The sequence below is a fragment of the Delphinus delphis genome, chromosome 8, assembly GCF_949987515.2.
Source record: "Delphinus delphis chromosome 8, mDelDel1.2, whole genome shotgun sequence".
In the NCBI taxonomy this organism is placed as follows: domain Eukaryota; kingdom Metazoa; phylum Chordata; class Mammalia; order Artiodactyla; family Delphinidae; genus Delphinus; species Delphinus delphis.
Window position 1 is genome coordinate 85,168,980 of NC_082690.1, and position 288,358 is coordinate 85,457,337.

The window sequence follows — 288,358 nt, forward strand, 5'->3', positions numbered from 1 at the left end:
ATTAGTTCTACTTTTAAAAATAGATTCCGTAGGATTTCCTATGACATAAACATGACATTCACAAATAAACATAGTTTTATTTTTTTCTTTCTGTTTTCCTCACCTTATTGCTCTGGCCGAACCTCCAGTATGATGTTGAGAAGAATGGTGTGCCTGAGAGTTTGAAAGCAAATGTAGTAAATGTTAGCATTTATGAAATGTTAATGAATGATACAGGATATAATTGTATTATTCTTTATTCTACTCCATGTCCAAATAAAAAGTTAAAAAATAATTGAAAACTATGTGCCAAGCACTGTTCCAAGCACATACTGTTATTTAATTCTCTTAATACCTCTATGAGGCAGGTATTATTACTAAGTAATAATTTTACAGGCAGGTATTATACAGAAAAGGAGACTGAGGCACAGAGAAGGTAAGTAGTCTACCCAACTTCACACAGTAAGCAGCAGAAGCAGTATTTGAGTGAATGTAGCCTGGCTCCAGAGTCTATGCTCTTAAGCATTATGCTATTCTGTCTCTCCAAAGAGTATATCTTTAGTTTTTATTTGGGGGGTGGGGGTGGGCATATAAGCTTTTTTTAGGAAGGACTACAGTTTTGTTTTGTTTTGTTTTGTTTTTTTAAAGACCCCAGCCCACTTGTTTCACCCTTGTATCATAACTTCTCTGGAAATGTCCAAGTTCTGACCTCTTGAATATGTTTTCAAGATGTAGCTTCTAGCACTTTTAGCAACATTCTTTCCTTCACTCTGCCTTGTCCCCTTAGCCAATCCATAGCTGATAGGAGAAGATTCAATAACTAAGACTTGGGACAGCTCATACCTACAAATTTAAATCACAACACTAAAATTAAGTAGTTATATCAAACAATAATATAAGACATGTTCCCCCAAAAGCAGAACAATTTGGGCACAGGTAGTTTAATTGGGAGGGAGCAAGAATGACAGTGAAGGGAGAAAGGCAGGACAGGAGAACAAACCAAAGGGCATATTATCAAAGTTGCTGTTGTCGGCAGCAGGGGCTCACTTCTATAAGGACCACTCTCTGAGAAGGATGAAAAATGCCTCCCATAACGGCCCACCTGGAAGCTGGGAGGCTGGACATCCATTCTCCATTGACTGAGGATTTCTCCTGATGGGGAAATACAAACTCCCCTGCATTCTGGGGAGCTCCAGTGATGCCCAAGAAAGCAGAATGCAGAAAGATGCATGGCAGGGTCTTGGGGTAGGCTGCTATGCACACAAGGTAAGTCAGGACTGTCTCAGAGGTGAGCCAAGGGATGTGATGTGGGCACCAGAGGAGTCTGCTACAACATGTCATGACCAATGCTCCCTCTGAGTTTTTAACGTTGTGAGCAAGCAACCACGTTACATGAGTAGCAAAAAAGATGAGTATGCATAAAAATAATAAAACTGGGATAATGAATAGTCTGTGCTTACTTTGTTACTTTCAAAAATGTTCTCTATGAGAGTGTGTGTGTGTGTGTGTGTGTGTGTGTGTGTGTGTGTGTAACTCTATAAAGAGACTGAATTTCAATTTCTCCCTTGAACAGAGAAACAACTCATGGAAGCAGAAGAATCTTGAAGACATGTTGAGCAAGAGACTATAAGTTTCCCTAGACTTTGCAGAAAATTGTTAGAGGGTTTTGGACTTCCACATGATGTTTGAGCCTACTGTATCTGGATCTTAAGTAACGGAGAAATCCCATTTGACAAAATTGAATCTGATACCAGGTAATGATGCGCTTAGTATTTAACATACATATACTAACATTAACATGCACGACAATTAGGTGAAGTCTAGATCTCTCCCAACAAGCTTCCTTTACCACCACCATATCTGGGGCTTTGTGATAAAGGGAACAGAGAAGCAACAAGAGAAGGGAGAGGATATAAACCAGCTATGCAGGGGGATTTCTGCTCAGGCAGAGTGTGCTTTAGTGCCCTACTCTTAGGCCATAGATGAGAAACTGGAGGCTTGAGAATACATGCTCTACCACCCTTGGTTTGAGGTTCAATTCTCCAGCAGCAAAACCTCTGGAAGATATTTGCCTCAAGTTGTGTTTGCAAACAACCAGAACAGGAGTATAATAGGACTGTCTTAAGTAGTGGAATATTGTTTTCTTTTCTTTTTGTTGTTGTTGTTGGTGGTGGTGGTGGTGTGTATGTGTGTAAACCTATGAAGGGACTGTACTTCTCGTGTTGATACACTGATGTTCCATCCAGGCTGAAGATGTGGAATGGGGTGGGACTTTAGGAAGGGCAAGGGAATGTTTTCCATAGCTTTGATCATTTACTCCCTGTTTAAGAGGTTCACATGGCTACTTATTGGGAGGAATTATACTAAAGTAATTAAATGTTTGGGTATTGGGCCAAATATGGCACTATTTGAACATCAAAATAAATAAATATGGTAACAGATTATAATCTTGTGTTCAAGGACTCCCAAGACCACCCTGTATTCAATGATTTGCTATAAGAACTCACAAGGCAGTCAAGTTGTTATACTGATGGTTACAGTTTGTTGCAATGAAAGGATACAGATTAAAATCAATAATGGAAGAAGGCATAGAGTCTAAGGGAGACCAGGTGCAGCTTGAAGTTGTGTTCTCCCAGTGGAGTGCTGTGGACATTTATCACATGATGTGTTGCCAACCAGGGAAGCTCACCTGAGCCTTGGTGTCCAGGGTTTTTGTTTTTTTGGGGGGGAGGTTGATCACGTAGGCATGGCTGACTCCCTGGTGGCTGACCTTAATTCTCTAACCCCTCCAGTGGTCAACTGATACTGTGTGGTCCAAAGCCCCCACCATAAATCACATTGTTAGCATAGCTATCTAGTGTGGTCCAAGGCCTTAGGTAAACAAAACCACTCTTAACAGGCAGGATATTCCAAGTGCTTAGAAGTTATGGCCCTGGAGCCTGGCAAGGGCCAAACCTTTCTTTGGAATACACAGGGTTTGGACAACCTGAACCTGCTAAGTTATTTCTATACTGCCCAACTCCATTGAATAAAAAAATTCATGAATCTATACTGAAATAAATAGGTAGATAAATAGGAGATAAAGAAAAGTTCCTTCTTGTAGAAGAATGATAACTAATTATTATAGAAGAAAGGATGGAGTTACAAAAATTACAGTTTGGTAACCATAATAATAATTGATTTCATCAAGAATCATCAGTGGATATGCTGTAGTGAGCTGATTTGTGGTTCCCCAAAAGCCGTGTCCATCTTCTAATCCACAGAACATGTGAATGAGACCTTATTTGGAAAAAGGGTCTTTGCAGATGTCATTAAGTTAAGGATCTTGAGATGAGATCAGCCTGGATTACCCGGGGGGGACTCTAAATCCAGTGACAAGTGTTCTTATAAAGGACAGATGAAAAAGACATCCAGAGGAGAAGGCAATGTGAAGACAGAGGCAGAAACTGGAGTGAGGTAGCCGATTCAAGGAATGCCACCAAAAGCTGGAAGAGGCAAGGAAGAATTCTCCCCTAGAGCCTCCAGAGGGAGCACACAGGCAGACATCTTGATTTAGGGCTTCTGTCCTCCAGAATTTTGAGACAATAAATTTCTATGGTTTTAAGCCACCTAGTTTGTGATAATTTGTTGCTGCAGCCACAGGAAACTAATACAGATACTAAAACCAGTGGTGAAGGAATGATGCTTCAGGAGTTTACAGTCTTAAAGTACCCACAAAACATTCATTAATTATAAAAGAAAACATAGCAACTCTTTAGTGGAGATACCTGGCAGTAGCACTTTAACCAAGCCTATTGGGTTCTGGAGTCAAACATAGCTGGTTTGAAGCTCCACTTGCACTCTTATCAATTTATATTAGTTTATATGATTTGGGCAGTTAATGTCATTAAGCCTCAATTTCCTATAAAATGGAAATAATAGTGACCCACATTGTAAGGATATTTTGAAGATTAAATGAGATAAACCATGCAAAGCCCATAGCACAGGACCTAGCACATACGTATTCGATACATATTGGTTATTCTTGCCCACTCACCTGCCCCAGCAAAAGCAGCTGGACTTTATTGCAGGGAAGCTACAGAGGAGCAGGGCAAGTGAAGGTCTCTGCAGGAACTCCCATCACTGAGCAGGATTGCCAGGTCTTAGATCTGTCTGGAAGGCAGGAGAGGATCAGAGTTGTGTCTACGTTGGTCCATCCTGCAGGCTGGAGGCCCAGGCCCTCACTACTTGGAGCCAGGGTAGGAAACGGCCTTTCCTGTTTTCCCCAGGGTCTACAGCAGAGTGTGTACGCTGTGCTCAGAGTTGTTGCAGACCTTCTTGTTGGGCAGGTCAATGTCAAACTGAACTCCTCCCAGCTCATTGACAACCTGAGTGACTGCATTAGAGCAGCCTTCACAGGTCACGTACACAGAGAACTCGTGCTTTGGCATGACTGAGGAAGTGATGACAGTGGCGTTGGTGACGCCTCCCCCGCTCTGCATATTGGTTATTCTGATGAGAAGAGCTATCATCCACAGAGACAGGTGTAAATTTCCTGTAATCTACTCGGGGAGATAAAAGATATCACTCAATGATAGACTTCATGATCAGGCCACACCCCTGTCTTTCCAGCTCATACTTAAACTGTGCTTTATCCCCAGATCTCTTGGTCTCTAGTCATTCAACCTGGCTTCTTCCAGACCCCTATAAGCTAAGCCAGTCACCAGAGTTCAAGAGGTCATCCATATCTGTAGTTAGACCCTTCCTCTACATACAAAATTGATGATCAAGTAAGTTTCTTGAAGTTCTCCTCACTGGGAGGAATGTGACTCATCACTGTCTTTCAGTGACACCTGTGGTTTCCAAAGAATCAGGCTTAAATGCAGCTCTTCTGACTCCATTGCTGTCACCCTGGAGGGTATGATAGGCAAGAGAGAGAGCAGCCAAAGATGACTGGTATGGTCAAGCCTCAGAGAAAATGATAGTGGGACTTACTTCATTTCTGATGTTTTAATTTAATTTCTGATGTTGACCTAAGAGATTGAAATGAGTTCTCCCCTGGCAAAGACAGGGCTTATAGTTCCCCCTCCCAATGCCAGAGGAGAAAGGAAAAATGGAAAATTAAGGCCCCCTCCCTTAACCAACCTACTTCCCACAAAACTTGTCCTTGTATCTTTCTAATTAATGGTTGGTCTATTTGTAACATTGGAATATATAGAGTTACTGACTACATTTCTAATCAGTTAACCCTAAACTCTGCATTTCCCCACAAGCTAATAAACAAGGCTGCCTCAGTGGAGATAGAGTTCCATTACTCCCTCCCCCAAGTGATTGCCTCTATCACCTTAAAACAAGCTGAATCCTGGGCTTCAGTTTCATCAGCAACAGAATGAGGGTGATGAACTACTCCAAGTTTCCTACCAGTTGAAATACTCAGTGATTTTTTAATGGGATGGAAGGAAGGTTGGGAAATGTGGGGAGAGTGTTCATGGACATTTTCTAAGGCATCACTAACTTCTAGTCAATAAACTCAGAAGGAAGTGAAGATGGGAGTGGGGGAGGAGGAAGGGCTCTTTTAAGTGGAGGGTCTCAATTCATCTTGCAACCAAATTGTCTTTGTTTGTTTGTTTCTAGAAAGGAGTATGTAAATGATTAAATGGAATTTCTGAATGGGTATTTTAAAAATACTATTTGTATTTATTCATTCAATAAATATGTATTTAGAGCCTAATATAATGTCAGGAGTAGTGGTAAGTACTGAGGATACAAGGATGAATTAAACACAACTCCTGCCTTTAAGGAACTCATGATCTGTGAGGGAAAGGGGCAAATACACAACGAATTGCAATGCAACAAGATGGTGTTAAATATAATGAATATAATAAGCACCATGGAGCAATTGAAAAGGAAGCAATTGGTTTTGCCTTGGAAAGTTGGGGAAATGTCATGGAAGACATAACAGTTGACCTGGATAAGTTCCGTAGGCAAAGACTGGAATGAACATTTTTACTTAAAACAAGAACAACAAGGCTCATTGGAGACTTTTGAGGCAGTCTAGATCAGACTTAAACAGCGTGGTTGGGGATTATTTGAAAGAGAACATGAAACGTTTGCAGTGTTGGGAGTATATTTTCAGTAGGGTAGAAGACATTCTTCAGATAATGCCATCAATTTTACCAAAAAGATTTTATGATGTTATTTTGTAGACATGTTGTAACATTGGAAATATACTTGCATTGACTTAGGATAAACTAGGGAAATTTCACTTAATGGGCAAAGGAACATCATATATGGTGACAGAGTAATATTATTTTTCAAATACTACTTCGCTGTATAGTAGAAACTAACTCAACATTGTAAAACTATACTCCAATAAAAAATAAAAATAAAATAAAATTTACTGTTAAATAAATAAAATACTAAAATTTCCGCTTAATATCTTTTCTCTGATTTATGTGACATAAACAAACTACATAATGGTGTGAGGGACTATAAAGGTTTTATTGCCACTTGTTTGGTATTGCCTGCATAACTCATTCTGAGTACCAGTTGTGGGTATCAAACTAAGTGCCATAAAACATATCATGCCACTCCACTTCCTACACCTTCCATACAGCCAAAACTTTAGTGCTCACAAAAATACTTATAAATGAATAGTTAGTAGTGAAAAAAATTTTTTTTGTTTTATTTAGATTACAGATCTCCAGTCTGCAATAAGAAAAGTAAATGTTGTAAGGAAGATTTATGTTACTTCTCTGCAGGATCTCATATTATCTGGCAAATTCCTTCCCCAAAGAAAACCACTTTTCAAAGATATCCTCAGTAAATGCATACTTGGATTAACATAAAATTGGCAAAGTCACTTGTGTCCACACATTTGAATTCATTTGTAAATAACGACTACTCACTTCCTTGCTTCCCCACCCCGGACCAGACTCCAAGCATCACAGGTGCCGAAAGACTTACAAAAAGGAATGAATAGGAACAAAAGGATGTAGGCGCCAGGAGGAAAACAGAATCTCCCAGAACAAAATTAATCTCAGAAGGAATAGCAGATCCAATACCAGGTATTACCGAAGTTTAAACTGCTTTTTAAATGGTGAGATAATGTATCAAATTTATTACTTCTACTATGCCTGTCTGATTTGCTTAACCTTTATGTCAGGCTTATCTTGAGGGATAGATTTCTCTGCTAAGCACATAAATAGGTGTTAAACCTGTATTGATTTTTTAAGGGTGGTGGTCAATAAACTTTACGGTTTTTTTAAACTTTTACTTTATGCCTTAAGGACCAAATGATGATTTCTATGATCCCGAAGTTTCACTACTCGTGAGTTACTAAAGAAACACAGCTCTGACATACACTAGAAGAACCGCAAATAATCTTTAATTTACCCCCCACCAAACAGCTTGGAGGTCTGACCGGAAATGTCTGGGTAGAGTCCTGCTGAAGTTCCAAGTCTCAAACAAAAAGTCCAACACAACGTGTGCACAGTGAGTTTAAATTTATGGTAATTAAAGTCATCCAGATGGTAGCTGCATTAATCAATGAAGAGGCAGTATTTATCTTGGGACAGACGATTCTGAAACCCAGAATGAGAAAAATCGCCAAGGAGGGGGTGGGGACAGTTAATAAGAGCCCCTGGGAAAAGTCCTTCAACTAGGATTGGAAAATAATACGTTTGAATTGGAATCTTTTTGAATGTAAATCTCCCCTAACAGCAGGAAAAGGGTCCTCTAGCCCACCAAGCTTTGGGCAGGAAGGGAGTAAACGGAACTGTAAAACAGCCCGCTCAGCTGTTTCTGGTTTGGGACGAGGAGCAGAGAAAGGAATCGCGATGTGGGAACTGAGTATTTGTGTCGCTCAAAATAACTCGAAGGGTCAAATAACGAACTCCAGGCAAAGCGCTGACAAGCCTCCCCCTCTGCAGCACCCTGCGCTGGGTTTCCGTTCAACTTCCCCTCCCTCGCGAGGACTAACGGCAGGCGCGGCCCCTTCCCACGCGGGGCGCGGCGAGCGCGGACAGCTCCCCTTGGAGCAGACGAGGGCGGGAAGTCCGCGGCCCGTTGGGCTAGGGCTGGCGGGCGCCCCTCCGCGTTCCCGGAGCCGGCTGGGCCAGACAGGCCTCAAGCCTTCTCCGCCCCGGCTGGCCTTCCAGAGGCGGCGGTGGCGGCGGAGGCCTCACGGGCCGCCCGCCTGGCCCGCGAGCCGCGGGCGCGGGGCGCCGAGGGGAGGCGGGGCGAGGCCGCGGGGCGGAGGGGGGCGGGAGGTGCATCCTGGGAAATCCACCAACATGGGGCGCAGCGACCGCCGCCGCTGCCGTGAGTCCCGGCCGCGGATGCCGCCGCTTTTCTGACGCCCAGCTGGGGCCTCGCCGCCCACCGCGGCTCGGGTTCCCCCGACACAAACCGGCCAGCGCGCCCTTCGCCCGTCCGCCCGCCGGGGCCATGTGAGGGGGCCAGCTCCCTCCGCCGCCGCCGCCGCCGCCGCCGCCTCCTCCTCCTCCTCTTCCTCCCCCCGCCCCCTCCCTCCCCTCCCGCCCCCCTCTCGCTGCGCCCTAGAGGAGCCCCCGCTGCTGCCCGCCCTCCCTACGCAACCCCCACGATGGACAGGAACTACGCGACCTCCGGCTTCGCCGACCCGCCGCCGCCGCCCGCACCCCCCGCCGCCCCCGCCAACGCCACCGCACAACCCCCCGCCCCCGCCTGGGCCTACGAACCCCGAGCCGCGGCGGTCGCCGCCGCCTCCAGCAGCAGCTGCAGCAGCGGCAGCAGCCCCAGCCTCAAGGCCAGGTAGGGAGGGTGGGCGGCGGGGTCGTGGTGAGCCAGGAAAGGCCAGGGATGCGTTTGGGGCCTTCGCCCCTGTGCAGCCCCGCCCAGGGGTCCGGGCCGGCTGGGAGCCCTCCGCTCGTCTCTTCGCCCTAGCCCTGGCCGGGAGAGACGGCTGAGGACTCCTGTGGGGTGGTCTTGGGGTGGGTGCGGGTGCCCAGTGCGGGACTCGCAGCCAGGGCTGGTCGGGGACCGTGGGTAAAAGGGAGGGTTGGGCGGGAGTCGTGGGTCCCCGTCACCTCCGGGGTCCGGGCTCTCACATGGTGAAGTTTGGGTTCGTGGCTGAACTCGGCGATCAGGGAGACTCGGGACTGGTTCCGGGGGTACGAGGGGGGCGCTGAGGGGTTCGGGGCAGTGACATTCCATTGTATTGGAACCGACAATGTGGTCTTGGGGGCCCCGGCGGTGAGTGTGAGGGTGGGGGAGGCGGGAGAGGAAGAGGCGCGGAGCTGCGTCCCTGACATTGGGGGACCCGGGAGGGCTGTGCTGCGGGAGAACCCCGGGGGCGTGGGCCCTAGGAGGGGGCCCGTTGGGGCGCGAACGCTGCGCCGTGGCTGGGTGACATATGTTTGCAGTGGTGGCCAAGATGAAGCTATTTCTCGTATACAGGTTCAAAGTTACTCTTGGGTGTCCTCCTCTTTTAACAACAGCAGGAAGTATGGAATCTCTCTTTGCCTTGGGGTGACTAAAGTTGGGAAGAAATTGGAGGTGAGGGGCGGTCGGTGAAGGCCATAAAGGTTGAAGAACAGAAGCATGCTTCTCCATCTCGGTTTCTGAAGCCCCGGTTCATTATGTAGCGTGGGGTTCAAGAGTTCATCTTTGCTCCAGCATGACCAAGGGAATCTAAAATGTTGACTCTTACTAGATATTTAAGCTCGCGGGAAATGTGTAGTAGTGCCACACAGTGAAACGTGAAACGGTCCATTTGAATGATAACTGGAAGGCGTGGTTTGGTTTGGACCATTCGGGAGCGGGGTGTTTTAAAGACACCTCTGCCGAACAATGAAGAATCTGGTAGGTGCAGCTTCTGATTACAAGGACCAGGGAATCTTGGGTTGCTAATGACTTCATCCTCAGCTACCAACAGGAAGCTTCGTGGTTTTATGATCTCATCAGATTTCTTTATTATTGTCACGACAGAAGTGAACTTTTTTTTTTTTACTTTATATATTACAGTATTCTAGGTTATCTTCTTTGTTTTTATAAAAGTTCCACGTTCATGATTTGGAAAATATGTGCGAAGAGTAGCTGGTCTTTGTCTTAGATAGTACCTTGGGGTGATTGTGAGAGAATGAGAAAAAATTTGTTCAAGAAAAGGGAAGTACGCTTTCTTAGAAAATTTTAGGTCCTTTGTTTAAAAGAGATGGGGTTAAAAAAATAATGTGATGTGCCAATTTGGAGCTAAATAGTTAAATGCTGAGACTTTTCAGAAATAGTCATAACTTTGTATTATATACAGTTAAGACATTTTAAGGAGTTTTATGAAAAATGTATGGCACTTTTCCTTTTTTTTGTTTTTTTGGGGGTTTTTTTGGTGGTAATTTGACTATCATTTTTTAAGTAGCTTTTGCATCAAATACCATAATTTACAAATTAAAATTACTTTCTCTTCAGGGAACAGCAGTGATAGGTAATTGTGCAGCATATTTTATGTTTTAAATGACAACTGTTTTATTAGGTACATGAAACAAATGCTATCTAGTTATTTCTGTTATTTCTTTTAGCAGAATACTTCTGAGTCAAGAAACTAAAATCTACTTGTCATATTTTCCAAATGTTATTTATCAAAGTAACAAAGAATGACTTCCCAAACACATTTGAAAACAGTAAGTAGATTTATTTGGAACACATAATCTAAAAGGGATTTATTTTCTGTTTATTGGAAATTACTGATTCTTAAATGCTAAGCCCCTCCCCTCTTAAAATATATTTTGGGGGTGGAGTTAGCTAAATTATAGCATAGAAAATGCAGGCTTTCCCCCTCCCCCATCAACTTGCTTTGTTAACATCTTGTGTTAGGATCAGGCCATCTGTACAGGGCTACACACACTTCTTAATTGTACCTCATTTTATTCCTCAAACTGTGATGTCCTCGCTCATTTCAGTTCTATAAAAAATACTGAATCTGAAATATGCCCTTTAAGTATTCTGTGCTTTCAGGAGCCTACTCATATTTTTGTAACATTTTAAAAAACTGTTTCATAATTTGTGTATCAGTTGAATATTTTTGTTCCCCCTTTTGGCAGTTTTTCTTGAAGGTGGAAATGAATACTAGTTGTGATGACGCAGTATGGATACTTATCCATAAGGAGTTAGCCTCTCACCTTGTTTCCAGTAACCTATTCAGAAGCTAACAGATGGTAATGACATTCAGTTGTTACTGACATGGAATCTTACATCCTACCTTATGTCTTTACTTGGTCCTGAAATGAAACATTTTCATCAGTTGATAGGAAACAGCATAGTAAACAATTTTTTGGTATAACAGCTCCATAAGGTATTAGGTATTTCCATTGTTTTAACAATTGAAAAATAAAGTGCTAATGGGAAAACTCAAGCATTTTATTGATACCTTAAATAGAGTGTATAGAGAGATTTCTGAATGTTTCTATAATAGTGCTTGGTACGTATATGGAAGTTCAGAGATGGGACCTGGTCATATATTGATAAATCTCCATTTATTTGGGATCTTCTCAGTTTCAGGGACCAAATGAGCATATCTTTGCCTATCACCATGTGGTTGGAAATACTCTTTATGGGGCTAGTTTAAATACTATAAATACCTCTCCATGCTTTTGGAAATAAGATGATCATCAGAACGCTACGGACCTGCACCTTTTCTCTCCCTGACATTTATATCTTGTACAGAACAGGAAGAGACAGACTGTTTCATCATGGTGATGATACATGTTGTGTTTAGTCACACTAGAAAGTGACTAAATGGAAATATTTTGTTTTAAAATAGAATTATATTTGTTTTTTGCCTTTTTGACTTGAAACAGCCTTTTTTTTTTGCCACCAGTTTTTAGAATTTCCTAATACATAAGTTCTTTCTGATTATAGTATGAATGTGCAGTGAGTGTGAGAGGTACCCTTCCGTAAAAGAAAACAATGATTAGCTTCTGTAAAAATGGTCAGCTACTATATTGAGGACTTTTTGAGTAAGTTTTAACTCTAACGTTTCCCTCAAGGCTTTTGTAATGAGACCTGTAAGATCACAATTTATAAGGAGTAGAGACAATCCCAAATTAGTGAAAGATTATAAACTTCTATTGTTCAGAAAGTATTTTCCCATAAAAACAGTGTTGTAATAGTAGCTATCATTTACTGACAACTAATTTGTGCTAGCTACTGTTTTAAGTGACAAACACCCACACTAGTTTATTTAATCCTCACAGTAGTCTTTTGAGGTAGGTATTATTTTTACCTTCTCTTTTAAGAATTGGAAACTGAGGCATTGTGACATTAATAAACTTAGACCCACATAGCAAGTAAGTAGTGGAGCTGGGATTTAAACCTGGGCATTGTGGATCTAAAGCCTGCATGTTTCATTACTGTACTGCACTACATCATGGTAAGATAGTCTAATGCTGTAATCTACCTATGTAATGGGTTAATGACCTTCTGTAACTGGCCTGGAAACCTAGCCGTCATTAATATCCTTATTTCAGTGTTCTTTATCTCCACTGTCCGTTTGTTTTCCTAATTGAAACATGCTTCCTTTCACTTCCATAGCACTGTCTATTGTGGTTTTCCTCCTTTCTGGCCCACTGCTTTTTCCTCTTCTTCACTAGTTCTTACTCTTCTATCTCCACATGTTGTTTCCTTGGGGCTTGGGATTGATAGGCTTTCTTGTCCATTCTGTGCTTTCTCCTGAGGATATCACATCCATGCCCGTTACTTTAAATACCATCTCTGGAGATGCCCATATATGTGTCTAAAGCCCAGACCTCTTCTGAGCACCTAATCGCGTATCCATCTCCCTCTTTGAGCTTTTACTTGGGTGTATAGCGAGAATCATTAGTGATGAACTCATACTTTCCCCACCCACCCCACCTCTGCTTGTCTAGTGAATCCTTTCTAGTAAGTCGCACCTCTGTCCACCTAGCTTCTCAGGCCACAACCTGAGAGTTGTGTGTGCTCAGTCACCAAGCCTTGCTATTTTTTTTTAATCTCTTAAATATATCTTGAAATTGTCTACTGTCTTTCTACTGCTCCACCCTGATCCAAGCCATTATTTTTCACTTGGATAACTAAGTAATCTTAAACCTTTTCTTTCCTTCCTTCAATTCATTGTTTTATTTATTTATTTTTTTTTTATTGAAGTCGAGTTGATTTACAAAGTTGTGGCAATCTCTGCTGTACAGCAAGGTGACTCAGTTCTACACACATATATATATATTCTTTTTTAAAGTATGAATTGGATATAGTTCCCTGTGCTTTACAGTAGAACCTTATTGTTATCCATTCTAAATGTAATATTTTTTTTTTCTAAATGTAATATTTTTCATCTACCAACCCCAAATTCCCAGTCCCTCTTTCTTCCTCCCCGCCCCTTCAGTTCACTCTCTTCATAGCATTCAGAGTGAGTTTTAAAAGCACAGATCTACCAGTTTGCTCGTGTTGCTCCTTTGCTTGAAACCTTTCCATTGCTACTCCTACACCTTAAGGTCAAGTTTTTAAAAATCTGGAATGTGCTGTGTATGGCCCTGCATTTACTGGCCAATCTAAAATTCCTTGGATCATCCTAAATTCCTTTCTACCTTAAAACCCTGATACATGCTGTTACCTCCACCTAACTAATTCTCACCCCTTCCCTACCTCCCAGCCTGACTTCTTAAGGTATTTCCTGTTAGAAACCTCCTGCCTTTCACCCTTGGCCCCCTGTTACTTTGAGCAATGGTATATGTTTACTGTGCTTCCACAAAACTCTTAGAAATATAACTACATACTTATATGCTATTTATGTAATAGGTACTTTCCTCTTTAGAATGGAAGTTCTTTGAAGGACACTATCTGTTTTGCCTACTGCTGTATACCTGATACTTTAGTGTCTGGCACACAATAGGTGCTTAATACATATTTATGACATGAAAGCCAGAACTCTGCTTTAGTGTGGGAATTGAAAGCCCTTCTTTTCCTTGCTGCAGTCTCTAGTACCGTTCCCCATCTTCACCCGCTACCCTGTAGGAGGGACCAGGATGTAGGGTTTAGGGCATTTGTGATTGTCCTTGGTTGGAAGTATGGTGATGTAGGCTGCTGCTTGCTTGCTGCCTTTCCTTGTCATGCTCTCTGGGACAATTTGAGTACTAAAATGTGTATAGCAAAACACAGTCCAGGATTTTTCTTTCATTCATTAAACAAATACTTGAGTGTCCACTATATGCAAGGCACTGTTGCCTTTATCAAGTATTATATTTCTTCAGTGAAAGCTTGAGAAATCAAATGGCAAACATTCATTCACTCATTAGAATGTACTTAGCATCTCTGAGTTTCTGTTACTAAGCTAAGTTCTACAGGGTACCATAAAGATGAAAGAGACACTGTCCTGCCTCTGAAAGAACTTGTGATCCAATAGATGGAGTGTAACCTTTAAAAATTGTGAAACAGTATATTGTACACCTGTAACATATAGGTGTAATATAATATTGTACATCAACTGTACTTCAATTAAAAAAAAAACAACAAAACTTGTAATCCAGAAGGGTGACAGGATGATATACTTGCTGCCTCTCTACTTGGCTTCTAAATGTTGGAGTGCCCTTCAACAAGTGACACTTGGAGCTCCATCCTTTTTCTTCTCTTTCAACTCACCCTTGGTGAAGTTGCCATATATATTAAAAGATTTTCAAATTTATATCTCTAGATTCATATCTAGGTATCTTCCTGTCATCTCCATTTGGATATTGAATAAGTATTTAAAACATAATATGTCCAAAACATGATTATCACCCTAACCCCCCAACCAGGTCCTCCTTTCATCTTCCCTACCTCAGTAAATAATACTACCGTTTACTTTGTAGCTCATGCCTAAGAGTTTGGAGCCATCTATGACTCATTTCTCTCCTCCCATATCCAGTCCCTCAGTAAATCCTGTTGGTTTGATCTCCATATATATAATTTCCCACATGAACAATTGGCAGTTGCCTCCTTGTTTCTTGCTTTCCTTGTTTCTACTTTAGCCTTTCTAGAGTTTATTAAACGTGCATCAGCCAGAGTTAACATTTCAAAATATAAATCAAATAATGTCATTACCCTCCTTAAAACCTCCTAGTGTTACTCAGAGGAAAATGCAAAGTCCTTATCGTGGCCTACAAGGCCTTGGCTAATTCTCCAACCTCATCATTCTGCTCCCACCACCATCCTTTAGCCACATGGGCCTTATTTCTGTTCCTGAAACATGCTAAGATATTTGTGTCTTAGGAATTTTGCACTAGTTGTTCTTTTTATCTGAACTTCCTTTACAGGTCTTTGCTTTGCTGCTTCTTCTGGACATTTAGGTCTTCTCCCACATGTTACCTCCTCAGCAAGGCCTTCTCTGTCTGCCCTATCTAGAGTAACTTCTCGTCACTGTATTACAGCACAGAGTTTTATTTTCTTCATAGCATTATCACTCTCTGAAGTAATTTTATAGATTTATATGTATAATTTATCACTACCCTTTCCCCATACCACTAACCACTACTAATAGAGTGCATATTCCATGAGAACAGGAAGCTGTCTTGTTCACATCTGTAGAAGGCAGTTTAGAGAAATGGTTGATGGCATAAGCTCTGAAGTCAGAATTTGGGGGGGTTATATTTTGACTCCAACACTTGCAGTATGATCTTAAACAAGTTTCTTAATTTCCCTGTGCCTGAAGTTCCCTGTGTGAAAGGAGCAAGCTTTTTTGAAGATTAAATGAGAACACAGAAAAGTGTTTAGAATGGTGTCTAGCATATAGAATAGCGTATAGACTATTAGCAATATTGGGACTTCCCTGGTGGCGCAGTGGTTAAGAATCCACCTGCCAGTGCAGGGGACATGGGTTCGAGCCCTGGTCCCGGAAGATCCACATGCCGCGGAGCAGCTGAGCCCTCGCGCCACAACTACCGAGCCTGCGCTCTAGAGCCCACGAGCCACAACTGCTGAGCCTGCGTGCCACAACTACTGAAGCCTGTGCACCTAGCGCCCGTGCTCCGCAACAAGAGAAGCCACTGCAGTGAGAAGCCCACACACCGCAACGAATAGTAGCCCTTGCTCATTGCAAGTAGAGAAAGCCGGCGTGCAGCAATGAAGACCCAATGCACCCAAAAATTTAAATTAATTAATTAAAAAAATAGAATATTAGCGATATTGTCAGCACTTAGAACAATATCTGGCACGTTGTAAGTGCCTGTTAAGCATTCAGTGAATAAATGAAATAACTATAGTACTAGGCAGAAGATTTGTTTCTTTTTAAGAAGTATGAAAATGTTTGGGGGCTTGAAGGAAAAACTGTAATCGAGTTCAAGGGTATCAAGGAAGCATTTTTCAGGTGTATTGCATACAAACTGATCTGAATTATTGTTAACGTTGAGTAAATGGAATAAAGTATTAGCAGAAAGAGGGAGCTTCCAAGAGCAGGTGTTCCAAAGAGGGAGGAAGTGGAATCTGCTGGACTGGTTAGGGCTGGTGCTTGAACTGGCACAGCATCACTTCTGTCGCAGTCTGCTGGTCAAAGCAGTCCTGGGCCTGGTGAAGAGTTATGGGAGGGAGACTACACAAAGGTGTGTTTCATTGGGGAGGTCACGAGAGTAATACTCTTGCACAGTGTATCAGTACTAGATTTTGGAGGACTTTTGATGACAGGCCATGGAGTTCAGTCTCTACAGCTCAGTAGGGAGCTTTGAAATTCAGGTTTTTGAGAAGAATGGTGGTGATGATGACAAAGATGATGATATTAGCAAGAAAAGTGTTTTAATAAGATTAATTTGGCAGTCAAGTACAGAATGGATTAAAATTGGCAGAGGTAGAAAACAGGACATCAAATGAGAGGCAGTTCATCAGGCCAGACAGGAGGGAGGTGGTATGAGGGTTCTCCAGAGAAGCACAGCCAATAGGGGATATATAATATAAATGTGTCTGCTCTCTGCAGCCTTGAAACCAGGGAAGCCTGTGGTGTAATTCAGTCTGAGTTCTAAAGACTTGAGAACCAGGGGAGCTCATGATGTAAACCCTAGTCCAGGGGCAGGAGAAAATGAGATGAGGTGTCTCAGCTCAAACTGTGAGACAGGCAAAAGAGGACAGATTCCTCCAGCCTCTCCATGGATTGGATGATGCTGGCCCACACTGGGGAGGGCAGTCTGTTTTACTGACTTCACTGATGCAAATGCTAACTCATCCAGAAACGCTCTCACAGACACACCCGGAAACAGTGGTTAATCTGGGCTTCCCATGGCCAATCAAGGTGACACGTAAAATTAATCATCACAGAGGGGTTAGGAGACTGGTGGTGATACTGGTATAGAAAGGAAGGAATGGATGTGAGAGACATTAAAGATCAAATTGCCTGAGATTGTTGACAAGGGTACAAGTTAAAAAGTAAGAACAAGGGAAATATTGTTGACCTTTTTCTGGTGACTGGAGAATGATGCAGTGAAGAAAAATACCTAAAATGTTCACTCATTTTGGTCAGCAGATATTCCATGTACCTCCTCTAGGCATTGGGGATTCGATGGTAATTAAGATAGACAACATCTGTTGTTGTGGAGTTTACTTTCTTGTGGGGAGTGGGAGTCAGAAAGTAGACAAGCGAGAAAATTTCCTGCTTGAAGAAGTAGCATTTCCCTGAAAAGTGAGGAAAGAGCACGTGCAGATGTCCTAAGGCTAAAACAAGTCTGGTAATTCCCTTCTCTGACACAATCTAACGCTAGATCAGTGGTTGTCAAATTTAAGAGTTCTTCAGAATCACCCAGAAGGCTTGTTGAAACACAGGTTGCTGGGTCTAACTCCAGAGTTTCTGAATTAGTAGGTCTGAGGCAGAGCCCAATAATTTGCATTTCTAACTAGTTCTTAGGTGATGCTAATGCTGTTTGTCATCTTATCACCCTCTTTTTGCCCTTTTTATCTCTGCTTAAAAATCATCTTTTCATAAAGGTCTTCCCTTACTGCCAAATCTACGTAGCCCCACCAAGTTTTCTTTTATAACACTTGTATATTCTTTAAAGTATTTGTCCTCAGCCGACAAGACCAGAAAGGCGAATTTAGGGAGTCTGAATAGACATTTGTATAGAGACAACGGTGGAATCTCAGAGGTTAAGGTTTCTGGGAAGGAAGGGTAGAGGGCTGAGACCTGAGCCTTAGCTGTTAGTGATAACTAGCAGATCCTGAATGCCTACCATGTGCCACGCACTGGTCTAATATTACATGCGTTATCTCATTTAATTCTCTGTGAGAATTCTCTCAACTCTGTGAGATGGGTAGTGTTAGCCAGTTCACAGACAAGTAAACTGAAACCGAGAGCTGTTACATGTGCAAGGTCACTGCTAGTCAGTGGCAGAGGCAGGATTTGAACCCATGAAGTGTGACTTCAGAGACTGTCAGTTGGCTGTGGGGATTTAGAATGAAGTAGAATTGGCAGATGAAAAAAGTCAAAGGCATTCGTGATGGGAGACTCCCCCCCCCCCCCACCCCCTGGTACGCGGGCCTCTCACCGCTGTGGCCTCTCCTGCCACGGAGCACAGGCTCCAGGCGCGCAGGCCCAGCGGCCACGGCCCACAGGCCCAGCCGCTCCGTGGCATATGAGATCCTCCCGGACAGGGGCACAAACCCGCGTCCCCCGCATCGGCAGGCGGACTCCCAGCCACTGCGCCACCAGGGAAGCCCCGTGATGGGAGACTTTTAAGAAGGGTGTTGGGGGAAAAAAGATGTTGGGTCTCTTGGGTGTTTGTGCTGGAAGGTTGTACTTTCTCAATTACTTTAAAAATTAGAATTATTTTCCCAGAGCATACTTTGACTAAAGGTTTTTGGAGAAAACTGGGGAACATGGGCTTACACCAGTTTGAATGGTTGCCATAAGGTATGGGAGTTTTAGAGATGTTTCCTGAGCACCTCTCATATATTAAACAGTGCTTTGGGAGCTTGGAATACATCAGCGAACAAAACCAAGATCCCTGCCCTGGTGGAATTTAAACTGGGTATGTGGAGTGAGACAGATGATAAATAATAAACATAACTTTGTGAATTATCTAGTATGTTGGTAGGTGACATGAGAAAACACAGGCTTACGAAGAATGGAAGGTGGATGGGGGAGGCATTGTAGATTTAAATAGCAGGCTAATTGAAATAGTGATATTTGAACAAAGGTTTGATGGTGGTAATCTTCAATAAGAGAATTTTTTTTTCCAGTGATTCAAATGAGACTGCAGGTTTTGTTTAAAAACATATTGCCTGCTCTTTTGCTAAACTTGCTTACAAAAAATCTTATTTCTTTGTTAACTGTATGCTTTGTTGCTGCTAGTGCGGTTTTAAATTTTAGGAACATGCTAGATAACTTGTTACCAGGCTGCTACCAACACACAGTTTCTGAATTTTCACTAGGCGTTTTCCAGCCTGGGCCTTTTTGCAATCAGTTTTTCTTTTTCTTTTTGCTCAGTAGTAAGTATTTGTTAATCATCGTGCCAGCTGTGTTACAAAATGTGTGAGGATATTATGTGAAGAGGTAAAGGGGAGGACATGGATCTGGTTTTAGCATATCCACTCATTTTTCTTTCATTTTTTTCTAGAATCATGACCACAGATTCTCCCTTGCCCTCTGTCTCTTTTATCTCTGAGTGAAACATGCCATTTTTCCATTGTTTCTTGAACAGCAGCGGGAATGCTCTTATCTCCAGGTCTTTGAGCGATTTCCTCTACTAGGACCACTCTTCTACATGGCTTTCTCCCTCACTGCGTTCAGTTCAAAGTGTCACATTGTTAGAGAGGCCTCTCCTTAGTACCCCTGCCCCCATCAATACCCTGCTTTATCATTGTGTTGCCTAGTACCCTGCTTTAAGTTTCTTCATAGCACTTATCAGTCCTTGATATTAAATATTTCTTTACTCTTGTTTATTGTTGATCCCTGTCCATTAACCCTTGGGTGTTTCTTAACAATTCAACTTGAGCTGCTTAGTCCTCCCCTCCCACCTTCCTCCTCCCCAATATATCTGTCACATAATAGTCTTCAATAGATACTGATTTTAATAAAGAATATATTTAATACTAGAGTATATTATGCTTTGACTTAGTATCTAATATTTCAGACTTTAAATTTGCCCTCTATAAGTTTAAGGTTCTTTAGGGATCCTGACCATGTAGACTAACCTTTGTTGGTAAGCCTGTAGGCATTTATGGGATATAACAACATAAAATAAGGAAATTTTCATATGATTTAAGGCCATCATTCTCATTACTGTGTGATCACTGATCTTATTTAAATAACTTGAGACCAGATTTGTCTGACCCAATGAAGCTTGGCAAACACAAAAATGTGGATAAGCTAAAGTACTTTTGCTTGGGTCTGCTTAAATTAGATGGCTTAACATTTTAAAACATATCTCATATTGAGCAGACTGCAAAACTGAATATTGATCTGCTAAAAACAGCTGATACTATCCCCACTTAAACAGACAGTAAACTATTGAAGTCAGAGTTTGATTTGGCCAGAGCCAGAAAAGGTCTAGTGGTATAGTGCCAAAATAAAAGTGAACCATTTGGAAGGATGGGATTAAAGTAGAACTGTGGCTGTACAAAAAACTACAGATGGTCTTTTGCTGTTAGTTAATATCTTTGTATTACTTTTTTCATTTTTAACAAGAGCAAGTTTGGGCTGAACATGATCCTCTTTAACTTCCCGGATTTTAATATGGCATAGAAGATGATGGTTCCAAACTTGCTATTAACAGCTAACGTAGTATCAGCTAATTAACATTTATGTATTGTGCACCTTTTTATGGACATTTTAGCATCCTCCTCCTAAAATATACTTTGGAATGAGTATGTCTGTTATTCACGCTTAACGGACATGTTTATTAAGAAATTTTAAGGTACTTCAGCTTGTAAATTATGGCACTTGAATAACATTTTATGAAATCTTCTTTAACGGTTGTTTCAAAATATATACCTTTTCTCTAATGTTCATTATAATTTCTTCCTCTGCATTAACCTTTGTTGTGGACCAACAACAAATCTAGAACACAAATTAGCCACTTAGAAGTTGATTTTCTCTACTACAAACAACAGCAACATTTTTATTATGGAAAATTTCAAAGCAAACACATTTAGAGAGACTGGTGTAATGAATCCCTATGTATCCATTAGCCAGCTTTGACAGTTTCAGCACATGGTCAGTCTTGTTTCATATATGTTCCTACCAGCTTTGTCTCCCTACTTTATATTTGCTTTGTTTTATTTCAAAGCAAATTTCATGCCATGTATGTGCCTCTTTCAACCATAGTATGTCTCTGAAAGATAAAGGCTTTAAATTTTTTTTTTTTTTTTTTTTGCGGTACGCGGGCCTCTCACTGTTGTGGCCTCTCCCGTTGCAGAGTACAGGCTCCGGACGTGCAGGCTCAGCGGCCATGGCCCACGGGCCTAGCCGCTCTGCGGCATGTGGGATCTTCCCGGACCGGGGCCTGAACCCGTGTCCCCTGCGTCGGCAGGTGGACTCTCAACCACTGCGCCACCAGGGAAGCCCCAACGTGTAGGATATTTTAAGGCAATCTATAAATATTCTATCTGCTTTGGTATCTGAAGTTAATCTTTTTAAAAAATATATATATATATAATTTTTTAAAATAAATTTCTTTATTTTTTGCCTGTGTTGGGTTTTTGTTGCTGGGCGCGGGCTTTCTCTAGTTGCGGCGAGCGGGAGCTACTCTTTACGGTGTACAGGCTTCTCATTGCAGTGGCTTCTCTTGTTGCAGAGCACTGGCTCTAGAGCACAGGCTCAGTAGTTGTGGCGCACGGGCTTAGTTGCTCAGCGGCATGTGGGATCTTCCTGGACCAGGGTTCAAACCCGTGTTCCCTGTGTTGGTAGGCGGATCTTAACCACTGTGCCACCAGGGAAGTCCCTGAAGTCAATCTTAAAATAGTATAAATAATATAATACAATTACAATTGTATAAAATACTAGTGGTTTTATTATAAGTCTTTGGTTAATGGGCTTATGGATTTCTGGAAATTTCCTTAGGAAAGCCTTTTGAGCATCTGGAAAATTTCTGATTAATTTTTATTAAAATTTATAGGGAACACCTGAAACTAACACAGCATTGTAAATCAACTATACTCCAACAAAAAAATTTTTTTTAAAGTTTATAGGGATATATAATGGAGTATTACTCAGCCATAAAAAGGAATGAAATTGGGTCATTTGTAGAGACGTGGATGGACCTAGAGAATGTCATACAGAGTGAAGTAAGTCAGAAAGAGAAAAGCAAATATCATATACTAACGCATATTATGTGGAATCTAGAAAAATGGTATAGATGATCTTATTTGCAAAGCAGAAATAGAGACACAGATGTAGAGAACAAATGTATGGTTACCAAGGAGGAAAAGGGTGGGGTGGGAGGAATTGGGAGACTGGGATTGACACATACACATTATTGATATTATGTATAAAATGGACAACTGATGGGGAACATGCTGTATAGCACAGGGAACTCACCTAGTGCACTGTGGTAACATAAAAGGGAGGGGATATCTATATGTGTATGGCTGATTCATTTTGTTGTGCAGTGGAGGCTAATACAACATTGTAAAGCTAACACAACATTGTAAAGCAACCATACTCCAATAAAAATTAATTTTAAAAAATTTATAGGGAAAGAAGAAAAAGTACAATGAGTATCAAAATGAATATTAAGCTTTGGATTTTGATTCTCCTGAAAATCTTTTTCCTTCCTCTAAAATGTTATTTATTAAGTTCTTATATTAAACCAAAGATGTATAAATGTTTGTCTACAAAACTATTCACAAGTGTGAATTATTGTGTTAAGTGTATATCTTTAGAAAGACTTCCTTACTTAATGCCAGAAATCCTAGGCCATGTTAATATTAGTGAAGAAAATTGTGATGACTAAAAATTCAGCTCTACTGGTTTCTCAAACAAGGAAGAAATTTAATTTGGTAAGGGAAGGACTAAGCCACAACAAGATGCATTGAAGAAACTAAACTAAAATACTTCATAGCATCTATACATTTGAATCATGGAAATATGGACTCTATTGTGTATTGTAAGAAGTAACCAGCTATGTATTAATTCATTTTCAATAATCCCTTCATAGCCTGAAATGAGAGAGAATTATCCAGGGCCCATGTGACCATTTTTGTCTACCTCTTAAATGAATGTTAATGTCTGGACATTACAGATAGTTAATACATTACTGCAGCAGTTCAAATCACAAAATAATTTGCTTTGACAGACGTATTTCTTTTAAAAGAAAAGTGTTCTAGAAAAATATTGGGGTTGGGAAAAATGGGACCTGAAATGTTTTCTTTGTTCAATGGAAAGGTCAGTAATACAGGTGATGACAGAAATAAAAAAGGAAGATGAGATGGAACTTTGGAATTGTGTCTAATCCAGGTCTTGGAGACTCTTGTTATCATGCATATAGCCAAGCATATGCCACATCACCAACACATTTCATTTATTTTCCGACAGAACAACAGACGGAAACTCTGAGTAGCCTTGACTTTGGCATTGTCTTTCTTGGGCATCTGTTACAAATGCCAAAATCTCTCTCTCTTTGTTGTGGATAATGTTTGGAACTGGTAGATTGGTTTTTGAATATGTTCTACTGCTCCACTAGGCAGGAAATACCATACTATTCATTTCACCTTGTTAGTGAAAACAAAAACACCTTCTTTTTAATAAACTTAAATGTATCGTTTACACAAAATGAAGTAGGATTTTTTTATAAAGATCATTAATGATGTATATAAAATTAAAATACATTTACTTATCTCAAGAAATCATACTTGATTTAACAGTAACTTGTTGGTACAAAATACCAGTTGTACCTCCTTTATACGATTATCAGTTGAGGGCCTGCATGAAACGTAATTTCTCTTAGATGATTCATTTGCAGTTACTTTGGTGAAGGGCTCAGTATCATGGTTGGGAGCAGAGTTAAGGGAACCAAAAAGGGATATTGAGACACTGAGTGAGTAGCAGCAGTGTGAAGCCACTTCTGGGCCTGTGAAGGGCCACTTCTGGGCACCAGTTATTGGAGCCCAGAAGGAACTGTAGTTGTGTAGAGATGCAGCATGGCTGGAACCGTGGTTGTGACAGGGAGGGAATGGACAGATAATACTCAGGCTCCTCTCTTCTGCCTTCTGATCTCCTGCAGAACCTACCCCTAATGGCCCCTGAAGCGCCAAGGTGATGCAGTATATAGAAGTTACCTGTGCTGTGAGGTAGTCTTCAACAAAAGAAAAATGAAGGTCCAAAGAAGCTGTAAGTTGCTGAGGTCCCATTAGAGATAGTGATTCCAGGCCATTTGACTCCTCCAGCACTTTTTAAAAATTAACAGCTTCGGGCTTCCCTGGTGGCGCAGTGGTTGGGAGTCTGCCTGCGGGTGCGGGGGACACAGGTTCGGGCCCTGGCCTGAGGGGAATCCCACATGCCACGGAGCAGCTGGCCCCATGAGCCACATTACTGAGCCTGCGCGTCTGGAGCCTGTGCTCCGCAACGGGAGAGGCCGCGATAGTGAGAGGCCCACGCACCGCGATGAGGAGTGGCCCCCGCTTGCCGCAGCTAGAGAAGGCCCTCGCACAGAAACGAAGACCCAACACAGTCAAAAAAAAAAAAAAAATTAATAGCTTTATTGAGATTTAATTTACATACCATAAAATTCTCCTGTATTAAGTGTACAATTCAATAATTTTTAGTATGTTTACGTCACCACAGTGTCACCACAGTCTAATCTTCAAACATTTTCATTCCCCCCGAAAGAAACCTCACTCCCCATTCTCCCTAGGCAACCATTAATCCATTTTCTGTCTCTATAGATTTGCCTTTCCTGGACATTTAATATAAATGGAATCAAAAAATGTGTTTGGCTTCTTTGCCTAAGCATAACGTTTTTGAGATTTATCCATGTTGCAGCATGTATCAGTACTTAAAAATACTTATAATGGAATAATATTCCATTGTTTAGATATAGCTCATTTGTTTTTCTGTTCACTGGTTGATGGACATTTGGGTTGTTTTCACTGTTTGGCTCTTGTGAATAATGCTGCTGTGAACATTTTCATAAAAGTATTTAAATGAAAACATGTTTCACTTTTCTTGCACACGTACCTAAGAGTAGAATTGTTGGGTCATATGATAATGGTGTTTAACATTTTGAGGAACTGCCAGACTTTTCTAAAGTGACTGTATCATTTTATTTTACATTCCTACCAGCAGTGTATGAGGATTCTAGTTTCTCCACATCCTTGTCAACACTTGTGATTATAGCCTTTTTTTTTTTTTAATATAGCCATTAATCTCCTGAAAGGTTCACTATTTTTAACACAGAGTTGTCTCTTCTCACATGATATTCTGCAGTCAGGTTCAAGAGAAGGGAGGTATCTTTTACCATCGACAACTTTATTATTTTCACTGTTTTTTAAACTACAGGACATCACAGTGGAATTACTCAGCAGTTGGTAGCCAAGTTCATTAAGCTCTACATCCCTTAACACTTGCTTTTAAAGCAATTTTTAGTAAAACTTGGAGACTTACATAGTAATACTTGTATGAAAGGGCTGTTATGATAATGAAAGGCTTATTTGAGTTTAAGATTCCCTTTGCTTTCAATTTTAGTTTGGGAACTGAGGGTAAGTTTTGTAGCACATAGCAGCTAGAGTCACCTTTTAAAAATGTATTTAGTCACTCCCTTGGTTAAAAATCCTTCAGTTGTTTTCCATTGCGCATGGAATAGAATCCAGACTCCTTACTGTACCCCCATAAGGTTTTTCATGTTTGCCCCTTGCCTACTACTTTACAGGTGAATGGGTCTCCTGGGTCTCCTGCCACTCTCCCCTTCCCTCAATACACTTGAAGCATGTTAGTCTTCTTTCAGCTGCTCTATATAGCAAGCTTTCCAACCTCAGGCCATGCATAACTCTTTCCTCTCCTCTTCCTGTGGTTTGGCACAGGGTTGGCTTAATATCCCCTTTCCGTGGAGACTTTCGCTGATTGCTGTGTCTTCCAAAAGTAATGTCTCAATCGCTTCTGCCCTCAGCCCCATTTCTCAGGGAGGACACTCTTTTGGCAATTTCATCCATTTCATGACTTCACAAATAACCCAACTGGTAATGATACCCAATTTTTAATTTCCAGCTCTAAGTGGTAACGTTCACTAGCCCTCTTTTGAGTATTTCCCACTTTATCTCTTATGAACACCTTTTAAGAGTTCTCAAATGTCTATAACTATTGCCACTGTTTGGTCCTTATAATTTTTTACCTGGATTTCTGCAGTAGGATCTTGGCCTTCCAACTTTTAGGCTTGCTCTTCTTCACAGTGCTTATCAGATTATCCTTCTAAGAGTCATTCTCTCCTCTTGGTATATGGCAGAATTGCTTTAAGAGCTTTTTCAAAGTGACTTACAGGGTCCCATCTTAGAATTACTAATAAAGAACTTCTGAAAGTGAGAACTGGGAGTGTATAGTTTGAAAAAACCCGCCAGATGATGCTGATGAGCACCTCTGGTTAAAAACCATTCTTTTAAAATACAAATTTAATCATTTAACACTGATTAAAATTCTTTAGAGGCTTTTGATTCCCTTGAAGATAAATGTGATTTTGTCATATAATTTTCTATAATCTGGGTCCTGTCTGACTCATAGCCCCATCCCTAGTACACCCATGCAGAATTACTGAAAGGTCTACTAATGTACCATCTTATTTACATTTCTAGGTCTTTACATATGGTATTATCTCTTCCTGAAATAATCTTCTTTTTCTTCCCTTGAATACTTTCTCCTCTTTCTTTCAGTACTCAGCTGCATTTCCTAGAGGTAAGCCTCTTATACTATGTAATGTTTGTTTATTTACTTATGCCTTTTTACTTCTGTGCCTTCTAGTGCCTAGCATAATGCTTGGCAGTCAGTAAATGTCAGTTGTATAAATTCAGACCTCACCTTTAGGTGCAGTAATAATAGCATTGATTGAACATTATGTGCCAAACATAGTACTGCACTAAATGCTATATACACATATATATATATGCCTTATTGTTTACTCTCACAACTTTATGAATGTGCATGTTACTATTCACCATATTTTACAGTTGAGGAAACTGAGACAGAGAGAGACTATGTGGTTAGCCTCAAGTTGCAGAATTTGTAAAGTACAGAGTTGGGTTTGAATCCTGTGGTTTATTTGCAAAGCTTGTGTGTGTGTGTTTTTTTTTTTTTACAGCTGTTACTTAGTTGTTTCATGGTTCATTAGTTTATTTTTTCAAACTCACAATAAATAATTCCTTAATAAGGGCTGATTCTTCTTATGCTTCAGGGTTTTTTTGTTTTTGTTTTTAATCCTCAGACTACAATACATGCAAAGTTACATACATGCAAAGTTAATTCAGTGAACTTGGTGTTACCACTGTACTCATTTTGAAGACAGATTTTATACTGAAGAATGCTGTGTGATAGATGAAGTAAAAATATTTAGCTTAACTCAGAATATTAGAAATATGCAGAACATTAGGCTTCATAAAGAGAAAAACTAGGACTCCCTGTGCTTTGCTGAAAGTCTTGAAGTATGTAATTTGCAGAATCAGGACTGGAATCTGGGCCTCCTAACTTCCAATCCAGGGTTATCTTTCTCAACTCTGAAAGGTTGATAATACCCTAAGACTAAAACATTATTTTCCAAATTTAAAGAAAATTCTGTTTTTATTATATTAGAATATATATATTTTCAGTGACCAAGTTCTTTAACAGAGAAGAAAATAATATGACTACTTAAGGCAAAATCATTCAGTCTTGGGTAACTTATTACTTGTGTGCAAGTACTGGCTTGTTTACCTGGGATTTAACATATTTCATGGAATTTTTGCTGATTGATTTTAAAACTTGGAATGTGTTTTATTTCTTAAGTATTACGGACATAAGAGTATGCTACCCAAGGAGAAGATCTGTACATGTTATTAATATCTGGATATAAACCGTAAGACAGCTTATTCTCAGTAATACACTCAAAGCATTTTTTCTTATGATCATATGCCATCTTCACTGCACAAATTTGCCATTTTAGATAAGATTTTTGTCACAGCTTTCTCATCTGCCTTAAAACTTAATTTTCTTTGTTAAACAAATTAGATTAACATTAGGAAAGAGGCTTACGGAAAGTATGTCATACTTATAGTAAACAAGGTAGAGAGTGGTAAAGAATAATCTCTTTTGGTTTGTTTTAATTTTGAGGAAAACGTCAGTTTTTAAATTTGGAATTTAAGTAACAGGAACTGAAGGAAAGTGTTACTTCCCCCTGCAAAATTCTGACCGTTCTTATCCTCAAGATTAAGTCTGTACCCGACTTTGAAAGTATGGGGAGGGGATGGAAAATGGAAGTTTTGTGCTTGGTTGGGAATCTGAAGATTGACACAACTGTCACTGTTAGCCCTTGGTTCCTTCCTCTTTCCTAGACCTTAGCTCCTGTAGTGCTTGGAGTATGTAGGGGTAGTAAAAGTCCTCTTTCTCACCCTACCACCCATCCAGGCCTTGGAGGCTAGAAAGGGCTATACTACGGTAGGTACTATTATATTAAATAAATGTACATTTATTCAAAGGAGCTTATATTTAGGTATAGGAATTAGAAACAAAGACCATGTTTTGAGGCCTTTTTTTTTTTTTTCCAGGATAAATTTTTATTTTCTTAGGCTGGCTTTTTTTTTTTTTTTTTTTTTTTTTTTTTTTTTTTTTTTGTGTGTGTGTTATGTGGGCCTCTCACTGTCGTGGCCTCTCTCGTTGCGGAGCACAGGCTCCGGACATGCTGGCTCAGCGGCCATGGCTTATGGGCCTAGCCGCTCTGCGGCATGTGGGATCTTCCTGGACCAGGGCACGAACCCGTGTCCCCTGCATCGGCAGGTGGACTCTCAACCACTGCGCCACCAGGGAAGCCCTAGGCTGGCTTTTGTTTGAAAAAAATAAACAACTTCAGCAAGCCAGTGACCATCAGATTATTTTGAAACTTATTTTAAAACCATAAAAAAATATATATTTTTGAAACTTGTTTTAAAACCTTAAAAATATTATGTACAGATTAACAAAAAAAAAATCCTTATTATATGGTATATGGAGATGGGCCAACCACAGGAGGGAGACTGAATACATGCATGACAGCAAGCCTATCTATAACCACCTTCTTGTTTGTTGATGTTGCACACTTCATGAAAAATTACCCATAATCACTAAGTTTGGATGATCGTAACTTTTATTGAGCTATAGTTCACAAATCATATAATTCACTATTTTATTTTATTTTTATTTTTTAAAATTATGTTGTTTGCTAATAAAGACTGTTTTGTTTTCGGCTGTGCCGCATGGCTTATGGAACTTTAGTTCCCCGACCAGGGATCGAACCTGGGCCCTCGGCAGTGAGAACACGGAGTCCTAACCACTGGACCACCAGGGAATTCCCATAATTCACTATTTTGAAATGTACAGTTCAGTAGTAGTTACATGAGACTGTGTAACCATCACCACTATCTAGTTCTAGAACATTTTCCATCACCCCTGAAGGAAACACATGCTCATAAGAAGTCTCTTCCTATTCTCCCCTCTCCCTAAACCCTGGCAACCACAGTATCTACTTTGTGTCTCCAGGGATTTGATCATTTAGTACATTTCATAGAAATGGAATCATACTGTATGTGGACTTTTGTATTTGGCTTCTTTCACTTAGCATAGTGTTTTCAAGGTTCATCCATGTTGTAGCATGTATTAGTATTTCGTTTCTTTTTATGGCTGAGTAATATTCCATTGTATGGCTGTATCACATTTTACTTATCCATTTATTGTTGGACATTTGGATTGTTTCTGCCTTTTGACTGTCATGAATAATGCTGCTGTGAACATTTATATACGAGTTTTTGTGTGAACATATGTATTTCCAGTTCTCTTGAGTATATATACCTAGAAATGGGACTGCTAGGGCATATGGTGACTATGTTTAATTTTTTGAGGGGAGCATGGAATTTTTTTTTCTTCTTCTGGTCTTCCCAATGAGTTTTATTTGGGCAGACCTGGGAATGGGGAGGGCCTGCATTTAAAAGAAGGTGTTGGGCCTCTTGGTGGTGAAGTGTGGCTTGTGCTGGTGACAGAGGACCTGGTGGGGCAGTGGGAACTTGATCTTGGAGTCGTGGAACTGCTTGGCTGCTGCTCGGCGGCACTTGCTGGCTGCGATCTCCTCTACCTCCATGATCTGGATCCAGTGGGCCCGGGCAAGGCGCCGGGTGCCCGTGTCTCGGTAGCATTGGGTGATGGTGCCGGCTGCGGTCAGGTCCCGGTACTGCCGGTACATGTTGTGGGGGCCTCTGCGGGAGTCATAGTGCAACCAGATGCAGAAGTTCTTCAGCCTTGGGAGATTTCTTGAACACCTGTCCACAGCAGACAGTTTCCCCTGAAGACTTCTTCATCTTCTTCAGCTGAGACACAAAGTACCAGAAGCGGGACTTGGCAGCATGATTAGGTGCAAAGATCTGCATGCGCCAGAGGGGCGGTGTGGGCCATTTGGCGGGCAGCGCCCCACCACTTTGTACTCTCGAAGTGTGCCCAAGGCCTCCATGGCGCTCCATCTGCGCTCGCCGCCACCCTCGAAAAGGCGGGAAGCATGGAATTTTAACTGGTTTTTAAAAATTCATTGAACTACTGTTTCACTCAAAGCTAATTTTTATATCACGTATAATCTTTATCCCATTGTGCTTTATACATGTTGTTTTTTTAAAAAAAATCCAGTTTATTTTATATAATTATTGAGAGGGTAAAATTATCTGTATTGCTCCCTCTATGACGTATGGTGTAGAACGTTCTTAATTTGGGCTTCAATAATTAAATCCATTGAATAGTGGCCCAGTTAGATCTCTGCTTTATATTGAAAACTCTCATACAATGCTTAAAATTGATAGAAGTCTCCAGGTATTCAGTTTTCTAGAAAGGGCTGACCTACTAGCTTGATCCTTCAATTTTTTTGTTGTTGTTGTTGGTACGTGGGCCTCTCACCGTTGTGGCCTCTCCCATTGCGGAGCACAGGCTCCGGACGCGCAGGCTCAGCGGCCATGGCTCATGGGCCCAGCCGCTCCGCGGCATGTGGGATCTTCCCGGACCGGGGCACGAACCCGTGTCCCCTGCATCGGCAGGCGGACTCTCAACCACTGCGCCACCAGGGAAGCCCAATCCTTCATTTTTTTATTTCCCAATTCTTATCAGGATATCTGGCAATCAGGTTAGGTACTCAGTACGTATTTGCTTGAGAGGTGATTGAGTTGTAACTTAAAGGTGATTTCTTTTCTGAAACTGAACATAGATTTTAATTATTTATGAGTATCTACAATGTGCCATATACTATTGGGTTGCCCAAAAAGTTCGTTTGGTGTTCTCTGTTAGATGGCTCTAGTAGCGCTTAGTTGTCTTCAACTTCATTTGAAACAATTTTGTTCGATTGTATTGTGACAGCTGTCATGTCAGCGTGCATTTAAAGAAAAAACTTATAAAAATTGGTGAATTTTTGTGTAGCCATTTTAATATTGAAGATGGAATAAAAAAGGCAACATTTTCAGTACATTATGCTTTATTATTTCAAGAAAGGTAAAAACGCAACTGAAACGCAAAAAAAGATTTGTGCAGTGTATGGAGAAGGTGCTGTGACTGATTGTGTCAAAAGTGGTTTGTGATGTTTCATGCTGGAGATTTCTCACTGGACAATGCTTCACGGTCAGGTAGACCAGTTGAAGTTGATAGCCATCAAATAGGGACATTAATTGAGAACAATCAACGTTATACCACGAGGGAGGTAGCCGACATACTCAAAATATCCAAATCAAGCATTGAAAATCATTTGCACCAGCTTGGTTACGTTAATCACTTTGATGTTTGGGTTCCACACAAGTTAAGCGAAAAAAACCTTCTTGACCATATTTCCACATGCGATTCTCTACTTAAATGTAATGAAAACATTCTGCTTTTAAAACAAATTGTGATGGGCAATGAAAAGTGGGTACTGTACAATAAAGTGGAACAGAAGAGATCGTGGGGCAAGCAAAATACACCACCAACAACCACACCAAAGGCCGGTCTTCATTCAAAGAAGGTGATGTTGTGTACATGGTGGGATTGGAAGGAAGTCCTCTGTTTTGAGCTCCTTCCAGGAAACAAAACGATTAATTCCAACAAGAACTTCTTCCAGTTGACCAACTGAAAGCAACACTGGAGGAAAAGCGTCCGGGATTAGTCAACAGAAAACGCATAATCTTCCATGACGATAACACAAGACTGCATGTTTCGTTGATGACCGGGCAAAAACTGTTACAGCTTGGCTGGGAAGTTCTGATTCATCAGCCATATTCACCAGACATTGCACCTTTGGATTTCCATTTATTTCGGTCTTTACAAAATTCTCTTAATGGAAAAAATTTCAATTCTCTGGAAGACTGTAAAAGGCACTTGGAACAGTTCTTGCTCAAAAATAGAAAAAGTTTTGAGAAGATGGAATTAATGAAGTTGCCTGAAAAATGGCAGAAGGTAGTGGAACAAAACAGTGAATATGTTATTCAATAAAGTTCTTGGTGAAAATGGAAAATGTGCCTCTTTTTTTTTTAACTTAAAAACCGAAGGAACTTTTTTGCCAACCCAATATTTTGGGTGTTGGGGTTATAGCAGTGATGAAAGCAAAGACCCTGTCCTAATGGAGTTTTCATTTCAGTCGCTAAGAGGCAAACCAGTAAATAATGTTGAATGTTTATTAGTGCTATGGAGAAAAATAACGCAAGAAAAGAGGGTTAGGCAATGTGTAGAGAGGATAGAGGAAGGATGTTGTTTTGTATCAGGTGGTCAGGGAAGTCTTCAGTGAGATGAAGTTTGAGCAGAGACCTGAGGGGAAATGAGGTGAACCAACTTAGTATATTTGAGGAAAGAGCCAGGAGACCTGTGTGGCTGGAGTGGAAAATAGATAAAATTGGAGGTTTAAGGGGGCAGCAGTTAGGTTACTTAGCATATTGAGGATTATTGTAAGAACTTTGGCTTTTACTAGGGTGAGATGGGAAGCCATTGGAAGGATTTGAGCAGAAGAGTTTCATGATTTGGCTTTACTTTTTTTTTTTTTTTTTAAACATAATTGACCTTACAACACTATGTTAGTTCCAGGTGCACAACATAGTGATTCAGTATTTCTGTACATTACGAAATAGTTACCATCTGTCACCATACAAAATTATTACAACATTATTGATTATATTCCTCATGCTGTACATTTCATCCCTATGACTCATTTATTTTGTAACTGGGAGTCTGTACTTCTTAATCTCCCTTACCTATTGTGCTCATCCCCCCCACCTACCACCTGTTTATTCTCTGTATCTATGAGTCTGTTTTTGTTTTGTTATGTTTGTTCATTTATTTGGTCTTTTAGATTCCACATATTTGTCTCTCTGACTTATTTCACTTAGCATAGTACCCTCTACGTCTGTCCATGTCGCCTCAAATGGCAAGATTTCATATTTTTTATGGCTGAGTAATATTCCATTTTATTTATATATTTGTATGTGATACACACATTATATGTGTGATATATACACACACCCCACATGTTTATCAATTCATCTGTCAGTGGACATTCAGGTTGCTTCCGTATCTTGGCTACTGTAAATAATGCTGCAGTGAACATGGGGGGGGGGTGCATAGATCTTTTCGAATTAGTGTTTTGAATTTTCAGAAAAATACCCAGAAGTGGAATTGCCAGTTAGTATGGTAGTTCAATTTTTTTAATTTAATTTTTTTTTTTTTTTTTGCGGTACGTGGGCCTCTCACTGTTGTGGCCTCTCCCGTTGCTGAGCACAGGCTCCGGACGCGCAGGCTCAGCGGCCATGGCTCACGGGCCCAGCCGCTCTGTGGCATGTGGGATCTTCCCGGACCGGGGCACGAACCTGTGTCCCCTGCATCGGCAGGCGGACTCTCAACCACTGCGCCACCAGGGAAGCCCTAATTTAATTTTTAATTTTAATTCTATTGATAAGGGGTTAAAATCCAAAATATACAAAGAACTCATATAGCTCAATGTTTTTTAAAAAATCAACCGGTTTTTTAAAAATGGACAGAGGACCTGAATACACATTTTTCCAAAGAAGACATAAAGATGGCCAACAGACACATGAAAAGATGTTCAGTAACACTCATCAATGAAATGCAAATCAAAAGCACAATAAGATATCACCTCACACCTGTCAGAATGGCCATTATCAAAAAGACAACAAATAACAAGTGTTGAAGAGGGTATGGAGGAAAGGAAGCCCTTGTACTCTGTTGGTGGGAGTGTAAGTTGGTGCAGCTACTATGGAAAACAGTATGGAGATTCCTCAAAATACTAAAAATTGAACTATCGTATGACTTCATTTTTAAGGGAGTGACTCAGGCTGAGAATAGGGCGTGGGAGGGGTTAGGGCAGAAGCAGAGAGACCAATAGGAGGTTATAATTATTCCTTGCCTGTTAAAGAAGTGGAGTTAGCATGGATTTCTAAGGAGCAAGACAAGACAAAAAACCACCCCTAGAACCTCCTGATATTTACAGTTTATCTTGATCATTATTCTTACTCTTAAAGAGGTTTCAAGATTTGACATGGCTTACAAATTTTTCTTAGTGTAGATTGTATTTTTGAGAGCCTCTTTTGTTTTTTGTGGGGTTTTGGGTTTTTTTTTTGACCATGTCACGTGGCTTGTGGGATCTTAGTTCCCCAGCCAGGGATTGAACCCCAGCCCTCAGCAGCGAAAGCATGGAGTCTTAACCACTGGACTACCAGGGAATTCCCTGAGAGCTGTTTTAGATTTACAGATAGTTACAGGGTTCCCATATACACCCTCACCCACTTTCCCCTATTATTAACTTCTTATATTCTTATGGTACATTTGTTACTAGTAATTAACTGATACATTGTAGTCAACTGAAATCCATAGTTTATTCAAATTTCCTTAGTTTTTACTTAATGTCTTTTTTTGGTCTCTCCAGGGATACCCCTTTACATTTGTTTATCTTGTCTCAGTAGATTCCTCTTTGCCATCACAATTTCTCAGACTTTTCTTGTTTCTGATGACCTTTATATTTTTGAGCAGTGCTGGTCAAGTATTTTGTAGAATGCCCTTCTCTTGGAATTTGCCTGATGTTTTTTTTCTCGTAATCAAACTGGAGTTATGGGTTCTCTAGAGGGAGATCATAGAGGTAAAGTGTTACTTTCGTTACATCATATTAAGGGTATATCTTATCAATGTGATTTATCACTGTTGATGTTGTTTTTACCACCTGGCTGAGATAGTGTTTGTCAGGTTTCTGCACAGTAAAGTTATTTTTTTTGTTTTTTTCCTCCTTTCAATACTATCCTCTTTGGAAGAAAGTTGCTATGTGCAGCCCATTAAGGAGTGGGGAGTTATGGCCCACCTCCTTCAATGTAGAGTTGCTACGTAAATTATTTAGAATTCTTCAAGGGAGATTTGTGTTTCCTCCTCCACTTATTTACTAATCATTTAATTTTATCAGTATGGACTCACAGATATATACTACTAAATTTTTTTTGCTCAAAATGTTCCAGTTTTGGTCATTGGGAGCTCTTTCAGTTTGCCTCTTTGTCCCTTTGACATATCCCCGTAAGTGTAAGGTTTTTTCCCCTCTCTCTGTTTGTTTGGTCAGGAAGAAAATGCAAAGATGCTCAACATCATTAGGTAAATGAAAATCAAAACCACAATGAGATACCACTTCACACCTAATAGGATGGGTATTATAATAAAAGTAAAGACACAGGCAATAACAAGTATTGGCAAAGATGTTGAGAAATTGTAACCCATTAAACGTTGTTGCTGGGAATGTAAAATGGTACAGCCAGTTTGGTTGGCCATTCCTCAAAATGTGAAACATGGAGTTATCATAAGACCCAGCAATTCCACTCCTAGGTATATACCCAAGAGTATTAAAAATATACATCCACACAAAAACTTGTATGTGCATGTTCATCACAACATAATTCATGATAGCCAAAAAGTGGAAACAACCCAATGTCCATCAGGTGATGAATGGCTAAACAAAATGTGGTATATCTATACAATGGAATGTTATTCAGCCGTGAAATGAAGTACTGATATATCCATGTTTGTAACATGGATGACCCTTGAAAACATTATGTTAAGTGAAAGAAGCCAGTCACAAAAGCCTGCATATAATATAATATGATTCCATTTATATGAAATGTTGCGAGTGGGCAAATGCATAGAGACAGAAAAATTAGTGATTGCCAGGGACTGGGTAGAGGAGGATATATAGGGTGTGATGCTAATGGGTACAGGTTTATTTTTGAGGCAGTGAAGTGTTCTAAAATTAGATTATGGTGATGGTTGCACAACCCTGAGTATTCTAAAAGAGCTCTGATTTGTACACTTTAAAAGGGTGACCTTTATGATATGTGAATTATATATCAATAAAGCTGTCATTTAAAAACATTTAGAACAAAAGAAAAATGAGAAATCTAGGGATTTATACTTGTATGAATCATACATTAAACACTACAAAAGATTGCTGACAGGAATTAAAGACCCAAATAAATAGATATACTCATGGATTAGAAGACCCAATACTCTTAAGATGGTAGTTTGCCCCAGTTGATGTATAGAGTCATTGCAGTGTTTTTGTAGAAATTGACAGGCTGACTCTAAAATTTATATGGGAATACCTGGCATAGACAAAGTCATTTTGAAAAAGAACAAAATTAGAAAATCTGTACAACCTGAATCATTTATCAGACTGTGTGTTATTGGCCTAAGAACAGACATGGATCAATGTAACACAGTAGTTAAGAACAGAACCACAAATATATGGCTAGTTGACTTTTTTGGACATAGGTTCAGATAGGTTCAATAGGTAAAGATTCAGTAGATAAAGAATAATCTTTTTGATAAGTAGTACTGGGATAATTGCATATCCAAATTAAAAAAAAAATGAATCCCAAGCCTTACATCACAACATGTACAAAAAATGAATTCCAAATGAATCACAGACCTAAGTGGAAATATTAATACTATAAAACTTCTAGAAGAAAACATAAGAAGAAATCTCTGAGATGTTGGATTAGGCAAAGATTTCTTAGCTACAACATCAAAAGTACAATTCATAAAATAAAAAATTATTTTGCTCTTCTAAATACATTGTTAGGAGAATGAAAGCCACAGATTGGGAGAAAATGTTTACAAAATATGTATCTGTCCAAGGATTTGGTTCCAGAGTATATAGGCAACTCCTAAAACTCATTAATAAGAAAACAAACAACCCAATAAAATATGGGAAAAGATTTGAGTGGATACTTTACCAAAGAATATTTCTGCATGGTAGATAAACAAATGATGCCCAACATTGTTAGTTATTAAGGAAATGCTAATTAAAACCACAGTGAGATACCACTGCACACCAATTAGAATAGCTCAAATTTTTTTAAAGAAAAGGAAAAGAAACAACTTACAAACTTAAAATACTTGGTGCCAGTGAGGATGCAGAGTAACTAGACCAGATGTACATTATTGATGGGAATGCAAAGAGGTATAGCTACTTTGGAAAACAAGTAGTTTCTCTAAAGTTAACATATTACTGTATAACTCAGCCATTCCCCTCCTAAGTTATTTACTCAAGTGAAATGAAAACTTATGTTCAGACTAAACGTTAGGCATGTGTTTATAGCAGCTTTATTCATAATTGCCAAAACAGGAAAAAACCCAAAGTTCCTTCAACTGATGAACGGATTTAAAACAACCATCAACCTTTGGTACATCTATATAATGGAGTGCTACTCCACAATAAAAAATAATGAATTACTGGAAGTGGGCACGCTCCACGCCTTGAGGGCATTGGTCTTTTCCCACCTGCCTTGCGCCACTGTGGGAGATTCTGAGTCAAGAGGAAGTCATCTGGGACATCGCCAGGCAGCTCATCCAAGTAGCAGACAGGATGAAGTGCGGCATCCGGCCAGGGCTGGTGGGCAACCTGGCCGCGCAGTTTACGAATGGGAGCCTGTCAGAGGAGGACAGGCGTGTCTATCTGTTCAACAGATACAAAGGTTTGGTTAATGCAAGATGAGTAAGCTCTTCATCGTTCATGAACAGATCTGCGGTACAACATGGTGCACATAGTTAACAATACTGTATTATATACTTTAAGCGGGTGGATCTCATGTTAAGTGCTCTTACCACAATTAAATTAATTGGTTAGAACTTCGGCCTGGAAGAAAACATTCACAATACATGTATCTGACCAAAAAAAATGTGGATCCAGACTGTATTTATTTATTTATTTATTTTAAAACATTTGATTATTTTTTTAAAAAATTTTTATTTATTTTTTGGCTGCATTGGGTCTTCGTTACTGTGCACGGGCTTTAGTTGCGGCGAGCGGGGGCTACTCTTCGTTCTGGTGTGAGGGCCTCTCACTGTGGTGGCTTCTCTTGTTGCAGAGCACGGGCTCTAGGTGCGCGGGCTTCAGTAGTTGTGGCGCACGGACTCTAGAGCACAGGCTTAGTAGTCGTGGCGCATGGCCTTAGTTGCTCCGCGGCATGTGGGATATTCCCGGACCAGGGATTGAACCCATGTCCCCTGCATTAACAGGAGGATTCTTAACCAGTGCCCCACCAGGGAAGTCCCAGACTGTATTTTAAAAACTTTTTACAACCCAGTAAGATGGCTAACAACCCAATTTTTTTTAAAGGGCAAAATCTTTGAACAAACTTCACAAAAGAAGTTACAAGAATAGTCTATAAGCATATACGAAGATGCTCCTCATCATTGGTTATTAGGGAAATGCAAATTAAACCACAGTGAGATACCACTTAACCTGCCTAGAATAGCTAAAATTAAGAAGACTGAAAAGATCGTGTGGTGACGAGGATGTAAAGCAAAAACGGAATGTTGATTAATTACTAATGCTGATGTAAAATGGTACGTGCACCTACCTTATCACCCAGTAATTCATTCCTAGATATTTAACTTAGAGAAATGAAAGTATATGTCCACAGAAGACTTATATACAAAATGTTCGTAGTACATTTATTCATAGTAGCCTCTAACTACAAACAATCCAAATGTTCCTCAGTAAGTGAATGGATAAACATAATTGTGATAAATTCATATAATTCAATGAAAAGGAATGACCTACTTATGTATGCAACAGTATGGTTGTATCTCAGAAACATTATGCTGAAACGAAAAAAAGCCAGACACAAAAGAGTACAGACTGTATGATTCCATTTATATGAAATTCTAGGACAAGCAAGCCTAAATTTTCATAACATTAGGTTTCTCAGTGGTTGTCTGGGGCCAGGGGTGATATGAAAAAGATATTGACTGCAAAGGGGCATGAGAAGCCTTCTGTTGTGATGGAAATGTTCTGCAAGTTGGTTGGGATTATGGTTATACTGGTGTGTACATTTATGGAAAAATGTGTACACATTGAACTGTACACTTAAAATGGGTGCACTTTACTGTATGTAACTTACACCTTAATAAGGTGATTTATAAAGTTTAAAATAGATTTAAAATTAATCCTAAAATTGAATCTTCAAACTAAAACAATCATTTACTTAACTTTCGAATCAGTATTCTAACTGTATATACTTAATGGGACATGATCTTGAGACAGAAAGTACTGTGAAGAAATACTTAACTTTACTTGGTGGTTTTGTTTTTGAAAGAGGTTGTGTTACAGTATTTTCGGATAGAACTAATGAGTAAATATGTTGATGTATCAATAGTTGTGAACTGGGATTCTGACTGTAGGAAAAGGGAAATACATGTGAAATGGAGGAAGGTGAGGAATACTACATTAGATTTGAGTTAGAGTTGTCATTATGAACTCACGTTTTTAAAAAGACATGTATTTCCTAGCTTTGTCCACTTAAAGGGCCTAGAAGCAGTGACACCTCAGGCATTGAATACACCTGACACCCAGATCTTGGTTTCAAAATGCCACTGCCCACTAAAAAACCCCTAGTGGAAATGGTTGATTTCAGGTGTGGTACAGGGTTAAAAAAACAAGGTGAACCTGAAGCATCTTGTGCTAGGAGGTAAGAATGTGTCTGAGCACCAAGGAGGATATGTCAAAAGGAAACAAGATTGAAGGGACACTATAAATTAAATATGAAGAGTCTACGATGATATTTTTTTAAGCACAACGTATATACATTAAAAAACATTAGTATATATTTTATATATTATATTTAAGTACGTATATAGATAAGAGAGAGAAAAGGGGAAAAAAGCTAATTTTTATTTTATAGAAGAATGCTAACTTTTAAATATGGAAGGTAGTGTAATTAGAACACTACTGTTTCTAATCTTCAGTGCAATAATTGAAATGAAGATCATGAATGCAGGGTGTTTGAAACCATTAGCTCTTGGGACAAGATACTGACACTGTCTTAAGTAACACCTCACAATTGCATACTTATTTCAAAGAGAAGAAATAACTACATTGAGAGATCTGACAGTACCTTAACCACTTCAAGTTTAGCATCACCAGTGAGACACACTGACATTATGTGTGTCCTCATGAGTGCAATAAGAATTACAAAGCATCATTATGTATTTCTCATGAAGTAGCAATCAGACAAATCCAGAATTTGGGATAGCGTACATTCAACTGACTTCAACTGACATTCAACTGACTCCTCAAAATAAAAAGTCCATGTCCATGGAGTCAAGGCAAAAGGGGTTTGGCATTAGAGGCAGAGTGGAGGCACTGTTCTAAATGTAAAGAGACATAACCAAATGTAAGTGTTGAATTTTGATTGAATCCTGCAGAAAGCTTTAAAATATCAAACATTTTGACAACAATTGAGGAAAATTGGAATGTGACCTCTGTATTACATGTTATAGTGACAGTGTTGAATTTCTTCAAGTCTAATAATGATACTTGGTTATACAGCTGAATGTCCTATTCCTAGGAGATGCAACTGAATTATTTAAGGATACAGTTTCATGATGTCCACAAGTTATTTTCAAGTAGATTAAAAGAAAGGAGTATATATGTCTGTGTATAAAGATAAAGCAAATATAACAAAATGTTAACAGTTGTTGAAACTTAAGTGATGGGTATACAGGTTATTCATTGTACTGTTTCAGTTTTTCTGTGGGTTTAAAATATTCAGAATAAAAATCAAGGGGAGAAAAATATCTTGTTCTGAATTATTCTCAAGATGTATAAGCTTGAAATTTTCTAGGAGAGTTATTGGGAAATAGTGTTAATTTTCAATTCATTTGAACTGTCTACTATATTCCAGAGACTGTTAGAATTAGAGGGACTTTAGAGATTATCCTGTCTGGGTCCCTTATTCATACAGGTGAGGAAATAAGTCCAACAGTAATAGAGTCACTTATTGAAATCACATGGTAAGCCAGTAGTAGCACTTGGACAGTGAATTCAGCTCTCCTGTTTTCCAGGATATTGCTCTTCCCAATGTACCATGCTACCTCTTCCAGTAAAAGGACTTTGTTGTAGGTAAAGTTGAACTAAGAAAAATACTGTGTATTATTTTTCTTCCCAGTGTATCTTCAATATGTTCCCCCACATTTTGACAGTATTGTCAGACTGTGTTTGATCTCTTGATCTGTAGGTCAGGAATTTAGTCAAAGACTTATGCTACTTTTGATAATTGCTCTCCTAGAAATTTTTTGATCATCTGGTTTGAGCTCTGTGTTTTTTGTCATTTATTTTTATCATCCTCTAGTGTAAGCTATGAAGAAGGACATCCTTCTCACTCTGAAACAGATCTCCTTCAGAGACAGACTTTTGCAGCCTCTCATCAGCTTCCTGGATATGCTGCCACACCTCACCCAACCGGTAAAAATTCTCTTATGAAATATACCACAAATCTGGGTACATTTAGTGAATAAGAAGAAAAATCAATTTTCACATGTTGGGTTATGAAAGTATATGGAACATAACAGTCTCATGGGAAGTGTTAAAATGAAAATGAGATTAAAAGCTTTGTCTTTTACTGCTAGGGAATATCTGTATAATTAGTAGGGAGATCTCTTTTTCATGCATCTCTGTAGATTTTAAATTATAATTATGCTTGAGCAAATTAATGTTTGTTGCTATTCATAATAAAACAGTTTAGGGTTGTAGAACTTCTGGCCTCAAATGTCAGAGATTCCTTTTTAAAATAGCATCCGGAATATCATTTTATATTAACATATATTTTTACTTTGGGATACATTTTATCTTCAAATGTAGGTCTTTCTGGAATATTTGATACTAGTGTGAACAATGCCAGCACTAACACTAAAGAATCTTCAGTGATGAATTTTCTCTCTGCTGTTGAATCCCGAACTGCTCAGGCTGCTTCTTCAGGAACTACTCTTGTACCACAATTCAGGGCCCCATCCTGGCAGACAGGTGATACTTTGTTTTCAGAATTTTTAAGTCCTTTAAAAATATGGATAAAATTTCACTTTTGATAATCTTGTCATTATAGTAGTGTGGCTGAGAGTGATGTTAATTATTGATTTTCCAGTGAACTTTAAAACCTGGAATTTTTCACTATTTTAAGGTGGACAAAATTCAAGAAATTGTTACTAGCAGAAATTCGGTTTTAGCACTCTGATGAAAACTAGCAAGTTGAAGAAGGTAGGTAATTGTTAAAGATAAATCCTAGATATCAAGTTTTTATCTAGCAATTTAAGTAGTTACTTGTTTACTTGAGAGGAGGAAAGATTAAATTTTTTTTTCCTATTTCACCTTTATAGAGGTGTAATTGACATATAAAACTGTAAGATGTTTAAGGTATACATTGTGGTGATTTGATATACATTTACATTGTGAAAGAATCCCCACATCTGGTTAATTAACACAGCTATCACTTCACATATTTATCTTTTGTGGGGGGCGGTTGGTGAAAGATTAAATTTCATTTCTTTTAGTGACTTTGGGCTGGATAGGTGTGGTATAGTAAAAAAAAAACAATCTTGGAACTGATTTCATCATTAGAGTTAGGTAAAGTTATCCTTAACTGAACAGAATAAGTCAATCTTTAATAAAAGCCATTCCAAGTTGATATATTATGTACTTTTCTTTTTAAAATTTATTTATTTACTTTTATTTTTGGCTGCGTTGGGTCTTCGTTACTGTGCACGGGCTTTTTCTCTAGTTGGAGTGAGCAGGGGCTACTCTTTGTTGCAGTGCGCGGGCTTCTCATTGCGGTGGCTTCTCTTGTTGCGGAGCATGGGCTCCAGGTGTGTGGGCTTCAGTAGTTGCGGCGCACAGGCTTAGTTGCTCTGCGGCATGTGGTATCTTCCCCAGACCAGGGCTCGAACCTATGTCCCTTACACTGGCAGGCGGATTCTCAACCACTGCACCACCAGGGAAGTCCTATTATGTAGTTTTCTGTTTTATTTTTCTTATTTCATTTTTCAACTGTTTCCCCGCCCCAAAAGTGTTTGTATATACTTTTATTTTTTGCCGGATGACAGAAAGGTTAGTTTTTTTTTTAAGGTTTCATTTTAAAGAATATAGTTTTAAGTAATAGCTATAAGAAATAATATTTTACATTCTGATATAAACTCCATTAATAGAGCTTCTCAGTATGTCTTAGAAACATTTTTTCTGCTTCCAAAGAAACAATGTTTTACTGTGAAATAAAACAGTATTAAAAAACACAATAGGGTACTTCCCTGGTGGTCCAGTGGTTAAGAATCCGCCTTCCAACACAGGGCATGCAGGTTCAATCCCTGGTTGGGCAACTAAGCCCACACGCCGCAACTAGAGAGCCCACGGGCCACAACTAGAGAGAAGCCCATGCGCCACAACAAAAGATCCCATGTGCTGCAACGAAGATCCCGCGTGCTGCAACTAAGACCTAATGCAGCCAAATAAATAAATATTAAAAAAATAAAACTACACAATAGCTTCGTTGTTTGCTTCCTGGAATAATTTTACATTACATGTATTGAGTTAGACTTTCTATCTCAGTTTCTATAATTACATTATTTTAAACATTAATTCTAAGCGCTGTTTTTTCCTTCAAGAGTAGCTAGATATTTTCTGTCCTTGTAATGGTAATCCTTTTTCTGTCTGCATTGCGAGGCTTGTGGGATCTCAGTTTCCTGACCAGGGATTGAACCTGGGCCCCAGCAGTGAAAGCGCCGAGTCCTAACCACTGGACCGCCAGGGAATTCCCACTTTTTTGACATTTAATGGAAAGAGTTGAAAGAAGAATATTTTTGAAAAGGGCAAGAGAATCTTTTTTCCCCAATTTTTCCAAAATGAAAAAGAATTTTTTTTAAAGGAAATTCACTAAAAAATATGTAAACAGACTTAGAGAACGAACTTATGGTTACCAGGGAGGAAGAGTAGAGGGGAGGGATAGACTTGGGAGTTTGGGATTGACATGTACACACTGGTATATTTAAAATAGATAACCAACAAGGACCTACTGTACAGCAAAGGGAACTCTGCTCAGTGTTCTGTAATAACCTAAATAGGAATAGAATTTGAAAAAGAATAGCTACATGTATATGTATAACTGAATCATTTTGTTGTACACCTGAAACTAACAGAACATTGTTAATCAATGGTGCTCCAATATAAGATAAAATTTTTTTACTGTAAACAATAAAAAGGTGTATAAAATGGAAAGTGATAGTTCCTAATTACAGTCCCCCTTTTTAGAGAAGAGTTAACAGTTTGGTATTTACTCTTCTTTAATATCTTTGTACATCAAAACTTTTTTTGTATATCCACCTAAGCAATGTTTATAGCATCAGTATTATTAGGATATGCCATAATTATTTTACCAGTCTCCTCTTGATGGATATTTAGGTTGTTTCTACCTGTTATTCACAATAACTATAATGAATATCTTGTTTGAATCTTTGTGTCCACTTATTTCCATAGGGTAAATTTCTAGAAATGGAACTTTTGGATTGCATGGGTTTAACATGTTTTTACTTTTGCCGTATGTGGCAAGAATGCTGTCCTGAAATGTTAATACTCTCTTCTTGACAGTGCTTTATTAATTTCTGATCAGCTTCTTTTGATAAGCATGCATCTATTGTTATGAGAAGTTGTTCATAGGAAGTCAAAACTTGAAATGCAAGGAATTTTAAAAATGCATTTATTTTGATAAAAGAAGCTGCACTATTAATCTCACTATTATTTTCAGATTTATTATGTTAAATGTAGGCAGTTCAGTTTCAATTTTAATGTTATGAACATTTTAGTTTGTCCATTGGTATTTTGCATTGGGATTTCAAGGGAAATTAATCATTAGAGATTATGTACATTTTCACTGTTTTCTTAATTATCAAATGACCTTATCTGACTATATATATGTATAATCTCATATTTGTAACAATCATACATATGAATTGCTGATACCTTTGTAATTTTGTTCCTGCCTTATGAAAGCTAGCTGTTTGGAAATGTATTTTTGAAAATTCATGTGCAGAACTAATTTGTCAGGCTTTTCAGTTTTAAAGAGATTTTGATGGATTGAAGGTTATGTAAGTTTTATTAAGTCTGTATTATGAAAGCAGATACAAGTGTTTGTGCTGTAACTGCATGAGCATATTTGTTTTCTTTTCATAGGTATGCATTCCTCAGCAGCAACTGAGCTGTTTGTTACTGGACCTTTGCCAACCACTGGAGCACTTCCACCCTCTGCCCTCCCTGCTTATCAGCATCCCACCACCTTCAGCAATAGAAACTTTGCCACCACCTCACCTTTGGTGCTTCAGGATTCAACTTTTAACACTACATCCAATGGAATTTTAAATCCTCATGATCCTTTGCTGCAAATCAAGACTTCCCAGGGAACTGTTCCAACCGCTTTGGCATTTGAGCGCCTGGGCAGTTCTGCGATAAGTAACAGCATACCACCTCAGTCTTCAACATACCGCTCAGCTCAAGAGTCTGCACCCCATCTTTTACAACCTCAATTTAGTTTGTTGCCTTCAGCACTTGGAGGAGCCCAGCAAACTCCTCAAGCCTACGGTTCAACTCTCTTTACTAGTTCTACTGCTTCCATTGAAAGAGCTCTTCTTCGAGAATGTAGTGTTATTAAACACCATCAGCGGCCTTCAGGTACTCAGTCTATTCAGGCACAACTGACTGGTTCACAGCATTCCTTACACAGTTATCTATCAAATGCAAGTGTGGTTAATTTTCAGGAAACAAGCAGGCAGTCATCTTTATCCTGTAACCCAATTGGAGATTCTACTCAGGTGAGCAATGGAGGATTGCAACAGAAGACATCCCAGGTCTCAGTGGAACTTGCTCAGTCCTATTCATCTGCAATTCCATCATCAGGGTATCCTCCTTCTACTACAAAAGTAAAAAGCTGTTCTACAAAACAACCACTAACATCAGCCAAGTCCCCCAAACCTCAAAGTATAATTCCTCCTGTGCAAACACTAAGCTATTCCAAACCTTTACATAACCAGAGTTCTGTAATATCAGGCCAAGCACAAATTTATTCTACAGCGCAGCTACCAAGCCTTTTATCAGTTAGTCAGTCTCAAAATTATGGTTTAGTACAGCCACATAATGTGCCATCTATTGTTCATTCACATGTTTATAGGTCCAGCAAAGTTGAGAAGTTGCCATCTTTATATAAAACATTGACTTTTTCTGGGTCATCTCAGACTATAACTTCTGAAAATCCAACACTTAATTATTCTTCTGATCAGCAAGAGGTATTATCTTCAGTTACAAATGAGAATTACCCTGCTCAAACAAGAGATCTATCTTCAGTTAGCCAGTCTCAGAGTTACTCATCTGGTCACTCTCAGGGTTTATCACCAGTTAGTCAGACACAGGTTAGTTATTCATCTCAGTCACAAGTTTTGTCAGTTGTTAGTCCTTCAGAAAGCTATGCTTCAGGGCAGTCCCTAACATTAACAGCCCCTTCTCTTTCTTATTCTTCTGCCTCTCGGGCTCAGAATATGCCAGATTCTAGCCCAACTCAGAATTATATTTCTATGCATTCTTCCCAAAATGCTCAGACTCAAGGGTCATCATCTCCCCAGTCCCAAAAGTTTTTGCCTGTTGTCCAGTCATCATCTTTTGCGTCCTCTACTCATTGTCAGACATTACAGAATAACATACCTTCCCCTGATCCAAAGTCTTATGCTGAAAGAAAACTTGACTCAAATGTGTATACATCTTCAAAGCAAGAGGATGATTTTCCAATGCAAGAGTTACAGGTATTACAGCCGCAAGTATCTCTTGAGTCATCAACCCAAAGGCTATCTGATGGGGAAATTAATGTTCCAGAGTCAGCTTATAAGGTGTCAAAGACAGATGACAGATATTCCCAGAGCATAATCAGAAGTAATTCCCATCTTGAAGATCAAGTTGTTGGGATTGTTCTACAGGAGTCAAAAAAAGAAGAAAACATAGTTGGTTCAGTGGCACAGCTTAACCAACAAGTTGGCCAAGTCAATAATGCAGCAACCCTTGATATAAAGAAGACAACTAATTTAATGCAAACTCCACAAATAAGGTTGAATACTAAAGACCTAAACCAGCAGCATTCTCTTATACAGAAGGTACATGAAGCCAAGGTCCAGGAGCAGCATGATCAAATAATTAATGCCTCATCTCAGATTCAAATTCCAAATAATGCTTTAGGGCATGGCCATCAGGCATCTCTTCCTAATACACAGGTCCTTTTAGATTCTGCCTGTGATTTACAAATTCTTCAGCAGTCAATACTACAGGCCGGTTTAGGACAAGTAAAGGCATCTCTACAAGTACAGCGTGTTCAAAGTCCTCAACAAATAGTACATCCTTTCCTTCAAATGGATGGTCATATTATTCAGAGCAATGGCGATCACTCTCAGCAGCAACTCCATCCTCAAAATTCTGAAATTATGAAAATGGACCTCTCTGAGTCTTCAAAACCATTACAACAACATCTAACAACAAAGGGCCATTTTAGTGAAACAAATCAACATGATTCAAAGAATCATTTTGTTTCTCTTGGATCAATATGTTTCCCAGAGGCAATGCTCCTCAGTGATGAAAGAAATATTTTATCAAATGTAGATGATATCTTAGCAGCTACAGCAGCAGCTTGTGGGGTCACACCTTCTGATTTTTCCAAGTCAACTTCAAATGAAACCATTCCTGCTGTTGAAGATGGTGATTCTAAATCTCATTTTCAGCAATCATTAGATGTCGGGCATGTGACGTCAGATTTTAACTCCATAGCAGCTACAGTAGGAAAGCCACCGAATATAAATGATATTTCCTTAAATGGAAATCAAGTTACTGTAAACCTTTCACCAGTACCTACTCTTCAGTCAAAGATGACTCTTGATCAACAGCACATTGAAACACCTGGTCAAAATAAAGCTTCTAAAGTAACTTCACCAGTGGTTGGGCCGGGTCATGAAGTCCAGGAGCAAAGTTCTGGCCCATTCAAGAAACAGTCTGCTACCAATCATGAACCTGAAGAAGATAGCGAAGTACCTGTTGATAGTACATTAAATAATAACAGAAATCAAGAGTTTGTTTCTAGTAGTAGAAGTATAAGTGGAGAGAGTGCTACATCGGAGAGTGAATTCACTTTAGGGGGTGATGACAGTGGTGTGTCAATGAACCCGACTAGGAGTACACTTGCACTGTTGGCCATGGCCCAACCTGGGGAGCCAATCAGCGTCAAGATTGAAGAGGAAAACCAAGATTTAATGCATTTTAACCTTCAGAAGAAGAAAACTAAAGGAAAAGGGCAAACTAAAGAGGAAGACAACAGTAATCAAAAACAGCTGAAAAGACCTGCCCAAGGCAAACGCCAGAATCCAAGGGGAACAGATATATATTTGCCGTATACTCCCCCTTCCTCGGAAAGCTGCCATGATGGTTATCAGCATCAAGAAAAAATGAGACAGAAGATCAAAGAAGTAGAGGAAAAACAGCCAGAAGTCAAAACCGGATTCATTGCCTCTTTCTTAGATTTTCTGAAATCTGGGCCCAAGCAGCAGTTTTCCACTCTTGCTGTACGAATGCCTAACAGGACTAGACGACCAGGAACCCAGACTGTTCGTACATTTTGTCCCCCACCACTTCCAAAAACTGCATGTGCAACACCCACACCTTTAGTGTCTGAAACTGGGGGTAATAGTCCGTCAGAAAAAGCTGATAACGAACTTAAAAACTCGGAACATTTATCTTCACTTTCTTCTGATGAAGATGATCCTGGAGTATGCAGTCGCGATATTTATAAAAGCACCTCTACTACCTTAAATACTTCGGATGCCACTTCTGATAAAAAGAAGAAAACAGGTAAAGTTTTAAAATTTAGATTCATAATTATGGCTTTCCACTTTAATTTTTCTGGCTCTATACCAAGTTTTATGCTTTCTTAGCTTGAAGCAGGTCTGCATTTTTCAGGACAAAATGCATAGGTAGGTATCTCCTTATTAAATAAGGAGACTTATTTTTTTAAATGTTCCTTGCCTATAGGAAAGTTCTGGGTTTTAGGCTGAGTAGTTCTGGTTTTTCTCAGCTTTTTACCACATGCAACATAATTTACATAGTGCACTATCCAGACTTTTCTAACCTGAGACATCTTGAAGTGGCTCATGGATATGAGGCATTGTACTGAGGGCCATGTTGTTATATAAACTGGCATATTTTCTTGGTATGCTAATTTTACCTAAAGATTAACATTTTACTATTAAATATGGTTATTTTGTGTGCAGCATGCAGATTAATATAATTAAGTTAAAACTTTAAAAATTTTGTGCTGGGGCTTCCCTGGTGGCGCAGTGGTTGAGAGTCCGCCTGCCGATGCAGGGGACATGGGTTCGTGCCCCGGTCCGGGAAGATCCCACATGCCGCGGAGCGGCTGGGCCCGTGAGCCATGGCCGCTGAGCCTACGCGTCCGGAGCCTGTGCTCCACAACGGGAGCGGCCACAACAGTGAGAGGCCCGCGTACCACAAAAAAAAAAAAAAATTGTGCTGGTTCCAAAGTATATGCCCAAATCCTTGGGTGTGTGTTTCACTTTATTCTGTAGTTAAGGGAACATTTCAAGGAACTGTTTTGAGAAGCACTGCCTTATATAAATGATTGACAAGTAGTATAAAAGTTACTGTTTTAAAGAGCATGCTGAGCTTCCCTGTGGTGCAGTGGTTAGGAATCCGCCTGCCAATGCAGGAGACACGAGTTCGAGCCCTGGTCCGGGAGGACCCCACGTGCCGCAGAGTAACTGGGCCCGTGTGCTACAACTACTGAGCCTGCGCTCTAGAGTACACGAGCCACAACTACTGAGCCTGCAAGCAACAACTACTGAAGCCCGTGCACCTAGAGCCCGTGCTTCACAACAAGAGAAGCCACCACAATGAAAAGCCTGCACACTGCAATGCAGAGTAGCCCCCAGTCGCCACAACTAGAGAAAGCCCGCGCACAGCAACAAAGACCCAACAGCCAAAAATAAATACAAATAAAATAAATAAATTTGAAAAAAAAAAGCTTTTAAAAAAAAATCATGCTAAGGAAAAACATACTTATAACAATAAAATAACTACCACCTCTGTGCCAGGAACTATTAGCAATGCTATAAGATGTGCTTTGTTATCTCCAATATACAGATGATATAACAGACTAAATGAATTTTCCAGGTCCATACAGTCAGTAAACGGAAGAGCTGAAATCAAGACTCAGGTTTATCTGGTTCTAGAATCTGTATTCCTGCCTACCTCCTTTTTTTTTTTTTTAATAATTAATTTTTTGGCTACATTGGGTCTTCATTGCTGCGCGCGGGCTTTTCTCTAGTTGCGGTGAGAGGGGGCTACCCTTCGTTGCGCTGCACGGGCTTCTCATTGCAGTGGCTTGTCTTTGTTGCGGAGCACACCTGTGCAGGCTTCAGTAGTTGTGGCACGTGGCCTCAGTAGCTGTGGCTCGCGGCCTCTAGAGCGCAGGTTTAGTAGTTCTGGCGCACGGGCTTAGTCGCTCCATGGCATGTGGGATCTTCCCAGACCAGGACTTGAACCCGTGTTCCCTGCATTGGCAGGAGGATTCTTAACCACTGCACCACCAGGGAAGCCCCTGCCTACCTCTTTTGTATGAATAGAGTGGTGCTTTATGAGTAAAACCTTGTTTTGTGATGTACTTTTCAGCTTCTCTCCAGATTTGAGACTACCTTTTTAACTACTAGAGTAATATGAAACAGCTGGTATCCCAAATACTCTATCAGCATAAATTTCTGCTAAAACATTTGTAAAGAATTCTCATTTTGTTATACAAGGAAATTAGCATAATGGAAAATCATTGTTAGAGTCAAAACATTAGAGATGTGGCTAATCCTAGTAAGGTTTTACACTCTATTCCCCCAATTCAGAGTTCTTTGCAATTACTGTTATATTCCCTCCTATGTTCCTAGAGCAAACATTTTATAATCTCTGTTATAAAACATGAATCTAGAACTAGTTTCTTCCAGACAACAGTTACTATCTCATTTTTAGTTAAAAATCACCACCATCAACCTTATCCTTACTAATAGGTCTTTGAAGTTCTCCCTTTACCATCCCCATTGCCTCCTCATCTGTGAGAACTCATCATCTCTTGCTTGGACTATTGCAACAGACTTCTCATTAGAATCCTTCCCATCAGTCTCTACACCAGTCCGTCCTCTGCATTGTCATCACACTTTATAAAAAAGGAAAACCAATTGTTACTTCTCTGCTTTGAAATGCTTCTTGTTGCTCCATGGGAAAAAATTATAATGTGTAAAAATTCTCCCTTTCCATGTTTCACTCTTGCTCCACCCTTTCCACTTCGCCTCTTCCGTGACAACTGAATTTCTCATTGTTCCTTGGACCTGTGAGCCCCTGTCACAATTGTGCTCTTTTGGGCAGGTTTTTTTCCACCTAGGCCTTTCTCTTGATTTTTTAGCCCAGCAGACACTTAGTTATCTTTGAAGACCATCTTCAAAGTCACTTTATGGAAGTTACTCCTGGCAGAATTAGTGCTCATATCCTCTAAATTCCCACAGCCCTTAAATATTTCTGAAGGGCAGAAGTTTTAAATTGCAGCAAGGTCTAGTTTATCCAATTTTCCTTTTATGATTTGCGCTTTTTGTATCCTAAGAAATCTTCGCCTAGCCCATAGTCACAAAAATTTTCTCCTGTTTTCTTCTAGGAATTTTAGAATTTTGCATTTTACATTTAAGTCTAGGGTCCCTTTTGATTTTTTTTTTTTTTTTTTGGTATAAGATATGTGGTATGGGTTGAAGTTAATTTTTTTGCACATAGAAGTCCAGCTTTTCCAACACATTTGTTGAAAAGACAGTCCTTTCTCCATTGAGTGCTTTTTGCACCTTTGTCAAAAATTAATTGTATGAATTCATATTTGTGTGAATCTATTTCTGGACTCTCTATTCTATCACATTGATCTATGTGTTTATGCTTTCACCAGTACCACACTGTCTTAATTCCTATAGCTTTACAGTAAATCTTGAATGAAATAAGGCAGTGTGAGTCTTCCAAATTTGTTCTTTTTCAAAATTGTTTTGCCTATTCTAGTTCCTTTCCATTTCCATTTAAATGTTCAAGTCAGCTGTTGGTATCTACAAAAAAATCCTTCTGGGATTTTGATTTCCTTGAATCTGTGGCAATTTGAGGAACACTAAACTGTTAACAATATATTGAGCCTTAATTCATGCACACATTTGATTTCTCTCACTAGTCTTGTGTAGTTTTTGGCATATAGATCCTGCTTTGTTAGATTTATTCCTAAGTTTTTTGGGGTGCTATTTATTGTAAGTGACACTTTCTAAAATTTTCAGATTCCAATTATGCATTAGTAGATTATAAAAATAGTTATTTTTTATACGTTGATCTTAAATCCGCACAACTGATTTATTTTAAGACTTTTTAAATGGGAATTCCCTGGCGGTCTAGTGGTTGGGACTCCACAATTCCACTGCAGGGGGCACAGGTTCGATCCCTGGTTGGGAAACTAGGATCCCGTAAGCCATGTGGCACGGCCAAAAAAAAAAATGGTTTTTAAAAATTAGATTCCGTAGGATTTTCTATGTAGAAAATGATGTCATCTGCAAATAAGGATAGTTTTATTTCTTCTTTTCCAGTCTAATGCCTTTTTCATTCCTGTCTTAATATACAGGACTTCCTATACAATGTTTAATAAGAGTGCTGAGTGTGGACATCCTGAACATGTTCTTGATCTTTGGGAGAAAGAAATCAGTCTTTCACCATTAACTATGATGTTCACTGTAGGTTTTTGTAGATGCCTTTTTTTATTGCATTAAAGAAGTTCCTTATATTTTATAGTTTGCCAACAGTTTTTATAATGAATGGAGGTTGAATTTTGTCAAATGCTTTTTCTTCATCTATTTAAATGATCATGTAGTTTTCTTCTGTAGTCTGTCAGTATGGTGAATTACATTGATTGATTGTTAAATATATCTGTGGCCTTGCATTCTCAGGATAAACTCCACTGACTGATATATTATCTCATTTATACATTGATGGATTCAGTTTTCTAATTTTTTTGTATCTGTGTTCACAATGAATATTAGTCTGTAGTATTCTTTTTGTAATGCCTTTGTCTGGTTTTGGTATCTGGTTATTGCTGACCTCATAAGTGAGTTGGGGAGTATTCCCTTCTTCTCTGTTTTCTGCAAGCGATTGGGTAGTATTGTTTCTTCCCCAAATGTTTGGTTGAATTTGCTAGTGAAACCATCTGGACCTGGAGTTTTCTATGAATTAAATTTCTCTGACAGAACTATTCAACTAGTCTGTTTCTTCTTGACTGTGTTTTGTATCTTTGAAGGAATTGGTCCATTTCATTAAGTTGTCAAATTTATGAATATAGAGTTGTTAGTAGCATTTCCTCATTATCTTTTTAATTTCTGTAGGTCTTGTAGTGATTCCCACTCTTACAGTCTTTTTTTTTAAAATAAAATATGGCCTTTTTTTTAAAAAAATTATTTATTTATTTTTGGCTGCACTGGGTCTTTGTTGGTGCACGTGGGCTTTCTCTAGTTGCAGCGAGTTGGGGGCTACTTTTCACTGCGGTGTGTGGGCTTCTCATTGCAGTGGCTTCTTGTGTTGCGGAGCATGGGCTCTGGGTATGCGGGCTTCGGTAGTTGTGGCACGCAGGCTCAGTAGTTGTAGCACATGGGTCCCACTCTTACAGTCTTGATGTTGGTCATTTGTATCTTCTCTCTTCATCTTCGTTAGTCTGGATAGAAGTTTATTAATTTTATTGATCTCTTCAAAAGACCAGCTTTTAGTTTCATCGATTTTTCTCCTTTGTTGACAGTTTCACTGATTTCTGCTATTTTCATTAATTCCTTTTTCTGTTTGATTTTGGTTTATTGTGTGCTAGTATTTTTTTTTCTAGTTTCATATGGTAGAAGCCTAAATTGCTGATTTCAGACCTCTATTCTTTTCTGCTTTAAGCATTTAATGTTACAAACTTCTCTCTAAGCCCTGCTTTAGCTATATCCCACAGATTTTATTTTTATTATTTGTTTTTATTTTCTTTTGTTCTAAAAGTTTTAAAAATTCCACTTGGTGCTTTCTTTTTGATCTATGAGTTATTTAGAATCATATTTTAAGATATTCAGATATTTGGGAATTTTCCAGACATCTGTCCTTTATTGATTTCTACTTTATGTAATTTCAATTCTTTAAAAATTTTAAGGTTAGCTTTATAGCCCAGAATATGGTTGATCTTGATAAATGTTCCAGTGCACTTTAAAAGAATGTGTATTCTGCTGTTGTGTGGATTGTTGTATAAATGTCAATTAGATCAAGTTGGTTGTTAGTGCTGTTCAGATTCTTCTCCTTGCTGGTTATCTGTTTACTTGTTCTGTCAATTACTGCGAGAGGATTTCCAAAGCTTCCAAGTATGCTTGTAGATTTGTCTGTTTTGCTTTTCATTTCTATCTGTTATTGCTTTGTGTATTTTGACCTCTGTTTTTAGATATGTACACAGTTAGGATTGTTAAGTCTTAGCGAATTGACCCTTTTATCAGTATATAATATCCTTCTTTTTCCTTGGTAATAATCTTTATTCTGAAGTCTACTTTGTCTGTTATCAATGTAGCCACTCCAGGTTTCTTTTGATGAATTGCATGTATATCTTTTTCCATCCTTTACCTTTAACCTATCTGTGACGTTATATTTAATGTGGGTATTTTGTAGACAGTATATAGTTCAGTTTTGTCTTTTTTAAAAAAACTCTAATCTCATAATCTCTCTTTCAGCTAGAATGTTTAGACCATTTACATTTAATGTAATTATTGATATAGTTCAGTCTTCCATTTTATCGTTTTCTGTTTCCCCCCTTTTTTGTTCCTGTCTCCTCTTTCCTGTCTTTAAAAAAAAAATTATTTGAACTTTTTTACTATTTTATTTTAAAATTTATCTCTCTTTTTTTTTGGCTGTATCCTTTTGTATTATGTTTTTAGTGGTTGACATAGTGATTACAATCCACTTAGTTAATATTTTTGCTACTTAAAATGTAAAAACCTAAAAACCATAGAGATCTCTTTACCCTTGCCCTTATGTTATATATATTTCTCCTATATATTACCTCTACATATATTGAAAACCCTGATAGAGAAGTAATTTTTGCTTTCAACAGTCATATATATTCTAAATAACTTAACAGGAGCAGAATAGTCTATTGTATTTACCCAGATATTTATAATTGCTGTTGCACTTCCTTTATTCCTGATGTTCCAGGTTTCCCTCTGGTATCATTTCCTTTCAGCACAAAGAAGTTTTCCATTTTTAAGACTTTTTCTTTGATTTTCAGGATTGTAATTATTTGTCTGGATAAGGTTTATCCTGTTTGGAGTTCATTGAGCTTTTTGAATCTATAAAATGTATCTCTTTTTCCAAATTAGAGAAGTTTGGGGACGTTATTTTTTTCTGCACCAATCTCTCTCCTATGGGACTCCAATGACATAAATGTAAAATATTTTTATATCGTTACTCAGGTTCCTGAGGTTCTGTTTATTTCTTTTTCAATCTTTTTTCCCCCTCTGTTCTTCAGATTGTATAATTTCTATTGGTCTGTCTTCAAGTTCATTGACTTTTTTGCCTTCTCAATTCTGCTACTGAGCCTATCCAGTGAATTTTTTATTTCAGATATTTTTTTCAATTCTAAAATTTATTTTTGGTTCTTTTTTCTAGTTCCAATGTCTCTGCTGAGAACTTAACATATTTCCATTCATTTCAAAAGTATGTTCACCTTACCCCAGGGAGCCATGGTTATGATAGCTGCCTTCAAGTCTTTGATAATTTTAACATCTGAGTCACCTTAGAGTGGCATCTGCCAATTATCTTTTCCCTTTGAAGTTTGGTCACATTTTTCTGGTTCTTAATATATTGAGCAGTCTTGGATTATATCCTGGACATTTTGAGTACAATACTGTAAGACTCTGGGTTCTATTAAAATCCTCTGCAGAACGTTGATTTGTTTTGTTTTAGCAGGCAGTCAGACCATAAGTTCTGTCTCATCTTTGAGTGATGGTCTGAAGTTAGTTCAGTTTTCAAAGCCTTTGCTCTGGTGCTTTGGATCTGTCGGAGCAGTTAGTCTGGAACTTGGGTGGATGGTAGACTGTTATAGTTTAGATCTCAAAGACTTTGCTATACTAGTTTGGGTATATTCTGCATATGTGCAGTTTAGGCATGAAACTAAGATTTGTGTAGGTTCATGCACGGAACTAGAGGATACCACTCTCCAGTTCTCTCTTCCCTGGGAATTTCCCTACATGCCCAGCTCTCAGGGTTCCCTTTCCCAGACATTTGGCTAGAAATCTGGAATTTTCCTTGGATTTTTTTTTAGCTGCTTATGCTTTAACACAATTCTGTACAACTAGGACTGCCCTTGGGGCAGCACACTGAGAGAAGAGAAAAAAGGACAGGGAATCCTCCTACATGTTTTTCCCCAACTTTATTGAGATATAATTGACATACAGCATTTTCTACTCTCTTCATGCCATAGGAGCCCATGCCCCATCCAGGTGCCTCTGGTACACCAAAAAGACAGGTCTTCTGTTCGGGTTTAAGATGTCAGGTTTACTGCCTTTGCGTTGCAGCTCTGTGACTTGGGTTGCCCTTGGGGCAGGGCTGGGAGAGAGAAAGAGAAGAAAAAAGAAATGACAGTGGCCCCCCACATTCTTACTTCGCATGGGGCTCCTTTCCCCACTCCTCTATCCAGAAAGACAGATTTTCTTGGAGTTTTTGTTGTCTGTGTCCTGTGTAGTTCTGCATAAGGGCCACCCTCTAGTCAATGCTAGGTGATAAGAGAGGAAGGAAAGTGAGGAAACACCTCTATATAAAGATTATTTCAGTTTGGGCTTCCCTCCCCAGTCTGCCTGCAGTTACTAACTTTGCAGAGTCTTCAGGTAGTTGCATTTTATGTTTTGTCCAGAGTTTTTATTTGTAATAAGTAGGTCTAGTGGACTTAACTTCATCTTGGTTGGCACCAGAAGCCTTTCATGAATTTTTAAAAATTTGTCTTACAGGTTACAGTCGTTATTTCTGATGCTCAAACTGTCCTGTAATGGGCCGGTAGGAGCCCCTTCAGTGTTTTGAGATTTTGATTGTGATTACATTGAATTCATAAATTAATTTTAAGGGAGAATTGTTAATCTTTACAATATTGTCTTCTCATCCACTTATGGAATGTAGTGTTTTTCTACTTATTCAGATCTTATTTTATGTCTTTTAATATCTTATCATTTTTTTCCACATAGATATTCTATATTATAGTATCTAAAAAATACTAGTTTTACTAGTATTTTAAATATTATTTTCCCCATAGTGTTCTCTCATTGGTTACTGATAATATATGGCAATGATTGATTTCTGTGTCTCCATCATGTGTTTGGCATTTTTGTTGCACTTCTATTTTAACAGTTTTTCCACCTGATTCTCTTGCCCTCTTAAGTAGATGATTATATCTTCTAAAAATAATGGTAATTTATGTTTCTTTTTTTTTTTTTTTTTTGGTAACTTATCTTACTGGCTCAGGCCTCTGTTGTTTAATAATTGCAATGATAGCAAGCATCCTGGCCTCCTTCTTGATATTTAGTAAAATATGTAGTGTTTGACTATGAAATATATTTGTCAGTTTCTAGTATACCATACTCTTTAAGAAGATATCCTTATGTTTTGAAGTTCTTAAGATTATTTTAAAATTAACAATGAGCATTGAATTTTTTTTTTTTTAACATCTTTATTGGGGTATAATTGCTTTACAATGGTGTGTTAGTGAGCATTGAATTTTGTCAGATGCCTTTTTGAGCTGGTTCTGATAAATCTGCTTTCTTTTACCCCCACATTCATCTATTACTTGATTTCTTAATGCTAAACCTCTTTTTAAAAATTTCTACCATGAACTCTACTTGGTCATGATGAATTGCTTTAGTCCACTGTAAGATTTAAGTTGCTAGTATTTTATTTGGGATTTTTAGACCTAGATTCATAAATGAAGTGAATGTATCGTACTTTTTGTCTTAATCTTGTTCATTTTTGTATTCAGGAATATGCTGACCTTACAAATTGAATTAGGAAAGTTTTTATATTTGTTTAAATTTTAAAAAGCTTATTATATATAATTGGGATTTCTAAGAATATATCTAGAACTCTCTAGTTTTTTCCTGATAGTTTGATCTATCTGGGCCAATTTAAGAATGGCATATTTTCTAGAAAATCATCTCTTTCATTTAGATTTTAAAATTTGTTGTTATAAAGTTGTATATACTATTACCTCATAAGTTTGTAGTCTCCTCTGTTTCTGTAGGTATGTTCTTTCTTGTTCCAGCTGATTATTTGAATCTTTTTCCTTATCAATCTATGGAAGATTTGCCTATTTAATGGTTCCTTTCAAAGAACCAATGTACTTTTCTTTTTTTTTTTCCTCTTATCATTTTTTAGTCACTTTTTCTTAATTTCTGCTTTTATCAGTTCTTTTTCCCTATCTTCCCTGGGTTGAATATTCTCTTTCTGGCTAGTTTGTTATTTGTTTGCTGTCTAATGAATGGCATTAAAGTTGTATGTTTCCTTTTTTTTTTCACTACACTCTGGCTGTATTCCTCTGGTTTCAATTTTTAATGCTCTCACTGTCCTTTCTAAATGGTTTGTCGTTTCATTTGATTTCCTTTTAACCCAAGAGTTATTAAGAATAGTGGGGTCTTGCCTGTTTCCCAGTAGGTTTTTGGTTTTTTGGTTGTTTTTGGTATTCCTTTAATACTAACTTATGGCCCTGTTGTATAGTGGTCAAAGGAATATGGCTTAAGTAATGTCTACATTTTGAAATTTGTGGAAATTTTGTTACTAGCTTGGTAAATGGTCAATTTTTATAAATATCCCATGAGTACCAAGTGCTAATAGATTTTATTTGTAATATTGTTCAAGTCCTTTATATCTTTTTATTTTTTGTGTAATGTAATAAATGATATTAGGTTATTTAACAAAATGTATATGTACATGTTGCAAGTAAATGATAGGTCTGGAATTTGCCTTAAACTATCCCAGCAAATATAAAAGAGGTGACAGAAAGATAAATTTATCAAAATGTTTGTGGTTGTTACAGTTGGGTTATGGTATCTGAGGGTTTGTATAGTCTTATGTATGTTTTAAATCTTTAATAAAAAGGTTTTTTAAAATCCTCCCTATCCTTATTTGTTTTTAGATTGCTTCATCTGTTGATTACTGAAAAGGGTGTGTTAAAGTATCCAACTATGTTTTATTGTTTTTCTAATACTGTGTAGTTGTTTTGAATCCGTGTAATTGGGTGTTTGAAATTTTACTACAGTTAAATTTCCTTTTATCATAATAAAATCTCTTTTTCACATTTAATTTCCCATTTTGGTTTTTTAATATTGCCATACTAATCTTATTGTTAGCATTTTTAGTATATTTTCCATATCTCTTCTTTCAGAACATTTTTTTCTTGTGAGATATAACTCACATATGGAAATATGATACACATAAGAAAAACACACAGAAAATTCCCATAAATTTGAAAATGCAGATATTAGTTAAGACATATTCCCTGACCACAATGTAGTAATTTCATAAAAAAATAGCAGAAAGGAAAAAAGAGATAAATAAAAGTAAGTTTTTCTTTCTAAAACTTCTAAATAACTTCTGCTAACTTCTAAATAACTCACGGCTTTAAAAGGAAACCAAAGCTGAAATGACAACTCACTTAGGACAGTGGAGCATCATATTTTGGAACCAAGGGGATGTGCCAGGAATGTGTGGGGCAAAGAAGAAAATTTATGGTGTTAAATGCTACTCGTTAGAAAGCAAGAAAGTTCAAAAATAAATTGAGTGTTAAAGTAAATCCAGTTTATAATCTGTAGAACTAACCACTGTCTGAGTTGGATGGTAATCACCTCCTTGCTTTTCTTTTATAAATTTTACCACCTGTGTATGTATCCCTGTACTTTGGTTTGGCCCATTTTAAAACTTCTCATAAAGAGCATCATACAGTATTGATAAGTTTTTCCTTCCGCTAATTTGGAAGCTATTCTTTTTATAAAATATTTCCTTAACTTTTTATTATGGAAATTTCAAACATAAAGTTACAAAGGTTGGTATAATTAAACCGATCTATGCATCACTCAGTTTCAGTAATCATCAATACATGGTCAGTCTTATTTCATTCTTATCTTTACCTACCCTCTCACCCCCACCCCCACCCCCGATGATTTTGATGAAATATTTCTGTTCTTTACCTGGAGATAATAGGGATTACAATATGCATTTTCACTTTCTCAAAATCCATTAGTATCTTACTCCCCTCCCAAATAACATAAAGACTCTGAGCACTAAAACTCCATTTTATCCCCTCCTAACTTTAATGTTACCATGTATTTTAATATTTGCATTTTTTTCTTTCTGGCCACGCCACGTGGCTTGTGGAATCTTAGTTCCCCAACCAGGAATCAAACCCTGTCTCCCGGCAGTAGAGGTGCGGAGTCCTAACCACTGGACCACCAGGGAATTCCCCCACGTATTTTAATTCTATCCTATTAATACTCAACAAGAAATAGTGTATTAAATAGTCAGTGTTTGCTTAGGTTTATTTATAGATTTACCATATTGCCCTCCATTCTTTCTTGCACCTCACATCTCCTTGGGATGACAAACTTATGACTAAAGCATGTCCCTTGCAGTTTCTTTTTCTGAGGGTCTGCTGGTGGCCGTATCTCTGTTTTTGTTCATAGATAGCTATGTGATTTGTTTTGCCATGTAACTTAGAGTGTATTTTCAAAATTCAGTGACATTGCTATAATAAAATCCCTTTTATTTCTTCATTCATCCATTATTTATAAGAACAATGTTTCCCAGTTCCTTTATCAATAAAAATGAAGAACAGAAATAAAATTGGTTGTAAAACCTATCTCAATAAGTAATATTCTCCCATGAGTCCATAAACGAGTAAGTTTTAAATGCCACATCGACTCAAAAGAAGCATTCTTTTTACATTTACATTTGTTTTACATTAAATTTGAAAAAATATTAATTTAGATCTACGGTATTATAATGTGTTATAAGTATTATAATGTTAGAAGTGTTTAATATATAGAGCCTTCTGGTCACAAGACATAAAAAATTGATTTCCATTTATATACATTTTTGAGGCAGAAAGTATGATGTTTAGTTATAGTAGCATAAAAATATATTACATTAGGATAAAATTCTGTGATCTAATCTTGAATGATTAGATTATTTTCCCATTGTTATTGAGATATGATTGATGTACAAACTGTATAAGTTCAAGATATACAGCACAGTGACTTGATAATTAGATTATTCATTTGTATTTCCTCAACAGGCCTCTCCCTTTGATTGGGAGGAGTCATATAAATATATGAGGATAGTTTTAATTTGGGATACAGATCAGGTAGGCTGGCTGGTGACAGCTATTAGACCACCCCCCCCAGCCCCTCCTCCCCCCTAGTTAGCTAGAATAAGGGAGAGATGTACTCTAGTTGCCAAGCACTGTAGTTCACTCATTTCCCTTGCCTATCTGCTTTTCCATTTTCTTTTGTGTTTCATAGGTCTGGATTTGTGTTGGGCTCTGCTTTGATTCCCTCTCAACCCCTCCTGTAGGCAGGTAGAGTTCACTTTCTTCAGGGAACAGTTTTTACATTTTGGCCTGTGATCAAGCCACCCCTGCTGCCTACAGCTCAGCATAAGCAAGGGGATCACTGCCCTTCCTGTTTTATTTACTTATTATTGTATATGTTATTATTTTAGTTCATCAGCACTACTCAAAATTACTGCTGCAGTGCTACATGTTCTTTATATTTGTTTCTCAGCCTGGAGCTTCTCTATCAGCTCTAGGCTTCAAAGTCCTTTTTTAACAGCTTTGTTAAATTATAATTCACATATCATAACATCCACCCATTTAAAGTGTACAATTCAGTGGGTTTGTAGAGTTGTATAACCATGACCACAATCTAATTTTAGAATATTTTCATTATCCAAAAAGAAACCCATTATTAGTCAGTCTCCACACCCACGCTCACACCCCATGATAGGCAACCACTAATCTATCCTCGCTATAGATTTGCCCTTTTTTGGACATTTCATGTAAAAGAAATCATATAATATTTGACCTTTTGTGACTAGCTTCTTTCATTTAATGTAATGTTTTCAGTGTTTATTCATGTTGTAGAATATATCAGTACGTCATTCCTTTTTATTCCCTAATAATGTGGATATACCACATTTTGTGTATCCATTCATCAGCTGATGGACATTTGGGTGTTTTCCACTTTTTGGCCATTAGGAATAATGCTGCTGTCAACATTCATATACAGGTATTTGTGTAGATTTATTAGAAGGTGGAGTTTAGAAGTGGAATTCCTTGGTTATATGCTTAACATTTTGAGGAATGGCCGAGCTATTTTCCATAGTGGCTGTACCATTTTACATTCTCTCCAGCAAGGTACAAGGGTTCTAGTTTCTCCTCACGCCTGCTAGCATGTTATTGCCTGTATTTTTTGTAGCCATCCTAATAGCTGTGAGATTGCAATTATCTACTGAATTTACATTGAGCTAATGACTTATAGTGTTGAATGGCCTTTCATGTGCTTATTGACAATTTTTATATCTTCTTTGGACAAATAGGTCCCTTGCTCACTTTTTTTTTTTTTAATAAAATTTATTTATTTAGGCTGTGTTGGGTCTTTGCTGCTGCACGCAGGCTATCTCTAGTTGCGGTGAGTGGGAGCTACTCTTCGTTGCGGTGTATGGGCTTCTCATTGCGGTGGCTTCTCGTTGTGGAGCATGGGCTCTAGGCCCACGGGCTTCAGTAGCTGTGGCACGTGGGCTCAGTAGTTTTGGCACACGGGCCCTAGAGCACAGGCTCAGTAGCTGTGGCGCACGGGCTTAGTTGCTCTGCAGCATGTGGGATCTTCCCGGACCAGGGTTCAAACTCGTGTCCCCTGCATTGGCAGGTGGGTTCTTAACCACTGTGCCACCAGGGAGGCCCTTGCTCACTTTTTAAATTGGGTTATTTGTCTTTTTTATTATTGAGGTGTAAGAGTTCTTTATATATCCTGGATACAAATCTCTAGCAAGTACATGATTTGCAAGCAGTGTTTCCCATTCTGTAGGTTATCTTTCAACTTTTGTGATGGCATCAATTGCAGCACAAGTTTTAAATTTTGATGAAGTCCAGCTTATTTTTTTCTTTTGTTACATGTAGGGTCATGAAAATTTATACCTATTTTTCTTCTAAGAGTTTCATGATTTTAACTTTCACATTTATGTCTATGATCCACTTTCAGTTAATTTTTGTATATGGTGTGAGGTAGACATCCAACTTTATTCTTCATTCCTATCTAGTTGTCCCAGCACCATTTGTTAAAAAGCTTTTTCATTTTTCCCCCATTGAATGGTTTTGGCACCCTTGTTGAAAATCATTTCACCATAAATACAGAGTTTATTTCTGGACTTTAATTCTACTCTCTTGATCTATATGTCAATCCTTACGCCACCATCACACTGTCTTAATTACTAAAGCTTTGTGGTAAAGTTTTGAAATTTCTGAAATGTGAGTCTTCCAACTTTATTCTTTGCAGGATTTCTTTTGGCTGTTCTGGCTTTCTTGCATTTCCATATGAATTTTAGGAATAGTTTGTCAGCTTCTGCCAAAAATGCAGCTAGGATTTTTATAGGGATTATGCCGATTCTTTTTTTTTTTGGCTGCACCACACAGCATATAGAATCTTAGTTCCCTGGCCAGGGATCAAACCCACACCCCCTACAGTGGGGGTGGAAGCGTGGAGTCTTAACCACTGGACCGACAGGGTAGTCCTTGATTCTTTTAATCAGTTTGGGAGTTTGCCATCTTTACAACGTTGACATTTCCTATCCATGAGCACAGGATGTTTCTCCACTTATTTAGACCTTTAATTCTTTCAACAATGTTTATAGGTCTCAGAATATAAACTTTGTACTTCTTTCATTAAATTTATTCCTAAATAGTTTCTTCTTTTTGATGATATTATAAATGGAATTTTGTTCTAAATTTGTTTTTGGATGGCTCATTGCAAGCATTTCGAAATACAATTGATTTTTATATATTTATCTTATGCCCTGCAAACTTGCTAAATTTATTTATTCTAATAGTTTTTTAGTGGATTCCTTAGGATTTTCTGTATACAAGATCATTTCATCTGCAGATACAGTTTTATTTCTTCAGACATCCTTCTTAGGGGGAAGCATCTCATTTTTTACCGTTAAGTATGATGTTAACTGTGGGTTTTTTGTAGATGGCCTTTATCAGGTTGAAGAAGTTCCCTTCTATTTTTAGGTTCTTGAGTGTTTTTATCATGAAAGTGTTTAAATTCATGATACTGAATTTTGCCAAATGCTTTTTCTGTACCTATTCTGATGATCCTGTGGTTTTGTCCTTTATTATATTAATATGGTGATAGATTGATTTTCAGCTGTTAAAACCAAGCATGCATTCCTAGGATAAAAGCCACTTGGTTATGATGTATAATTCTTTTCAGTGTTGGTATATTTGCTCATATTTTGCTGAAGGTTTTTGTGTTTGTATTCATAAGGGATACTGGTCTGTAGTTTTTTCATGATATTTTTGTCTGGTTTAGGTATTGGAATAATACTGGCCTTGAATGAGTTGGGAAGTGTTTCCTCTGATTTCTTAGAGTTTATAATGGATTGGTATTAATTCTCACTTAACTGTTGATAGAACCCATGTGTACCCATTTGGGTCTGTGCTCATCTTTGTGGGATGTTCTTAATTTCTTTTATTCCCTTGTTATTGGTCTCTTCAGATGTTCTCTTTCTCCTTGAGTTCTTTTGGTAGTTTGTGTCTTTCTAGGAATTTGTCCATTTCATCTAAGTTATTTGTTAGCATACAGTTTTTCATAACATTACTTTATAATCCTTTTTATTTCGGTAGCTTCTACTGCTATTTCAAAGTATTTGGGAGGTGCTGTTTTTGTTTTCCACGTCCAATCAGCTTTTCTTCTAGGAATTCACAGTTTCAGCTGGCTGACCCTTCCTTGTCTTGCATCACTTTTTTGTCTCTATTCTTTTAAATATATTTTTGTGCTAAATACTTAAGTGGAAGTAGGGAGTTTAGGTCGATGGAGGTTCTGTCTAATTGTCATCCAGATGTAATTCTCACCACTTTGGTTCTTGGAAGTTAACAACCATTCTTTAATTTCATTGTTTCAAACAATTTGATGGCAAAAATAATAAGGTCTTTCTTTGTAAACTGTTCAGATTTTACTCAAAGCAAGTAAATGTTTAATAATTTGTATTACTAATTTGCATTTGCTTGATCTAGTTTCAGAAGCCCTACAGGTGGCAACTACTAGTCCAACTGCCAATACTACTGGTACTGCTACTACTTCCTCCACCACTGTGGGTGCAGTTAAGCAAGAACCTCTCTACTCTACTTCATCTGCAGTAAATATCCTGGAAAATATAAACTCTGCAGAACCCCCAAAGTCCATCGAACATGATGGTCTTCCTTCAGACCAGTTTGCAAAAGGACAGGACACTGTTGCCATAGAAGGTTTTACAGATGAGGAGAACACAGAAAGTGGAGGAGAAGGCCAATACAGAGAGCGTGATGAATTTGTGGTAAAGATAGAAGACATAGAGACTTTTAAGGTGATGTGAATGTTCACAGGTATAAAGGTCATAGCTTAATGGGCGTGCCCTATGGTAGCCTTCATGATGACTTTTAATACCATGCATCTAGCCTGAATTGTGAAAAGTTATATTTTTATAATTCTGTTGTCATAATTGTTAAATAATGAAATCAAACTAGAGATGTCAGGTATTTTGAAAAGGAAAATAGCTTAAAATAATTTTAACTCATCTCTGAGTCTTGTGTATTTCTGACTGGTCAGTATATTGCATTTAGCTACTAGTAATTAGAGCAGTTTTGAAATGTTAATTTTTTCAAAGCTTCCAAGTCATTTGTATTATTAGAAGTTTGGAGAAAATGGTTATTTATCTAACTTAAAAGTTTAAAGAAAATAACAGGAATACAATGTAAAAGTAGAATTAGACTTTTTTCAAATTGCAGAATGTTATAATTTCATATAAGAAATTTTTAGCAGTGTTTAAGAAAACTTATTTTGGGGTTTTTGTTTGCTTGCTTTTGATTTTATTTTTTAATTGGGGTGGAGAGAAATGGTATTAAAAATACAATGAAGAACATAATATTTAAATTATCCATATTCCTTCCATTCACAATTAACTATTGTTAATATTTTAGCATATTTGTTTCTGGTCTTTTTGAATATATACATACTGTTATAACATTGCATAAATAATGTATGACAGTATCATTAGTGGAAAACTTTCCAATAGCTATACAAAAGGGTAATGGGTTACTTTGCATGTTTTTGCTCCCTGTTTCTGGAAGAATTTAAGCAGAGATTGAATAGCTCACTTAAAAGAATTACTGCAAAAGTTCAGCTAGGTAAAAGATAAAAGGTTGAGCTAGGTAGGTCTTCAAGATTCCTTTCAGCTCTAAGATTCTATAAATCTAGAATATGTTGCTAGTTTCTATAAATGTTGTTAATACTTCTTATTACAGGAGGCTTTAAAAGCAGGAAAAGAACCCCCAGCTATTTGGAAAGTACAAAAAGCTTTATTACAGAAGTTTGTTCCTGAAATTCGAGATGGGCAAAGAGAATTTGCTGCTACAAATAGTGTAAGTAAAATGCTTGTTTACATTAACCTTCCTATTTTTTGACAGTGATCCTGGGTAAAATACAGAATGATGTAAATTTAAATGTATTGTTTAATGTATGTATATTGAGCATTTCTGAGATAAAATATTAAAATTGAACTACAGAGTATATGATACTGATTTTAAAATAAAATTAATGTCTAAATACCAGCTACTTAAATTGCTTAACTTTTTATTTTTTAAATAAAAGAAAGGAATTAGTGTTAGTCTGTGAAGAATTCAGATGGACTCAGAGACTCTTATATTGATTGTTCTGCCAGAGTCAGATATCCTGATTTACCAAGAAGACTTACAGAATTATTTTCTACCTAAGTAGTTGTTTCATAGCCCTGAGTAAGTGGGCATCTGATGATTAGCCAAATAAGATTGCATCTATAGATGGGCTTGCAGTTAAGAGTGAGGCTGGAATCAGTTTTACTGAGGGTACAACTAGCCTGACCAGAGCTGCATTTTGAAAAACTTGAAGGATGGCTCTGTGACAGTCTATCAAGACAACAAAGTAATATTTTATGTACAGAATGTACAATTATGTAATTCAAAGTGTTTCTTTCCTTAGTACCTTGGATATTTTGGAGATGCAAAGAGTAAATACAAAAGGATATATGTGAAGTTCATTGAAAACACTAACAAAAAGGAGTATGTCAGAGTGTGTTCCAAAAAGCCACGAAATAAGCCTTCACAAACTATCAGGTATTTATTATTTTATGTAATATGTTTGTAGTAATTATTGGAAGGCTTATTATTGGCAATGTCTTGTACAAAGAATTACATAAATTAAAGAGGCTGATTTTTTTTTTCCATTATGTACAAGTCTGAAAATTCAGTGCCTGATGTAATAAGTGATTCTTTTTGAAGTAATGAGACAGGAACTGTAAAGCCCATGGCTATCATGGTGGGATGGGTACCCTTTTCTTCCGAGTCCTTTTGGTGTCACCCTAGTATAGTGAAAAAAATTGGATTTACAGTCTAAAGGTTTGAATCCATCTTTTTGTGACCTAGATTAAGATAACCTTTCTAGGGACTTCCCTGGTGGGCCAGCGGTTAAGACTCTACGCTTCCACTGCAGAGGGCCCAGGTTCGATCCCTGGTCGGGGAACTAAGATCCCACGTGCAGTGTGGCCAAAAACAAAGAAGAAAGAAAAAAAAGATAACCTTTCTAAGCCCTCTTTTTTATCCATAAATAAAGTGAAAATAATAACAGAATGTCAAATTTAAAATGAAAAAACATTGAGCCTGTACATTACAAGTACAGTAAAAAAACATTGAGCCTGCACATTACAAGTGCAGTAGAATTGTCGTCATGGATCAGTGTGGCTCTGGGTTGTGTGGAGCGTGAATTTGGAAAATTCCCTTTGATCTCTGTGGGAAAGGGGGTGTGAACCTTGATACTCTCAATCTAGTGCTAGGAAGATCTCGTTTAATGAAGATTCCAACGTATTGGACACAGCCCACCTTATTTTTATGATGCAATTTTATCCACTCCCTCAAATCTCCAGAACTAGTATATAGCACATCTTATTGAGGGGCTCTAGAACAGGTGCAGTTGGGATTCCACATCAAAACCTGGCACCACCAGAGCCTGTGAGAGTTTCTGATCTGACTGTAAGTCCATTGATCATCTGCCGTGTACAGCCTCATAGTCAGGAAAATGAATTTACAAAGGGAAAGGAAGAGTGGAGGGAGAGAGAGAAATAGGGATGGAATTAATATAGTCCCTTATTAACTGAATATTGAATGTCAGTGGTTAAAGAGTATATTACAAGAGACTTTTGGAGGAATCACCATTGGAGATGTGTAGGACTTAGACTTTATTTTGGAGATACTGGTGAGGTAAATAAACTTTTCTTCACCAGTGTTTCTCGGGTTTTTGTCTATTTTATTTTATTTATTTTTGGCTGCATCACACGGCATGTGGGATCTTAGTTCTCTGACCAGGGATCAAACCCACACCCCCGCCTACAGTGGAAGCGCAGAGTCTTAACCACTGGACCGCCGGGAAAATCCCTCGTCTAATTTATTTTAATTTGACAAGATTTCAGTGCATTAATGAAGTCTGTTTGTAACATTGCAGAACTGTTCAGGCTAAGCCAAGTAGTAGCAGTAAAACTTCTGATGCTCCAACACCAAAAACTACAACGACAAAAGCCCCTTCCATGAAACCCAAAGTTAAACAGCTAAAAGTAAAGGCTGAGCCACCACCAAAGAAAAGGAAGAAATGGAAAGAAGAATTTTCATCATCCCAATCTGACTCATCTCCCGAGATCCACTCTAGTAGTAGTGATGATGAGGGTGAGTTCTCCATGAAATGAATACCTTGATAACTTTAGATTATGTACATTAATGGGGAGGAGCAGTGATGCTGACAATTCAAAATGTATTTACTTTTACTTAATTAGGGAATTTAGCTACCTGATTAAGTTCTGCTTAGGCATATATTTGCCCATGACCGAGCTAGATAACTGTGCCTTAGTTTCTCTTTTATAAAGTGAAAAGGTTGAAATAGACAGCAGTTATCATACTTTTTGACCTTAGAACCCTTCTACGCTGTTAAAAACTGTTGAAGACACCAAAGAGCATTTATGTAGGCTATATATATTGAAATTTACTTCATTACAACTTAAACCTGAGATAGCTGTAAAACACAGAATATACCAGGAAACATTCCATCAGCCATCAAACTTGTTGTGTAATATATGCAAGAAATTTCTAGCAGTTCAGTAGTCTAGAGCAGAAGTAGGCAAACTACTGCTAGTGGGCCAAATCTGATCTGCAGCCTATTCTTGTAAATAAAGTTTTATTGGAACACTGGGATTCATTTACATATTTTCATACAGTTACTTTCCCATTACAGTGATAGATGTGAGTAGTTACTACAGAGAGTATATGACCACTGAAGCCCCAAATATTTACCATCTGGCTCTTTACAGAAAACGTTTGCTGACCCTTCTTCTTCTAGAGCATACATTTGAAGGTAGTCAGGAAAAGATGAAAGGATGATGGAAGGCTGCATATGCCATGCTAAAGCTAAAAAGCTTGGGATCCTGTAAGCAAAGGGGAGTCCTTGGAGGGATTTAAGTAAGGGAGCAACATGGTAAAATCTAAATTTGAATTACGTGACATCACAGTTCAGGTATAAACTGAAAGTCTGAACCTAAGTTTTGGCAGCAGGGATGGAGGAGAGAGGACACATTTGAGAAATTCAGGATGTAATCTTGGCAGAACTTGAATGATGAATTGGTTGAGGTTGATGTCCAGGATGGTTTCTGACATTTTAAGTATCACTGCTAGGGAGCTGATCTTAGAGATTACTTGGATAGAAACAGAATTATAATAAAAACTCTTCAGTACAGAAGTTTACTTTAAATGTATTGTTTTTAAAAGCTACTTTTGAACTGTTGTTTAGAAGTAGGCACGTTGGAATTTATAAAGAAATTTAGTGCTTTGAGTATGTGTGGAAGGCATTATACGTAATTTCGCAGTTAGCATTTCTGCCTACTGTTTAGAGAAGTTTGGGTTCTGAATTTGCACTCAGTTATTTATACAGCTTCCTCAAATGACAATTAAGGTGAGATTTTTCTTTCATTGGTAACTTGAGTTACCACTAGGTGTCACTAACAGGCAAGCATTTTTAGTGCTTCTTAAAAAGAAGGCAAATATTGATAATAAACATAGATTTATAGGCTGGTGATTTTCAAGCTATTTGTTTCAAGACTTCTTTATAATCTTCAAATTTACTGAGGATTCCAAAACACTTTTTGTGTGTGTGTGTGGCCTGTATCTATGTATATCACCAAGTATCAGTTAAAACAGACAATTTTAAGATATTTTAAATAAAAATTACATATTCACATAAGTTTTTTTAGACAATTGTATTTAGTTAGAAGAATAGCATTTTCACATCTGCTTCTGTATTCAGTTTGTATATATATTATTTTGGTTAAAGTATATGAAGAATACCCAGCCTCACATTAGCTATGTAGTTGGGAAAGAGAGGAGTATTTTGATTACCTTTTCAGATAATTATGTATATTTTTCTTTGATACTCAAAGGATTTTATTTGATAAACTTGACAAGTGGTAGCTTCTTCAACTTTTCATGCTTGTTACATTAAAATCTATTGGTTTGTTTTACCCTTTGAGGTATCTTTCATCCATGAATGATTTTATAACATTTTTTGGTAATGTGAAAATATCTGTTAGCTCATTGATGTACATAGTCTATTTCATGTTTTTTCCACATTTTAAAATGTGGTAAAATATATATAACATAAAACTTGCCACTTTTAACCATTTTTAAGTGAACGATTCAGCAGCATTAATTATACTCACACTGTTGCTCAACTGTCACAGCTGTTTCCAAAACTTCCTGATCATCCCAAACAGAAACTTTGTAACCATTAGGCAATAACTCCTCATTCTCCCTTTCCCCCAGCTGCTGGGAATCTCTACTCTATTTTGTCTCCATGAATTTGCCTACTCTACATATCTCATATAAGCGTGGCTTATTTCACTTAGCATAATGTTTTTAAGGTTCATCCATGTTACATAGCATATATTAGAACTTACTAGTTTTTATGATTGAATACAATTCCATTGTAAGTTTATCCATTGTATGTTCTTGTTTATCTTTTTATCTATTGATGGACACTTGGGTTGCTTCCACATTTTGGCTGTTGTAAATAATGCTGCAGTGAACATTGGCATATAAATATCTGTTTGTGTCCTTGTTTTCAATTATTTATATACCTAAGAGTGGAATTGCTGAGTCACATAATTATATGTTTAGCTTTTTGAGGAACTGCCAAACTTTTCCCACAGTGGTTGCACCATTTTACATTCCCACTAGCAATGCATAGGGTTCCAATTTCTTCACATCCTCACCAATACTTGTTATATTTTGTTTTTTGATTATAGCTATTCTAGTAGGTGTGAAGTGGTATCTCATTGTGGTTTTGATTTGTATTTCCCTAATGACTAATGATGTTGAACATCTTTTCAGTTGCTTACTAGCTATTTGCTTATCTTCTTTGGAGAAATGTCTATTCAAATCCTTTGCCCAGTTCATGTCTCCTTTTGTTCTTGAGTTGTAGGAGTTCTTTATATATTATAGATATTAAACCCTTATTAGACATATGATTTGAAAACATTTTCTCCCATTCTGTAGATATTTCAGTTTGTTTGTTTGTTTGTTTTGCGGTACGCGGGCCTCTCACCGTTGTGGCCTCTCCCGTTGTGGAGCACAGGCTCCGGACATGCAGGCTTAGCGGCCATGGCTCACGTGCCCAGCCGCTCCGCGGCATGTGGGATCTTCCCGGACTGGGGCACAAACCCGCATCCCCTGCATTGGCAGGCAGACTCTCAACCACTGCGCCACCAGGGAAGCCCTTTTTTTTTTTTTTTTTTTTTTTTTTTAGTATATGTGCTGCTGAAGTGAGCACAGTGTTTCATTTTCTTGATAATGTCCTTTGATGCACAAAATTCTGAAATTCTGATGAAGCCAAATTTATCTATTTTTTTTTCATTGCTCATGTTTTTGGTATCATACTTAGAATCCATTGCAAATCCAAGGTCATGAAGATTTATCCTTGTATTTTCTTCTAAGAGTCTTATGGTTTTAGTTCTTACATTTACATCATACATTTTTGCAGTATCAAAGAAATGACATTTTTAATATCAACACTGATTTCATCAATGAAGTCCTTAAGTATTGGAATGTTGTCAGGCTCACAGTGGTGGAAACAAGTTTTCCGGAATTCTGATTTTCACTTGAAACCTCAAATTTTATCATTGGCAACAAATAGTGTCAGTTGTTTTCCTTGCAGTGACAGGTTCACTTCATTAAGAAAATGTCTGCCAAATACCCAAGTCTGAATAGGCATAGTGTATCTGTCAGTCATTTTTTTCAGATAAAATTGGTATCCCAATGGGGGAAAAGGTAGCTGGTTCATCTTGTAATTCAAACAATTACATGGATGCTTTTCCTGGAGAAAACTGTCATACTTCATAGCAGAAATGCTTTATATGTACCTCTCATTTCATCCCACAGAATTTTAAGACATTTACTCAAGAGTAGAGATTTAATACAATTAATAATTATTACCGCTTCATCAAGGATTATTCTTAAGGGAAATTGTTTTTTTTTTTCCTTCAAATTCATGGCAGTTAGATGACAGTCATGGCAAAGTATATGGCTACTAGTACAGTTTGGTGTCACTGCCTCAATCAGGCTAGGTAATGCCCCAGCAGTTTTACCCAACATTCCTTTTACAAATGTCAACAGAGTGAGAAAGGTATATAACATCTTAATATTATTAGGAAAACAATTTGACATCAGAGACCCCTGAAATGGTTATGGGGGGAGACCCCGAGGGGTCCGTGGACCAAAGTCGAAGAACCCCTGTTAAAGGCCGTGATAATAGTTCTATACTTGAATGAAAAGAGTCAAAATTCAGACACACCTCTAATCTTGCAGTTCTTGCCATTGAATTTGAGTGAAATTTTCTTTATGCACAGGCTATGTTTACATTAAAATTTTTTTTTAATATGTGTTGACTCTAGACCAGAATTTTATAGAAATTTTATAGAAACCATCAGTTTTGAAGTAGCATGACCTGGCAGCAGATGTCTGGTAGGGCCAGGGGAGGAGAAACAGGTTCCTATGGGGCAGATGTTTCCAAATGCTGGGCTGGTGTTGGGCTTCAGAGGCACCTGGGAACTTTTTAATTAAAAAGTATAACATTTAAGCTTCATCACCACTACCACCATTACCACCCCGGATTCTGTTTTAATAAGTCCAGCAATCTGTTTTTTTTGTTTTGTTTTAAAAGCTCTCCAGTGATTGTGATGTGCAAAACCACCTTTGAGAATCTCTCACCCACGGTGTTTTTAAAGGCAGAGTGGGAGAACCTTGAATTTGAAGAAATTTTATCTACAACCTTTTATCTGCTTATAGACACTTGCTATAGAGCAGAGTGTTTTTAAAGTTGTCAGGAAGGAGTATTTAATATTTCATCTTTTCTCCCTCCCAGAATTTAATCCTCCAGCTCCCTTTGTCACTCGTTTTTTGAACACAAGAGCAATGAAGGAAACCTTTAAGAGTTACATGGAATTGCTTGTTAGCATTGCTTTGGATCCTGACACAATGCAAGCCTTAGAGAAGAGCAACGGTACAGTCTGCTAAGTAGTACTTTCTTGGTAGTACTTTCTGGATCTTTTTTATTCTTCTCTGTTAGTTACATATTTAATATGTGGTTTTTGTATATGTTGTCAGTTAACAAACTTGATATATTGATTCTATAAAATGGGGTCATAGCTTTTCATGAATTGTTTGAATATACGAACAATTTTATATTGAATATATTTTTACTGATTTCTACTCATGAGAATATTATGTAACTACCCACTAGTTTCTTTCAATTCTAGAATCTTTATCATCCTCATAACATTTCACCAATTGTCTGAGTTGCGTGGAAGGTCCAGATGTCAATATATTCTGTTTTATAATAATGGTGTAAAGATTTAAATTGTATATTCGTGTCCAGTAAAAGATACATCACAGAGTAATTATTTTCTAATCAATTAGTAGTAGAACAATAAAGGCCATGGGTTATATTTATTAATATTATTCCTTTTTTACTCTTCCTTTAGTCACTTTTTCTTATGGTAGAGTAGGGATGAAATTGACATAAGAAATAAACTGGTAATTTATATATCTAATGTTGCTCACTAACATTTACCCTTCAGCTACTATAGCATTCACCAGGGACAACTAGAAGAGAGAATAAAAGGATTAACGAGTCAGTTTCCATTATCCTTCTATCAAAATGAGTTGAACAAGTGTAAGATCAAAAAGATAGTAACAATGAATAATCAGTAACAATATACTTCAACAGCAATGCCTAATAATGTATATTGTTTTATTATTTCCACATACTTTGACATACATTATTCTATATTAATCCCAGAACAACTTAGACAGCCATTTTTTGGGTGAAGACAATGATGCTGAGCCTTTTTTGAAAAAGGTTAAGTGAAGAAAAGAAAAAAGGTTAAGTGACTTGCTTAAGAGCCCACAACTTGCAAGTAGCAGAGAAAGGATTAAATCCAAGGTCTTCTAATTTCTAGTCTTGCTTTTTTGACTATATAATCAGAGGCAGTAATTCATACATCAACTATTGTAGAGCTGGAAGAGACGTTAGAGAAGATATTAAATGTGTTTCCTAAAGTTACAGAACAAGTTAGTGGTAGAAGAGCCACAATCAAAACCCAAAATTAATTCCCTAGGTCAGCATTTTGCCAATAAACATTTTCTCTCTCAATCAAAACTCCTTGCATCATAAAATATGCATTTCTTAGTAGTGATCATTTCTGGGTGGTTGTATTTTAAATGATTTTTTTTCTATTGCTTATCATTTTTTTTTAATTTTCTCCATTTAAAATGAGGGATGAAAATTTTAATGGTTATATTTAAAAATAATCCACAAATGTTTAAAACTTATTTGTGTGAAATGTAAATTTTTATAATACTTGAATAGATTTAATCACTGCTAGAAAGATAAAAAGAAAGCTATCAGGTGTGTTGTGGTGATCTTAGAAAGCATTCCTTATTGAGGACTTTTTCTTCAATTTGAGGGAAGTGTTCTTTTTCTGGTCCCTGTGCTTGTGTTTATTCTCCAATTATAAAGAGTCATTTTGTTTAGCTATGAAATTAGTAACCAGATTCTGAGGGTTATATATACATTTTCAGAAGGGTCATTAAAGCTAATTAGCATTATAAAATGTTGTTATGCTGATAAATTAAATAGTTTAGTAACCTAAAATATTTAATACATCACTAAAAGTAATTAACTTATACTCTGAAAGTGTTTCTCTTAAAAGAGCTTAAAGTTTCAGAACGGTAAAAAAGAAATCATAATCTTTGGGTAAGAAACCTTCATCATACTTTTACTCTCCCCTTTTCTCAAATAACTATTTTGACTCTTCCCTTGTGTATTTGAAACTGGATTTTGACTATTTTTCTTGCCCTACTTTTTCTTTGCCCCAAACTATAGTGAATTAAGAATATCATACTCAGGGCTTCCCTGGTGGCGCAGTAGTTGAGAGTCCGCCTGCTGATGCAGCGGACATGGGTTCATGCCCCGGTCCGGGAAGATCCCACATGCCACGGAGCAGCTGGGCCCGTGAGCCATGGCCGCTGAGCCTGCACGTCTGGAGCTTGTGCTCCGCAACGGGAGAGGCCGCAACAGTGAGAGGCCCGCGTACCGCAAAAAAAAAAGAATATCATACTCAGTATTTTATAAAAAATTTTAATGTTAAATTTATGTTTTGGAATACTGTTATCGTTCACATGGTAAATGAGGTCTGAAGAGATTAGGCAGTTTGCCCACTGGTTGATCAATTCCGGTGGCATAGATGGCGTTAAAACCCAGGACTTTTGATTCTGTCATCACACTATGCTACTTCTTTCTCACTTAGCTATTGTAAACCTATTTTTTCAAGGTAACTTTTGTTCAAAAAGCTTCATGTGCAATATTTTTAAATCAATACTTAATCAGTGAATTTAATGTCAATCTATTAATGTTTTAAAGAAAAGCTGTATTTCTAACAAGTTTTTTTGTTGATAGTTTATCCTGTCACAATAAATTTTTATCTTGTTTTAGATGAGCTACTTTTGCCTCATATGAAAAAAATAGATAGCATGCTGAATGATAACCGAAAGAGACTCCTTTTGAATCTTCATTTGGATCAGTCATTCAAGGTATTTCCGTCAGGTGGTTTATTAGCAAACTCAGTGGCAATCATAGTCTTAGATATAATAGGAAAGAAAATTTTGGGAAGTCATTCTCAGTTTTATAAGATTTTTCCACCCAACAAAAATTTGATTTTTATTCATTATGAGTCTTGTCTGAGCTTGTCTTTTTATTTTATTAAGTATATTCTTAGTGTTAATCATTTGCTTTTCTCTGCTTAAATTCATTTTTCAGGTTTTTATATTCATCTCGTATTCCTTATATATAATAATTTCCAAATGTTTTAAAAAATACTTCCTTTAAACTACTGTATTCCAATCTTGTTTTTCTTTTAAACCTCTTTAAAAATTTCACATTTCATATATACTTAAAATTGGCCTTAGCACAGTTATCAAAATTCCCTTTACTTGCCTGCATTACTCAGTATCTGAGGAAAAATTGATCCTCACCTAATGGTAGGAGGTATATACGTCTGTTAATGTATCTTGGCACTATACATTGGTTTTTGGTGTTACCAGAAATAGAGAACAAAAAGCTAATCTAAACTCAGAAAATATATCATAGAAGCTACTTAGTAGTCAAAACTTTCCCGCCTTTTCTTATTCAAAGTATAACATATGGGCTTCCCTGGTGGCGCAGTGGTTGAGAGTCCGCCTGCCGATGCAGGGGTCACGGGTTCGTGCCCCGGTCCGGGACGATCCCGCATGCCGCGGAGCGGCTGGGCCCGTGAGCCATGGCTGCTGAGCCTGCGCATCTGGAGCCTGTGCTCCACAACGGGAGAGGCCACAACAGTGAGAGGTCCGCGTACCGCAAAAAAAAAAAAAAAAAAAAAAAAGTATAACATGTAACACCTAGAATCACTTGATTATATCTCTCTCAAGAGAAGTTTTTAGCTTTTTAAAAAACAGACTATATTTTGGAGCAGTTTTAGGTTCACAGCCAAATTGAGCAGGAAGTACAGAGTTTCCATGTGCCCCCTGCCGCCACACCTGAATAACCTCCCATTACCAGCGTCTCCCACCAGAATGTCATGCTGATGAACCTGCACTGACATATCATTACAACCCAAAGTCCATAGTTTACGTGACAGTTCACTCTTGTACATTCCATCGATTTGGACAGACATAACCACTATCATAGTATCGTACAGAGTAGTTTCACTGCCCCCCAAATCCTCTGTGCTCTGTCAGTTCATCCCTTTCTCTCCCCCAGCCTCTGATCTTTTTACTTTTATTCCATAATTTTACCTTTTGCAGAATGTCATATAGTTGAAACCGTACACTGTGTAGCTTTGGCTACAGATTGGCTTCTTTCACTTACTAATATGCATTTAAGGTTCTGCCGTGTCTTTTCATGGCAATAGTGAAATAGTTTCTTTCTTTTTAGCCTGAATAATAATCCATTGTCTGAATGTACCACAGTTTATCCATTCACCTACTGAAGGACTGGTTGCTTCCTAGTCCTGGCAATTACTGCTAGACAAGTCTGTGTGAACTTATGTGTGGACATAAGTTGTCAACTCCTTTGGGCAATTTGTATAGCTTTTTCACATCCCTATTTTATCTGAACTCCACATAAAAGTGAAAATCGACTTCATTTTAGCTAGGTGAAAATTAAGGCTCTGAGATTGATTTAGAGGTTATGTGACACCAAACTCTGACTAGTAGTCCTGTATTCTTCACTGACATGTATTGATACTTGCAGAGGGGAAAGAAAAAGTTCAGAAGCTAGTAAGACACCCGTGCTAAGAATTTGTTCTGCTCACTCCTAGTCCAGTATTTTCTGTTTAACTGCTGTCTTCAAATGAAATATTTTGGGGAGAAATACCATGTTTCCTACAGACAATGGAATGTTGTTATCTGAATATTAACTAAATTTTAAAAATGACCGGTTTTGGCTAACCATTTTAGAGATGTCAAACCAGTTCTCTAACAACTTGTATTAAAATAAAGCCACCGGGACTTCCCCGATGGTCCAGTGGTAGAGAATCCACCTTAGAATGCAGGGGAGCCGGGTTCAATCCCTGGTCAGGGAACTGACCCTGACCCACGTGCTGCGGGGCAACTGAGCCCATGCACCACAACTGCTAAGCTCACGCACCTCAACTAGAGAGCCTGTGTGCCGCAAACTGCAGAGTCCACGCCCTGGAGCCTGCACGCCACAACTGGAGAGAGAAGCCTGCACACCTCAGCGGAGATCTTGCGTGCCGCAACTAAGACCCGACATAGCCAAAAATAAATAAATAAAATAAATAAATAATAAATAAATATTAAAAAAAAGAAAAATAAAGCCACCACTTGGAATTTAATAGACTCAGTAGAATTTTTTTTTTTGCGGTACGTGGGCCTCTCACTGTTGCAGCCTCTCCCATTGCGGAGCACAGGCTCCAAACGTGCAGGCTCAGCGGCCATGGCTCACGGGCCCAGCCGCTCCGCGGCATGTGGGATCTTCCTGGACTGGGGCACGAACCCGTGTCCCCTGCATCGGCAGGCGGACTCTCAACCACTGCGCCACCAGGGAAGCCCTCAGTAGATATTTAAATCTTATGCAATAGTTTATGGTGAATAACTGAAATATTCATTTTCATATTCTTGTTTTCACAGGAAAAAACACAAAATTTCTAATTTTGAAATTATAGTTATTTAATATAACTATAAATGATAATAGTGATGTCTATGATAGATAGTTTTCATTTATAGCAATTTGCATTTCAAAGCCAAAATATGCATACAGTATTAAAAGTTAGAATGAAGCTAGAAACAAATAGCTCACTATGGTAGGAAGTGCCAAAAATTCTATTATTTCTATTAATGAAACAGTTCACTCCTACACTTTTGTTTAGAAAATTAAGTTGTTTTAGAATGCACTGTTTGAGGGGTCACAATACCAGGTGCTTGGGAATCTATATAGAGTTTGGGAAAGAGTGACCTTGCAGGTTGAAACTGTTTATAAACAGTTGAAGCTTACAAATGTCCTTCTTTCCCCTGCCTTGAAGCCAGAGAGGCATTACTAGTCTTACTCATTCGGGAGTCCCCATAGTGTCACATGCTGTTGCTTAAATCAGGTCATAAGTTTGGCCCAGATCCAGGGGATGGGGAAGTAGTTTCCACATCTTGATGGGAGGAGCTACAGAGAATTTGTGGCCATGTTTAACACCCCACATATGTTTGTGTATGTTTGTATAGATTGTATATATTTACCGCACCCCATCAGTACCCGCCCACATATATTTTTTGAATATATGTACATGTATGAATATATTTCTATATTTTTTAAAAATAAGTTTTGAAAAGCTGGAAGTAGTTGAGATCACTTTTCTGATGTCAGTTATTTTTGCTTTATTTTATTGTAAAGAATGCCTTGGAAAGTTTTCCTGAACTAACAATAATTACTCGAGACTCTAAAACAAAAAGTGGGGGATCTGCTATTTCTAAAATCAAAATGAATGGCAAAGCTTATAATAAAAAAACTCTAAGAACTTCTAAAACAACTACTAAATCTGCACAAGTAAGTATATATTGATTGATGTAATTATACCTTCTAGTTTTCAATATAAATCCTACTTCAAACATTGAAACAAGCAAATATTTTACTCTGTTGTTAAATGTGAAATGGTTTCAGGTAGGAATGAGCAGCTCTGGCCTACAGAATAGGGACTCGTTCTTACTTTTTGTTTTTCTCCATTGCCTAGCACAGTATCTGGTATATGGTGAGTGCTCACAAATTTTCTAAATAAGACTAATAATCATCCCATGCTTATAATTATATTTTTAATATTTTTGTGTGTCACTGGGTACAAATGCATACAGATAAGTGGATATGCACACATTCCATAAGATTCAATATTCCATATCTGTAAAATTATTAAAATTGGAATTCATTTATTTTCAAACATAGTCTAAATTATTGCCTTTTCAGAAAGCAGTTTAGCAACATATCAGTTCCCCATCAAAAATGTGTTTTGTAGAATCATTCACAAATGCATAAAAACCATATGCCTTTGCTCATTGTAGAATTAGTTGTAAGAACAATTCCAGTTATATATCACCAGCGTGAGACTAAATAAATAATATTATGTACTTTTTAAAAAGAAGAGAGAGATTCATTCATTCTTTCAATTAAAAAATTTGGTACCTATAGTATACCAAATATAGTTTTGAGTACTAGGAATACAACAGCGAAAAATGGTCCAAAATCCTGCCCTCATATAATTTCTCTTGGGAGGGTGGTGCTTAATAAATAGAAAGATATCCAAGTTTTACTTTGGTTAAAGAAAAAGAATTATAAAAAATAAAACTGCAAAACAATATATATAGTATGATTCCCTTCCCATTACAAAATTAGTGTTATTGATATATGTTATACATATGGAAGCATGCACATGGAAGAATATGTGACATACTGTTAACCTTGTTTACCTCTGAAGCAAGAATTATAGAATTCTTTACCTTGTAAGTCATCTTCTATGTTTACTGTTTAAATTTTTTGTAATGTTTAACTTTTTTGAAATAGTGTATATTTATATTCAGGAAAAAGAATAAAGATTTTAAAATACAATTTAAAATCTTATTTTGAATAAGTTTCTTGTCCATATTAATACATATTAATATCTAGCCATATAAGTCATTTTTAAGATTTCCATTGAGACTTTTGGTCTAGTATTTTCATAAAAGTATTCTTAGTTCAGATGCTCCATGAAATAAATGTGTCTATAAACTCTTTTCTTTTTATAGGAGTTTGCCGTTGATCCAGAGAAAATACAGTTGTATTCTTTGTATCATTCACTCCATCATTATAAATACCATGTTTATCTCATATGTAAAGATGAGGTAATTACTTTTTCGTTTACTTAGAAATGTATGTTTTTCTGAACTTTATGAAGACTGTAGCTGTAGCATTTATATATATAATTTTTAAAGATTACACTGCAGTTACAGTTATTACAAAATATTGGCTATATTCCCTGTGTTGTACAATATATCCCTGTAGCCTGTCTTACACCCAACAGTTTGTACCTCTCACTCCCCAGCCCCTATATTGCCCCTCCTGCCTCCCACTGGTAACCACTAGTTTGTTCTCTATATCTGTGAGTCTGCTTCTTTTTTGTTATATGCACTAGTTAGCTACAGTATTTTTTAATGTTTTAAAGAGAATTGTTAAAAATTGTTTTAAAAAATGTGTCTGTACTCTAAGCGTTGTGCTCAGATTAATCTGAGGCTCACCATCGCATAGGAGCTGTAAGTGGTAATGTTTTTAAGCTGTTATACTCGCTTTACGTTGCCATAATAAATGGCACTTTATTGCATTCTCTTCTCTCATACGTATAATGATCCTGCTTTAATTAATTCTCGTTAGTCACTGCTTTGAATATCTTGCTGTCCTCCTTATCTGTAGAATGGCCTTATCCCAGTTAATTGCGGAGAAAATGGGAGTTTTGTCCCTTGGCATGAAGAAATGATAGTCAAAATTTAATTGTAACTTTTAAGTATCAATTTAAGTTGCTCAGAAATTATGTATGACCATAATAACACTTGGTGGATAGGATGTAAGGATTAATCTCAGAGGTTAAATGGTTGTAGACAGTAAGCTTTTTTGACAAGCATTATCAGTTTTTTAATTAAAAAGGGTTAAGTTGGCTCAAGGCTGTACAATCATGTGTTTGATAATGGTCTGGTGTGGAAAGACGTTCATAAATCTAACCTCTGTCTAGCAAAGGAGAAAGTAAAGATGGTCATGTAAAGTATGTTGGCTATTTTTACAATGCCCTGAAACGCAGAACTTACTCCAAAATTTGTCATTCGGCTTTTAACACAAATGGGAGTAATTGAGAAAGTTTGAACCACTTTTCCTAGCCTTCCTCCCAGCCCCCATGTAGTCAAAAATAATAGGATCAGACCACCCAAATTTATATGAAATAGTCATTCTCCGTGGATGGAATTTTTAAAAAAAATCTGTACTTGTAGGTGAATTTATAAATCCTCTTTTCATTCAGGATATAGAAACAGTAAGCCCTCATGAAGAGCTTATAAAGTGATAAGTATAAACCAATTTGGTATTTCTTTTTATTTTAGATTTCTTCTGTGCAGAAAAAAAATGAAGATTTAGGACAGGAAGAAATTGTCCAACTTTGTATGAAAAATGTAAAATGGGTGGAAGACCTATTTGAAAAATTTGGAGAACTTCTAAATCATGTACAGCAGAAATGTTCCTAACATTTTCACAAAAATTCCATCTATTTTCTAGCACTAATAAGACGGCAGAGGCGGGTGGTCAAAGGGGGTCTAGGGGCCTCAGATAATTGAATGTCAAGCAGTGGTCTCCTGCAAGCACGCCTGCTTTGATCATGAACTTGCATCCTGGTCTCTGCTAAAGGACAGTGGTGCTGCCAAGGAAGTCAGTCCTTTGGAAATGGACCTAAAATCCCACCACGTTTTTATCCTAATGAACGATTTTTCTACTTTGTAAACCATTGGGTAACAGTTTTATTTTCAGAAATGTTTTTTGACAAATGATGAAGCATGCACTAAATATAATTTTTCTTTATTGCTAGAGAGATAACACTTAAGTAACATGATTATTTTTTCCTGACTCTGACTAAACACCAGAATGAAAGAGAGGTGGCAGAAAACATGTTAATATTCATGTCTGACCACAAAATGGAAAGTATTGTACATTATGTAAACATATCTGGTGTGATGTGACATTCTGTATGAGAACATCATCAGTTTAAAATGTAAAATTCAGAAACTGCATTCTGGTTTATGAACTCCTTTTACTTTTAACATGTTCAGGAAACTGGATGTGGAATTGGTGCAATTCTATGACTGCTTTTTGTGTCAAATTATATGGTGATGAAAAAACAATGACATACTATTTTCCCTATCTCAAAGAAAAGTATTTTCCTTTATACTGTTTTTCCTTTGGAAAAATTTTCAATTGTACATTTTATTTCACTAATAGTTGTATTTTTCACAAGGAAAGTGTTGTGGTTATAATTATGTTTGATGTATCTGTACTACACTTTTCATTATTTTCAGTAAATCTTATTTAGTTATATATTGAATTTCTATTGTGAATTCTATCTTGAGGTAACCATTTTTGTTTATACAGATTTGCTTCAGTGTTATCCAGAATATGCATTCAGTACTAGAATTAGTTTAGCTTTATAAATGGGGTTGTGTTAGACACTGCAGGAATTTTCTAATTCATGAAAATAAATTTCTTAGTAAACTAGCACTTGGTTAACTGATCTGTTGAAGTAAAAATTAACCACATTATACATTTTGAAGAATAAAATTTATAATTAGACTACATGCAGTGTTAAACACAGCTTACCCAACTCTTAGAACTGGAAGTGGTAGAGCCCTCCTTTTGGTGCCTTTCCAACCTTTATATATGCTATGGTAGCTCTCTTTAGTTTGATAGCTAGTGTTTCTTCAAGTAGTTTAGCTGAGACCATGAATGTATTAGGTTCAACATGACCTTCTGTTTTATTTGTGTTTGCCAACAGGATGCCTTATTTGTTTGAGAAAAAGATTTACTAGTGTCCTTCTAAATGATCTCCTTTTTTACGATTCTAAAGAAGTTGTTAATCATCATACTTTTATTTTACCACCATTTAGTGCCTTAAGTAAGTCCTATCAAGAAAGCAGTGTTACTGCTCAATGCCCAAATAAGACGTGCTTATGTGGATATTGCTCTTGTCTTGATTTTGAGTTAACAAGCCAACTTCTTACACTTAAAACCTTGGTAAACTGGCAAAGAATTAAAAGTAACACGTGACTTGATTTGAGAATAAACGTTGTAGCATTGGGTGAAAAATGAGTATTTGAGTTAAGCTTACATATTTATTTCTGATGGTTATCTTATTGAAAGCAATAATCCTTAATCCAACAATCCTTGTACCTGCCATTAGACAAGATAATCATGGAAATTTCTCTCAAGGATTAAATGTTCCATTTCTGAAAGTCTTTTGAAAACCTGTTTAGGCAGCTTATTTTGAAAACAAAAGTAACCTATTAGATTCATTTTGCCTAACTCACTCAAATGAGAGAATATCAGCAGTGAGAGCATCATAAAATTAATTTTGCTAAGTGGAGAAGAGTAGGAAGCAGCCATATTTCTTTCTGATATTGACTCTGGACAGAATTGGTTTCTTTCATTTCCAAAGTGCAGAAGTAGATAACTACATCTCCTAACGTAGTGTTGTAAGTATACACCTTTACGTTATTTCCCCCAGCTTACTTCCCTGAAACATTGATGGTTTAAACATTTTTAAAAGCCATCCTGCACTTAGGTTAACTCTTGATGTACACGTTTGAAATCACTAGCCACATTTCCTTCATGATAAGACCCATGGAAAACAGAGACCTTTCCTTGTTTCCTGTAGAAAATAACCCATTTCCTTTTCAACTGCAGTTGCCCTTCCAGCTGTTTGCAGTTGTATTCATATTAGTCAAATCAGAGGCCAAGTGTGTGATACTGCCTGGAGGAGAGCCAGTTGCTTTGCACCATCTTCTGTCATTTGATCCATATAGCATAGGTGAAGACGTCAAACTCAGGCCTTAGTGAAGTGGGACTATTAGTATGACATCCACACGTGAGTCCTTTCTTTGTATGAAGTTGAATAAATACCTAGCTGGTTAGCATTCACATTCCTTGCCAGGGAGTTTGAAATGTATAATATAGGAATAACCTTAGGTTGTAGATGGAGTTCAAGAGATAAAGCACATGTTGCTACAACCCAGGAAAACCTGTTTAAGAAAGATTGGATTTTCCTACCTACAGAAACCTAGAAACGATTTACTCCTTAAAAAAATCACTTTGTATTGGTAATTACTTCTAGTTCAGATTAGTGGTTAGAGAAAAGGGGCCTCCTTATTCCCATTTCATGATGACCCAGTTTCTACTTAATTGATCTTCTAATGAAGTCATAAATTTATGATTTATGAATTATAGTAAACAATAGAAACTGCCCATTTTTCTGTTATACTATCAGATAGAAAACATTGATGAGATGGAAAAATCTAAACTTAAAATGGCCTAGAAAATATGCAGATTACCTTTAAATTTCTAAATTTCTTTTAATTTCTAAAATAGTGAAAATTATTGATGGCTCACATCATTACTATTTTCAAAGTCTCACTTTCCTTTTACTATACATATTATTTTTGTTAAAGCAGCTATTTTCCAACCTGTGATTTTGGAGATATACCCATAAAGCTAATATGGCAGCAGGGTTATTGAATCAGCTTTGGGTCCCAGAAGTTGCTTCAGATGTGCACGTCGTGAATTTTATTGTATCTATAGAATACAATTTTGTTTTAAACTGTAGTTCCATCTGTTTCTCAGAAATACTTTTCAAAGACTGAAATATCCCAGGATAACTGCTTCTGTGTCAATTACACTTGACACATAACTGCACAAATGAACAATGTACACTATTGGTTGTACATTAACTTACACATATGACTTTTGGCACCTGTGTTCACAAATGCATGTTTTGGCAAATCACTGTTATTTATAAGTGACAATAATTGAAGTTAAGGATACAAAGAAACCTGCATTTGTAGTCCAGAGTTTTAAGTGGTCCATAATACAATGTATGGAAATGTGAAAGACAATTTTGTATATTTGTTTGTTACTAACTCAGATCATTAAAATGAAAACAATTTTTTAAACAACAAGATCAGAATGTTTTGGGGTTTGGTTTTTTTATTTTTAAGAATTGAAAACTGAGGTATTATCCATGCATCATCATGTTACAGATTCAACGTACATTATAGAGTCCTAAGTAAAGTTATTAGGTACAAATGGTAAAGGGCCCACCCATCATTTTCTCAAATGATTAAGTCAACATTTGATGAGTTATTCAGCTTCAGCTGACAATATCAGAAAGTATTTAGGAGTTTCTGTGTTAAGATACAACTCCTTTAGCCCTTTTCCTCCTATAAAGAAGTATAAGTTCTATAATTTCTAATTTTTATTTGAAAATAATGCATAGCTAGAAGTAATTGCTGATATCCAGATACTTTTTATTATCTATATAAACTGTTGAATAAGTAAAAAGGATTTTGTCTTGACTGATCCTTTAATTTTCAGAATAAGATTCTGCCTTTACTTTCATGTAATATTTTAAAATATTAAGTATTTCAAGTAAAAATATTGTCAGCATATTTGCTAGGTTTTAGTTTTGATTATAAAAGCACTTTTCACTCCTTGATTTTTTTTTTACACAGTACAAAAATAAATCTTTAATCAATGACCTCTATCAAAAATTTTTAAAATTCTGTAACATCTCTGTTTTATTCTCCACTGGCTGCTGAAATTGCTGTTCATTTTAGAAAATGGTCATCGTTCATATATTTTAGAAAATAGTCATTATTCAAATTATACATACGGCAAATCTAAATAATAGTACTTATACTACACTGCTTGTTAATGTCTTGTTACTATATGGTTCTTTTTATTAGCATTTTTAAAAATATATACTTTGTATCTCAGAGAAGCTCTCTAAACTCAATTATTTAACGTGACCTTCTCAAGGAAGATGTGAAAGAGGATACTTCTGCTCTTTGCTTTCCATGTGGAAATGTTTTTATTACCAGAAAAATAATAAAGCTACTCATTCCTGTACAAAAAAAGTCAAAGAATACAAAAAATATATTTTAAAAAGATATAAATCACTCTCTACTAAGTCTTGACATCAGCCTAGAACAAACATACTGTTAGTTCCCAGTATGGGATGGGTCACAAGATTTAAGCCTGTATGGATTGGCCCATTTCTGTGGTATGGCTTTAAGTAAAGTCCTAAATTTCAGACACCCATGTTCAAATGAAAATTGAAAAGCACATTCCTAAGTGAAATAGAAATTATCTGGATCATTGATCATTTCAGGTTACGTATGTATCTGTTCTTCAGTTAGCATGAATAATTTAGAACTGACTGGTTTCAAATAAAAGGAAGATACAATTACCTATTAGTCTATTGTTAAGCCTTATCTATTTTGTGATGTTAATCAGGAGTCAAGAAATTGCTTTATAAGAATAGCTTATGTTTTATGTAATTTACCTATGATGTATATAGTTTATTGTTTTCTCTCAAATCAAATACAGATTTTCTTTTAATTTAGCTTCTTACAGTATTTAGAATAAGGCAACAATGAAAATCATTTTAGACATAGAGTTAAAAATAATGGACATGGTAGAAATTTTTCTTAAATTGCAGCCAAAATTATCTTTCTCCTGTCCTTCCCCTCTTCACAACCTTTCCATGGCTTTTCATTGCCTTTAGCCCAGACTCTGTCACAGTGTACAAAGTCCTCTAAGGAATGGTTCTTCTTTCCCCATTGTGGCCCAGCCTGAAGGAACGTGTATGTTTTTTTCTTGCCTTCAGGTTCCCTCTGCTGAACTATTCTTCATCTTTTAATCTTCAGATTTCACTTTAACATCACTTCTGTTTAATCAGACTAGGTGTTTTTTTTTTTTTGAAGTATAATTGATTTACACTGTTGTTAATTTCTGCTGTACAGTAAAGTGCCTCAGTTATAGATACATATACATTCTTTTTTATATTCTTTTCCATTATGGTTTATCCCAGGACATTGACTATAGTTCCCTGTGCTATACAGTAGGACCTTGTCCATCCATTCAGCATGTAATAGTTTGTATCTCCTAACCCCAAACTCCTAGTCTACCTCTCCCCCACTTCCCTCCCCCTTGGCAACCACAAGTCTGTTCTCTATGTCTGTGAGTCTGTTTCTGCTTTGTAGATAGGTTCATTTGTGTCGTACTCTAGATTCCACATATAAGTGATATCATTTAATATTTGTCTTCCTCTCTCTGACTTATTTCACTTGGTATGATAATCTCCATCCATGTTGCTGCAAATGGCATTATTTCATTCTTTTTTATGGCTGAGTAGTGTTCTGTTGTACATATGTACCACGTCTTCTTTATCCATTCATCTGCTGATGGACATTTAGGTTGCTTTCATGTCCTGGCTATTGTGAACATTGGGGTGCATGTATCTTTTTGAATTATGGTTTTCTCTGGATACCTGCCCAGGAGTGGGATTGCTGGATCATAAGGTAGCTCTATTTTTAGTTTTTTAAGGAACCTCCACACGGTTCTCCATAGTGGCTGTACCAATTTACATTCCGACTAACAGTGTAGGAGGGTTCCCTTTTCTCCACACCCTCTCCACAGCATTTATTGTTTGTAGATTTTTTGATGATGGCCATTCTGACAGGTGTGAGGTGATACCTCATTGTAGTTTTATTTGCATTTCTCTAATAACAAGAGAGGTTGAGCGTCTTTTCATGTGCCTTTTGGCCATCTGTATGTCTTCTTTAGAGAAAAGTAATCAGACTAGGTTCTAACCCTCTGGACCAGATCATATGCCCTGTGATTCCTCTAATGTAGGATTTACCACACTGTTGTGGCTGCTTGGTCCTGTTGTCTGATGACAGGACCATGTGTGTTTTCCTCACCATTGTATTCCCAGCATCTAGTGCAGTATCTGTTCTCATTAAATATTTGATGAATAAATGGATATATGAAAGGAAACTTACAGGGAACATTAAAAAGGTAAAAACAGAAAAGTATACAATGAATTTTGCAATAAAGGTGTTCATGATCTTAGTGAGCAATAGTAATTGTGACATCAGAAAAAAATGACAATATCAAGAGTTTGTATAATAGGAAAGTTGCTGGTATTTTATGAAAAAGTGAATGTAGTGGCTATGATTTTCTCCATTTTGCCCTCATGCAGAGAGAGCCCAGGGACGAGGACTTCACATTCCTCTGTCTTTGGGGCTTGAGACTCTCTAGACAGAATAACTAGGGAACAAAGTCCTGGTAAAAATAAATGAATGTTTCTGTTAGAGGTACTCACTGTGAGCAAAATACTCTTGGGAGGAGGGTTCATTTCTTGGGGAGGGTCAGGGAAGGCTTCACGGAAGCAGTAATGATCGAGTGGAGCCTCAGAGTTCGGGAGGACTTCTAAACAGGGCTGGATGAAGAAGGCATAATACTTAGTTTGTATTCAGGAGAATGGTTTTGTCTCAGTTCTGTCACTAAACTAGCTCTATCCTCAGGCATGTCATGTGAAGCCTAATCTGGGTGTTTTCTCATCCAGAAAGTAAGGTAAGAAAGTCTTCTAAAGCTGTTAATCTTCTCTGAATCTGGATAGAGAGGCTGGAATATTGGGAGAAATGCAAGGCGGTTCAGTTTGGCAGCACCAAAAGAGAGGGACAGCAGAATGGTAAGAATGGCTTTACTCCATTATTTACAGTCTTTTACTAACTTGCAAGACTGTGTCAGAGTCATTAAGTAGGTATCTTATACACGCACACACCCTAGCAGCGCTTAGTTCATCCGTGACACTAGCATAAGATTAAGTAGAATCATGTCTGATGTCACCAGTCAGTTGTGAAGTACTTAAGGTCAGTATCCACATAGTCTTCATCTTGATATCTCCAATAGCGTGGAGACTTTTACACAACGGGCACTTAATAGGTATGTGTTGAGTAGATGGGTGAATGGATAAATGGGGTTTTTTTTGGAATCAGTTCAAAGTGTTTTCAGGTTGACCTCTAAGTAATTCAAAATATAATAGTGAGTGGCCCATTCCCTGCTTTCTCTATTTTTAGAGGAAAACATCTCTTATAGAACGCATCCTTTGCATGTCACTCTGAGTTTTCACTCTGTGCTTACTTCTCAACAGACCAGAGTCCATTCTCTTAATTCTTATATTTAACTTCCGTTTAGTCAATGGAAGTGAATGGGCTATCATCAGACAGCAGCTGTCTTTAAGCAGTGAAGCAGAGAAATTCAAAATGCTAGCAACAAGCCTAACAGAACCTGGCTTCAGAATGAATTTTTTTAATTATCCTTGTTTACATAGACTATTTATCAATGACTTAAAAACTGTTAATGGGCAAATGAGCAGAAGGTCTTTCCAATGCCAGTCCTTCATTGAGTTTATTATAAGATAATGTTATTTGACTAAAGTAGAAGTCAGGAAGTTAAGGTTTTTCACAGCCAACACTAATGCAGATACATTAACATTACCACAGGAGTCTGCAAACAATTCACTATCAAAAGGATTATGTATTAAAGCACCATTCACGAAGCACTGCAAAGCAAAAATTTGCCTTTTTGGGCTTCCCTGGCGGCCTGGTGGCACAGTGGTAGAGAGTCCGCCTGCTGATGCAGGGGACACGGGTTCGTGCCCCGGTCCAGGAAGATCCCACATGCCGCGGAGCGGCTGGGCCCGTGAGCCATGGCCACTGAGCCTGCGCGTCCGGAGCCTGTGCTCCGCAACGGGAGAGGCCACAACAGTGAGTGGCCCACGTACCGCAAAAAAAAAAAAAAAAAAAAATTTGCCTTTTTAAGGTATACCCCGTACTGCTCATTAACAAACACATGGCCATCCAAATGAGAACGATGAGAAGTCATCACTGACTGGAGTCTGAACACCACTGCATTAGTCTTCTCAGGCTGCTATCACAAAATACCATAGACTATGTGGCTTAAACCACAGAAACTTATTTTCTCCCAGTTCTGGAGGCTAGAACTCCCAGACCAAGGTCCAGCAGAGTCAGTTGCTAGTGAGGGCTCTTTTCCCTGGCTTACAAATGGCTGCCTTCTCGCTGTGTCCTCAAATGGCAGTGAGAGCAGGCTTTGTGGTGTCTTTTATACAGGCACTGATCCCTGCATGAGTGCCCCTCACTTCATGACCTCACTTAACTCTAATTACCTCTCAAAGGCTCCATCTCCAAACCCTACCACACTGAGGGTTAGGGCTTCAACATATGAATTTGGAGGGACAAGTAACATTCAGTCCATAACAACCACTAACTTATCAACTATGGCATAGAAAAGGTGAAAATCATCACTGATTTTCTTGAAATTATCTCTGGTCTACCAGGAAGCAAGAACACAGTTTATATACACTGCTGTCATCTGCTATGAGATTTTCAGAGGTTCACAGTGAGACTCCCTCATCATAGAGATCAAAGACTTTCATCACTGGGCTTCCCTGGTGGCGCAGTGGTTGAGAGTCCGCCTGCCAATGCAGGGGACACGGGTTCGTGCCCCGGTCCGGGAAGATCCCACATGCCGCGGAGCAGCTGGGCCCGTGAGCCATGGCCGCTGAGCCTGCGCATCCGGAGCCTGTGCTCCGCAACTGGAGAGGCCACAAAAGTGAGAGGCCCGCGTACCACAAAAAAAAAAAAAAAAGACTTTCATCACTGAGACGTATTCTTTGAAATTCACACAGGCAATAACATCCTGTCAGTTCCTAACTAAACCTCACCTTTCCCCAGTTCTCTTCTTCCACTGTCATTTTACTGGTCCTAACCACCATCAACTGTAGATTACTATAGATTACTATAGTAATCTATGAATTGCTGTTTCCCCCACTTCCCATCTTGCTTTCCTTCCATCCATTCTCTACAGAGCAGTTGGTGATTTTAAACACCACTGGAAACCCTTCAGTGCCGTCTGTTGCTCTTAGGATAAAGGCCAAAACTTTACTGGCAACCTCCACTTTCAGCCATGATGGAGTAACAGGGACCAGATGTAACTCTGCCTTATAAAGGAGGCCAAAATTATCAAAATGGTTTTCAAACATTTAAACAATAGGCAGCACAGGATAGTAATCTGAGAGAAGGGAAACAAATGACTTGAGCCCTCCAGCTGTCACAGCTTACTCTCTGGAAAGTTTCTAGGACACAGCACAGGAACAGTGAACCCAGAGCATGTAGGTCTTGCTAAATTGAGACAAACTTCAGGTTCTGGGGAGGCCTAGGCACCTAGAATTTTAAGCGCAGAGTACCGGAGAGGAGAAAGCTGCACAAAAACAGTTCTGCAGATCTGCAGAGGGTTCCCCTCAAGAATCCAACTAAGTACTGACTGACCAGCTTACATGTGGCAGGACACTACCAAGGTCAAGTAAAGGACCGCCAGAAAGAGTCAGAACAATCTCCCGAGCTCACACAGGAACTAGCAGCATTCATGTTCCCACTAGGCAGATTGAAAAGACTTCCTAACACTGGGCATTAGTAGAATCCTCAGGAGATTTTTGTCTCACTAGTGCAACAAAATTGGGCCTGGAATAAAGGCTGTTCTGGACTCATCTAACAGAGCTTAACAGCAATCCTGAAAAAAAATTCAATTGTTTTTAAGTCACTTAATTGCATCCCAGAACAAAGCCCCAAAATATATAAAGAAATACAAAAAAATTTCCAATACCCAACAATGTAAAATTAACTTTGTCATCAAATCAAAAATTACCAGGAATGCAAAGAACAAGAAAATACATCTCATTTGAGAAGAAAAATCAATCCATAGCAACAGAAGCAGAAAAGATCCAAATGATAAAATTAGTCAACAAGGATAATAAAACAGCTATTCTAAATATATATGCTCAAGAAGGTAGAGACAGGGGACTTCCCTCGTGGTGCAGTTGTTAAGAATCTGCCTGCCAATGCAGGGGGCACAGGTTCGATCCCTGGCCCAGGAAGATCCCACATGCTGCAGAGCAACTAAGCCTGTGCACCACAACTACTGAAGCCTGTGTGCTGCAACTACTGAAGCCTGTGCACTCCAGGGCCCGCGTGCCACAACTACTGAGGCTGAGCACTGCAACTACTGAAGCTGCGTGCCTAGAGCTCGTGCTCCACAGCAAGAGAAACCACCGCAATGAGAAGCCCATGCACCACAAAAAAGAGTAGCCCCCGCTCACTGCAACTAGAGAAAGCCCACATGCAGCAATGAAGACCAACGCAGCCAAAAATAAAAAAGAAATGAAGGAAACAATAGCAAAGATCAATCCAACTAAAAGCTGGTTCTTTGAAAAGATAAATAAAATTGATAAACCTTTAGCCAGCCTCATCAAGAAAAAAAAGGAGAGGACTCAAATCCATAAAATTAGGAAAGAAAAAGGAGAAGTTACAACTGACACCACAGAAATACAAAGGATCATAAGAGACTACCATAAGCAACTATATGCCAATAAAATGGACAACCTGGAAGAAATGGACAAATTCTTAGAAAAGTACAACCTTCCAAGACTGAACCAGGAAGAAATAGAAAACATGAACAGACCAGTCACAAGCACTGAAATTGAAACTGTGATTTAAAAAATCCCAACAAACAAAAGTCCAGGACCTGGTGGCTTCACAGGCAAATTCTACCAAACATTGAGAGAAGAGCTAACACCTATCCTTCTGAAACTGTTCCAAAAAATTGCAGAGGAAGGAACACTCCCAAACTCATTCTATGAGACTACCATCACCCTGATACCAAAACCAGACAAAGATACCACAAAAAAAAATTACAGGCCAATAACACTGATGAACATTGACGCAAAAATTGTCAACAAAATACTAGCAATCCAAATCCAGCAATACATTAAAAGGATCATACACCATGATCAAGTGGGATTTATCTCAGGGATACAAGGATTTTTCAATATCCACAAATCAATCAGTGTGATACACCACATCAACATATTGAAGAATAATAACCACATGATCATCTCAATAGATGCAGAAAAAGCTTTTGACAAAATTCAACATCCATTTAAGATTAAAAACTCCAGAAAGTGGGCATAGAGGGAACCTACCTAAACATAATAAAAGCTATATATGACAAACCCACAGCTAACATCATACTCAATGGTCAAAAGCTGAAAGCATTTCCTCTAAGATCAGTAACAAGACAAGGATGTTCACTCTTGCCACTTTTATTCAACATAGTTTTGGAAGTACTAGCCACAGCAATCGAAGAAGAAAAAGAAAGGAATCCAAATTGGAAAAGAAGAAGTAAAACTGTCACTATTTGCAGATGACATGATACTACACATAAAAAATCCTAAAGACGCTACCAGAAAACTACTAGAGCTCATCAGTGAATTTGGTAAAGTTCAGGTTACAAAATGAATACACAGAAATCTGTTGCATTTCTATACACTGACAACAAGAGATCAGAAAGAGAAATTCAAGAAACAATCCCAGGACTTCTCTGGTGGTCCAGTGGTTAAGACTCTGTGTTCCCAAAGCAGGGGGGGGTCCAGGTTCAACCCCTGGTCAGGGAACTAGATCCTGCATACCACAACTAAGAGCTCGCATGCCACAACTAAAGGTCCCACATGCCACAACTAAAGGTCCCACATGCCACAACTAAAGGTCCCGCATGCTGCAACTAAAGATCCTGCATGCCACAATGAAGATCCCACACGTGGCAATGAAGATCCCGTGTGCTGCGACTAAGACCCAGTGGAGCCAAATAAATAAATTAATTAAAAAATAAGAAACAATCCCACTTACAATCACATCAAAAAGAATAAAATACCTAGGAGAAAACCTACCTAAGGAGACAAATGGCCTATACTCTGAAAACTATAAGAGCACTGATGAAAGAAATTGAAGATGACACAAACAGATGGAAAGACATACCATGTTCTTGGATTGGAATTATCAATATTGCCAAAATGACTCTACTACCCAAGGCAATCTACAGATTCAATTCAATCCCTATCAAATTACCAATGGCATTTTTTCACAAAACTAGAACAAAAAATCTTAAAATCTGTATGGAGACACAAAATACCCCGAATAGCCAAAGCAATCTTGGGAAAGAAAAACGGAGCTGGAGGAATCAAGCTCCCTGACTTCATATTATACTACAAAGCTATAGTCATAAAAACAGTATGGTACTGGCTCAAAAACAGAAATATAGATCAATGGAACAGGATAGAAAGCCCAGAAATAAACCCACACACCTATGGTCAATTAATCTACGACAAAAGAGCCAAGATTATACAATGGTGGAATGACAGTCTCTTCAATAAATGTTGCTGGGAAAACCGGACAGCTACATGTAAAACAATGAAATTAGATGCAGCACATGGGCTCCTTAGTTGTGGCAGGTGAGCTTAGTTGTGGCATGCAAACTCTTAGTCGCAGCATGCATGTGGGATCTAGCCCCCTGACCAGGGATCAACCCCAGGCCCCCTGCATTGGCAGTGTGGAGTCTTATCCACTGTGCAACCAGGGAAGTCCCACCCCCACATATTTTAATTCTATCCTGTTTTCTAATACTCAACAAGCAATAGTGTTTTAAATAGTCAGTGTTTGCTTAGGTTTATTTATATATTTACCATATTGCCCTCCATTCTTTCTTGCACCTTACATCTTCTCTTTGGGATGACAAGCTTATGACTAAACCATGTCCCTTACAGTTTTCTTTTCTGAGGGTCTGCTGGAGGCCGTATCTCTGTTTTTGTTCATAGATAGTTATGTGATTTGTTTTGCCATGTAACTTAGAAAGAGTGTATTTTCAAAATTCAGTGACATTGCATAAAAGGGAATAAAATACCTTTTATTCCTTCATTCATCCATTATTTATAAGAACAACGTTTCCTAGTTCTTATATCAGAAAAAATGAAGGACAGAAATAAAATTGGTTGTAAAACCTATCTCAATAAGTAATACTGGGGGACTTCCCTGGTGGTCCAGTGGTAAATAATCTGCCTTCCAATGCAGGGGATATGGGTTTGATCCCTGGTTGGGGAATTAAGATCCCACATGGCGTGGGGCAACTAAGCCCGCACACCACACTGCTGAGCTTGCGTGCCTCAACAAGAGAGCCTACATGCCTCACACTATGGAGCCCACGTGCTCTGCACCCCACACGCCACAACTACAGAGCCTACGCACCCTGGAACCCACGCGCCACAACTAGAGAGAGAAAACGCGCACACCACAACTAGAGAGAAGCTCGGTGCCACAACAAAGAGTCCACGCACTGCAATGAAAAGTCCCACACGCCTCAACGAAGACCCCACATGCCTCAACGAAGACCCTGTGTGCTGCAACTAAGACCTGACACAGCCAAAAAAAACAAAAAACAAAATAAATAAATATTAAAAAGAAAAATAATACTGGGACTTTCCTGGTGGCACAGTGGTTAAGACTCCGCGCTCCCAATGCAGCGGGCCTGGGTTTGATCCCTGGTCAGGAAACTAGATCCCACATGTGGGCTGCAACTAAGAGTTTGCATGCCACTACTAAGGAGCCCGCAAGTTGCAACTAAGGAGCCCGCCTGCTGCAACTAACACTTGGTGCAACCAAATAAATATTTTTTTTAAATGAAATTAGAACATTTTTAACCCCAAACACAAAAATAAGCTCAAAATAGACTAAAGATCTAAATGTGAGACGAGACACTCTAAAACTCTTAGAGGAAAACATAGGCAGAACACTCTCTGACATAAATCACAGCAGTATTTTTTTCCATCCATCTCCCAGAGTAATGGAAATAAAAACAAAAATAAACAAATGGGACCTAATTAAACTCAAAAGCTTTTGCACAGCAAAAGAAACCATAGACAAGATGAAAAGACAACCCACTGATTCAGAGAAAATATTTTCAAATTATCTGACTAACAAGGGATTAGTCTCCAAAATTTACAAACAGCTCATGCAGCTTAATATCATCAAAGCAAACAACCCAATAAAAAAATGGGCAGAAGACCTAAATAGACATTTCTCCAAATAAGACATACAGATGGCCAATAGGCACATGAAAAGATGTTCAACATCACTAATTATTATAGAAATGCAAATCAAAACTACAATGAGGTATCACCTCACACCAGTCAAAATTGCTGTCATCAAAAAATCCACAAACAATAAATGCTGGAGAGGGTGTGGTGAGAAGGGAACCCTCCTACACTGTTGATGGGAATGTAAATTGGTACAGCCACTGGGGAGGGCAGTATGGAGGTTCCTTTAAAAACTAAAAATAGAGCTACCATATGATCTTGCAATCCCACTCCTGGGCATATATCCAGAGAAAAACATGGTCCAAAAGGATACATGTACCCCAGTGTTCATTGCAGCACTATTTACACTAGCCAAGACATGGAAGCAACGTAAATGTCCATTGACAGGAATGGATAAAGAAGACGTGGCACATATATACAATGGAATATTACTCAGCCATTAAAAAGAATGAAATAATGCCATTTGCAGCAACATGGATGGACCTAGAGATTGTCATACTAAGGGAAGTAAGTCGGGCAGAGAAAGGGAGATATATGATATCGTTTATATGCAGAATCTAAAAAGAAACGATACAGATGAACTTATTTACAAAACAGAAACAGGTTCACAGACTCAGAGAATGAACTTATGGTTACTGGGGGGAGGGTTGGGTGGAAGGGATAGTTAGGGAGTTTGGGATTGACATGTACACACTGCTATATTTAAAATGGACAACCAACAAGGACCTACTGTATAGCACAGGGATTATGCTCAATATTATATAACAACCTAAATGGGAAAAGAATTTGAAAAAGAATAAATACATATATAAAAAATAAAAATAAGAAAGGCAAAAAAGAAACAAAAAAAATTTGACAAGTTAGATAAAGTGGACAAATTCCTTGAATAGAAACTATCAGAGGTCACTGAAGAAAAAATAGATAACTTGAACTTTTGTTTTTTTTGTATATTTGGTTTTTATACTGTAACCTTGGTGAACATTCTAATCATTTTTTAATGGGTTCCTTGAGATCTTCTATATAAAAGATCATATCATTCACAAATAGGGAAAGTTTCACTTCTTCCTTTACAGTGTTGCTCCAGTTAGGACACCTAATACAATGTTGAAAAGCAGACTTCTTGTCTTCTTTCTGACTTTAGGAGGAAGCATCCAGTCTTTCACCTTTTAGTATTCCCTCAGCTGTGGGGTTGCCCCTCAGCGAAGTGGTATGCCCACAGTCACGCCGAGATGACAGTGGTTTTGGTAGAGTTGTCTTCCTGTCTTTCCTTGAACACACCTGGGGTTAAACTTCACTAATTTCCAGCCGATTGCTCTCTTGTTTTTAATTTATGCCTGGGCATAAATTTCTGTTCAGATTACTCCAATCAAGGCTCACTTGAAGGGATAGTTTCTGAGGTCAGTGTTCGATATTTGTTCTGACTCCAGGGGGGTTTCTCCTGCTGCCTTATTTCTGGTTCTCTTTCGAAAATTAACCAGCCTACAGTTTAGCATGTATCTTGAATCTCCTTCCAAATGTTTTTCACCAAAACATGCACTGTCCTTGTGAATCCTCTTAGGCTTGGTCTTCTCCATGCTCTGCTGTAAATGAAGTCAGTTCCTTCTGAAAGAGATTAGTAGTTATCTTTTTGTCCGGCTCAGCGGCCATGGCTCACGGGCCCAGCCACTCCGCGGCACGTGGGATCCTCCCGGACCGGGGCACGAACCCGTGTCCCCTGCATCGGCAGGCAGACTCTCAACCACTGCGCCACCAGGGAAGCCCTGTTGGAAGATTTTTAATCACAGTTTAAATTTCATTACTTGTGATTGGTCTGTTCATATTTTCTATTTATTCCTGGTTCAGTCTTGGAAGGTTATACCTTTCTAAGAGTTTGTCCATTTCTTCCAGGTTGTCCATTTTATTGGCTTGTAGTAGTCTCTTATGATGCTTTGTATTTCTGCGGTGTCCGCTGTAACTTCTCCTTTTTCATTTCTAATTTTATTGATTTGAGTCCTCTCCCTCTTTTTCTTGATGAGACTGGCTAATGGTTTATCAATTTTGTTTAACTTCTCAACGAACCAGCTTTTAGTTTGATTGATCTTTGCTATTGTTTTCTTTGTTTCTATTTCATTTATTTCTGCTCTGATCTTTATGATTTCTTTCCTTCTACTAACTTTAGGTTTTGTTTGTTCTTCTTTCTCTAGTTCCTTTAGGTGTAAGTTTAGATTGTTTATTTGAGATTTTTCTTGTTTCTTGAGGTAAGCTTGTATTGCTATAAACTTCCCTCTTAGAACTGCTTTTGCTGCATCCCATAGGTTTTGGATCATAATGTTTTTGTTGTAATTTGTCTCTAGGTTCTGATTTTTTAATTTCCTCTTTGATTTCTTCAGTGATCTCTTGGTTATTTAGTAACATATTGTTTAGCCTCCATGTGTTTGTGTTTTTTACATTTTTTTCCCTGTAATTCATTTCTAATCTCATAGTATTGTGGTCGGAAAAGGTGCTTGATATGATTTCAATTTTCTTAAATTTACCAAGGCTTGATTTGTGACCCACAATGTGATCTACCCTGGAGAATGTTCCATGTGCACTTGAGAAGTGTAACCTGCTGTTTTTAGATGGAATGTCAGTTAAATCTATCTGGTCTATTGTGTCATTTAAAGCTTGTGTTTCCTTATTAATTTTCTGTCTGGATGATCTGTCCATTGGTGTAAGTGAGGTGTTAAAGTCCCCCACTATTATTGTGTTACTGTTGATTTCCTCTTTTATAGCTGTTAGCAGTTGCCTTATGTATTGAGGTGCTCCTATGTTGGGTGCATATATATTTATAACTGTTATATCTTCTTCTTGGATTGATCCCTTGATCATTATGTAGTGTCCTTCCTTGTCTCTTGTAACATTCTTTATTTTAATGTCTATTTTATCTGATATGAGTATTGCTACTCCAGCTTTGATTTCCATTTGCATGGAATATCTTTTTTCATCCCCTCACTTTCAGTCTGTATGTGTCCCTAGGTCTGAAGTGGGTCTCTTGTAGACATCATATAGATGTGTTTTGTTTTTGTATCCATTCAGCCAGTCTGTGTCATTTGGTTGGAGCATTTAATCCATTCATGTTTAAGGTAATTATTAATAGGTATGTCCCTATTACCATTTTCTTAATTCTTATGGGTTTGTTCTTGAAGGTCCTTTTCTTCTCTTGTGTTTCCCACTTAGAGAAGTTCCTTTAGCATTTGTTGTAGAGCTGGTTTGGTGGTGCTGAATTCTCTTCGTTTTTGCTTGTCTGTAAAGCTTTTGATTTCTCCATCGAATCTGAATGAGATCCTTGCCGGTAGAGTAATCTTGGTTGTAGGTTCCTCCCTTTCATCACTTTAAGTATATCATGCCACTCCCTTCTGGCTTGTAGAGTGTCTGCTGAGAAATCAGCTGTTAACCTTATGGGAGTTCCCTTGCATGTTATTTGTCTTTTTTCCCTTGCTGCTTTCAATAATTTTTCTTTGTCTTTAATTTTTGTCAATTTGATTACTGTGTGTCTCGGCATGTTTCTACTTGGGTTTATCCTACCTGGGACTCTCTGCATTTCCTGGACTTGGGTGGCTATTTCCTTTCACACGTTTGGGAATTTTTTTACTATAATCTCTTCAAATTATTTTCTCGGGTCCTTTCTCTCTTTCTTCTCCTTCTGGGACCCCTATAATGTGAATGTTGTTGCATTTAATGTCCCAGAGGCCTCTTAGGCTGTCTTCATTTCTTTTCATTCTTTTTTCTTTATTCTGTTCCACAGCAGTGAATTCCACCATTCTGTCTTCCAGGTCACTTATCCGTTCTTCTGCCTCAGTTATTCTGCTATTGATTCCTTCTAGTGTAGTTTTCATTTCAGTTATTGTATTGTTCATCTCTGTTTGTTTGTTCTTTAATTCCTGTAGGTCTTTGTTAAACATTTCTTGCATCTTCTCGATCTTTGCCTCCATTGTTTTTCTGAGGTCCTGGATCATCTTCACTATCATTATTCTGAATTCTTTTTCTGGAAGGTTGCCTATCTCCACTTCATTTAGTTGTTTTTCTGGGGTTTTATCTTGTTCCTTCATCTGGTACAAAGTCCTTTGCCTTTTCATTTTGTCTGTTTTTCTGTGAATGTGGTTTTCCTTCCACAGGTTGCAGAATTGTAATTCTTCTTGCTTCTGCTGTCTGCCCCCTCCATACAGTAACTCTTATGTTTAACTTTTTGAGGAACTGCCAAATTGTTTTCCAAAGTGATTGCACTCTTTTACATTCCCACCAGCAACATATGAGGGTAAAATTCTCCACATCCTCAAACAAGTATTGTTTTAAATATTATTTTAAATTAGCATACTTTACTTAACATAGGGAGAAACATTAGTCCAATACTCTGTAAATGACAATAGTACTTCTGATGGATTTGTATTAAATCCTCTGCTAAATACCAGAAATAATGACCCTATCAAAACAACAGTCTGTTCAAAACATATTACAAAGCTACAGTAATCAGAGAGTGTGGTATTGGCATAAAAACAGATACATAGGGCTTCCTTGGTGGCACAGTGGTTGAGAGTCCGCCTACCAATGCAAGGGACATGGGTTCGTGCCCTGGTCTGGGAAGATCCCACATGCCGCAGAGCAGTTGGGCCCATGAGTCATGCCTGCTGAGCCTGTGCGTCTGGAGCCTGTGCTTCACAACGGGATAGGCCACAACAGTGAGAGGCCTGCGTACTGCAAAACAAACAAAAACAAAAACACAACAACAAAAACAGAAACATAGACAAATGGAATAGAATAGAGAGCCCAGAATTAAACCCTGTGTATATGGTCAAATGATCTTTGCAAGGGTGCCAAGACCATACAGTGGGGAAGGATTTACCTTCAATAAATGATGCTGGGAAAACTGTATATCCATATGTGAAATAATGAAAATGGACCCTTACCTTACACTATATACAAAAAGTAACTCAAATGAGTTAAAGATCTAAACATAAGACCTAAAACTATAAAATTCCTAGAAGAAAACATACAGGAAGCGTTTCATGACATCAAATGTGACAATGACATCTTGACTATAATACTAAAAGTACAGGCAAGAAAAGTAGACAAATGGGAATCTATCGAACTTAAAATTTTTTCTGCAAATAAAAGGAAACAATCAACAAAGTGAAAAGGAAACCTGTAGAATGGGGAAAATAATTGCAAATTATATATCTAATAAGGGGTTAATATCCAGAATGTATAAAGAACTCCTACAACTCAACAACAACAAGCAACCCAATTAAAAAATGGTCAAAGGACTTGAATAGTCATTTCTTCCTACACAAATGGCCAAGAAGCACCTGAAAAAATGCTCAACATCATTGATCAACTGCGAAATGCAAATCAAAGTTACAAGGTATCATCTCATACTCATTAGGATGGCCAAAATTAAAAAAAAAAAAAGCAAATAACACATGTTGATGAGGATATGGAGAAACCGGAACACTTGCATACTGTTGGTGGAAATGTAAGATGGTGTAGCCATTATGAAAAACAGTATGGAAGTTCCTCAAAAACTTAGAATTACCATATGATCCAGTAATCCCACTTCTTGGTTTATAGCCAAAAAGTTGAAAGCAGGATTTCAAAGAGGTCATTGCAGTATATTTACAATAGCCAAGAAGTGGAAGTAGCCCAAATGTCCACTGACAGATGAATGGATGTTGAAAATATACATACAATGTAATATTATTCAGCCTTAAAAAAGGAGGAAATCCTGTTACATGCTTCAACATGGAAGAACCCTGAGAACATTTTGCTGAGTGAAATAAGCCAGTTGTAAAAGAAAAAATACTGCATAATTCCACTTATATGAGATATCTAAAACAGTCAAATTTCTGGAAATAGAAAGTAGAATGGTAGTTGCCAGGGGCTGCAAGTAAAGGGAAATGAGGAGCAGTTGTTTGATGGGTACAGGGTTTTAATTTTGCAAGATTAAAACATTCTACAGATCTGTTATACAACAGTATGAATATAGTTAACACTATGATACTGCACACTTAAAAATGGTTGAGGGTAAACTAATACTGTGTGTTTTTTGCCAGAATTTTAAATTTTTTTTAATATTTGGAAAACAAAACTGCCATCTCTTCCCACCACCCTTAGCTTATCACTTTGGTCATCAATTATAAAAGGTCTTGAGTTTGACATATTGATACATAAGTTGAATTCTTGGAAGATTTCCTCTAATTCTTTAACCTTGATTTTGAAAGTGTGGATACCCTCACTGTCCATAATTGCCCAAGCTAGAAATACTAGGAATCATCTTTGACTCTTCTCTTCTCTTCTCTGACCATGTGTAATCGTCCACCTAGCTCTGTATATTCACTGAGCACTATACATGTCCATTAGTGGGTGCTCAAGAAATACATGTAGAAGGAAGGAAGGGATCTGTTAAATCTTCCCTTTTTTTCCTTCTATTTCTCCTTCAGTAAAAACTAAGTACTATTTTAGTTCTCATATCTGTATCTTTCATGGCTTCACTGGTCTCCTTACTTCTAGATTCTTAACCCTTCAATCTTATCTCTACACACTCAGCAGAAACTGGCTTCCTGATCACCTAAGACCCCTCATGATGTAGCCTACCTTATATTTCTCATGTAATCTCCCTTCAGCTCTCCCATCTTTACTCTTATGGACCCTACTCTGTAGCCCTACAGAGCTTTTCATTGCTGAGTACGCCATTTTAAGCATGTTATCATGCTTTTACTTATGATATTTCTTCTGCACGACTGGAAGTCCTCTACTTCCTCCTCTATCAGGTAAACATCTTTAAATGCTCAACTTTAACACAGACCCACAGGGAAGCCTTCTATTTTCCTTCAGACAGAGTCTGATCTTTCTTCTTCTGTGGTCACAGAGAACTCTGCAAATGCTTCTATTATAACACTACTCACACGGCCATGGAATTATTTCTAAACATCTTAGTTGTTCCCACTTGATGGAACTTAAAAATAGGAACAGTGTGCTATTTCCCTTTGTATATAACAATCCTAGCACACTACTAGCAATGTATTATTTTCTTGATAAATATTTATGTACTTCCAACTTTGAACCTAAAGTGTATTGCTTGGGGGAGGAAGGAAATAAAGTGTATTGTTTGCAGACAGCATACAGTTGGATCATGTTTTTTTGTTTGTTTGTTTGTTTTGGCCATACCATGTGGCTTAGGGGATCTTAGTTCCCCTACTAGGGATTGAACCTGGGCCCTCGGCAGTGAAAGCAGAGTCCTAACCACTGGACCACCAGGGAATTCCCTTGATTGGACTTTTTAATCCATTCATGTTTATTGTCTTTACTGATAAAGTAGGATTTCCTTCTGTCATTTTTCCATTTGTTTTCTAAATGCTTCATGTCTTTTTTATTCCTCTATTCCTTCATTATTGCCTTCTTTTGTGTTAAAATAGGTACTTTATAGTGTGCCATGTTAATTCTCTTTGTTGTTTTACTACATATTTTTTGAGTTATTTTCTTAGTGGTGCTCTGGAGATTATAACTGACATCTTAATGTAAAATAATCTAATTCAGATTAATAGCAACTTAATTTAAATAATAAAATATTTGCTCCAGTTTAGCTGTGTTCCCTCCCCCTCCCTTGTATTATTACTGTCATATAAATTCCATCTTTATATATTAAAAGCCCATCAGTACCGTTTTATAACTATTACTTTATGCATTTGTCTTTTTCTTTTTTGGTCACACTGCATGGCTTGCAGGATATCAGTTCCCCAACCAGGGATTGAACCCAGGCCACAGCAATGAAGGTACAGAATCCTAAGCACTAGACCACCAGGGAACTCCCACAGTTGTCTTTTAAAATTGGGAGAATAGAAGAGTGACAAACAAAAATATATTTACATATTTTTTATACTTACCTATGTATTTAACCTTACCTGTGCTCTTCATTAATTTATGTGGACTTGAGTTCCTGTCTAGTGTCATTTCATCTCAGCCTGATGAAGTATTTCTTTTTAAAAAAATTATATATTTATTTATTTATTGGCTGCGTTGGGTCTTCGTTGCTGTGCGCAGGCTTTTCTCTAGTTGCGGCAAGTGGGGGCTACTCTTCATTGCAGTGAATGGGCTTCTCATTGCGGTGGCTTCTCTTGTTGTGGAGCACAGGCTCTAGGTGCACAGGCTTCAGTAGTTGTGGCACATGGGCTCAGCAGTTGTGGCTCGCGGCCTGTAGAGCGCAAGCTCAGTAATTATGGCACACGGGCTTAGTTGCTCGGTGGCATGTGGGATCTTCCCGGACCAGGGCTCGAACTCGTGTCCCCTGCATTGGCAGGTGGATTCTTAACCACTGCGCCACCAGGGAAGTCCCTGATGAAGTATTTCTTGTAAGACAGTTCTGCTAGTGACAGTTCTCTCAGTTTTTGTTTATCTGAGAATGTCTTAATTTCTCTTTCATTTGAAGTATAGTTTTACCGGATATAAAACTTTTGGGTGATAGTCTCTTTCTTTCAGCACTTTGAAATATGCTGTCCCTCTGCACTTCAAGATTTCTGTGGAGAAGTCATCTGTTAACCAAATTGAGTATCCCTTACTGTTTTTAAGAGCCTCTTTTTGTTTTTAACTTTTGACAGTTTGATGATGATTGCCTAGGTTTGGATTTCTTTGACTTTACCTTCTAGGAGTTTGCTGAGATTTTTGAATGTGTTGATTTAGATTTTTCATCAGATTAAGAAAGTTGTTTGGTCATTAGTTCTTCAAATATTCTTTCTGCCATTTCAGTAAACAAAGGATGTTGCAGCCATAAAGTTATCAGCCACTGCAGCTGTCCCTGATGGTACACCCTGATGGGAATTCAGGATGGAAAAAAACAGGTTGCTGCCACCAAGCCATCAGCCACTGTAGCTGCCCACCCCCCACTCCCATGGTGTGCCCTGAGGGTAATTCAGGATGGAGAAAAGCAGGGTACTGGCCCTAGGTAGCTAAGATGTATGTCATGGGTATAATTTCAATGAGCAGAGACTCTTGTATCTTCCCATACATAGAAAAGCACTAAAATCATTAACTTGAGATGTCTGTTTTTTGTAATTAGCAATAATCTTTTTTTTTTTAATGTATTTATTTATTTATTTTTGGCTGCATTGGGTCTTCGTTGCTGCACACGGGCTTTCTCTAGTTGCAGTAAGTGGAGGCTACTCTTTGTTGTGGTGCACAGCCTTCTCATTGTAGTGGCTTCTCTTGTTGTGGAGCATGAGCTCTAGGCACGCAGGCTTCAGTAGTTGTGGCGCACAGGCTCAGTAGTTGTGGCACGCAGGCTCAGTAGTCATGACTCATGGGCTTAGGTGCTCCGCGGCATGTGGGATCTTCCCAGACCAGGGCTCAAACCTGTGTCCCCTGCATTGGCAGGCAGGTTCTTAACCACTGTGCCACCAGGGAAGCCCAGCAATAATCTTTTGATGTTCAACTAAATTTTTTTTTTCCCAGCAAAAACTCCTATATATCCTGGCAACTCTCTTACCTCTTTGGAACAGTTCCTCAGAGTTATCTGAGAGGCTACTATCCTGGGCTATAGACCTCAGTAAGTAGGCCAAATAAAACATAATTCTCAACTTTTAGGTTGTGCAGGTTTTTTTCTGTCAACAGGTGTTTCAGGGACTTCCCTGGCAGTCCAGTGGTTAAGACTCCGTGCTCCCACTGCAGAGGGCACTAGAGGGCACTGATTTGATCCCTGGTCAGGAAACTAAGATCCCACATGCCGTGTTGTGGGCCAAAAATAAATAAATAAATAAATAAATAATAATCGTCCCCATGCATACAAAGATATGTACACATTTATATGATCCCATGTGCTACTTCCAGATCCTTACCTGGCAGTGCAGAACTAACTGCTGCTGACTCTTCAAGATTGTTTTTGGGACTTCCCTGGTGGCCCAGTGGTAAAGAATCCGCCTTCCAATGCAGGAGACGCGGGTTCAATCCCTGGTCGGGGAACTAAGATCCCACAGGCCACAGGGCAACTAAGCCTGCGTGCCACAACTACAGAACCCATGCACTACTGAGCCTGCGTGCCTCAACTAGAGAGAAGCCTGAGCACCGCAACTAACATTTGACACAGCCATATATGAAAAAAATATATAAATAAATAAATTTAATTTTAAAAAAGATTGCTTTCACTTGTACTTTCCTTTGAAAATAAAATCCTCTAAAACACAAAACAAAACAAAAACAGTTGTTTCAAATTAGACTTTTTGCCTTATAATTTCCCAATGTTTCAAGGGGAACCATTCTTTCTAGGATTCACTGTCTAGTGCCATAATTTCCCTGGATCTTAATTATGGGATTTCATCATTTATCCATTCAAAAAACACCAGAATGGCAGGTAAGAGTCTTTGTTTACTGAAATGGCAGGCAACATTCTTTGTCCACACACATCTCAAGCAGTGATGATAATTTGATGTCTGCAGTATCTTGCTATTTGGGGTAATGCCTTTTGGTTTTGAAAACAAAAAGGAACTCCCAGAAGAAAAAGCAGCTAAGTGGTGACAAATTGAGCGTACTGCTTAAAGCTCTCAGGTACATTTGTAGTCAGCACAAAGTTTTTCAATCCTAAATATAAGCCTCACTGATGATCTATTCTAGCAGTCCCCAAATCTAGCTACAACCTGAAATCATTTAGGGAGCTTATTTCCAAGTGCAAAAGAGATTGAACACTTTTGTACACATCTTACAGGTAATTATTGAATTATATACTCTTGGACTTCCAGGCACCAGTTTATAACAGGCTGCTGCCAAACTACAACTGAAAAGGCCAAAGGAACTAAAAAACAAGGGAAAAATCTGCATCAATAAGTAGATAGGATCCAAATGCTCCAAACTTAAAAAAAAAATTCTGGGTGTTGAACGAGACCAGACTGAAGAAAAATAACGCCAGAGATGACATTCAACTTCTCTTCCAAAAACAAAAACAAAAACAAAAACCAGAATGGTGGTATGGTAAGTAAATAAAGGAGATCTTGGTAGAATCCAACTATCAACCTCTAATTCGGTGGAATAAAGAGTGGCAGAAAGGGAGTTCCCTGGAGGTCCAGTATTTAGGACTTGGCACTTTCACTGCCATGGCCCTGGGTTCAATCCCTGGTCGGTGAACTAGGATCCTGCAAGCCACGTGATGTAGCCAAAGGGGGGTGGGGTGGCAGAAAGAATAAGGTCACAAGACTTTAGGGGAGCAGTCCAACTGAAGGCCACATTTAAAAGGCCTTTGAAAGCCACAGCAGTTGGAAATCCTCAGGGTAAGCACGCCCACACCAAACATAAGCCCGCAGGTGATGTGGTATTTCCCCACCTAGGAGGAAATTGCAATAGGAAAGACACGGAATACAGTCACACAATCTATGTGGAATGGGAGCTGGACCAAATAAAAAGTTAGGAAGCTGACCCTCGTACAGATATTTCACCAAACACAAAAAAGAAACTCTCAGGATGTTGGATTATGGACCTAGTCATGCATATTTACAACAGGAGCTCTCCCACTTAAAGATTGGAGAGGACATACTCAACCACACGACAGTGTGTAATGTGGCGATCCAAGGAGGATCTCCTTCCTTTGTTTTTAAGCAAATGTTAGACTTAAATAGACCTCTTTTCTTTCAAGAATGAAAAAATACTGAAAAAACTCAAAATGGAACCTATGGGACAATTCTGCAATGTAAATAAGAGAACTTAACAGCAAGGTGGAGTCTATTTTTTATTCTTTAATTCACCAAGTATTCATTGAATGTCTATTGTGTGCCAAGCACTGTTCTAGGTACTTGGGATATATTGATGAATCTTAACCACATGGAGATTACACTGGGGGAGAGGGAAGAAACAGACACTAAACATAGATTTTTAGAAGTTAGTACATGTATTAGAAAAGGATAAGAAATCTGGAAAAGAGAAAAAGACCAAGATAAGGAGGGTCTGGATTGCTGAGGGATAAGTATGACAGATGAGGTCATGACAGCAGTATTTAAATAGGATTGTTAAGGAAGTCCTCATCGAGAAGGTGACGTTTAAACCAAAACTTGAATACAGGAGAGTTAGCTGTGGGTTTATTTGGGAAAAGAGCATTGCAGGCAGAGTGAACAACTGTACAGAGACCCCCTAAGGTAGGAATGTGACTGATGTGTTAATAGAACAGGTAGAAACTAGTGTGGCTGGAATGGAATGATGGGTAGCCTTTGCAGAGGTTTAATCTGTGGCATAATCTTACTTATGGTTTAAGGACTATTCTAGCCGCTCTGTTAAAAGAGACTGAAAAGGGTGGGGCAAAGAGAAAAGCAAGAAGACCAATTAGGAAGCTACTATAGTAACCCAGGTAAGAGGTGGTAGCGATTCAGGCCAGAGTAGTAGGAATGGAGGTATTGGGACATGGTCATATTCTGGACATATTTTGAAAATAGAGCCAACAGATTTCCTCATGAATTGGGTGGGTGTATAGTGAGAGAAAAGGAGTTAAGGATGACTCCAAGATATTTGGCCTGAGCTATTATAGAGCTGGAGCTGCTATTAACTTAGCTGGAGAAATTTGTGTGGAAGAGATTTTGAGGGGAAAGATCAGGAGTTTGGTTTTGGACATGTTAAGTTTGGGATGCCTACCGGACATCCAAGTGGAGATGTAGAGCTGGCAGTCAGATAAATGAGGCTGCAGTTTTAATGAAATGTTTACAGTAGAGATATGATTTGGGGAGCCTTCAAATGGTTTTTTAAAACACGAGGCTGGCTGAAGGAGTGAATGATAGAGAAGAGGACAAAGCCTGAACTCTGGGACACCTGAACATTATTAGTAGCAGGGAGAAGAGGAGGAATCAGAGGAAGGGAGATGGAGGAATAACAACCAGCGAGACAGGGGAAATATTCAGTGTCATGGGCTGGAAACCAAGTAGTCAGCTTTATAAATTGTGTATCAGATCTTTTCTAGAAAACAGGTTTCAATTCCTTTCTGTTTTCAGTGGCCTCCTCCTCATTTCCCCAACCGTTTGGCCACCGAAAACACAAATAGTCCACTACAACAATTTTGGGGAGGGGGAGCCTTGGTTAAGATATGAGCCTAAAGTTTGATTTAGCCAAAATTTGAGGTGAAAATTTAAAAATTACACTTTCCATGTTTTAATAGTGAAAAAATGGCACTAAATTGCTACCTTAATAACAAAGTTTTTTCAAAAACTCCAAAAGATTTTTATTCATTATTTTTTTACATTTCTAGATTTACATTTCTAGTTTCCACTGCTAGAGAAAATGGTAGTGCTGGTTGTTTGTTTGGGGGTGATTTAGTGTGTGTGTGTGTGTGTGTGTGTGTGTGTGTGTATGCAGGATTGCACCAGAACAGTTGTTTCCTGCCTCTAAACTGGCTTAGACAAGTTAGACCAAGCGAAGTTTTCCCATATGCTAAACATAATATTGACCTGACACACTTGTTTAATAATCAATAAAAATGATTTTAAAGCACTCTGTTAAAAAAAACTGTGCAAAGATTACTTAGTTGCATGCCGTTTTATAGTAGTTTTATAGAACAGAAAGAAAGAGGCTGCAGGCTGTGCAGCAGTGCACTACGTTCATCCAGAAAGGGACGAAATTTCCTTTCATGTCATAAACTGATTGTGACACTTCTAGATATGAAAGAGATTTTTAATGTTTTTTTAACTAGAGGCTCCTAAACATTAAATTTGGGGAATTCCCTGCTGGTCCAGTGGTTAGGACTCCACGCTTTCACTGCTGAGGGCGTGGGTTCAAAACGTGGTCGAGGAACTAAGATCCTGCAAGCCCCATGGCGTGGCCAAAACAAAAACAAACAAACAACAACAACAAAATTAAAGTTTTAAAAGCATGAAGCTGATATTTTTAAAAGCTCTGTATTTTAATGAGGATAATCATTACTATATAAGACATATACTATGTGCCCAACACGACAGATACTGAAAGAAATCTGAGAGGTTAAGATATTCTCCCTGCCCTGAACAGTTTTCCAACTTTGCTAGGCGATCAAGAGGTGTGTGCTGAAATAATTAGGTAGTATCAGTACGATGGGGCCATAAAACAGTAATGTATTTGATAAATGTCATGGGTCTGTAGGGAAGGAATATATCAGTGTAGTCTGGAAAAATCTGTCCAGAAAAGAAGGTGGGATTTGAATTAGGCCTCCAAGATACATAGAATGCGGACAAGTAAAAGAGAGCATTTCACCAGGTAAGATAGACAAAGACAGCACAAGCTGGTAAAAATTCTTTGAAATGTTATATAAATCATCAAAATAGTCACTGAGGTCACCTGCCTTTTTCAAAAGACCCAATATTAGTGTTTGTCAAGATTTGCTTTCAGAAATAAGATGAGCTTTTTTTTCCCCAAGTAGTGAGGATGGACTTGTGTGTTCATTCAGTTACACAGCATGGGGTAGACTAAAGTTAATTGGCCTACTGAGTACCTGAAACCCGTCCTAAATTGTATCTTATCTCTGAGATACAGTAGTCAACTGAGTAGTCAACTGAGAAATGACAAAGGAAAATTCCTTGAATAGAGGTGCGGTTGGGTTTTACTACCACCAGGGGGAGAGAGCGCATTAAAAAAAAGGACAACCCTGGCAACCGTTTCTAAATCTTAGGAGCAGCAATGGCCCACGTCTAACCCACTAAACTGGGGGCCCTAGGGTCGCAATTTCTTGGTATGTGCTCTTTGAAATAACCACGTTTGTATTCTTCTTAGCATTTTGAAGCAACTACGTGTAGGAGCTTCCTCCAATAAGCTAAGTAATGAACTCCCATTTAAAAATCATTCTGAGGCTTCCCTGGTGGCACAGTGGTTAAGAATCCGCCTGCCAATACAGCGGACACGGGTTCGAGCCCTGGTCCAGGATGATCCCACATGCCATGGAGCAACTAAGCTCATGCGCCACAGCTACTGAGCCTGCGCTCTAGAGCCTGCGCGCCACAAACCCTGAGCCCTTGCGCCACAACTATAGAAGCCCACACGCCTACAGCCCGTGCTCCACAACAAGAAAAGCCACCGCAATGAGAAGCCTGCACACCGTAACAAAGAGTAACCCCCACTCACCACAACTAGAGGAAGCCCACACGCAGCAATGAAGACCCAATGCAGCCAAAAGTAAAATAAATAAATTTTTTAAAAAAACATTCTGGTTTAACCTGATCAAGCAGGCATCCTCCTTCTAAGAAGACATTTATTATATGTACCAAAGGTTTAACATGATTGCAAAATCCCCAAATTTGAAAAAAAAAAAAAGAGCGGGAGGTGGTTAAGTATCTGACAATTGAATTATCGGTCTCTTACGCCACTCATCTTTTCAGAGGTACCCCAGCGCTGGATCCCTGGATTCCCTGTTTTCAAATTCCCCTTAACAGCCCCCTTCCCTTCTTTCCTAACTCTGTCCCTACCCACCTGACCCAGAGTTACTTTGGAGGCCGCACCGATTTCCTTGGCAGCCAGCCCCAAGGCCAGCCAGCTGCCCTCCTGACTGTGACCTCTAGACATTGCTCTCCTGAAACAGATAAAGATTTGTTCTTTACAGGTGGGGATGCGTGAAAAACTCGAGGCACTTATCACCGTGACATAATTTTAAGCACTTATGTTCCAGACCCAACAACTAAAATACATGAATTGGTTCCTGTAATCTTCATTAGAAAAATTCCGCGAAGCGGATACTAATACTGCCCTCGCGTCACAGGTGAGGACACAGAAGCCCAAGACAGTTAAACAGCTGGCCGAGCCCCAGACCTAATCCACGGCGGGACGCGCTTTGTACCCAGCTGGTCTGAGCCTGCCGCGCGCATATCTCTGCCTGCGCGTGGGCTGTGCCGACGGCGGGGGTGGGATGCGGGCAGAGTGCGGCCGGCGCGGACTCGCAGGGCGCAGCACCCCGAAATACTTCCCACCTGGCTGTCTCGAAGGCGGGGTCCGCACCTTTTCCTCGCCCGCGGGGCCTCAGGTTACAGTCGGCCCCGGCCTGCACGTGACCGGCGGCATGCGGCGCGCAGCGGCCGATCACAGGGCGGGGATTGGGCCTGGCGGGAGCCCCGCCCCATCCCGGGCCAGTTAACTGGCGGCCGCTGCGCTGCCGCCCACTTCGCCGTGCGGCGGTCTGGGGCGGCGGTGTCCGCGCGGCTGCGGCTATGGCCACGGTGCGGGAGAAGGCGGCGGCCCTCAACCTGAAGGCTTTCCAGAGTCCCGCGCAGAGGCCTCCCAGTAGGTGTCGAGGACCCGGTCTGGGAACGCTGGGGGTCACGGGGCGGGCGGGGGGCGCAGGCTGAGGTTCTCGCGCGGGCGGGTCATCTCGCCAGGTACAGCCAGGTCCACGGCCGCCTCCGAGAGCTCCGCACAGCGGTGGCCGTTCGGGCCGGCGCCCCCGCCGGTGAGCTGCTGTGCCGGACCCTGGTGCCCTCGCAGCCAGCTTTCTCCTAAGTTACCCGGACTTTAACTTCACCGCGCACTAGTCTGTGCGCCAGCTGCGTGCCGGGCGCTTGCAGTAGGTCTCCAGACGTGCTGCACATCATTACTGGTTACTGTCTCAGCCACAAACCTTGACTCCACAATATGGCCAGGGGCCCAGTGCCTCTGTTGCCCAGTTTGTTGCCCAGACTCTTCCTGGGAGTGGTGAGAGGTTTCTGTTACATTAAGTTCTACCGGCAGGAACTTGGCATAAAAGGTATTTATTAGTTACACTTCCTGGATAAGCAGTATTTCAATGAGTAGAAGTTTTTGATTTTCCTTTTCAATGGTTGCATGAGATAAGAAGAAACACTGGTGAATTTTGCCAGCTTAATCATGTCCTGGGAGGCAGGTTACTTAGGATATTAGTATGCTAACATCTTGGTTTCTTTAAATGTCCAAACAATTGAACGGAATCGGATGATCGGTTCTAAAATTCCGATTTTAGCATACCCTACATCTCAGTTAATAGAGTTAAGGGGTACAGATAATACTTGGCTTTTTTGTTTTCCTTTTAGAGAAGTTACAACTTTCCCCCCTTTCTGTAACTACAATGTGGGTTGCTGTAGGAATTAGTTCCCTTATTATTAAGCCTTTCATTTGTAAAAGCAAACCAGTGAAACTGTGACTCCTTCCTCAAGATGACAGTGGTCAGTGGATTGACGTGGGACAAATTGGGTGCATCTCAGTGCCCCCAGTTTTCTGTTTAACTTATAATTAGTGATGCTCCTTTTAATCTTCAAAATGCTGATGATAAATTGTGATAGAGAACCACTTTTCATTTGTGCTTTTCTAAGAACGATCTTAACATTAATCTTACTCTCCAATTAAAAGGATTCAAATAAGCACATGATGGCTACATTCAGAATTTCTCCAGTGTTTACAGTGTGAAGAGAAGGGAAATACTTCATCGTTTAGGAATATAAAATCAAATAATATTGGAAACAGTCTTGAGAATTCTTTAGGCTTACTTTCTGGGTGAAAGAAATTGCCAAATTGTATGTGATTGAAAGTCCTGTCTTCTCTAACAGCTGAAATTCCTGTTCTGAGCTTTGGTCATTAGTGAACAGGTGCTTCATATAAGGGAATATGTATTCAAAATTAAGTAGATGACTCTCAGAGGGAAGAGTTGAAGTGCTGGTCATCGAATTTGAACCCAAGGAAAGGACCACTGTCTTCTGCACACCAGGTGCAGTGGGCAGAGAAGGGCCCACTGTGTTTTCTCATCTGTTTTCGTTGCTACAGTTGGAACCCTACCGGTTATCCTATGTTCATCCCCCTTCCCACTCTTTAGTTGCCTTGTCACAGTCCTAGCGAGCATGGTAATGGGAGCCTGTGTTCTTGGTTCCCTGCCATTCTCTTTCTGTGTCCTCTGGCAAGCAGCTTTGTATTTTTGTTTCTCTACCTATTAGTAATCCTTCCATAGTTTAAAGGGGCTGTAACAACCAGGGACCTGATTTATGTAGAAGAAATAAAGTCTGTATGCTAACCTTTAGTAAGTAATTTGAAGAAATTTGTCTTTTAATATAGACAAGCAAGAAAGTGGTATGTTATCCTGTTATCCCTTTATACTGTAACCTAATTCTTTGAATTCACCTGGTATCACTTTTCCAGGGAGCTCAAAGTACTTCCCATATGCTATCTCATTAATCTGTATGAATTAAAGCAGGGGCCAGTGCCTACTTTTGTTAATAGTTCTCTAAACATATTCTAAAATTGTTCTTTATTTATTTTACGTACTTTACCTGCAGCCTTCTTTTCAGAGGCAATGTCAGTCTTCAGCATGACATCTCTAATGCTGTGTAAGAGGAAAACAAACTTTGGATTACCAAAACCAATATGCAGTAAAAGTGTTGCAGTATTGATACTGGCGTATAGGAAGTTTTCCCCACTCAGTCACATCTGCCTAGTTTTAACACTCAAAGCACAGCTCTCTACATTTATCTATTTTCATGACGTTTGGTTAATGTCCAATAAATGTAGTCCTTTTCCTTTGTCTTAACAATTCTGTGAGTAATGTTTTAAAACCTCTTTTGAAAAAAAATAATTCTTAAGAAAAATTCTCTCAAATCCTAAATGATTTAGGATTTTATATACTTGTTATCTTCTGATGAGGAGTTAAATCTTCTGGTGTGTGTCACATTTGTCATCTCACCTGCTAGTGGTCTTTATTTGACTGACTACTGTTCAGCACTTGACCTCATCATCCAAGTGGTATGAATAGGTAGAGGGTAAACTCTTTGAGGGTGGGGACTGTGTCTTCTTAGTTCAAAGAAAGGAAGAGGAAGAAAGAGACCTTCCTTTTTTTAACTTTTTAAATAAACTTAAACATTTTTAGAATAGATTTAGATTTACAAAAAGTCACTAAGTTAGTGCTTAGAGTTCCCATATGCCCTTCACTCAGTTTCCCTTATGATTAACATCTTACATTTAGTGTAATACAGTTGTCACAATTAGTGAACCGATATTGATAGTCCATACTTTTACTCAGGTTTCCTTAGTTTTTGCCTAATATCCTTTTTCTGTTCCAGGGTCCCATCCAGGATATTACATTACAGTGAATCCACATGTCCTTCGGCTCTTCTAGATTGAGACAATTTCCCCTTTCGTTTTTATACGTCTGTTAATTGCTGGGTACGTGCCAGCCACTTTACATATATATCTTAGATGACCTTCACAGTAACTGAGAGCAGTGGAATTAACTCTGTTTTGCACCAGAAAAGTTAGGCAGTTTGCCCAAGATTGCATTATTAGTAATGATGGAGCCAAGAATAGAGAACCAAGTTCTCTGGGACTCCAGAACCCACACTCTCGTCTTTTTCTATTCACAGAACCTAGCACTGTGCCTGCTGCATTAACACAAGTTTCCATGTCTAAAGACATGGAAACCTAGGGTTAACCTAGGGTTTCTGAACCTAGGGTTCAATTAACCTAGGGTTTCTGAACCTCGGCGCTGCTGACATTTTCTTTGTTGTTGCGGGAGCTGGCCTGTCACTGTAGAATGTTAAGCAGTGTCCCTGGCCCCTCTACCCACTAAACATCTGTAGCATTTCTCCCTCAGCTTATAACAACCAAAAATGGCTCCAGACATTGCCAAATGTCCGGGGGGAGTAAAATCACCCACTAAGAACCACTGTGTTAACCCTTCTTTAAAATATTTTAATAGTTGGCAGTAATCTACAACTAACAAGTATTGAATAATTTGAACGTCTGTGAAGTATAAGGAAATTTGAATGAAATAAGGCACTAGCTCACTGTTTCTTTAAGTTTTGTGCAAAACTGCCTAACATAACTCTCTGAATTCTTTTCTTTTGTGTGTGTTGGGGGCGGGGGCAGTGTAATGTCCAAAATTGAAGATAAAATTGTTACATATTCATTTAGAAGTAGCATGTTTTAGTAACTCTTGTGTGTATGTTTACCTTACAGTGGGATCCAGTTTTATAATGTGTCTATTGATCTTCTAAGGAGTTAATATAATCTCACTGATTGAAATGATTATAGAATTGTTTTCACCCTTAAATTGGTTTTCACAGCAGGGCCATAGTTGATGCTGATTATCCCCTTGTGACTTAATGAGTAAATGTAATTTCTTGATCTGCCTTATGACTTGATTTTTAAGGAATTATTATTATAATAACTTGATTATTTAGTGTACCTTTTTAGAAATAAAGATTTTTTTGTTTGTTTGTTTTTTTGCGGTACGCGGGCCTCTCACTGTTGTGGCCTCTCCCGTTGCGGAGCACAGGCTCCGGACGCGCAGGCTCAGCGGCCATGGCTCACGGGCCCAGCCGCTCCGCGGCATGTGGGATCTTCCCGGACCGGGGCACGAACCCGTGTCCCCTGCATCGGCAGGCAGACTCTCAACCACTGCGCCACCAGGGAAGCCCAGTAAAGATGATTATTAGTAGTGTTACAAATACACGTAAGTCCAATATTAGAAGTTTAACTTTTTTATGGCTGGTAAACTTTTTTGGGTAGATTTCAAACACATGCAAAGGATGGGTCTTTGCTTTTGAAAAATGGCTATTGTTTTCACACAGATAAAGAAGAGCCTGCTTGAAAACTGAGTGTTAACTAGCCTAGGTTTATACAGTGCTCAAGAGCATGTGTAGTATGTTATAGATCTAGTTTAAAACAGTTTCTGAGCCTCTTGATAGCTTCTCAAAGCTTTTTATTCGACAGGTCCAATTTGTTCCTATGCTTCATTTCTTACATATTTTGTTTGGTGTTCAATGACTGTGTCTAAATGGAGAGAGGTATAATTTTAGTCTCTAAAGTCCTGCAAATCAGCAGTTTAGACCTGAAACATACCTTAAACATAGTGTTTAATTCTTGTATCAGTAAATGAAGAAAACAAATTATAAAAGTTAAGTCTGTTTTTCAGGGTTATCGCAGCTGGTCTCTAGACTTTGATCATTAGGTCATGATGCTTTTAGAACATGCTTAACCAAATGTAAACAAAGAAGCATCAAGATGTAGACAGTGATGAATATTAAAGAATTGTCAAGCTCATATGCAAGTGAAGTTTGAGGACAAGCTGAAGCTTAAATTCTGATTGCTAGACTTACAAAACATTCATTGTATACTTTGGGTCTCTCGAATCCTGTTTAGAAGTCACAATAATTCATCTTACTGGGCCATTGTCAGCGATACCAATGTTCATTTCAGCTCTTAGATGATGATCAATAAGAAGTTTCAAACCAGCATGTGGGGGATCTATGTTCAACTGGTGAAGTCAGCATTAAAAAAACAGGTTATCCTGGTGTGGGTTTTGGCACATTTACTCGTCAAGTCCAGGGTAGATTATGTATTAAAATATCTGTACGAACATGAGTTAGTTTGGGTCTACGGGTGGTGATGCTTAAGGGGAAATATCCCAGGATATTTGCAACCAGGATGCAATGGTTGGGAATTAATGGTCAGTGAGAACAGAGGGGACCTGAAAGGGCTGAATTATATTATGCCTGGAGAACTCTGGAAACATTGTATGGCTCACAGGTGCCTACTATCCTGCTCTAACCTGTTCTTTAATCTTTTATACTTTGTTATCCAACCTGCAAGACTTCCTGATTTTCCATATTTAAACAGCAAGTTAATATGGGGAAATATATTCTTTATTTCTTAATTCCTCTGTGAAGATTAGCCTTTTTCACATCATTGAGGCTCTCACCCCATCAGTTGTCTTATTGATCTCAAATTAATAACAGAGTCAGCCTTATCTTTTAGGGTTTTTATGCTAACTTACTTGTAGCTCAACTGTTATGATTTATGTGTTTCATCTTTAGTATTATTACTAGCCCAGAAGTCTGTTTTGTTGGTACTTAATAGGCAATCTGAGCTCTACAAGTTTGAACCTTGCTTATTTTCCTTTCCTGTATACTATGGATAGTATATATCATAGAATTATGATAACTATCTTATTTTAGGAGTAATGACTACTAAGTGTTTTTAAATAGCTTGGTTAAGGATTCAAAAATCTTAAAGTTGTTTTTTTGTTTGTTTCTTTAATCTCATTGGCTCACTTAAAGCTCTTTCAGTTAATCCAAGTCTTCAATGAAAGGTTAATGCTAAAACTATCTGCTAACTTTTTTTTTCAAAGCTTTTTTTAAAAAAATTATTTATTTATTTTTGGCTGCACTGTGTGTTTGTGGCTTCGCGTGGGCTTTTTCTAGTTGTGGCGAGCGGGGGCTACTCTTCGTTGCAGTGCGCGGGCTTCTCGTTGCGGTGGCTTCTCTTGTTGTGGAGCATGGGCTCTAGGCACAAGGGCTTCAGTAGTTGTGGTGCATGGTGTTAGTTGCTCTGTGGCATATGGGATCTTCCCAGACCAGGGCTCGAACCCATGTCCTCTGCATTGGCAGGGGGATTCTTAACTACTGCACCACCAGGAAAGCCCTGCTGACTTACTTTTTTTTTTTTTTTTTTTTTTTTTTTTTGTGGTACGTGGGCCACTCACTGTTGTGGCCTCTCCCGTTGCGGAGCACAGGCTCCGGACGCGCAGGCTCAGCGGCCATGGCTCACGGGCCCAGCCGCTCCGCGGCATGTGGGATCTTCCCGGACCGGGGTACGAACCCGTATCCCCTGCATCGGCAGGCAGACTCTCAACCACTGCGCCACCAGGGAAGCCCTGACAGACTTTTAATATATTTATATTTAAGTACTAAGAAAAGCTAGTATATATTTACTACCTGTAAAACTGAGGGGGAAAAAATACTGAGGGTTTGTTTAATTCACTGAGCCTCAATTTCTTCAAAATAGGATTATTAATAACTATTTTAGAGAAGTTTATCAGTTTATTAAATGAGAGAAGGCAGAGTCATATTGTAAGTCCTCAAATGTTAGCTACTATTAATAATATAATGAAGATTTGAAAAAAGACTAAAGAACAGACATTAAGTTCATTTAAATCTCAGCTATAATCTCTGGTATGTTATGAAGTTAGGAATATTAAATGCTAATCCTCCTTTTATTTAGTCATAGTGGCTGGAAACAGTACAGCTACTCCTAGTTCTGGATACCAGGGGAATGACCTGGACATATTTTGAGATTCCACCCAGTGCATGATTCTGGCTCTACTCAGTAGAGACTAAATACAGTACCGGTAGTAAGTCTAGTTTCAGCTTGATTTATCTAGTTGAGTCTCCATAATTCAGTTCTTAAAACTGCTCACATATTTGGAAAACTAGCATCAATTACGTCCTTCTTTGTTTAGTAATGAATTATGAAGTATCTGGAATTTTTTTTTTTTTTTTTTTTTTTTTTTTTTTGCGGTACGCGGGCCTCTCACTGTTGCGGCCTCTCCCACTGCGGAGCACAGGCTCCGGACGCACAGGCTCAGCAGCCATGGCTCACGGGCCCAGCCGCTCCGCGGCATGTGGGATCTTCCCGGACTGGGGCACGAACCCGTGTCCCCTGCATCAGCAGGCGGACTCTCAACCACTGCGCCACCAGGGAAGCCCTGGAATTTTAAAATATAATTTTGATAATTAAAAACAATCTTGCTGGGACTTCCCTGGAGATCCCATGAGATCACCATGTCAAAGAGGTCTTTTCTGACCTCCTATCTAAAACACCATTCTCTTTCTTACCTGGCTTTATTTTTCTTCTTGGCACTGATCTAACATATACATAGTGTCTGTATCTTCCCACAAAGAATAAGTCTATAAGAACAGGGACTTTATTTTGCCCACTCTTGTATCCTAGCACATAGAACAGTGTTTAGCATATAGTAGGCACTACATTTTTTTTTTTTGCGGTACGCGGGCCTCTCACTGTTGTGGCCTCTCCCGTCGCGGAGCACAGGCTCCGGACACGCAGGCTCAGCACTACATTTTTTAATGAGTTGCTACTAATAATTTCATATTTCAATAATAAGCTGCCCTCATAATTTCTTATTAATAACTTTGGAGGTTTGCTTAAGGATTGCTTAGACCTTATTACAAATGAGTGCGGTAACTCTGTGATTTTTCCCACTGCAGGTTTCAGTGTAGCCCAGAAGCCATTTGGAGCCACATACGTATGGAGCAGCATTATAAACACTCTTCAAACACAAGTGGAGGTGAAAAAACGAAGGCATCATTTAAAAAGACACAATGACTGTTTTGTTGGTTCGGAAGCTGTGGATGTCATTTTTTCTCACCTAATTCAGAATAAATACTTTGGTGATGTAGATATTCCTCGGGCCAAAGTGGTGAGAGTGTGTCAAGCACTTATGGACTACAAAGTATTTGAAGCAGTTCCGACCAAAGTCTTTGGAAAAGACAAAAAACCTACATTTGAAGATAGTAGTTGCAGCCTTTATAGATTCACAACGATACCTAACCAAGACAGTCAATTAGGCAAAGAGAACAAACTGTTTTCACCTTCCAGGTTAGTCTATGTTAGATTTTCATTTAATATTGGCAGGGGGAGGTACCTCTTTAGTGCAGTAGGTAGCGTGTCTCATAATATTGGCAGGGGGGATATTGGCAGGATTTTGTCTACTTTTTTTGTTAGTTTGTTTGTTTTTGGTTTTTTGCGTTACGCGGGCCTCTCACTACTGTGGCCTCTCCCGTTGCGGGGCACAGGCTCCGGACGCGCAGGCTCAGCGGCCATGGCTCACGGGCCCAGCCGCTCCGCGGCATGTGGGATCTTCCCGGACGGAGGAATGAACCTGTGTCCCCTGCATCGGCAGGCGGACTCTCAACCACTGCGCCACCAGGGAAGCCCTTGTCTACTTTTTAATGAGATGCTGACTGTCTGTTATTTTTGGAACAGTAAATTAGGCTAAAATCTGGGTCTGTGGGTAAATTTGATAAAGTAGAGCAAACCTTTGTTTATTTGGTATCTCCTAGAATTCTCGTTTGTTCATATATTTAGCAGAAACCATCAACAGACTTTGATTTTTCTGCTTCAGGTTACAATTAGAGTATAAAAAATGTTAGAGAGTTTATACACTAAGTGGTATGAGAACAGGAGAGGTGAAGAGAAGCAGGTGGGTTGTCGCTAGAATCCAGAAAATAGCAGATGTGAAATATGAAAGGAGCCAGTATGCAGAAAGTTTCATAGGACATTTTAAGGAGTTTGCACGTGATCACACAGATGTTGGAGAGGCCACAGAAAGATGTTAAGCATGATGAGATTGTATTTTAAGCAGCTATATGGACAGCCTAATGGGGAGAGGAATCTTGGAATATTGTGGTCTACAGATGAGGGGGAAGTAGGCAGCAGTGGTGGAGAAGCAGGAGTCATTTAAAGGGAGCCTGGGGGACAGAATTGTAGAACCCAGTGATTGAAATGGGTGTAGGTGATAAGTGCATAGCTAACTTAGTTATTTGTCATGAGATAAAACTTCTCCCTTTTATTCCCCTCAGCTAAGCTTTGAAAAGGTGACCACGTAATTGAAGCTCTTACAATTCAGATCTGACCCAGAGTCAGAGTTTTAGTGTATTGACTTTCAAATGTTTTTTTAAACTCTAAAACATGATAAAATTTACCTCTCTCTGTATAAGAAGAAAGAAGGAGAATAAGGTAGGGCACAGTCAGTACTTTCCAAATGTAGGTCCATGTGCTTTATCTGAAACCTTTGGGAACAAATGCGTTTAGGAATTTGGAACTTTGGAGATTTTAGAAAGGTCATTATGTACATATATCATTTACTAGATCACACTCTGAGAGGGGTCTGGGATAGCATCTGGTAATCAAACACATTAGTATTTCTGCAGTGAAAATATTCACACTAACTGGGATAGATAAAGGCTGTGATAGTCTCAGAACAGGTTTTGTCACTATATGAATTCTGAATAAACTTTCAGTTTTATAAAGCTTTTTGGGTTTCAGAATTATGAATAAGACATTATAGTTCTGTATTTGAGCACTATCTACCAGAGAATGCCCCAGAAAGAGAGATAACTAATAAAAACAGTAAGCATAATGAAGTTTGACTGTGTTTGATTATGTTTTAAAATTGGCGACTAACGTTTTAGTCATTGAATTACTTAAATCTAAATGCTCAAAGGAGAATTTATGTAGAGTGTGTATATTCAGGCTTGAGAAAGAAGGTGGGATGTTTTTATATTTCATTCTACTCTTAGAATTTGTATTTGTTATGTTTTTGCTCTGAAATACATAAACTTTCTAGAAACTCTTAGCTCTCAGATTCAAAAATATTTCTGTAGGCTTACTAGTAAACAGGAATTTATGAAATAAATTCATTCTAGGTATGCAGATGCATTATTTAAGTCCTCTGATATCAAATCTGCAAGTTTAGAGGATCTGTGGGAAAATCTGAGTTTAAAGCCTGCCGAATCCCCTCACGTAAATATCTCTGCAAACTTGTCTCCACAAGGTAAGCTAAAGATGATACAGGAAGAAATAGAAGACTAACTTCAAATAAAGTTATTTAAATTTTTTCAATCTTAACCTTTATTAGAATTTAGATATTCAGAGCATAAAGAAAGAGCACACTGTGTATTAAAGCTGTTTATATTAAGTTTTAACAGAGGTCTATTATCTTTAACAAATAGATCAGTGTTGCAATTCTGGAACACTGACTTTTGTCCTATCAGCTGGCAGAGATTCAAATCTGAAATGTTTTACATGCAGATTTTAAAAAATTTATTTGAAATCTGCTCTCAGATATATCTTTCCCTAAAATTTTATTAGGTTAAATAAAAATTTGAGAATTATATTAAAACATTAACAGGGTTATATGTTCTTCCTTGTCTGTGGCAATGGAATGTGGTTTTAATGACTGATTTCCACCTTCCCTCCCCCATCCCATTTGTGGAAACCCTGAGTGGAATAATCTGCAGCCAATGGTTTCAAACCAGTTTTCAGATTGAATGAATCATTCTTTCTTCCAAGGTCCTTATTAACATGTTATATGACTTGATCTCTTATCAAGCCATATTGCTTTTTACAGTACAAAAATGAAAAGAATTCCTGTTGTCCAAAGTCTGTTCTCCTACACTTTAAACAAATCTTGAATTGTTTTACTTTGTTATAAGAAACTACTTCATAAAATTGACTCTCTCTCTTCTTTTTTTTTTCTTTTGCCACAAGTTTATTAGCTTAGACCTGCCTAGGCAGATATTGTGGTGAGCATGTAGTAACTATTAATCGTTACCTTTCCCCTTGTTATTTTCCCTGTGCAGTTGTTAATGAAGTATGGCAAGAAGAAACAGTTGGGCGTCTGCTACAACTTATAGACCTTCCACTCCTTGACTCCCTCCTCAAACGGCAAGAGGTGGTACCTAAAGTTACTCAACCTAAGAGGCAGCCTGACTTGGTCAGCAACAGGAACTATCTGGATCGAGGGATTCTCAAGGCTTACAGTGAATCTCAGTATGTGGAAATACATATAATAATGAGTGTGTTTATAGGAAGATATTAGTTTTAAGATAATCTTTTGACTTCTTCTGTCCATACAATCAGATATGCTTTGTCAATTGATATTATCAGTATTGGGAAAAATGAACAAAATTACCTTGGTCAAAATTACCGAGATTTAAATGTCATTATTTTTCATATTCATTTTTGTTTCACATATATCTCACTTGCACATCAAGTGAAGAAAATTATTATGTTCCATCTTCTTTGTTAAAATGTCGGGCTGTCTGCTCTCTTAAAGCTGTCTGGTCTTCAAACGGACCTGGAACAAAATGAACAGATTTGTCAAATTCTTAGACTCCTTTGACTATATATGCTTTTATAGTCTTCTAGAATGTGTATTAAATATGTGTTTTTCGAAATTGAGTTATTTGTAGTGAGGTGGATGGACCTAGAGACTGTCAACAGAGAGTGAAGTAAGTCAGAAAGAGAAAAACAAACACCATATGCTAACACATATATATGGAATCTAAAAAGAAACAAAAATGGTTCTGATGAACCTAGGGGCAGGACAGGAATAAAGACGCAGATGTAGAGAATGGACTTGAGGACACGGGGAGGGGGAAGGATAAGCTGGGACAATGTGAGAGACTGGCATGGACATATATACAGTACCAAATGTAAAATAGATAGCTAGTGGGAAGCAGCCGCTTAGCACAGGGAGATCAGCTCAGTGCTTTGTGACCACCTAGAGGCGTGGGATAAGGAGGGTGGGAGGGGGATGCAAGAGGGAGGGGATATGGGGATGTATGTATACATATAGCTGATTGACTTTGTTATACTGCAGAAACTAACACAACATTATAAAGCAATTATAGTCCAATAAAGATGTTTAAAAAAAAGAATATATACTTATCCCATATGTATTATTATAAGTTAAGCATATATATATATTTATTGCATCACCAACTTCCTGGTTGTTGTGATAAAAATCTATTATTTTATATTGAGTTTACTATACTGTTCATACAGGAGTCCTCTTTTAAGAATTAGTTCTGCCATTATATTTAGTTTTATAACCATATTAAAAATAACGATTAAAAACAACTAAGTATGTTTTTAAATTAACTAGTTTTATTAAAGAAACATCATGGAATAACTCTTGCTCTCACCTCTGACTACACTCTCCTGATTAAAAATTTGAAGGCTTAACTCCAGGTGCTAAGGGAATTATGATTTCATTTTTCCTTAAGGAGGAGTTCTATATTCCTTATAACCTTGAAACTCTTCCCCTAAGTAAAATTATTAAATGTTAAAATCTTGTATTTTCTAGTTTAATTTTTAGTGATTTTTGCCTTAGCAGATAGTGTTCCAGTAGTTAGGAAGATGCAAATGTTTGAAAGGAATACAACTTATATTTTTACTATACTTTACCATTTCTGCATTCTAATGAATTATTAATAAACAATTGAATGTCAAAAGGTACCTTAAACCCTTATGTGAAAAAATTAATCCCAACATACTACTTATTGAACTCTATATAAAGAGGAAGCTTATTATTCTACAAGAATTTAAATTACATTTCTACAATCTAAAGTAACATGTGAAAAAAATTTATGATTACCTTAAATTTTAAGTACAGAATCAGAAATTGACCTTAAAGTTCATCTATCTACATCTTATGATGAAGCTGCTGACTAGAGGAAATGACATGACCTGGGTGGTGGCAGAATTAATTGTCCTGAGTCCACAGCAGTGGAGGACATGATTTTTTTTTAAACTATATATATTAACAAATTGAATATTAAAAGTTAGTCATTCTGCAGATAAATGGATAAAGAAGATGTGGCACATATATGCAATGGAATATTACTCAGCCATAAAAAGAAACAAAATTGAGTTATTTGTAGCGAGGTGAATGGACCTAGAGACTGTCATACAGAGTGAAGTAAGTCAGAAATTGAAAAACAAATACTGTATACTAACACATATATATGGAATCTAAAAAAAAAAAAAGGTTCTGAAGAACCTAAGGGCAAGACAGGAATAAAGATGCAGACGTAGAGAATGGACTTGAGGACACAGGGAGGGGAAAGCGTAAGCTGGGACGAAGTAAGAGAGTGGCATGGACATATATACACTACCAAATGTAAAATAGATATAGCTAGTGGGAAGCAGCTGCATAGCACAGGGAGATCAGCTCGGTGCTTTGTGACCACCTAGAGAGATGGGATAGGGAGGGTGGGAGGGAGACGCAAGAAGGAGGAGATATGGGGATATATGTATATGTATAGCTGATTCACTTTGTTATACAGCAGAAACTAACACACCATTGTAAAGCAATTATACTCCAATAAAGACATTAAAAAAAAAACTTAGTCATTCTGTTCCTTGAAATGTAGCAATTTTCTTAAGTTACCCAACTGGCATTTTATTAGAAATGGTAATTAATAGTTAATTATTTTGAAACTGTACCTTATCTTCCTGTATTCTCTTCTAGCCAAAGTCAGAGATGATAGATCATACACAGAGCTTTGAAGTAAGCAATACTATATTAGAAAAATGCTGGTCTAAGAGTCAGATCTGGGATCTAGCCCTACCTGGGACCCTGAGCAAGCAACTTAGAGTTTCTGGACCTCCATAGTAAATTTAAGGAGCAGAGTTTGAATTTTGATGTTTTTCTCAGGCCTATATTGTAGTGGATGGATTCTGTTTTCACTTAAAAAAAAAAAGACATATTAAACCCAACTTTTTATCTGTGATTCATGATCTAACTATATATTAAAAAGAATTACACATCTCTTTATCTAGGTGTTTAGAGATTTATTCTGGTAGGAAACTTGAAATAGCTAGTAAATTAGGTACTGAGTGTATGTTGGTTATCCTTTGCTTTTTAAAATAATAATTATTTTCTCCCATAGGGAAGATGAGTGGCTTTCTTCAGCAATTGACTGCTTGGAATACCTTCCAGACCAGATGGTTGTAGACATAAGCAGAAACTTTCCTGAGCAACCAGATAGAACAGACTTAGTGAAAGAACTTCTGTTTGATGCCATTAGCAAATATTACAGTAGTAGGGAACCTCTGTTAAATCACCTATCTGATGTTCATAATGGAATTGCAGAACTCCTAGGTAAGTAAGATGTTACTGGATACAAGAATTTCTCTTTTGGAGGGAACAGGAAAACGTTACTTGTCCTCAAAATTAACCAAAATGGTACTACTTCAAGCTGAGAGTGGATCTGGATTAATCCATGGAAAGTGTGTTTTTTCCAAAACTTCTAGGCCTCATTTGGAAAGAGGCCTTAATAAGCTCTGAAGTTATTCAGGGACTTCTGGTTGCTACAGGAGAATGCTGCTCTCATTCACTGGAAGCTTAATAAGCATAGAGTAGCAGTTCTCTTTTTCAGAAAGTGTTATCAGCACTATCACCATTCCCCCTTCATTCTCTTCACAATGGCAGACACTCTGCTTTGTCTCTGTACCAGTGAGCCAGACTGTTCCATATGGCTTGTTGAAAACAAGTTGCAGGTTTCAGAGAATCCTTTATTTTTCTCAGGTAGAGTTGGATACATCAGTACTGTATACAAAGTGTACCCTCGAAATGTAGTGAATTATTGGAAAACATAGACTGAGAATTTATTTACAAACCAAGTTAGATTTAACATCTTAAGATTTGGACTTAGGACTGGCCAATTTGAGTATAGGCTTTTTTTTTTTAATTATTTATTTTTGGCTGTGTTGGGTCTTCGTTGCTGCGTGCGGGCTTTCTCTGGTTGCGGCAAGCAGGGGCTACTCTTCCTTGAGGTGCATGGGCTTCACATTGCGGTGGCTTCTCTTGTTGCAGAGCATGGGCTCTAGGCACGCGGGCTTCAGTAGTTGTGGCATGTGGGCTCAGCAGTTGTGGCGCACAGGTTTAGTTGCTCTGCGGCATGCGAGATCTTCCCGGACCAGGGATTGAACCTGTGTCCGCTGCATTGGCAGGTGGATTCTTAACCACTGTGCCACCAGGGAAGTCCCAAGTACAGGCTTTCTTGATGGTATTGGTCATTCATTGTAATTCCTAGTCTTTTTGTTTTGCTTTTGAACATCATTTTGGATAAGTTTACTGATTAGCATAAGCTCTGACTTGAATTTTGTTCCCTTTGATATAGTCGTGTCTGGTCAAAATTAAAAGCATTTTTTTTCTTTTGACTGAAGTGAATGGGAAGACTGAAATAGCATTAGAAGCTACTCAGCTCTTTCTAAAGCTTTTGGATTCCCAAAACAGAGAAGAATTTAGAAGACTACTGTATTTCATGGCTGTTGCAGCACATCCTTCTGAATTGAAATTACAGAAAGAAGTAAGTCTTTTGTCTAAATGTTAATTGTATTCAGTATCTGTAATATTTATAGGACATATCCGTCATCAGCATCAATTATGCTGAAATGGATAGTAGCTATTAATATTTAACATTCCCTTTTATATTACAATTCTTAAAAATATATACCGTTGGGTGTGTGTTGTTTTATTTTTATAGAGTGACAACCGAATGGTTGTGAAAAGGATATTCTCAAAAGCTATTGTTGACAATAAAAATTTATCCAAAGGCAAAACTGATCTTCTGGTACTCTTTTTAATGGATCATCAAAAAGATGTTTTTAAGGTAAAACTCTGAAAGTAGTTAAGTTGATCTTATGTAATAGATCACTAGATTAAAATGCATTTGAATAATGTTCCGTGTTCCTTTTTTTTTTTTTTTTTTTTTTGAGATTCCTGGAACTCTACATAAAATTGTCAGTGTTAAGCTCATGGACATTCAGAAGGGGAGAGATCCAAACAGAGACACAGGTAATCTGAGAAATACTACTTCCATGTCTCACGAGGATAAATTCCTGGTGTTTATTTGAAAGTGTTTTGCTGTAAGTAGTTGTACTTTAATTTCAGCTAGACTCTAATCAATCTCCTCAGAGCCATCCAGACTTAGCTGAGAGCCTCCTTATGTCAAAAAGCAACTTGACAGGGTTCGAAAGTCAGCAGTGCTTAGCATCTTTACATGCATTTTACAAAATGGGGAAAAATATATATAAGTATAAAAGTGTTGCTTGATTTTTCTAGTTAAGTCTGAGGAATAGATTCATTAACTGAACTTTTTACTTTTAAACTTTAAGGATATATTTATTGCCAGAGAATTGATCAAAGTGATTATTCTGACCATACAAGGAAGACAACCAAGGATGAGCTAATGAATTTACTAAAAAATATTGATGAGGATTCAAAACTTTCTGCCAAAGAGAAGAAAAAATTGCTAGGTCAGTTCTATAAGTGTCACCCAGACATCTTTATTGAGTATTTTGGGGACTGAGTGTTCCAGTGTCTGTATATAACTTGTGTATTTTAAGAATAAATTATGTATCCTAAAGATCCAATCACATTGTAATATTGGATGTTCTTCTAGATATGAAACTGTACTTAATAAAACTTTTTTGTATAACTTTTTGTGTCCGAAACTGAGTATTAGATGGTGTATTGCTGTTAAGTATTGACCTCTTTTAGGTGGGTTGATTTATAATTATTGTGCACGATACTTAATAGAACATCCTAGGAATTTAAATGATATGACATTGCAGTGTTTATATAAGAAAGTATTAAACAGTAAGGAAGTCTGTAATTACAAGTTAATAGGAGTATGGTTTGTACCTTGAAAGGTATACTTCTTAAAGATACAAGATAGAAACTTAGGCTATGCTACAGTGAATTTGTCAATTACCATAAACTGTAGACAAGTAAAAATTGAGCTGTCCTAATGCTTTTGAAAACTTCAACATCTTTTAAAGCTTATTGTGGAAAATTTCAAACATATATAAATATGGGGAGAGCAGAATAATGAACTCTCATGTACTCATCATCCAGTTTCAACAGTTGTCAACCCATGGCCAATCTTGTTTAATCTATTCTGTGCTCCCACCTCAGCAAATTTCATATATCCTATCACTTCATCTATTAAGTTTCAGTATGTATAGCTAAAAGATAAGGACATTAAAAACATAACCACAGGGACCTCCCTGGTGGCTCAGTGGTTAAGAATCCGCCTGCTAATGCAGGGGACATGGGTTCGAGCCCTGGTCCAGGCAGATCCCACATGCTGCGGAGCAACTAAGCCCATGCGCCACAACTACTGAGCCTGCGCTCTGAAGCCCACGAGCTACAACTACTGAGCCCATGTGCCACAACTACTGAAGCCCGTACACATAGAGCCTGTGCTCTGCAACAAGAGAAGCCACCGCAATAAGAAGGCTGCATGCCGCAATGAAGAGTAGCCCCTGCTCACTGTAGCTAGAGAAAGCCTGCACACAGCAACAAAAACCCAACGCAGACAAAAATAAAAAATTAAATTTAAAAAAACATAACCACAGTGTCATTACACACAAAGCCACAGTTCCTTAATATCAAAATGCATTCAGTGTTCACATTTTCTGATCTCAAATGATTTTGACAGTTTATTCAAATAGGGATCTAAACAAAGTTCATAAAGTACAATTGGTTAATGTGCTTCTTAAATCTTTTACTCGAGGTTTTTCTCTTTATCCCTCCTTCCTTCTCCTTTTCTCTCTTTCTGTCATTGAATAAACCTGGTCATCTGTTCTTGAGTTTCCCACAGTCTGGATTTAGCTGATTGCAAGCCTGTACTATCCTTTATCATGTTCCTCTGTGTCCTTCATTTCTTGTAAATTAGAGCTAAACTCTTCAACTTTTTATCCAAGTTAATGATTACTTTGGAACTACTGCACTGTCAAGATATACTTGGCAAATAGACGTGCAATATAATACTTTTATAATACAATTTTAAATTGTGCATCTTCACAAAAATAAAACCAAAAGATTAAAGTGAGGCTGAGGGCTTCCCTGGTGGCGCAGTGGTTAAGAGTCCGCCTGCCAGTGCAGGGGACACGGGTTCGAGCCCTGGTCTGGGAAGATCCCACATGCTGCAGAGCAAAGAAGCCCGTGCTCCACAACTACTGAGCCTGCACTCTAGAGCCCGTGAGCCACAACTACTGAGCCCGCGTGCCACAGCTGCTGAAGACCGCACGCCTAGAGCCCATGCTCCACAACAAGAGAAGCCACTACAATGAGAAGCTTGCGCACCGCAACAAAGAGTAGCCCCCGCTCGCTGCAACTGGAGAAAGCCCACGTGCAGCAATGAAGACCCAACACGGCCAAAAATAAATTTTTAAAACTTAAAAAAATATGTAGGAATTATGACCAAAGAAAAAATAATAAAATGAGGCTGAACTTTAAATTTAGACTTTTGAGAGGTAGGGAAAACTAAAATGATGTACCAATATGCTAGCATGTCAATCTTTTGTTAAGATATAACTGATGCTGACTAGTCTTTAAATGGGATAAAGTTGAGGACATATCTATAGTGTAAAATACCAATTCTCCTAATAAAGCAGGGAATAACTATGTCAGGTGGGTTTTTTGTGGTGTGTATTTTGCTTTGTTGCATAGGCAAGAAAGGAAGGCAGGTCTCTACAATGAAGTGAAAGAGAAGATACTTCATAATTCAGGGGTGAGGAAGTTTTTAGAAACAAACTACTGAAAGTGTGGTGAGACCATAGTTGACAAAAACTGTGTGTACTACGTGATTTGCAACCTTTATTTTGCACTTTATGGAATAACATGATTATTTGGCAACAAAACTAACACCTCTCCTTCAGGGGAAGGCAGAACTGCCTAGTTATATTCATGGTCCTAGAAGAAGTGGCCTTCTAATAGAATGTTAATTTCGTAGAAAATCTAGTAAAACCACAGTTTACCTCAAACTTCATCAGCACAAAGTTTAAGAAAAATTGGTCATGTTTATGGCAAGCATCGTCAAAGTTTTAAACTACAGGTCTGGTGCTACCCTGAATGCCTTAGACAACCCTCTTATATCACTAGAACTGTCAATCATCATTTGCTGCTTGCCCTCATTCACTAATTCATGATGTCCTCTTGGAAAGCCATCCCCACTTAAAACACCTGATGCCTAGGTGACTAAGGGCTTCCCCACCACTCTAGTTGAGTAGCCCAGGGCTAAGAACTGATCCAAGGACAGCCTACCTGGAGGCTAATGAGACTGTGCACAAAAATCAGCTTGGCCAATCAAATTCTGTATAGAAAGGTCTAAATTTTGAAGGAGGAACGACTGAAAAATAAAGAAGCTAGTCTGTAGTGTAGAGAGGAGTGAAGCCAACTGCAGCAAGGAGTAGAGATGTGATGAAAGAGATCCTGTGTGTCCTGGGGAGATGATAGAGTAGTAATAATCTAGAGCAGCAGCCAGCTTGCTTCTTCCAAACCCTAGGTAGCTCGTCAGTGAAATCCCTTTACCTTGAGGTAATTTGAATTTCCAGTTCTTGTAGCCAAAAAGCAAACTGGAACATGTGCCAATGTTTTTAAGATTTAAAGGAAACAATTCAAAATATATCAAAAGATTACAAGTGAGCCATCCAAGTCAAATCAGTGGTTTTGGTGGTGTTGCAGCATCTTCTCCACATGTGAAAATTGTTTATACTCATCCTTCAAGGAAGGTAGGGGGACTCTCACTGGGGGCATGGAGGTGGGGGTAGATCTCTCTAGGAAGGTAGTTTTAGCCTGGCTGCCTCTTAGAATCACCTGGGAAGCTTAAAAATTCTTTCCTGGCATCACCACTCACCCCACCCCCTGAGCTTCAGATGATAGCTTTAGAACCACTGCTCCCCAGGAGATTCTGAGGTGGAGTCAGGGTTGAGAACCACTCATCTAGAGACTATGGTATATTCGTCTAGACTCAGAAGTGAGAACTGAATGTTTTCTGCCTAAACCTCAGTTCCAGTTAACTGAGTGTCTTAACGTTTTTCCCCCCTCTAAAGTGAATCCTCATCTGAGAACTGTGTGTGTTTAAGGGAAAAATTCTTACTTTAATGTGTTAGTTAGTGAATGGTTTGAGGTTGCTGGATTGCCATCAGTCTTCAATACTTTAGGAGTAACTTTCCACGTGTGATCAATTTAGATGTAGCGTTTTAAAAAAATAAATTTATTAATTTATTATTGGCTGCATTGGGTCTTTGTTTCTTCGCCCCTTGGAGGAAGGGGGGGCTGGGGGGACTACTTTACATTGCGGTTGTGCGAGCTTCTCGTTGCGGTGGCTTCTCTTGCTTCGGCGTACGGGCTCTAGGCGCGCGAGCATTCAGAAGTTGTGACTCCCGGGCTCTAGAGCGTAGGGTCAGTAGTTGTGGTACGCAGGTTTAATTGCTCCCCAGCATGTGAGATCTTCCCCAACCAGGGAGTGAACCCGTGTCCCCTGCATTGGCAGGCGGATTCTTAACCACTGCGCCACCAGGGAAGCTCCAGGTGTAGTGTTTGAAAGCACTAATTCCACTCCATCTTGTTTTGTTCTAGTTACTTAAATTTAGCAGGTTTTATAGGCTGCAGGTAAGAGACTTGATTGTTACCTTCATTTTAAGGCATATATGTTTGATGCTCAGTCTTAAAGCATTTTACTAACGAACAGTTAAGAGCCACGTAGCTTTTACTTTTTAAGATTAGGCCCCAAAACTATTTCTATTCGTTTAGCTTACTATCTTACTACTACAGGCTGAGAAAAGCATGGTTTTCTAGTTTTCCAGCGCCGCGATAGCCACGGCCCGGGTACCGGGGACAAAAGGAAAGGAGGCTCCAGAACAAGCTTGTCTTAACATGGGATGTTTCCTTTCTAGAACGCAGACGGCACATAAAATGCTGAGTGCTCACTGTGTTTCTCAGCTGTCTAAACCGAGCTGAACCCTCATGGGACGTGTTTGCCCCCTCACCTTCCATCTTTTCAGGGCTAAAGTCTCGCTCTTCCTGTCGACAAAGTGTAGCAGCCACTTAGATAAAAGAGATGACCCAAACCAAACCGAATCTGTGCCATTAAAATGAGACTTGGCTATCAAGGTGGTGGGCGTGCCTTTTTTCTAACAGCCAAAATGAGGGGAGGGGAATGAACTATACGCTGCTACAAAACGTGATGTAATATTTAAATTTGAAAACCAGGGCGGGGAAAGCTTTGCAGCTAAACTGCCAACCCTTTTCCGTTATTTGACTGGCTCCGCGACCCCCCTCCCGCCGCCCGCCTTTCCGTACGGAAACATGGCGCCGCCCTCTGTGGCGTGGGGGTGCCTCCCGGCTCCGAGTCACTGCCCACTGGGCTCTCTCCGCCGGCATCCGGCCGCGCCTCCCGCCTTTCCGTACGGAAACATGGCGTCGCCCTGCATGGGACCGGCGCCTCCGGGCTAAGAGCGCTCTCCCGCTGTCCGACGCTGAGGAGCTGCGGCGCTGGCCGCTGCCCACCCGAGCCGGTCGAGGAGGACTGCTCGCAGCGCAGTGAGGGGTGCGGCCTCGGAGGGGCAGAGGCTGAACCGCCCTGCCCGACGCGCATCCTCCCCGCCTCCGCCGCGGCGCCAGCCACCGTCAGATTCCCGGCCGAGCGGCAGGAGGGAGGACGCCGACTCCGCTGCAGGTGAGGGAAGCGGAGGCTGGCAGCCCTGCGGGGCCCGCACGGGAGGAACAAGGTCGAGATTACAGGCATTTCTTCGCCTTTTTCCGTCGGTCAGTTCCCGGCGATGTCGGGTGGAGGCGAGGAAGAGGCAGAGAAGGCGGGAGGGTTGAGTCTTAGCGCGGCCTTTGTCCCACCCCTCGAGGCGTCCTCCAGGCGCGCCCCGCTTCCTTTGCTTGCTCCCGGCCCGGCCACTCCCTCGCCGGCCCAAACAGTTGTTTACAACGGAATCCGGACGCTGGGTGTGAGTGGTGCTGAGTGCTAGGGGAGGTGATTCTCGCCGGCGCTGGACAGAGCTCTTTTGCTGAAAGACCCTTTCTCCTGGGGGAGTCTCTTGTGAGCAGCTTGGGCTCGGCTTGCGGCTCAGATAGACGGTCTTCACGGCAAGTGCGAGGGTCTTCTATCCCTCGGTTCCCTTTTTAGGCATAGCAGGAGTTGGGGCTTGTTGAGTGAATGAGCACGTTGTACGCAGTTAAATGGTTCCTCGCTGCATCCTGTAGTCCTCTAATTATAGTTGCCATTTGTGGGAAGCCTGTTGTGCACCAGCTGTCGTTATGTACGCTTTGTCGTTTACACGTCCCCCAAACCCAAGAGGCAGGTAGCTGCATTTTACAGTTGAGGAAATTGAAATTAACACAGCTAGTAAAGAGCCAGAATTGGAACCCAGCTATGTCTGAGACCAACGCCCATGTGTCCCGTATAAACTGACATTAAAGAGATGACACAGCTATCAACAAATACTTAGTGGGTATCTGTTTGAAGGACATACTTATATGTGTGGAGCATACGTAGGGAATGTGGTTGGTCTGGCCCTTAAGAAGTTAAAAATCTAGTTGAAGAGTTTTTTAAAAAATAAGAACTTGTAATTTTACCATCTGACCCCAACCCATCTCTCCTTCTTCATCACCTGCTGCTTGTTCGTCTACTTATTTTCTTCTGCTTTCGCATGTGCCCTTTGAGTGAAATGCTGCTCTTTGTGTGAAAGGCCCCTCTTTTCACCTCCAGATAGTTTTTTGGTTTTTTTTTTTTTTTGGCCGCACAGCCTGGCTTGCCAGATATTAGTTCCCCGACCAGGGATCGAACCCGTCTCCCCTGCAGTGGAAGTGCTGAGTCCTAACCACTGGACCGCCAGGGAATTCTCTCCAGATTGTTTTTAATTGGGTGAAATCCTACTCTTTTCAAAAAGACAAGCTCAAATGTCACCTTTTCTGATAAGGTTATCTCAGCCTCCTTCCAGGCAGAATTAGTTTCTCCCTCTGCTGTATTCCCCTAGTGATGTCATAATGCCATTAACGCTTAAGTTTCACTATATTTCCTTGTAAGACTGTCTTCTCCCTCTCTAGACCATGCCTTTTCATCGTTGTATTCCTATTTAAATCAGGATATTTTGAATTGGATTTAAGGCAATGATGAATGCCAGATGTCTAATAGCCATCCCTACCGGAGTTCAGAGAAAGGTGCAAACATTGGTGAGGTTGGGAAGTGACCTGGGAGGAGGTAGGCATTGAGCCGAATTTTACAAGGATGGGTTAGTTTACTAAACTTAGTATTAAAGACCTGGAAATCCTGATTTTCCTCCTTATTGCACAGAATGCGTTACTTCATCCTTCTGAGCTAATTCCCAGCATATGAAGAGGATAAAATTAGAAGTGTTTTTGTTGGTCCTTTCTCATAGAATATGCTGGTAATGTTATCTTTTGGGTCTTGGAGCATTTCTAGAGCCAGACAGGATTTAGGACAGAGGAGATGGGTGTCTGGAGTGGGTTGCTGGAAGGTAAATGGGAACTACATTAAAGCAACCTTCATGTTAATAATACAGGCCTGAAAATGTCAATTCCAATAACTTCATTCTATTTAATGGAGGTATCTGATGTTCAGATAATTATATCAAGTGATTCTTCTTTTCTAATGCACAGAAGAGAGTCTGCCAAACCTCCTGAAAATAGTCATTTCTTTTGATCCCTGGATTAACATCCAGGTATGTAATAAAGTCTGATTAGTGCTTATGAAAACGTTTTGTGACCTCCAAGTGCTGATAGTACAAATGCTAATATTTTCAGTATTATAAATGCAGAAAATGTTGTGTCTTTCTTTGCCCTTACTTAGAAACACATTAAGAATAGAGAATTCTAGGGAAAAAAAAAACTTGACAAAAACCATTTATAGTAATTCAGAGGTTACTATTCCAGACCTCTATTAACCAGGCCCAAACCAGCGTGTTAAGTGTTACTCCTCTTCTAATCAGCAACTAAGACAATTAAAATCCCTCCCAACCACATACATTATGGTTGTCTGCAACTTCCTACTTTACTCACCATCTTTTCCTGCTGACTGGCAAGGAGTTAACAAAAATAATTTGCCCCACACATTTTTCCTAAATGCTGCATGAGATTCTGCCTTCTGTTTGTCATCCCCAGGTGTCTTATCCACATAAGAGGATCAGGGAACCACCTCCTCAACCTAGTGTATGTTTACTTCGAAGCCCGATGAAAAGCATTATTTCCAGAGTTTTCCTATCACTTCTCAGGACTGAAAGTAAAGAATTTAAGAATTGAATCACTCTTTGATTAAAATAGAAGCAGGGGGCTTCCCTGGTGGCGCAGTGGCTGAGAGCCCGCCTGCCGATGCAGGGGACACGGGTTTGTGCCCCCGTCCGGGAAGATCCCACATGCCGCAGAGCGGCTGGGTCCGTGAGCCATGGCCGCTGAGCCTGCGCGTCCGGAGCCTGTGCTCCGCAACGGGAGAGGCCACAACAGTGAGAGGCCCGCATACTGCAAAAAAAAAAAAATATATATATATATATATATATATATATATAGAAGCAGGCAGTTTATAGTGTTACCTCCCAACAGTTTAAGGTCCTGTGTTCTCATGACATGGTACTCAGATTGGGACAGAAGTATTCGAACTTGTTACTCTCTGAAGTACAGGTCCGTAAATTTGATAGTTACAAGTGTCATTTTACAGGTGGTCTGTTTAATCATTGAAGTAGAATATTATAGCTGGATAAGACTTTAGCAAGCCCATTGATTTTTTCAGATGAGAAATCTGAAAGCCAAAGAAGTTAAATCATTTGCCCAGAGTCACACTGCTAGTTAGTGTCAGAGCAAGAACATTTTGGTTTTCTTTTTCCCCCTAGGAAAGTGAATGAACTTAATTGAGAATGTCTGAAAACCTTGACAAGTCCAATATAAACGAAGAAGGAAAATCAAAATCAAATGATTCTGAGCAAGGCCTTGAAGATGCTGTGGAAAGTTCTGATGAAGCTTTACAGAAAATAAAGTCGGGCTCTCCTAGCACCCAAAGAGTGCAAAGACCTCACTGTAAGCACATTTGACTTTGATTAGAAGCAATATCTTCATTGTTTTCAGATGATATTTTTATTATGCTTCCTTGTGCATGTGACCTTGAACTAGGTTCTAATAATATGATAACATTGCCAATAATTAGCATTTTAGCATTAGCAACTGACAGCCTAGTCACTTTTGGGTTTTCAATTGCATGAGAAATTACAATTTTAGAATAATGTCCAGAATATTCCTGTTTTCCTCCAGCCTCAGTGACATTCCAGTTTGTCTGAAATGCTCTGAGAAATAGGAAGGTGGAGTGCAAATAGCAGCTTTAATTAAAAGAGTGTTTGAAAAGCCCAAGGCAGGTCCCAGCCAGGACTGTGCTTGTGGAGGTTGAAAAAAAAAGTTTTTGACTGTGAGTGAGTTCACCACACCCAAACTTCACTGCCTGGGGGCTTAGTTCCCACAGGGCTGAGGGGATTCACTTTGCTAACTGTGTGTGGTGAAGTCATTTCAGATCCCTGGCAGGGAGCAGGCTTCGTAGATGAAAGGGTGGCAGTTTCCGCATGCATTCCCAGCAGTTGCTCCAACTCATGTCTTTTATTAAGAACACTCGAGGTTTTTGAAGTGAGTGCAAAAATGAAAGTTTTAAGAGGGGGTGTCATAGTCTAAGAATGTTAGTGTTGATGTTATCTCTTTAAAGTATAGATGATCAGTAATCCTTCATATTTGGAAGAAGTACAAACATTTTGGGGTTTAAGGTGTGTTTCTTTTAAAATGATAAAAGCCCCTCCCAGGTAATTTATTAGTCAACAGAGTATTCTTATAGCAAACATTGGTGGACCCCATTTTATTGTGGTTTATTATCACATAGATTTTGATAAATATACTGCTAGGTCAAATTGTGTTCAGGGAAGGAAACATGCTGTTAATAACAGCCTATCATGCATGTTAGGCCTTGTCTCCAATATGTATAGTTAGAAACCATCTGTTTTCTCGTTTTTAAAATGAGGAAAATACATGTTATCTCTTAGGGTCATTGAAAAGTTTAAATGAATTCATGTAAAGTCCTTAGAACTGTGCTTGGCACATAATAAATGCTCAGTAAACATTAGTTGTTGATACTACTGCTACTAACATGTCATCTGTTGCATTTATTTACTTATTATAAAAAAAATTTTTTTTATTTTGGCCACATCACGCAGCTTGTGGTATTTTAGTTCCCCGACCAGGGATTGAACCCACACCCTGGGCAGTGAAAGCGCAGGGTCCTAACCACTGGACCGCCAGGGAATTCCCCCATCTGTTGCATTTAAAGATACCGAGGACTGATAGCTGTAATGTGGCTGTCTATGGCCAATATGGTAGTTTTATCACTTGCAGTTTCTGGTAAAAAAGTACCTTTGGTTTAGATCTTCAATTGTTCCTTGATTAATGTCCTTGTCTTTGGCATCCTGTCAGTTTGATGGCATGATTCCAAATTAATGTCAGGCCAACACTAGACTATCTGAAATTGTATGTGGTTATGTCCTTAAGGCAACTTATCCTGGCACCCATGATCAAGAGTTGGGGAACCCAGGAACAGTCAAAAAAGTGTATCAACATGTGTGTGTATGTGCATTTTTCTAGGAGGAAGGTCATGGAAGCTTTCATTAAATTCTCATAGAGATCCATATCAAAATGAGGTTTAAAATCAATGACCTAAAATATTGTTTCTGGCTTTCTTGCTCTTTCTCCTTGTAGTAATAGGTAGGTATAGGGCTGTGGACTCCAGTGGTAAAACTAAGACCCCATAGTCTGGGCACCAGGTCAGGAGACATCACTGCCTGCATAGAGCATAAATAAGAATTTATAAAATATGAAATTAGCTGTTTGCAGACATTTCTCCCAAACTGAATTTATAAGTAACTCTAAAATCACATCTGGGATGCTACAAATTAAAAGCAAAAAGATAGCCTTTAGCCTTGCAAATTATAATACAGAATAATGTTTTAAGGGTAGAACTGCTATTGCTAACTGTGATACTGTGATTTATTATAGGAAATGTTTGGTTTTTGTCCTGTTTCTGGCACAGAGCTGCTAAACTATTGGAATTTCCTAAGTGATGAGAGCTAGAAAGATGTCTTTTGTTAGACTTGGAAAGCACCTAGGTAACCTAACCGAAGGATGGCATCTTGTTTGCCAGGGGACTCAGCCTTGTGATTAGAGGGTTGGAACTTTCAGTCCCACCCTCCCACCCCCACCTCTGGGGAGGAGGGTGGAGCTGGATGTTGTATCAGTTGCCAATGGCCAATTATTTAATCAAGTTTGCCTATGTAATGAAGCCTGCGTAAAAACCCAGAAGGATGGGGTTCAGGGAGCTTCTGGGTTGGTGAAGACATGGAGGTGCTGGGAGAGTGGCACACTGCTTCCCTATACCTTGCCCTATGCATCTCTTCCATCTGGCTGTTTCTGAGTTACATCCTTTTATAATAAACCAGTAATCTAGTATGTAAAATGTTTCTGTGACTTCCATGAGCTGCTCTAGTGAATTAATTGAACGCAAGGAGAGGTTGTTGGAACTTCCCATCCATAGCCAGTCTGTCAGAAGCAGAGGTGACTTGCTACTTATTAGCCATGTCATTTTGGGCAGGTTACTTAACCTCTCTATGTCTATTTCTTTATCTGAATGGGGACAGTAGTAATTCACTATTAGTTCAAAACTAGTTCATGTTACTAGGATTGTTAGAGGATTAAATGAGATACTATTTGTAAAGCATTTTAGAATGGTGCCTGGTTCATAGGAAGCAAAATAATGTTTGTTTAAAACAAATAGACTTATTTTTTTTTTTTTTTTTTTGCGGTATGCGGGCCTCTCACTGTTGTGGCCTCTCCCGTTGCGGGGCACAGGCTCCGGACGCACAGGCTCAGCGGCCATGGCTCACGAGCCCAGCCGCTCCGCGGCATGTGGGATCTTCCCAGACCGGGGCACGAACCCGTGTCCCCTGCATCGGCAGGCGGACTCTCAACCGCTGCGCCACCAGGGAAGCCCCAAATAGACTTATTTTGATAACATTTAACATCAGTTTGTGGTAAAAACTCTCAGCAAATAAAGAAGAGAACATCCACAAAATATAAAAGGACATTTACAGACTCTTACAGTTAACATCATACTCAATGGTGAAAGAATGAATGTTTCTCCCTGTAAGTTTGAGAACAAGACAAGGATATTTACTCTTACTACTTCTAATTAAAACTGAACTGGAGATCCCAGCCAGGAAATAAAAATAAATAAAAGGTATCCAGTTAGGGGGAAAAAAAAAAGTGACAATCTGGACTTGGGACTGTTGTCTGAAGTGGGGGGGGGGGCGGCAGGGGCCGCAGTGTTGTAGGACTGAGACCTTAACCTGTGGAATCTGATGCTGTCTCCAGGTAGATAGTGTCAGAATTGAGTTGAATTGTACAACACATGTCTGGTGTCAGAGAATTGCTTGGTGGTGTGGGGAAAAAACCTTCACCCCACTTCCCCTGCATGTAATGGAATTTGGGTTCAGAACTTTTAGTAACTGATACAGAATGTAGAAAAAGGTCAACATCATCATTCCTCCGGTTCTGACGAGTCTGGGGTCTCAGCATGCAGTTACCATCCTCCACCTGAGTGGGGTCCTTAGTTCCTGCAGAACTCAAGGATGTGTATCACATTGTTATGCATATCTTACTAAATTACTGAGATCTGTTCAAGGGCAAGCACTGTGGCCAGGCTTACATCACAGAGTGGCTTAGGTCAAAAATGGCATCTTATGTCAAGAGAGTCATGCCTGGTTCTTTTTCTCTGGAGACCACCTACCCTATCTGCTTACAATACTTTGGGACTATGCAGACATCCTGTTTCTGCTTAAACTTCAACTCACTGATTTTAGCCTTTACCAGTGATCTTGCCTGCACCAATATTACCCTTTTATTCTAATGGTGATTTTTAAAAATTGAAGTATAGTTGATTTACAATATTGTGTTAGTTTCAGGTGTATAGCAAAGTGATTCAGTTATGTGTATATATATATATATTTTTTTTTCAGATTATTTTCCTTTATATGTTATTACAAGATATTGAATATAGTTCTCTGTGCTATACGGTAAATCCTTGTTGCTTATCTATTTTATGTATAGTAGTTTATATCTGTTAATTCCATACTCCTAATTTATCCCTACCCCTCTCCCTTTCCCTTTTGGTAACCATAAGTTTGTTTTTCTGTGTCTCTGAGTCTGTTTCTGTTTTGTATACAGATTCATTTGTATCATTTTTTCTGGAGTTTTTTATACTTTTTCTAAAAAATTAATTAATTTATTTTTGGCTGCATTGGCTCTTTGTTGCTGTGCGTGGGCTTTCTCTAGTTGCGGCGAGTGGGGGCTACTCTTCCTTGCAGTGCGTGGACTTCTCATTATGGTGGCCTCTCTTGTTGTGGAGCACAGGATCTAGGTGCGCGGGCTTCAGTAGTTGTGACTTGCAGGCTCTAGAGAGTAGGCTTAGTAGCTGTGATGCACAGGCCCAGTTGCTCTGCAGCATGTGGGATCTTCACTGACCAGGGTTCGAACCCCTGTCCCCTGCATTGGCAGGCGATTCTTAACCACTGTGCCACCAGGGAAGTCCCCTTAATATACTTTAATTCTCTGCTCACAATGCACCTTTTGCTCTAGCATTTAATCACCTAGTTGATCAGTAAAAGTTGCCATATTCAGATGAAAAACATCAATTGTTATTCCAGTTAATATTTCCCATTTAGCATTTTAGTTTCTTAAATCAGGTCCTTATGAGATTCATTAGATAAACGGGTGACACCAAGTTCTTACCTTTCTAAAGTGCAAGACCAGACTGAATTATGGTGTCCCTATATTTAGTTAATCAATCAGTGTTGATTGAGTGCACACTGTGTAGCGGGAGTCCAGCAGTGAACCAGGCACACATGCTCTGCGTCCTCCTAGAGCTTGCAATCTAGTGAGGAAGGTACTGTAACAAACCATTTCCACACAGTGTAATATGTTCAGTGGATAAGCTTTACCCCTGCTTCACTATACTCAGTCTATAGTAGCTCTTTGGGTGACATTTGCCATCTGCCCTCAATAAATGTCCATCCACTTGTGTGACTGGAAGCATCTCTTTAGAGTGTGTAGACTTTTCTGGTCCCGGAACCCCTTAGTGAAGAAAGGTGAGAGTAAGCCATTCTGAATTAGACCTTCATTTTATTTTGGAATCTGTTTGGCAGGCTCCCAAAGGGCATGTTTAACTTAATGAGGTTTTCAGTTTCTGTAACAGAGCGTCAGTGCACAAATGCTGTAACAATTTAGCAACAGTTTTTAAAAATATTTATTTATTTATTTTTGGCTGCGTTGGGTCTTTGTTGCTGTGCACAGGCTTTCTCTAGTTGCAGCGAGTGGGGGCTGCTCTTCATTACGGTGCGTGGGCTTCTCATTGCGGTGGCTTCTCTTGTTGTGGAGCATGGGCTCTAGGCACGCAGGCTTCAGTAGTTTTGGCACGTGGGCTTCAGTAGTTGTGGTTCGCGGGCTTTAGAGCGCAGGCTCAGTAGCTGTGGTGCACGGGCTTAGTTGCTCCATGGCATGTGGGATCTTCCTGGACCAGGGCTCAAACCCGTGTCCCCTGCATTGGCAGGCGGATTCTTAACCACTGCGCCACCAGGGAAGTCCCTACTGTACAGTCTTTTGTATCTGACTTTTTCACTAGGGATAATGCTTTTAGGATTCATCCATGGTTTTGCATGTGTCAGTAGTTTGTTCCTTTTTTATTGCTGAGTACTATTACATGGTATAGTTACACTACAGTTGTTTATCCCTTCTGCTGTTACTGACATTTGGATTAGTTCCAGGTTTTGAATGTTATGAAGAAAGCTGCTATGAACATTTGAGTACAAGTCTTTACATAGCCATATGTTTTCAGTTTTCTTGGGTAAAGACCTAGGAATGGGGTTGCTGGGTCATGTGGTAAGTGTATGTATGTTTTACTTGATAAGAAACTGGGAGACTGTTTTCCAAAGTGACTGCAGCATGCGGGATCTTTTTTTTTTTTTAGTTGTGGCATGTGGACTTCTTAGTTGTGGCATACATGTGAGATCTAGTTCCCCAACCAGGGATCGAACCCAGGCCCCTGCATTGGGAACAGAGTCTTGAACCTGCTGGACCATCAGGGAAGTCCCTCATTTTCTTAATAGAGTCTTCCACAGAGCAAAAGTTTTGACTTTTGGTAAAGTTTAATTTATCAGTTTTTTCTCTTAACATTTTAAGCTTTTTGTATCCTATCTAAGAAATTTTGCCTAATCCAAGATCGCAAAGATTTTTGTCTGTGTTTTCTCTTGGAAGTCTTATAGTTTTAGCTTTTATATTTAGGTCTGCAGTTCATTTTGAGTTAGTTTTTATTTATCATGTGAGGTAAGGGTTGAGGGTCATTCTATGATTTATAGATTCCTAATTGTTCCAGCACTATTTGGTAAAAAAACGAATCTTGCCTTACTGACAACAAATATACATACGTATGTGTGTGCATCAGTCTACTTTTGGATCCTCTGCTCTGTTCAGTTCGTCTATATGTCTGTCCTCATGCCAGACGCACACTGACTTGATTATTAGCATTATAGTAAGTCTTGAAATCACTTAGTATATAAGTCCTCCAACTTTATTCTTCTTTTTCAAAATAGTTTTGGCTTTTCTAGGTCCTGTGCATTTCCATACAAATTTTAGAATCAGTCTGGCAATTTCAACAAAAACTTTGCTGGGATTTTGATTGGGATTGCATTTTATCGGTAGATCAATTTGGTAGAAATTGACTTCTAAATAATACTGAGAATTGAAAAGATCTGTTGGGCCTTGATTTTAGATATTTATTGCATTTTACCAATATCCACAAAGCCAATATTCTTTATTATTTTTATTAATATTCCCTGGAAATGCTGAAAAAAATTTTGTGAGTTTTCTCAACTTCCCCTTATGTGAGTAAATAAAGATTTTTACCAGACAGAATATGACCAGCTCTTAGATTTGATTCCTTTTTCTGGTGAGCAAAAGAAAAAAGTAAAAGAAGAGGGAAAATAACTTTTCACTAACCTGGGAAGATCTTTATGTTTTAAACCCTGTGTAAACCAGTGGCATTTTTATCTCATTTTAAGCCCAGATCTTACCACCATTACATAAAATTAATATCATCTTCTAGGCCAGTGCTTTTCAAAGTGTGGTTTCTGAAACCATCAGTATCAGCTGGAGTCTTATGAGAGATGCAGTTCTCCAGCCCCATCCAGACAGGCTAAATCAGAACCCTGAGAGGGGGCCCAGCAATCTGTCTTCATAAGCCTTCCCTGTGATTCTGATATAAACTAAAGACCTGCTATCATGGACTTTTTAAAAAAGCAAACAAAATAACCCAGCTTTATTGAGATATAACTGATAAACCAAAAATGCAAGTATTTAATCACAGACTTTTTAAAAGTAGGAATTACCCTTTGTTCCTTGGCTTGGAACACCTGGGGAGATTTGTGAGAACTTTTTTTATGGAAGATAAATCTCAAACTTTATCAAAAGAAAGCAAAGAACAGAGACCAGTTATGAGGCTATTGCCACAGTTGACACAGAAGTAAAATCTGCAGGACCTGGATAACAGAGCAGTGGAAAGGGAGAAGTCAGAGATGACTCTGAGGTTTTTGATTCAGTGGGCCTGCATTCTACAAATTCTTGTGTCACACACTCTAATTTGTTCATTTGTCAACTTCAGAATTCTTATATTGTCCTAGTATCCTGTACAGGGTAGTGGTTTTAGCACTGTTTAAACAGCACCTGGCTCAAGGCTATTTTAATTTGGGGAGACTGGTTCAAGGCTCAGTGTTAACGATGGAGCAAAATGTAAACTGCTGATGGGAACAAAAGAGAAGATCCTAAATCTGGTGTCTTCTTTCCATTTAGGGTAGACAGGAGGCATAGGGATTAGAAAATAAACTCTCAGCTTGCTGGGAAGGTGATAATGAGTAACTTTAAAAAGTGATAATCAGTAACTTTAAAAAGTTTTTCTAAGTCTTAGTTTACTGTAATCATTTTCCATTGACCAGTTCTGGCAAAAAAAAAAAAAAAAAGATGTTTTGAGTATTGTAAATGATCTGTGCTTTTAGGATTCTAGGTTAAAAGAAAAAAAAGAATATGAAATAGGTAAAATTCTATTTGAAATTGCCAGAATATTTTCATAAGTAAAGGGATAACTGAAATTATTAGCTGGTACCAGAACCACTACCTTCTCCTTAATTTAATAGAAATCCTAATCTAGAGGAACAGACCTCTTACACTGGATTTTTGTTATAGCTAGTCCTCCTCGATTCGTGACAGTAGAAGAACTTCTAGAGACAGCAAAAGGAGTAACTAACATGACCATAGCCCATGAAATTGTCATAAATGGAGACTTTCGGATTAAACCAGTTGAATTACCAGAAGACAGGTAAGGTGGTTACTGAGTTATCTTGTTTGGTAGAACAAAGCCATTTCCCAGTTCTGGAAATGTTTTCTTCACTTGATGTCAATATATTCTAATATACTTTTCCTTTTGTATGTTGCTAAAATATATTCCTTATCCTGGGAATTACTAGAGTTCGATAGTAGATCTCAGGACCACTGATCCTTGACAATGTAGTAAAAGGTCTGGAAACCTCCTGTGGAAGTCTTGCGTGTCAGCTTCTTCCCACTCCATAGGATTTAGCTGCCTCCTCTTGTGTGTTCATTGCACTGTCTCCTTCATTTCTTCTTTGTAACTATCACATTTTACTGTAGTTGTTGGTTTACTTGCATTCTTCACCAGATTGTAAACTCCTTAGAGACGAGGACTATGCTTTGTTCTCTATCCCTACCTAGTACCTGGCACATATCATATTGAATCTAAAATTCTGTTGATTGTAAGGTGCACCTTTTAAAGATGGATTGTCACAAGAAGGAAAAAACATTGCCCATTATAATTGTGAAAGTACCATGAAAAAAATCGGGATTCTGTTGACAAAGGAGGAGCAATGGCTGCTGGGTCAGTAAGCTATAGTGTCTCCCGCATAAGGCTTCTGAATATGACTTTACAAACATTTCTTGTATGTTCTGCAAGGATAGTACTTTTTCACATTAATCATGAAGAATTAATTACTTGTTCAGCTCTCATGACATAAAGATTGGTTTTCCTGAAATGCTATATATAAGTTGTTATATTAGTAGTTTGGTACCTAATTAAACAGTTGTCCAGTATGTCACATGGGAATAGGATAATTTTAGGAAACAAACTTAAAGTTTAAAGTCTTAAACTACTTAATCATAAATACCTTAGGAAACTTGCTGGTATCGGGGAACTTAAATTAACAGATCTGAACTTTCCAGTATTCTTTTTATCATATGGCACTGTTATGGGCTGTTATTTGGACTAATGTCACCTGTCAAATTAGTTGAAAGTTATTTTTTCCAATGAGGTACTTATTGAAATAAATCACTAACTAAAAATAAGTATGTGATTGGTTTAGGTATATCTGGGAAATCTTTCCTTCATCCAAATAATTAAAAAAAATTTTCTTACCCTAAACCTGTAGAATTTGTGCTTTTGAAAGTAATTTGAGGCAATAATATTTTATTTGCTTTTGCCTTTTTTTCCATTTGCCTCCAGCTTGGAGAAGAAAGTAAAGGATATTGTACATAAAGCTTTTTGGGATTGCTTGAGTGTCCAGTTATGTGAGGACCCCCCAACTTATGACCGGGCCATCAAGCTTGTTGGTGAGATCAAAGAGGTGAGGCGAAGAGCAAGTCGTGGTGCTTTCCTCGTATGTTAGGAGTACTTACTCATCCTGTGTTACTGTGCCAGAAGGCGTTAAAGAAATTGAAGGATCAGGATTCTAAATTGCTTGCCGAAATGTGGATTTAGGGTATTTTTGGCTTACTGGTCTTTAAAAATTTTCAAAGAAGCTGTGATAACCTGAGGGCATTACTCTTCTAAATGAAAAGAAGGTTCATATTTTTGAAAACAGAATTATTTAAAGAAAACAAGTTATTTTATAAAATACAGATAATTTATAAAAATTTTAATAGATATGAACACCTTCAATAAATAATGACCATAAAAGCGATTCAGTCTTTGGGACAGAGAAGGTATTAAGTGAAAGGTAGAACTGTTTTTGCAATACCTTTAGCAACAGTTTTCCAAAGAAGTAAGGTGTCTGTGGAAATTGCCATCTGTTGTTAGCTCACAGGCACACACTAATTAATGTGGGTTTTTTTTTTCACTTCTAACAGTTTTTTCTTCCTGCATCCAGTTGATTGCTACCTAGAGCTTAAATGGAAGCTTAAATAGCTAGTCTAAATGATTTGTAAACATGTTTTTCTGTCGATTTGTTGAATAAGAGGTTAAAATGTGTGCACCATTACAATAGCAGTTGGTAAGCCCTTATTGGAATAATTGTAAATTCCTTTACATATAATCAAAAATGGCTTCTGACTAGGAAGCTTTGATTAAACTTGGCTGTGCTCTCTTGTAGACGCTCTTATCTTTCTTGCTGCCTGGTCACACTAGACTGAGAAACCAGATAACAGAAGTCTTGGATCTGGATCTGATAAAGCAGGAGGCAGAGAATGGGGCCTTGGACATTTCCAAGCTGGCAGAATTCATTATTGGCATGATGGGGACACTGTGCGCACCTGTTCGAGATGAGGAAGTGAAGAAACTAAAGGACATTAAGGAAATAGTGCCCCTTTTCAGGTATGGGCACTGTGTTAATCACCTTCAGGGCACCTAAAATACAGAGCCTGTTTTCAGAGTTAGACTTCCTCAAGTGTAGGTATTCATGCATTTAAAAAAAAAAAATTAAAAAGCAAATATTTTGCTGTGCTCACTTCGGCAGCACATACACTAAAATTGTAACCGTGCAGAGATTAGCGTGGCCCCTGTGCAAGGATGACTCGCAAGTTCGTGAAACGTTCTGTATTTTTTAAAAATAGTGATTATAATAAGAAAAGGAGGGAGGGATGGAATGAAGGGAGGGAAGAGAAAGGGAAGGCTGAAAGGAAGGAAGGAAGGAAGGGGAAAAAGACAGTGAACTTGAGACTCTGGGTGAGGTTATAGTCTGTATATTCTTTAACTGGTTGAAGGCAGGTCAAGGTAAAGACTGATAATTAGCATATGTTTTAAAAATGTTAAAATTCAAATCTGTTTTTTACTAAAATCAATATAAATCCAATGAAACAAAAAGGCATGAGATATTTTTTAAAAAGCAAACATTTTATAAACTATAGAAAAGGAGAAAGAAGGAAAAATTTCACCCGTAATTTTACCACACAAAGGCACAATCACTACTGTCATATTGATATATAAATTTTTTTGTTTTTTTTTGCCTCAGCATTTTATTTTGAAAATTACAAACCTACAGAAAAGTTGCAAAAACAATACAATCAACACTCATATAACCCTTACACAGATCCACCAGTTTTTAACATTTAGTTAGTTTGCTTTATCTTTTTATATATACACTGAGTATGTGCACATTGAGTATGTACGTATGTATGTATATTTTTTCCCCTGAACCTTCTGATGGTTAATGTCAGATATTATGACATTTCACCCTTAACTATTTCAGCAACTACTTCCTAAGAATGTGGATATTCTCCCACATAATCAAAATACAACCAGGACATTCAAGAAATTTAACATTAATATAATCCTATTAACTAACGTTTAGTCCATGTTAACTTCCTTTAGTCTTTTGAATGTTTATTTTTAAATGTATACAGTTGTGATCAAATTTATATAATTTATATGCTAATATGGGCAAAGGATTGACATGATGCTGCCTGAGAATTTGACTTTTGGTTAACTGCTTTACTGTTTTCCTGTAAACAGATGAAGGTGTTATGTATCAAAATACTACTAGGTAACATTACTTATGGGGAAAATGACCTCCAACTGGTAAATTGCATCTAGACAGAAAGAAATGATAATGAACTATAAATACTCGATGGCACATCATACTTGATACTTCCTCGAGTGGGGAAACTTTTATAACTGGGCATGCCCCCCATAGAGACCCTAGAAGTCATGCCGTGGAGTTATTACGAGCTTTTAAGTCAGGGTGCTCCCACATCTCTGAGCTGTCTGTTCATGACTGATATTGTAACTCTTCTTGAAGAGGAGTGCTTGGTGCCACCCTGTTGGCAAGCTGTGTGAATAGATGGTGCCAAACCTGTGGCTTATTGTCCTGTGAGTCTGACTGTTCAGCTGAACCAAAGAAGACCTCCCGGTGGGCACTGCAAGCCTGACTTTTTGTTAACATTACACCCTAATTATTTCACTTATTTTTTCATTGAAAGTATCATTGAGATAATTATATATTCACATGGAGTTGTAAGAAATAATACAGTACACTTTATCCAGCTTCTCCCAGTGGTGACATCGCAAAACTATCAGAACCAGGGTGTTGACACTGATACAGTCCACTGATCTCATTTAGATTTCCTGTATACACATGTATATGTTTATTTATAGTAACTTTTATACAATTTTATCACCTAAGTTGGAATATCCACCACCACACTCAAGATACTGAACAGTCCCAACACCACAAGGATCTCTTGCATTGCCCTTTTATAACCAACTTACATTACGTTACTTTTTTAAACTCTCCATAAGCTTTTTCAGTGGCTGCAATATATTCATTCACATAGATATGATTAACTGTTTCTCTGTTAAGATGGACAATTAGATTATGTATAGTTATTTAGTATTTAACCCTGCAGTGAACATCTCTGCACAAAATTTTTTCTTTATTTTAGGTTATTTCCTAAAGATAGGTTCTTAAAATGGGATTACTGTGTCAGAGGATGTGAACAGTTTTAAGATTCATTGCATGGTACCAAGTTGCTTTCCAAAAGTTTTATAAGTAAAAAAAGTTTAATCTCTAGCCTTCTTGATATCATTATGCTGTCAATATTCATTACATAGAAAAATGCCCTTCACTGTCAGGTTCCCTCTCTCCTATTAACTAACGTTTAATAGGAGAGAGCATGTTGAAAAGACTGCCTAAATATAGTTATTGATTTGTTCATTCATTCAACAAGCTCTTACTGAGCACCTCTTATGTGCTAGGCACGGTGCTAGACATTAGAAATAATATAGTCGGTAAGAGCTCAAAATCAGCTAAGTTAAATGAGGAATTCCTTGGAAGAGAGTCCTCTGGGGAAATAGCTGGTAGCAAACTCAACCTAACTCAGATTCCTACTGGAAAGAGAAAGGACTGGGGAAACTGGTAACCTGGGAGTATACACCCTATCTGAAGGAGGCCACGGTGGCCGCTTAGTGCCAGCCGATTGTAGTTGTGATGGAGTTTGGGCCCGGGTTGCCAGATCTTTTGAGTTTTCAAGAGAAGCTAGAAATCCTGGCTTTTAAAAACACTGTGAGCATAAAACATGACTGTGGGTTACTTCCAGTCAGTGGTCTGCCACTTGGCAGTCTCCAGTAGTCTCTGGTTTCCTGTAGGTGGATTTAGGGGACTGTTGGGAATGCTCAAAGGAGAGGCAGAACACCCTCCAGAAAGTGGGCTGCCCGACGCATTTGGGAGAGGGACAGAGTGGCAGTGACTGTGTATCCTTTCCCATACATAAACTCACATAAAAGGTGAGTTTATTCTGTCATATGATGTTCAGTCAGTCCCAAAGGGCATCAGGGGACTGGGAGGACATTTGATCCTGTTCTTACCTGTGTAGGACCTAAACCTAAACCTGCACCTTGGGTTCTTATCCACCTTCTGCAAGTAGGTCACTTAGCAGCTCCTGACCTCTGGTAAGAGTGCTGCTGGTATGTGACAGGCGTGGTATGGAAGGCATCCTTGGCATTGCATCAGATCTGCCCATGGGTTACATTCAGAGTGTGAGCTAGCAGTTATGCCATGAGAGCTAGAGCATAAAACCTGCCGTGAACATATTAACCTGTGTGAGCATGGAGACCAGGTGGTGAACTCTCTGCTCTTAACCTCAGGTCTGGGGCCGTCCTTCCTCTGCAGCCAAGAGGGCTGACCCAGAGCCAAAGAAAGAGCTCTGGGCCTGACAGGCAGTGGGGGAAGTGACGTTTGCCTAGGGGCAAGGGTGGGGACAGAGAGCAACTTAAAAATTTGCAGTCCTTTCTTCTAAATTTGTTTTTTTAAATCTGCGTTCTCATGGCTTCTCCAAATTTTCTTGCCACCCTTTCTGAGATGAAAAAACTGTCTCAAATCAGCTCACTTCATTTTTTTTTACAGCAGTGTTTACTTTACAAGCGCCCAGTGATAAATCCTTTTATCTCTTTCAGGGCAATTTTTTCCGTGTTGGACCTAATGAAAGTGGATATGGCAAACTTTGCTGTCAGTAGCATTAGGCCACATCTCATGCAGCAGTCAGTTGAATATGAAAGGAAGCAGTTTCAAGAGTTTTTGGAGAAGCATCCAAGTATGTTTAATGTTTTGTGGTGCCTGTTCGTTGTCTGTGCTTTTTCATTTTAGTGGCTGTAGCTTGCCGCATAATGATATTTTCAAAACAACATGAGAATTTAGTATGAGAATGAAACTGTGCACCTCAGATTGGGGCTTGAACCCACGTGCTGGGACTCAAACCCAGCCAAAACCCACGGTCTTCCAACTGAGATCACACACTTGGTTTCAGGACTTAATGAAGCTCAGGTTCGTGATATCTCATCGAAGAAAGAATTCAGTGAGAGACAAAGTGATGGGTAAGAAGTGGATTTATTTAGAGAGAAACACACTCCACAGACAGAGTGTGGGCCGTCTCAGAAGGTGAGAAAGGTGCCAGGCTATGGGGTTGTCAGTTTTTATAGAGGTGGGTAATTTATAGGCTAATGAGTGGGAGGAGTATTCCTGCTATTTCAGGAAGGGGCGGTGATTTCCAGGAATTGGGCCACCGCCCACTTTTTGATCCTTATGGTGGGCCTGGGAACTGTCATGGCGCCTGTGGGTGTATCATTTCGCTTGCTGATGTGTTACAGTGAGCCTATACTGAGGCTCCAGGTCTAGTGGAAGTTGACTTGTCCGCCATCTTGGACCCATTTGGTTCTAATCAGTTTATGTCATGCCCTTGGGCTATATCATTCTTTCAAAGGTTGTGCCCTGCCCCCTTCCCTCCCGTTTCAGGAGTAGTCTAATTTGAAGACCGAAAAGGACAAGATGTTAGGCCCTGAAAACTTAGTTGACAAGCAAGAAAACTGTAAGTAGGAGAGGAGAACAGAAATTTAAAAAAACAAAGAAGCCCTAAATTAAATGGATTTTTATGAAAACACCAGTTTGAGGTGAATTGTATACTTGGCCTTGGTTTTAAGAACATGACGAACTTCTTAGGACTATTTAGCTCACTTTTCTACTCTCTATGAGGTACGTCAAGAAATTTCACTTTGCTTCTCTTCCATATGCATAAATCTCTCTATGAGGTACGTCAAGAAATTTCACTTTGCTTCTCTTCTATATGCATAAATCTGGTTTTGTACCCAGAAAAAGTCTCATTTTTATGAACCACTCAGATGACTGCAGGAAACAGATGAATTAAAATCCAAACTACGTTTCATTTCTAGGGCGCTGTTTCGGTCTCTGCACTGGCAGCTGATGCTCTAAGTGAACTGCAGTCTTCAGTTCCAATTTATTACGAGTTCCGTTTAGCCTCTAAGTTTGCGGGTCACAAGATGAAAATGGCAGTCTCTGGATAGATTGTGTTGCCTGACCAGGATCAGGTCAACAGTTGCTCATCCAGCTCCAGGCAGAGAAGTTGGAACTGGTCCTGAGGGCCAGGAGGAGTCAAGAAAGGGCAGAGTTGAAGGAGCAGTCCTAGAAGATTGGTTAGTGTTTACTGTGTACTAGGCTTGTGCCAAGGGTGTACGTGTGTTGCCATAGGTGACCTCACAGTAAGCCTACGAGGTTGGCAGTATTTTTTAAACCAATTTTACAGATGTGGTAATAGATTTTGAGAGGTTTTTTTTAAAATTTTGGCTGTGCCAGGCAGCATGCGGGATCTTAGTTCCCTGACCAGGGATCGAACCTGTGCCCCCTGCATTGGGAGCTCAGAGTCTTAACCACTGGACTGCCAGGGAAGTCCCCAGATTTTGAGAGCTTTTTGATCAGAATTGATGACCACACAGCTCCCTTTCTCACCCGGTATTTTACTGCCCCTCAGGAGAAACCAGGGTTGCAGTTTACAGGCTGAAGAGCCTTTGTATGAGGGCCGGGTGCGGACAGCCGGGGCCCAGGCGCTGAGCCGGTCCAAGTCTAGTGCTTATCACTCACAGCATGAAAGCCGAGGTTTTCCAGAGCTGGTTGCCTACAGAATGCTGTCTGCAGAGGCGAAAGGGAGAGCGAAGCTCGGAACCAAGAGCTCGGTGTGATCAGCATGTGGGCAGAACCAGAGGAGTGTCCTGCTGCAGCAGTGAAGAGTGGACTCCACCCATGCCCTCGGCTGCCCATTTTGTTTTAAGGTGGCCTCCACTGACCGGGCTGCAACCTGTTCCAGGTCCTGTCAGAGGGGTGTTTGCTCATACAATGTGGACAAAAACCTCATCTTCTCTCTTCTGTCCCTCAGAGTCCCTGGTGCATTATTCAGCTTAGAAAAGTAGGGGAAGCATGCTGGCGGATGAAAAACAACTGAGATTCCCCCGACCCCCCCCCCCCCCCCGCAGTGCTCCAAACACTGCACAGTGTGTGTCAAATACGTGACAGAACTTACCCCCCACCCCTACCCCAGCAAGGCTGAAAGTAAACCAGATTGATACAAGACTAAGATCTAGACAAGGACAAGCCTCATCTTCAGTGTGGAGGATACTTTACACTGGGAAACTCTAGTCAGTGTCTCGTCCCATCTGTCTCTGGGCAAGAATTTTTGCATCTCACTGAGCTGGAGCTATCAGAGCTTCCAGCCACGTATCATGCAGGAGTGGCCAGGGTGGGAGAGAAGAGAGTGGAGGTCTTTTGAACATCCAAGGTGGCATTTATATCCACTGTCGTGCTTAGTCCTCACAGCAGCCTGTGGGGTGGTGGTGGACATTTCTTTGTATTAAGAATCTTGATAGTCAGACAATGACGTATCTAAGAACACTCAGCTGGTAACTGGCAATCTTGTGATGTGAACCGAGTTCTGTTTGATTCCAAAGTCCGTACTTTATACTTTTACCACAATTCCAGGATGATCTTCCCTAAAGTAATTCTGGGACGCATCCGTCCAGAGCGTTCCAGTAATGTTCGAAGCCTTGCTTTTCACAGATTCCCTGGACTTTGTCACCCAGTGGCTGGAAGAAGCCGCAGATGACCTTATGAATCAGAAGTATAGAAATGCCCTGCCGGCTGTGGGAGAGGCCTCTGGCTCTGGGGACAGCCCCGGGCCAGATCCTGTTGCTGTCCAGAACTATGCGTACCTGAAGCTTCTGAAGTGGGACCACCTCCACAGACCTTTCCCTGAAGTAGGTGCTGACTGCTCATTTCTTTTTCGTGCTGCTGAACTTTAAAAAAAATAATGGTTACAATTCACATACCAGAAAAATCTCCCTTATAAGTTGTATAATTCACTGGTTTTTAGTACATTCACAGAGTTACACTTCCATTACCACTGTTTAATTTCAGAACATTTCCGTCACCCAGAAAGAAGCCCTGTACCCATTAGCAGTCACAACCCTCCCCCCACCCCCTGGCAACCATTAATCTTCTTTAGGTCTCTGGATCTGGCCTATTCTGGACTTTTCGTTTAAACGGAATCAGGCAATGTTGGCCATTTGTGTCTGGCTTCTTAGCATAAAGTCCATCCGTGTTGTAGCATAAATCAGTACTTCATTCTTTTTAAGTTTTTTTTATTGTGTTAAAATATACACAACATAAAGTGTATCATTTTTAAGTGTACAGTTTAGTGGCACTAAGTACGTTCACATGACTTTGCAGCCATCACAGCCACCCATTCATGGAACACATTGGAACCCAGTACCCTTTAAACACTAACTCCTCACTCCTCCCTCCCCCGGTTCCTCTGTGTTCTTGAATCTGACTACTTTAGCTGCCTCATATGAGTGGAATCACACAGTATTTGTCTTTTTGTGACTTGCTTATTTCACTTAGTATAATATCTTCGAGGTTCATCCACGATGTTGTTTGTGGCAGCATTTCTTTTCAAGGCTGAAAAATATTCCATTGTATGGCTATACCCCATTTTGCTTTATTCATTTATCAGTTGATGGACAACTGATGGGCAACTTTTGGGCTATTGTGAATTGTGCTGCTCTGAATATTTGTGTACAAGTTTTTGTGTGGCCATGTGTTCTCAGTTCTCTTGAGTATGTACCTAGGATTAGAATTGCTGGGTCACGTGGTGACTCTTAAGTTTAACATTCTGAGGAACTGCCAGACTATTTTCCAAAGCGCCTGCCTCATTTTACAGTCCCACCAGCAGTGTATGGGGCTTCTAATTTGTGCTGCTGAGCTTCTGTCCTGTTTTTACTCATCTTGATGAAAACCCTAACAGTGACGGTGCTTTTCAGTTTTATCTAAAGAAACTTCTTCCCCTTCCATGCAGAGCAATATATATTTTTTAAAATTTATTTATTTATTTTTGGCTGCATTGTGTCTTTGTTGCTGTGCACGGGCTTTCTCTAGCTGTGGCTTGTGGGCTGTAGGCACGCGGGCTTCAGTAGTTGTGGTGCACAGGCTTCGTTGCTCCGCAGCATGTGGGATCTTCCCGGACCAGGGCTTGAACCCGTGTCCCCTGCATTGGCAGGCGGATTCCTATCCACTGCGCCACCAGGGAAGCCTAGAGCAATATTTTTTTTCTTTGTATGTTTTTCACAGTAAGTGCTTCTAACTGCAGGAGTCCTTTAAAGACATGACTAACAGGGGATTCCCCCAGCAAATAGCTGGTTTGGCGTCTAGACTCCCCCTCTTTTTTGAGGGCACTCACGCTTCTTATCTCTAGTCTCATATCCTGCTACTTCTCGAAGTTTCTTTCTCGGTTCCTTATTTTTCTTTTTAAGATGTTGTGAGCCTAACGTTTCACCTCTTGCCTCTGAGTTCCCTGTTTTGTGCCAGAGCAGCCTCTCAAGGGGATATTGAAGTGGGGGTGGGGAGCTTCCTTCCTGCAGAGTGCCATGCTCTCTGCTCTCTCCTGCAGACATTTCTCTGCAAAGATAGCCGTGGGGAAAATGGTGTTTTCACTGGGGACAGATGTCTACTCTCAGAATTGATCCTTGGAAATCCTTTGCATCCTAAACCCAAGTACGGCATACTGCTAGGAGGCTGCAAAGCAAGGGTGCTGCCCTGTAACAAAGTGAAGTCAAAAAAGAGACTGGTGAAGCCTCTCTGTTTAACCATAGAGGAGTCTCAGCCTTCAAAGGTGGTTTTTACTTCTTAGGGAGAATTCTGGGCTAAGACTCCATGTCGTTAATGTCTCGATTTGGTGTGTCAGTTTCTTATAGCAAGACTGGGCCTTAATATTTGATTCATCTGTAAAAACTCAGATCAGAAGCCATATCTCCTCAGCCTTTCCACTTCCCTTTACCTCACCCCACACAGAAGACTTTGGCCTGGCAGCGCCCAGGCCTGTCAATAACACGGGGACGCCGTCATGGAAATTCACTCACTGACTACTTTCCAGGTATTATCTGTCATTCCTACTTTTTCTACTTATCGTTCATTTTTCTCTTTCTTTATTCACTTCCCAGTTCTTGAGAGCCTCCTTTGTGCTGGATACTGAGGGGGATACTGAGGTGAATAAGTGTATTTCTCCCCTCCTTCCCTCCTGTGCCCTGGATAGGGTGGTTGGTTGTCTGGTTTACCCAGGACTGGGAATGGGTGTGGGGAGGGGAAGTGTTCACAGGACCTGGGAGTTTCAGTTTTAAACCAGGCCACTCCTGGAAAAACTGGGATGAGTTGGCCCCCTGTGTACCTCATTACTCTTTCCCATCTAATGATGTAATTCCTATTTATTGAGTGCTGGCTGTGCCAGCCACTTTATTATTATCTTTCTTTTTTTAATACATTTATTTATTTATTTTTGGCTGTGTTGGGTCTTCACTGCTGTGCGTGCGCTTTCTCTAGTTGCGGCGAGCAGGGGCTACTCTTCATTGTGGTGCACGGGCTTCTCACTGCGGTGGCTTCTCTTGTTGCGGAGCACGGGCTCTAGGCACGCGGGCTTCGGTAGATGCCACACGTGGGCTCAGTAGTTGTGGCTTGTGGGCTCTAGAGCACAGGCTCAGTAGTTGTGGCTCATGGGCTTAGTTGCTCCGCGGCCTGTGGGATCTTCCTGGACCAGGGATCGGACCCGTGTCTCCGGCATTGGCAGGCAGATCCTCAACCACTGCGCCACCAGGGAAGTCCCAGCCACTTTATATACATGGTCTTTTTTCATCTTTCTTTCTTTCTTTTTAATTTTTATTGGAATATAATTGATTTGCAGTGTTGTGTTACTTTCTGCTCTACAGCAAAGTGAATCAGTTATACATATACATATATCCACTCTTTTTTAGATTCTTTTCCCATATAGGTCATTACAGAGTATTGAGTAGCATTCCCTGTGCTATACAGTAGGTCCTTAATAGTTATCTATTTTATATATAGTAGAGTGTATGTTGTCAATCCCAGTCTCCCATCTTATCCCTCTCCCCTTTTTTCGTCTTTAAAACAGCACTGTGAAGGAGGAATCCCCATTTTGCCTAGGGCTCAGAGTTGAAGAAACCTGCATGAGGTTGTGCTGCTATTAAATGATGAAGTCTGGATTTACACCCAGTCTGGCTTATGTTGTACTGCAGCCTTCCTAAGGGAGAGGGGCGCTGCGGTGGAAGAATTCACACCTGCCTCCCTTATGGCCGGCTCTGAAAGGACTAGAAAATCCTCAGGGGAACTTCAGAGGCCTCTGTATGGGCTGCGGCCCCACTGCCCTCTGCCGGTGACAGCCCAGACCTGCAGCTCAGGATGATTTCTGTTTTATTCATTGCAGACAGTTTTGATGGACCATTCTCGCTTCCAAGAGTTCCAGCTCCAGCTGGAGCAGTTGACCGTCCTGGGGGCCGTGTTGCTGGTCACGTTCAGCATGGCAGCCCCAGGAATTTCCAGCCGGGCCGACTTTGCTGAGAAACTCAAGATGATTGTGAAGATTCTGCTCACAGATATGCATCTGCCGTAAGTGACGGAGAGCTCTGGCGACCAGGGCCTTCAACAGATGGTGGGAGGCAGCGGGTGGCGGGGAGCAGACTGGAGCGGGGGTCTGCAGTGTAAGGCAGAATTGGGGCCACTCGCCAGAGACTGAGGAAACCTGGCACTCCAGCGTTCTTCACCCCGCAGGATTTACTCAGGGTCACACGGTCAAAGTTAGAGTCCACTCCAGGGCTGATTAGCAAGGCTCTAGGACGGTGGCTTTCAAATGTTTGTGACCAGGACGCATAGTAAGAAATTCATCTTCCGTGGTGACAGTGCATACTTGGACACACATGTAACTGCAATAAAAACTTCACAAAGTGGAACTTACCCAACTGTGCTTAATACTTCCTGATATTTCTATTCTATTCTTGTCCCATTAAAAAGAAAAAAAATACTGGTTGCTACCCAGTGAATTGCTTTCATAATCAACTAATAGTTTGGTCAACACAGTCCTAGGGAAAGGTCAAATAAGAAACAAGCTGCATTCCTCCAGAGTGTGTGAATGTGACTAAAGTTTTCCGCCCTTTGCGGAAAACACTCCTCATAGACATTTTGTGCTGAGTGTAAATGGATTATCTATCAACCAGCACCAGTCCACACTTGTGTGAGGGCAACTGCTTCTGCAGTGAAATCAGGTTAGGTGATTTATGTGGTTTCCAGCATATAGAATATTTTTGAATGTTTCTAAGTTAACCTGTATCTGACAAGGTCCACCTCAGAGGATTCTTCAAGTGGCATGTCCCCAAACCTTCTCCTCCTCCTTACAAAGTGGAGGAATTGGCTGCTGAGTTTGCACACAGCTTGCATGTGTTCAGTGCGATGAGGGGCGTGTCCACGAGTTGTGACCTGAGGCTCAACAGTCTTGACTCAGGCCTGCAGGGTGTTTGCTGAGGCGAGGCCTGGCCTGAGGCCCTTGCACAGGTGTAGCCCTGGGCTGTCACCTAGGTCCCCCTCCAGTAAAACTGCTCTGTCAAAGCTACTGAGGAGGAGGGCCTGTCCGTGCTTCCTTGGGAGGCCGGCCCTGCCTTGTCCGCCCTGGCCCCAGCAGCAAGTCCTGGGGCTCTCACATTTGCTCACACTCATTCTACTGTACACAGCCTCTAGATCCAGGACAAAGGCAATTGCCTTCTCAGACAACACCCACCAGCACAAGGGCTCTCCACAGAGACTCCAGGGGAGCCCAGGAGCCCGAGGAAATCGAAGTGTGAATTTTAACTTTTAGATTTCAGTTTTATTTGTTCTTTGAAAGTCGTTAATACACTGTGTTTCAAAAGCCTAAAGGGACAAAGTGGTATCCAATGAAAAGTTTCTCTCCCACTCCGTCCCGCGGCTGCCACATTTCTGGTTTCTGGTGTGTTGCTCCAGAGGTGTCCAAGGTAGTCCTAAGTCAGTTCCAGGGTTATTTCACCACACAGATGCTAGCAAGAAGTTAGCTTTTAGACTGTTAGACCAGGCATAACCTGAGCCCTCCCCGTGCCACTGTTCTTTCTGGCAGAGAGAGACGGGTAGAGAGACAAAGTCCCCTGAGTTGGATGGACGCAGTCTGAGGGGCTCGGGGCAGGGAAGAGGCACAGTTTTCCCTTTGAACCCATCAGTCTGTGAATTGGTCACTGTGACTCTCCCCAAACGGGGGCTGGGCGGGGGTGGGGGTGGGATGTGCACTTTGTTGATGGGCCCTTTCTTCACTGGCTTCTCCTTCCCTCCTCTGCTCAAGCTCCTTCCATCTGGAGGATGCCCTGACTACCGTCGGGGAGAAAGTCTGCCTGGAGGTGAGCAGCTGCCTTTCCCTGTGCGGATTCAGCCCCCTCACCACGGACAAGGAGGCCGTGCTCAAGGGCCAGATCCAGGCCATGGCCAGTCCTGACAACCCCATCCGCAGGATCGTGGGTACGTTTGGGCGAAGGCGGGACCAGGGATATGCCTGCGATGGGCTGGCAGACAGGCCCCTCTGCGGGCATCTAGAAGGGTCTGATGGATTACACGTGCCAATGAGTGAAGAGAGAGTGATTATTCACCGTAGTGCAATTAGGGCGACCCGAAGCTTTGGCCAAGTGACTAGGCAGCCATCACTGTCCTGAGGGCTCTGGCTTTGGAATCACCGGTCTTGGTTCAGAACCCTGCTCCATCCAGCACTGTGAGGTGGTGGGAAACAATATATTGGTGTCTGCCCCTGGCCCCTGGCACAGAGCTCCTGAAACTCTGGTAGTTTCCTCAGTGATAAGAGCGCTAGGAGCATCTTTTGTTCCAGTGTTTGGTCTCTGACCTTGGCTCCTGACCCGGAGCTCCTACCTCCTTTGGAATTTCCTGGGTGCTGGGAGTGTCTTGCGTTCTGAGTAGATGACTCTTGATGGGCTCCTGGGTGGGGGCCGGTCACCCGAAAGACCAAGCCATGATTAGAAGCTTGGAACTTTCAGCCCCGCCCTCCATCCTCCAGAGAGAGGAGAGGGGCTAGAAATGCGTACGTGCTGAAACCTTCACAGAAGTCCCAAAAGTACAAGGTTTGGAGAGCTTCTGGGCTGCTGAACACATCCGTGTAGTGGACGGGTGGTGCACCCCAGCTCCGCGGGAACAGAAGCTCTTGCCCTCGGGACTCTCCCCGACCTCACCCTATGTATGGCTTCTTCCGACTCTTCATTTGTATCCTTTATCAGATCCTTTATTATATAATAAACTGGTAAACCTAAGTAAGTGTTTCCCTGAGTTCTGTGAGCTATTCTAGCAAATCATCCAAATCCAAGGGAGAGGACGTCACGGCAACCTCTGATTTGTAGCCAAGTCAGAAGTTGTGGATGACCTGCGGCCGCCTCCTGTGATCGGCTTCTGAAGTCGGGGGCAGTCTTGTGGACCTGAGCCCTTAACCTGTGGGATCTGAGGCTGTCTGCACGTAATGTCAGAACTGAGTAAAACTGTAGGATGCCCAGCTGGGGTCACAGAGAATTGCTTGGCGTGGGGACGCTTCTTCCCCGGATCTGGAGTCAGAAGCGTTTTGAATGTGGTAGTGGCGTGAGGGTAAGGGAAAAGTATAGCTGTAGTACAAGGCTAGGACGGGTTTTCTTTACAAGCACTTACTGTGTAGCCTGAGCAAGTGACGTGATACTTGAGTTTCATCATCTCTAAAAGGGGGTAATACCAGCACCTGCAGGGTTGCTGAGAGGACTGCAGGTGGTAAGATATGTAAGGTGCTTACTGCAGAACCTGGCAGCATAGGGAGGACTCACTAACGAGTCGCAGTTATTAAAAATATTACTCCGGACTTCCCTGGCGGTCCAGTGGTTAAAACTCTGCACTTCCAGTGCAGGGGGCATATATATATATATATATTACTCTGCTATGTGAGCTGTGACTTTCCATCATCACTGGTTGATTCTGTTCACTACATCTAATATTTAATTTTTACATCTAATATTTAATTTTTAAAATTATTGTCATTTAATTGTAAAGTCCTTCCTTAACTTCTTTACGAACTCAGATAGATGTTCATCTTATAAATAATGAAAAGTTAGCAGGCTTCAGGCAAAAGCAGAATGATCTGTGGTTATCAGATTCTAGGCTGGAGTAGAGGCTGAACCAGTGACGTGGGTGTGCTTCTAATACCATGACTTTTTAAAATTTCATCCCAGGCCCGCATTAGTCACAGTTTCATCTGCAGGTCCCTCAGGAGGAGCCTCCTGATGCTGCAGGGCCCTCGGACTGTCGAGATCATTGTTGTCAACTGGGGTGGGGATGCGGGGAAGTGCTGTGAAGAGACCACTGGCTACTAAGCTGCTGCCTTAGTCCTGTCATCTAGGTTGTTTAGTCACAGCCAGTTAAGTGTGTTACTGGACTCCAAAGGATGTAAGTCAGTTGCACCTGAGAAGGTTCCCTAGGGCATGAGCTGGTTGTGAAGTTTGAAAACGCTCATTTAATATAAATGCCGCTATTGCTTTTGTAATGAAATCTGCAAGGTGCGGCTTTGCACACACACTTTTTTGGCAGCTGAGGGTGCAAAAATATCATAGAAGGGGATGGGCTAAAGAAGCATCCAACTAAATGATTCCTCAGAGTAGGGCAAGTGGCCCACAACTCCATGGCCTTCATTGCAGGCTTTGGAGAAGGAGGCTTAGGCTTCTTTCATGTGGGCTTATGGGAAAATCTAGATCACAAGCCAATAGTGCTGGAGTCTTCTTTTTTTAAAATAAATGTATTTATTTATTTATTTTTGGCTGTGTTGGGTCTTCGTTGTTGCGCACGGGCTTTCTCTAGTTGCGGCGAGTGGGGGCTACTCTTCGTTGTGGTGCGTGGGCTTCTCCTTGTGGTGGCTTCTCTTGTTGGGGAGCACGGGCTCTAGGCGCGCGGGCTTCAGTAGTTGTGGCTCGCGGGCTTAGTTGCTCCGTGGCATGTGGGATCTTCCTGGACCAGGGCTCAAACCTGTATCCCCTGCATTGGCAGGCGGATTCTTAACCACTGTGCCACCAGGGAAGTCCCTTTCTCTTCTCTTTTGAACTTGCATTTCCTGCTTTATTTTTCCTCCCACTTTTTATATGATCTTAAACAATGGCTAACGTTGGTCTCAGTGTGCCTTGCTCTTCTGAGAGCGGAACTTGGCAGCACCCTAATCTCCCCTTAATCGTTCATACATTTATCCTTGCTTTCCAAGTGTATTTTGGGCTTTGCCTGGTGTCCAGGCCTCATGGCAGGCACTGTGCTGGGTGTTGGGGAGAGAATGATGAACAGGATGAGCATGGTCCCACCCCGTGGAGCGGACCAGCTTTGGGGTGGGCGGGGGTACAGTACAAATGGGATGAATGTTCAGAAGTGGGAGGTGCCTCCGGATGGTCAGGGAAGACTTTCCCGAAAAGGTAATGTTTAAGCTGAAAACTGAAGCGTAAATAGAAACTTGTAAAGTCACCCTGACCAAGAAGCAAACAACTGCTTTCTTTTCTGTCGCAGATTCCCGAATCCTGACCTTCTTAGAAACCTACCTTGTCTCCAGTCATCAGAAGCCATTGCCCACAGCCCCAGGGGGATTAGGTCCAGTTCAAACAGAGCTGGAGGAAGTTGCCATTAACTTCGTGCGCCTGGTCAACTATAACAAGATGGTCTTCAGTCCCTACTATGATGCGATCCTCAGTAAGATCCTTGTCAGACCCTAACGCCTGTGCTCCCTGCAGCAGCAGTGTTACCCACTTGACCTGTTCTCAGCTGTAGTGTTGCTTTGGAAAATGGCTGCTTAGTACCTTTCTATTTAACAGCACTGATGCCAAAAGGAAGAGTATTGTGTATCACTGTTGAAAAGGCTTGTTTTGAGGGTTTGTGTTTATGAGTGCAAGTTTACAAATCAGAGAAGCTTTTCGTTATCGTGAGTTTTGTAGGTAGCACTCAGCTTTTGACGGGTGGACTGCCGTGTGTCTCCACCCACACCCTATCATGATCGTAGCTGCCTCGTCTCTCCCAGGAGCCTGGGACCTCTTCTGCCATCTGGCTCGCTTTTCTTTCAGACACCCAAGAGTATCTGACAGCCACCCCAGAGTGAACAGAACCAGGCCTTGATGCGTTTAGACCCTTGCCCGTCTCTTGCCCAGCCCAGCCCTCCTTCCTTCAGGTATTTTGTGTTGGAAGGACTTTATATAGTCTTACTGCCTCCACACACCTCCCGCACCCACTATTTATTGCCTTCTCCCTGCCTGGGCTAGCTGGAGCCCCAGAACCCTTTTGTTCTAGAGGAGAGTTATTTGATTTTAAAAAGCTTACTTGTTTATACAAAATTACTTCTGAGCCTGGATGATAGCAGTTATGGGATCTAGAGAAAGGAAAATTCTGTGACTTTTATGCCTTGAAAGTCAAGGAGAAATTTTTTTTTTAATATATGTTAGTGTAATATATAGAAGAGGACAGATGTCTGAAGTTCTTACTGAAAAGTTCACTCTGATACAATACATAGATGTATTGATTGGATTCGAATTCCAGCATTGGATTTAAGTGTTTGCAGGTAAAATAGCGTCAGCTCACTTATTTCTTGGATAACGAAGTTATAGGAGATCCCTGGTTTTTGAGCAGTATTTATTGAGGAACTTCAGTGACCAGAATTCCTGACATATCCTGTGACTGAAAGGGTAGCTTGGCTCTCACAGGTGACCTGTTCTGTTAAAAAAAATAAAATGTGCGCATGTGCCTGTGTGTATTTTAGACAGGGACATTTTGTTAGAAACAGAGCCATGAAGTTGTTGGGTGATCTCCAGTTCCCAGAATCATGCAAGGAATCCCTTCATTCAAGCCGATGAGCGCTGGGGTGGAGCTGGGGACAGCGTTGGGGAAACATCCACCCTGTACACTGTCTAGTGATGCGAGGCTTCAGAGGAGTGAAGGTTATACTGGGAATGTGATTTCTCCAAGTATTTGCTTCTAATATTTTTACTTGCAGTCAGAAATGTATGCTGGGTTACGTGGTCAGAGGTCATATTAATAAAGTTTAGGCTGAAGGACAAATCCTCCAAGGTTTCACTGGAAGGGGATGAAAGCTCGGTAAGTAGAACTTTTAAAGAACGAAATCACATCTTTTGTAGCTTATTCAATGAGGTCACCTCTGGAATTGTTTCTGGAGATAAGGCTGCTGTGGAATCTGTGCTCACTGGTTGTAGAGTATGAGGTTCCTGGGGGCAGCACTCTTGCTTGCCTCAGCCTCAGTGTTTGGGTCCCTCCCTCCGCAGCCAAGGATGCCGGAGAGGAGCGTTACCCTCACAGATGCAGGGTGGGTCACCAGCTCCTGCAGCCATTTTCCCTAAATCTCAAAGTTTCTTCATTTTGATTTCCTTTGTAAGAGTTAACTCTTAGGTGATTTTTTTCTTTCTTTTCCCTCATGGGTTCCTACATAGAGTGAAGTTTGAACACTTTGAAATCTTGATGCCTATATAACAGGGAGCTTCACAGACTCCTGTGGCCCCCACTACCTCAGTGTCCACTGGTGGAATTCTACAGAAGCCAGAATGAAGACGGCAGAGTTCAGAATCACAATATTCATATTGAATCATTTTGTTGCTGCTCTTTGAAGATAAGTGAGCTAGTTTTCTTCCTGGAATCTCATAGGATTATCACTAAGGGCCAGGAAAATTCATTTAGTTCATTTAGTCACTCAGGAAACATTTGCTAAGCATCTACTTAGAACTCCCCCCTACAGCTCTCCCTCCAAGACAGAAATAGCTTTGGCGTATAAATTATCCTTCAGAATTGAATTGGGTTATATACTGCATACTGATTGCATTTGATGTGGTTTCCTGCCTAACAGGTTTGTGGAAAACATGTCTTGTGGAAGTGCTGAGTTTATTGGGCACTAGTATTTCACTGCAGGTGGGTAGAACTGATTGCCTTGAGAGTTGGGTTGATATCAGCAGGTCAGGTAGATTTCTCTGATAGTCTCCTGAATGAATGAATGAATGAATGTCTAGAGCGGTGACTGCTGCCTTGTCAGCTCTCAACTGATTGGGTGGATTCTCACTCTACATATGTATATTTTTTAATCTTATTCTAAAGCAAGCTGTAAAATGTGATCGTTTATGTAGCCCTTTATAAATATACTTCAGGTCAGAGTTACACTGATATATCTTACTGATTAATGCAGTGGACAGGTGTGTAGGAATTTTTTTCTCTGTGAAGAGAAGTTATTAAAAAGTTTGACTCAATAGGCACATAATGTGCACATACTGGCTGACAATTCTGAATGGATTATTTAGCAGTTCTGTTTTTGTGGCTTATTTTACTTTCTCCAGAGTCTTAAGATACCTGGGAATAGAGCAGCCTACTTTCCTGGTGAATTTCAAAGGGAGGGAATAGGTGTTTGCTGTTTGATTTCCAGTGACATTTTGGCATGCCCTGATTTCTGTGTATAACATTTGTATTTCTTTTAATTTTGAGGCAGGGTGGTAGAGTGGAAAGACTGGGAGCTGTCAAGAAACCAGAGTTTTGATCCTATTTCTGTTACGTGATTAGCTCGAGCAAATCAGGACCCATTTCCAGTACCTATAAAATGAAAGGACTGGATTTAACCTTACAAGCCTTTCCAAGTCTGACATTCTGTAGTAAATCTGACTGGACTTAATAACTTAAGTAGACTGCAGTAGGATTGTGCAGAAAGTTCCTGATTTAGAGGAAGATCTGGGTTGAGTTTTTCCTCTGTTGCCTTCTTGCAAGGTTATGTGATGTTGGGCTAATCATTCTTCCTTGGGCTCTGTATTTTCACCCGTAAAATGAGCATACTCCTAACTCACACTTCCTGGGAGGATTAAATTTGATAATGGATATTAGAATGCTTTGTACATGCAAAAGGACTATGAATGACTTTATTAGCAACAAAGGAGAGCATATAACCCTGCCTGTAGGTGCATATCTGTTATCATGACAGATTCGACTGTTGGTGCCCAACCTCCCTTCAGTCAAGCACATTTTACAGGCCTGTAGGGAAGGTTTTCCTCCTGTCCTGTCCCAAGACTGTTATTTTCTTTTCTCATCTCTTCTGTGCTAGAGCTGCAATCTTACTTTTCGTATCTGCTGCCGTTCACTCCACCCCAGTGGTTTCTCCCCATTTCCACCTCTATATCATTTGAAGTAAATGAATGCATCAATGAACAAATGAGTGGATGACTGAATGGTAGTGGACGATGGGCTATGAAACTCATATTAAAAGGCACTATCTCATTGAAAACATAATCTAAATAAAGAATTACAGTGATGTTTGCAATTGTGTATTTATATTGGGTTTTATATTGTATACCTATTTTAATGGATTGCCTTTTTATTCACAGTATTCAAAGCAACTTCATGGGATGGGGGAGGGGAAAACCTTTAGGCCTAAAAGCCTCTATTAACCTATCCAATGTTCACTGACACTTTCAGAAAAAGCTAGAAGTGTCAGAAATCTGAACAGGCAGAATTTTACTTAAAACTGCCCCTAGTGTGGGTTTCTGTCATACTGTGTTGCCTTCTGAACTAATCTATAGGCCTGATTTGATGGAATGTCACTTAATTTAGTAATCAGATGTGTCTGGAGTTGGTAGCAATAGTCAGATTTCACCATTTTTGTGTTTGTTTTATCTGAACTAAGCATTGAGAACCTTTAAGTGCAACTTCTGACTTAAAAGCAACCTTAAAATCGAAGTAACACTTTTTTTTTCCTTTCTAATTCTTGTTGCCTCTGCTTTTTAAAGTACTGTCTGCTGTAAGCTCGAAGCAGAAATTTGGTCAGGGCTCAGACGGGGAAGAAAATTTAGTAAACTGAATTGGTTTTTTGGACTTTTATTCCCAGAGACTGGTAAGCTCACTTCTGTTGAATATTTAAGTTTTTACTTAGTAATGTGGTACCTGAGTTTTGTTACTTGGTATGAATTACCTTTCAAGACTTCTGAAATTTTTACTAAATGAAATATAACTTCACTTGCTGAACGTCACAGTCAAGTAAGAACTACCAACTTTAATGAAGTTTGCTTTGGGAACTGAAATGTAAAAACCAGAATTTATGAGAAGCCCGCTCACCGCAACGAAGAGTAGCCCCCCCCGCTCGCCGCAACTAGAGAAAGCCCACGTGCAGCAACGAAGACCCAGCGCAGCCAAAAATAAATAAATAAATTTATTTTTTTAAAGAAAGCATATCCAATAGAGGATTATAAAATTACCAAATAAATTAATAATTATTGCCCAAGGTCAATATGTTGACAAAAGTGGTATATTTTTTCATTCTTTTCCAGTGGTACAATTTGATCAGTTTTATATTTACTAGGTAGCTATAACCTTTTACTTTACTATGTGTGGCAACATAGGTAAAATCTCTCGTTCGAAATTTAGTGCTAAAAGCCAGAGTTTGACTGATTTTTGTTTAGGGAGCATTTATGGTCCTTAAATTTTATCCAGTTCTAGAATTGTGGGGAGATGCTGTCATTGTTTTTATAAAGAGGAAAGATATGGATATCTCTTGGTAATTTCTCTGGGTCCAGCAATATGGATATATGAGAGACCTTGGACACGTAGGACTGGCTATATATACCATGAGAGTCTGCAGATAGATTTCCAAAAATAATTTCAGATTTCTAACATCATGCTACTTGTTCACTGTGTTTACAAAAGGAATTATCAAACATTCAGACAAAATCATACTAAAAACTAAAAGTTCATATATATATCAGGTAGAACATTAGAAAATATTTTCTTAAGAAATAATCCTTTTTAAGTTTAAAGGTCATATAATTTCTAGGGGAAAAAGTCTTAGAAATGAATGTAGTAGGAGCAGTTGTAATACACATAATGGCCTTAACAGTCCTTAGCAGCACTTTTCCCCAAGGTAGGTAGGGGTGTACGTGTGTGTTTTCTTATTACAATGCTAAAAAAAAAAAAAAAAAAAAAAGGCATTTTTCCATACTCAATCACGTGGCTTTCTTTTGTCACATGGGAACACTGTTACAGACCATTACAGGTATTTGAAACCATTTTGTCTTCTTCAATACACTACCCAAGATAGCACTTCAGGAAAGATTCCATATCTCTATATTTTTAAGTTTATGCTATATGGTACTACTTATGCCTTTCAGATTGTGTTGTTGATAACCATGATATTAAAAAAAACCCCACACAGCTTGAAAATGATACTTAGGAAGATAACAAAATCTGAAGTAGAGGCAGCTGACTTTGTTTTGAGGAAATTTTTCTCAGCTTCACTGGGAAAATACTGGAGACATATGCTTGTGATCAACTTAGGTAAATATGACCTTGCTATGTATAAATTTATATAAGAAAGTGATTCAAGATAACCTTTTATTATAGGTTTTATAGAAATATTTGAAGCTGATATTTAATCACACTTGAATTCAAATTCTAAATTGTGTACCCATTGTGCAAAGATTGTCTCTTTATAGCCTTCGTACTTTTCCTCTTATTTCCTTCCTTATTTTTAGCTTTTATTCTGAATCACAATCCTTAGGCTCAACTAGTTGTTGGTCTAGTTTTCTAGAAATGAGTCAAGAGGAGGTAACGTTGCTAAAAAAGAGCAAAACTTAATTCTTTTAATTTTTATGGTAAGTTTTTGCTCACTGTAGCTAGTTTTTGGTTACTCGGCTGTAGTTTGCTTTAATGCTGTCTTTGTTTAGCTGATGAAAAAAATGTTCTTGAATACTGAGCACTTTTTGAAATATGTTTATGTGAGAGCAAGACAGTGAGTGGTTAAAGGAATTCCCATACTTATGTTGCTTTTAAGAGACATGAAAGATAAAATATCTCAGTTCTATCGCCCTCAGATTTAATTTGGGAAAAATGCATTCATATTTGAAGATTTCTAAAATGTTTAATTTGCCTCTTAAAAATGGATCTCTCATGTTTTCAAATAGTAGCAAAAAAGACCAGGAAAGGACAACAGTTAAGTGTATATATAGTAAATACAGGATGACTTTTCCTTACATTGTTGACCTTTAGTTTTAAACAGTATTGGCTAAATAACGTAAGTAGCTATTTCAGATAAAATCTGAATGAAAGCAGCAGCAAGAGACATGACTTTTTGAGATCCTTTTATTTTCTAAAGGATTGTTTTTTAAAATTTTAAACTACAAAACCGATTCCGTACATTCTGCCATAAATAAAACAAACAATAAGGCAGGACTCTACATAAGCAAACCAAGAACAGCTGTTGTTTTCAGAAAATGTGATAAAATGCTTTACAATCATAAACCATCCAGTTTTTAAAATAAAACTGTTGAAAACCCACAAGTCTTCAAGTGGTACATACAAGACACCCTTGAAGCGGGAACAAAATGTGGTTCTGCCACTTTGTACTCTTCTCACATTTTTGAAAACCTAATTTTTCTTAGAGCATAGGTCTGTTCCAAATCCTAAAATTCACATAGGTTGGTTGGTTTTTCTCAAGAAGCATATGAATAGAGGCACCAATGACAATACAACTTTGTTTCCAAGAACTTTGTAACAAAGCATTGTCTCTTTTAAACATATGACTTAAGAGGCAAAAGGAATCCTGGATAGGAGTTTTCTTTCTGAGGCAGGTTCTGTGCCTGCTTCACCGAATTCGCTTCTGCTGCCTTGCTCTGTAAATGTCATGAACAGGGGGAACGACAGCTCCCTTTTCCTCATCTTCGTCTGAATCTTCGTTGGGCCTTTTGACAGCCTTGGTGAGTACTGCATTACTTTCCACCGGGCCATTGCCTTCTACAGCTAGCTCTGGGGCTCCTCCAGTAATGATCCTCACAGCTTCTTCAACTGCTATTGAAGCAAAACAAAAAGGACTGTTGTTGGAGGATGTTTAGTATGCTACTGTGAAGGAATATGTGTGTACTACTTTGGATACTTTATAATTTTGTAGCCTCCTATTAGGAAATTCTGAGATAGTACTACTGATACTATTGAATAGTTAAATACAAAAAAGCTGCTGTTAAAATTAATAAAATTATTTTCATAAGCCAAACCTGATAGTGCATGTTCACATGAATAGAAAAGATACGCTTTTTATGATGTTTTTCTTAGAAGAATAAGAACATGAACAAGCCTCTCTGTACCAAAGAGATCCAAAGGATCCCTCCTAGGTGTCACTGTACTTCTGCAAGATGGCTAGCTGGTTTTGGAAACTTCAGTGCCAAAGAATGACAGTCTCTCCTGCCTAGGAAACAACAATGTGAATTCCACTCTAGTAACGGAGACTCATCACTTACTATTTGGTATCTTGCATCTTCGGAAAATTTCCATCAGTTCATCCACTTGTACAAAAGGACCCTATTTTGACAAAAAGAAAATTTAATCCCCAATAATCTGACAAAATAGCCCTACTTTGCATTTCCCATGATACAAGAGAAAAAGCACACAATTACTATAATTACCCATAGAGCAAATATCTATCATGAAAATAGTGAACAAACCTGGAAACAAATAGGAGGAGGGAGAAGTTTCATTAAAACAACTGCTGCAGGTGGTACTGGGAACACTCCACCAGGGACAGGGTGTAAGCCCGGAGCTGTAAAAGAAAGAAAAGTAGGAATCAAATGGGATGGAAGAGTTTCTGCACATGTAATGAACCAACATAAGTAATCTGTACATAAATTACTATGTACAAATAGTCATGTTGCTTTGTTCTGGGCATCTTAAAATGTTTTTAGTGCTTTATATGTTTGACCAAACGCAAGTGGGTGAGACAGTGAAAGCAGTCTCAACCCCATGGCCACTGGGAGGCAGAAAAGTAAACAAGTGACTTTGCATAAGGCAACCCAGGCGCTGAGCTAGTCAGTTTTTGTCAAAGATCATGCCTAAGCCTCACAAGTCATTTTTTCAGCAATCCCATTTAAAGTCAGTTACACAGTAACATATTTAATCATAAGGGCCCTGTTCAAATAGAATCCAGAGAGGCTACTACCCATTAGTAAGTATAAACGATACCAAATAACATCACCAAAGTAAGTTTCCAGCTGTGCAGGTAATCTGTATGTAGCAGCATTTCTGAAAACTGTCTTAAGTATCACTGCCAAAATGGGTTACTGCAATCTGGATCAATGAGGTTTTGTTTTTTTCTTTTTTAAGACATTTTAAACTCATCTTGGTTCAAAGATTACAGCCAAACCACCTGTCATAGTGACCCTGAGTCTAATTATTAACCTACAATGGAAAGGTCACATTACTTTGCCCCCCACACCTCTCCAGTTAAACCAACAAACAAACTGAGGTCTCAGTACTGGATCTAAAGTCATGGCTTACGTGCTAAATGTCGTGGCTGAAATGGAATCATCTGCTGAGTGTCTGGTTTAGGGTATTCTGGTTTTCTATCCACTTCATCTTTCAGAACAGGCACTATAGAAGGAGCTACAACTGGGTCTGGAATTATAGCTGCTAGCTTAGCACGGGAGACATCCTGAAAATGCAGAACAGAAGAATCCTAAACCTGAAAAAGGGACTTATAGAGTATAACTGTGCAATTCTACAATCTTGAGGATACACTGTGAATAACTGGGTTAAAACCATAGAGAGAATGGAGAAAGATAAGCGAGAACTTCCATGACAGTAAAGGTTGTTAACAAGGAAAGCTAAAGGGCTGTAAAGACCAGTGTTAAGAATCATTAGACTCAGTGTCGCCAGGTGGGACACTTGTAGGATAGAGACAAGCTTTTGTAGGTAATACATACCAGGTAGAGGTGGGGTAATTTGGAAGAAAATCTGCGGTTTTAGATATTTTCCTGATAACTCCCTTCCACTAAAATTGAACATCATCTACGAGGTTCTCTAAGTGAAGAAGCTGGATTAAGTAAGGTGCTGTTTCATGAAACCTAACATAAAGCTTATCATCACTTACATTAGTTCATAAGATTTTGCTAATGAAATGAAAAATTACTCCCAAAATACTGTTATAGGGGGGAAGGAATGTTTGTTGAGCAACCACTATTTGTCAGTTTTTGCCATTTATTCCCTCTCTGAGGAGGCAAATAGTAACACCTCCATTTTACAGAAGAAGCTGACACTCAAAAGAGGTTCTGCTGTCTCCAATGTTAGATGGCTAAGAAGTAGAGGATTTGAGAGCACAGGCCTCTCTGACCTCACACCCATCCAGTCTTCTTTTCAGTGTCCCAGCAATGCCTGCCAGAGCTGAAAGCAACCCTCTGAGATATGTCAAAGGGAGCAACATGCTACCTCTTAAAGAGGCCCTATCCCAGAGAAGTTCCTCTGCTACAGGTAACCAGTGTCAATCTGTCTAAAACCAAAAGAGCCTCTTTTGCCACCATCAAGGGATATAAGAGAATTTCATATTCTCAGAGTTTGCTCATATGCATTTGGTGGCAGATCTAAATGAGTATGCCTACTGGGAATTACTTTTTTTTCTTTCTTTCCCTCTCTCACTTATGTGTGACACACAAAAGTATAATAATCCTTTCCAAATAAAAGAACAGAAACGAATACAAGATGGAAAATTCATATTCAAGAAGTAGTTCTACTTAGTAAGATCTTTTCATTAACTTCCTTAATTTCCATTTTCATCTTGGCAAAGTTGAAATAGCCTAAAAATTCCACATAATCTTCAAATGTCTTTGGCTTTTCATTAAGAAGTAGTTAAACCAGAAGCAGAACCTGCTGATCCCTGAGCAGTAACCCCTTAGTTCAGAATAGGAACATGGGGCTGGCACACAACTGGAGCTTCCATTAATGAAAAGGTCTGAAGTTTATTTTAATCTGGTTTAGCCAGTGAGACCCAGGCTAAAAGAGGGCAGTGAGGAAATACAGAGTGATGGTGAGGAACATCCTAATGCCGGCTGGCTTAAGGGGACCAATCGAGGACTCTTGTGGATATAGCTTCCCTTTGGGCTTCCATCTTGGTCTGTCTTTGTTCACATGACACAGAAAAATCAAGAAATGATAGAACAATGGTCTTCTCAGAAAGGGCTATTTCTAGGAGTGTGTAAACATTAATCTTTCCCTTTGGCCTGAATGAGTTCAGGTTCCATATTTGTTTCCTTATGACTCAGTAGTCCAAACAGAAGAGTTCCATTCCTAGATAAGCCAATTTCCTAAAGGACCCCACTGAAGGAGCCCTGTTTTAAAGATACAAATCCTTCAAGGAACTTTATGGATTTAATAAGCTATAATGTTTCTTCATTATATCTACAAAATATATAGCAGGAATTACTATATATGATCTCCTGTCAAAACACACACATCAGTCTTAAGAGCTATTAGAGAAAAACTAACCTAAGTGACATTCAGATTTTCTTTTGTTTTTCTTCCTTCACCCACCTCCTCCATCTGCCCACAAGACATAAGATATAAGGCATTAACAATTTCCAGGAAAGAAAGTTTGTTAAATCTCATTTTAATTCTCATTTTGTTCAGTATTGTTGATAGTCAATATTTCACAAACCCAAGGAAAATCCCTGAACTTTTTTCTATTCTTCAAATCTATTCTAAAGCTCGATTAATTTCTATTTCAGAATTTACTTTAGAGTGAAGTTTATCCATGAACTATTCTAAAACATTAGGAAAGTAAAGACACTACACACATCTTGAGCCCAAGTACATACCTTATACCCAAGCGCTTTTAGTTCACTTGCAGAGCAAGGATATAAATCCATGAACTTGTATCTATCTACCAGTAAAGCTGTTTCTTTGCCTTCATATTCTTCTTTGAATGCTGTAAACCGTCTTTTCTCCACTTTGAGTATACTAGCTAGATCACCAATATTACTTTCAAAAGCTAAAAATCGGGCCCAGATTTCTCTGTAAGAAAATAAATATAATCAATACTTTACTATTCTGGGTTTGAGGCTTACAAAAAATCTTTAAGTTCCCTTCCTCCCTTTTTTTTTTTAAATTATACAAATCTCTCTTTTTGTTATTATAAAGATTTCCAAACTTCAGAAAAATATAGTAGTATAGTGAATGCCTATATACCATAACCTAGATTTAATCATTATTAATACTTTGCCATATTTGCTTCATCTTGTTTTTGCTTAAGTATTTGAAAGTAAATTACAGTCATCATAACCCTTTACCCTAAATACTTTCATATTTAAGGCTTTTTTTTTGAGTTTTTACTTATTTAGCATACCTTCCTATCCTTTGTGGCCAATAAGAGAGACATTTACACTAGAGAGAGTAAACTCTAGGTGGAAGAGTTGAAGAAGGAACCTAGACAGATTTCCAGTTTCTCCTGAATAATGTGGCTTCACCATTTTGGAGTCGCATGAATTAAAATGTAGAATACATTCTTGGGGCAACATATGAATAAAAATATATTTTGAAATCTAACATGCTCTCTATTTTTTCCCATTAATACGGATCGTTGGGGACAAATTTGTGCCTCACCACTTTTCTAACAGCCAAAATTAATTCTCTTAAGACTCTACTTAGAGAGTAAGTAGATATCAGTAAGGCTTACTTAATACATACTTACTGATACTTAAATATCAGTAAGGCTCATGCAGCTCAATATCAAATAAACAAACAACCCAGTCCAAAAATGGGCAGAAGACCTAAATAGACATTTCTCCATAGAAGATATACAGATTGCCAATAAACACATGAAAGGATCCTCAACATCACTAATCATTAGAGAAATGCAAGTCAAAACTACAATGAGGGCTTCCCTGGTGGCACAGTGGTTAAGAATCCACCTGCCAATGCAGGGGACACGGGTTTGAGCCCTGGTCCAGGAAGATCCCACATGCCGTGCAGCAGCTAGGCCCATGCGCCACAACTACTGAGCCTGCGTGCTTCAACTACTGAAGCCCGCATGCCTATAGCCCGTGCTCCGCAACAAGAAAGGCCACCGTAGTGAGAAGCCTGCGTATCGCAACGAAGAGTACGCACAACTAGAGAAAGCCCACATGCAGCAACGAAGACCCAACACGGCCAAAAATAAATAAATGAAATAAGTTAATTAAAAAAAACTTTAAAAAAAATCTACAATGAGGTATCACCTCACACCGGTCAGAATGGCCATCATCAAAAAATCTACAAACAATAAATGCTGGAGAGGGTGTGGAGAAAAGGGAACCCTCTTGCACTGTTGGGGGGAATGTAAATTGATACAGCCACTATGGAGAACAGTATGGAGTTTCCTTAAAAAACTAAAAATAGAACTATTATATGACCCAGCAATCCCACTACTGGTCATATACCCTGAGAAAACCATAATTCAAAAAGAGTCATGTACTACAATGTTCACTGCAGCACTACTTACAATAGCCAGGACATGGAAGCAACCTAAGTGTCCATCGACAAATGAATGGATAAAGAAGTTGTGGCACATATATACAATGGAATATTAGCCATAAAAAGAAATGAAATTGAGTTATTTTTAGTGAGGTGGATGGACCTAGAGTCTGTCATACAGAGTGAAGTAAGTCAGAAAGAGAAAAACAAATACCATATGCTAACACATATATGTGGAATCTAAAAAAAAAAAGGTTCTGATGAACCTAGGGGCAGGATAGGAATAAAGACACAGACATTGAGAATGGACTTGAGGACACGGGGACGGGGAAGGGTAAGCTGGGACGAAGTGAGAGACTGGCATGGACATATATACACTACCAAGTGTAAAATAGATAGCTAGTGGGAAACAGCTGCATAGCACAGGGATATCAGCTCGGTGCTTTGTGACCACCTAGAGGAGTGAGATAGGGAGGGTGGGAGGGAGACATAAGAGGGAGGAGATATGGGGATATATGTATAGCTGATTCACTTTGCTATAAAGCAGAAACTAACACACCATTGTAAAGCAATTATACTCCAAAAAAGATGTTAAATAAATAAATAAATAAATAAATAAATGTCAGTAAGCACCTTTGTAGTAAAGTAATGCACTGAGTTCCTATTATATACTAGGTAGAGGACTATCACAAAATTCCTATACTGGTAGACATTATTGCTACTTGACAAGAACGTAAGGATTGGCAAGAGTGAGGAAATATGCCCAAGGTGTAGTTGCCTGAGCTGGAATTTGAACCCAAGACTCCAAAGCCTTACTACTTTCACTGTACCACTATACCATATTGTTCCTCCTGTAAAACTGACAGAGTCAAAACCATAAATCAGGGATATAATTTGTCAAACAAATTTTCATTTTGTCAGAGTCTTTGCTCTCGAGTAAGAAGTAAATATTTCAGAACTCTTCTCGTTTGTTCATATAAATTTCTAGGGATATATAGCAAGGTATATTAAAATATTTAATAATAAATTGCTAAGGCATCTCGCAAAATAATCCTAGTCAGTATGCAAAAATTTTTTTTAACAAATCTTAAACAGGTATGAAAATATGGCAAGGCAGGCATTTGTAAATTAAGCTTCAAGAGAGAAGGGAAATTTCTCCTGGAACGTATAGTCACAACAAGCAAATGTTCATCCCATAGACCACAATTCAAATATTAGAACCCGACCAGTAAGTTTTCAAAATGGCTTACCCAGACTTCTCAGGTGGAAGACTTCCAGATGTTAAAACTCGTTCAAACAAAACTCGAGTATTATTGTCCTCTAGGATATTAAAGAAGATTTAAAATATTTTTAAAAATTCAGTTTTATAATTAAACAATGCATTATCTCATTTAATCCTCACAAAAATCCTATGCAGAGAGATCTAACTATTATCACACCCAATATTTATAGATGAGGAAGCTTGAGGTTCAAAAAGATGAAGTGAGTTGATGTGGCTCACAGTTACTGAGTAACAGAGCCGTAACTAGAAGCCAGGTCTTTTTACCTCTAGTTTAGCCCTCCTTCTATAGTATAGTGTAGTTGTAATGTCAAACAATTTATAAGTGTGATATCTGAATCGGGTATCTCATTTTTTTTTAAATAATGAAAATTGCATACTTGTTGACATTATAAGCATCAAACTATTGATATTTTTTAAATACACTGAATGTGGAGGATGACAAGCTCAAATTTAGATATTTGATTTTCTTATTTTGCAGTACCAGGACTACTCTATATTTAACTACTTTAAATTCTTATATAGGTACCATATCTAGATTGGTAGATAAATATGCAAATGGAAAATGAATAAGAATGGTCACCAGAGGTGGATTAAAATTTAAGAGTCTCGGGAGGTCTGTAGTTGGAAGTGGAAAATGACACTTCTTGCTAAGCTCTAAGGGATCTATTAAAATTTAAGAATCTAGTAGTAAATTTACTAACACTCTTTGAACTGCATATTTTAAATGGGTGCATTTATGGTATATAAATTATGCCTCAATAAAACTGTTAAAATCCAACAGAGTAGTTGGCTTTTACTGCCGCAGGGCAGTTATTCAGTTTTACTACATGTCCATAATATGCAAAGTCAAACCAAGAGATTACATGTATTGAACCAAAGAAGATGGCACCATATTCATGGCTTTCATCTTCAACTTAACATACTGTACTTAAAGAAATAAGTAAATCCTGCATTTTATTCTTTTAGCTTTATTCCAAGCTTTGCTCCAGACACACTTTTTGCCATTCCACATAACTTTCCACTGCTTATTACATGTTGTGTTCTCCTGGAATAATGCATTTTCCTGTATCTTTAGGAAAACGATTACTTATCCTTCAAGACCCATCTCATCCTGCCTTCTCTCACCCTCTAGAACAGCACTATCCAATAATTTAAATTTGCTGCTAGCCACATTTAAAAGAATAAAAACAAACAAAAACAAAATAAAAATATAAAAACAGGTGAAATTAATTTTATTTTATTTAACCTAAATATCTAAATTATCATTTCAACATGTAATCAATGTGAAAAATTATTAAGATATTTTACATTTCTTTTCTACTATCTCTTTGAAGTCAGTATGTATTTTAACTTACACCACATCTCATTTTGGCCTAGCCACAATTCAAGGGCTCAAAACTTAGTAGTCTAGTGGCTACCATAATTGCATAGCACAGCTCTGGAACTTAGATTACACGCTCCTCTCTGTGCTTCCAAAGTAATTCATTCAGGGCTCTATTACAGAATTTAGCACATGCTTTTCATGACTGCCACCATCAGCTTAAATAGTTAACGTTTATTGTATGCTTACCACATTCCATATATAAGTCAAATACATGCAAAAGTTCATTTAATTATCTCAACAGTCCAATGAAAGGTACTCTTATTATAACCATTCTGCAGATGAGAAATCTGAAACACCATTATACACCTAACCCCAGAATTTATGCCACAATTAAGAATCAAATGATGATGCAATTATGTTTACACATCTGATTTCCCCAGGAGAATACTCTGAGGGTAACAATGGAGTCCTATTCTTGTATTTCCAGACCTTACTAACCAAAGCTACTGAATAAATGATGGGTTGATGAATAAACAAACTAAGACACTGATTTTAGAAGATGATAATGCTGACATCAGAGTTCATCCTCAATTTTAGAGTAAAATATTGTACATCTTAGTAACTATTCTAAAAAATCAAGCAAAACAATATAAAACTGGTAAGGAACATTCATTTCATACAAGAAAATTATATGAAAATTTTCTTTAGCCTCAGCTCAAAAGTCTTAAATGCTCCACTGTCTCACTTTTTGGAGTTAAGCCCTTTTCCAGAAAGTAGAATCACTAAGCTGAAATATAAAATCATGTTTAAGTTTTATTCTTTTCTACTATTTAGGTATACAGAATGCTACATTTTTCTAAAATATCATTAAAATCACTAATATTTACCTGTGATATCTAATTTACATCTAATTATTTACATGGCACATAATTTCATATTTCTTTCTTAAATCAGTTTTTAAACCAGATCATTTTTAGTCAAGAAATTACATATCCTGGACTGTGGTTAACTACACTAAATAAGATACATACATAAATATACAGATCCTCTAGCCTAGTGCCTGGTATAAGGTAGGAACTCAATAAAAGATGGTCATTATTATTACAACAAAATAGGAAAATAAAGATGCTTATAAACATAATGTTTCCTTTGAAATATCTTCCCCAGTAGCCTCAAAGCAGTTTACTACTTGGGCATCTTTGAGTTTTCGTGGCTAGAGATTTGTGGCTTTACCCTATTACTGTTGGGACTTTGATGCTAAATTAAAGACCATTCTGCAGAATCAAAAGGCATCAACCATTATACAATAAGTATAAATTCATAGTTGACAGGCCACAAATATTTGAGTGCCTATCAAGTGCCTGGTTCTGGTGTGATGACAGAATATAATACACTTGAGAAAGAAAAAAACCCAGCAACATAATTTCAGAGAATGACATTGATGGTTTAATATTAAGTAACCATTACAGATCTAGAATCTACTTACCATTGAGGTGAGAAAGATAGTCAATATAGGCCAGGACATATTCTGGAATGTCTCCATATTTCTTTAGCCCCAGCTCAAAAATCTTAAAGGCAACAGATTTGTCCTAGAAGTAGAGAGGAAACTACTGATTTCCATGCAGTGTCAGACAAGATACTCAAAGAATATTAAAACTATAACATCTAAATATGACAAGGTATATTAAGAATTAAAATGGAGATTAAAATTATGTTAAGTAAAAATTACAGAGCTAAAAACCATTCAAGGGGATTCAGATTCATAAATATGGAGTTTAATAAGGTATAAACTAACAGGCAGAGTAGCCCCCACTCGCTGCAGCTGGAGAAAGCCCACGTGTAGCAAAGAAGACCAACGTGGCCAAAAAACCAGATAGATATAAATAAATAAATAAATAATAAAACTTAATGACAGAAATTAGGACTGCCTTTCTTTTAATTAATTTATCTCATATGAAGGAAATTATTTTATCTTTATATTTTATTTGAGGACTTACCTTACTACAATAATACTCCATGAGTGCTGCAGTAACATAGACATGGTGGCGGGTTCTGGTATCTTCTCTTGCTTTTTTAAATATCATTCTTCCAGATTTAATACCTTCTGCTCTTCTTGCAAATTTCATATATTGGATATATACCTACACAAAAAAAGTATTTGTTTTCTACAGACTAGGCAAAACGTGAACACTGTAGCATCCCATACAGGTTCACCTTACTTCAGTACTAACACGTTTTGCTGTATAAGGAAGCAATTTTGAATACTTGAGAAATAAAAAAGATTATAGATAGTGTACTATTTAAATCCACAAGCAAATTTTTTCTGGTATTAAAGACGTGCAAATTAGTATTTTAATTGAGATATAATTCACATAGCACAAAATTCACCCTTTAAATGTATAATTTAACGATTTTTAGTATGTTCACAAGGTTTTGCAGTCATCACAATTATCTAATTCCAGAACATGCAAATTAAATCTTAAGGAAGGAATAAAAGTGAAAATACTAGAAAACGCTAGTATTTCTTGATTTATTACTTTTAAAAGCCCACTAGTCTATTTCCTAAAGACCATATAATGTAACTTTATTGATAAACTATTTGAGTCATTTTATACTTAGCACCTACAGAGTGCCCAACACATGAGTATGCAGTATTTGTTCAATGAAAAAACATCTCTGGACTGTACACAGGGTGACTATGAGCAGGGTCCTGATTTGCTCAGTTTTGATGATGTCAAACTACATTGCCCAGTTTAGACAGATGAATAGATGGATGAATGAACTATGAGTTCCTTGAGGAAAGGAATTTTACTTATGTGTCATTATACTGCTGGAATCTAGCACAGTGCATAGCACAGATCAGTTTGCTAAATGAATTTTAAAATGATGACTAAATGCAAGCAATTAGAGCAGTGGAATCCCATGATAAACAGACAAAAAAAGGAGTATAGCTGTAGTTGACTTGAGGCAGAGGGTCTAGAGCCCCACGCATCGGCCCCTCCCCTTCCCCTCCCACTGAAAGAGCTCTGCTGCACTTTTGCAGAAATTCAGGGCTTTGAAAACCACAATTACAGAGTTGAATTCAGGATAAAGTGAGTTCTTGTCCAACTGCTTCCCAGAATGTTGGTTTCTCCTGCCTCCATTTATTTAAAAAGAAATATTTATTAAGCAACAATTATGTGGTATTCAAGCCATGCTCACAAGGAAGGTGTTAGAGAAAGCCCCACTGTGGCTGGTTCATAGCGCTGCACTTACAAACAACAACAGAAGAAACGAGCAGAGAGCAGATCTGCAATTGTCGGGCTGGGAGACAGGGAAGGGGTGACTACAAGGGGGTCACATGAGGGAATTTCTGTGGGGTGGTTGAAGTGTTTTGTATTTTAATTGTGATGGTTGTCCCATAACTCTATGTTATTGGTCAAGATTCATAGAACTAACAATTCGATAAAAACAGTGAATTTTACTTTATGTAAATTAATTTTTTTTTAAATTAAAGCAGACTGCAAAAGTGGGAAAGAGACTTGTAAAGTTACTTACCAAGGTGGGGTCAATATCCTCAATTGCCAGAAGTCTGTTATATATACTGTGAACTTTCTCATACTTCATGCGACTCTAAGGTGGTAGAGAAGAAGTGGATATAAATATATATTCATAAACAAGCAGCATTTGAGCTCTGAGGAATCCAGAGGCTGCACCCCACAAAGGCATCTGCTTTGAGCATAAATATATAATGAGCTAAGGACTAATAACTGTTCATTCTGCATTATCTCTGTCTTCCAAAAGTAATATGCCTGGCAAAGAAGCAGCCAGAAAAAAAATTCAGTGCTGCAGTAAAAAATCCAATTACAAGAAAGTTCTAAATATTTTAACTCACCTCTTCATAATCTGCATATGCAAAATAAAGAAGCATATTCTTCTTTAATAAAGTGCTTATGGCTCTTTCATATATATTAGCAGCTTCATCACTAAATAATTTGGCATTATTCATATCCTAGGAGAGAAAAAAGAAAGCTCACTTACAATAATTTCAATAAAGCTGAAAGAGAATAAAACACACACTCATATGTTTATACCTATGGACACATGCATTTCTGGATTCTTAAGAAATCCTAGGGACTTCCCTGGTGGTACAGTGGATAAGACTCTGTGCTCCCAATGCAGGGGGCCCAGGTTCAATCCCTGGTCAGGGAACTAGATCCCACATGCATGTCACAACTAAGAGTTCACATGCCACAACTAAGGAACCCTCCTGCTGCAATTAAGGAGCCCACATGCTGCAACTAAGACCCGGTGCAACCAAATAAATAAATAAGTAAATAAATATAAAAAAAAAATTCCAAAGACTTTTCCCATTATTTTAACATAAAGAAGAATCATAGAAGTACTCTAAATGATTCATCACTTTAATACATTAAAGAAGAGCCACTATATTTTAATTCTGACTAAGGTAGTCTAATCATATAAGAGGGTCACTAAGAGTCATAGTGACATAAGATTAAAATTTTCAATACCTACACTTCATTACCAAAATTCAGTGCTATACTTTTAGCAAATTATTGCTATATCAAAACCATGAAAAGACCAAAAGGGAGAAACAAATAAATACTCACTCCTTTCTCTGCTAACAGTTTACTTGACTGCTCAAGATACTGGGCAGCTTCATACCAAATATCAGGGTGATGGCCCAGCACAAGCAGGCACTGTTCATAAGCAAACATAACTAAGGGAAGACATTTGCAACATTCAATTAGAATAAATATTATTTACAAAACTATCAATACAAGCATCACAACTCAATTTATAGGCTAAGACAGAGCCCTCAGTAATGAATGATAATTGGAAATAAAAAAACTTCAGTGATTTCTGGCATTATCATCCACCCAAACCCCATCCATTCATCATTTATTAAATTAATATTTATTGAGTACCAACTATATGCTAGGGAATGTGAAAGACACTGTGAATATACCAGTAAATAAGACTTCCTATACTCAAGAAGTCTGCAGTATAGTGGGAAGATCGATATTAAGAATGCAGTTATGGTAAGTGATAAGTATTATGATGAGGAAAGTAGAGTGTACTCTTGAAACTTACAGCAGCAGGACTTAACATAGTTTAGAGACTCAAGAAAGGTTTCACTAAGGAACATATCTAAGTGAAACCTGAAGAAGGGGTAGAATCTGGTCAGATGAGAGAGTTAAGTAGAGGCAGTAAGGACAGGAGTAGATACAAAAATGGTGTAGGCAAAGGAAACAGTACTTGCAAAGCCCTCCAGCTGAGAGAGCAAGGCAAGATTGAGGAATTTTTTTTTTTAAGTTCCAAATTCTAGTTCTGACAGTGCCAGAGTAGCCTGTATCAGACTAACTCTCCTGAAAAAAAAAAAAAAACATAAACTGAAAAATACAAAAAGGAACTGTTTAAAGGCACTAGAGAATGACCAAAAGAAAAAGAAACTGGAGAGGACTGAGCCCTTAAAAAATTGGAATCATACTAGGTGAGATATATATTTAATATGGCTTTTTCCCTCAAGTGCAAACCCCTATGTGTATAGTTCTGGGATAGCTAGAACTCAAGCCAAATGCTGAAGTCTTACTGGCTTGAGGTAAGTAACATGGAGTTCTGGGTTACAAGAACAGCTGGAAATTAAGGGGGAAGATCCCCCAAAAGAGAGCCACAGAAGGTGGAGGCTGAAAATCTGGGCCTAATGCCCTCAAATCTTCAACTGGCTCTAAAATAGACATACACAGGAAAGAATACAAACAGCCAGAGCAGAAAGCAAAGCTGAAAGAGCTGGATAGATATCTCATCAGCTGCCCACTGTAATGGAGACCAAGTCTGGAATCTGAGTCCCATCAAGTTAAGAGAGTCTGAGTAAACACCTTGAACTTTCCATTATATCTTGGGAGTAAAGACTATATCCCAGGACTAAGAGATTTACTGTGAGATGAAGGCCACTAACAGAGACTCATCCTAACAGTGTAAAACCAAGCCTCCACAAGGTCCAGGAGACCTGCCAGTAATTTAACTCCTTGCTAAAAGAAAACTCAACATTCTTCCGAGGAAGATAACAGAATCTAGTCTTTACTATGTATCATTTACACATCTGTACAATGTCCAAAAAATTTTTTTAAATGTCTAGACTTGTGACGAAACAAAAAATGTGACCCACAGTCAAGAGGAAAAGAAATCAACACCACAATGGCTCAGATGTTGGAATTAGCAGACGAGGATTTTATAACTATTGTTATAAAAATGTTCAAGGATATAAAGAAAAAGATAGTATTGGCCATGGAATCTTAACAGAAAAAGGAAAATTATAAAAAACATAAAAATTTCTAGAATGGAAATTTATACAACTGAAAAGTAGAATATTTGAAATGAAGAATTCACTAGATGGGCTCACCAGCATATTGGATATGATAAAGCAAAGGTCAGTGAACATGGAGACAGATCTATAGAAATTACTGAATCTGAAGAACATAAGAGAAAAAAAGACTGGGAGTAAAAAACAGCCTCAGTAACCTATGGGATAATATCAAGTGGCCTAACATACACATAATTGGAGTCCCAGAAGGGTTAGTCTTGTTACCTCTTTTAGTTATGAGAGTCTGATCTTCTGTACGAAGAGGGTTGCTCTTTTCCCACTGTATGTATTTCTTCCACATATCTACCTGCTGAGCTTCTTGAGGAGTATTCTGAGGAGGCACTGAGGGAGCATTGCGGTCCAAACCTTTCATTACTGTCTCATATTCCTAGACAACAAGTATTTAGAATTCTGTGGTAAGCTGAGGAACAACTCAGATGTATGAAATGGAGTTGATCTGTTTGGAATACTTTGTTCAAAATGCCTAGTTTTTCCAAATACTACTTTGTTAATATAACCTAAAAACTATTTAAGAGCAGGAATAAAGATAACAGAAGATTACCTACCCAAGAAGAGGTTCCCAGGACTGGGTGAACAGAACAGCCCTGGGCCCTCTCTGGAGGTGATCTAGGAAGTCACTCTTCAGGACAGAGGAGTTGACAGATCAACATGACTGATGATCTGGTGGCACTGTTACTGCCACCTTTGGAGAAATGATCTGTCTTTTAAAATTTCAATCGTTCACAGTCTAGGCTATTTTCCCTAACTTCTAACAGTGTCAACGAATGGAAAGTTATGTACACAAGACAAAACTCGGTCCCTGAGAGCTATGTCATTAGACCACAGATTATTACAGTATTCGGATATGTATGAGCTGACAGGAGGGATGGATAACAACTACTTGATCAATTCTAAGTAGAACTTTGTCTCTATGACCTCTGTTTCTATATTTTAAAAAATAATTTCTTCCAAAATTGATTTATTCTATTTTGTCCTTTAACATGTCTGTAAAGAGGTATTTTGCTTCAAATAATCACCTGCTCAGACAACGTAATTAATTGTCATTAGTTAATACTGCTAATGATTGAAAATATTAAGAGTAATAACAGATAAAAAAAGCGCCTGTGTAAATAACATACTCACAACAAACAATATAGTAAGTGTCCTGATAGAATTCCATACCTTTGCTACCCGCCTAGCATTCATGTAATCCCTACTCCGATCTTCAATCATTTTTTTAGCTAAATGAATATTGATACCCTAAGGAAAAAAAAAAGAAAAATGCATATTATTTGAAAATTAAATATATTTTAATGTTAGCATAATATAGTATATTCATTTGCTAAATTACTTTAAAGTGTTTAAGAGGCTTTTTGGTTAGTAAAATAAAGGTTTGATCACATTATACGCTTAAGAGATGAAGGAGGCTCTGCCTATGTGTTATGAGATGGCAGTAAGTTTCCATATGTCAGGAATTTCTAAAGAGAGGGAATGATTTGGAAAGGACCAATTATTTCACATAAAATTCTACTAATAAAGAATGATATACAGGACTTCCCTGGTGGCGCAGTGGTAAGAATCCATCCGCCTGCCAATGCAGGGGACATGGGTTCAAGTCCTGGTCTGGGAAGATCCCACATGCTGCAGAGCAACTAAGCCCGTGCACCACAACTACTGAGCCCGCGTGCCACAACTACTGAAGCCTGCATGCCTAAAGCCTGTGCTCCGCAACAAGAGAAGCCACCGCAATGAGAAGCCTGCGCACCGCAACGAAGAGTAGCCCCCGCTCACTGCAACTAGAGAAAGCCCGTGCACAGCATTGGAGACCCAATGCAGCCAAAAATAAATACATAAATAAAATAAATTTTAAAAAATAAATAAAAAATAGGGCTTCCCTGGTGGCGCAGTGGTTGAGAGTCCACCTGCCGATGCAGGGGACACAGGTTCGTGCCCCGGTCCGGGAAGATCCCACATGCTGCGGAGCGGCTGGGCCCGTGAGCCATGGCCGCTGAGCCTGTGCGTCTGGAGCCTGTGCTCCACAACAGGAGAGGCCACAACAGTGAGAGGCCCGCGTAACGCAAAAAATAAAAAAATACAAATAAAATAAATAAATAAATAAATAAATAAATAAAAAATGCAGAGGTAGCAAGGAGACATAAACATTATCATTCATGCCGAGTAGTTCTCAAAGAGTTGTCCAAAGCTTCCTGTTCCCCAAGACCCTTTCAGAGGATCCATAAGATCAAAACAATTTTCAAACAATACTAAGACATGATTTGCCTCTCTCACAAATATACAGTGGAGTTTTTCAGAAGCTACGTGACATTCAACAGCATAGCAGATAGAATTTAGAAGCAGATATGAAAATCTGTCTTCTATTAAGCTAAATACCAAAGAGATTTGCAAAACTATGAAATAATGCCACTCTTCTCACTGAATTTTTTCTTATTTTGGAAAATATTTGTTTTAATACTATTTATGTTAAAATATAAGGAGTCTACTACTGCAAACTTTAAATGAATTAATAAATATCTTGAAACTTTCTCAGTTTTAATTCCAATATGCTAAATATTCATAGGTAAAAGCCACATTAAAATTAAAAGTTCTTTGCGGTCTTTAATACTTTTTAAAATCCCAAGACCAAAATGTTTGAGAACCACTGCTCATGCCTATGAGGGAACAGTTTCAATACCCTACATAGTTCTTCCAAATCACAGTGGACATGTGAGGAACTTTCTTTTAAAGATAGAGCTTACTTGGCATGTATGTTTACATAATGGGCTTATTAGTTCAGTTTGTTAAATCATTTTCTTATGAGACGAAGATCTTGGACCACAGCCCTACATCTCACAATTACAAGGGAATAATCACATCACTGTAACCAGGTGAAAGAGGGGCATTGCAACTCATCATTACTACTAGAAAAGCAGTTCTAAAAAGGAACTGTTTCATAAGAGATCAGTGGCAACATGTGTGTGTATGACTGTGTGGATATGGTTTAGCACTGATTAAAAATGGTTTGGTAAGAATTATAATTCTCCCAGAGTATTCTCTAAAAATAACTCAACAGTAAAATGAGACTCTCGAAACATTAGGAATGGTTCTTTCATTATAATCAATATGAAAACAAACGTATGCAGCACTGATATCCAGATACCTGATATTAGAAAGGCTAGCCTCCACAAATCCACAGTGCATAAAAATTTAAATGGCTTGGTCATAATAATAAATTACTGTGGCCTAATTTACCTCTTCATACTTGTTATAGTCTCTCCACAGTTGTTCAATGTTGATCATGGGATTAACACAACCTCGTTGATAAACTCTTCGAACAGCTGTTATTCTCTGATTTTCTGCATAAGATCCAACAGCTTCCCTGGCATTGGGTAAGAAATGCCATCAATTATATTATAGCTAAATCAACTGTTCACACAGAAAATAAAACTATAAAAATACTTACACGCCTTTTAAGAAATTGATGTAATCCACCCAAATCTAAGAAATAAAATAAAATGTTAGTATCTTTCTTAGTAGTTTCAAATTTTTTAAATGTATGTATTAAAAAAAATTTAACTCTACCTGATAAGACATAATTTCCATTCCAATTTTATCCAGTGCAAAGTCATATGCTTGGGCCATTTTTTCTCTGAAATAAACGTGAAAGACATGTTTCTTATAGAAAAAATTGCATGTTATTAAAATGTATCTACAGCTAAAACATAATCATGATTTCTGATCATATGATCAGAACAGCATTTAAACCGCTTATACAAACAAAATGTAAAGACATCTTTGCAAGTATAAAAACAAAATATAAAGACTAAGTTCTTTTGTGTTTAGCTTGTCAATGTCATTATGAACTTTGTTTCTTTTACCTACTACTTGTAAGCTTATCAAAGATAGAGGCCATGTTTTATTTATCTTTATATCATTTATTAATTTTTTAAGACTTTTTTTTGATGTGGACCATTTTTAAAGTCCTTATTGAATTTGTTACAATATTGCTTCTGTTTTATGTTTTGGTTTTTTGGCCACGCATGTGGGATCTTAGCTCCCCGACCAGGGATCAAACCTGCACCCCCTGCATTGGAAGGCAAAGTCTTAACCACTGGACCATCAGGGAAGTCCCCTCTTTATAGCCTTTAAATTGCCTAATCTTACATGTAGAAGATTCAAATGGGGAAATATCTGGTTCTTTGATTAAGAAGGTAAGTTATGTCTAAAGATCTATTAGCTCTGACATAAAATTTAGGGAGAAAGAACTTCTTCAGTGTAAGATAATAATAATGAAGAAAAGAAAAACAAAGATAGAATTCTGGTTATAGAAATAATCTGCCTATTTGTCATATACAAAAACAGCATTTGAGAAGGTCCATTATTTAGATTCAACAAAGATAGATAGGTGGGGGTAAGTCCTAGTGAGGAGGTCAACTATACAACAATACCATTGTCAAAGATGCCTTGGAATACTTAAGTAGCATATTACAATGTAACCTGCCAGGAGTGGTGCCATGACAAGTAATAAGATGGTTTTTATTAAAGTTTGTCAACAAGCCTGTCAACAAAGTGCTTTGGAGTTGCAAATGTACAGTGTTTCAATATAGAAGAGGGCTTGGATGATTCAATTCTCCAGAATAAATCTAATGCCAGTGGCTTTCTTTGAAGCATTTTTTTCCATGGTTTACTTACTTCTCAGAGAATCCTGACTTTTCAAATCTTAAGTTGCTTCACCCTCTGGAGTTAAGAGGTGTGAGTTTCTATGGGATTGACTGTGTGCCTCGGGATGACTTGCATTCTTAAGCTCCTGAGTTAACTTACTTGTAACTTGGTAGTTTACCCTTGGTTTCTCGGACATATGAAAGATAACACTTCCATAAGTCAATGTGCAAAACCTTCATAAGGCATCTCTGAAATAGCTGTAAATACAATAAAATATTATCAGAATCCACAGTTAAATAAATTTCACATGTACATAGCTGAAATGAAACATTAAAGAAACAAATTCAGCTCCTTTCATAAATTTATCTTCTTACAAATAGATGTCAAATAACAACTCCCTCTATTTTGTTTAGATAATCAAAATCATTCTCATAATTTTGGTCAGCAGAGTCTAATTATTTTCTTTTCCAAAATTTTATTTTATTTTTAAAAATTTATTTATTTTTTTATTTTTGTGTTGGGTCTTCATTGCTGCGTGCAGGCTTTCTCTAGCTGCAGTGAGCAGGGTTACTCTTTGTTGCCGTGTGCAGGCTTCTCATTGCGGTGGCTTCTCTTGTTGCAGAGCACAGGCTCTAGGCACACAGGCTTCAGTAGTTGTGGCTCACGGGCTGTAGAGCACAGGCTCAGTAGTTGTGGCACACACAGGCTTAGGTGCTCCGTGGCATGTGGGATCTTCCCAGACCAGAGCTCGAACCTGTGCCCCCTGCATTGGCAGGCGGATTCTTAACCACTGTGCCACCAGGGAATTCCCCCAAGATTTTATTATGAACATTTTCAAGCATACAAAAGGGCTGAATAAGTACAATGAACTCCTATATAATCACTAGCTAGATTCAACAATTGTTAACATTTTACTGTATTTGCCTTATATACGTTAAGTCCTAAATTAAACTTCAGCATACATTCAAAATATTTAAGAGGACTCACCTTTTCGACCTTGTCATAATTTTTAGCTTTAATCTGCAGAGAAACAGAGAAAAATATAGAATTAACACCATTCTTTTTAGAGTACTATCACTATCTCTGAGTGTTTTGATTAAGCTTGTAAATTCATTTCTACACTTTCCTATTTAATTCTGCCTTTTGAAAATAACAAATAGAAGTTTGAACCCAATATGGATAATATGCATTATAAATATGCCTTACATAAATTAATTCTATACGGAAAAATTTTTATAAGCTCATTTATGTTGAACTTTTGTGAATTTAAAATTTTATAAAACAGTCACAAGATGAATAAATATAAACAAGGCATACTTGAATAGGGCTTTAAGTATCTAATGAAGACAAACTTAAAGCTTTATTTTCCCTGAATAGCTACTACTAGAACAATCTGAGTAGGGTAGCAAAAAAGATTTGTGAATTTTGACTACAAATAAATTTTAATCACTCAGTCAATTTACTATACTCCAGGCGCTGTGCTAGGCACTGGGGCTACCACAGTGAACAAAACATGCATAGTCTGCCTATGTCCTCATAGAGCTTACAATTTTACAGGGAAAACAAGTGTCAAGATGGGGGAACTACAGGGTGCTATGGGAGCATTTAGGAGGAGCATAAAACTCAGACTTATGGGGTTGCAAAAGATGTCCTGGAAGAAGTGAAGATGTTAAGAATGAGGTGTGAGGTCAGAATGGCTATCATCAAAAAGCCTACAAACAATAAATGCTGGAGACGATGTGGAGAAAAGGGAACCCTCCTACACTGTTGGTGGGAATGTAAATTGGTGCAGCCACTATGGAGGACAGTATGGAGGTTCCCTTAAAAATTAAAAATAGGGCTTCCCTGGTGGCGCAGTGGTTGAGAGTCCGCCTGCCGATGCAGGGGACACGGGTTCATGCCCCGGTCTGGGAGGATCCCACATGCCGCGGAGCGGATAGGCCCGTGAGCCATGGCCACTAGGCCTGCGCGTCCGGAGCCTGTGCTCCACAACGGGAGAGACCACAACAGTGAGAGGCCCGCGTACCGCAAAAAAAAAAAAAAAAAAAAAAAAAAAAAACATTAAAAATAGAGCTACCATATGATCCAGCAATCCCACTCCTGAGCATGTATCTGGAAAAGACGAAAACTCTAATTTGAAAAGGTACATGTACCCTAATGTTCACAGCAGCACTATTTACAATAGTCAAGACATAGGAGCAACCCAAGTGTCTATCAAGAAACAAATGGCTTAAGAAGATGTGGTATATATATATATACAATGGTATATTACTCAGCCATAAAAAAGAATGAAATATTGCCATTTGCAGCAACATGGATGAACCTAGAGAATATACTAAGTGAAGTAAGTCAGAGAAAGACAAATATTATATATCACTTATATGTGGAATCTAAAAAATAATACAAATGAATCTATATACAAAACAGAAACAGACTCAGAGACATAGAAAACAGACTTATGATTACCAAAGGGGAAAGGGAAGGGGAAAGGGATAAATCAGGAGTATGGGATTAACAGATACAAGTTACTATACATAAAATAGATAAGCAATAAGGATTTACTGTATAGCACAAGAAACTATATTCAATATCTTGTAATAACATATTATAGAAAATAATCTGAAATGTATATATATATACACACACACACACACTTTGCTGTACGCTTGAAACTAACACAATATTGTAAGTCAATTCAATTTTAATTAAAAACAGAGTTGTTAGACTGGTAAAGAAAGGGAGGAGTTATTCCAGGCAGAAGGAGTTGCATGTGCGAAGACAAAGGTTAAATAAATACTATTAGAATTCCCTTTTTTTGAGTATTTTCATCAGAAGGTAGGTGGGGTTAGTTATCCAATTGTGATATATCAGCAAATCTTTGTATCAGCTTGATAGGTGAATAATTGGACTGCTTAGAGAAACCTTGGCTTGTGGTCCTTTTCAATCAGTAGTATAGATAAATTTTCCCACTGCTTTCTGGCTTAAGGTGAGGCAGATCGGAACTCTGGTAACAGGCTCTTTTTCTTTTGCTGATTACTTGCTCTTTCTCTCTGTAACTTGTAAGATTTCACCCTTGATCTTCAGAGTTCATACACTGTAACAGGATTTGCTTAAATATAGGTCTTTGCTCTTTGAGGCAGTTTAGTCAAGGCTCTGGAGTCAAATCTCTTGGGTTCACTTTTTGACTATACACTTAACCATTTTTCCTCTTCTGAATTAGGGGGGATAATAGTACCTATTTTGTAGGGCTATTGTAAGGACTCAATGAGTTAATAAATGGAAAGCCCTTAGAACACTGCCTAGCAGAGTGAGAACTTAGTAATTGACATTTATTATTACCATGAATTCTGCCAAGGACTCAGCATGCCCTTTGAAGCTAGTCGTGTCTTTCAGCTCGAGACTCTTCCTGTTTTTTAAATTATTGCCTCTCTTCAATCTGTTCCTTTTTTTTCCTTATTGAACTCCTATTATACACATTAGGTCTACTTCTTCTATCCTCAAAATCTGTTATTTTTACCCTTTCTTTGCCTTTTGGCTCTAAGTTTAAAAATACTTCTTCCGGGCTTCCCTGGTGGCACAGTGGTTGAGAGTCCGCCTGCCGATGCAGGGAACACGGGTTCATACCCCGGTCCGGGAAGATCCCACATGCCGCAGAGCGGCTGGGCCCTTGAGCCATGGCTGCTGAGCCCGCGCGTCCAGAGCCTGTGTTCTGCAACAGGAGAGGCCACAACAGTGAGAGGCCCGCGTACCACAAAAACAAACAAACAAAAAACCAAGAAACTTCTTCCATTAGATTCTCTAGGCCACAAATTTAAGTCTCCATGTTATCATTTTCCTCCAGTTGACCTATTGCTGTAGTTGGTTCAAAAATAATGGCTTTTGGCGCCAGAGGTTTTTTTATTTTTTTAAATACTGCACTTTCAATCTCACTGTGCTCCTATTATTTTGTTCAAGTTATTTTCTCTCTCCTCTAGCAGCTCTATTTTGCTGGGGGCCTGTCCCAACAGCTTGTTTATATTCCTTTCTTGTTGCTGGCTCCTTAGATATGCAGTTATTTCTTCCATCTATTCCCTGAGCTCAGAGTTGGCAGTCCCAGTGTTGTAGTTGACCCTTCTCTACCACGAGAGCTGTGTAGCAGGTGTAAACAGCAAGTTGGCTGTTGGTAGTCTTCTGACAAAAAAACAGAGAGAAATCTTTGCTCAAGAGTAGGGAGGACTCAGCCTGCCAGTGTGGCTCTTTTTTGGTTTCCTGGAGGCCAGGCTGATGTCAACATTCCTCTGGGGCAGAAAGACAGTGGAAGGGTGCCAAGTATTTCTGAGTCAGTTTTTTATTCTTTGTCCTAGGCACTCCACCAGCCCTGTTCTTCGAGACTGCAATAGAATCTGAGGTTTCCTTGCATCCAGCTGCTTGGCTCAGTAAATAGGTTGAGTTGAGAGTAGAAGTGAAGTAAGACAAATTCAAGTCACCAGATTCCCAAGTGTAGATGACAGATTATATACAGTTCTTACAACTGGCCAGGAAAACCGAAACTATTCTTTGGGATAATTGGCAAAGAATATGAATAGGCAATTCCTAGAAAAGAAAATGTAAATGGTTAAAAATAATAAGTGTTAAAAATAACACTGTTGGTGGGAATGTAAACTTGTGCAACCGCTGTAGAAAACAGTATGGAGTTTTCTCAAAAAACTAAAAATAGAATCATATGATCAGAAATTCCACTCCTGGGTATATATATCCAAAAAAACTAAAAATACTAATTTGAAAATATACATGCACCCCAATGTTCATAGCAGCATTATTTATAATTGCCAAGATATGTATGCAACCTAAGTGTCCATCAACAGAATGGATAAAGAAGATGTGGTAAATATATACAATGGAATACCACTCATTCATGAAAAAGAACAAAATTTTGCCATTTACAGCAACATGGATGGACTTGGAGGGCATTATACTAAGTGAAATAAGACAGAGAAAGACAAATACTGTATGATATCACTTACATGTGGAATCTAAAAAATACAACAAACCAGTGAATATAACAAAAAAGAAGCAGACTCACAGATATAGAGAACAAACTAGTAGTTACCAGTGAGGAGAGGGAAGAGGGGGAGGGGCAATATAGGGGTAGGGGATTAAGAGGTACAAACTATTAGGTACAAAACAAGCTACAAGGATATAGTTACAACATGGGGAATATAGCCAATATTTTATAATAATTATAAATGGAGTATAATCTTAAAAATTGTGAATCACTATATTGTACACCTGTAACTTATATAACATTGTAAGCAACTATACTTCAATAAAAATAAATGCCTCCATTTAAAGCCCATTTTATATATATATATATATATATATATATATACATACACACAATTTTGCAAAGATTACTAGAACTTGCTCATATCTTATCTATTACATTAAAAGTAATGTTATGTAAGTTTAAATAACAGGGGTCTTAAAAAATTATCTTTAGGGAATTCCCTGGTGGTCTAGTCGTTAGGACTCCACTTCCACTGCAGGGGGTGTGGGTTCCATCCCTGGTCAGGGAATTAAGATCCCTCAGGCCGCAGGCCGTGGCCAAATACAAACAAACAAAAAATTATTTTTAGTCTTTGGTTCTCTAACTTGCAAACAATCATCTCAGGTGATTGTTAAAAATGTAGATTTCTGGCTTTTATAAACAGGAATCCGAAGTTATCCTAATGCGAAAAAGTTTTTAAGTGGTTGGAAATATACCAAAAAATGAACAATTTATATGTTAGTGTGATGGAATGATTGTTTTTTCCAAAGCTTCTAATAACACGGTATATTATTTTTGTAATTAAAAAAAATCATTCCAAGAAAAAATTTAGGATAATTTTAATATTTATCCTTCGATATATCTATTTATCATCAAAATTTGTCATACAACTGCAATATGAATGAATCATTTGAATTTTACCAAAATATGAAAAGTTGTGGTGGAGAAAAAGGACTAAATTTTAAAAAATTGTCAGCTGGGAATTTCCTGGCAGTCCAGTGGTTAGGACGCCTCGTTCTCACTGGGTTTGGTCCTTGGTCAGGGAACTAGGGTCCCACCAGCCACGTGGCCAGGCCAAAAAAAAAAAGAGAAAATAAAAAATAAAATTGTCAACTTCCTAATATTTTCATTTTATAAAGGGAGAAGACAGTTGGAATTCTAGCAAGATTAATTAAACTTTAAATTTAATTAAATTCAAATGACTAGTTATTTGGGGGAGAGTGAAAACAAGTATAACACTGAACAAACACAGATCTGTTCCTAACTTTTGAACACTTCCTATGTCTAGTTGTTTGTTAACTTCCACAATTACTTCCCAAGCATTAACTAAACATTGTCTTTTGAAACTAAAACTATCCTCTGGGCAGTTATTGGAACTAATGATCATTTACAGTAGATTATTTAATTTTTAAAAGTAAACATTGTCAGAAAAGTCTAAAAAAACCTGTGGTAATGTTCATTTATAACATAGTTTAGATTAGCTATACCTTTTACCTGGAACATTTTTATATGAAGATCTAAAGAAGCCACAATATTTCACTGCTCAAAAATAAGTTTTTCATAGCTGCTGTTAAGAACATATTTTAATATTTCATTGAACAATTTATAAAATGGCAGTATAAATGTCTATAATTATCGCTAGCATTTTTCTTATCAGAGAAATAAACCTCTACATGTCAACAGCATTTTGGCTGATTTCCTCAAATTCATTTTTTTTTTCTTATGATATAGCTTGGGGAAAATAACCCCACCAAATCCCATAACATCAGAACTTTTTAATGTTATTTTTTAAATTATCAAGTATAAGAATAATTAATAAGCAACTGTATAATTTATTTTGAATGGTTCAAAAATACATTTGACAAGTGACCCCAACTGGCAAGATGACTCTAGAGAGGAAAGTAAATTAGCAAACCAATCTAAAGAAAAAGTAAGTCTCTATATATTTTGTTTAGGTTTTCACATAATAACCATTTGGGGCAAGTCCATACTTGTGTTTTAAGACACTACTGGTCCACACAGCAGAGGCAGAGCTAGGCCCCATCTCAAGCGAGTTAACATGGCAGTTGCTTAGGACAAATGTGATGAATAACTGAATTAATCATAAACCCGCATTCTTAATTTGTCCCCTACATCTTTTCTACTCTAAAGCACAGCACATGCGCTTTGGTGGAATTTAGGACAACCAATTTAAATTAAGTTTGAGCTGCAGAAGCTGCCTGATTCTGCTTCTCTTATTATCCAAAAAGCTCAGCCCCAATCCTGAAACCTGAAAGCAAATGGAATCCTAAATACAAACCCCATCTTCCATTAATTTACTCTTTTTCACTACTCTTTTCTGTTTTCAATCCGCTATGCCTTGGAAATTATCTTAGAAAATTACAAAATGTAAGCAGATTTAATGAATTTGGGAAACACTGAGGAATGAACTCTAAGATCAAACAACAGATTTTTAAGTTGCCAGAGAAGCTGCAGAAAATTTTCCTTTCCACCCAGTCCCAATTTTAAAGTAAAGGTATCAGGAGAGGAGTATCTGCCAGTAAATTCATTTTTATTCAACAAATAATTGTGTGCCTATGTGGCAGGCTCTTTTCTATCTCTAGAGATACAGTGGTGGATTAAACTAAGTTTTATAGTTCATGGAGTTATATTTTAGTGAGGGAGTCAGATAAATAAACTAGGTAGTTTAAAATGTTTGCTTATCTATGCTTCCTAATTTTTCCTATAATATACTGTACTATTTCCATAATTTTCCTATTAAATGTAGTTACAAATGTATGCCTACATACACATACACGGATTTACATTTAACAGATTGGCCAAAACCATGTTGTTGTCCCATAAATTTCCAGTTCCTCAAGGTACTTAAAATGTGCACAGAAATAACATTTGTTAAATATGAGTGTAAAGTATAGACCATTTATAGTCTCAGTATGATTGACATTAAAATGTGTTAATCGAAAATATGATTATCTTCAGTTTTGGATTAAATTTATGTTCATTTTGATTCTTTGTACTAACCAAATTACGTATTAATTAATCTACTTTTCTGAACCAACTAAAAAGTATTTGTAGCATGTTTAGGATTTACCAAGTAGATATGGGAATATGGACCTGAACTCTATCAAAGAGCTTATAATCTAGTTAGAATCATAAAATTATTGGAAAGAACACAGGACTAAATTTAAATTATTTTCTACTTGTGCCATGTCTTATAAAATCCAGAGGAACAGGCGTTCCATGCAAATTAGAGTTACCAAGGAAAAGTTTTATTGTTCAGATGGAATCCTGGCCATTAATGAGAAAAAGTTTCTGTAAATTCGTGAAATAACATGAGTTTCTGTAGAACAGTGAAAACACTCACACAAGAAAGAATAGGTATTAGGAAAATAGGTTAGCTAATTGTGGTGGAGGTCCATTACAGGAGGCCTAAAAAGCCAAGCAGAGTTTAAATCTGATACACAAAAATTGGCTATCACACAATAAGGAAAGTACAGAAACTATGGCTCATCTGTGTGTGGGCGGGGGCGGTTTGAGGGGGTAAAGGTAGGAAAGAAGACAGAGGTGGCTTTCAGTGCCATGGAATGAGGCAAGCAGCCACTAGCTGAGAGAATAGCTAAGAGGCTGTTGCTATCATCCTTAAGTGGGATAATAGTGGCCTGGGCTTGGGAGAGGGAGAACAGGGAGAGCAAAACAGTAATATAGAGCAAAAAACAATAGTCATTTTTTCATGGGAACGAAAATGGAAAATGTTATAGTAGTTGCTGCTCAATAAAGTTTACTTTTTATTACATTTGCGATGACCATAAATTCAGGTAGAAACTGTTTACAGTTAGGAGATAAGGTATTGGTTTTCAAATAAGACAGTGGGATTAAAGATGTACATTTGAGTCACTTGTTTAAAAAAAATTTATATATACCTAGAGCATGTAATACCTAAGGCATTAAGTATATTCTCTGAAGAAGAGAATACACAGACAAGCAAAGATTAATTTCTCAAAAATTATCCATTATTCAGGCAGAGAAAAGGAAAAGAACTCCAAAGAGTACTTGAGATAAGAGAAAAAGGATAAAAACCACATCAGAGAAGTCAAAGACCATTATAAGAAAAAGACGTGGTGGATGGTGGGATAGGCCACAGGTCAAAAGGAACTCTGGGTATAGGAAAGATCCATGGATCTGAAAATAAGAAAATTATTGCTTATCTATTACAAATTTAAATTTAAAAGCTGAAACAATTCAACTTCTTAGAAGTTGAAATCAATGACAAAATACTGCTAATACCAACAGCATTTATTAAATACTTAAGGTATGTAAGCACTACTCTAAGAGTTTATATGTATTAACTCATTCAATCCTTAGAACAACACTCAAGTAAAGTTACTATTATTATTTACTACTTAAAGATGACAAAACTGAGGAAGGTTTAGTAAGTTGCCCAATATTGCACAACTGAGCTCGTAGCTATTACACTACATTGCTCTTTAGCAAGATATAGGTATGAGGATGTTCATTGAAAGAGTGCTTGTGGTAGAGAAAAGCCTGGAAACTTAAAAGACCCAAGGCAGACTGACTAAATAAATTATGCTTTGTCTAAACAATGGAATGGATTATGCATATATACATAAAACTTTAACATAATGATGTATATTTATAATACTGAATGGAAATATGTCCACAATATATTTTTTAAAGGAAGTGGAATTTTAAAATTGGGCACACATTTGGTATGTTTATCCAGTCTACTTATCCTCCTCATCCCATCCCCTCTGTGTCTCTATCTAGAGTGCAAGAGACATAAACTCAGGAGAAATGCACGCAAAACTGTTAGCCAAAACTGTTATCACTGAGGGAATAGAGAATTTTTCTGTCTCAGTTATTTCTGTGACAGATTTTATTTCTATAACACAATTTCACAGCAGCAAAGAGAAATGGGTTTTTGTTTTTTTAAAAGAAAAGAAAGAAAATCATAGCTGACTTGGGTCAGTAAATTCCTCTTCTGAGTAATTCGTTGGTATTTTTCTCTGGTTATAAACATCTCCATTTAAAACTCATTCTTAAATGCTCTCAAATCCTCAGCCAGGCCTACCAAGCTGAAACAGTTATTAAGTAATTGCTAGCAAATCAGGCAAAATTAATTTCAACCAAGAATGTCAAAGGTAAAACTTTGACCTAAATTTGATTTTGTCCCAATTTATAGGGCATCTGTCAACAATCCTCACTTGACATTTATAGACTCAGCCTATTTCACTTAATGTCTAAACTCTTTGCTCCCAGTAAACACACTTTGTAAACACCAGGCCAAATCATTACTTTTCAAAAATAATCTGCAAACTCCGAATAAGAAAAACAGAGCAGGATATTTCACTTTTTGAGAAGTGAGTAGTTTGTTCTAAAGTATCAAAACATCACTCATCTTCATGGCTCCATTGGTTTTGCTACTCTAGCCCCCCTACAACCCCCCCCATGCGACCTCAACATCGATGTATGACATAGATTTTCTTTCTAAATGGTAAATTAAAGTTGAGAATGAGAAATGTGTACAATCGTTTGAGATCCTCGAGCTACCAGAAATGTCAAGAGAACCAAGTTTATAAGCCACTGATCTCGAAAATGGAATCAGTTCTGTACTGCACAACCGGGGAAGTGCTCAGGTAGGTGTGCTGATTCACTTCTCTTAAAAGCCTAATATCAGTTTATTTCTTTCACATCCATTTATAGTCTTCTCGAGCCTGCTACCTTAATTTTTAGCTTTTATGAATTGTTCACTTAACAAAATAAAAATGCTTCCAGGCAAACTTAAAATATTATTCAATACTATAATTTCTCTAAGATTACTACGTGAACTTTATACATTGCCTTAGAAAGTATCTCACTCTACTCTCATTTTGCTGAGTTAATCTCCCATTAGTATAGTCACACAACTTTTTAACATGTAGTGAAAATTTTTAGAGTAGAAAACCATTTACAATTCTTTCATCTTTCACAGTACTTCTCACTGCATATTGAGAATTGCTATTTTTAAAAGATTAACAATTGAATTATCATTGGGCAAAAGCCTTATTTTAATCACTCCTCTGATCATTCTAGTTTCATAAATCAAGATAATTTCTTTCCCATTTTGATAGATTCCTATCAGAGTATCAATTTGCTTGCCTAATTTTCAGTGGCATCAACTGGCATCATAAGTTGTTTTTTTTTTTTTGCGGTACGTGGGCCTCTCACTGTTGTTGCACGCTCAGTGGCCGTGGCTCACGGGCCTAGCCGCTCCGCGGGATGTGGGATCTTCCCGGACCAGGGCACGAACCCGTGTCTCCTGCATCGGCTGGCGGACTCTCAACCACTGCGCCACCAGGGAAGCCCCATCATAAGTTTTTCTATGCATTTCTTTGTTACTAATTCTGTGTACACTTTAATACTGCTGAATCAACATGTATACTAGATACATAATATCATGGGTAACGCTTCATCTCTAGCTTTTCTTAAAACCACTTTTCAAAAACAGGATTAAACTTCTACAATGAAGTGGATATAAATCCAGTGGATTACATTTCTCTACTTTTTGAGCAACTTGCCTACTCTTCCAGTATTTCCCTATCAACATAGACTTATGAATGATGATTTCCTCATTCTATGAAAATTACAGTACATTCATTCCTGAGACTAAAATATTATGTTTTTTTCAATGCTGCTTTTCAAATACTCTTTAGTTCAGAAATTACAATCACATTCTGTAACTCTGCCTTTGATGCCCTTTTAATTTTATCCGAGAAGTTAAAACCTACACCTGTATTTTATGATCCAATTCCAGTTTTCTCAATCTTCTAAGCATAGTTTATTTCTATTTTGTTAACGAAATAACCTAATTTCAGGTTCCCTTTAAAAAATATTAAATAATCTCCTAATCATCTTTCTCACCAAAATTGTACATTTATTTAATCTTTTTTCTCCCTACTCTTGTGCAAACTATACGTTGGCCATTTTTACTGAAATTCTGAAGCAATTAAAAAATATCATGACCTGAAATTTTTGAAAGATGATGTCAGCAACCTTTGATAGTGAAATAATCAAGTCTAAAGGATAAATGTAAAGAAGTTATAAATGTGTAAAGATATTTAAGTAAAATTGTATTTATGTTAGTTTCTCATAAAGCAAAAACTGGAAACTATATGAATGCACAACAATAAAGGCCTGGTTAAAAAGCATATATCTAGGGCTTCCCTGGTGGTGCAGTGGTTAAGAATCCGCCTGCCAGTGCAGGCGACATGGGTTAAATCCCTGGTCCGGTTAGATCCCACATGCTGCGGAGCAGCTAAGCCTGTGCGCCACAACTACTGAGCCTGTGCTCTAGAGCCGGCGTGCCACAACTACTGAAGCCCACGTGCCTAGAGCCCGTGCTCCGCAACAAGGGAAGCCACTGCAAGGAGAAGCCCGCGCACCGCAACAAAGAGTAGCCCCCGCTCGCCACAACTAGAGAAAGCCCAGGCACAGCAACGAAGACCAAGCACAGCCAAAAAAAAAAAAAAATTATTTAAAAAACAAAGCATATATCTAAAATGAACTACTTTGGCATATTTAAAAGTGATTTTGTATAATAAACAACACAAAATATGCTATCATGTAAAAAACTTAAGTTACAAAAAAGTTTAAAGATTTTATAGATAGCTACATCTAGAAAGGCTAAGTGGTGAAAGTGGGAATACGGATGTTTCTTCTCTTTATGCTTACATTTTTCTAATTTTTCTGCAATAAACATATATTACTCTTTCAAATAATATTTTCCTTTATCAGTGCAAATGTAAAAATGTAAAACGTGTAAGTTTTATAGAAAGCTCATTATAAGTTCTGTAATTCTTGTTAAAACATTAACTATAAAAACCTCACTTCAGTAAAAAGATTTAAAAAGAATGCTAAGAATTATACTGTCATACAATTCACAATGAAATAACAATGGATAGGGACTGATTAAAACTCTAATATGTACTTTGAAAACAGATTTCACATGGTTTAGATAATTCCATGCAAACACCCAAATCAATTTTATTTTTCATTAATTCTTTTGAATGAAAACATGGTTTTCATTTCCCATGTAACACTGCTTTAAATACCTACTTAAAAGATGAGAAGTTGGAATTTTGAAAGTGGAGGTTTAAATAGGTAGACATAGCTAACAAATTATCTTCATGAAAAGCAAAGAAAAAATTCAGGTAAAAATTATTAAACTCCAGAAGAATCAGTAAGACTGAGACATGAATCTTCTTCCTCTATGGTAGACATGCTCCAAAACTGAAACTTTGGCTCTATTTTAATGGGTTAAGTCCTACTTTGAAATGTTAAGTACTACCTCCAGAATGTTTATTAAATAATCTAATAGATACTTAAATTTTAAAACTTTTTCCCTAACTTTGTAAGTTCCTAAGTACATTTATTTAAAGGCTTATCAAGAAAGCATGCACTATGTTCTCTGGAATTTGTTTTATATAGTTTGAAATGTTTGGTTTATATTTCACTTTTTATCTCCTCCAGACATATGTTTGTGATGACATTTTCCAAAGTGGTATCACCTAAAGTAAAGAATTAAGTCCAAATTCTATATAGAACACTGCCATTAAGGTTTCAGTAGACAAGATTGCAATAAAGATTATATTGGAATTCCCTCCTTGTGCTGTGACAGAAATGCAAAGAAAGTTGAAGGGGAAAAAAACCTGAAGAGCAAGCTCTGGATCAAGATGCTGTTACTTTAGCTGGTAAATGAAGTCTGGAGGAAGGCTCCTATAATCTAATAAACACATGCCCATTCTTAATAATGGATCCTAATATACAGGTCTGATTTTGTCCAGGCTTTGTGTAACAGGTTAGTGGGGATGTCAGATTATTGAAAGCTGTGACATGTAAAAAATAACAGGAAAATAAAAAATTTCCTAATACTGCTTCTCAAAGAAGTCGAACTCCTAACAGCCCTTTCCCAATCACTCCCTAAACCTAAAGGAAGACAGGACAGGGACAAGACCATTGCTCTATCCTCCTTCCCACATTCCCTCATCATCTCACAATATGCACACAATACTCTAAGGATGGACTTTCAAATTGCTACAGTTGAGATACATTGCTGGATAGGAGGGCATGCATGTTCGAAAACCAGATTTTATGAAGTATTTACCTGACCATTGAGAAAACTAGTTTAAAAATATTTAATGTTAAATAAGTAGTACAAATATAATCCTTACACATAAGACTCACTTCAAAGGGAGCTCTCTATCATTCTTGAAAGATGGCTTCATGATTTTGATGCCTACTATTTTCAGTGACACTGAATAGCTCAAGAAAATCTGTACTGTGAATCAAGATTTTCCTTCAAAAATATAGGCAAATCAACTTAAGGGAAAAAATATATAACTAGCAACAGAAATATACACTTATAAAATCTACTTAAAACTATTATTATTACATATGGGTATTCAAGTCTCCTCATATATTTCTAATGCTGAGTTGCAAGAATATAAAAAGTTCAAGACATGTATGAGAAAAATAATTTGCAAACGTAATACTTAACTGGGAAATTATAGAGTTGATCAACTATATGAAAATCTAAGCACAAAACATTTGAAAGAAAATTATTTAAAGCAACTCATGAACACCAAAGTAACAAATGAAAGTATTGGTCTTTCACCTCAGAGAGCATATTTATCATTCCTTCCAGTCTGATACTGAGAAAAACAACATAAACAATAAAGATAACATACTATTTAAATGCTATATTAAAATTACCTGAACTTATAAATAGCAAATCATGCTAAAGTTAAGTTTCCCTTAAGTCCCCTAATGTATAATGTTCCTGCAAATAAGAAAAAACAAAACAGAAAAATGGAATAAGGAGATCAAGTCTCAGAAAAAGAAATCTAAAGGGACTTTAAATGTATAAAAACAGGTTCAATCTCATACATAAGAGAAATGTAAATCACAACCATACTGATATTATAATTGTTTACCTATGAATACTGGCAAAAATTTTAAAGTATAATAATATATTGAATTAACAAGTTGTGAGGAAGTGTACTTTCAATATCAAGGATTATTAATGGGATTTCAAATTATTACCACCTCTGTGGAAGGCAATTTGGTTAAAAAAAATCCCTCATACTCTTTGATCCAGCAATTCCTCATCTAGGAATAACCTAGATATATTTACAGATGGAAATGACATGTACACATATATTCAATGCAGTAATGTTTGTAATGAAACAAGTTTGGGAGGAACCTAAATGTCCTTCAGCAGAAGACAGATTAAACAAAATAAGGAATAAGTACTTGTAAAAAAAAAAAATACACACTCTCTAAAATTTACTTTGTTAAGCAAAAAAGAAAAACAGCAAGGTATAAAACAAAACCTAAGAGGCAATTGTTCATGTAAAAGGAGAGGAAAAAAATAAGCTGAACATTTTCCACTGGGGAGGGGAATTGGGTGACTCAAGGATGGATAGATGAAAAACTTTTCCCTGTAGGTCCCTTTCATATCTTGGGTTTTTGAACCATATTTTAAAATATACAAATATGTATTTTAAAACTCTTTAGATAATATATAACCTTTTGGGGCTTCTCTCATGTTTAAACATATTTCTGTATTTAACCATCAATTCTTAAAAAAAATCCAAATACTTTAAAAATGTATACAAGTAATAGAACACGTATTATGCATACAGATTTTAAGATGTATAATATTGTTAAACTATTTAATTCACAGTATTTTTTAAGGCAAAGGATTTTTGCAACATCTAAATACCTAGTAGAGTTTAAGCATTTGCAAAAGAAACAGTCAACCATAACACAAACTGATAAAACAAAGTACAGAAGTACTACCATAAAATTTTAACTTACTTAGATAATTTTCAAACCTAAAAATGGATGTTAACTAATGGAACAAGACATTGATGTCACTCAAGATTACTTAAAGTGTTTTATAAAGTATTTATAACATTTAATAATAAGATTATTAAAGTAATATAGATGGGTAAAAATCTGAAAGTCAACATTTACTTTAACAAACTGTTGCATGCTGGGAAGACTGGACAGCTACATGTAAAAGAATGAAATTAGAACACTCCCTAACACCATACACAAAAATAAACTCAAAATGGATTAGAGACCTAAATGTAAGACCGGACACTATAAAACTCTTAGAGGAAAACATAGGAAGAACATTCTTTGACATAAATCACAGCAAGATCTTTTTTGATCCACCTCCTACAGTAATGGAAATAAAAACAAAAATAAACAAATGGGACCTAATGAAACTTCAAAGCTTTTGCACAGCAAAGGAAACCATAAACAAGACGAAAAGACAACCCTCAGAATGGGAGAAAATATTTGCAAACGAATCAATGGACAAAGGATTAATTTCCAAAATACATGAACAGCTCATGCAGCTCAATATGAAAAAAACAAACAACCCAATCCAAAAATGGGCAGAAGACCTAAATATACATTTCTCCAAAGAAGACACACAGATGGCCAAACAGCACATGAAAAGCTGCTCAACATCACTAATTATTAGAGAAATGCAAATCAAAACTACAATGAGGTATCACCTCACACCAATTAGAATAGGCATGATCAGAAAATCTACAAACAACAAATGCTGGAGAAGGTGTGGAGAAAACGGAACATTCTTGCACTGTTGGTGGTAATGTAAATTGATACAGCCACTATGGAGAACAGTATGGAGGGTCCTTAAAAAACTAAAAATAGAATTACCATATGACCCAGCAATCCCACTACTGGGTATATACCCTGAGAAAACCATAATTCAAAAAGACACATGCACCCCAGTGTTCACTGCAGCACTATTAACAATAGCCAGGTCATGGAAGCAACCTAAATGCCCATCGACAGACGAATGGCTAAAGAAGATGTGGTACATATACACAAAGGAATATTACTCAGCCATAAAAAGGAACAAAACTGGGTCATTTGTAGAGACGTGGATGGATCTAGAGACTGTCATACAGAGTGCAGTAAGTCAGAAAGAGAAAAAATATCATATATTAACACATATATGTGGAACCTAGAAAAATGGTACAGATGAACCAGTTTGCAGGGCAGAAATTGAGACACAGATGTAGAGAACAAACGTATGGACACCAAGGGGGAAAATGGCAGGGGGGTGGTGGTGGTGGTGTGATGAATTGGGCGATTGGGATTGACATGTATACACTGATGTGTATAAAACTGCTGACTAATAAGGACCTGCTGTATAAAAAAATAAATTACTTTAAAAATTAAAAAAACAAAAAATCTGTTGCATGCCACAATCTTTATAAACTTCTGGCACTAAACCAATCAAATAAGATTTACCAATTTATAAATTAAAATAAAAATAAAATTCATAATCATTTTCCTCAAAAAAACGAAGGTAAAAATATAACATGAATTACAATTCTAACAAAAGTCCTTTCATCTATGAGAACTTTCATTGGAAAAGAATGACTTTGGAGGGAGAATCTTATTAAGAAAAATATTGAGTAATCCAGTGGATACTACCGAAACAAGAATATTCTTTATATACGTATATATTTCTTTTACTTTGAGGAAGTTATATACTATAATGGGAAATGTCAAAAAATACATATGTGGCCTCTTGCCTTCTGAGATGGCCCACACTCTGCCTGTGGAGTGTGTTTCTCTAAATAAACCCACTTTTTACCTATCAAAAAAAATACATATTTAACTTTGACAATGTTATTTTATTGACCTCACCTATAATGTCTTTCTTCACCCCCATAAGGATTTTTCTCCTGCGTATAGAACTTTTGACAGGTTTGTTTAAGTAAACTGAGGAGGCAATTCCATTGTCTTCTGGCTTCTACTGTTGCTCTTGGGAAGCTGTCAACCTAACTGCCATTCGTTTGAAGGCCATTTGTCCTTTTGTTTCCAGCTGCTTCTGAAATGGGTTTGGTTTTCATTGTTTTTCTGTAGTTTCATTCTGTGTCTACATGGGAATTTTTCTTTTTTTAATCCTGTTTGGGCTTCATTAAGCATCCTGAATCTGCTGAATTCATTTAATCACCCTAAAAAAATTCTTAGTATTTATCTCTTCAAATTGTGCTTCTGCCCAATCTCTCTCCTCTACTTCTGGAACTTCAGTTAGACACATTTTCACTCTATCCGTTGTGGCCTTAATCCTTTCATATTTCCTATGTCATTGTTTCTTTAAACTCCAATCTGGATTTCTTCAATTCTCCAATTCTCTCTTCACCTGTGTCTAATCTGTTATTAACCTAATTCCATCTTAATTCTAGTCTTTGAAGTCTTTGCAGACCTGTTTCTGCTGTATCTGTTTTTTTTACATGATTAGTTTTTAACAAGCAAACTCCTTTTCCTTAGAAAAATATTTGTGGATATTCTTCTGTGGCTTAGGATGAAGGTGCATTCCTCCAGAAAAAGTCTGAGAAAGATTATCAGGCACCTAGTAGCATAATACAGGTTGAGGCCACCTTACATGCATGGTTCAAAAATTTTTTTAACCACCCAAGTGATGTTTATTTGGACCACAAATCCATGCAAGTGCCAACTTGTTGAAACATCCCAGGACTTCCCCATTCTGCTCTGCTCAGGACCACACCAACTTTCCTCAGTCTTCTAGGGTTAATAAGGCAGCACAGATTTATTTCTGGTTCACTGTCATCCTGAGTATTACCTACACACAGCTTTAGAGGAAGAGAGTGTCCTGTTGGGCAAGACTTGGGCTTTGACTTTTGCTTCCTGAACTCCTATAAGCATTTGAAATTGAAGCTCAAGTTCTCCCAGTTTGACAAAGGCTCTTAGGGTAAAAACAGTTTAGGAACTCAGCTTATCTCCCAGCATTCCTATTTTTGTTTGTGTGTGTGTTTGTTTTCCAGTTAGGTTTTGGCTTGGTAATTTTTTACTATGCTGTCAGTTCTTCAAGACGTTTTAAAATTCTGCCCAGAAGCCTTTGTTTTCAGTGAGACCATTTATCTGAATAACCAAGCTCACCATATCACCCAAATCTTCTTCAATGTATTTTATTAACATCTGGCTTCAAAAAAATTAGGAAAAAACTCTGTATGCAAACTATCTTGAAAAGCAATGAAAAACTTAAAAATCCAATGTTCTTTGAAACACTAAATTTCAAAGGTTAAAAAAATTACAGGGTCTTCCCTGGTGGTGCAGTTATTGAGAGTCCGCCTGCCGATGCAGGGGACACAGGTTCGTGCCCTGGTCCGGGAGGATTGCACATGCCTAGGAGAGGCTGGGCCCGTGAGCCATGGCTGCTGGGCCTGCGCGTCTGAAGCCTGTGCGTCTGGAGCCTGTGCTCCGCAATGGGAGAGGCCACAACAGTGAGGGGCCCGCGTACCAAAAAAAAAAAGAAAAGAAAATTACAGAATTCAATAAACCAAATATATTTCCTCTAATGTATTGGAGAATTCCCAAGTAAGTGTAATTCAGTTCTCTGAAATACTTTATAAACCAGCAATTTGAGTTTACCCTTAATGTTTGCCATGCCGAAGTAAGTGAAGTTTGGGTGAAAGTTACAAAAACAAAAAGTAAAATGATAAATAACATTTAACACAGAAGTACTGTTTTTAAGGACAAAAGCTGGAGTAATTCACCTTTTATACTTGTTTTTTAAAAAATAAATCTATATAAAGTTTATGGATTAAGTTAAAACAGGAACTTTCTATATTTTTAAATATCTAGATGTCTTAAAGAATTTCCACTCATCAATTGGATGTTGGCATTGTGCACATATACATTAGTCCAAGTGAAAATGGGTGGGTAAGAATTAAAATGTTTATGCTTTACTAGTTTGACAAACAACCTGTGAAATTTGATAAATCAAGTTGTGAAAACTCCTGTTTTTATCTCATACATACACATACAAATATCTCAGAAGTTTTACTTCAATATATACATCTAAATCTTTCTTGTAACCAGTCAGGCATTTATTTTCTATACCAGGTTTTCAAGTTTTATCTGAAAGCATTTCAGAATTACAAACAAGCAATTTTTTTTAAGGTACTTCAAAATCCTAGGTAAATTAGTAATGCCCTTTTGTAATTCTTTAAAATTGGATAATTCTTTAAAAACCTTTCTTTTAGGTCATACATCAAGATAGAATAATTCTAAATGTCAATGATGCTTATTCTAAAATACTTAAATGGCTGAGGGTATTAGACAATTCAAAAGGACAGTTTCTTTGTAGTTTTAGAAAGAGTGTAGAGACATTTTTAAAACCTATGTTAACAGTAAAGATATTGGCCACGTATAATTTGATGAAAAATAATACATTGTTATAAATTGATGTCACACTCTAATTCTTAGAAATTAAAATTCAAGTTGCAAAATAATATGGTAAATTCAGTTTTATTTTCCATTGTGCATTTTTCACCCAACAAATATTTAGAGTGCCACTATGTGCCAAGCATTGTTCTAGATTCCTGAAACATATCAATGTATAAAATATAAACTATAATAAGTAAACTGTTCAGTATACTAGAAGATAAGCACTATAGGTGAAAAAGATAGAGGAAAGGATGAGTTTTGAGGTGTTGGGAATGGGGGTGGCAATTTAAAATATGGGCAAGAGCAAATCTCACTGAGAAGATAACACTTTTACAAAAATTTGAAGAAAGCAAGGGATTTTGCCAAGCAGCTATCTGGATAAGTATCTTTAGAGCAGATAAAATAGCTAATGTAAAGAAAAGCCTTGAGGTGGGAATGTGTCTAGAATATTTAAGGAGGCCAGAGTGACTGAAGAAGAGACTTTATTTACTACGTGAATTATCTATCACGCAGCTATCAAGCACAAAATTTTATACTTAAGTGGGTATCCTAGTATTCACTCTGTACACTTATTTTCTAATAATTTTTCAACCTATCTGAATTTATGACTAAGAAACAACTGATTCTTAAACATATAAAAATGTTACTTTACAGATATAAATTCATTAAAAATGTATCATTAAAAAAAAACCTATATTCAATTTCTACTTGAAATAGGACCCTGGTTATTGTTTTTGAAGATTCCAATCAAGAGCCAGAACTCACTAATTCAGTGATCAAAGTTCCATTATAATTTCTCAACTACTTACTGCTATAAAAACATTGTTTCATATAATACCAATGTCTTTCTAAAATATACAATATTATCATTATTACACCAATACAATTCTTATTAATACTTCCCTCCTCATATTAATTTAACATACTGCCATAGATAGGCAATCTACCCTCCCTAACAGATTTTTGGACTTCACGAAACTTTGAAAATTTAGAGAATGAAATTTACAAACTTTTTCATCAAAAAGAGAAGTTTGAAACCCAGTTCTTGTGCTTTCACTAAATTTTAGTCAGTCTTTAAGCATTCCCAAAATATTCACAAGACATCAGAACATGAGTTTCAGGTTTTATTCAAAACCAAGTTTCAATCCTCAATACTATAACCAATAAAAGTGTAAGTGGTATTTAAAAAGTTTTGTCCCTTTGGTGTAACTGTCCCTTTTAGTACACACTTGCATATTAACTTATGTATTTAACCAAATAAAAGGATAGTGTCCTATATATTTCTTCATTAATAAAATTCATGTAACAGATGAGCAATCTTTTGTGTGTGCAGAAGTCAATCTGGGAACTATGTTATTGGATAAACTAGACATACTGACAATGTGGTATCCTGGGACTGGCATTTAGTAAAAACAGATTTTATTCATGGAAAAAATTTTTCTAGGAACCAACTTTTTCAAAGTAACTACTCAAGTCTAACCTACCAATAAAACATAACTAATTTTCTCCCTTTGAAAAGGCTTTGTTCCTCCTCCAAAATGAATACTCTGGTCAATTAATGTCATTTTCCTCAAACTATATGAAGGCTATTATAGAGAATAAAAGGTTTCATAGCTTCTTAACTCTATTACTTTCTTAAGACTCAAATACAAAGTAAAAATTAGTGAAACCAAGAGAATTTCTAACCAACATGCAACTTTCTTTGAAAATTGTAAAGGAAACCTCCCCTCACTTAACTTCTAAATTTCTGTAGGCATTTGAGTTTTAAAAAAGGCCCACAATTATAAATATCACAACTTACGGTTTTCCTAGAGCAAAATTACATTCACATAATTCTAGCCATTATCAAATTTCAGATGTTCATACTTTTTTTCCAGCTCTATTTTCCTAACAGCTTAGCTGCAATTCTAGATTAACTATTGAGCTAGTGTTTTTGTAATTAAGAAAACTTTCATGAAATAGTCACAAGTCATCTGTTTACAATACTGCGAAGGGCTAGAAGCAAAACTTAGCTTAAAAACTACCAAGCTGTTTCAACTTCTCAGATCATGTTTTTTCTCCCTTTCATTGAGACCTCAGCACTAGTGCTTCTCTTTGCCAGGGATTCTGTGTGTAATTTCATACTTCCATTTAGAAAGTCTTGTTCCTCATAAAAAGGAACGAAATTGTTATTTGTAATGAGGTGGATGGACCTAGAGTCTGTCATACAGAGTGAAGTCAGAAAGAGAAAAACAAATACTATATGCTAATGCAAATATATGGAATCTAAAAAAATGGTACTGAAGAACCTAGTGGCAGGGCAGGAATAAAGATGCAGACATAGAGAATGGACTTGAGGACACGTCGAGGGGGAAGGGCAAGCTGGGACGAAGTGAGAGAGTGGCATGGACATATATACACTACCAAATGTAAAGCAGATAGCTAGTGGGAAGCAGCCGCATAGCACAGGGAGATCAGCTCGGTGCTTTGTGACCACCTAGAGGGGTGGGATAAGGAGTGTGGGAGGGAGACACAAAAGGGAGGAGATATGGGGATATATGTATACGTATAGCTGATTCACTTTGTTGTACAGCAGAAACACACCATTGTAAAGCACTTATGCTCCAGTAAAGATATGTTAAAAAAAAAAGTCTTCTTCTTCTAGAGGATTTCCCTGACCCACCCTAACATACACTCCCCATGTTTTCTCAGAGCACCTACCACCCAGTATTATAATTGTCTCCTACACCAAACTGTAAATTTGTTCACTAATGTGTCCATAGCATCCAAGTGTCTAGCATGCATTTACTCAGTAGATACTTCAAAGTTAATTCCATCCTCCCCTGATATATAAAATGAAAGCAAGAACCTGAAAGAAAGTGTTTTCATGTATGTTTTTACCTGAAGCCACATAAAAATTTATGAAAATATATAGATGGCGTGGGGCCTGAAAATACACCAGATGACTTTTTTCAGAATCCATAAATTCAACAGTCAATTGTGATACAGAAAAACAGTGTAACACTTCAGGCAATTTTATCTGAATATAATCCAGGCAAATATATCAACAGGCATCTGTAAGTCTTCATTCTACCTACTGTTTTGGATACTTTTAAGGACTCCACATGCAAAATTACTTGTCAAAAGGACTTGCTAACAGAATTCTGCATATTTTAATCTGCACAGAATCTCCTAAAAGTTAAAGTACAGCTTATACTTTTCTTCCTATCCAAAAAGTATCATCCTATCCAAAAAGAATAAGCATTACAGAATATATGAAATTTCTAGTTCTTCAATTGTGGGAAACTTAGAACTGCTAAATTCTCTTATAAGGTAAGTAATTTAAATTGATATAACATTATAATGGTTTATTTAGAATCAGTTGAACTGTATCAGGAAGATGCATGAAGATATTTCAGTTTTCAGTGACATAGTCTGGGGAGGTACTCAAAAAGTATGTCTTGAATTTCTAAGTCTGATAAACCACAAGGTTCAAATAACTGGAAATGCTGATCTTCAATAAATGTGATTTTCCCATTAACTATAGGAATTAACACCCTCTTTCACTTTTTCTTAAAAAGGAAGCTAGATATTGTGCTCCCTGCCTTTAATCTTTCATTTTTATTTTTTCATGAAGTTTTGCTTCATTAACTTCAAACATTTTAAAGATCTCCCCCCCCCAAAATCACAATAAAGTATAGACTGTCCTATCGGAAAACTTATTTTGCAAGACTTCTATGGAAAGAAAAGTATAGAGATAACCGTTCAGTAAGCAGATTGAAAGGTAACATACTTTACCTAAATTCTAAATTTTGGCCTTGATTTGAGAAAATTCCATCCTAATAAAACTCCTAATTGCTAAATCAGAAACGAAAGGTAAAATTTCTTATTCTCACATTAATGCTGAATGTAAATATTTAGAGCTATAAAAAATACATTCTTAAGGCTTCCCTGGTGGCGGAGTGGTTGAGAGTCCACCTGCCGATGCAGGGGACGCGGGTTCGTGCCCCGGTCCAGGAGGATCCCACGTGCCGCGGAGCAGCTAGGCCCGTGAGCCATGGCCGCTGAACCTGCGTGTCCGGAGCCTGTGCTCCGCAACAGGAGAGGACACAACAGTGAGAGGCCTGCGTACCGCAAAAAAAAAAAAAAAATCTTAGAAATTTCTGAAAGGGTCAGAATTGCTAAGATTTGCCGCTTTTGTGTTCAGAATTCCTTTCTACTATTTGAAATCTGAACCAAGTACATAGTGCAGAAAAGTTTAAAAACCGTGAAGGGTAAAAACAGAATTTTGCAAAGTAGAATTTTAGAACTAAGATTTTATACAAACCCTAAGATGCAGTTATGTGTTAGTTATTGTACTATGCCATCTTCCAAAATATTCATAGCAATTTTATGTGGTTTTGGGCAATTATACATATTTTTTCAAATGTACCCCCAAATCCTCATAGCTGAATAAGAATGCAAGAAACACTTGAGCAAAGAAAAAAGGACTCAGTTATGAACCTACTATTTAGCTATTTCTACAACTGTGTTTTAGGTCCTTTAGGTTGTTAGTACAGTGGTTAGTGAGTAGGAGCCCAGACCTAGGAATTAGATTATCTGAGTATAAAGCCCCCAGCTTTCCTATTTACTTCCCAGTAGCTTAAACTTTAGTATTGTTATCTTAGGAAAGCTATTTAAGAACTCTAGATCTCAGAAAAGCTGAACATTTGAAAAAAATGGGGTAATACTTACCTACTTCAAAAAGTAAACTGTGATTAGTCAGATATCCCATGTAAAGTACTAAACACAGTGCCCAGAATATATTAAAGGCCTAATTATTTTCAGCTATTACTGTTTAGGCAAGTAATCAGAATAAAGAAAACAATCACTCTCAATAACAACTGAAAATCAACAATGGATTTTTTTTTTTTTCCGGTACGTGGTCCTCTCCTGTTGTGGAGCACAGGCTCCGGACGCGCAGGCTCACCGGCCATGGCTCACGGGCCTAGCCGCTCCGTGGCATGTGGGATCTTCCCGGACCGGGGCACGAACCCACGTCCCCTGCATCGGCAGGCGGACTCTCAACCACTGCGCCACCAGGGGAGCCCAACAATGGATTTTTTTAAATGCATTCTTTATTTCTAAAAATGTATTCTAGAAAATATTTCACCTCCAAAAATATCATCCTCACACACTCTTCTTTTCCTCAAATAACGTGCATATAGAATATTTTTTTCATGAAATTTAGTAGTTTTGTAGATCTACACTTAAAATGTGATATAATTGAAAAACACCTGCTTATTTCTAAGAACAAGTACAATCCTATGCATATTTTGGGTAAGATCCTCAAAACTTTTAACTCACTGCAAATATAGTTAAATTTAGAATAAAATAAGTTGCCTCTTAGTAATAAAAATATAAAAAATTCCCATCCCACTCTCTAGTATCAGGATAGTTATGAAGACAGCTCTTGTCTATAATCGATACTGGGATGTTTCCATTTATGTCATAATTTACAAATTATTGGAAACAACACTTGAATTCACATTAGTTTTCCTACTGGGAAGGGGAAGGAACAAGAGTGAGAAATAATATGAAATCTGTGTTAAATTTAAGTAAAAGGCACCAGCAGAAGGACCATTATAAGAAGTTAAAATACAAGTGATTTCATCCATCAGAGAAATAAGGCATTTTAGAAAGAATATGAGACTGCTGAAAAAATATAAACATGAGCTGGGTATGAAATTATATTAGAACACTGTTCCTTTTCAGTGGGATAATGGTACTGTGGTTATGTAGGACAATATTCTTTGTATAGAGAAAGATAAACATGTATGGCAAAACATAACATTGAATCAAGGAAGAAGGTGTATAGGTATTTACTGTAATACTTATATTATTCTTTTGACTTTTGTTTCAGAATTTTCATAATAAAACATTGGGAAGGCAAAAAAGAAAGAAAAATTAATGGCTTCCCTAAGGTCACATTCATTCAATGGAAGAGCTAAAAGCAGTAAATCCTAGGTCACCAGATTCCAAATTCTGTGTCACTGCTATTCCTCCACACTGTCCTTTGTAGAGTAAAATTTACAAATTCCTTGCAATTCTTTAAATAAATTAACAATTATTTAAACATCCCTTCCACACTAGCAAAAATTATCAGGCCACTGTCTTAGTAATAATGGGGAGAATTCTGACCGTGCCATTGAGACACACAGCGAATAACTACCCCAACTAACTATAAAATATTAAATCACAGACACATATATAAATAAGTTCTTTCAATTTGGAATGTCTGTTCTTTAAGTGTAAATCTCATCAACTATTCTGTGAACTCTGGGAAACTTAAATGCACAACCGAACAGCTTACTTTGGGGAAAATACCACTCCCATGCTTTAAGCACCCTTTAACTGCTGATAGAGAAATTATTTCCTTTAAAGTGTTAACTTTCTAATTTGTACCTCAAACAACTGAGAATTTAAATAAGTACTTGAAAAATATAGCATTTTCAAACACAAACATTTATCCAAATGATCTTTTTCACTCACTTTTTAACCTGTTTTAAAATCAAAGATCTCATGACTTTTAAAACACGTATTAATTCTTACATGAAATAATTTGCCATTTGGTCAACTAAGTAAATCAATATATTTATTTCCCATAGCCTACAATGATTGTTATGAAAATATACAACCAGTTAAGTTTCTGTATGAGTTGGGGAGCAAATTTTTTAATCTTCCCCTTATGATTTGTGAGAGAATTTAAAAGTATTACTGGCAGAATATATGATTTTATATTTGGAAAACTTGCTACAATCATAAAATGCACGAATCTTGTAAATCATCCTCTTTTCTAACTATTAGTAAGCTGTTCAAAAGAAAAAAAAATGAGGGCAAGGAGAAGCTAGTACCTTACAAGAGTTTTCAAATACAAATAAGCTTGAACTTTAAGTACGTATTTATATTCAACAATAAATACACTGAAAAACCCTAGATAATGTCAGAAAAACATCACTGATTCAGGCAAAAATCATAATAGATTAAAAATTGAGTGGGCAGTTGTTGAGAAACAGGATTTTTACAGAGTCTCAAAATATCTCCCCACTATTTTATTAGTTACAAAAGTAAAAACAGTAACTACACAGTGGAGAAAATGGTCAACACTGACATCATCAATAAGTGGTAAATGAACGTCACATGTCTCTGAAGAGGACACACAACCATTTGTAGCTTTTCAGCTATACTGTATATAACCTGAATCTAATGAGGAAATATCAAATTTAAGACTGAGAAACTGTTCAACATCCAAGGAGACTGGAGAGGAATGACAACTGTATACAATGATCTTGGATTAGATTCTGATTTAAAAGAAAACTGCTCTAAAGGGCATTATTAGATCAATAATTAAAGAAGAAAACAGACTGCAGATTAAAATTCTATTAATGTAAAATTTCCTGGGTTTCATAAGTTTCTTTACATACGAGAATATCTTTGTTATTAGCAAATACACTGATGTCATGATGTATGCAACCCAATCCCCTACGGTTCACGAAAAACAGAACTGATAAAGTTTATGTCAGATGTGAAAAACTGGTCAATCAGGTTAAGTGATGGACATATAATCTGAATCTTTAATCTAAAAGAATGATAATCTAAACAATGAATATGTTTTAAGCATTTTCTCACCTATTAACATTCTAATAGAACCACAAAACCTTAAAAAAAATCACTTATTACACAATAGTTAAAACTGGTAATCAAAGGAAATGGTGGATCAAAGAATTAAAATAAATGTATAGACAATACAGGAAACCAAGTTATTCTGTTGGCAATCTTCCCCAAATACTTTTAAGCTCTTCTATGACAGTCTACACTTTCACCAGCTGTTCTGTTAAGGTAATGTCATTTTTGACATTTAAGTTTTATGAAATTTGGATATTACTTGAGTACTTTTATAAATATCATTGGTGGCAAAATTCTCAGTTATAGCTGGAAAGAGCCAACTCTCTTGAGAATAGACATTAACTAGAAATACTAAAAATACCATTAAAAAATAACATTTCATTTAAAAACTATCAAAAGCCACTAAGGGGGCGTCCCTGGTGGCACAGTGGTTGAGAGTCCGCCTGCCGATGCAGGGGACGTGGGTTCGTGCCCTGGTCCGGGAAGATCCCACATGCCGTGGAGCGGCTGGGCCCCGTGAGCCATGGCCGCTGAGCCTGTGCGTTCGGAGGCTGTGCTCCACAATGGGAGAGGCCACAACAGTGAGAGGCCCGTGTACCGCAAAAAAAAAAGCCACTAAGGAAAAAAAATTTTTTAAATAAAGGGACATGAGTTAAACGCACTCATCTGTGTAATGAAAAATTTAGAAATGAATCGAAACTGAACTACAGGAATAGCTAGAAATAATGAATGGTACTCTGTGACAACAATTCATTTTCACCCCCCAAAAGAATGAGAAAGTCTTTTATATTACAAAGACTCAAGTACTAATTAAATGAATGGATGTTAGCTAATAATCTGAAAATATGAAGATGTGGTATTCATATGTTTAAAAATTCTCAGAAGTAAGGGTAAGAGCTATCAAAAAAAGCTGCGGTAATCATTTTTTGGGGGGCCATGCTGCACGGCATGTGGGATCCTAGTTCCCAGACCAGGGATCGAACCTCCAGGGATCAAACCCGTGCCCCCTGCAGTGGAAGCAGGGAGCTTTAACCATTGGATCCTGCCAGGGAGTTCCTGCAGTAATCCTTTTAAGCCACAGCTTAAGTGGCCCTCTCTTAACACATGAGACTTCCTTACAAGTTGATTCTTAGAATTTGGGACGTAGGTGATTATATTGTGTTTAAAATAAAAAGTTTATGGAGTTAGAAAATCAGGCTTCAAACCCAGGAATAAAATTAAGTTCAAAAAAATAAATAAATAAAACTGACCAAGTTCAATAACGCAACCCTAAACCTGACTGCAGATTTAATAGCTACCACAGTCAAAAATACTACCAAGCAAATTGTAGATACCTCTAAAGATTACTTCTTGATTGACTATATACTGATTGATAAACCACAACATGGTATAGTCAAAAGAACAATCACTTTATACTCCAGACAAGTATAGGGAGTATTCTGCCAGGTATGAAATATACTCATGGCAATAAGATTCAATTATTGCCCTCTAAAGAAAACCTCAATTACCAAAACTGGCTACCAGAAACACCTAAAAATAACAGATCCCACATGTCCATCCTTTGGAGATTGAGTCAGCAATGCAGGAATAATAATTACAAAGCCTGAATGTTTTAAAAGCTTCCCAGGTGATCCTAAAGTTATGTTATTTGCAAACTTTGCCTCTAAGGGATAACAATCTCTTGACTTATTTTACACATGCATAAAACAGGGGGCTAAGCTAATTCATCTTTCAGCTCTAAATTTGATTTAAACCTAATATCCATTTTGGCTTTAAATATGTAATACATACATAGCCATAGTCAATATAAGACCATTTTATGTTTGTCTTATACTGATGACAATTTCTGTAACGTTTGTCTTATATTGATGACAATTTCTGTAACGTTTGTCTTATATTGATGACGATTTCTGTAACGTTTGTCTTATATTGATGACAATTTCTGTAACGTTTGTCTTATATTGATGACAATTTCTGTATTCAATTTGAAGAAAAAAAGAGTGCTATTTCATGATGATGGTTTTCTTGAAATTTTTTTAATTCAACAGACTATGGCTATGTATGTATTACATATTTAAAGTCAAAATGGATATTAGGTTTAAGTCAAATTTAGAGCTGAAAGATGCATTAGCTTAGCCCCCTGCTTTATGCATGTGTAAGCCAGTGGGAAGCAGCCGCATAGCACAGGGAGATCAGCTCGGGCTTTGTGACTGCCTGGAGGGGTGGGATAGGGAGGTTGGGAGGGAGGGAGGGAGACGCAAGAGGGAAGAGATACGGGAACATATGTATATGTATAACTGATTCACTTTGTTATAAAGCAGAAACTAACACACCACTGTAAAGCAATTATACTCCAATAAAGATGTAAAAAATATATATAAGACCATTTCCCTTGTTATTAAGTGAGGTAATGGACGCTAACTAAACCCTGTGGTAATCATTTCACAATACATACATATATCAAATCATTATGTTGTACATCTTAAACTTATGCTGCATGTCAATTGTATCTCAATAAACTGAAAGAGAAAAAAAAAAGACCGTTTCCCATATACAGGAATCTTTAAAGACTTATAATAATGTTATCTATATATGCTAGAGCTAAAATTTTGTATTTAAAAAAAAAGGTTGTAACTGAACATGTTCTGTAACATGAATAAAAAAGTATTAGGAAGATTAAGAATAGCTTTGGGACTTTATCTTTGGACCTTTTTACATTTCAAAGTAATTATTCCAAAACAACATTTCAGTACTGTCCTTGACATCAGACTCTGTTTTCAGAACTATCACTTAACATTTCCAAACAGAAAATTTTTCTTTGGAGGTTTCCTAGCATACAAAATGATAAAACTTACCCCAGGTTATGCTTTCCTGAGCTTTAGAAAAGCCGGTTAGTTTCTCAACAGGTTGTATTCAAAGCAAACATTCACCATTTTGTTGAATTTGCTGCAGATTCTGAATACGTGGGGGAAAATTTTATACAGAATTTATTATGCCATTATACTAACCGACTACTTGTTTTCTGCTCCAAAGTTGCTAAGAGTAAAAATGTTTAGTAATAAAAGTTAAAGTTTAAAAAGGAAGTTATTTACAAGCAAATAAATGCATTCTTGTCCACATTTAGAAGTGCAGCTTTTCATAGACATCACTAGTATTATTTCAGACATCTTCATTTCTTGGAAATGCCTTGCGCCAGACTCATTTCATTTAAAAGGAACAGCTGTTTGCAAGTTGAAAGCACACACTAACCCGTTAGAAAACGCTTGAGCCTTTATGAGGCCTTTTTGTCTTTTAAGAGAAAGTCAATTAATTGCCACCAGGTTCCCTTATGCTCAAAGTTGGAACCAAAACCACAGAGCACCCTAAAAAAGGCTTTTCATGTTAGGGTTAGTTCTGTTTCCAAATATGGAGGTTTCTAACTCCACAGCAGTATAAAAGGCTTAGGGGAGTTTGTGTTTATTCATGGATGCCACATGTTGGAGCCTACCTTTAATGAGTATCGCTTGGGATGTCCAGGGGGTTGTATAGCAGATTAATCCCCCAAGACCTTACTGACTACAACCCCCGGTAATTTAAAACACTAATTACTTGGCATTGTATATTACTATGTTATTCCATAAATGCCCAAGAAATTTAGGCTAAGCTACTAGCCACAGGGAAACCTCAAACTGCATGATAAAAATAGCTCTTTATGTTTCACAACAAATTTTGGAACGTATACACTTAAAAAAATCTGGTTAGAGATGGCTTTTCCAGATTTTCAGAATATACCATAACTCTTATTAGATACACAAAAACAGAATATAAAAAAGCCTGGCTAAAAATTTTAAGAGTCTTTGAAGAGGGGGAAAAAATGAACCTTTTTTCCCAATATTCTTATAAGTGACTCAATGATTATAAATTTGTTTTATAAAGAAATATAAAAATGATCAGGTTGATTAGTACAAGATTTTGCCTGAAAATAAAGGGCTACACTTCACATAAAACAAATTACCTAGAAGACATAAAGAATAAAAAAACAAGATTTTTTTTTTAAGAGAAATTTTGCTATCTGAATTATCTATGTCTTTTTGCAAATAGTCTTATTTTGCAAAGCCTGGGGTGAAAGAAAAGGCTCCAAGGAAAAAAATGTACAGATCATGTTAGTGGAAGTGACAAAAACCTAAACATCTGTGCTACAATAATGGAAGGGAAAATGAATGGGATGAGATATTTCAGTAAGACCTAAAATAGAAGTTTACTACTTAAAACAGTAAATGGAAATATTTCCTTTGTTTTAAAAATAGTATGTAATTATCCATATCACTTTCAGATATTTGATCACTCACTTCAGTGTTTGCAAAATTTGTTTTCTTTTATACCCCTACACTACATTTACACATGCATTTAAGAAACTATAGATTAAAAAGCATATTGCATTTTAGAGAAAAATCTGAATAATCACACAGACATGGACCAACATTTATTACAAACAGGAAAAGAGCAGATCTATAAGAAAAGAGTACAGATTTTTTAAAAAAAAGATTGCAAGCTGAAGTATAGAAAAGAAATCTATATAATTAAAATTTTTTCCTGCATTTAAAAATCACATTGCTCAATATATACAAAACATAATACAGTAGTTTAAACTGTTACTTAGAGGAATTAAAACAGTATTGACAGTGGAGAAGTTTATTTCAATTTAGGTCACCCATGTTCCATCCTGAGTTCACTTCGATTTTCCAAGAAGAAAGGTATTTTTAAAAGTCATTTTTCCCAAGTAGAAAGGTTATTTTGAAAAACTGAAATATGTACGTCACAACTCAGTATTTATAAGAAAAGGTTTCACATTAAAAAGTTTTTAATAAAAGGCAATCAATTCTCTACATACTTTTATTAAAGAATTACAGCTTTCACAGACAGCAAGATACATTGTTGCTATTACCAGCAGCATTACCTTCTTCATTTCTCCTTCGGCTAACAATAAAAAAAAATCATCCTTTCATAAGAAAATTTCTTATGAATGTGGCCCAATTCAAAACAACTTACTTCTAACACTAAGTTATTTGTAGCTTACAGTATGCTGTCACATTGATTACCTAGCTACATGAAGAGCTACAGAAACCAAAAGGGGAAAGGCAACTTAAAAAATGTAGCAAAACTATAAATTTTCTCAATTTGCTAATATTTAGTGACCCTTCTGACCACTCTAAAAAGGGGTTCTTTAAAGAGCACTTAGGCTCTAAAGGGGTATTTCACTTAACTCTAGTGTTTAAAAACTCCCATTTCTTAAACTCTAAAATATATTGTACTGCAGATTTAAGACTTCTGTATATGAACTAGAGATGTATTAAAATGTTTCCTTTACTAAAACCAAGCAGCAGCAAAACTATTTTCATATCATAACAATTTAGACTCTATACTGCATCACTTTAAGAAGAGCCATACAATTGTTTGCTCTTATGATATGGCTAATAACATTTTGGAATTCAAGAAGAAAGCAAAGAATTTCAAGCAGTTGAGGCAAAATGTGATCTCCTATATAATATATACAACATTAAAGTAATTTGGCTTAATTTTGAAATTATGTATGTGTTTTAAATATATAGACGTTGGTCCTAAGGGAATTTTACCTCCAATAAGCAACAAAAATAAAAGTGGGTAATGATTTAAGGATGACATTTTAAAGTTCAAATTTTACACAAGTAGCTTTTTAGCAAGGAGTATTGCTAAATGCTCAGAAATGAGAAAAGGTGATATACTGGCAAATATTAAAAATATCAGACTGGTGTCATTAACTTCTTTACTAAAAATTATTTAGAATATGCTCCCATTTGCAATTGATGTTTCAAGTTTAAAAGTAACCCCCCTACTCCCCAAACCCCTAAAACACACCCCCTTCCTTTGCCACTTTGTTCATAAGTAGGATTTACAAGAAATTTCTCTGGGGAAGCAAATTATCTCATTTTTAAAGATGTATGTATTTTCTATTAGAAAGGAACTAAATGTATTTGGACTCACACACACTGGTTTAACTGAACATAAACAATTTTCCCACCATGAAGTACTGAGTTACAACAAATGTATTAACAAAACTTTATTTTCTTGAGAGTGCATACAGGATGTTATGTAAACACTGTTAGTATTATCTTTAAAGACATTCTTATTATTACTTCAGATTTTAATGTATTATAAATATATGTCTTCTTCAGAAATATTAAAGGCCACATTGGGTGATACGGCCAAAGAAAACTTTAGCCCCTCACAGGCTAAACAAAGTACAATTGTGAAAATAAAGAGCAAATTAAGAAAGAGGAAAACATAGCTCAGGATATGCATTTTTAAAATTTGCATTCAATTTAACATCTTAATTCCTAAACCAGAAATATAAAATTTATAAAACACACATATATATTCTTTACCATTTTTTTCTCAAAAGGTGTTTTATACATACATTCATATTTGTGTGTGTATGCGTGTGAAACTGCAAACATTACCAACTAAATCAATCAGGCAACTGCTAACAGCTCTGAAATATTACATGAAATGAGTCTGTTATTTAGACAACTTTCAGCCCTCTGGCATAACATCTGGTCTCAGAATTTTTTTTTAGAATGCAGTTTGTATTTTTAGCTAGGAAATGGGAGAAACAGACTCACTGTGCTTATACTTACAGAATGCAGTATCTAACAGCCAATTTCAGTTTCACTTATGCTATAATAAAATGCATGAATAATACCTGAATATTTGAGAAACTGAAAGAAACTTCTAAAACTCAGAACGTACCACTTCATTATACAAAAACTATCATGTACCAATTATGTTAATTTCTGATGAGCCTGCATATAAGCTAATATGTAAAGTCAAACTGGAATGAAGACCAAGTACAGGTGATCCTGGCTTCAGCACACTTCAGACAGGCCTATTCACTCACCTGGTGAATTCCATGACAGTCTACTCTGATGATTAGATATACTAAAGGAAGGAAATGGTCCCAAAAGATAAGTGATAAAACCTTAAGGATATGCTCTTGGTCCAAAACCACAACCAGACTCCACATAAGGTACAATCTCTCTCACACATACAAACACACAAACACACATACCACATACACAACCACACAGAAAAAATTTAACACACACACAATGTTCCTGCTATTGTCCAGTAATTCCCCGCCTCCCAAAGTAATACAATATAAACTACAGCACAAATACAGTGAGTACACTGTAGCCTCAATTTAAATCTGCTATTGGTTGGGTCCATTTCTGAGGGACACATCACAGGTGACACTGTGTTGTGTTGAAGTCAGTACTGCTGATGACTAAAGCCCTTTGATAGGTCCAAAACAGACCCACATGTTATCAAATTTCAGCTACTGTGGAATATGTTATGACGAGGCTGCAGTGTACTTGATTATGTTGAGAATTTATATTACAAAATTAATACTCAAATAAGAATACTTCTTAAGTCATAAAAAGAAATGGATATCATTTTCAGCTTAATGGGGATATCAACTATTCCCATCTTACCCCTTACATCTCATTAATATATCACCTGAAAAATGACTACTTGGTGCCAACTGTTATCGATACATTCACACTTTATTATCATCTGGATTGCTAATTCCGGTCTTCAAAAATGAACATTTCCCTTCTAATCATAACCAAGAATGGGGCCTTTACTCTTTAAAATAAACATGCCTGACTTCAAATTTCAAGAGAGTTAGAAAGAAAAAAAACAAAAAGTATCATTGGGTAAATTATGATTACATAGGTTTGAGTTCGTATTAGCTTATTCCTGTATAATGTAAACTTTATCCTATAGAAAAACGTTTTTTAAAATTATTGAAGTGCTTACATTTATTGACAAACCATGCATTTTCACAAAATTAAAATCGAAAATAATTTTTCACCTAAAGGTTTCATTTAACCAGAGACACTCAAAATACCCTATGAAACTAAGTTAACATTTCTGTATTTTCTTATAATACCGTTCATATTAGTTTGTAAATAGGAATAAAAAGAAAAATGAGTTCTAAATAAATGACACAGGAGGCAATAAATTGACACATGACAAGTAAATAAAAGGCTAAAGCACTCCAATACCATTGAAACTGTTTTAATGTTGTTGCAACTCCAAAATGCAACAATCATCAGCTTGTAAAGACCGAAATTTCAAAAATTCATTTTAATTACTCCTTCATACCTATTTTACAAAATAAAGGCAAGAGACATTTTAAATCCTCCTTGTCCTAGTTGTGCTATCTATGTTCCTAATTTGTTTTCTATCACTATAGTGTATGTTGCAATTCCCATCAAAAGCTATATAAGAAAAAATAAAATAAAATATTAACCTCTGCTTCAATGTACAGTTTCCAGAATCTGCCAGAACTGGGGAACTGGGCAACAAGGCGTTCATAAGTCTTCCGTGCTTTGTCTATAGGTTGATTCTAAAATTGAAAACCAATAAACAGCATTTACAATGTTAGGATTATAAATGTATTATTTACTGCAGAACCAAGTAGTGTGATTGGACCCATAGAGAAGGAAATGTAATCCTATATCACTAAACCTGTGCCTCTCGAATGAGAATGCTCCAAGCGTCAAGGTCATAGGGATTCTCTTCTAATTTCTTTTCGGCTTTCTTCACTTTCTCTGGGACATACTCAGCTGCCTAGGGAGAAAAAAAAACAATGAACTGAAGTTACTGTTTTAAAAATCTCAGGCCTAATTTAATTCAAGCACAACATATCAGCCCCCAGATGCAGTATCACAGTACAAAGCATAAAAATGTCCTCTTATAAAAGAGGCCTGTGTTTCCTATAATCTATATATACTATCTTATCATAAATCTCTTGCATAATAACAAAATCAAGTGAACACATACTTTTAAAAAACATTTTTAAAACTTAAATAAACCCATCTTTTACATGAAATAATATAGAGCAGCAGTTCTCAAACTTTGTATTCTCAGGACCCCTTTTATTTATACCCTTGAGTATACCAAAGAGCTTTTGTTCATGTGGGTTATTTCAGGATTTACCATATTAGAAATGAAAACTGAGAAAAATGTTAGATATTTATTCGTGTACAAATAACAATAAAATTATTTACATGTTAACATTTTAATGAAAAATAACTTTAAAAATTCAGCGAGATCATGTTACATATATTTGCAAATCTATATAACGTCAGACTTCAAAATACAGCTGGATTTTCTTATCTGCTTCTGCATTCAACCTTCTGCAATATCAGCTCATGTAAAAATTCCACTGTAGACTCATGAGATTAACAGTGAAAAACGCAAATAATGTCTTAAATCTATTATGAAACAGTATGAACTCACAGGTCCTCTGAAAGTCTTGGGAACCCACAGGGTCCCTGGACCAACTGAGAAACACTGAGAAACACTGCTATACAGAATTTATCCTGAACCACAAAGAAAAAGCAAGAAATGACACGGAAATTTTATTTTTGATATGAAAGTTTTAAAAGCATGATTTACAAAGTGTATATACAGCATAATGAAAACTATAAAAGAAATCCACAATAAAACAGATTGAAAAGATTGTACTAGAATATTTAGTAGTCATGTCTGGGTGATAGGTGGTAGAAGTACAGGTGACTTCCCCCCCCTTCTTTTAATATTTTCTAAACTCTTTAATAAGGTAGTTTTATTTTTCTTATAGAAATATAATCTTAAAAAATTAATACCTAAAAGAGAAGCTAGGAACTGAGGCATAAATACAAGTATTACTTCTCAAACTGTTGTTCAGAATACTACTGTGTGCCACAAAAAGAAAGTGATACTCAAAAAATTAAGATAAATGTTAATCTGTACTAAGTTTGGTTTTACCTTTTTTGTAGGACTTCTTGAAATCCACAGTATGGCAATAAATATCAGTAACATTCAAGAGGGGATAGAGAGGGAAGCATTGCCCCTAATACCTTTCTTTTTCCTTTTTTTTTTCCCCTTAGTGGCAATTAATATTTCACCAAGCAATTCTGTCAAAATAGCAGTTGGGAAAAAAATTTTCAAGTCATGTGTCTAGGGGAAAAAAATTACCTGGAAGAAGTATACTTTTCTTTGGAATAAATCAGTTTCCACCACTGATAAGTATACATTTATTTGGAAAGAAAACCATGTTTTAAAAGACTAATATAATTTTGTATCAAAATTAGGATATTCAACTAATACACAAGAGCTTTGTAAGTAGCTTGCTTAAACTACTTTAGTTTAGAAACTAAAACTGGAAAAGTTTAATAAAGGAGGACCACTGGTCCCACCCACATATTAGAACATAAAATGACAAATAAAGAGTACTGCAATGGTGATAAATCACCAGATCAGAATGGTTCAAAAAGAGGATATATGGAAAATCAGCAAATAATAAAGGTGGCATTTCAAATCGGAATGTTGGGTTATTCAATGCATGGTGCTAGAATAACTGTATCTATCAAAATAAAGTTGAATTCCTATTTTACCCTTTCTACCAAATTAATTTCAGATAGATCAAGATTTAAACATTAAAAACAAAAACACAAGAACCATTGGAAAATATAGTGAAATGTATCTTTGCCCAGGAAGGCTCTTTAAAAGCCTCTGAAAAGAGTAAACTTAATTCTTAAAGTTTATTTACATTTGTGCATGGGAAAAGTATCACAATGACAGTGAAAAGACGAACTTAAAAAATACCCTCAACACACATGGCAAAGTATTAAATTTATTAATATAAAGTCCAGTCACTAAAAGATCAGAAACTCAAAGAGAAAATGGGCAAAGAATTCGAACAGTTCATAGAAAAAGAACAATGAACTTTAAACACTCGAAAGCAATACAAATGTAAGTCACAAGACAGAGATCAAGGGTGTTTCTGGGTTTTTTTAAAGATTTTTTTTGATGTGGACCATTTTAACATCTTTACTGGAGTATAACTGCTTTACAATGTTGTGTTAGTTTCTGCTGTATAATCAGCTATATGTATACATATATCCCCATAACCCCTCCCTCTTGCGTCTCTCTCCCACCCTCCCTATCCCATCCCTCTAGGTGGTCACAAAGCGCTGACCTGATCTCCACGTGCGATGCAGCTGCTTCCCACTAGCTATCTATTTTACATTTGGTAGTGTATATATGTCAACGCTACTCATTTCATATGTGGACCATTTTTAAAGTCTTTATTGAATTTGTTACAATATTGCTTCTGTTTTATGTTTTGGTTTTTGGGCCATGCACGTGGGACCTTAGCACCCTGACCAGGGATTGAATCTGCACCCCCTGCATTGGAAGGTTAAGTTTTAAGCACCCACAAAGGTGTTTTATAATTAACATTGCACTGGCAAGGATATATATCAATAGAAACAGACATTCTCGAATTGTTGGCAGGAACAAGCAGTAATACTGACCAAAATTTAACATGAATATCTGACCCTGAATTCCAGTTCTGACAACTTACCCTACTCTACACGTACACAAAGATGTACACAGGACAGTAATCAGCTATGTGGCTGTTTGTTGTTGTGTAAGACTAGGAATAATTTAAATAATCATGTGTAAAAGAACTGGCTAAATAAATTATGGAATCCGTAGTCACTAAAAGGAACAAAGCAATGCAGCTCTATAAACAGCAACATCAAACAATCTCCATAATAGCTGGTTAAAAAAACAGGAGTGGATGGGGAGACACACACAGCACATACAAGCGTACTTCACACACTGTATACTCTTCTGCTGTTTGAATTTTTACTGTTCACCTGAGAAATATTTGTTCAGTGCCTAGTGTGTGCCAGACATTGCTGAATGGGCACTTGGGATACAACAAAATAAGATTTCTTTCAAACGGTTTACTTCTTGACAAACTTTAAAAATACTTTAAAATAAACTAGGATTCGTAAGATATCAACTATAATATGTTAACGGTAAAATAAGAAGTAAATGTGATACAGGAACTTTAAATCAGGAATTAAAAATCAGCTAAATTAATCAATGCTAACAATTAGTGTTTCAAAGCAGTCTGGTGGGAGGCCAAATCACTCAAATCCACTTGCTGAAAATTAACCTACCAAAATTAGATAATGTATGCCATAATCTGCAAAAGAACAGAGAAACTCAGAAGATAGCATCTAATATCTGACCAGCATAATTGCAGCAAGTATAAATGTCTCCTTACAAAATAAAACAAGCCATTCACTTAGTGATTCTCAACCCTGGCAGCACATCAGAATCACCTGGGGTAAAGGGAATTTAAAAAGATGCTCAAAAAAAAAAACTCTCCAGGAGGTTCTAATGTGCAGCCTCAGTTGAAAATTATGGCTCCCTAGGGATTCCAAACTTTTTTTGTGTGTGCTGCTGAAACTTCCTGCAATCTAGAGAAGCCTATGGCCTTTCTAGGCATAATGTTCTTAAATACACAAAATAAACTATGCAGGATTTCAAAGGAAACCAATTATACTGAAATGTAATTATCAAAATATTTTTAAACAAAGTTTATATTGTAATAAATACTTAACACAACAAAATCTAGTGGCGAGTCTAGTGATGAGTGCCAACAGTACTTTGAATACATCTGTCCCAGTCACACAGCTATTGCTAACGCTACTAGTGTGGTTTCTTGCCTACATTCGTAATAGAAGGAAAGGCTCAATTTCAGTTAGAGATTAGTGAAAACTTTTATTTTGCCCATTCAAGTTCAGAGAACCCCTAAAATTCTATCCACAGACACCTGAGGGAAGAGGTTACCAGGGACCCAAGAACCCCATGGAAAGGATGTTGGATCAGATATTAAAAAAACATCTATTGAGCATCTACTATGTTAGGCATTGTCACTCTTCGTTAAGCAACTGATAACCCCATTTCATAATAAAAAATATAACTACATTTTACATGAATCTGCCCGAAGTCCAGTTAGAATCCAGCAGAATTATGGCTCAGCTCTTCACAGAATCTCTTATAACCCTAAATGTTTTCCTCTGGACAAGGATGTAGTTAAATATTCATAAAACAATCTATTTAGATAATTCTCAATCAACTGAATTAATTAACAACAGAAGGTAACCAAAATGGCCAAGAGTATCCTCTGGTAGTTAAAGGCCACATTTAATTCTCACAATAAAAAGTCATCCATCACCACAGCTATGAGTCAATTGGGTAACCAAGAGCATAACATTTTTGTTTTGTGGCCTGGTTACCACACTGCTGTAAAGCAAATGAAAATTGAACAGTTTTCTAGTATCCACAAGGAGACTGAGTCTCCATAAGGAATGGACTTGTAATATTATTTCCTGAATCTGTTGCCAGATCAGAGAAATAGGTCACTTTAAGAAAACCTGTTGCAAGTTTTCAGTGCCCATTTGTAATGCAATGAGGTCAGAACTCTCCTTAGTTATAGCAAAAGAAGAGCCGTCTCATGCTTACATGTCCCAAAAACATTACCATAAAGAAACGCTATCAAAATCCAGCTTTTGTCTTTGGAATATCTGTAATCCCATTATCATTCTTCAGGGGGATGATAATGGGGAGTAGGATGGGCCCCAAATCAAATGAGCAAAACAAAAGCTGGACTAGTTCAGTTCCCAAGGCATGCACATTTAATGATACTAGTAGGACAGTGGGAACTTCTTTGATTTGCACAATTTTAAAAACCAGAAAAATAACACAACTGTAAGGAGTATACACATACACACCAACATATACTATTTCAAACAGGTACAAAAATCAGAAAAAATTGTGAAGTAGACGACGGACTTTTTTTTGTATAAGGCGAAAATGTTGCTGGGGAACTACCTCCAGTACCTGTTCTATGAACTGTTTTTCTAGTCATAGTGTACTGCTAAAATATCAACTTTTCTATGTGAATAATAACCCGTGTACAACTGGCTTAAAGTATGGAGATAGGATACATTATACATGTTTGACCTTTTTCATTTTTAATAATGGCTTTATTAAGACATAATCACATTCCATACAATTCACTCATTTAAAGTGTAAGATTCAATGGCTTAAATTTAGTATATTCACCATCATAATAAATTTTAAAACCTTTTTATCACCCTAAATAAAAACCGGTACCCATTAACAGGCAATCCCATTTCCCAATCCCCCTAGCCCTAGGCAACCACCAATCTACTTTGTTTCTATAGATGTGCAGGTATTTCATGTAAATGATATCATGCAATGTGTTTTGTTTCTGACTTTCACTTTGCATGTTTGCAAGGTTCATGCTTATCATATATCAGTACTTTCCTTTCTATTGCTAAGTATTCCATTGCATGGATATCCCACATTTTATTATTAATCAGTTGATGGACATTTGGATTATTTCCAGTTTTTGAGTGGAATTCGTTTTGTGTTTTCTTTTTACTTAGGTATATACCTAGAAGTGAAATTGCTAGGTCAAAAAGCAAATCTCTGCATAACATTTTGAAGAACTGCCAGACTGTTTTCCAAAGCGATTGAACCATTTTACAGTCCCACCAGTGTGAGGGCTCCAATTTCTCTACATCCCCACCAACACTTGTTATTATCCATCTTTTTGATGAGTATAACCATCCGAGCAGGTAAAGTGATAACTCATTGTGGTTTTGATCTTTATTTCCCTGGTGGCTAATGAAGTTCAGCACTTTTCATGTTCTTATTGGCTTTCGTATATATTTAGAGAAGGGTCTTTTCAGATTGCTTGCCATTTTTAATTCTTTTTTGTTATTGCACTGCAAGAGTCCTTTACATATTATATACTAGTCCTTTATTGGATATACGATATACAAAAATTTTCTCCCATTCACCTGGTTGTCTTTTTACTTTCTATATTTAACCTTTTGTTTTGTGAAGCTAACTCAGAAATAGAACTTATGACATTGTCTCACAGGCTCCTTTCAACAGTTCTCAAACTTCTTATAAAGAATCACTTTGTACTCTTAAAAATGAGGACCCAGAGACTATTTTTAAAATGTGGGGGTTAAATCAACATTATCATACTAAAAATTAAAACTGTAAAGATTTTAATGTGTTAATTCATTTAAAATAAACTTCTATTTTAAAATATTTTCCAAAATTTAAAAAAAATAGTGAAAATGGCGCTTTTACATTTTTCTGATCTCTTTAATGTCTGGCTGAATAGAAGACATCTGCTTCTGCTTTCAACCTTTTGCAATATATTGTTTTTGATGAAGTATAAGACCACAAAACTACAATTATGTAGTTGGAAAAGGGAGCAACATTTTTAATAGCCTTTTCGTATAACTGTGGATATGTCATGTAGCCTCTGGGAAACCGAGTTAAGCTGCAAACCACTTTCTTTCTATACGATAGCTTAATTTATATCAGGTGGTTGTTAATGGCGTGTGGTGTGGAGAAGTGACAGACACTATTATATTAATGATTAAATAATTTATAATCTAATTTAATTCCTTCTTTCCATTTCCACAAGGGAAGTAAAACCTGGACAGGAAAAAAAGGGTACTTCTCTTTCTCCAAACAGCTATTTTTGTGGTAAATGGGGGAGGGTGTTATGCTGGAGGTCATATGGAAATTAAGTTAAACTAGAGGTCAGTGAAAATTTAAACCAAGTGATAAACATCAAAAGTATGCAGGGAGGAATGCAGTAAATTAAAGGATGTAAACCTATATTAGCTTTTTGACCAAGATTTTTGCAACAGAACAAGCAGAGAAGAGTCTCAAAACTAGTTTTGTAATGAGTACTTTCCACTATTAAGGATAATGAGTGACTAGAGAAAAATCAGTAAAAATACTATCAAAGGCCTAACCATCCTCAAATAATCTGCAATGTTTTTCTCCATTTATTTATTTATTTTTTATTATTATTACTATTATTATTTTTTTGCGGTACACGGGCCTCTCACTGTTGTGGCCTCTCCCGTTGCGAAGCCCAGGCTCCGGACGCGCAGGCTCAGCGGCCATGGCCCACGGGCCCAGCCGCTCCGCGGCATGCGGGGCCTTCCCGGACCGGGGAACAAACCCGTGTCCCCTGCATCGGCAGGCGGACTCTCAACCACTGCGCCACCAGGGAAGCCCTCTCCATTTATTTTATCAATGTGTTCAAAACCAACTTTGAAGGTCCAAGTAGCTTCAATCCCTAACCTAAGTGATTTGCAAACTTTCATTTACATAAAAATCACATGCGATACTCATTTCCAATGAAGATCCTCAGCCTCACCTACAGAATCTATTACATTGATAGTACGTCTGAAATTGAGGTATAGGCACCTATACATTTTTTTTTTTTTTTTTTTTTTGCGGTACGCGGGCCTCTCACTGCTGCGGCCTCTCCCATTGCGGAGCACAGGTTCCAGACGCGCAGGCTCAGCGGCCATGGCTCACGGGCCCAGCAGCTCCGCGGCATGTGGGATCCTCCCGGACCGGGGCACGAACCTGTGTGCCCTGCATCGGAAGGCGGACTCTCAACCACTGCGCCACCAGGGAAGCCCGGCACCTATACTTTTATAAAGCACCTAAGTGAATGTGATGCAATGGACCATGGACTCCATTCTGAGAAACACCACCTAATCCATCTGTTCTGTAAATATATTTTTTTCCAAATGTGGTGTTTCCTCAAAAATAAAGTGGAATCAGACCTAAGTCATTCCTTTTGTTGTTGTTGTTAAAACATTAAGAAAACTGCAAATACATACATTCCAACTCTTAAGTCTGTCTTGGTAGTCTTTTTTCAAAGTTAAAAGTAGACTAGGGTAGCGCTCTGCAAGACTATCTGCAAGTAATAACTGAGTCGATTCATATGCCTAGAGAATTAAGCATTTTATGTGACAGAGGACATTAATACTGGACGCCAGCTTAGTCCTATGTTCCTTTACCAATGCAACAAAACTCTAGTAGATGTTTTTTGTGAATGAATCTGAATATGTATCCTGTATATAATCCATTCAAACCTTCCAAAGACTAAAATCTACTAAACATGCAAACAATTCAAAAACTTAAAGAAAAAATAGGCTAATGGTTATTGGTCTAAATAATTATACTTATCATATTTGCTTATTAAATTTGTTTATTCATCCCCCAGGAAACAAACAGCTACAAACTATAAATAAATGTCTTAATATTTTAGAATTTGAAAAATGCAGCTTCAGACCAGGAGTAGCCAAAATATTAATTCACTTGATAAACTAAGTGAAACATTAGAAAACAACAATTAGACACAGCTTTACGCTTCTGGTTTTATTCAATATTTACTGCTGATTATAACCTATCCATTAATCTAAAAATAGTTTAAACATTTGTTTAACTAAAATCTATTTTAAAATCAATTCTCACACCATTACCAACTGTTCAGTAAAAACAAAAAGACTCAAATTCACAACTAGGTCTTGTCTAAAGAGGAATAAAGATTTAGAGACAATGGCAGAAAAGCTTAAAACTATGAACTGTTTTTTCCAATCATCCACTGAATAGGTACAAACATCTGAACAGATTTTGCCATTCTGGAAGGTCTACCTAGGATGTAAATTTCTGTATTCCTAATGCTGAGGGAATGCAATCTCTTCTAACACAATCTCCTTCTGTTGTACTTCTCCGGAAAACCAATATTTCTGTAAACACAGATCAATCTCTCTTAGGAATAATTACTGCCAAATAGAGTATTCTATGTAGTCAGTTTCCTCAAGAAATATTAACAATAAGATCAAATCAAATTTGCCTGCCCCAAACTATTATACTAAGTATCTTAAAATAGGAGGGGGGAAAAAGTAGGAAAGGCTATTACAGAAAGCTTTTGTTAACAACAGATAAGAATAATTGGATCCAAAGAACACACTGTTGTTATAACATATATTCTTGGCCTTTCCCTCCCTCTTCTAACCTCCACACACATCCACTTGGGTTTAAAATTGGCACTATTTCCCTTTAAGCCCTACTAGATATTAATGGTTACTCAACAAAATAAATCAGGTTTCAACATTGAGTGTTTCATCTTTCTTTCCTCATTAGTAAGTATATAATCGAACACATATTTTTCATATTTTCTATATCTTACTAAACTTATTTTTCACCCAAAGCAAAACAATTATTTATGGCCCTAAATTCCCCTTTTGTTAAGAATTATTGGCAATTAATTTGTGCTCCTTCAAGTCATGCAATTTTTCCGAAGTAAGGATCATTTTTTTTATACTTTAGGCCTTCCTAATTCTAGAATAGGCTATGAATTGTTTGAAAACTCAAATCTTATTCCTAAAACACAAAAGTGTAGAAACAGAATTTTAGGGACTTAAAGGTTCATGGGAATTGACTTGGCCAAATACATATAACAAAACTTGAGAAACCATTCACTCTTATGCCCCAAAATATTTTACTTTGTATTAATTATTAACAATAATTATAAGCACCTGTATTCCCAAAAGATACAATTCTTTAAAATTTTGTAACATATAGCCTGAATGCAAAAATTTATCCATTTATTTAGTGAACACCTTTAATTATCAAAACAGTGTTTCTAGGTTTTTAAGGTGCAATGGTGAATAACTAAGGCAGCCTTTCAACTCAAAACCCAGTGGAGAAACTCTAACCAATAGCCTATTAAATTCTGTAGACGTGATGCACAAGGTAAAATGGAGTGAAGAATGAGATCAGAAGTTGAATCAAGCAGTAAAAAAAAAATGTACACGATAAAAATATAGCCATAATTCCACACGGGAACCAGATGTGCTTTTGTTAGGGGGAAAACCTAACAAAACCTATATGCAGGTGGTTTTGTCACCATTAAACTGACAAAAACAGTAAACACGAAGCTCCAGAAGAATATGCACCAAAACTGCAAGGTAATTTAAATAGCCCTCTAAATGTAAAACAGAACTTCCTTACAAGAGTTAAAAAAAAAAAAATCACAATAAACCTTATCTGTGATTTTGCTTGTCTACAATCACTTCCCTCTTTCATACAGCACAAGTCTAGAGATTCAGTACGAAGAAAGGACCATCTATATTTTTGAATAACAAATTTAAGATATTATCAGGTTTACTGAACAAAACTTTTTTTTGAGTTTCAATGCTAACCAGCTAAAATAAATCTGTAATTCATATCTCACAGGATTCTTTCTCTATCCCACCCTTACCATCTTTCCAAAGCAAATCCATGATTCAGAGTGGTTTTGATGTTTTTCTTATTATTCTTCAGTTTTGTTTAGTCTTTTTTTTCCTTGTCCATCATCTCATTTTTCCTCTAAATTTTCATTAACTGTTGCCTTACACATCAAGCGAGCTGATTCCTATTTTTGATCATGTCACTTTTTAAGGTATCATTTAATTACCATTTCAGTTAAAGTTGAATAATACAGCATCTGCGATTTGCTTCAAAGTAATAGAGGTGGGGAGAGTAAGTGAAAGTATGGAGAAAACATGTTTTGCTGTGAGTTGAAGCTCTATGATAGAAACATCATACGTTATACTATTCTTTTTTTCTTGCATGTTTGAAATGTATCTTTAAAGAGTTTAAAAGATTATATGAAGATAACTATCTGTTGATCATCAGATGTCAAAACATGTCTTACTGACTGATGGAAAAAATATATAGCATATAGGAGGCACCATAAAGGCTAGGACAAGTTAAGCATTTAAAAAACAAAAAAAAGAAAAGAAAAAGAAAAGGTTATAGCTGATTTTAACATAGTAAATACAGAGAAACCCCATGAATCCACAGCTATCCTCAATCTTTTAAAAGGAGGGGAAAAGAAAAAAGGAATTTCATCTTTGAGGAAAAAATATGAGCCAGTAAGTAGAGACAGAATAGGATTTTTTTAAAAACCACCATTTGCCACTTTCAAGGAAACAACTGATTTATTTAAAGATTATCAATTGATGATAAATAACTAGATAAAAGGTTATTGAGGAACACAGTTATCAACCCACAGATTACTAACTGCAAAGGGGAAAATAATCCTTTACAATGAAGAGATCCAGCAGTCATTACCCTAACCCTGACCAAGTGAGCAAACTTAACCATTACTAACACTGGAACCTAGCATGAAGTGCCTTTTGATGTGATGTTATAAAGTATTCTACACAAAAATATTTAACCTGAATACTATCAAAGCTCTGAGTTTAGACATAACCATAATTTTCAGGAAATACAGAAGATGAGGGGACAAGTTAAATGACACCACACAAACACAAATCAAATAAGCCCAGACATAAAATGAGAAGTTCTGCAAGAGAACTGTTCTGGATTCTTCAAATAGACAATAAATATCCTAGGGGAGAAGAAAGAAGAACGATTCAAGAGACATAACCAAATGATGCAACTAACCTAGACGAGATTCTGATTTTTTTTTAATTTAATTTTATTTTTTTACATAGCAGGTTCTTATTAGTTATCCATTTTATACATATTAGTGTAGATTCTGATTTTTAAAATAATAAAACCCTATGAATCACATTCTTAGGACTTACTTTTAGTAATGATACGGTATTGCTATTAATTTTCTTAGGTGGGAAATGGTATAATGGTTATATAACAGCAATAAGGCCTTATACTGTATAAGAGAATGCTGAAATAAGGGGGGCTGAATATGTCACTTACGTTCAAATAAATATATACAAGGAGATAAAGCAAATATGGCAAAACACTCAACAACTGTCGATTCTAGGTGAAGAACTGTACTGCAGTTGTTCACTGCACTTTTCCTTGTCCTAAACTTTACACATAAAAACTTTTGGGTGAAATTTTTTTCTTTAAATTTTTACCACCTTCTCTCCCACTTAAAACACCACAGTTCTGAAATGAAAGGTCATGGCAACATTTCAGTGTGTTTACAATTTTAGATAAATTTAAAAATTAACAATGAATTCGGGAAGCTTTCAATGAACACCTCAGTACATTACTCCTCCTCTACTTTCAGGTGACAAAACATGAGCCCAGAAAAAGGGTAGGTATACAAAAACAGACTTGACATAACGATTTTAAGACTTGGCATTCTTGGGCATTCTAACAGCATGTAAAATGTAAATACTGTGAAAATTTCAGGACTGAAATCAGTCGACGAGCAAACACAAAATTCAGTTTAGCCAAACTTTCCCGACATAATAAAATTTACAGTCACCCTATTCAATAGGAACACGCCAGTTCTGCCTCATCTCTGTCAACCTCCAAGAACAGCCCCCACGTTAAAAGCTGGGGACTTCAAAAACGAAAACCTAAGTGTATTTCGTTGCTATGGCAATGGGAAATTTCAGGAAATTGAGACTGCAGTCTAGCTAGCCTCCATTTTAAAAACTATTTACCTAAACATACCAGACTTGAAACGAAAAATAAATTGACAGCTTCCATAAAACACCAGTTTCCTCTTTCAAACTCAAAGGTAAATACTATCCTACAAAATTCTGAATAATGAGCAAAAGAAACAAATCATTTAATTAAGAATCTGAATTTTAAAATACTTAGATATCACATATCCAGTACTAAAAAACAGATGCTTTTACTTACAGTGGCCCAAACATACTTCTCATTTCCGATTTATCAAATTCTACAATTACTTGTTTCGTTGGAAAAATGAAAATGAAATGCTGATAGAAGAAAGGGAAGGAGCAGGAGAAAGCCACAAAATTCCCAAATCTTAGCATAACGATGCTCTTACTCCTAAACTGCTTCCTTCTTCATTCGCTCATGCAAAAGTCTATTTCTCCAGGTTAGTTTCATCTTAAATTACTTCTCAAACCTTTTTCTGGGTACAGTATATATCGGAAAGGCGGTGAAGGGAACACTGTCAAGTTCTTCGAAAACAGCGAGTACACGTTAAAACAATCAATTCCTAACCCCTTAACACCAAAATGGTATTAAAGGAAGGACTCTCACCGGAGAAGTCCCATGAATCTAAACAGCACGAAGTAGCTTCCTGGCTATTGTCTAAATCAAATATTTGTTCATCTTAACGCCTAAGACAGAGAAGCCAAAAAAGTTTTAAATCTCAGTCAGATCTTGCTCCCCATTACCACCGTACTTCTGAACCCTGTCTTTCGGGTTCATTAGACCCTTGATTTCTCCTCAGCGAACATGGCTGGAGAACTCGGACGAACAGAGACGGAGAGAGAAGAGGTCGCCACGAGGCCCCACCACTCTCCTTCCTCACCTGCTCCGTGGCTCCGTCTCCTGACATGGCCTCAGACGACTAGAACGTGCGAACTGGCCCGCGATGCCAAGCTACAAAAGAAAAATTAAACTAAAAACCACCCCCAAACAACTAAAATTGCCCCCTGCCCTGCGGAGCCAGACCGCCAACAAGAACCGCCACCGCCCACTCAGATATGAATTAAAATGGCTGCGCCCGGGCCGGCCAAGGAGGGGTGTGTGGCTTCTGCATTAACTTCCGGGGCAGAGGGCGGAGTTAAGAGAGCAAAATCATCGATTACTCAACCGCGCAGAAGCAGAAAGATCCCAGGGGGCGGGCCCAATGCAAGCGCGGGACGTCACGGCCTTCGAGTAGAGAGGCTGTTGCTGAGCGAGCTGCAACCGGCTGGGAGGCGGGAAACTGTTTTCCACGGAGGCTCGCGCGCCTTTTGGAATTTAATTATCAAGCTGTGGAGCGCGCCTCTTCACTGTTGAAGTCTGCAAATCGGTTCAGTTCAGGCAAGCTGGCCATCTTATTGAGCAATGCTAAGTGTTAAATGCTTCCTATATTTCGGAGATAAGGAATCTATGAAGTTTTCTATGGTCTCAGCTAATGCTCTTCACGCTTTTGCGGTATTAAAGGGACATATCAAGCCCATCTTAATTTATCCGTCACCGTTTACTCATGTGTCTAAGGTTTGAAGTGAGTAAGGCCCAGGTTTTAAGCTCAGCATCCCACCATGGTTCTTGATAATAGCGCTTCGGCTCTGGAGCCAGCCTGCATTCATTTGAAACCTGGCGTCATCTCTCGCTAGATGGGTAACCGTGGGCAATTAAACATCTCTGTGCCTCAGTTTCCTTGCCTATAATTACGAGTAATAATAATACCTCCTTTTTTTTTTTTTGCTGTACGCGGGCCTCTCACTGTTGTGGCCTCTCCCGTTGCGGAGCACAGGCTCCGGACTCGCAGGCTCAGCGGCCATGGCTCACGGGCCTAGCCGCTCCGCGGCATGTGGGATCTTCCCGGACCAGGGCACGAACCCGTGTCCTCTGCATCAGCAGGCAGACTCTCAACCACTCCGCCACCAGGGAAGCCCAATACCTGCTTTTTTCTTACCGCTTCACGAGGCTTGCAGGATCTGAGTTCCCCCATCAGGGATGAAACCTGCACTCTCAGCAGTGTAAGTGTGGAGTCCTAACCACGGGACCGCCAGGGAATTCCCAGTACCTGCAATTTAAATAAGTTATACATGTAAAAGTGCTTGGAACTGTACTTGGCATAGTCCAGGATTAAGTGAGAGCAGGTCTTCTCAAACTCTTTTACCTTCAAGCATCATCATAAGACTTATAACACCCTATCGTCTACAGTGGCCAATGGTCCAAAGTAAACTATTCAGCCTTTCCCATACACTCCTTATTCTTTTCAGTCTCCCATGCCTCTGCTCATATTTCCACCTCTGCCCTTTCCACAGCCTGAATTCTTTTTTTTGTTGTTTAACATCTTTATTGGAGTATAATTGCTTTACAATGGTGTGTTAGTTTCTGCTGTATAACAAAGTGAATCAGCTATACATAAACATATATCCCCCGTATCTCCTCCCTCTTATGTGTCCTTCCCACCCCTCTTGGTGGTCACAAAGCACTGAGCTTATCTCCCTGTGCTGTGTGGCTCCTTCCCACTAGCTATCTATTTTACATTTTACAGCCTGAATTCTTACACTTCCAAGAAATCAGACACATGAGCAAAGGGTGTATATTACAGATGTTTATTGCACCATCCAACAATAGAGGACTAGTTAAACACTGTAATCCCTCCCTCTCTCTTATCCTCTGTAGCTCCCTTATCCTATGTTCCAAGACCCCCAGTGGATGCCTGAAACAGGGGGTAGTACCAAACCCTATATATACTATTTTTTCCTGTACATACCTATGTTATCATAGTTTAATTTATAAATTATGAACAATAGAAGATTAACAACAATAATAAAATAGAACAATTATAACAACAAACTGGTAAAAGTTACGTGAATTGTGCTCTTTTGTGCACGTGCGCTTTATCTCTCGCAGAATATCTAATTGTACAGTGTTAATGCCTTTTCCACCTTAACTAAGCAGTTACCACGTACTATGGCCATAACCTTTGTAATTTGAGGTGCAACAGCAAAAGTAGCATGAATTTATTTTTCCTTCTTCACCATTTCACAGGTACAGGATTTGTTCTTCCATGGACCTTAGCAACCTCAGAACATGATTTTTTTCCTTTCCTTGATAAAGCAAGAACTTTCACATTTTTACTTAAAGAAAGCACTTTACAGTTTCTCTTTGGCATATCCAAATTGCCAGCCTAACTACTGTGGCATTTTGGGGCCATTACTAAGTAAAATAAGGGTTAACTTAACACAAGCACTGAGATACCTCCACAGTCAAGCTGATAACCAAGACGGCTAAGTGGCACCAGATTTCATCACACTACTCAGAACAATACACAGCTTAAAATTTAAGAATTGTTTATTTCTGGAATTTTCCATTTAATATTTTCAGACCAAGATTGATCGCAGGTAACTGAAACTGTGGATGGTGGGGAGCCGGGGGGCGGGGGTGGTGGTGGAGGGCAGCAGAGACTACTGTACATCATAAGACATCTCTACAATGGAATGTCATGTAGCTAGTAAACTGATGCTAATGTACAGTTACTGACAGAAAGACATACATGATGTTGTAAAGTGAAGAAACAGAATACAAAAATAGTGTACATTATATAAAATGTACAGTGTATGTATATATATATGTAAATATACACAGTCCATCCTCCATATCCGTGGATCCTGCATCCTCAGAGTCAACTAACCATCGATTGAAAAAAATTTTTTTTTAAATACAGAAAGTTCCAAAGAGCAAAAATTGAATTTGCTGCTGCTCCCAACCATTTATATAGGATTTACATTGTATTTGCAATGACTTACACAGCATTTACATTGTATTAGGTATTATAAGTAATCTGGAAGGGATTTAAAAGATGGTCATAAGTTAAATGCAAATACTACAACATTTTATACATGTAAAGCACTTTGAGCATCCACAGATTTTGGTATCTGTAGGGGGCAGGAAGGTGGGTCCTAGAGCCAATCCATTGGGGATACCCATGGATGACTCTGTGTGTGTGTGTGTGTGTGTATATATATATATATATATATATATATATATATATATATATATATGTATATATATATATATAGTGCCTCAAAACATTAAAAGTAGTTATCTCTGTGTCACATAATTTTTTTTTTTCTGTTTTCTAAGTTTGTCTTAAATGAACTAGTGTAAGAACATGTCTTTAAGAATAGTATTCACATTCTAGGCCTTCCCTGGTGGCGCAGTGGTTGAGAGTCTGCCTGCCGATGCAGGGGACACAGGTTCGTGCCCCGGTCCGCAAAGATCCCACATGCCGCACAGTGGCTAGGCCTGTGAGCCATGGCCACTGAACCTGCACGTCCGGGGCCTGTGCTCTGCAGTGGGAGAGGCCACAACGGTGAGAGGCCCGCGTACCGCAAAAAAACAAAAGAATAGTATTCACATTCTCTTCTTCAAAGTTTGACTCAAATGCCAATATCTTTTCCCAATATTTTTAATGAAAAGCTTTAAAGAGATAAAAGTTCAAAGAACAATACAAAGAATACCTGTATACCCATCATCTTGATCCAATGGCTAACATTTTGGCATGTTAGCTTTATATGTATGTATTTACATATATAGTTTGGTTTTTTGCAAAATAATTTTCAAGTAAATCACAGACATCGTGACACTTCATCCCAAAATAAATCAGCTTGTGTTTTCTGAGAATATCTCAGAAATTTCCTTTATATCTGCAATACATATCACACGTAAGAAAATTAACAATTATTTCCTTGTATAATTTACTATTCAGTCCATATTCAAATTTTCCCAAGTAGCCCAAAAATGTCTTTATAGGAGGTTTTTACAAATCAGGATCCAATCAAATTTCAAGCATTGCATTTAGTTGTTATATCTCTAGTTATTGCCCATCTTTTTATTTTTTATGAATTTTTTAAGAGAGTTCACCAGTTGTCCCTAGGAATAGTCCATATTCTGGATATATCTGATTGTTTTCTTGTAGTATCATTTAATATGTTCCTCTTTCCCATGTTTCCTAAACTAAAATGTATGCTAAAATAGTGATTAGATTCGGGTTACACATTTTGGCAAGAATATGTCATAATATAGATATGTTTTTCGTTTTGTATTACACCAGGAGATACATCAAATTACTAGTTTGATTTCAAGTTTGACTACTTGGTTAAGGTGGTGACTATTACATCTCTTTTTTAGGTATATTTCATCCTTAGTAGTTAAGTAGTTGCAGAGTAAGGCTTTGGTACCATGCCAATTTCCTGTTCCCCAACAAATTTTCATCATGGTTTGGTCATTTACCGATAAATCTTTCCTGAACTAATAATGAAATATCTGGTGATTAAATAATCCTCTAATTCCTACATAAACAGAAATTTCTTCTGTGAAAAAGAACTCTTCCTCATTAACCTTAAAAAAACAGGATAAATGCTTACTTTTTTCCCTATAATGACCAATTTTCAAAGTAAAGGGTTTGATTTAATATCTACTTCAAGTAGTGGAAAATGATATATATATTTTTTGGCCTATTCGCTTTTTAAGTATCATGTGGATTCACGAGTTTTTTAAGATTTAAGTTGTTTCGGTCGATTGCAATCATTATTCTTTTTCAGCCAGTACAGGTCCCTTCCCTGGATGAATGGATACTATGTCTTTTTGACATGGTAACAATAGTCTTGGACAACTTCCTGGCCTACTGGCACAAGATGTCCCAGGATCACTTACGTACCTTCCCTATCACAGACTTGGACTCAGTCATTGCTCCAAGGTTACTCTGGTTCCTTCAATTTGGGAATAGAAATTAGGACTAAGATGCGGGCAATAGATGTTCTCTCTGCTACTGGGTGTCATTGCTTCTAGGCCTTTTCAGTGTTCAGCTATAGGAAATGTATTTTTCTAATTATGAGTTCATACATGGATTTCCCAATTCAAATTTAACATGACTGGTTTTTTTCTTTATTGATTTTACATTTGTCTCTCTTTTCTCTTACACTGAAAATCTTGGTTCCTACAAAATATATTTAAAGTTTCTAAATTAAAAATACCAGTACTAAAATATCAAAAACAATACATTTGCTGAGTGAGGTTTAAGATTTCTTTAAAGTTCTTTTGTCCTTAGATTATGTCACATTAAGGGTGGTGTCAGAAAGCCTTGTGCAAAAGTTATTTGAGGGCTTCCCTGGTGGCACAGTGGTTGAGAGTCCGCCTAACAATGCAGGGGACACAGGTTCGTGCCCCAGTCCAAGAAGATCCCTTGTGCCGCGGAGCGGCTGGGTCTGTGAGCCATGGCCGCTGAGCCTGCGCGTCTGGAGCCTGTGCTCCGCAACAGGAGAGGCCACAACAGTGAGAGGCCCGCGTACCACACACACATACACACACAAAAAAAGTTACTTGAAATAATTCTTACCTCTCTGAGTTTATGTGAGCAATTCAATATATAGTTAGGTTCAATTGTTTGCATTTGTTTTCAATTTTAATGTTTGTTTTTCTAAGATGTAATTTTATTTGAAAATGTAAAAACCCTATTACATGGCTCAAGAATCAAAACTTCTACAGAGTTATAATCAGAGAAGTTTCACCTCAATCTCTACCCCCTCCACCCACCTAATTCCATTCCCATCTTTTAGAGATAAACATTTTTATTGGTTTTCAGTTTAATCTTTCTAGTATTTCTTTTTGCAAAAATTCACAATGCATGCATTTCACCATACTTCTTACACAAAGGGCACACTATTCTACACTTGCTTTTTTCATTTAGTACATTGTAGAGGTCACTCCCTACCATTAAAGTAGGGAGAAAATGATGAAAATAGAGATTTTCATCATTCTTTTTTTAACATTTGCATAGTACTCCACGGTGTGGATGTACCATGAGTTTACCCAACCCTGTTGATGGATATCTGTGTTGTTTCCTATCTTTGGCTATACAAATGCTTCAGCAAATAATCTTGTGCATATGTTGTTTTATATTTATGTATATGTATCTTAAGGGTACATTTGTAAAAGTGGAATTGCTGAATCAAAGAGTAAATAGATGTGAAATTTTATTAGATCTTCCCTTCATGGGAATTGTGCCACTTTGCACTCCTAAAATCAGTGTATTTATCTTTCCCGCAGCTCCTTCAACAAGTGGTATCTCAGTATAGTTTTATTCATATTGCTATTAATTACAAGTGAGGCTATGATCTTTTCATATGTATAAGGATCATTTTCTTTTACTCTGAACTGCCTATTCATGTCTTTTGCCCATTTTTCTATTGTATTTTTGGTCTTCATTGTCTTGATTTTTAAGAATCCTCTCATATCATAGGGATTAACTCTTTGAGTGTTATATAGGTTGCAAATATTTCATCCCCATTTCTCATTTATCGTTTTTTTTTTTTGCGGTACACGGGCCTCTCACTGTTGTGGCCTCTCCCGTTGCGGAGCACAGGCTCCGGACGCTCAGGCTCAGCGGCCATGGCTTACAGGCCCAGCCGCTCCGCGGCATGTGGGATCTTCCCAAACCAGGGCACGAACCCGTGTCCCCTGCATTGGCAGGCGGACTCTCAACCACTGTGCCACCAGGGAAGCCCTCATTTACCTTTTTAAATTTTTAAATTTTTGGCTGCGTTGGGTCTTCGTTGCTGCACTCGGGCTCTCTCTAGCAGTGGCGAGGAGGGGGTACTCTTTGTTACGATGCACGGGCTTCTCATTGTCGTGGCTCCTCTGGTTGTAGAGCATGGCTCTAGGTGCCTGGGCTCAGTAGTTGTGGCTCCTGGGCTCTAGAGCGCACGCTAAGTAGTTGTGGAGCACGGGCTTAGTTGCTCTGCAGTATGTGGGATCTTCCCAGACCAGGGATCAAACCCGTGTCCTCTGCGTTGGCAGGAGAATTCTTAACCACTGAGCCACCAGGGAAGTCCCCTCATTTATCTTTTAATTGTGCTTATGGGGTTTTTTTTGGTGGGGGGTGACAGGAAGTTTGTTTCTTTTTTTGTCATGTAAAATAATTTTTTTGAATTGTTATGTAGTAGAATTTATCAATCTTCTATTGCTCTAGATTTTGAGACCAAGATAGGTAGCCAAAGGCATATTTCTTCCAGACACTTCATTTTTAATTTATTGAGATATAATGGACATATAACGTTGTATTAGTTTTAGGTGTACAACATTGTGATTTGATATATATGTATATATTGTGAAATGATCACCACAGTAAGTCTAGGTAACTTTCATCACCACATGCAGTTACAATTATTTTTTTCTTGTGATAAGAACTTTAAAAATCTACTCTCTTAGCAACTTTCAAATACAGTATTGTTAACTATAGTCATCATGCTGTACATTACGTCCCCAGGACTTATTTGTCTTATAACTGGGAGTTTGTACCAAGAGAAATGTTTGTTTATAAAGTGGGAGAGGCCTTCCCTGGTGGCGCAGTGGTTAAGAATCCGCCTGCCAATGCAGGGGACACGGGTTTGATCCCTGGTCCAGGAAGATCCCACATGTCGCGGAACAACTAAGCTTGTGCACCACAGCTACTGAGCCTGCACCCTAGAGCCTGCAAGCCACAACTACTGAAGCCCATGTGCCTAGGGCCTGTGCACCACAACAAAGAGTAGCCCCCGCTCACTGCAACTGGAGAAAGCCTGAGCGCAGTAACGAAGATCCAATACAGCCAAAAATAAATAAAATAAAATGAAATAAATTTATTTAAAAAAAAGTGGGAGAGAGGGACTTCCCTGGTGGTACAGTGGTTAAGAATCCACCTGCCAATGCAGAGGGCCTGGGTTCGATCCCTGGTCAGGAAACTAGATCCCACACTCATGCCACAACTAAGGAGCCCGCGTGCCACAACTGAGGCCCAGGGCAACCAAATAAATAAATAAATATTTAAAAAAATAAAGTGGGAGAGAGAACAGCAAAATTATATATTGGCAGGAATGATACAGTATCAAGTAAAACTTAAGAGGTAAAACAGAGTTGCTGGAGTAAGATAGGCAGAAGGATTCTGAATGTCACACACAAATGGAGGAGGAATTGGCTGGAGATAGAAGCCTGAACGATTCAACAGACAGACGAGTACATGAGTAAAGATGCTGGAACATGGTTAGGTGTGTTGTTGAGTCTTTGGACGTTCCTTTGTGATTACTTCCATTTTCTTGTGAAGTAGGAAGCAAGATCACCAGTTGAAAATAAGTTTTGAGGGTGAGGATTTGGGGGCTTGAGGAGGGAAAAGAAGGTATGAGAAGATAACATGGGAGGACTTCCTTGGTGGTCCAGTGGTAAAGAATCCACCTTCCAATCCAGGGGATGTGAGTTCCACCCCTGGTCAGGGAACTAAGATCCCACATGCCACGGGGCAACTAAGTGCTGCAACTAAGACCCGATGCAGCCAAAAAAAAAAAAAAAAATTAAGGTAATATGGGAGGGGATGAGGGTGAGTTGACTAGGGAAACATAGTAAGATTGAGGGACAAACCATAGAGTCCAGTTGAGGTTTCTGGTCATGGAATTAAAATGGACCAGTCAGCTTGGTTTTATGTTTTGCTTCAGCCTAGGTTCAGCTGCACAATTTCATATGTGGATTGGCAGGGGATGGGACTGGGGGGAGTGGACGGGGGTAGGGGGTGTTGCATTTAACCAGAGGTGTGGTTTTGTCAAATGAGCGTAAGCGACCAAAAGGGAGAAACATTGAAGTTTCATGCAAGGAGTGTTTGCAATGATTGACCATGGAGATTAAGCTGTGTAAGGAGGAGAAATGAGGGCACCAAGAGTTGAGCAACAGTAGCATCACCAGATTTGAGGACCTATGGTGGCATTAAAGGGTCTCTAGGATGGGAACTCCCTGGCAGTCCAGTGGTTAGGACTCTGAACTTTCACTGCCGACATTCAGAGCGGCCATAAATAAATAAATAAATTAAATAAAGGATCTCTAGAAGGACTGAACTTAAAACATAGAAGGTGGGACTTCCCTGGTGGCACAGTGGTTAAGAATCCGTCCGCCAATGCAGGGGACACGGGTTCAATCCCTGGTCTGGGAAGATCCCACATGCTGCGGAGTAACCAAGCCTGTGTGCCACAAGTACCGAAGGCCACTCACCTAGAGCCCGTGCTTCGCAAAAAGAGAAGCCACCACAATGAGAAGCCCGTGCGCTGCAATGAAGAGTAGCCCCCACTCGCCACAACTAGAGATAGCCTGCGCACAGCAATGAAGAACCAACGCAGCCAAATAAATAAATAAAAAGATAGAAGGTGGTGATCAGAGAACTGGAATGCAGAAAAATGAGAGTATAGAGGATCTGCAGTTTTCCATAATGACAAGATCTAGGGTGTGACCATAGACGTGAATGGCTGAGGACAAGATCATTGGAGGTGTGCTCAAAAAATTGAAAAGTGTTGGTGTGGGAAGGTTTGTCTAGGCATACATTGAAATGAACAGAGTGGTACTGATGAGAGAAACCAAGAGCCAGGATCTAAAATCCTTGAGAAATGTAAAGAAAATATTTCCAAATATTAATAACAATATTACTACTGTTCATCACTGTAATGAAGGAAGTCTAAAGTGTTTCTCTTAGAGGTTCTTAGACTTGTTGGTCTCAAGAGCATTATAAACTCTTAAAAATTATTGAGGGCTATATAGAAATTAAAACTGATAAAATATCAACATTTATTTATTAAGTAAATTAAATATAATGTTGTCATTACAAGTTAACATGAATAACATACATATAAAAAATGACTACATTTTCCAAAACAAAAAATTAGTGAGAAGAATGGCATTTTGCAAATCTCTTTACTATCTGGTTTAATAGAAACAGCTGGATTCTCAAACTGCTTCTGACTTTAATACGCTTACATGTCATGTAGCCTCTGGAAAACTCCCCTGCATACTCATCAGAGAACAAGAGTGAAAAATGACTTAACCATTATTATGATATATTTTGATCTTGTGGGCACCCTGAAAGGTCTAGAAACTCCCATAGCAACACACAGTACCTTCTAGGCCTACCTTAATGAAAGCCCCATTTGCTCAGAGCTCCCCTTCAATCTGGATAGTCTCAGCACACACTAGCCTTGATTCAATTAAAATGTTGCTGGTATTTTCACTCTACTGTTTTTATATATTTTATTTTATTTTATTATTTTTTTAAGTAAGGAAAGGAATTTATTGGCTCACCATGGAAAATTTGAACAGCCAAATTATGTGAAAAAGCAGGGAAATTTGGATTTTAGGAAGAAGTGGCATCAAGGGCTTAGTCCCAGGATTCTCTCTGTATCATTTTTCTTACTATGTTGATGTCATTCTTGCTGATGACCAGCTTTCCCTTTGTATGATGGTATTGGAGGCTATGTAAATGCACCACTCAGATGTCCTTGAGCTGGCCCAGTGAGTATGGGCCTGAGAAATGTGCAGCTGCAGTGAGCTTCATTGACCAAGGGTCCCAGCTGCTGAAATGCATTGCCTGTGTTTTCTCTGAGGCTATGCTTTTCATGAGCTGCTCCCAGCCAAGGACTGAGTGTGTTAGGGATACGAAGGCAGGCCCTTTCCTGGAAAACCAGAACCCCTTGATGACTGATTTTGGCTTGAGGACTTTCCAACAGCTTATTAAATATTTCTTTGGCTGCATGATAGTCTAGGATGCTACTTTCATCTGTCTTTCACCTGGAGTCAGACTTGCATTGTAGTCTGATGATCCACCCAGCCTTCCCTGGCTCCTTTCCCTTTTCTCTCACTGGTGACTTGCCTAATAAAATCCTTGAACATTTATTTAATCATGTTTTAGTTTCTGCTTCTTGGAGGACTAGACAGACTCCTTCAAGAGAGCCTGCTGTGGGGGAGGAGGGTTGACTGAAAGGCCTAGCTGTACCCCTTGTTTTTATAAATTTTAAATATTGATCCTGGCAGCCTCCAGTCACCTCAGGCTGCCTGTCTGAGTGATCCAGGTTTTTGTCCAAGGTATCAATTATTATTTTTATTTGTGCTTGGTTACAAAGTGACATAAATTTTTAATGGTCTGCTCTTAACCCTATTTTTTTCCACATAAATCCTCTTAGTTTAAGCATGCAGCTTTTCAGAAGGCCAAGTCTTTTTAGAAAAGTACACATTACATTATAGCAGAAATATGTGTATGTGCATATATCCTTATCCCTCCCCTCTTTATTTCACAGTTTTGCACTTTGCATTTATCATTTGTATTATAGGTAATCCAGAGATCTCTCCACATTAATACACAGAGATCTTCACTCATTTTTACAATTGCATAGCACTCTATAGTATGGACGTACCATAGTTTGTTCAACTTGTTCCCTATTGATAGGCAGGAGAGTTGTTCCGATCTTTTGCTATTACAAATAATGCTACAATGAATAAAAATGTGCATATATTGTTTCTGTTTGTAGAGGTATCTTCAGCATAGATTCTAAGAAATGGGATTGTTGAGTCAAAGGGTAAATACATTTGTCGTTTAGGTAGACATTTCTTTTTTTTTTTTATTGGAGTAGAGTTGCTTTACAATGTTGTGTTAGTTTCTGCTGTATAACGAAGTGAATCAGCTATATGTATACATATATCCCCTCCCTCTTGAGCCTCCCTCCCACCCTACCCCCATCCCACCCATCTAGGTCATCACAGAGCACTGAGCTGAGCTCCCTGTGCTATACTGCAGGTTCCCACTAGCTATCTGTTTTACACATGGTAGTGTATGTATATCAATCCTAATCTCCCAATTCATCCCACCACCCCCCTTCCCCCCCGTGTCCACACATCCGTTCTCAATGTCTGTTTCCTGTTCCTGCCCTGCAAACAGGTTCATCTGTACCATTTTTCTAGATTCCACAGATATTTCTAATGTTGTTACCTTGTACCATTTTCCACTCTTACTGCCATATCTGAGTGCTCATTTCCCCACAGTCCTGCCATAGAGTATGTTGTCAAACCTTTGTATTTATGCCAATCTGATAAGTGAGATGTGGTATCACAGTAAAGATTTGTTTTGCATTACTTTTATTATATGTGGAGTTGAGAAAATTTTCTTTTGTTAAAGACCATTTGTACTTTCCTGTGAACTCTATTCCTGGCATTTGCCCATTATTATATTGGGTGCTCATTCCTTTCTTTTCGATTTCTAGGAGCTCTTAATGTAGAAGGGAGATCAGTCTTCTGTGATATAAGTTGCATGTACTTGCCCTCTATCAGGCATTCTTACACGATACCTTAACAGATCAACTGAGCCAGAAACTATCTCCACTTCTAAAATCCTTATAACACTTCTCCATATTGCCTTGTGTTATATTTGCATTCATATGTTCTCTCTTCTGCTAGATTATATCTACTCTCTAGTAGAGTACTTTTGAATGAATTGAGAAGCAGTCCATCAAAGTTTTGTTTTAGCTATTGCTTGAAATGTGTAAATCAACTAGAGCTTGGGAATTTGTCCTGTATGATAGTTGTTGTTTAACACTTTTAGATTTATTTAGTTCAAACATTTCATTAACTCCCAACATCATTTTAGAGCTAAAAATAATTCTGATACCAAAATTGTACATAGTTGGCACTTATAACAAATCCTAAGGCCAATTTTACTTGTAAACAAAATAGGAAAAATAAAAAATCAAAATTAGCAAAAAAAAAAGAAAAAGAAAACAAACAAAAACAAATTGAAAACAGATGGAGCTTAAAAGAAAATATAAAATACTGGATAGTTAGATTTATCCATAAGCATAAATTAACATTAGCAAATCTATTAATGAATATTGTCATATTAACAATTGAAAAAGAAAATCATTATTATCTGATATTTGTTAAAAATTATTTGATTATTTGAAAATTCCACACACATTAATGATTTGAGAAAAGGAAAGTCTCTAACAAACTAGGAGTAGAAGAACATTTCCACATTAGATAAAGAATATTTCCCAGAAATCTACAGCAAATCATTTAAAATTACAGATATGCCACTTAATGCCAAATAAAGTATAAATGTTGGAAAGTAAGACAAATCTGTTGATATTTTCATAAATATGATTTTCTACCTAGAATATGCAAGTAAATCAATTGATAAATTATTAGAAATAATAATAAAATCCAGTAAGGTGGCCCAATAAAAAATCAACTTACAGAAATTAATAGTTTCCTATACTCCATCAGTAATGGATTAGAAAATGTCAAAGGGAATTCCCTGGCAGTCCAATGGTTAGGACTCTCTGCTTCCACCGCAGGGGGCACCTGTTCAATCCCTGGTGGGGGGACTAAGGTCCCGAAAGACATGTGGCGGCCAAAAAAATGTCATAAATGAAAAGACATACTGACAATAGCAAGAAGAACCATAAAACATCCAGAAACACCCATGACCTCCCACTTGCCAAATTCAGTGTTCAGCCTTCTGTCCTCTTCATCTTATTTGGTCTATCAGCAATACTTGACAGAGCTGATCACTCCTTTCTTTCAGACATTTTCATCACTTGACATTCACGATACAAGTTTCTTCATTTTGCCACAACCTCATTGGCCACAATTATGTAAATATAATACTGTTGATACATATGTTGTAATACTTTATTACTATGAATTTTGCCACTTGCAATGTTTCCATGAATCCCCCAGGTGGCAGACAATTTTCACTTGATTAAACATACTTGGTGGGAATTCCGGGCTTCCACTGCAAGGGTCACAGTTTCCATCCCTGGTCCCCTGGTCGGGGAACTAAGATCCTACATGCCACGAGGTCTGGCCAAAACAAACAAACAAACATACTTGGTAAGAGCATTACTTACTTATTACGAATCAGTTAAAAATACTAATCAGAATTCTAGAGTATAGTCCAAGCATACCTACCAGATGATTAAGGAACTAATTTCTTATAACTTACATAAGAATTTTACTAGAAACATCAATGGCAACTGTTAAATTGCTGAGAGATCATTGTAATTAGGCACTCTGATAAATATATATTCCAAATGATCCATCATCTTAAATACTTACAAATGTATCTGCTGGCTATGAAAGCTAATACTGGTCCTTTGTTTGGGATCTGAAAAACTCAAGCATCACTGATAATAAAGCAAAAGCTCTGTTAACCAGCTGATTAGATTATTAAAAATTCCTTGGAGATTTCTACAGTTATTTCTAATTTTAAACTCATATCTGTTAAAGTTGGTCATAAAAGGCTGGGCATATGTTATACTTGATATAATATACCCACCTGCTACAAATAATTAATCATACCCCACTTCCTCACCCTCAAAGCTATACTTTCTTAATGTTTCAGTCTGCTTTTTATATTTTGATCTATTTTACAAAAAGTTTAACAGGCACATGATTACAGCTATGTAGAGGGATGGGCAAATATTTTAAAAGCTTGTGTGGGAAGGACACAAATATATCTGGAATTTTATTTTTTAAAGTACTTGTAACACTTGCAAGTAATGAATTCTTCATGTGCATGATAAAACTGACTGGAATGACTATTGACTCATCTTGAATTAGAATGTTAATTAATCTCATCTTTTACACACTTCCTAGATTTAATCTGACTCTACTGCTTGAGTTTAAAATGATTTCAAAGGTAAAAAAGCTGGAGATAATCAGTTTAAAAATAACATATAGGTATTGTTAAATGATACTTATTGTTCTAAATATTTTTAAAACGTTCTTAAATTAGTCAAAGCACTAGAAAACAATATTGGCAAAAACTGAGGGTGGGGGAAGTCATTATAATCTTACCACTTTTAAAAACAGGTTTTGGGGCTTCCCTGGTGGCGCAGTGGTTGAGAGTCCGCCTGCCGATGTAGGGGACACAGGTTCGTGCCCCGGTCTGGGAGGATCCCACATGCCGCGGAGCGGCTGGGCCCGTGAGCCATGGCCGCTGAGCCTGTGCGTCCGGAGCCTGTGCTCCGCAACGGGAGGGGCCACAACGGTGAGAGGCCCATATACCGCAAAAAAAAAAAAAACAGGTTTTGTTTCACATCATCCCTTTTTGTATTCAATCATATGCATACATTTCTTCCCTTGCCATAAATGTTGGGTATACTGTGCAATTTTGATTTCTGTGGTGGGCTATTTTTTGTTTTTAAGAAAGTGGGGCCTGTACTAAGTGATACGACACAGACTTTCTACTGTCTCCTATTGCCTCTTCTTTTTTTTTAATTGGAGTATAGTTGATTTACCTATTGCCTCTTAAAAAAAAGAAGCTAAACCTAAATGCTTTTGTCAGGAATGGGCACCTGAATCAGAATCTACCCAATAGATAGACTCCACACTGATGAATTAAACAATACAACCACACGTACCCTACTTGAAAGTTTGAAGCTGAGAGAAGAGGGACACCAGAAGAAAGAGAGAGAAAGACCATGTGGACACTGGTGTGACCAGTCCTAGAACTGTCTGTTATGAAATGGCTTAACAATCTTAAACCATCCATGTCCTTACAGTTAACCTCCTTTGTCCTTAAGACTGAATGAACTTCTGCTCTTGGCCTTCTAAAGTGTGATACAACCACATGCTGATAAATTATCAATTTTTGTCCTCTTTCCCCTTCTTTTTCTGTTCCCTCACCTTTTATGTGAGCTTGTTTACCAAATGATTCATCTGAAATAGAAATAATTTTAAAGAACAGATTTTACCATCTCCGAAAACAACTTGATGTGTAAAAATAATGAGTATTTTAGAACTTTGCTTCCACAGTTTCATTATCCTTTAACCTGGAAATTGTATAAAAGATGTATTCATTTTCTAGGAGAAAAATCTACCATATCCATAAATTTACATTATCTAAAATGCCGTGTCTATTTTGAGGACATGAATTTGGCCCACAGAAGACTCTCAGCAAAGTATGTATGGTTCATAATCTTCGGTGTAATAATACTCTGCACAATAGTACAATACTACCACTCTACTCTGTGTGGTGATTTTTCATCCAAGGACTCTTCTAAATTCCTTTCATGAGGCAACAAATACTTAGACTCTATTATGGTCATTTCATTGTTTACTGGTAGTAGTACACAGAAGGATGGAATGTGCTATCCCTGGCACAAAGGGTTCTGCTGGAAGTTTAGAGAGAATAAAATGTCTTCATCCTTCAGTGACTACAGAGAAAACACTTGTGGAGAAGAGAGAAAGCAAAGTTCCAAGAAGTATGTATTTATTATCTCTGTGCTGGTTAGTTGGAACTTGTTGTCAATGAGGTCATAGTTTTGATCCCAATGTGGCCCATTTAGCCTTGCTAGCTTCCTTAATCAGAGCATGCACCCCTAACTCCAGCCAAGTGCTTGACAAATGTCTCTCTCTCTTTTTTTAAATTTATTTATTTATTTTATTTTATTTATTTTTGGCTGCGTTGGGTCTTTGTTGCTCGTGCGGGCTTTTTCTCCAGTTGCGGTGAGTGGGAGCTACTCTTCCTTGCGGTGTGCGAGCTTCTCGTTGCGGTGGCTTCTCTTGTTGCAGAGCACAGGCTCTAGGCGTCTGGGCTTCAGGAGTTGTGGCTCGCAGGCTCTAGAGCGCAGGCTCAGTAGTTGTGGCTCACGGGCTTAGTTGCTCCGTGGCATGTGGGATCTTCCCAGGCCAGGGCTCGAACCCATGTCCCCCGCTTTGGCAGGTGGATTCTTAACCACTGCACCACCAGGGAAGTCCCCAAATGTCTCTTTTTGATCCAAATTGTGCCTGAAAAGAGAATAACATAATTTGTGTAAATCCACCAGTATAGCTGGAAAAGAATAATTTAAAATGCTTTTCCAATCGACTGAAATAATAAAATTATCATTTTCATCTAGACACTAGTTAGTAGTCATTTAGAAAGGTACTTCCTATATATACAGACAATTCCTAAATGATTCTAAATGAACAATTAATTGATCCATCTAATGGAGATGGGGTTTCCTAAATGTGTTTCATTGTATACCAATCAATGTACAGATAGAGCCTTATTTATTATCTTAAAAATTTTATAACTGGAAGTTTGTACCTTTTGACCATCTTCACCTATTTCACATCCCCTCACCTCTGGAAAATGCCAGTCTGTTCCATGAGTTCTTTTGTTTCTGTTTTTTTTTTTTTTTAGATTCCACATGTAAGTGATGAGATCATATGGTATTTGTCTCTCTCTGTCTGACTTACTTCATTTAGCATAATGCCCTGGAAGTCCATCCATGTTGTCACAATGGCAGAATTTCCTTCTTTTTTTATGGCTGATTAATATTTCTCAATATGCCACATCTTCTTCATCCATTCATCCATTGATGGACACTTGGGTTGTTTCCATGTCTTGGCTACTGTAAATAATGCTGCATTGAACATGGGGGTGCTGATATCTTTTTGAGTTAGTGTTTTTGTTTCCTTCAAATAAATATCCACTTTGAATAAAAAGTTAAATTGCTGGATCATTTGGTAGTTCTTTGAAAAAGTTTTTAGGAACTTCGATACTATTTTTCATGGTGGCTGCACCAATCTACATTCCTACCAACAGTACACAGAGATTCTTTTGCTCCATATCCTTGCCAACGCTTGTTGTCTCTTGTCTTTTGATAATAGCCATTCTAACAGGTGTGAGATGGTATCTCATTGTGGTTTTGATTTGCATTTCCTTGATGATTCGTTATGTTGACCACCTTTTCATGTATCTGTTGGCCATCTGTATGTCTTCTTTGGAAAAATGTATTTCATTCTGATCTTCTGCCTATTTTTTAATCTGATTGTTTTTTTGCTTCTGAGTTGTATGAGTTCTTTATATATTTTGGATATTAACCCCTTATCAAATATATAATTTTTGAATATTTTTTTCTGTTCTGTAGATTGCCTTTTCATTTTGTTGGTGGTTTCCTTTGCTATGCAGAAGCTTTTTAGTTTGATGTAGTTCCATTTGTTTATTTTTGCTTTGGTTGCCAGTAGAGTCTTATTAAAATGAAGGAAGCAAAAGGCTTTAAAAGATTAGAAATCTGAGCACTCTAGTTTTACATCAAAATCATTTGTTTGAACCACACCAAATCAAATGGTAGCAGAGGAAAAAATAATGATGAATTTTACTCCTTTGGCTACCGTGGTCACATAATTATTGGTAAAATAATTTGGTACCATCTGTGTATCAAAAAGCATATGACATATCCCTTACACTTATCTTTGAACTACAGCTATGTGAAAATTGATTGATGATGATTGCTATAGTACTATTCAACAGTAAGGCAAAGGCAAAATGTGGGGTTTTTCAGTAAAATACTTAATCATGCAGTGAATTTTCTCCTAAAGCGAAATTCTAAATAAAAAAAGTCCACTATGGGGGCCAAACTAAAAATTACATAATTTAAAAAATTGACATATAGTTGATTTACAGTATTGTGTTATTTCAGGTGTACAACATAATTCCTTTTTTCTTGTAGATTATATTCTATTATAGGTTATTACAAGACATTGGGTATAATTCCCTATGCTCTACAGTATATTTTTGTTGCTTACCTATTTTATGTATAGTAGTTTGTATCTGTTAATCCCATACTCCTAATTTGTCCCTCCTCACCTCCCTCTCCCCTTTGTAACCATGAGTTTGTTTTCTATGTCTGTGAGTCTGTTTCTGTTTTGTATATAGATTCATTTGTATTATTGTTTAGAATCCACATGTAAGTTATATCATATAGTATTTTTCTTTCTCTGACTTATTTCACTAAGCACAATATTCTCTAGGTCCATCCATGTGCTACAAATGGCAATATTTCATTCTCTTCTATGGCTGAGTAATATTTTATATATATATACCACAACATATGTATACCACATCTTCTTAAACCAATTGTCTGTTCATGGGCACTTGGGTTGCTTCTATGTCTTGCCTATCATAAATAGTGCTGCTATGAACGCTATTTATTTGGGTGCATGTAACTTTTTGAATTAGAGTTTTTGTTTTTTCTGGATATATACCCAGGAGTGGAATTGCTGGATCATTTGGTATTCTATTTTTATTTTTTTAAGGAAACTCCATACTATTTTTCATAGTGGCTGCACCAATTTACATTCCCACCAGCAGTGTACAGGGGTTCCCTTTTCTCCACATCCTCTCCAGCATTTGTTGTTTGTAGACTTTTTGATGATGGCCATTCTGACCAGTGTGAGGTGATACCTGACTGCGGTTTTGATTTGCAAAAAATGCACAATTTTCATAAGTGACAAAAACCAATCAAACCTAACCAGCTCTAGCAGAAGTTTCTCATTTTTGGATCAAATTTTTGTATAAGTGCATAATGAAATACAGGAAGCTAGGTATAATGTGTCACTGTATGAGTCTCACCTATAAAATAATTTTCCTTGACATTTCTGGAATCTAAGTCTTGTGATGGGTGAAAATTTGGGGGACAGTTTCTTCTGTCTTCTTACTTCTGCTTGCATCAGGGACAATTACTATGGCTCTTTTTAGAAAGAGAAATACTTGTTTCTTCCTCTTGTATCATGGAAGTTCCATATGCCCAATCCTCTACATGTCTGAAGATATCAGAATCCTTTAAAAGTCTCATATTTAAATATTTAATCCACAAACTTTTATGGAGGTCCATTCTATGCTTTGAATCTACAGCATACTATAATTCAAAGATAAGTAGGATACAGATTTTGCCTTCCAGAAACTCAGTATGGATTAAAATGTACAACTACTAAATTACCTTAAAAAGTATAAATAAATTCTAGACTTCAATAAAGGTATTTAAACGTTAGAATGCAACTATGAAAATGATGGCAGGAAGGTCACTGACTATGTTAGACTTATTAAATATGAAGCTGTCGTTATCCCCCAATTGATCTATAGTTTCAAAACAATTACAGTCAAAATATAAGCAGGTTTTTTTGAGACCCATACAAGTACAAACAGCTGACTTTTGACCAAGTGTCCAGGTAATCCAACGGAGAAAGTATAGCTTTTTCAGCACATGGTATTAGAACAATTGGACATCCACGTGCAAAAACCTGTCTCAACTTATACCTCATACCTTATATAAAATTAATTCAAAATGGATGACAGACCTAAGTAAAACTATATAACTTTTAGGAAGAAACAAAGGAGAAAAACTTGCTTTTACCTTGGATTAAGCAAAGAGTTTTCCAGATATGATGCCAAAAGCGTATTTAATCCATAAAAGAAAATACTGATAAATTGGACTTTTTCAAAATTAAAAAGGTTTTGTTCTTTGGAAGACATCATTAAGAGAATAAAAAGACAAGCTGCAGACTTTGGTAAAATGTTTATAAAGCACATATCTGACAAAAGAGTTGTATCCAGATACAAAGAACTCTTGAAACCTAATACGGAAACAACACGACTAAAAAATGAGCAAAACATTTGAACAGCCACTTGATGAAAAAATAAAAGCAGAAGGCAAATAAGCACATGGAAAGATGTTCAATTTCATTAGTCATTAAGGAAAGGCAAATTGAAACTGATAGGTTATGACTACAAACCTATTAGTAGTGGATGGCAAGACAACAACACCTGACAATACCAGGTGCTGATGAGGATGCAAAGCAGCTGCAACGCTTATACGTTGCTTGTGGAAATGCAAAATTGTGCAGACAGTTTTTAAAAGTTTGGCAGTCTCTAATAATGTCAAATGTATACTTACTGTATGACCCCAAAATTCCACTCCTAAGTATCAATATTTACCCCAAGACAAATAAAAATTGTCTTCACACAAAACAATATACAAATGTTTATGGCAACTTTATTCATAATCTCTAAAGACTGAGAATAAACCAAATGTCCATGAACTGGTATTGAATTAATGAACTATGGCACATCTATGTAAAGAAATACTGTTCAACAATTTTGAGGAACATCTATTGATATGATAAACAAAATAGTATGGATGAATCCCAAATGCGTTACGTTTAGTGAAAGAAGCCAGATTCAAAAGACTACATATTGACTGATTCCATTTATACGATATTCTGGAAAAGGAAAAACTATAGGGATAGAGATGGAGACCAAATCAGCCGTTAATTTCACCAGGCAATAATGACAATTCTAAACTTGTATGATCTTCCTTCTTTGTTTCTTATCTCCCAAATTTAGAATGCTCCAGGACTCAGTTCTTAGAACTTTCCTAACACAATCTTTTCCTTGATGGTCACAATTAGGTTCCAGGGATTCACATACCAGCTATATGCTAACTCCCAATTTTATTTCTTCAGCCAATACTTCTATTCTGCACTCCAGACTTCTTAAACCAATTGCCTGTGTGATATTTCCACATGGGAATCTAATGGTACCTCAAATTTATGTCCAAAACCAAGCTTCTGATCTTACTTGCCAAACCTGCTCTTCTCCTAGGCTTTACCATCTCCGAAAATGGCAACTACATCTTTCTATTTGCTTAGGCCAAAAGCAATGCAGTCATCGTGCATCCTAGCAGACTAATTTGACTCTGCTTTCTATTCATCACTCCTACAGGCTACACATGACTCTGGAACTCATGTTCAAGGAAAGTAAAAGGAACAATGTCTACTTGGAGAAATGGTTGATTTCAAGCTGGGGCAAGGAAAGACAAAGTAAGTTTGGAATATCTCATTGTATCAGAAAGTAAGGAAGTTCTGAAAAACTGATGGGGACACAGGAGTCAAATTGAGGGGGGTCCCACTGGTCAAATAGTGGTCAAGTTCAGCATCAAAATAAATAATGGTAGGAATTGACTAACAAAAAAGAACCTATCAGTCCATGTTATTACAGAACAAAAAATCACCATTTTATAACCCCCATAGTAATAATTGATTCATATAAGAATCATCAAAATATATTAAAACTATTACGTAAAAGACTGTTGGGGAACAGAATATTCATAGTCTCAAAGTATCACTCTACAGAATACTTCCTAATTACAAAGGGAAAAGATATCTTTATACTGGAGAAATTTGGGAGGAACTTAGTGAAATGAACAAAGTTAACACCAAGAATGAAGCAAACTAACATTAAGACCCCCCTCAGGTTTGATCATTCTCTAGAAGGACTCACAGAGCTCAAAAAAGCTGTGATTCTCGCAGTTATGGTTTATGATAGCAAAAGGATAGAGATTAAAATCAGCAGAGTGAAAAGGAGCATGGAGCCAAATCTAGGAGGAACCAGGAGTAAGGCTTCTGGTTGTCTTCTCTCAGTCACACGGACAGCGCTTAATTCTCTCAGCAACCATGTGTGACAATATGTGTGAAGCGTCGCCAACCAAAGAAGCTGACCCAAGCCTCGGTGTCCAAGGTTTTACTGGGAGTCAGTCACACAGGCACACAGCATATAAAAACAGGTACTCACCATAAATCAAATTGTTAGCATAAATTATCTGATCAAAATGATACGGATTGCCCAAGGTCAAAGGCATTCAAAAAACACTCTTTCCAGGCAGGATATTCCAAGGGCTCAGAGGTTATCTCCCAGGAGCCGGTCAGGGTCCAATCCTTTCTTTGGAAGGTGCAGAGTTTGAGCAATCAAGCCTGCTGAGTTAACTCTTTATGGCATACCACCTGATAGGAAAAGGGCACAAATCAACAATGTGGTATCCCGCTAAGTTTTTAACCTAGACCTAGTCATGAGGATATCCACTGATTGACATTTGGCAGAACAACTGTTCTGACTTTTTTAAAATGTCAATGTTTTGAAAGACAAAAAACAAACAAAAAAGATGGGAACTATTCTAGATTAAAGGAGACCAGAGAGACATCACAACTAAACACAATATGTGATCGTTCACTGGATGTCCTTGATCAAAACAAGAGAAAATGAAACAAAACAAACAAGCAAAAAACAGGTATAAAAGACATTATTGGGACAATTGCAGACATTTGAATACACACTGTTTAATAGATAGTAATATGGTATCCATGTTAAATTTCACGAATGTGACAAAGATTCTGCTTTGACCTAACTTGTGTCAGGTTCCTCTGAGTTCTCTTTCTGACTATGCCCCTGACCTTGGGTTCTGTCTTTGGCCCATTTAGTACAGTTTTAGCAAGAATCCTGCTGGGTCAGTTTTTGGAAAATTTCCCATGCTTGGTATCTGACCACTCCTGACATCTGATCAAGTTCCTCATCGCTCATCTTCTATATCTTATCACCCTAGCCTCCCTTCAGCAAGAATCTTGTCAAATGGGTTAGCCAGAATCTCCCTACACTTGATGTTTCCTCTTAGTAATTTTCTATCCACAGACCTTCACCCTGCTCCTTCCTTATAAATTCCCACTTGCCTTTGTTAGTTGAGCTCAGTCTCTCCTCCACACTACAAAACCCCATTGTGGTAGTTCTCTCTGAATAAAGTCTGCTTTGCCATCTTTAACAAGTGTCATGGATAATTTTTTTTCTTTAACAAGTATAATAATTATGATTATACAGGAGGATATTCTCGTTCTTAGGAGATAGTCTGAAATATTTAGGAGTAAGTTGTCATGATGTATGCCACTAACTTGTAAATAGCTTAGTGAAATGATTATAATTATATATGTATATGTGTGCACATACATACATGTACATATATGTATGCATGTTAATATATATGTGTATATGTGTGGGGGAAAGACACAGCAAGAGAAAGAAAAAAGTATATGTGACAAAATGTTGACAAATCTAGGATGAGTATTCAATTTATACTTCTTACAAGTCTTCTGGTTTTTAAATTTTACAAAATAAAAAGTTGGAAAAAATAATTCTATAAACCTTGGGGGTAGGAAGGAAAAAGTGTTAGGGAAAGAATTTTGCCAGGAAGGTAGCTGTAGCTTTTGGGTTTCTCCCCTTGATATTTATTTATTTATTTTATTATGGTGAAAAATATGTAACATTAACCATCCTAACCACTTTTAAGTATACAGTTCAATAGTGTTAAGTATATTCGCTAAGATTTCTTCTAGGATTCTTTCATCTTGTAAAACTGAAACTTTACATCCATTAAACAAACACTACTTTCCCCCTTCCCTTTTCCCCAGCCCTTGCCAACCACCTTTCTACTTTCTGTTTCTATGATTTTAGATACCTCATATAAGTGGAATCATACAGTATTTCTGTGACTGGCTTGTTTCACTTAGCATATTGTCCTTGAGGTTCATCCATGTTGTTGCATATTGTCAGATTGCCTTCTTTTTTTTTTTTTTTTTTTTGCGGTACGTGGGCCTCTCACTGTTGTGGCCCCTCCCGTCGCGGAGCACAGGCTCCAGACGCGCAGGCTCAGCAGCCATGGCTCACGGACCCAGCCGCTCCACGGCATGTGGAATCTTCCCAGACCGGGGCACGAACCCGTGTCCCCTGCATCGGCAAGCGGACTCTCAATCACTGCGCCACCAGGGAAGCCCTGATTGCCTTCTTTTTAAAGGTTGGATAATATTCCATTGTATGTATATACTACATTTTTTTAATGCATCCATCCATTGATGGACATTTGGGTTATTTCCACCTCTTGACTACTGTGAATAATCCCACAATGAACATAGGTGTACAAATATCACTTCCAGATCCTGCTTTCAATTCTTTTGAATATATACCCAGAAGTAGGAGTGCTAGATTATGTGGTAATTCTATTTTTAATTTTTTGAGAAACCTCCATAGTTTTCTATAATGGCTACACCATTTTACATCCTCACCAACAGTACACAAGGGTTCCAATTCCTCCACATCCTCACCAGTACTTGTTATTTTTTTTCTTTTCATAGCAGTTATCCTAAAAGGTGTGATGTGATACTTCATTTTGGTGTTGATTTGCATGTATCTTATGATCAGAAATAAGTATTGTTTCATATGTTTGTTGGCCACTTGTATATTTTCTTTGGAGAAATGTCTTTTCAAGTCCTTTGCCCATTTTTTAATTGGGTTGTTTTTGTTGTCATTGAGTTGTAAGAATTCTTTATATATTCTGGATATTAACCTTTTATTAGATATGTGATTTGCAAATATTTTCTCCCTTTTCTATAGGTTGATTTTTCACTCTGTTGATTGTTTCCTTTGAGGCACAGAAGTTTTGAATTTTGACATAGTTTCATTTGTCTATTTTTGCTTTTGTTACCTATGTTTTTTGATGTCATATCCAAGAAATAATTGTCAAATCCAATGTCCTGAAGCTTTTTCCCTTTGTTTTCTTCTAGGAGTTTTACAGTGTTAGGTCTTACAGTTAGGTCTTTAATCCATTTTGAGTTAATTTTTGTATATAGTGTAAAATAAGGGTCCAACTTCATTATTTTGCATTGCATATTCAGTTAGCTATTGGTTTTTAAACTTCTTTTTACTGCATGACTGACTGAGGGCATTATAGTGGTCTTTTCTTTTTTGGTGTTTCACTTTAACTTGATAGGAAAAGTTATCTCAGTTTGATTACATAAAAGCTATGCATGAATTTTCTCTGTAGATATATTTGAATACATAAGCGACAAGTACATTCTTATACATTTTATAAATGTGTAAAAGGAAAAAAATCTGAGGAATTCTAATGGTGCTTAGCAAGCAGTAATATAGAAAAGTCAGTTGGATAGAAAGAGCAATAACAACAGGAAGAAAGTAATGTATTAGTTAATTTTCTTTGCAAAACTTACACTGTAATAAGAGGGATCTTGCTTAGAAAAGCAACACTGAAAACAAACTCATATGCACACATTGTGCTAAGTATCTCTGGAAAAAAACAGAGGAATGTCTTAGGTAATATGGTAGTGGAAGATGGGACAAAACAAGAGGCATTTGGATTAATTGAATTAGTGTCCTGTTGAATTTAAGAATACAGAGTCCTACACATGCACACACATAGGTCAGTAGTAGATTTAGGGGAGCACTATTAGACTGCACCTGTTGGAGTCCTCAGTGAATCCAGTCCTTGTCTAAGGCTTCCAGTTGGAGCTGGCAGTTGTTGTAGGGATTAAATTATTTAAAGCCTTCAGCTGGCTAGTGTAGGCAAGCAGTGGCTTAGAAAACACTTAATCTATTTTTTAAAATCTGTTCCTAAGTTTGTTTTGCTTAGGCTGTAAGACTATGTGTACCACCCACCTGCCACATTCTAGAAACCTTTTGTCAGGGAGGGGAAATTTATTCAAGAAGAAGAGATTTCAAGGGGAGATCTCTATTTTAATACAATATACTTATTTGTAGAATAATTTATTTGTAATAAATATTTTGCTAAGCAACTAAAAAGGTATTGTTTAAGTTTATTTTCAAATTGTTATTACCAATTTACTTATTTCAACAGCTATCTTTTAAAGTTTTATTTTTAATTATAGTTAGAGAGGCTTTTGGTAACAAACAATATATGGACCTTTCCAACAGGGACGTTTTAAAAAGGGAGCTCTATGTATACTGAATAATTTGGTAGCCCATTTCAATATACTTAACTTCTTTTTAGAAAACTAGTATTACTTAATAAGCCATACTCTGCCTTGAAGTGACCTAACAAGGAGTTTGGATAAAACCTTCTGGATAACTCTAAAGCAGAGGATAATGGCAAATCTACTTATTTGTAATTAACTGTTACTTAGAGGTCCAGTGTATTTTTTTCACCTGCAAATATTTTCTTTCCTACTAGAAATTTTTAGTCTATGTCTCTATTATTTGAATTTATTAGATGCATGATAGATTTAATTAATATATTTCCAAAATAAATAACTATGTTTTTGACATCATTCACTGCCTAAAATTCTTTCTTGGCTATTTCTAAAATAAAACTGTTATTTTTCCAAATTGTGGGATATGAAATAAAATAACTATGGTGGGCATATACTCTTATTTTCCTAAAATTTGTATGTAGAGTTTTTGAAACACAAATTGAAACAAAACCCTATGAAATAGGAATAAAGTGTTGAGTGTAAAAGTCTAAACTTTTAAATTTACAGGTCTCAAGATCCCTTATTTGTAAAGCTAACAAATTTCATCACCTTCTTTCTTTCCCTCCTTAAGACTTTTCATTACTTTATTTTTAGAAGCTTATTTTGGGCATGATAAGATGAAGACAAAAATTTTAGCTATGTAGCAGAGGAAGAAAATCAATTTAAGACAAACTGTCTCTTAAATAGAAAAAATAATGGTTGAGCTATTATAGTGCAGTTTGTTACTTGACTGCAAGTATACCCCCGCAAAAAAGCGTAATATGATTTCACGCTAAATGGTGGCAGCCTCTGGAGAATCAACTTGGGCAAATCAAACCAAATGACCTAAGTATTTACACCAGCAACGTTATCATGACTTTTATTTAACTAGTTTTACTCAATCAGGCAGAATTTCATAGATTCTCCAGTTTGGTTGCTTTAAAATGTTATTGTTGGGCATTATCCCAGGACTCCATGGGCAAGACTGTTAAGTGTCAGCTCTATTCCCACTTCTAGGCCACCCCCCTCAGAGTCTCTTTCTTGCTCTCAGCAGGGTCCCTAGGGATTCAGCACTCATTCCTCTACTACTCACAGCTGTCATCACCTGCTCTATTTCCTGGGGTTCCTCCCCCACCCCATCCCACCTAAGACTGACTGTGGTCTGACCCAGTTTCTTTAGCTTCCCCCCTTCCTTTCTGTCTCTGAAAATAAGTGTGAAGCCTGTTTACACACTAAGGACACAGAGTACTGGGACGGAACCTACAATCCAGCTGTCCTTGCCTTTGTCATAAACACATCCTTTGTAGGAGAAGCATCAACTCTGACATGCCTGACTTCCCCTTAGAATCCATAAAGAATAAAACCGGTGTGTTTATTTAACTTCTCTTTAAGCTACTTCCCTTTTCAGCTAGTACCACTTTCCCTAGAGTGGCTGCTTACTGCATTCGCAATGATTGTTGACATGAAATAAACAACAAAATCCTGAGCTGCTGTCAAATGGTGTCAAAGTAAGCAAGCACTCTTCACTTTGCTACCCTGACCAGCTACACCCCTGCACAACATGTACAGTCAGCAGCCTGGCCTCTGTAGGCATCTGAGTTTTCCCTTCCTGCCTTAGATCTCTCTCAACTGAATGCTTACCAAGAACAGCCCAAAAAAAAAAAAAAAAAATTAGCCAATCATGTAAATTTCTACTGTTTACTATTAAAAGAGTACTATCTGGAGTTCAGAAGTAGTGTATTGGAGCCTTGATTTCCCATAGATGGGAAAACAGGACCCTCTGCACATGGGTTTAGCTCTTTAACTCTTTGACTCTTCTTACCACACCCACACCAGAGGCCACTGGTAACAATCTGTGGCCAGTACCTAAACTCTCAGCCAGGTAAGGATTCGAGATCTCTTTCCTTTAGTCTGCTTGGAACCATCTCACATACTAGCTCTCCTCCAGTCCCAGGCTGACTGTATTCTGGCTTCCTCTTATTTTTCCTCATTTGGATTTAACCGTTAGGTTTTAGTATTTTTTTTTTTCCCTTGGAACTGACCTGGTAATGCCATAGAATACTGCCTCTGGCAATTTCCTTTGACCCAGCAGGGAAATTAGATTAAATCCTTTTAAGAGCAGAGGCCATGATGTATCTCTCTTACCCATAGGGACAGTATAGTGTGCACTCATTATCAAATTTTGTTGTTAATGATGATGGGGTTGAAGATTATGGCTTTGAGTGCTAGTTCTGCTTTAAGAAAGCACACCATAAGTCTTCATCTTTGCAGTGATATGATAGATTTATAGTCAGCCTAAAGGGGGACAACAAGGGGGAGTGACTACAATCATGAACTCTGGAGCCAGGCTTCCTGCATTCAAATCCTTGTCACTTTCTAGGTATGTGACCTTGACCAAATTACTTAGCTTCTCTAGGCCTCGATTTCCTTATCTGTAAACTGGGTATAATGACAATACTTACTTCCTAGGGTTGTTATGAGGATTAAATTAGTTAACATCAGTGATGAACTTAGAACAGTGTCCTGAATTTAGAACATAATAAGCACAAAACCGTTTAAGCAAAAAGTAATTTTAATTAATTAATTTATTTTTGGCTGCGTTGGGTCTTCGTTGCTGCACGTGGACTTTCTATAGTGGCAGAGAGCGGGGGCTACTCTTCATTGCATTGTGTGGGCTTCTCATTGCAGTGGCTTCTCTTGCGGAGCACGGGCTCTAGGCGCGCGGGCTTCAGCAGGTGTGGCGCACGGGCTTAGTTGCTCTGTGGCCTGTGGGATCTTCCCAGACCGGGGTTTGAACCTGTGTCCGCTGCATTGGCAGGTGGATTCTTAATCACTGAGCCACTAGGGAAGTCCAAAAAATAATTTTTAAAATAAACAACTGATCTACTTCTACCATCCTAGGTCGTATTAAAATACTATAATTTGGAACAGGTGGAAAATGTTTTTTTTTTTGCGTGTGGCTCAACCAGGTTCCAGAATGAATTTAATTTAATTATAATTGCTTTGCTTATTATTGAACGCTTTCAGTTTCAGCTTCCAGTCACTAATGACAGTCATACAGTGGATAATTAGGTGTGATGTGGATTATTCTAAAGCTTAGCAATGAGGGTTTTTTTTTTAAACAAAGTTCCTGTAAAAACAGAAATATCAGAACTTCCCTGGTGGTGCAGTGGTTAGGAGTCCGCCTGCCAATGCTGGGGACATAGGTTCGAGCCCTGGTCCAGGAAGATTCCACATGACGCGGAGCGGCTGGGCCCGTGAGCCACAACTACTGAAGCCCGCACGCCTAGAGCCCATGCTCCGCAACGGGAGAGGTCACCACAGTGAGAAGCCTGCGCACTTCAGTGGGGAGTGGCCCCTGCTCGCCACAGCTAGGGAAGACCCGAGCGCAAGCAACGAAGACCCAATGCAGCCAAAAATAAAATAAATAAATTTATATTAAAAAAAAACCCAAAACCCAGAAATATCTTTCACATAAAATAGATGCTTAGAAAGTGTGTTTATTTAAGTATGGTAGAAGCATTTGTGTTTGTTTTAAATTTTTTTCTACATTTTTCTTTACAGATAAAGAATTACCAATATATTGACAACACCCTAAAAAGGAACAATTAAAATAAATCATTATACATCCTTAAAATGGTCTACTATGCAGCTGTTTAAAAGAATGCAGTAAATTTATATATATTAATAGGGAACAGCCACCCAGCTACATAAAAAAAGAAAGCATAGAACAGTATGTATGGTATGCGCACATATGCTTTTGTAAAAATCCTATTAAATGGGTCACGCTCAAAATAAGGTATAAGTAAACAGCAACTTTACTTCTTCCCTTCAGTATCTCTTTAAACCTTGGAGGAAATCTTGTGCAAGATCATAATTGTTTTGGTCACTCAGAAAAAAAAGTCTCTTGAAGCTTTTATTTCCAATAATGGTTTCATTTCTGTAACTCAATTGGTCAGTCCAGTGAAATAACTGAAACTCCAAACCCCTCTGTAAATTAGAACTTGTCCTTCCTCCAGCTCAGCTTGGCCATAAGCCTGAGGAGTGGGCAGGCTGGGAGGCTTCCTAACTTCTCAGCCTTGGGCCGCTACTGCCTCTTGCCTGCTTCTCTAAGCTGCTTTGACCCCTTAGGGTTAAAAGAATACGGAGAAGTAAAGGATGGAAAAGGTCATACCTGACTGATAAACAGGTAATTCTAGTTGTGGCTTTCTAGGAGTAGCAGATTCTGGCTGTGATTCTTGATCTCTTGTATTGTTTTCTCCGAGATCCCCCACCTAGGAACCTCCAATTGCAATTTCTGTGATGTGGTGGATGCTTTTCTCCGGCAGGCCACTTACACCTCTAACCCTCAGCCCTTGTATGTCTGATGTTTACTCTCTCTCTCCCTCTCCCTCTTCTGGGGTCTCATGCCCCTCCAGGCAGCCCAACTGGGCAATGTTTTTTTTTTTTTAATTTTTATTGGAGTATAGTTGATTTACAATGCTGTGTTGGTTTCTGCTGTACAGAGAAGTGAATCAGTTATACATATAACCAGTCTTTTTAAGATTCTTTTCCCATATAGGTCATTACAGAATACTGAGTAGAGTTCCCTGTGCTATACAGTAGGTCCTTATTAGTTTTCTATTTTATATTGGGCAGTGTTATTTTTAAGCCAATTTCAACCTGGGTTTTGCCCATGAATCCACTTGGTCCTCATATCAATGCAGCTCACTCCCAGGGAAGCTTGGCCTCTCCATTCTCCGCTTCTTCAGGCCTAAAGCCATAACTTCTCACCTTAGATTCCCCAGGTGTGCATCAGACACCATTCCAGCATGCCCCCACCCCCCTAACTGTGAGGGATGCTATCCAGCCCAGACCTAGAAGTGGTCTCTTTGAAGGCTTCTTTTTGGTTTAATATAAGGAGAAACACCATTCTCCTGATGCCCATGGACATGAGGAATAACAAAATCCTCCCCAAAGAAAATCCCCCTCTCAGGTCACTTCAGCTTCAAGCCTTTAATACCCTCAAAATTGGCTAAGGTTTGCAAAGCTAGTTTTTGATTCTCATCTTTGTAAGTCCTGTTTGAAAGGTGGCCACTCTCCTTGGAATGTGAATGTATGTGGTAGCTACTATTTTCTCTCAACCTTTGAAGCTGTAGCTGAAACTAAGACAGAAAGTGTCTCATTATAATATCCTACTTAACTTACATATCCAGAGAATACTTCTTCAAGGGTACCCAAGAGACAGGTGCTTGCCTCCAGGAGACTGAGGGGCTGCAGGTGAGAGATATAGAGGGAGACATTTCACGGTATAGACTCTTGTACCTTTATAATTTTGTACCATGGACATTTGTTACCTATTCCATATGTATAATAATCTTATCCTAAGATGCTTCCTCTTGTAAAGTCAGAGCAAAAACACACTAAAAAATGATGGTTGGTTTTTTTGTTTAATAAATTTATTTATTTATTTATTTTTGGCTGCGTTGGGTCTTCATTGCTGCACACGGGCTTTCTCTAGTTGTGGCAAGCGGAGGGCTACTCTTCGTTGTGGTGCGCCGGCTCCAGGAGCGTGGGCTTCGGTAGTTGTGGCTCACAGGCTCTAGAGAGCAGGCTCAGTAGTTGTGGTGCATGGGCTCTGTTGCTCCACAGCATGTGGGACCTTCCGGGACCAGGGCTCGAACCCGTGTCCCCTTGCATTGGCAGGCACGTTGTTAACCACTGTGCCACCAGGGAAGTCCTGATGGTTGTTTTTTAAAAGCAAAATTATAACTCAAGGCACGAAGTGAAGAATTGTTGTAATTATATAGATTGCCAAACCAAGAAAGGCAATTTATCTTTAATTCTCCAAGTATCTCAGTTCTGTGTTTTGTTTTGTTTGGACTAAATTATATTGTCTCAATTCTTCACTGCTTATTTCTCCCTTCCTGGTACCACTGAAGTGATAAATTATGGTTGACTCAGTTGTACTTAAATTCTGTTTAACATTTGAGTTTGAGTTATAGAAGTGTAAAGTTGGAAGGAAACTTAAAAAGTATTATTTGACTATTCTTTAAGTCATGAATGAAAAGCTGAGATCTCCATAGTAAGTAATCACAACAGAAACATACTTCAGTCTTTGGAGTGCAAGGAAGCCTGCCTGTTTTTTGTTGTGTGTGTGTGTGTGTGTGTTGTATTTTCTTTTTTATTTAAAGCAAGTGTTGAAGATAAATGAGAGTATTTACTGCATTATATAACCAGTGATAGGGATTGTTCTTGCCTTGTGTTACCCTTAGGGTAGGACTCAGTACTTCCCTTTATATCTCAAAAGAAAATCCATTCTACAAGGCAATAGAAGGAAGGTTTTGTAAAGAAGATGGGGTTGGAGGGTTGCATGATATAACACACAGTAAAATTTAATAAAAATCTCCATTAACCAGTTCTGTTCACTCCCCAAGTTCATCTCCAGACACCAGCTACCTCCTCTCCCTTCTAAGTCTTTTTTTGAGGCAGCCTTGTCAGGTGCACCTGGTTATAATCTGCTTTATAGCCCCTGGGATCGTCCCTCCAAACTCATAAATCTCTCCTTTTTCTCCTGCAGAGCAATTCAGCTCTCTTCTCATTTCTTCACACCTAAAATCCTGTTCACCTAATAATATACTTCCATTAGAAGAAAGCAAGTAATGAACAAAATTTTAAAATCTTCTTTGTCTCAACACAAATTTTTTTTTCTTGTCACCTTGCAAGAAAGCAACAATAAGTAACACAGAATCATGTTTCTACAGTTGAGGACATTGGGTGTCACAAAACCCCAGGCTATTAGAGGTTAAAAGGTCCTGATTTCATAGATGAAGAAACTGATACCTAGAACAAGATCCATGAAAGACTGTTAGTTACCCTCCAAAATGTTTCTCCATCTTCCACAGTAATAGATTTATAGCTTGGTGTGGCCACATGACTAAATTCTTACCAATGGAATGGGAACAGAAGTGACTTGTGCAGCTTCTAAATCACAAAAACATCATGATATTCTAAATGTGGTCCTTGGGCTAGTAGCATCAGCATCAGAACTTGTTAGAGTAAGCCCCACCCCAGATGTACTTCATCAGAGTCTGAAGTTTAACAAGATGCCCAAGATATTCACATTTATTTTAAAGTTTGGGAAGAACCACTTAGAAGATAGCAGAACTACAAGATGGAAGGAATCAGGGTCCCTGATTGTTAAGAGCTGGACCTCCCTAACAACTACCTGCTTTTCCCCCCAATTTTTTTATTGTGGTAAAATACACATAACAAAACTTACCATCTTAACTATTTTAAAGTGTACACTTTGGGGGTATTAAATACTTTCATATTGTTGTGCAACCATCACTACCACCCATCTCCGGAACTCTTTTCATTTTGCTAAACTGAAACTCTATACTTCCCATTCTCCCTTCCCCCAGCTCCTGGCAACCACCATTCTACTTTCTGCTGGATGCACCTACTTTGGAGCTATTAAGAGAGAGAGAGAGAAACAAACTTCTAACTTATTTAAGCCACTATGGTTGGGGGGTGTGCTACTCAGATTCCCCTCCTGTAGGACTGAAACACTCATTTCCTCAGCTGCTACAAGTACTGGCAGATGACAGCCTTAGCTGAGCCTCTCTCCAGAAATTGCCCTTGACTGAAGGGAGATACCTCACCCAAAGGCTTCCCAGGGTCAGCCATTCCAGATCCAATGGATACAACTTGGAATAACTCAGAAAAATCATTCCAGCTACAAAGCTTCCTTGAGTTATTGTGTTTGCGTAACAGTTCAACTTTTCCGTCTGCCTAATTCTGCTTCTTTTACTCCCCCACGGGGTTGATCTCGTGAATACTCCCCAATAAACCCTCATTTATTATCCTTGGCCAGGGATAAGAACTATCATAATGGGGAAAACCATACCTCTAGATCTAGCAGCCAAGATAATAAATAAAAAATAATATCGTGTTCTTGGGAGTTATGATAAAGATTGTTGGCTTCATAGGGTCACTTTTCTTTAACTTATTTTTTATTAAAAATTTTTTAAAATGTTTGGCTGCATTGGATCTTCGTTGCTGCCTGCGGGCTTTCCCTAGTTGTGGCGAGAGGGGGCTACTCTTGTTGCGCTGAGCAGGCTTCTCATTGTGATGGCTTCTCTTGTTGCGGAGCACAGCCTCTAGGCATGCAGACTTCAATAGTTGTGGCACGCAGGCTCATACTTGTGGCTCGCGGGCTCTAGAGCACAGGCTCAGTGGTTGTGGTCCATGGGCTTAGTTGCTCTGCGGCATGTGGGACCTTCCCAGACCAGGGATCAAACCCGTGTCCCCTGCATTGGCAGGTGGATTCTTAACCATTGTGCCACCAGGGAAGCCCATAGGGTCACTCTTATGAGACCTAAAGGGTGCAGAAGTGGTTGTCCCTGCAATATCTCCATTTCTAAAAACTACCAAAATGTCTTTTAAAGTGTCTGTGCCATTTTATGTTACCATCTGCAATGTTTAAGAGTTCCAGCTTATCACTTAGATTTGGTCTTGGTTTTGTTCTTGTTTTTTAGCCATTTGGTGCATAGTTGATTTTAAATTGTATTTCCTTAGTGACTAATGATGTTGAGCATCTTTTCGTATGCTTATTTTCCATTTGTATATCTTCTTTGGTAAAGTGTTTGTTCAACTCTTTGCCCATTTTTAAATTGGACTGTTTATTTTCTTATTAAGTCTTGAAAGTTCTTTGTGTATTTTGGGTACAAGTCTTTTTTTCTCTTTTTTATTGTGATACGTGGGCCTCTCACTGTTGTGGCCTCTCCCGTTGCGGAGCACAGGCTCCGGACGCACAGGCTCAGCAGCCATGGCTCACGGGCCCAGCCGCTCCGTGGCATGTGGGATCTTCCCAGACCAGGGCACAAACCTGTGTCCCCTGCATCGGCAGGCAGACTCTCAACCACTGCGCCACCAGGGAAGCCCCTGGGTACAAGTCTTTTATCAGATATGTGCTTTGCAAAATTTTCTCCAAATCTGTGGCCTGTCTTTTCATCTTTAACAGTGTCTTCAACATTTTTCCAAAGAAGATATACAGATGGCCAACAGGCACATGAAAAGATGCACAACATCACTAATCATTAGAAAATTGAAAATCAAAATCACAGCAAGGTATCATTTCATACCTGTCAGAGTGGCTATCATCAAAAAGTCTACAAATAACAAGTGTTGGAACACATGAAAGGATACTCAACATCACTAATCATTAGAGAAATACAAATCAAAACTACAATGAAGTATCACCTCACACCAGTCAGAATGGCCATCATTAAAAAATCTACAAGCAATAAATGCTGGAGAGGGTGTGGAGAAAAGGGAACCCTCTTGCACTGTTGGTGGGAATGTAAATTGATACAGCCACTATGGAGAACAGTATGGAGATTCCTTAAAAAACTAAAAATAGAGTTACCATATGACCCAGCAATCCCACTACTGGGCATATACCCTGAGAAAACCATAATTCAAAAAGAGTCATGTACCACAATGTTCATTGCAGCTCTATTTACATTAGCCAGGACATGGAAGCAACCTAAGTGTCCATCGACAGATGAATGGATAAAGAAGATGTGACACATATATACAATGGAATATTACTCAGCCATAAAAAGAAATGAAATTGAGTTATTTGTAGTGAGGTGGATGGACCTAGAGTCTGTCATACAGAGTGAAGTTAAGTCAGAAAGAGAAAAATAAATACCGTATGCTAACACATATATATGGAATCTAAAAAAAAAAAAGAAAAAAATGGTTCTGAAGGACCTAGGGGCAGGACAGGAATAAAGACGCAGACATAGAGAATGGACTTGAGGACACGGGGAGGGGGAAGGGTAAGCTGGGGCGAAGTGAGAGAGTGGCATGGACTTGTATATACTACCAAATGTAAAATAGATAGCTAGTGGAAAGCAGCCGCATAGCACAGGGAGATCAGCTCGGTGCCTTGTGATCACCTAGAGGGGTGGGATAGGGAGGGTGGGAGGGAGACGCAAGGGGGAGGAGATATGGGGATATATGTATATGTATAGCTGATTCACTTTGTTATAAAGCAAACTAACACACCATTGTGAAGCAATTATACTCCAAGAAAGATGTTAAAAAATAAAATAAGGGTGGGATAGGGAGGGTGGGAGGGAGGGAGACGCAAGAGGGAAGAGATATGGGAACATATATACATGTATAACTGATTCACTTTGTTATAAAACAGAAACTAACATTATTGTAAAGCAATTATACTCCAATAAAGATGTTAAAAAATAAAAATAAAATTCAGATATACAGTGTAAAAAAAAATTAAATAACTAGTGTTGGTGAGGATGTGGAGAAAAGGGAACCCTCCTACACTGTTGGTGGGAACACAAATGGTGCAGCCACTATGGAAAACAGTATGGAGGTTTCTCAAAAAATAAAAATACCAAATGATCCAGAAATTGCACTCCTGGGTATAAATATGAAAAAAATGAAAACACTACTTCAAAAAGATACATGCACCCCAGTGTTCAGAGTAGCATTACTTACAATAGCCAAGGTATGGAAGCAACCTAAATGTCCATCAACAGATGAATGGAGGGACTTCTCTGGCAGTCCAGTGGCTAAGACTCTGTACTTCCACTGCAGGGGGCAAGGGTTTGATCCCTGGTTGGGGAATTAAGATCCCACATGCTGGAGAGTACAGCAAAAAAAAAGAAAAAAAAAAAACAGATGAATAGATAAAGATATATATATATATATATATATATATATATATATATATATATATATATATACACACATACTATAGAATATTATTCAGCCATAAAAAAGAATGAAAATTTGCCATTTGCGACACATAATATTTCACTATTATGCCTAGTGAAATAAGAGAAAGACAACTACTGTATGTTATCATTTATTTGTGGAATCTAAAAAATAAAACAAACAAATGAATATAACAAAACAGAAACAGACATAGATATAGAGAACAAGCTAGTGGTTACCAATAGGGAGGGAGAAGGGGGAGGGACAAGATAGAGGTAGGGGATTAAGAGGTACAAACTACTATGTATAAAATTAAAAAGCTACAAGGATATATTGTGCAGCACAGGGAATATAGCCAATATTTTATAACTTTATATGGAGTATAATAACTTTAAATGGAGTGTAATCTATGAAAATACTGAATCACTATATTGTATACCCGAAACTAATATAGTGCTGTAAATTGACTACACTTCAATTTTTAAAAAACTGTCTTTTGCAGAGCATAAGTTTTTAATCCTAATAAAATCCAACTTAACAGTTTTTTCTTTCATGGACTGTACTTTGTTAATATTTTCCCCTCTTCCAATGAATCACAAATGTTCTCAGTGTCATCTAGAATGGTGACTCCTTTTCAGAAGTTTTTCAATTTACCCAGATCCATTAGAGGAACCACTATCTATGGCAGCTACAGCTTTATAAAATGTAAGTAATAAGACTTGAAAGTTGAAATGACTCCTTGAATACATGGGCTACAGAATGGATGTTGTTTTAGCAGGCATGAAAACAACATGAATCTCATGTACATCTCCATCAGAGCTCTTGGGTGACCAGGTGCATTGTCAGTGAGTAGTAATATTTTGAAAGAATTTTTTTTCTGAGCAGTAGGTTTCAGCAGTGGACTTAAAATATTCAATAAACCATGTATAGACATATGTGCTCTTATCCAGGCTTTGTTGTTCCATTTATAGAGCACAGGCAGAGTAGATTTAGCATAATTCTTAAAGGCCTGGGGTTTTCAGAATGGTAAATGAGCATTGGCTTCAAGTCATCAGCTGTATTAGCCCCTAACAAGAGTCAGCCTATCCTTTGAAGCTTTGAAGCCAGGCATTGACTTCTCTCTAGCTATGAAAGTCCTAGGTGGCATCTTCTTCCAATATAAGTCTCTTTTGTCTACATTGAAAATCTGTTGTTTAGTGTAGCCACCTTCATTTATCACCTTAGCTAGATCTTCTGGATAACTTGCTGCAGCTTCTACATCAGCAATTACTGCTTCACCTTGTGCTTTTATGTTACAGAGATGCCTTTTTTCCTTAAAGCCCATGAACCAACTTGTGCTAGCTTCACACTTTCTTCTGAACCTTCCTCATCTCTCTCAGCCTTCATAGAATTGAAGAGAGTTAGGGCCTTTCTCTGGCTTAGGCTTTGGCTTAAGGGAGTATTGTGGCTGCTTTGATCTTCTATCCAGACCACTCAAACTTTCTCCATGTCAGCAATAAGGCTGTTTCACTTTCTTATCATTCGTGTGATCACTGGAGTAGCACTTTTAATTTCCTTCAAGAACTAGTACCTGTTTCATAGGGTTGATGCAAAGATTAAATGATGTAATATTTAATATGTAAGGTAAAACCCTGGCACATAACCAGCCTCAGTAATATTAACTGGCATTATCATTATTTCTGCATGGCTTCTGGCATCTAAGGAATCTCCCTCTTTCTTTGCTTCAACTTATCCTCAGCCTTGGCATCCCATTCAGACTAGGCAACTCTGATTCCTGAGGGTTCATTTTAATCCAATTACTCAAGCTGAAAACCTTGGCTGGCAAATGGAAGGGAGAACACTAGGACTTGCCCTGGTATATGTGCCACATAGAGAGTTCCTTGAGTCTCATAGGTTTTCAACATGTGCATACAGCAATTGCACACATGGCCACGTAAAATGGAGAACCATTCGTTTGTGCCTCAAGTGTCATTATCACTACATTATCAGGAAGGCAGTTTTTCTTTGAAGGCAGTAGTTCTAAAAGGGTTATCACTGTTTTACAAATACAAATACATCATAACATCTCTTTTATTATCCTGAAATAAAATTCATTGGTACAATAACCCATTCACACATGTAATTAAAAAAATGAAGGCCCCAAGTTGAATATAAAAGAAAAATGAAGGGAAAGTATTTTATAATAAAATAAGTATTTCAGTGTATCAATACTCAGGCATGACCACATTATGAGAAAATGAGACAATGGGATATTTGCACCTCTGCCTAGGATCTTGCGTGTAAGAGCTATAAATGCAGGCTGCTGCAGTTGTGTTTAACTAGTGACTTGAATGTTGGGAGAACTGTGATGGTCAGTGATTTTTTTTTCTGAAATGGTGAAACATTCTTTGTGAAACTCCAAACAAAACAAAACACAGCCTTCCCTTATTTTACCTAAAAGGCGTGTTTCTAGAAAATTCAGTGTGTATTGGAACTGGGGGAAAACTCTGTATTTATATGGAAAATTAAGGTTGGTTCTAGGCTCAGGTAATTATGAGCAGATATTTCACTAATATCTGGAGAGACATAAAAAGTTGTGAGGGGACCTCCCTGGTGGCGCAGTGGTTAAGAATCCGCCTGCCAATGCAGGGGACACGGGTTCGAGCCCTGGTCCAGGAAGATCCCACATGCTGCGGAGCAACTAAGCCCGGACGCCACAACTACTGAAGCCCGCGTGCCTAGAGCCTGTGCTCCACAACAAGAGAAGCCACCACAATGAGAAGCCCACGCACTGCAACGAAGAGTAGCCCCCGCTCGCCACAACTAGAGAAAGCTCGTGTGCAGCAACAAAGACCCAACACAGCCAAAAATAAATAAATAAATTTATAAACAAACAAAACCCAAAAGTTGTGAGGGACCCAGGATAATTCTTTGAAGTGGACAGCATCCTTGGCAACCATCCATTAGATCCCAGCAGGGCTTCTAATTATTATGAATCTAAAGATGAAGCCAAATGGCCCTGGAGAAGTTCCACCTGCTTTGAGAACCACAGCTTTAAAGAAAATGCTATCATTATGTATGTTTTTATTATGTCAGGACAGGGGCACTGAAAACCTCCCAGAAATTTTGTCTTCAATATAATAATTATTTTACACCATTTATCACCACTTTACAAATGAGGAAACAGGCTCATAGAAATTAAGCTACTTGTCCCAGGTCACATGGCCAAAGGGGCAGATTTAAACAGTTCCAGCTCTTGGCCTCACCCCACCCTGCTCACTACAACCTCCACTGGGAATGCATTGAAAACCTGTGGGTGTCTGGCTTGAGGGCCCCATAATGAAATTGCTAGAACTTCAGTCTCCTCTCTTACCTTCATTCCCTGGAAATCTCCTAGATTCTGGTTCCAGGGACTCTGCTGAGCTGTGTTTACCTCTCGTCAGTGACCCTCCCTACCTCCTTTCCATGGCCACTGGCTGCTGTTCAGGTTTTCTGCCAGAGTGCCTTGGCTGAAGTGGCAGAAGGATCATCCCATCCCTCACCCTCCATTACTAGGTCACGAAGCAGAGAAGACTTTGCTTCCTGTTGCCTGCAGGGTTTCAAGGAGACAGCTGCTGTCCTATTTGATTTGGTCTTTACTCTAGGTCACTCTCCCTGGGAGTCTGATACGGGTTCCTGAGGCTGTCTTAGAGGCTCTGTGTCCACCCTCACCCAATAGTGTCCTTCCCTTCCATATCCCAACCATGCTAGTATGCTCTGCTTCTCTTTCCCCTCCCAGGGACTCCTTGTTCCAATTATCTGACTGTATGGGAACTTAAAAGGGGGATCATTATTCAGCGGCTCCTTAGGGGGAATCTCAGCTCTGGTGGCATTTTAACCTCATGCTTCTTCAACTGGAGTTGGCTGGCCACGGCAGTAACATCCCTCAAAATATGCAGCGGTGTGATGGAGAAGCAACAGGGTAAAATGGGAGTATCTTCTGGGACCCTCAATTTTTCTGAATGGTAAGTGATTTAAAATATCTTAATCTTATGATAAATGTGGAGAATAGAATACAAAATATTCTTGAATGTTTGGGATAAAGTTTGTGATGTAGAGAGATTTCTAGTTTCTAGATGTTCAGTATGCCTATCCTTTCCCCTACCCCTTCCCTCCTTCATCTCACCCTCAGACTCTCAGAGCTACACATTACTTTCCTCTCTTAGGGATAGAAACTGGGGCAGTGTTGGCTTAAGATATCTGTAGTGTAATCAGATGTTTACGGCAACAATCTGCTCTTTGCCCCAACTCCTCCATTCTCACCCCCAAATATGTGCATTCTCAGAAGATGCCCTGCTTTGCCATTCATTTTAGGGTGCCTTGCTGTGCACCCCAGGGCAGGGTCTGACCTTTATATTTGTTTCATACTGGGACCAAATGCAGTGCATTTAGTAAGTGCTCAATAAGTATTAGTTAAATGTAAAGCAATTATACTCCAATAAAGATGTTAAAGGCGAAAAAAAAAGTATTAGTTAAATACATGTATGTATGTATGAATGAATGAATGGAATGCTCTATCTCACATTAATTCAATGCAGATTAAAATAAGGGATGCCAATTACTACCATTTTATTTGGCAAATGATTTTGAGAGGATAAAATACAGTGTTAGCGTGGTAGAAGCAGGTCTGCCGTGTAAGGTACTGTGCAGGTACTCTACAGCACTCAGGAGTCCTGAGTGGGGAGGAAGAACACCATGCTTATATTCATAGTGAGATTGTACATAGTGAGACTGTACTGTATTGCTGAGGGGCAATTTGGCAACATTTTTTTTTTTTTTGCCAATAGTATTTTTGTGCTCTTGACTCAATGATTTATCTTAGGGAAACGAGATATATGTAAAAAGATTTGTTGATGGCTGCATTATTTATAATGAGAAAACTTGGAAACAATCAAGTATACAAAATATGGTACTGATTAAATTAATTGTGGCATATCCACACAATGGGTTATTATAGAATCATAAAATAGTATCTTCAAAGAATATTTAATGACATGGGAAAAAATTCCATAATGTGTGAAATAGAGAGAGAGAGAGAAAGTGAGAGAGAGTTTCATCTTAGGAGAAAAAGAGGGATTTGAAGGTAGATAAAGAATGATTTTTATATTTTGCTCTGTATATTTCTTCTTTTTTCTTTTTTTTTTGTCTGCACCATGCGCGATTTCAGTTCCCTAGCCAGAGATTGAACCCGGGCCAGGGCAGGGCTAGGAACTAAATGTCTTTTTCACTTTCTTTAGTGACTTCTAAAAATGAATTTTTTTTTGTTTTTTCGTTTATTTCGGTACATGGGTCTCTCACTGTTGTGGCCTCTCCCGTTGCGGAGCACAGGCTCCGGACGTGCAGGCTCAGCGGCCATGGCTTATGGGCCCAGCCGCTCCGCGGCATGTGGGATCCTCCCGGACCGGGGCACAAACCCATGTCCCCTGCATCGGCAGGCGGACTCTCAACCACTTGCACCACCAGGGAAGCCCTAAAAATGAATGTTTTTATAAAGTACATTTAACGTGCATATGAAGTACATTTTGGTGTGTATGTGTTTATTTTGGTGCCTATTCACTTATTATAATTCTCATGAGTCCACAGTGTTTTCTCAGCCATTTCAACAAATAAAGGTTTTTAGTGAACATGAAGCTGATGGCACTAAATATCAGCCATCTAATATTTAGTACTCAAGATACATATTCTGTAAAAATGTGAAACGCTTTTTTTTTTAACATTTATTTATTTGTTTTATTTATTGGCCACACCACGCAGCATGCGGGAATCCTAGTTCCCCGACCAAGGATCCAACCCATGTTCCCTGCAGTGGAAGCATGGAGTCTTAACCACTGGACCACCAGGGAAGTCTGTGATATACTTTTAATGGTGTTGAATTATATCAGTTAGGAGACTTTCAGCTGTAGATAACAGAATACTTAACTAAAGTTTGGTTAAAACAGTGTTTCTAAGTATGCTACTAGCATTTGGCAGGACTGTTTCCCCCATGGGATGATATTTAGCATCCTTTACCTCCAAGCAGCAAATGCTACTAGTCATTGATTAAATCAAAATTGCCCTACACATTTCCAAATGCTCTTAGCTGTGCTGCACAACCCCTGGCTGAGGACTACTAGCTTAAATAGTGAGGACATTCATTACTGTCATATGACAAGAAGCTTGAGAAATGGTAGTTCCAAGGTTGATGCAGTTGCTCAAAGATGTCATGAAGAACCCAGGATCCTTCCATCTTTTTGAACTCTGCTATCTACACTATGTTGGTTTTTTACCTTGAGGTTAGCTTCTCATGGTAACAAGATGGCTGCCTCAGCTCCAAGACGAATGTCCTCAAACAATTGTGTCCATAGGCAGAAAAAGGGCGATTTCTCTTCATGGGTCTCTTTTTATGAGTAAAATAAATTTTCTTTAGAGATCCCTCAACAAACTTCCCAAAAAGTCCCATAACAAGGATTGGGTATTTGCCCATGCTCTCCCTACCTGCAGAGTTGGAGACAGGGAGAGTGTTATCTGGCATTTGCTCCTTCCCTATAGGGAGGCAGGCTCTGTGGTCAAAGTGAATGTCTATTGGTATTCTAATGTCTTCAGACCTCCTGATTGAAGAGAAAGACAGAACTGTCTTCCCAGTCAAGTAAGTCTTGTGGTCTGGAAAAGACTAAAGTTGAAAAACTTACTGCTTTTTGTACCCTTACTTCATCATATTCCCTTTTTTTTTTTGCGGTACGAGGGCCTCTCACCGCTGTGGCCTCTCCCGCTGCAGAGCACAGGCTCGGGACGCACAGGCCCAGCGGCCATGGCTCACGGTCCCCTGCATCGGCAGGCAGACTCTCAACCACTGCGCCACCAGGGAAGCCCATATTCCCATTTTTTTATAGTCAATTGGATTCAACAAGAACTCTGGAAGGAAACAGCATGGGGACTAAATGAATGAGGCTTCAGGAGACCACATTTTAGGCAAGAAGTTTTAATGTCTGCAGCTCATGTTTAACATATTTACTCTAGCTTTATTTTTCTCCCAGGGGTTTGAGCTGGCATCGTTGTATTAGTATAATAGTGGCTCTGGATTATGCCCTCTGGAATATTCCAACTCTGACAAACGGCAGCAATGTGGTTAAGTTTCTTCATCTACAGGCACTGAAAAAGAACAAATATCTCTGCCCTCCTGGAGCTTACATTTTAGCAGAGAGATATACGTAATATTAAGATAGACTTAATAAAGTATGTAGCACATTAGAAGATGATTACTATAGAAAAATAGAGTACGGAGATCTGGTATATTTGGGGGGGGGGGCGGGCTGCAGTATTGCAGAATGGTCAGAGGTAGCCTTACTGAGAAGGTGACATGTGAACAAAGATTTGAAGGAAGAGAAGGAGTGAACCACATGGACGTATGGGTGAAGGGTATTCCAAGAAGAGGAAAGCTAGGTCCTAAGGCAAAAGTACTAAGGCAGGAGAGTGACTGGTACTGGTATCAACAACAAGGATATTAAAGTGGCTGTGGCTGGGTGAAGTGATTGAAAAGGAGAAAAGTAGGAGATAAACTCAGAGAAACGAGGGGAGCACAGATGATGTCAAGCCTTTTGGCCATTGTTAGGACTCTAGCTTTTATTTTGAGTATCATGGGGAGACATTGGAGGATTTTAAGCAGAGGAGAGACATGATCTGACAGGTTTTAAAAGGATCCCTCTGAATATTTTCCGTGTGTTGAGAATAGACTGGAGGAGAGGCAAGGGTAAAAGCAAGGAAGTCAGTAAGGTGCCTATTGTAGTCATCTGGGCACAAGATGGCTGGGACCAGGGTGCCAGCAATGGAAGAGGTGAGAAGTGGTCAAACTCCGGACATATTTTGAAGGTAAAATTGGCAGGATGTCCTGATAGACTGTATGTATGACTCCCAGGGTTTTGTCCTGAGCAAGTGAAAGGATGAAGTTGCCGTCAACTGAGAGGTGACTGTAGGTAGAGCCAGGTTGGGAAGGAATATCAAAAGTTTCATTTTGAACATGTTAGGTTTGAGACGCTTGTAAGACATTCAAGAAGAGACGTCAATTAGCTGGTTGGCTATACGATTCAATAGTCTTATAAATAAGACTTAACTAAGGATACAAATTGCATGTTGAAGCCTTTAATTCAGTGCCCGGAAAATGGTAAATGCTCAATAATGTTAACTACGATGATGATGATGATGATATTTTCATCACTCACCTCTGAAGGCATTCTGACTCCCAGTTTAACGATTCCATCCCAAAAATAAAATTGGGTTTTATACTACTCCACCTTGATTTTTATTTATAGCACAAACAAAAAAGTACAACATTATAGCAAACCTTAAAAAGAAATTAAAGCTTCAAAATCTCACTCTCTAACCATATTGTTTTTAGTTTTCCTTTTGTCTTATTTTGAAAACATAATTTAAAATAGTTGAATCATGGTGTATGCATACATATGTATCCTGGTTACTTCAAGTAACATTATCCTATAAGCTATTTTACAAGTTGCTACATAGTTTCCATATTTATGATCTTTAGCGGTTACAAAACAATCCGTATTTACTTGTCCCCTTTACTATTGTTGCTCATTTAGACTGTTAACCTATCACTCTTATAAGGAGGGTATATTGCCAGTAGCAGAAGTACTGGGTCAAAAGCTATGAACATTTTTATAACTCTCAATATATAATACCAAATTGTGAAAGACTTGTACCAATTTACAAGGCCAAAGGTTGGATTTTTGCATAAGAAAAAAGAGAGTAAATTCAAACACATGAAACTAGAGTATTTACAAAATAGATTTCCTAATTTCCTTTTAATGAAACTCTATCCACAGATGTTTTCAGCTGTGTTGCACAGGCTAGGCTTATTTTTCTAGCTGACTTGATCTCTGTGTTACACTTAAATTTTAGCCTCGATTAGAACTTGCTTGTTGCTAGATACGGTGACTACACTGATATAATCTTTTTATTACTTATACTAGGATTGATTTAAAAAATCATTTTATAATTAAAAGACTCTCTGTATCATACTCTCTTATTCAGATGTTCTAGTTTTAGGTCTAATTCCAGCTGTTTTAATGCACTGGGGGATAAACAGTGATTTAATCTGGCTCCACCCCACTGCTCGGGCCTAGGATAGCTATTCAAAGATATTTAAGAGGTAGAAGTAACTGGCTTTGTTGATTAACTGAACATCTAATTCCCTTTCCTCTTTTTTTTTTTTTTAATTTATTTATTTGGCTGCACCGTGTCTCAGTTGCGGCATGTGGGATCTAGTTCTCCCACCAGGGATCGAACCTGGGCTCCCTGCGTTGGGAGCGTGGAGCCTCAGCTCCTGGACCACCAGGGAAGTCCCTAATCCCCCTCGCTGGGTACTGAAGTAAAAACCAGACAAGCTGGTTCAGACTTGGGTTAACTATGCCTCCAGGTAACACTATAAGAGCAGGAACAGTAAAAGCCAGTATACTGGTTTATTCTGGGCACAATAATGTTACTTAACAAACTACCCCAAAACTCAGTGGTTAAATCCCCAATTATTGTCCTCCTTTTCCCTTCTCTTCTCTTCCCTTCTCTTCCTTCTTTGATCATTTCGGTGCTGAAGCTATTAGGTAGGGCTGAGCAAGATGGCACCTATGCCTGGCTGAGTTGGGGGAAGAAGCCATGGCTGCCAGAACAGGGACTGACCAAGGCGGGTGGTGGAGCCTGAGTAAGGTGAAGAAAGTGTCTGCTTGGGGTGTGGTCTACTTGGGGAGTCAAAGCCTGAGCAGGGTAAGAGAGCTTCTGCAGGGGGGAGGGGGTGGTGGCAGAGATGGGGGATGGGTTACATACAGAGGGTTCATAAAATAATGATATTGAGAATAATGGGAGAATGGTTTGTTTTGAAAAAGGAAGGTACAACTATAGAAAGGGGAAAAAAAAAAAAAACAACTAGAATTAAATCCTGTGCTATTGGATTGGGGTTGGATATATCAATGTGAATTCATGGTTCATATATATATGTAATGTATGTTTATATATATGTGTGTATATATATATATATGTATATGTATGTTCTGGAATTAGATTAGATAGTAGTAATGGTTGCACAGTATAAGAATACATT

General features: G+C 38.1%; 4 protein-coding genes, 1 long non-coding RNA gene, 1 other non-coding gene and 2 pseudogenes across 15 annotated transcripts; 4 read left to right on the forward strand and 4 right to left on the reverse strand.

Moving 5' to 3' along the window:
- Positions 1-4,202: 4,202 nt before the first annotated feature.
- Positions 4,203-4,445, reverse strand: LOC132429165 (copper transport protein ATOX1 pseudogene; annotated as a pseudogene).
- A 4,281-nt stretch (positions 4,446-8,726) lies between these two features.
- Positions 8,727-87,430, forward strand: QSER1 (glutamine and serine rich 1). Of its 3 annotated transcripts, none has more exons than XM_060018654.1 (13): positions 8,727-8,751; positions 41,734-41,846; positions 42,243-42,404; positions 45,594-49,292; positions 65,836-66,164; positions 67,102-67,218; positions 67,814-67,947; positions 69,329-69,546; positions 74,285-74,422; positions 76,916-77,013; positions 80,360-80,512; positions 81,739-81,834; positions 83,077-87,430. In XM_060018654.1, the coding sequence occupies exons 3-13, from the start codon at positions 42,308-42,310 to the stop codon at positions 83,215-83,217; spliced, it is 5,220 nt and encodes a 1,739-aa protein (XP_059874637.1). In that variant the 5' UTR covers positions 8,727-8,751; positions 41,734-41,846; positions 42,243-42,307; the 3' UTR covers positions 83,218-87,430. The 3 variants fall into 3 exon arrangements, with proteins under 3 accessions (XP_059874637.1, XP_059874635.1, XP_059874636.1); XM_060018652.1 differs by lacking the exon at positions 8,727-8,751 and adding an exon at positions 9,267-10,613; XM_060018653.1 differs by lacking the exons at positions 8,727-8,751; positions 41,734-41,846 and adding an exon at positions 42,559-42,635 and having other exon boundaries at positions 42,319-42,404.
- LOC132429166 (large ribosomal subunit protein eL20 pseudogene) lies at positions 30,001-32,769 on the reverse strand (annotated as a pseudogene).
- On the reverse strand, positions 56,523-113,548 carry LOC132429851 (uncharacterized). Its single transcript, XR_009520397.1, has 3 exons — positions 113,477-113,548; positions 89,901-90,017; positions 56,523-57,116 (listed from the first exon to the last, which is right to left on the reverse strand). It is a non-coding gene; the product is annotated as an uncharacterized lncRNA (long non-coding RNA).
- Positions 113,549-113,682: 134 nt separating this feature from the next.
- DEPDC7 (DEP domain containing 7) lies at positions 113,683-130,286 on the forward strand. Of its 3 annotated transcripts, XM_060018657.1 has the most exons (10): positions 116,555-116,663; positions 117,775-117,951; positions 121,505-121,895; positions 123,725-123,852; positions 124,661-124,850; positions 127,757-127,968; positions 129,036-129,178; positions 129,356-129,481; positions 129,588-129,666; positions 129,987-130,286. In XM_060018657.1, exons 2-10 carry the CDS (start codon positions 117,801-117,803, stop codon positions 130,178-130,180), a joined length of 1,614 nt encoding a protein of 537 aa, XP_059874640.1. In that variant the 5' UTR covers positions 116,555-116,663; positions 117,775-117,800; the 3' UTR covers positions 130,181-130,286. The 3 variants fall into 3 exon arrangements, with proteins under 3 accessions (XP_059874641.1, XP_059874640.1, XP_059874639.1); XM_060018658.1 differs by lacking the exons at positions 116,555-116,663; positions 117,775-117,951 and adding an exon at positions 113,683-113,786; XM_060018656.1 differs by having other exon boundaries at positions 116,555-117,951.
- A 4,794-nt stretch (positions 130,287-135,080) lies between these two features.
- Positions 135,081-170,214, forward strand: TCP11L1 (t-complex 11 like 1). 5 transcript variants are annotated; one of them, XM_060018662.1, is made up of 12 exons: positions 135,081-135,337; positions 138,513-138,696; positions 146,992-147,124; positions 148,319-148,439; positions 149,184-149,404; positions 152,981-153,117; positions 155,925-156,121; positions 159,637-159,818; positions 161,551-161,723; positions 164,766-164,945; positions 166,237-166,337; positions 166,688-170,214. In XM_060018662.1, the coding sequence occupies exons 2-12, from the start codon at positions 138,537-138,539 to the stop codon at positions 166,697-166,699; spliced, it is 1,617 nt and encodes a 538-aa protein (XP_059874645.1). In that variant the 5' UTR covers positions 135,081-135,337; positions 138,513-138,536; the 3' UTR covers positions 166,700-170,214. The 5 variants fall into 5 exon arrangements, with proteins under 5 accessions (XP_059874645.1, XP_059874644.1, XP_059874647.1 ...); XM_060018661.1 differs by having other exon boundaries at positions 166,237-170,214; XM_060018664.1 differs by lacking the exon at positions 138,513-138,696 and having other exon boundaries at positions 166,237-170,214.
- LOC132430423 (U6 spliceosomal RNA) lies at positions 149,531-149,634 on the forward strand. Its single transcript, XR_009520514.1, has one exon. It is a non-coding gene; the product is annotated as a U6 spliceosomal RNA (small nuclear RNA).
- Positions 170,215-170,327: 113 nt separating the features above from the next.
- CSTF3 (cleavage stimulation factor subunit 3) lies at positions 170,328-241,304 on the reverse strand. 2 transcript variants are annotated; one of them, XM_060018659.1, is made up of 21 exons: positions 241,145-241,304; positions 227,632-227,733; positions 227,414-227,509; positions 192,099-192,131; positions 191,271-191,368; positions 190,032-190,098; positions 189,913-189,947; positions 189,702-189,828; positions 187,635-187,712; positions 186,678-186,840; positions 184,699-184,808; positions 183,963-184,079; positions 183,626-183,700; positions 182,086-182,229; positions 181,575-181,677; positions 178,733-178,802; positions 175,850-176,045; positions 173,541-173,694; positions 172,712-172,806; positions 172,508-172,568; positions 170,328-172,061 (listed from the first exon to the last, which is right to left on the reverse strand). In XM_060018659.1, exons 1-21 carry the CDS (start codon positions 241,169-241,171, stop codon positions 171,859-171,861), a joined length of 2,154 nt encoding a protein of 717 aa, XP_059874642.1. In that variant the 5' UTR covers positions 241,172-241,304; the 3' UTR covers positions 170,328-171,858. The 2 variants fall into 2 exon arrangements, with proteins under 2 accessions (XP_059874642.1, XP_059874643.1); XM_060018660.1 differs by adding an exon at positions 221,937-222,036 and having other exon boundaries at positions 227,414-227,733; positions 241,145-241,190.
- Between the last annotated feature and the right edge of the window lie 47,054 nt (positions 241,305-288,358).

Coding starts and splice junctions, on each gene's coding strand:
- QSER1 (XM_060018654.1), top strand. CDS start 42,308: ATGAATTTTCTCTCTGCTGTTGAATCCCGAACTGCTCAGGCTGCTTCT. Junction 42,405..45,593: donor GGCCCCATCCTGGCAGACAG/GTGATACTTTGT, acceptor TTCTTTTCATAG/GTATGCATTCCTCAGCAGCA. Junction 67,219..67,813: donor AATTTGCTGCTACAAATAGT/GTAAGTAAAATG, acceptor TTCTTTCCTTAG/TACCTTGGATATTTTGGAGA.
- DEPDC7 (XM_060018656.1), top strand. CDS start 117,801: ATGGCTCACGGGCCCAGCCGCTCCGCGGCATGTGGGATCTTCCCGGAC. Junction 117,952..121,504: donor TAGTAGTGTTACAAATACAC/GTAAGTCCAATA, acceptor TTCCCACTGCAG/GTTTCAGTGTAGCCCAGAAG. Junction 127,969..129,035: donor TGGAATTGCAGAACTCCTAG/GTAAGTAAGATG, acceptor TTTTGACTGAAG/TGAATGGGAAGACTGAAATA.
- TCP11L1 (XM_060018661.1), top strand. CDS start 138,537: ATGTCTGAAAACCTTGACAAGTCCAATATAAACGAAGAAGGAAAATCA. Junction 138,697..146,991: donor AAGAGTGCAAAGACCTCACT/GTAAGCACATTT, acceptor TTTTTGTTATAG/CTAGTCCTCCTCGATTCGTG. Junction 159,819..161,550: donor CTCACAGATATGCATCTGCC/GTAAGTGACGGA, acceptor CCTCTGCTCAAG/CTCCTTCCATCTGGAGGATG.
- CSTF3 (XM_060018659.1), bottom strand. CDS start 241,171: ATGTCAGGAGACGGAGCCACGGAGCAG. Junction 227,734..241,144: donor GAGACGGAGCCACGGAGCAG/GTGAGGAAGGAG, acceptor TTTTCTCCCTAG/GCAGCTGAGTATGTCCCAGA. Junction 191,369..192,098: donor ATTATGACAAGGTCGAAAAG/GTGAGTCCTCTT, acceptor TTGTATTTACAG/CTATTTCAGAGATGCCTTAT.